Source organism: Dendropsophus ebraccatus, chromosome 2 (genome assembly GCF_027789765.1).
Source record: "Dendropsophus ebraccatus isolate aDenEbr1 chromosome 2, aDenEbr1.pat, whole genome shotgun sequence".
NCBI lineage: Eukaryota > Metazoa > Chordata > Amphibia > Anura > Hylidae > Dendropsophus > Dendropsophus ebraccatus.
This window is the reverse complement of record NC_091455.1, coordinates 173,654,331-173,942,688: the sequence shown is the minus strand read 5'-3', so window position 1 is coordinate 173,942,688 and position 288,358 is coordinate 173,654,331. Positions and strand designations below refer to the sequence as shown.

The 288,358-nt window shown below is 41.2% G+C and overlaps 1 protein-coding gene across 1 annotated transcript; it reads right to left on the bottom strand.

The window, feature by feature from the left end:
- Positions 1–64,265: 64,265 nt before the first annotated feature.
- SKAP2 (src kinase associated phosphoprotein 2) lies at positions 64,266–255,818 on the bottom strand. Its single transcript, XM_069958762.1, has 13 exons — positions 255,644–255,818; positions 232,439–232,544; positions 228,046–228,071; positions 197,479–197,577; positions 122,107–122,181; positions 119,620–119,703; positions 115,092–115,216; positions 114,147–114,204; positions 112,958–113,041; positions 93,151–93,243; positions 84,746–84,855; positions 64,884–64,985; positions 64,266–64,536 (listed from the first exon to the last, which is right to left on the bottom strand). Exons 1-12 carry the CDS (start codon positions 255,684–255,686, stop codon positions 64,893–64,895), a joined length of 996 nt encoding a protein of 331 aa, XP_069814863.1. The 5' UTR covers positions 255,687–255,818; the 3' UTR covers positions 64,266–64,536; positions 64,884–64,892.
- Between the last annotated feature and the right edge of the window lie 32,540 nt (positions 255,819–288,358).

Genomic DNA, 288,358 nt, shown 5'->3' with positions numbered 1-288,358 from the left:
AATTGCCGTTAGTTCACACAATACATAGAATAACGGCGGTAGTTCGCAGTGACCGTCACAACGTCCGTTATTTTAATTTGTTCACACACAGATTAAATAATGCACCAACAGCCATCTTGCAATGTCGGATGTCGAAGTATGTTAAATAACGACCATTGAATCGTTGTGTGTAAATCATTTGGGTATCACGACTTAACCTTGTCTTATGCACTACACTGCTGCACATGTGTATAGACTGAAGTGTTAGGATGTGTGTGGGTTACCCTTTCTGTACAGGTACCACTCGTGTGAATATGTCAAGATACATGAGGTTTAGGTCACATGGCCTTCTCTCAAGCACAGGCTTGTGCCCTAAAACCACTAGAATGTTCTAAAAGTGGAGTCTCCAAAGTCCGACTGTCTTTCTCCTAAGTGATTAGATCAGTCTAAACAAGTTATTTTCCAGCCTAGACCAGGGAAGGAGTAGGATGTAGGTCTAGTCTTTTTGGTGTTTTGGCTAGGCCAGAGAAATATATTGTGTCTCTCAGCCCTGTTGCTGCTGAGTGGACCATAAATCAGCATAGCCGTGGTTCTGCCCGATACATTAGTCCGGTTTCAATTTTCTACCAAGTCCAGTCAGCCCTGGTTGGGTCAAAATGATTCATGGCACCATGTGGCATTTAGGAGGTGTCTGTCTCACGTCCACAATGAAAGAGTATCTGTTCCAACATGTGTTCCTACTCTGAGAGGAAGAAAGCCAGATGAGATAAAAGCTGTACAAAAGCTCTTCTGTAACCACTGGACTCTTTGTGGACCTGACTTACTGTTGTGTGGCTTACATGACACCATTTTTACCTTACACCCTTCAATAGGGTATTGTAATACAGATAACAGTAAAGTCTTCTAAATATACTGTATATATTACAGTAATCTGAACTTTGAAGACCTTCCCCAGTAGAGCTTATCTTCTTATTGGACTGTACATATCACACCTAGCAACACCTCAACTGCTTACAGCAAAAATATAGCTAGGCTATCCTGCCCCCGGGGGGAAAAGTCAACAAAATTATCCTCATATATTGATCATATATATTATATGGCCTATTAGACTGTATAGCAAATGTAAAATGGCAATATAATTTTTTTCCTGAAATCTCCATTTAACCTGGCTTAGAAGGCAATGATATCCATACCAATAATACAATACCTTATTGTATTATAATTTGGTTAATATGTCAATACTATGTAAATCTCTATGAAGACACCTGTATGTAAGTTGAATATTCCTAGGTAATTGTGTTACCCACTATTTGCAGTCCATATAATTACAGAGTAAATAGGAAACCTTTGGGAAAATGAACAGTACATGAAAACAAAGCTTTGTGCCATCCCACTGTCAGACAGTAATTAAGAACTGCAAACAGTCATTTACTATGTGAGACACTAGAGACTCAATGTAGATCCTGCTATGAATAACTAGAAAGAATTGTCACAAAGTACCTAAAGTAGATGAATTGCATTAGGATCATGGACGCTCCATCATTGATTTTAGTGTTTCAGTGTTGTTGCAACACGTTCTTATCACGCAGTTTTTTAAAATGTACACACTATACTTCTAATTTTAGTTATGGCTGCAGGGGCCCTATAGGCAACATCTGTCACTGAAGCCTATCAGTGCTATCACAGTATAGTGGTGTATACATTGCAGTGCACCTGTCAGCTAAGGGGCTCATGCAACACAGTATGTATCTTTAAGATGGAGCCCTGAATTACAATGGGTCTATATTAGGAATCAGTGGGAACTGTGTATTGGGCCATTAGATTATCTATCACCTGGGAGCAGTCCTGTTGCATTGCTATACACTGTATTTTTTAGTTAATCACGGCTGTTGTTGCAATTTGCAACAACGGCCGTGATTAATTTTAAAAGGAACTTTGCATTGAAAATGGATGGAAACTGGTCCGGAGTGTACACTCCGTCCGGCATTGCATGCGGCCTCGCAGAAAACTGACATCAGTTTTGTGTGGCTGCTATTCATTGAATAGCGGCCGCACAGAACTGTCGCACACAATGGAAAGTGTGGCTCCGGCCGCACTTTCCATTGTGTGATATGGTGATTTGGGATGTGGGTGCACCCAATTCAACATAAATTAAGTTCATCCGGCTGGTACTGCAGTACTGGCCGGGATGATCTTCACTGACATCTGCCGTTCTGTGACACTTTACTAAAGTGGCACCACCATTACACATTGTATAGAGCAAAAACTTTTGGTTCCATACACATCCAGGTTTCATGGCTGTGCTAAATAATTGATCGGCAAGGGTGCTGGATGTTGTAGCCCTGCCGATCAGCTATTGATAGCATATCCTGTGCATATTATACTGCAGGCAATCACTGGCCTCAGCAGTAATGAGCAAGAAGAAGTGGAGGTGATGCCTGAGACCAGTGATTGACTGTAGCATCCCATGCAGTATATAGTGATGTCATCACGGCACATCACAGCAGGAATGCTGGATCAGAAGCGGCAGGAGAGGTGAGTATAATTTTTTTCCCCTCCTAATCCCTGCACATTTTTTATTTGAAAAATTGAAAATAAATAAACCCACTGTACTGCATAAAAGAAACTACACAGGACATAAAATACAGAATAGAGAGCATCAACATGGCCTCTCCTTCGGGGGTCCTGCCATTTCACTTACCATGCCAGTTGCTGTTGCTTCTCTATTCTGCAATCTCATTGTACTCCTTACCCCTTCTACGTTAAAATAAAAGAGATCTTCTGCTGTCTGCCCCATAAATTATACAGATGCAGGGAAAGATTTTCTGGCCAGCACAATCCTATATCTTTAATCATGTTCTAGATAATTTGTCAATGAATATGCACAATATGATTTACGAAGACTACACTGTGATTAGCTTTTGGTCGAGAACTGAAATGAATTTCAGAGCCGAGAACATTTAAAATTTATTGGCTTATTATTTCGTACCATCCCCTCTCAGCTGACTTTACATTTAATGAAAGTTATTGATTAGCTACTTGCTTTTTTGGTTTATATCCATAGAAGCAGAATACATTTTCTATACTAAGCAACTTTACAATTCATCAGAGGAATTTAGTATGGCTTCCACAGAGCAATTGGATTAGTCATAATACTACATAGTCCTTATGTTTAAAATCAATAATGCAAAATTTTATTAAAAAATTCACCATGAAATAAAGCTGTGTAAGAAATATAGTGCTGCATCCTTTTGATACCATTAGTCATTTAAACATTTTCTTTATGATTTTGGTATAGCTTATTTTTGCTTGTTTACTTTTTGTTTTGGTGTGAAAAAAATTTATATTTTATAAATCTAAGGGTTTGACGATCGTGGTTTTTGTCACAAAAGCCCCTATTGCAGTTTCGACATAACAACATGCAAAGTTTTGTCTTTACTCCTGTTCTTTTGCTTAGTGCTGTCAATCAGGGGCATTGCCTTCTCCAGCCAAACACAGATAGGGAGCTCTTTGCTTCCCACCCAAGTCTCTATGTCAATCAGTATCTGCCACCTTCACATAGCTCTGAACTTATAACTCCTAACAAGCTCACGTCTTTCTTTTCTCATCTTGCTCTGGAAAAATAAAAGAAAGGGAGACTACTTACCTTTCCCTACGTCTGTGAATCGCCATGACAGAAGTTCCCGGACTCCCACCTTCTCATAATCTCATAACTCGGAGGAAATTGACTGACCCGGAAGATGGATGCCCCATCAGCCACTCAGTGACTGCAGCAGTGTCCCACCCCAGTCACTGACTGGCTAAGCGGGGCAACCAGTGGGGAGAGCTAGACAGTGTTGACGGATGCCCCTGCAGCAGGACTCGGTGCAGCCCGGACACAGGGAGCAGTAAATGTGCATTCTTTATTATGTTCCCCCAATCCCCTGCCTGAACTGAATATTTGTTGCCCCGCCGGACTTCTCCATTAATAAATCTACCCCATTGTCTTATTGGACGGTGACCCTTTCCGCTTTCCCTCAAACATGGGAACAGGGGGTTCCAGCCACTGAACTTCCCCCCTACACACACTGCTTTAAAGCCCAGATTGGTGCAATGATGGGTGACCTGAATGTTTCTCTCTTCTGCACACAGGATTTTCGGAGCTCATCCATTGGGATTTTGGTTACCTATCTTACCAAGGTCATTTTTCCTTGATTACTTAGCTTGGTGGAACGGCCAGCTTTAGGAAAAAGTTGTTTCACACCTCCATTTAGGAATTATAAGGCCACTCTGGTCTTTCAGTGCAGCAGACATCTATTGATCCCTTTTCCATATCTGCATTTAGTTCTTTACTCCTCATTGCTTGACTTTCGCTCTGATACACTGTCAGCTGTGAGACCTTATGTAGACAGGGCTGTGTCTTTTCATATCATATCCAATTAGCTGAATTTACCACAGGTGTCTCCAATCAAAGTGTAGAAACATCTCAGAGATGTCATGAGAAATATCAAGTGTCACAGCAAAGGGTTCCGAGCACTGATGTCCATGTGAAATGTTTGTTTTTTTCAATTGAAATTAATTTAGCAAAAATTTCTAGTATTCTGTTTTCACTCTTTCATTATGGAGCACTGGGTGCAGATTGATAGGGGATTTTTTTTATTTTAAGACCTCAACATAAAATTACCCAAAATTACCAAAGAGAGGTGAGAGCAGCGCAATGGAAGCACGGGGACAGGTAAGTATACTTTCTTTTACCCCCCTCCATCTTCCTGTTTTTTTTTTTTTATTTCATGTTCCACTTTGGTAATTGCAATGAAAAACCTGTTTGTATGATCACACCCTACAAGATGTGTCCACTATATTCAAAGAAGAACAAATACTGATTTCACGTAGCAAAATAATCTTTATTAAATACACTTTTTAAAATAATTCATATATATTTATAAAAAAGAGAGATAACCAAACATTAAAAAAGAGAACGGCGGCTGTCCTGGAGGTATTCCTATTGTAAACACATCACATATGCTGGGATCCCTTGACCTACAACTTGCATCACAAACCAGGGGGATATATACTGAAATTTCCTGCGATAGGGTATAATATTACTAGTATAACAGAATAAAGTGCTAGTGCATCCAATCCATATACAGACCTACAGCTAGTTAATTAGTCTCCTATCCGCCCTTCATCTAGATATTACCACCCCATCATAACCAGGGATCCAGCCAATCAATTACCTTTCACAGTGTGTTGTTGTATGTATCCTCCAGGACGCCACCACCCCGACGCGCGTTTCGTTGCCTTCGTCCGGGGGTGACCAAGGACCAAACTGCAGGTCCATAAAAGAGAAATAGGTGGGTATAAATATTTCTTTCAGTAGTACATATAAAATACACCTAGTTGTGTAACAATCGGTGATTGTGTGACCACCATATTAAATGGACTGTCTGTCTTTCAGCTTTAAAATATCCACAATGAATGTTTACTTTGATGTGTCATCAGGTATGTCAAACGTTACTGATCGCAGTGCGTCTCACTGCCTATATCCATTGTGATTAGGAGATATAGCCAGGGAGTATGGTGGCCATACGATTAATTCCTCGACCGTAATTCTTGATCGGCTAATTCCATCAATGTAAGTCTATAAAGCTACATTGTCGGAATTAGCCAGAAGTGAATGGCACGGCTTCCGCACTCTCTCCCCGGATATATCTCTGATTTAGACCCACTGTGATCAATAACTTTTGACATGCCTGATGACACGTCAAAAGTTATTTTTAATGAAAGTGACTCTTTAATTACTTTACAGTTTAGTATGATTTTGGAAGGAATTTTTTTTTACTGTCTAATCTCTCTACAATGTCATTATTAAATATATTAGCCATTTGCTGTTTATTTCCCATGGTAAAGAGTTTACTAGCTTTAATTTTAAAGCTAGAGAAAGCGAGATGCTTTGTGGCTCTGTAAATAAGGCTGTGCATCTCAATGTTCTACAAATGTTTAAGTGGTCTACATCTGTTTTCTCCCAGTTGCATTTTTCAAACATGAATTTCCATTTTAAAAAGACTCATAAAATTGCTACTGTTCCTCCATGGATCTATTAGCAATAAAAGAGCCTACCGAGAGTTTCGCAGTCATGGAAAATGTACGGTGATAATAGGCTGTCCTGCTGTTATATGGCTTATGCAAACTTTACATTCATCACGTCAGAGCCATCTTCCCGCAGGGTGTGAACATACTGAATGAATGGAGAGAAAAGAGTCCAAAAAGGAAGGATTTTTTTTCCCACAGATCCGTGCAGTATGTACACATCATTAATCAGGTCAGGTAACGTGTTGAGGGGCACTGTTAAGAGAAAAGTACCAAACCTGGTTTCGCTCAAAGTTTGGCTTCTTGTTCCTAATGACAGTGACATTTAAAAAAGTTATCAAAGTCAACCTAGAGTATTCACAGTGTTATTTAAATGGAACAGCAGGGTTTATTTTTTACGAAATACAAGGAAGGGAATGTATAGCTGAGTGCACTAATGAGCAGATTATGTATCTATTAAATATGGTAGAATTGATGAATTTGGAAGTGCCACTTAGATGAGATTTCTGCAATATCCCTGCAGTTGTAGACCCAGGAGCGCATACATTAGGAATCGCATTTGGCAATAGAAATTTAAATGTTTGAATATTTTGTTTCAGTGTAAATGCAGATGACCAGAGGGAGGAATTCAATGTGGTTTATCTTTATTAAAAAGCATATTAGGAGTCATTTAAGAATTTAAGGTAATCAAGCTTGTCAGTCAATGACTCTCAAGCTCCAGCAGGGTGGTTTCTCAAGAATTTACCATGTATCTTTATATTATGGAAATCAAAGATTTGGTATTAATATTGACTCTATAGCTGTTTTTTTTTAGATCAGGTTATAAAGGTCATTGATATAACTCTAACCACCATTTTATTATAATAAACATCAAAATGACATCTTATTTATTGAATAAAATATACAATATATATATATATATATATATATATATATATATATACAAGAACATATCCTTCTACCCAATGAAAACATGCAAGGAGGAGATCATGCCCCAGTGCAATTAGCCACGATCACAATATGACAATGTGTGACCTCCTGACGAATAGGTAAAATGTACGTTGAGGTGGGGATCCCCCAGTCCTTAGGCATGCTCACTTCATTAACCCCATTCATGACCACCTACAGGGCTGGTTGGTGTGTCATTTTATAGTTTTTATTGGTATTAGATTGGTGGAAAAGAATTTTTGATCACTTTTTAGTATTTTTTTTTTTTACTGATATATACATTTACGCTGTTCACTGTGTGGAAACAATATTGTTGTATTTTAATATATCAGAAAATTCCACATGCTTATTTGTATAATCGGAAAGGGGTTGATTTTAACTTTTATTAAGGGAGGGAGTTTTTAATATGTTTAAAAACTCTTGCTGCTGGAATTTCAGCTGGAATCCAGGTATGTCACATACCCAGCTCTTCTAGCTGCAATATCACAGCACAGCACATCATTTTTCATAAGGCTTCTCCTTTAGGTCTAACAAAACCTACCCACCACACTATCTCTATATTGCTGAGCATATACTAATGTCAGTGGCAGGTTCAGACATCAGTACATAGTTTATGGGAGCCTGAACCCTCTCTTTTTTGGGAGGTAAGCTGCTGACAGCTATCTAGCTGTGGATTATCCCTCTTCCTCAAATAGGGAACCAATGGATGTTTGGCCGTGCCCAATATACGTGTATGGGAAGGAAAGAAGAGATAAGAGATAAATGATTCTTTTGAAGGTATATAGGCAGGCAACTTAAGAGTTGGCACCTCATATATCTATTTCTCACCAACTGTTTACTGGTGATCATGCTCAGGCTTTACAGTACCCCTTTGGCACTTCTGGACTTTAGGGAGACCTGCTGCATAGCTCATACACAGAATATTACTAACTGTACACCAATACAAAAAATGCTGAACCACTCAAAGTTGCAAAAATAATGGAAAATTTTTATTGATTGAAAACATGATAGGAAAAATAAACCTATATATAATAAATGATCCGTAACTAATTAAACATAGAAGAACAATGGAGGTTACTATTGTATTGCAAAATTTCATATACATAAAGTGCAAATGCATAGTATAGCAAATAAATTGACAGGTGAATATATGGTTACAGAAAACACTAATAACACCATATTTATAACACCATATACATGGAGTATCACAAGCAGTCTTGGAGTTGTACACTACATTATCAGCTGTTGTACCAACCACGTGTTACTTTCACCCCAACGTTCGTTTCGGTGGAACCTTTTTTTGCACTTTATTGCACTTTATATATATGAAATGATATAATACAATAGTAGCTCACATTTGCTAGCCTCCCTTGTTCTTGTTGTTTTATGTATCATCAGTTGTGGATTATTTATTATACATATGTTTATTTTGCCAATCATGTTTTTAATCAATAAAAATGCTCCATTATTTCTGTTACTTTGAGTGGTTCAGCATTTTTTGTATTGGTGTGTAGTTTCATTGCTAGAACCCATTTTGTGGGTTTTTGGCACTTAAAGTGACTCTGTACCCGCAATCTTTCCTCCCTAAACCGCTTGTACCGCCGGATAGCTGCTTTTAATCCAAGATCTGTCCTGGACCGTTCGGCTGGTGATGCAGTTATTGTCCTAAAAAACAATTTTTAATCTTGTAGCCCTGTGTCAAATTGGCGTGGCCTAGAGTGTGTTTGCAATAGGATTACAATCCTTAACAATCCAGCCCATATGCAGTGTTAACACAGGTGAGGAATAGCAGAAAATGTTCTAGGGGCATTCCTAATAATGAAGATGGTGGGGAGGAGGGACGGAGGGGTGTCGTTATCCTATTGCACACACTCTAGGCCACGCCAATTTGACACAGGGCTGCAAGATTAAAAGTAGTTTTTAAGGACAAAAACTGCATCAGCTGCCAAACGGACCCCAGGACAGATCTTGGATTAAAAGCAGCTATCCGAAGGTACAAGAGGTTTTTGGGGGTCAGATTGTGGGTACAGATTCGCTTTAAGTTTAACTCCCCTATAGCAGTGACTTACTTTTGTTTCTGCTTAGTGGATCTCAGTATGCTATATATACTGTAGGTATATATTACTGACTGTAGCTTTCAGCCCATTGGCACTCCCTTTGGTGTACAAGCTCAGGTACAATACTTTCTCCTAGGCCTCTTATAACCTTCATTGGCACCCCATGCTAGTTTATAGTCTGTATCCAATGATAAATATAGGTCAACTTATACACTGTAGGTGCTATAGGAGACTTTCAAAGTTGCTCAATTTTATATTGGAACAATATAGTTATTACATCGAGCTTTCATGGCTTAAACATATCATTTATTTCACTTTTATGTCTTTTTCCATCCCGTCACACATCATTTTTATCTTTATTTACTTGTCACCTGATTTTTCTTTTATCTTTATTTTATTTCATTACTTTTAGAATGTTTCTTGAGCCTCGCCTGTCAATGATTGATACACATGACATGCCGTATAATCCCAATATCCATAATCATAGCCTAATGAAACCACCAGAGACATAGTTTTATAAACTGAGGGAACCCAATGACATATCTCCTCTCCAAAGCCGTTGCTTTATTGAACACCATGTAACACAATGTTACAGTCCCCTGGTCAATACTGTCATTTATCACTACTTCTTGTGATATCTTTTTCTGGAGCAGTCCAAGTGGATAATTCTCCTATTAACCATGTGACATGACACAAATAGGTCAGTCATTCACAACTTTAATATGTCACTACTTTCTTCTCACTGCCTGTAGTTTACATTACCGCAGTTCTCTGGGAACAGAAAAATATGGTTTAAATAACCTAGCACCTTACGTGCTCAAACTTGGCAATGTCAGCTTGCGGTTAACATTTGGTCTGGTGTTCTCATTGAGTTTTGCTTACACATCCTTCATCTATGGACTTTACATTGCAGTGCTGTGAATCCTATGTCAGTATAACATTTTATGACAATTCATCATCATCCTACAATAGTATGGTGGAAGTGTAACTGCCTCTAAATCAGGACACAGTAGTTGACACTAATAAGTGGACACCGGATGACACTATTATAGGTGCTGTGGCTGACACTATTTTGTAGACATCGTGGCTAACTTTACTATTGAGTTCTACTGAGCTGAATAATAAAAAAAAAAAACATCAATTATTCACATATGTGTTAATTTTACAGCCAAAGCTTTATAGATGTAAAATGTCAGTGACTTGCAAAAGTATTCATCCCCTTGGCATGTGCATAGGTATTCACTCTTTTAACCAAACCTTACCTAAAAAGTTCTGGTGCAACCAATTTCCTTCAGAAGTCACACAATTAGTGGATTTAGTCTACAGTTGACCAATCTAATGGTGCGTTTACACAGACAGATTTATCTGACAGATCTTTGAAGCCAAAACCAGGAACAGACTATAAACAGGGAACAGGTCATAAAGGAAAGACTGGGATCCTCTTTTCAAATCCATTCCTGGCTTTGGTTTCCAAAATCTGTCAGATAAATCTGTCTGTGTAAACGCAGCATAAGTGTCTGATGGTCTGTCAGTATACACACACCTCTACTAAAAGGCCTCAGAGGCTGCAACACCATGAAGACCTAGGAGATCTATGTAGGAGACTCCCCAAATGTATGGAGGAAGTTGCTCTGGTCAAACAAAACTTTTCGGCCATCAAGGAAAACATTTTGGGGGAGATTTATCAAAGGGTGTAAAATTTAGACTGGTGCAAACTACCCACAGCAACCAATCACAGCTCAGCTTTAGGCAGTGCTGAAAGGAAAGCTGAGCTGTGATTGGTTGCTGTGGGCAGTTTGCACCAGTCTAAATTTTACACCCTTTGATAAATCTCCCCCTATGTCTGGTGCAAAACCAACACATCATCACCCCAAGAACATGGAGTAAAACCAAATCAGTGATTTGAAACTGGGACAGAGGACAATGACACAGTGAATACTGCTAAAGCAACACTCGAGGGGTTTAAAGGAAACTGTGTAAATGTATTGGAATGGCCTAATCACAGACCAGACTTTAATCCAATTTGTGGATTGTGAATTTGTGGTCAGACTTGAAGATTGCTGTTTACCAGTGGAAACCATTTAACTTGAAGAAGCAGTTTTGCCTTGAGGAATGGGCAAAAATCCTAGTGGCAAGATGTGGTAAGCTCATAGAGACTAATCCAAAGTGAGTTACAGCTGTAATTGCCACAAAAGGAGGCTCTACATAGTACTGACTTTGAGGGAGGTGAATAGTAGAGATGAGCAAATCACTCGGAAATTTGTTTCACGAAGTTTGCAGATATTTGCATAAATTCGTGACTGTGTATAACATCATAAAAACTTGTTATATCGTGAGCCCCACCAGTAACACATACCAAGAATATACTAAAAAAAAGTCTTTATAGGATAGGGATAGAATTTGTTGGCAACCAATGGAAGAGCTGATAGTGAGTGAGGAAAGAGCCATAGAGAGATGTTTGAAGAACAAGGGGAAAGGTAGAAGAACTAATAAAATAAACATACTCTTTTCTCTGTTCCAATGAATAGGTGGCAGATTTTTTTTCCTTCTCCACCTTGGCCAATTACGGAGAAAAACTTAACCATTCAGCCAACAGTGATTTCAGGTGTATGGCCAGCTTGTCTCACTGATGATAAATGTATCAGTACGAATGGCTATGTGATCCTCATATCTATTGTTCCTACATCCCCATATCATCTCCACTTTTATTTTAACTCAGAACTTCACCTAAAATCTTAAACTTTCTGAAAAAAAGCTTCTCTCTTTCTTCCGGGAAGGTCAAACTGTATTAAACATGTAAATTTCATGCACAAGCTGGAGGCTGATGAGATTTGTTCTTGAAGATAATCGTCAGAAAAGAAATTTTTCATAGTGTCAATGTGAAATAAATTAAAATGTTCATCTTCATATGGCTGGCTCCATTGCATTAAAATAAATGTTGCAAGCTCATTTAATTAGTATAGTTAGGATTGTCTGTTCTCCGCTTCACTGACTCTCCAAATCACAAGTTAATTTGTCAAACTCAGACCATTGTTTTGCCTTCATTCTTCATTACAGCAAAGACAACCACATTTAAATAAATGTTTATGGTAGAGAAGGCAAAGATAGGAGAAGCGTGAACTCTATTAATAAGCCGATATCGACAAGTTGGAGCAAATATTTTCAATGTTGTTTTATGTATTTTTTATGTTGTTTACGCTGCAGTATGTGTGGTTGGGAATTAGGCACTCGGCTCTTACAGATGATCTAGTGCTCACTATAGTTCATGCTGACAGCTCTACACTCATTTTTGTTCTGCGTTTTCAAAGACAAATGATGACAAAAAGATACAATCACTATAAATTATCCTAATCGAATCTTTTGCTTCGAGACCTGTTGAGATGTTTAATCAATTAGTCAGTTTTTGCTTCTGCCATGAATTCAAGTCTGGACTAACCAGTCATTTGCATGCTGTTCACCCTTCTGGTGGGATATGGACTATAGGCATACTGTTTGCATAAATAAATTGGAAGAAAAAGAGTCCTGCAGGAATATTATGTAGATGAATTTAAAATTAGAAGCCCAGAAGGTTCCGTCCTGGCAAGATTAGGATTAGATGTTCCCATCAATGAAAAAAGCAAGGATCCATTAGTCAGTTAAATAATAAGCACAATTAAATGGGGAGTAAATACAATTGCATTGTACTGGTGGATGCAGAGGAGCGCTCCCCAACAGGTTGATATAATAAACTATAGACTCAAGCAGCTAGACATTTTTAAAAACACTATGGGGTAGAGTTATTATCTGCACCCTGGTGTCCACCATGGAAAAGGTAAGCCCCACTCGCCTGATGGGGCCTCTTTCCGCACATGATTTATCATGGTTTACATCTGCAAACAGGAGCAGGTGAAGATTATTGCTCTCACTATGGGGAAGGCCCAGGTAGTGGCACATTTAATATGAGGGTTGCACTTTTAAGTTAATCTGGTGGACTGCATGGGGGTGGGGCTTTATTTAAGACCAGCGTACCAGTATGCCGGCTTTGATAAATACCCCCTTATATGGGCAAATAGGATTTATACACACCTTTTCCCACTCTTGAAAAAGGAGTCTTGAACCCTGAAACATGATGAGATCACTGAGACTCCAATGATTGTGACACTATAGCGCCAAAAGCGCTCGTCCTTTGATCTCTAGAACACACCAGCAATCCCCAGCACCGATTCCTACACTTTCAAGCCTGTCAACTTGTAGCTACAGATCCCGGCAATTTTGTGGCGCCTGGCTTCTTAAGTGTTTTTTACATGTGTTACTAGGTGTTATGGTCTCAGAGCAACATCCAAAGGTGATTTTATTCTATGTTCGCAATCCTGCTACTGTATCCTTTACGTTATTACCCTATGGTGCATCCTATGTTTTATTGTTAGCCTTACTACACTAACTGCAAGGGGACGCTAACCTAGCAGAAGGTTAGAATGGTCTGGTCACAATTGATGTGCACAGCAGGGGCCTATTTCTATAGCTTGCGCTGAGAGAGCAATATGATTGGCTTGGAATCTCTTCTCTCTGATTGGTTACCCACCTTGCTAGAAGTGGGAATAGTAGAAGTAGGAACAGAGCAATGGGAACAGCGTTACAAAGGACCGGGAGATGCTGACGCTGTGCCCATAGATGGAACATGGGAAGGTGACTATACTACATCAATGGGGAAATTCAACAGGGGATTTTTCTAGGTGTGGTCTGTTTCTGCTTTGGCAAGAATAGACTGGTGTATTTAAAGTACAATTTACTATCAGGGATAAGCCTAGTCTATTTTCTGTGGTGCTGATTTGTTTGTCTCAGAATTGTCTCTAAATAGTCTTAGAATTGTCTCTAAATAGTCTCATTGGCTCTGGTTTGCCTCCTAGATAATGAGCATTTTCTTCTCCCTTTTTTTTTTCAGATACTGGTATGCAGAGGATTACATCGGATTTGTTTGGACTACGTCGGTGATCAGGGGACTTTAATGTACAATAAAATGGTCAATGCGGGGTGTGGGGGTGTTTTTATTTGAATAAAAAAAATTCTAGGTGTGTTGTGTTTTCTTTCATTAATTTACAGGCTTAGAAGTGGAAGCTGTCTGATAGACGGAATCCATTACTAAGTCGGGACTTAGTGTTAGCCGGTATAAATCGGTTAACACTACCCCCCACCCATTATTACTCCAATACCCAATGCCACCAGGGGTACTGGGAAGCGCCGGGTACCAGTAGTCCCGGAGCATCAAAAATTGGCGTTCTTGGACAGGGCGGCAGCAGGCTGGTATTATTAAGCTGGGGAGGGCCAAAATAAATAGCCTTTCCTACTCTGGTACTACTAGGCTGCTGCTGCTTGGTTTTTAACCTGGCTGGTTATGGATAGAGATGATTGAACATCGGAAAATCTTAGGTTCAATTGAACTTGAACCTTGCTGAACCTTCCGCATTTGATCCCGATGCCTTCCCGGTCCGTGGGTCCCGGTACGTTTTTTTTTTTTTTACATGAAATAATCATTTAAAAAATAACACATAGGAACACCCCCCCCCCCTTTTCATAACCAGCATGTCTATTTTCTTACAGAAATATCAGCTTTTTAGGAATGGGAAGGGTCAACCCTGTTACACATTTTATTGTCACTATTGTCAATAATATAAATGTTGTGACAAATCAGATATCAGTTGTAAATTTCATTTGTATTGGAAAGGTATGTTATCCTTCATATTACATATGGCATATATTGTTAAGTTAGTCTGAAATAATTAAAAAATTTGCTTCAGTACTTTGAGAAGCTTATGTTAGTCTAATGTTACATTTAAGGGACAATTGAACCCTTCACTGTATAGGACCTTAATTACTCTTCCAAAAGAATAAACCTTCTTCTAATCTTCTTCTCTATCTACGGGACAAGGCAGTGGACAAGCTGGAATATAATATCCGAAGTTGTGTGATAAATCAACATAAACATTCAGCCCCGATGACAATCTTCGGAGTGTTTGTGAAATGTTTATTGAAGTGTCTATTGCCTGATATGATTAGAGCTTTCTTACTTGGAGTGAATTTTGGAGTGACAGATATTCAGGACTGAACACAATGGTACAGCTTTTCAAGTTTAAGAAGATACAAGTATGCCTGGAGGCGGTGGAATGAACTCAGAAGCAATTTTCTGTATTGTCACATTCTGTTCTTTGTAAATTTAATGAAATTAAATCTGTTTGCCGAGTTCATTAAAAGGATAAGTTTTGTATCTTGTTTTGGCGAGCAAACATGTTCTGTTTTTTGTTTAGGATGATGCTTTTCTGTTGTGTTATTAAGTTATTATAATGTCAATGATGACTCCATTCTAATGGATTTGTATACAGGTTCAGCATGCCTGTTTGTTAACACATAGTTATAGGGAGAAGCCCAGGAACATTATTTTCTCATTTAAAAGGGTGGGTTATTTTCAGTGCCACTAGGCAATGGAGGGCAAGTGTCTCGGTCACATCTGGCATGGAAATCACCAGCTGCTGATAAGCAAAATTACACCTTTTTTTAAATCTAGGATTAGATAAAGCACAGTTACCTTATTGCAAAAACAGCACCACCCCTGTCGCCAGGTTGTGTGCGGTATTACGATTCAGCTCCATTCACTTCAATAAAACAGAGATGCAAAACCCACACCCAAACTGTGGACTAGAGTGGGACAGGTTCTGGAAGAGAGTGGCCATGTTTTTTTCAAGTCTGGCTAGCCCCTTTAATTCCCATCTTTGAGAGCTACAGACTTTAAAGGGGTTATCAAGCGCTACAAAAACATGGCCACTTTCTCCCCTCTCTTGTCTCCAGTTCAGGTGTGGTTTGCAATTAAGCTCCATTTACTTCAATGGAACTGAGTTTTAAACCCCACCCAATCTGGAGACAAGAGAGGGGGAAAAGTGGCCATGTTTTTGCAGTGCTGGATAACCCCTTTAACCGCAGCCAAAGGAACAAGGGGACTGTTAGGGGAGCTGCATCTCTCTACACCAAACTTTGCAGAATATGTGGCACAGCAATTCTGGAGGTTCACTGCACCCACCCCTCATATTGAGGGGATATCGACATATACCTGGGACCTACAGCGAAAATGCTATGCTGGGGCATATTCGTACGCAAGCTCCTAATCTCTCATTCTGGAAAGGACTAGGCACATATGACACAGAGAACCTACCATGAAAATACCCATCCTGAAAACTGTGGCCAGAACTATCATATCATTCTTTTTATTACTCTTAATACAAGCTAGTACTGATAGTGGGTAAAATATTGCAGCTAATGCAAGCCAGCCTCATAGTCATCTTCCTGGTGGCAGCCACATAGTAGTCCCCAAAGAACCAGATATTACATGTCAGCACCATATTAGCAGTTGCTGCACTTAGACCTCTATTTCTGTGTCAATCGCTTTCAATTTAGATTGGGACAGGACAGGGAATACATGTGTGGCAGGGGTATACTGCTATTATTTGCTCCTGCTGGGACAGTACAGATGAAGTAAAGGTAAAGAAAAAGTATATGTCACAAATGTAGCGCATACAATTTAAAGAGCTGGACTGTAAGAAATATGTTATAAACCCACATATATAAACCCACCAGCAACACTTAATTCCAATTCTGATAACGTGTCCTATGAGGTGGCGGAGAGTGCAGCCTGATCGCAATTTGTTAAAATTTTTTAAAAAGATGTTATCCAGTTAGGTAAAATATATGTTGATTCACCCCAACCCCCCCCCCCCCCCCCCCCCCCCACGGAGACAATTTATTAGATTGATGTCTTTACCTTTTCTGTCTCCTTCCCTTAGTTTTGACCCTCATGCTTTCTGCTAAAGACACTTAAAACTGTAGCTAAGCTGTTTAGTCCATCTCTGCTCTCAACCTACTCCTTCTCCCTCCTTTCTGAGACGGCTGATGTGAACAAGTCCCTATCTGCAACTTTGTAGCTTTTTTGTAATGCCGGGAGGAATAATAACAGAGAATTCAACAGCAACTTGACCTCAAATTACAACTTTAAAAGAAGCTACAAAGTTGCAGATAGGGACTTCTTTACACCAGCTGTCTTGGAAGGGTTGGGGTTAGGGGGTTTAGACTAACAGCTCAGACACAGTTTTTTGTGTCTTTAGCAGAAAGCAGCAGACTTAAAGGGGTTGTCCAGTGAAAAGCTTTTTCTTTTAAATCAACTGGTGTTAGAAAGTTATGTAGATTTGTAATTTACTTCTGTTAAAAAATCTCAAGTCTTCCCATACTTATTAGCTACTATATGTCCTGCAGGAAATGTTTTATTTTCCATCTGACACAGTGCTCTCTGCTGACATCTCTGGCCAAGACAGGAACTGTCCAGAGCAGGAGAGGTTCTCTATAGGGATTTGTATAAAACCGAGACAGAGTTCCTGTCTCGGCCAGAGATGTCAGCAGAGAGCACTGTGTCAGACTGAAAATAAAGCAACATTTCCTGCATGACATATAGTAGCTGATAAGTATAGGAAGACTTGAGATTTTTTTAATAGAAATAAATTATAAATCTATATAACTTTCTGACATCAGTTGATTTGAAAGAAAAAGATTTTCGCTGGACAACCCCTTTAAATCTAAGTGAAGGAGACAGAAAAGGTAAAGACATGTATGGAATAACCTGTCTCCAGGAGGGGGAATTATTCAACATATATTTTACCCAACTGGATAACCCCTTTATCTTTTAGGTTGTTGCACACTGTATTCTAATGACTTTTCTGGATGGCACCAGAGAACTGGTTATGGGATTATGACTGTAATCACGACTATTGGGGCATGATTGACAAGCCAGAAAGCAACCAAAATCACCTGTAGCACAAGTTTGAAGGAATAGCAGTGGTTAACAAAGGACACTCTTTTGTTTCTCAGTCATACCTTATAAGCTGTAATTACAACCATGACACTGTGATTGATTTTCCGGATCTCAATTCATAAAGACATGCCAAAAGTTTTGATTGGTCAGGGTTTGGGTGCTCAGACCCCCCACTGATGGCTAGAAAGAGTGGGAAGAAGCGCTTAGCTAATTTTTTCTTTCTTGCTGCTCACTGCATAAGTCAGGCTGCATAGACTTTCTATAGAGTCCATCCTAGATACTGTACATAGTAGGACACATCATCAGAAGAGGAACTATGTGTTGCTGGTATCGCCACAAAGTATTTATAGGCTGCACATGTCGCTTTGTTAGGTTTGTATCCAATAAATTGTGCTGCCTCTAAAGAAATTGTAAATCTATAATTCTACTGATGGAGTCTAATGCTACTTCCTCTTAGAAGGTTGAATGTTGGATCCTACATGAAAATTTTGCCAGATTTTATGTGAATGCCATGTCAACATTTTGCGATATTCAGCAGTAAAGCGAGTACCAGGCCAGGTAAGACATCTAGTACATAATTGAAGGTTTGAGTCATTACAATGGTGCGGCCATATTATGCTAATAAGCATTGTAATTTGCATAATACAGTTGCATTTTGGAGCAAAAATGACTCAAAAAGACAGCTGTAAAACGGCCAGAAAAAAACATGTGAACATAGACGAAAATGAGCCTTTGGCACTTGTTCTTGTTCTTGAGTTTTATATGCTGACAGTTTTAATGGCTCAGTTATAAAATATGATGTTTTCATTTTTTATTGTTCTTATTGTATCCCAATTGTTCTTCTTTGACTCGAGTGATTAGCAGTATCATTGCCTTGCAACGCTGACGTTCTGGTTTCTAATCCAACAAAGGGCAACATTTTCAAGGGGTTTGTACTGGTTTCTTCCCGCACTCAAAAAACATGTACATCATGTTGGAATGGAGCGTTTTTCTCATTTTTGTAACTATCCTATATGGATTTGTTACTTTATTTTCTTTGCTAAGAACTTTTCTCACTTTGCAGCTGTCATACATCCCAGAAGTGGCTGCGTTAATGAATTGAACATCCCTACTGGTAAGCAGGTTGCTTAGTTAATGGCTCTGTACAGGGGGCAGTTTAATGATATGCTAAGTACACCTTTAAGAATATTCTCCTAATGCTGTATGTGCTCCACATTCCTGATGTGACCAGAATGAGAATAGTTAGAATAAAGTAATGTAGTAGTTCAGCCTCCAAACCCTTAGGGAGGACGTGTGATTGCCCATCTAAGCATTGGCCCAGCACAACTTTCTACTTTTCTTGCTGCTGCAAATTAAATTTAAAGTAGTTTATTCACTTAGTATCAACTTCTGGGATGACAGATATTGCAAACACAGAAAAGTCATAGACTGGTTCATCACTTGTGTAAAGTAATATGGTGTCACTTCAGCAATATCATTGTGAAGCACCTGGTAATAATTCTTTATTCCTTGAGCTATGGAGCCTCAGTTTATACTTTCTGCTGTATCTAGACATTGCCTCCTGTCTCCCAGTATACAAGGAGAGAATTCTAGCCTTTCACTTGGCAGTGAAGTGTCTTGTCCTTTAGGTAGTTCATTGTAGAACAGACATAAGAAAAAACACAGCATAACATGTTAATGGATACTAGAACCCCTTTCTTAGATGCACTAGCTGCAGAATATATACACAGGGCAGATTTAAAGGGGTACTCCATAGAACTTTTTTTTATTTCAAATCAACCGAATTGTAGATTATTATTCGCTGATTTGTAAATGTCTTCTATTTAAAAATCTCAAGTCTTCCAGTACATATCAACTGCTCTATGTCCTGCTGGAAGTGGTTTATACTTTCCATTCTGACAGCGCCCTCTGTCTGTGACAAAAAGAAAAACGGGGACAGTTCCTGACATGAAAAGAGGTGGCAGCAGAGAGCACTGTGTCAGACTGGAAAGTATACGCCACTTCCTGCAGGACATACAGCAGGTGATAAGTACTGGAAGACGTGACATTTTTAAATAAAAGTAATTTTTAAAATAGAAGTACAAACCTGTTTAATTTGCCAGTAAACACATAAAAAGGCATGGTGAGCAGTCCTAAAAACATGAGGATCCATGAAAAACATGTCTTGCAGTGGCAGCATCTGGAAGTTAGTATATTGCTACCAACCCTTACTTCAATAACATATGTATATGTCAAATGGTTTTCTATGAAATTGGCTCTAGTGCATGTATGAAAGAGAGAGACAGACGGAAATAATTATATATGTAGATATCCAGTTAAATAATATATGGATTATGCATACAGAATAAAAAGGAGGTACAATCGTTTTAAATTTTATTGGTCTCTGAAAAGCCATACCTTCCCATAATTTCCAGTTTTATGTTTCCACAAATTAACATATTTACTAAGAAATTCATCATTCGCCTCCCATCCAACCATAAAACATCATGAATCTGTTAGGATCCAGTGAAATAAAATTAACACAATGAAAAGAAGATGCTGCAACTTCATAAAGTACAAACCCAGCCCAAATCACTAGCAGTTAGAGGGTTAAACCTTAGTCACATAAATAAACAATGCAGCATGAAAACTGATAGCGAAAGTATATAAGATAAAGCACTTAACAGTATAAGAATAGACTTAAGATGCAAATGTAATGTTAATTTACGGTAAAAAAAACAAAGCCGTTATCTGAAATATCGGAGGGAAAAATGATTGATGAGAAATCCCAGTCATATTCCGTATCACTTTTCCATGAAAGAAATATTCTATCAATTATTAGAAATTAGATATCTGAAGTTGTAGCACATCCATTGCCGATGATGATAAGCCTTGAATAGCTGATGATGCTCTCCCCTGACAGATCACTAAGTTCACTATGTTAAATAAATCTTTCTGTCTAAATACAATGACAATCTATTCATTTCGAGAACAATATCAATGGCTGCAATATGTATGATAAAAATACCCATTATTCTTCTTCATTAAAGTTAATTTAGTAACCGCAAAGAGATGGTTGTACAGAGTTGAGGTCTAGGCCCCGTTCTCCACTTACCACATACATGTCAATAATCACAATGGGGCACATTTATAGAAGAGCACAGGTTATTGGTGTAAGTCTGGAGTTTTACATTCAAAATGGCTTCTGTTTGTTTTGCAGGTCTGATATATTTGCACGTTCAGTTTTATTGAGCATGTACTATTTTAAATGGCAATAAATAGCTATATTAAAGGGGTACTAAACAATTTTAATAATCTGGTGTCACAAAGATATACAGACTTATAAATAATTTCTATTCTAAAAATTTCAGGCCTTCCAGTACTTATCGGCTGCTGTATGTCCTGCAGGAAGTGATGTTTTTATTCCAGTCTGACACAATGCTCTCTTCTGCCACAGGAACTGTCAAAAGCAGGAGAGGTTTTCTGACACAGACAGAGGTGGCAGCAGAGAGCACTGTGTCAGATTGGAAAGAAAGTAACACTTCCTGTAGGGCATACAGCAGCTGTTAAGTAATGGAAGACTAGAGATTTTTTATTAGAAGTTAATTACAAATCTCTGGCACTTTCTGACCCCAGTTGATTTAAAAGAAAAAAAAAGTGTGCTAGCTTGAAATTCAGGTGTGAGGTCACTGCATATCCTTTCTTCCCAGAATTTAAATTATAAATCTCTGACACTTTCTGGCGATTTGCAACAACGGCCGTGATTAATTAAATATATATATTGCACTGAAATCAATAGAATCCCGGCCAAAAGTGCATACACATAGAGGGAGATTTATGAAAGGGTGTAAATATACACCTGGTATAAACTGCCCACAGCAACCAATCACAACTTAGCTTTTATTCTACTAGAGCTGAAAGCTGAGCTGTGATTGGTTGCTGTGGGCAGGTTACACCAGGTGTGTATTTACACCCTTTCATAAATCTCCACCATAGTATACGCTCCGGCCCTAGCGGCCGCAAGAACAACTGACGTCAGTTTTGTGCGGTTGCTATTCATTAAATAGTGGCCGCACTAAACTGTTAGTTCACACAATAGAAAGTGCGGCTCCAGCCGCACTCTCCATTGTGTACAATGGTGAATTGGGATGCAGGCACACACAGATGAGCCCCCATTCCATTTCACCAGAAAAGAAGTTTAAACTTTACTCATACCGGCCATGCCGTTCTGTGACACGGCAGTCCTGAACTGATAGGTACACTTTGAAGGGAAAGCTACCTTTAAAAGGTGGTAAGAGAGCTACTTTGCATTTGCTTTCTACCAGAGTGCTGTTAAAATTTGAGAGTTGTGCTGGAATTGGTTACTATTGGTTAATTTTTAGATAATTTTTAAATTTACAATAAAAAATTTTAAATAAACACAATTAATATTTAAAGGAAGTACACATAGAATACTAGACAAGAACAGACATCAACTGCCATAGGTATTGTTCTATATTCCTTACATGAAGACCAAAGACCTGACATTAGAAGCCAATACAGCACAATGCCAGTAGCTTTGTAAGACCTTCATATTATTCTAATTACATTTTACAAAATTCAATTGTGAGATAGAATATTGCCATTATAACGGAATAATCTTGCGGAGCACAGCAGTTTTAATACAATCAACAATACAGTCCATAAATGAAAGAAATCTTGTCATTCTTATTACTTCTGCATGCTCCGTTTCTATAGAATATTACAGTATAAATTGAAAAATTCATATGATTTAATAAACCCCCCAAATATATCACAGTTTAGTACCCACATCATTATAACAAGTAGTGATCCATACTCATAAAATCCGCTGCCAGCAGTTTCCAGTCCTATAAAAACATGAGGAATCCTGACAACACTGAAATCACAACCACAAAAATGACCTACTATATTAAATAGATGTCTGACAATTTTATACAGTGCAATACAGGGGAGTTCAGACAATCACGTTCTTAAGTCATGGAAACAGTTGCTATTGGAATAAGACATGTACACTATTTCTGTCTCCGTAATTTACTTTACCAGATCGACACATGAAAGGTTTCAGTATTAATATGAGCCTCAAAGTTTAATCAAGATTGGTTGCTGCATGAATACATAGCCGCCGGTCAGGTTACACTCCTCCGTGTTTCTAGGAGTCGTGTCCTCCCCACAACCTTCAGAGTTCATCTGTATTCCTTGACTTTTTAGTGTATGTTATTAATGTCTCTAATCTGTGACTCAAGACTTTTATCATTCAATAAACTGAAACTTTCAGGGTCTGCATTGCAAGAAGTGCATAGATTTAACCAGGGCAGCTATTATGTTAGGCTGGGTTCACACTGCGTTTTTGCAATCCGTTTTTTCATCTGTTTTTTTTTCCAAAAAACGGATGCATTTGTGTGCATCCGTTTTGATCCGTTTTTCCCTTGACTTCCATTGTAAAAAAAAACGGATCAAAACTGACCCATTTTTTTTGACGGACACAAAAACGTAGCTGGCACTACTTTTGTGTCCGTTAAAAAAAAAAAACGGATCTGTTTTGATCCGTTTTTTTACAATGGAAGTCAATGGAAAAACGGATCAAAACAGATGCACACAAATGCACCCGTTTTTTTCATCCCTTTTTTTGCAAAAACGGATTGCAAAAACGGATTGCAAAAACGCAGTGTGAACCCAGCCTTAGCCTCCTCTCTACCTGTAATGTACTTCATGAGCAAATGGGAACTACAAAGATCAGAGCTATTCCACTTGCCCCGCAATGCCGGTGTTGAGTTATAAATCTCACCCTGTGGCACTGTTCAAATCCTGCGCACGGTCAGGTCACTGCTCTTCAGTCTCCATGTCGAGGGTCAGAATCGGTGATGTAAACGTGCGCAGGATTTGAATGACACCGCAGGACCAGAATGAAGCCGCGCCACAGCACACCGATCATTGCTGGTGAGTATACGTGCCATCGTGCTCGGGACAGGGGGACAGATAAAAAAAAAAGTTTCTGGAATGCTTCTTTAAGGGTCCTATTACACTGATCAATTTTTAACGATTAACGACTAACGGTAAACAATCGCAAACGAGATTGTTTATCATTAACCTGAAATCGTTCACCATAGTACACGGAGTGATAATCGTTAGTTATGATCGTTACTATGATCGTTATTGCGATCGTTACTATGATCGTTTATTCCTTCTGATCCTAGAAAAACAATGAACAATGTGCTATTACACTGAACGATTAGTGAAAAAACGCGGAACTTGAGCAAACGAACGTGGAATTACAGCGAACGATTAGCGAACGATTAACGATAATTTTAGGTTCAGATCTAAATCAACGATCAACGACATACGAGCGATTTTTCGATCGTTGCCTGCAATTACACAGAACGATTATCGTTTAAATTCGAACGATTTTTCGCACGATAATCGTCCCGTGTAATAGGGCCCTTAGTCTGGTAGGGCTGGGGAGGAGGTGCTAGGTATTGCCTCAATGTCTCATGTCACAAGCAGCATGAAGGTGATGGTGAAAAAGTTTAAGTGTCCCTATTGACCATTGAAAGGAAGGGAGCAAACAATAGCTGTGGCTATAGGGGTGTGATGCTTCGATGAGAGTATGAACATATAGAAGGGGGTGGGGCAATCCATTTTAATTTCTGTTGTGGAGCCCCTCTCCCTTCTAAGTAGGCTTCTACTATGCATTTAAGGTGACAGTCATAGTGAAGATACTCATAGTACCATAAATTCTTTGGTACCAAATGACTGACAGATCCCTGGTTTTCTTCTGTTCCGCAACCTGCCTCTATATTTAGGTTTTAAGCTGTGGTTGTCATGACCCAGAAAATGTATAAAGAATGAGTCGCTGTTTTCGTGTACAACCATAGTGGTAAGTTATTTCTTATACAGCATCCTGGCCAATGAAGGCAACCATTGCTTGGAGCATGATCTTACCTTTGTTAAATGTAACTGTTGTTAAAATGTAACTGTCATTTAAACTCTGTCATAGGTTTTATTAAGCAAAAGAGTTTCCTTCTGTACTCAAAAAACAGTTTTACACCCCCCCCCCCCCCCCCCCACACACACACACATATACACTTAAGAAGAAAATGGTTTTCTGTGTCCATTATGGTCTATAGAGGGGAAGGGGCTCGGGGGGGGGGGGGGGGGGGGGGGGGGCGGGGGAGTGAGCATGGAGAGGAGAAAAGGCAGCCCTGCGCAGCACAAAATCCTGCAATCTTATCTCACCAAGTTTCCACTCCAGCACTGAGCTTTTTAACCTGTAAATCCAGAGTTTTTGTGTCCAGACAGTCTCCAAACTGCAGGGCTGTGAGTCTATTCTTCCTGCTCAATCATCCCCCTTGGCCCCTACCCTTTCTTTAATGGACTCAGTGAACCCATCTTTACTTTGCTTCTCTGTAATGAAGACAGATTTGTCTGAGAAGGAACAGATAAGAATTGAGGAGGGAGGCTGGGAAACAGTTTTTTGAGTACAGAACAATTCTTTTTTGCCTAATAAAACCTATTAGAGTTTCTTAAAATCGCTTGTACTATTGATTTTTGCAAAAAAATGTTTTAAATGACAGTTACACCTTAAGCATGGCAGCCATAGGGTTAAAATTAAAGAATTTTATGCAAGTTTATTATAAAAGTCTTATAAGCAGCCTATTATTTGCTGCAGCAAATTATTACTACTATAGTACTACTAAGTACTATATAAAACTTTACCTCGTCTAAGCTTCATGTATAAATACACCAGCGCTTCAGTGGTTACACAGTGGTTGGCAACCTAATGCACTTTGAACGTGTTCTAAGTTTATGAACAACACAGCTTATTAAATGTGCTTGGGGGCATTCATATGTTCTGTGATCATGGTTCCTGCATGGAAAATGCGCTAATGACCAGGAATTATGGAGCTCTCGGATTCATTATTCATTATGATGCTGGGAGCTCTGAATCACTTTAAATCCTCATGCTACAGCCGCAGCAGTGTCAGTACAGTAGCGCAAAGATTTACACCAATTCAGGAGCTCCTGGCATCATAAGAAATCAGGATGCCAGGAGCTTCATATTGCGCTCCACAGCACATCGTCCAAGGACCATGCACGGAACGTGTGAATGTTCCCTAGGCGCTCATCGCTGGGTAACTAGTTATTGGAAAAACTTTTTAACATTGATTTAATATTGTGTAGGCTATGTTCCCACAATGTAAAAATAAGGGCAAATAAAAGCCATTGTTGCAAAACAACGGCCGTTACTACTACTACTAATATTTTGCAACAATGACTGTTATTCGTTTTTATTTTTATATTGTGGGAACATAGCTATAAGCTCACAAAAAGCTGTAGACTTCCATTGTTTCCTGCAGAAACTGATACATGCAAACAGACAATTGGAAACCAGTTCACATACTCATAGGCACTATCTATTCTCTAAAGCGACTCTATACCCACAATCTGCCCTCCCCAAACCGCTTGTACCTTTGGATAGCTGCTTTTAATATAAGATCTGTCCTGGGGTCCGTTCGGCAGGTGATGCAGTTATTGTCCTAAAAAACTATTTTTAAACTTGCAGCCCTGAGTGTGTGTGCACCGTCTCTCCGACCCTCCTCCCCGCCCTCCTCATCATTAGGAATGCCCCGGGCAGGATTTTTCCTATTCATCACCTGTGTGAACCTGTGTCATCATTCAAGTGATGAATAGGAAAAATGCTGCCCAGGGCATTCCTTATGATGAGGAGGGTGAGGAGGAGGGACAAAGGGGTGGTACAGGTCTAGGGCATACACACTCTAGGTCACGCCAATTTGACAAAGGGCTGCAAGTTTAAAAGTAGTTTTTTAGGACAATAACTGCATCACCTGCCGAACGGACCCCAGGACAGATCTTGGATTAAAAGCACCTATCCAAAGGTACAAGCGGTTTTAGGAGGTCAGATTGTGGGTACAGAGTCACTTTAAGATTTTGTAGTGACTACATAAGATGAAGAATTCTGTTTTTCGCTAGAGTTTCCCTTTAGGAAGGCATACACAATAAGGAACGTTGAATGACTATGAAGTTCTAACCAACTAAGTTCTGAAGTGTAACTTTTCCACCCATTATGTACTTTGCAAAAGCATCTTTATATTCCACAGCTTTGTTAACATAGCAAACAGTCATTTAGTTGCTTAATGCATCTGTTATGTGCCTGGTTGAATAGAAGTCGCTGTCATCGTAATGGACACACCTGAAAGTGACAGGATAAACTGTCAGGAGTGATTTTTCATGGCTGCACGCATCATAATCTGTTTCTTACTAACACACACGTCTCGCAGGCAGCAACAGAATTAATTATACTTCATTTTGCTGTCTTTAACAGTATTGACCAAATTTAAGAACAAATGGGAAACGCTTATCATGCTTGAAGAAAATAATCTATCAGTGGCACCATTTAAATTCTCCGCAGTTCTCTTATTAATCAAAGTAACACTTACTATCCTATCTCCACTTCCCATTAACAGTCATTAAGCACTCCTGCTGATTGAAGCAATTTCTTTAGGGATCTCAACCTCATTTTTAAGAGAACCTTCTGCAGTGGAAAACAATATCATATTAGTGGAAAGACATAAAGTAAGACAGAGGCTTCTTCAATCATAGTCTGACCTTCATACTGTTCCTATAATGCTAGCTCACCAACTTACCGGCTAATGGGTTCAGAACTTAGTATCCTGAGTATTGTAACAGAATCAGACTTCCTTGCATTCCCCCCCCGTCAGAAAACTAATGTCTGACCATGTGGAACTTTACCAAAATCAGCATCTTTTTCCCCGGATACACTCAGCAGCACACCAAGAGGTCCATGACAGTTTAATTATATCCTGTACTTGACAGCTCCACTACTGTATGAAGCTTCACAACATGAGCTGTGTCACAAATAGTAATTGTCAAATCAAGTGTGTAACGTTGGTCGGATCTAAGTACAGTCCTCATATTATTTGCTGAACTATTGATTAGATTAGAATAAAAACTAAATTTTTTATAATACTGTATATAGTTATAATCCATCTACTTGATTCAATCATTAATCTAGATGTATTTAATGTATAGAGGTTAATCTGTGAGAGAAAGCAGGAGAAGTTCCTATCCATCTGACTATCCATATTCAGGTGATATGTGGTTATGTTACTACATGCCAACCTTTGAGGCGGTATCTGGTATAAGGAAATTGTATGTAAATAAAACTATCACCCCAAGACATACAACTAATATAGTGTAATTATTGTACTAATAGTACTCGCGTCATAGATAGAAAATAGAAGAATTGCAAAATATTTATAGTCTACAGTCTCCTCCCTCTCTTCGTAGACATCGCATTATCTTCTAAGGTTACAGGAGGCGTGGCTGGTTCCTGTCTCAGAGATTTAGCTCCACCCCCTGAGTGATGTCACATCTCTAATAAGCCGTATCATATACATATATATCTTTATTGGGACATTTAGGGAGAGTGAAGTGTAATTACAACATGCTGCCTTGTGTTGAGTAAAGCAGCAGGTGCTGCATCCTCGCTGTGCAATAGTCTGCAGTGAAATGAGATGTTCTGCAATAGTTTGGCTGGGGGGCAGCAGGGTGGAGGGCTTTGATGAAAAGCTGAGGGAAAGCAATGCATTCTTGGTCTTGTAGTACTGAAATACTGCTCGACCAGGAAGTACAATCACAAACTGCAGAACTAAAAGCCTCAAGACATAACTGGGGCAGAGTATTTATCTTTCAACCTCAATTTAAGTGTACCTGTCACAAAAAAAACAAACATTGACACATTTTTAGATGCTGACCAATCGATAAAATAAGCTGCCACACAGTCCTCTCCCTGCTTTGTGTCAGTGAAGAAAGATGTACCCCATAGACTTTGATTATGAGGCCATCTTCTCATCTGACACAGCCGCCAGCCAGGAGAGGACTGCGCTGAGCACGACTTCTCCTCACCCATTCTCATGATCAGTTGCAGTGTGAACACTCAGACCTGCACTGATCAAAACTTTTGGCATGTCTCTCTGACAGGTGAAACAGTTTTGTTCCTTGTCAGTGCCTCTTTAAGCTTAGGTACAGTGGTCAAACTCAGCTTAAGATTGAGTTTTGTGAATCAAAGCATTTTTTGAAAACTCGCTCCAGCCCAGACTAAACTTGCTTTCATTGAGCTTTTAGCTTATTCATGTCCAGTTTTACTTTCACTTTTGCATTTACATTTTTTCCTCTTTGCCTTCTAAAACCTATAACACCTTGGTTTTTCTATATACAGAAAATCTGTACAGAGCCACATTTATTTTTTGCAGGATTAATTGAACTTTCTCGTGACTCCTTTCATTTTAATATGAAATGCACAGCGAAACAGAAAATAATTCATTTATATGGGAAAAGGGGATCAATTTTGCCTTTTAAATATGGGAGTTTTTTTTTAATTTATATTTTTAAAAACCTTTTTGATTATTTCTTTTTTTTTTTTTTTTTTTTTTTTTTTTTTACACTTTTCAAGTCCCCTTAGGGACCTTTCATAAGCAATCATTAGATTGCTAACACTAATCTATGCAATGCTATAGCTTTGCAAAGATCAGTGAGATCTGTGCTCTGTTAATGGAGCCAGACTCTATTAGCAGAGACTCTTTGGCAGCATTGGGAGGTAAGTATGGGCCCTCTACTTGCTAAATAACCCATCTTGTTGCGGGGGTGCTGATTGGAAACCCGACAGGTGTGGCACCTGTCATTCCACCCATTCAATGTTGTGATCACATTAAATGGCGCCATTGCAAGGGTTAAACAAGTGATCACCGGTAGGATTCAATCATTCTCAAATGGTAGCCGACCCCGAGCCCGCTCAATTCACTCCTTCACATCAGCCGACTCACATGTATTGCTGATGCATCATAAGAAATCAGGATGCCAGGAGCTTCATATTGCGCTCCACAGCACATCGTCCATGGACCATGCACGGAACGTGTGGAGGCTCCCTAGGCGCTCATCGCGGGGCAACTAGTTATTGGAAAAACGATGATTTAATATTGTGTAAGCTATGTTCCCACAATGTTAAAATAAGGGCAAATAAAAGCCATTGTTGCAAAACAACAGCCGTTACTACTAATACTAATATTTTGGAACAATGACCGTTATTTGCCCTTATTTTTATATTGTGGGAACATAGCTATAAGCTCACAAAAAGCTGTAGACTTCCATTGTTTTCTGCAGAAACTGATACATGCAAACAGACAATTGGAAACCAGCCCACATATTCATAAGCACTATCTATTCTCTAAAGCGACTCTGTACCCACAATCTGCCCTCCCCAAACCGCTTATACCTTTAGATAGCTGCTTTTAATTCAAGATCTGTCCTGGGGTCCGTTTGGCAGGTGATGCAGTTATTGTCCTAAAAAACAACTTTTAAACTTGCAGCCCTGTGTCAAATTGGCGTGGCCTAGAGTGTGTGTGCACCGTCTCTACGACCCTCCTCCCCGCCCTCCCCATCATTTGGAATGCCCCGGGCAGGATTTTTCCTAAACATCACCTGTGTGAACACTGCTCATGCGTTGGATCGTTAAGGCACCTGTGCAGTGTTCACACAAGAGATGAATAGAAAAAATGCTGTCCAGGGCATTCCTAATGATGAGGAAGGTGGGGAGGAGGGACAAAGGGGTGGTGCAAGTCTAGGGCATACACACTCTAGGCCATGCCAATTTGACACAGGGCTGCAAGTTTAAAAGTAGTTTTTTAGGACAATAACTGCATCACCTGCTGAACGGACAGATCTTGGATTAAAAGCAGCTATCTGACAGTACAAGCGGTTTGGGGAGGGGGGGGGGGCTTAGACTCAGCCTACAGTCACATTTGTCTTAAGGACCCTGTAATGAAGAATTTCAGTGGGATACTCCATTCTGTTTAAATGGAATAAATAAAAAAGTGAAAACAATATTACTGGGTTAATGGCTCAAATCATATCACACATAAAGCACCACAGGTTTGCTGGTTTCTGTACAATAATTGATGGTTACATTTTCTTACCATTTATATTCCTTGATTATTAGCGAGTACATACTGAGAGATTGAATGAAACAACAAGACTATAACATATACCAGCGCTTATCATGTACTATTAAAACCATGCTTGACATTCATTTCTGCGGTATATGGTAATCTTTAATTTCACACATTGCATTACTTTAATCTCAGCTCCATTGGTTAGGACATCCATAGATCTTTTAAATTGTTTGGCTCTCTATGTTTGTCATTATAGCACGTTGACATTTTTGCAAATAAAACACTGAGATAATATTCTAAGTGCACGTCGTAATAAATCTAGATTACAATGAATATAATCTGTCCTTAATTCTAGGAATTCACAAACTCCTGTAGTATATAGAACACAAAATATGCTACAGAACTGTCTGGGGAATCAGTCAATCCATCTGCAATCCAGGGTCCAAACTGCTGGTACTGTTAGATAGCTGTTGGGACACATGGTACCTTTCATATATCCATCTGTGCTTCCATAGTGTAGAGTCAAAGAGGCTTCCCCAAAGCTCCAGAATGGGGGCTGTAATGTCTCCTCACTCCCCAGCCATTTCTATCTCTGTGTGATTGTCAGTCTTCTTCAAGTGAAAATTAAAGCAAATGTCCTGTACTATGTATCACCTATCCATCTGTGCTTCCTAGCCATAGAAAATATTTATATTTTTCAGTGCAAAGAGTCAAAGAGTCTGTCCCAAGATCCTTATCTGCTGCACACTGTAATGATTCCTTGCTACCTCTCCCATCCCTGACTCTTCTTAAAGCACATGTACTACTAGATACACTGCTTTTTTTATTTTTAACATGGACAGATCCCCCTGGGGGCCGTCAGACCCACACCTAATGCTTCATGCTCGGCCGGTGCTAGGTAATAGATCGGCACTCTGCGCAGGAACCTGTTCATAAAAAAAAAAAAAGCGATGTACCTAGTGGTACTTTTGCCTTAAGCAAACTGCGTTTTTACAATCCGTTTAACGGATCCGTTTTTTTAATGGATCCGTTTTTCTTTATAATGGAAGTCAATGGAAAAACAGATCAAAAACGGATGCACACAAATGCATCCGTTTTTTGCAATCCGTTTTTTGCAAAAAACAAATCAGTTAAACGGATGCTGAAAACTCAGTGTGAACCTAGCCTCAGGGATGGGAGGGGAAGCAAGAAAACATTACAGTGTGCAGCAGATCAGGATCTTGGGAAATCCTCTTTGGACTGAAAAATATAAATATTTTCTATGGCGGGGAAGCACAGATGGATAGGTGGTCTAGTTTACATTTAGTGGGGCCATCATTTATTTTTCAACAGAACAGTGGTCCCAAACCCACCTTCAGGCTATATAATGGCTGTCTGACCAACAAGGACATTAATGGAGTACGGAGTCGAGTGACCCGATCCTGGTTTTGAGATGCGATGTGGCAGGTCTGGCTGGTTGAACAGAATTAGCGGTAAATGCTCACAAACAAGCAAATTTGAGAACGGCCTGAGATAATTCATCATAATACACGGAACGATACTTGTTAATTACAATTGCAATTACGATCGTTATTTAGATCGTTCATATACTCTATATCAACGAACCTTTGTAATAGCTAACAAAGATTGGGTACATACACAAAAAGATCTGCGAATAATTGGAGAACATTTAACAATGATTTTATTGCCAGCTGAAAAGATGCGAGCAACTACACGCGAACAAATTTTGGTTAGTCATTTCTTTGTTAACGCTATAGACGATATAATGATTTTTCACACGATAATCTTTCGGTGTAATAGGGCCCTAAGGGTCTACCTAATAGCTGATTGGTGCGGTGCCAGGCATTAGCCCTCCACCAATCCTGAGAATAGGCTCTCAATATGTGTAACTGAAAAAAACCCTTTAAGGATGAGTCTCCTTTGAAGACTCTTTCCAGTGACAACCAGAAAAACTGTTATTCACACCTTGATTCAAAATTTGATTCAAAATACTTATTAAACTATATACAATTGAATTTCCAATATTTTATCATTATGGTACATCTATATTTAACCATTCAACTTCTTAACTATATTTTCAGTGTGTACATTACACGCATACCCACACAAATAGTGTCAATACTAGATGCTGGAATCACATGGTCTTAACGTTTTGGTACATCCTATCTATATGGTAGATTTTGATGTCGATGTGTCAGGCAGAATGTATAAATTTCGGATTGTAAAATGATGGCTTGAGCAAGCAAAGCTCAATTTAAAATTAATTTGATCCACTTGAAGTAGGAGAGAACACTTAACTTCTTCTTAACTGAAATATATAAATCTTGTAACCACTGAATGCATTGCTGGGCTGAGAGTTGGATCAATGCCCTACCTGCACTTGTTAGAGCACTTAGAAGAGGAAAATGCCTACAAAACGTCCTATTAGTTTGACAAATGCATAGAAATGCTAATAAAATAAAAAATGCCAGAAGACTAGAATACTGGGATGAAATACAACATGAAAAAAACCTTGCATATTTGCTGTGTTGAGAAACAGAACCGAGGAGAAATAAAAACTCCATGTATAAGTCCATGTATAAAACTACACGTTTAAATAAAATAACAGGTTAGAAGTTACTGCACATGGTTTGTTAGGTTAATGTTATAGAGACCTTCTTTTTTTTTATTAGGGACCCAATAAGGAAATTCATTAAAAATTCATCAGCATGAAGTGGCGTACACAGTGGGGGCTCTATCTTAGAGATCAAACCAGAGCTCTATTATATTCATTAAATATATCATTGAGATATCTGTGTGCACAATATATGTGTTTATTTCCTATTCTTCACTACCATGTTTGTTAGCAAAGAGTGACAAGCTGGGGGTATCTTCATGAAACCCAGTGGGCCACCACTGGCATGCCAATACTTTACTGGCAACGTGGCTTGTAGTGAAGACTTTAAGGACATGCAGGTAGACTGGGAGACTTCTATGGAGAAAAGGGACTGGTCCTGTCCTAGTTGCCCCCACCCCTTTCCCAGTATGTACAAAGTATCTATGCAGGGGACCCCTCCAAAAGGAATTCTATTTTCCTATGGGGCATTGGCCCAGTGATCATGGAAAAGTGACCCATCTTTTATATAAGCTGCGTATACACTTTATGCGCCTCTTTGTTCTTCCCCAAAATGCTTCCATTAAAGGGAACCTGACACCCTAGCACCTGGGGTGGAACCCACCTGGCCCTCTGATAGAGCCCTCATACTTACCCCCTCCTGCCGGTCCCACTTATGATGTCGCCTGCTCATCTTCGCACCCAATATGCAAATTAGAAGAGATACTGTAAGTCCGATGTCCATAGGAAATCGCAGCTCCCTTAAGGGAGGGATTTAACAGGCCAGGATGTGTGGGAAAGAGGGGGGTTTACCCTGGAGAATTCAGGAGGGGGGGGTTGGATAAAGAAGAGGTGGGGAAGATAAGGGGTAGGGGGTTAGGTTTTATTATGCAACCACATGAGGGGTCAGAAGCCATTTTGTGGTGAAGACCCCAAAATGATCACTCTCTCACCCAGTCTCCCTTTCCTTTTCGGGTACCAGGGGTTGTTCTTCTCCTCTAGGGTGCATTATATAGGTAAATAAAGAGGTTTCCCAGGTGGAGGAGAGGGGTTTTGGTGTTCAATGTTGGCGCGGCAGCTTTGGTGGAAGGTGGGAGTTTATTTATTACTAGCCACAGCAGCTGTGTGGCGGTGGGATCCTCGAGGTTGGAGTCAATGGAGTGGACAGTGGTGGGAGGGAACCTTGAAATGGCTCTGGACTCACTTAGACAGATGGTGTCCACATTTTTAAGGGATGCCAAGGTAAAGGGGTAATGTAGATTATTAGAGGGGGAGGGGGGTATTTTTGTCCATAGTGTGCTTACCTATTTAAAAGAGACTACTCAGTGATAAGGACTCATAGTGCTTTTCAAATGAATTATATAACTGGTTCAATTAATGTCTCATTAAAATGCAATACTTATAGTATAAAACACATTTACAATCTCTAGAAACAACCTTTCCTTTTCATGCAGTATTTCTCAGTAAGTTCTTGCCCAGAATATCTGGTGCCACTTTAATCACCCAACCGCTTGCCCTGCAGTTACCAAAGAAGATGAGAGGAAAACATTAGAAGAAAAGAGCCGCTGATATCATTTTACCAAACTCTTTTCACTTAGCACTGGCTAAAGGTAAAATCATTGTCATGACCTTCTTCAAATTGTGGAAGAGGAGATCAATAGCGCCTTTAAAATAAATGTATAAGAGCAGAACATGCCTTCCTGTGTGTTCCTGTGTTAGAAGACGGCCAAAACCTAATTACTGTCAATCACATTGGGGCAAGGAAGAAGTCATTGTGATGAGCACTGCAATAGCGGCTGGATGTTTGTAAAGGATACAGTACACATAGTATTTACACCAATGGAGGAAAGTTTTTCTTTGGTGGAACATTGACAAAGAGAGGTCTTCAGTCTCCGGTGAACTAAACATCTGTGATTGGATCTGCCAATCACTTACTTTGCAGCTAATGCAGGTCTGTCAAGTAGACCAGGAAGAATGGCTGACTGGCTTCTTGCCAGACACCTTCCAATAAGATTTGCAGCCCATAAACAGACATTTTCTTTTTTCTCACTTTAAGGTCATCTGAGCGCTTGCCTGGATGCCAACTAGAACGAGTCTGAAGAATCCAATCCAATCTTTACTGTGGCAGATGAGTGAAATAGGTGAAATTCAGTTAATAGATTGGAAACACGTTTCTCAAATATCATTATCTTTCTAATTGTTTTTACTTAAACCGAACTCGGCGGTAATGTTTTATAGTATCTTGAAATGCTGCTAAAAAGACATTACATTGATTTATGGCGATCGTTTCAGGGTTTTTTTCCCCTGCTCCTATTAACTGCGTAATCTCTCTTAGCATTCAAACAAATATTGATGTAACCTCTAAATCATATGTGCTTTACATATTAATGCTAATGATTTTTACCTAACTTGTGACTGGTGAAAAATCTGTTTTTATTTTGCTGAATTTTAGGCGTATTAGTAGTGGTGTATTACATAGTGGTGCGGCCAGAGCTTTTCAGTAAGTAGAAAAGTAATAATGACTGAACTGTGTATGTATGGCAGCTGTTCTAAACTTTGCTATCCTTATATGCCTAATGTGCCTTTATGAATGTTACATCAGGATATGCCATGCGATATCTGGGACTATATCACTTTTCCGGCTCCTGGCTCCCACTAGCCTGTTTGCGGCTGCTAAAGCTGGTCAAGAAGTCATAAACAGCTGAAGGTGGTAAATTACATAATTTACATGACTTCCTATTGGGGTAGGCTTACAAACTACTCTGTTTACATAACTCCAGGGGCTGCGGGAAAAGCATAGCTCACAGGCCTACTGTCATGCTCATGCCGGTTTTGACCTCGGCATGGCTCTCATCTTGTGATATGTGGCTGAGACTGCGCTTGTAGTCCTGTTTTGTGTTTGCATCATGTGTTTTTGCATTTGTCTGAGCTTTGTCTGAATACTGTCCTACTCCTTCTACCTCAGTAATTGATTTTCTTACCACTCCGATCTCTTCCCTGCATAGAAGATTGCTCTGGCCACTTAACCTTTGTTTTGCTTTTCATTGACACACTGCCTTCTTCACTTATCCTTCACTTATCCTTTAGGTTCTTGGCTTCTGGACCGAACCCCTGACCTCCTAAAAAAAAAAACCCAGCTAGTTAACTCCCAGCTTTGACTCTCTGACTACCCTTATCTGGCTTTCCTGACGTCTGGCTTTTTTGACTCGACTATTCCACAGATTGCTGCCAGATTATTGTGACCTCGGTTTGTTGACCATTCCTTTATTGTTTTTCTGTCTTGTCATTGTTTAGTGTATGCACTTATCCTCAGTTAGGGACAGCCGCCGAGTTGTCCGCAGCCACCTAGGGCTGTCCAAGGCATGTAGGTGGGGATAGTAAGCAGGGACTAGTGCAGGGTCCACTGGCTGTGTCTACCCTGTGCCTTCTCTGACCAATATACTCCAGTAGATTCTTGACACATACACAGTTTGCACAACTCCTATTAAAGTCAATGGAAATTGTGAAAATAGTATAACTTAACAGATTTACCTCTTCTCAGCTTTCCAACTTCCACCAGCAGACTTGAACAAACCAGAGGGGGCCTTTGATCTGAAGATAGGTATGAGCCCCAGAAGGGGCCATAAGTGTCCCAAATAGACATAGACATATGTTGGGCAGCAAGTATTTCCAAAATGGCAGGGCTTACAGAGTGTTTCCACTGTGCAGTGGTTAGTTTATACTATAATGCATTCAAAGACAACCTGTGAACTGGTGACAAGGTGCAGGTTCCAAAGGCTCAATGATTTTTGTGGCAAGAGAACCATTCATTACATGCTACTAGAGATGAGCAAACCTCAAGCACGCTCTGGTTCATCTGAACCCAAATGCTCTGCATTTTATTACTGGTGGCTGAAGAAGTTGGATGTGGCCCAAGGGCTTTCTGGAAAACATGGATATATACATGCATACATGCAGACATAGGCTATGTTCACACTACGTAAAACTACGGCCGTTGTTGCCGATGGCAACAACGGCCGTAGTTTTTACGCAGCGGAACACAGCCTATTAAGCAATGAGATCCCGGCCGGAGCGTACACACATCGTATACGCTCCGGCCGGGATCTGTGCGGCCCCGCAAATAACTGACAGGTCAGTTTTCTGCTGCCGGAATTCAGTGAATTCCGGCCGCAGAAAGACCTGTCAGTTCACACAGTGAAGCGAGTGGCTCCGGCCGCTCGCTTCACTGTCAGCTATGGTAAGCTCTGATGCGGGCGCGCGCTGCTGTGCCCGCATCAGAGCTCTGCGGCTGGAAAGATCACCCGGCCAGGGTCACGGAACAGCTGGTCTCATACGTTGTGTGAACATAGCCTAGGGCTAATGTTTTTCAGGACTGCCTAGGGCTTCATCCAACTTCTTTGTTTGGATGGTGCTTGAGGTTTGCTCATCTCAACATGCTACGTAATACTTAATATCCCCTGCCAGCTAAGTGGTTTCATTGGACTGGTGGAATCTATCATCAGCAACAAGAATGGAGGCTTTTCTGTGGCTGCCAACAGAAAAGTAGCATCGAAAGTGCATCATACCCCGAATGTTGATTTGTTCTGTCCATAACCTGGCCACATGCATCAAATCATGGCCATTAAAAAATGTTTTGGGACAAAAATGAGTAATGGCATGTCCAAATTACTGCTTTAAAGTGTCACTGTTGTTACACGTGATAGAGACATGTCAAAAAATTTGATCGGTCCAGGTCTGAGTGAAATTGAGCTACATCACAGAGGGATATCGCCACACTGGGAGTGGCAGGCCTGCCCCAGGGCCGGCGTCAGTACAGGGCTTACCTGCCCAGAGAGGGAGAGGGGCCCGGTGTTCTGATGTTCAGCCCCCTCACTGTAGTGCACTGGAGTGCTGAAGATCAAAAAACAAAAAAGGAGCAGGACCTGCCAGCATCCTGCGGAGAGAGGGATGAAGGACCTGACCACATGACCTGCAGATTCTCAATACTACAGTGTGGAGATCGGCCAGGCAGAGAGGAAGAGAGAGGAGTGCTCTGTGTGTGTGTGTGTGTGTGTGTGTGTCAGTAATGTGTATGTGTTGATATAAACATACAAGGACACCGGTGATTGCCTTGATGTGTCACTGTTATAAGGTCCCACTTTTTAGTTGGATCTTATTCTTCCTCCGGGGGCAAAGATGTCTCTCACCCCCTCATCCATAGACCTAAAGCGAATACCATCAGGTACATTGCTGCTTTTTTTAACTTAATTGATTAAATGCCGCCCCGATTCCCCCGCTTGGCGCTGGTCTTTTCCAGAGCACCGGCGTGTCTCTAAGAACTGGGGGAAGGCCAGGGCCGGCTCTAGGTTTTTGCGGGTCCTTGGGAGACAGAGCCTCAGCGGGCCCCTCATCCATGCACTATGCACAATCATATCAGACACCACTAACATACACACATACATTACTGACACATACACTACTGACTGACACACTCACACACATTACTGACTGACATACACACACACACACACACACACTACTGACTGACACACAAACATTACTTAATGACACACACATTACTATTTAGTGTGTGAGTCAGTAATGTGTGTGGGTGTCATTTCACACACACACCAACACACACCCACACACATTACTGACTCACACACACTAAATAGTAATGTGTGTGTCATTAAGTAATGTTTGTGTGTCAGTCAGTAGTGTGCGTGTGTATGTCAGTCAGTAATGTGTGTGAGTGTGTCAGTCAGTAGTGTATGTGTCAGTAATGTGTATGTTAGTGGTGTCTGAAGTAATTGTGCATAGTGCATGGATGAGGGGCCCGCTGAGGCTCTGTCGCCCAAGGGCCCGCAAAAACCTGGAGCCGGATCTGGCCTTCCCCCAGTGCTCCGAGACACGCCGGTGCTCTGGAAAAGACCAGCGCCAAGCGGGGGAACTGGGGGGGGGGGGCGTTTCAAAAAATAGGCCAAACCACCAGTATGCCCGTCGCTGATCAATTAAGTTGAAAAAATGCAATGTGTATTGGCTTTAGGTCTATGGATGAGGGGGTGAGAGACATCTTTGCCCCTGGAGGAAGAATAAGATCCAACTAAAAAGTGGGACCTTATAACAACGACGCATCAAGGCAATCACAGGTGTCCTTGTATGTTTATATCAACACTAAATACACTTATACCATTTTGCTGCCCAGCCATTCAACACATCAATACTGCACTCTAACATTAGCATTGCCAAGTCACTGTAATATATTTCCACATGCCAACTAGCAATCAGCAAAGTGTTATGTGAATTGTTGGCAATAGATCATTTCATTAGGTCTTTAATCAAATAAAACCAAAACTGGTAAACACAGATCTCTCACCCAGATAGAAAACACTTCATTTGTAACTCTTATGAATGCAAAACACTTGGAGGAAATTATATTGACTGCCAGGGCCGACTCAAATAACTACTTTCCATTTGTTTACTGCAATCCATTTCTGTAACTCCGTACACAAGTTGTTCCCCCAGAGTCCTCCTTGTAATGCAGAAAAAGTGTCAGGAATAATGACCGTCTACCTAGATCTGTAATAAAATGTAGAGCATGGATTATTACAGTTGTAAGTATCTGAGATTTATTTCATGACTGCAGGTAATGATGAATCTCTTAGCCCTAGTAATGTCTGGAGAAAACCTTACCTCTCCTCGGAGCTGTCACGGGAAGACTATTTATAGGACCCTTAGTGATGTCGGGTTGTAACACCGAAATGCAATGTGTCTGTTATAGCATAGTATAGCAATGATAGCTAGGGTTCCTGATCAGATTCCTTATTGTTGGATCTCTCTTTCGGAGTTTACATCTCCCAGAAGACAAGGGACAGATGTTTAACATAAAATCATTAATCCCATAACCCAGAATTTTTTTGTGACAGCACCAACCCTACAGAATGAGCCCTCTGCCTTTGCAAGGATTAAATGGCACAATTTGCTGCTGATTTACAGAACAGGGTCAGGTCATTAGAATCTTGGCAATGTTCTATACATCTGGAGAACAATATGCATAATAAGCTAAAACTCAATACCTCCTTGCTCTAATTAAATGGGATCCCACCAGGACAAAATCACAAATTACAATACAGGGTTTTCTGCATCCCTATGCATTTTTTGGTAGAAGTAACTACAGTAAGCATAGTTTACTTTTCCGTTTTGTGCTTTTCTAAAAGAATTCTTGCTCGTTTTTCTTATTATTTTCTTACAAGTCTCAATTTTACAACATTAGTCTTCCTGCTGGGAATTTCAACTTTCTAACTCTAGGTATGGATAAAGAACCTGGTCCGTTAGGAATACGTACATTATACAGAACTGACACTTGTATTTTCTACAATATGTTGGGGAACATTTTTCTGTGATTGTGGAATTTACTAAATTTTCAGTTCAAAATAACATCCCGTAACAGGATGTTATTGTATCTAACCCACTTAGATGATCCATCCAGGGCAAATTCTAGGTTTTCTGCCACCTGAGGCAAACCTCGGGCGGCAGCTCCATCACAAAACCGTGGCTGCTGTCATTTTTGTTAAGTTAAACTTAACTAAAATGACAGTAGCGCAGAAGATTATGCCACCCCCTCCCGGACCACAGAATCTGCCGACTGAGGCGTAATACTCATTCTTCCTCATGGCCCTCGATCCATCCTAAACAGCAGCCAACTGGGTGGCAAACCCTATACTGAACTACACGCAGAGAAGGAAGGAAATTAAACAGGGAAGGACCTTTAAAAAGAGCCCCCCCACCCCCCTTAACCTGTGCTTGGCTGAGTGGGTGGAGAACCATATGGGGGAGATTTATCAAAGGGTGTAAAATTTAGACTGGTGCAAACTACCCACAGCAACCAATCACAGCTCAGCTTTAGGCAGTGCTGAAAGGAAAGCTGAGCTGTGATTGGTTGCTGTGGGCAGTTTGCACCAGTCTAAATTTTACACCCTTTGATAAATCTCCCCCTATGTGTTCAAAGCAGGGAATGGGCAGGTGACTACAGGTTATTTGACTTTTTTGTTCCTGACAGCCTGAACATCCTTAAAGGGGTAGTTCCATGTTAACTAATATGATTAAACTAGTAGGGTTCATCAAAATAAATGTATTTGCAAATACATTGATTAAGCAAACTTACCTCCTTCTCCTATGTGTGCTCTATCCCCCCATTATACAGGCTACTGACTATTGCCTTGTAGAATAATGTCATTGTAGTTTCTTAGCATATGGTCCAAAAGTTACAAAAATTACATTCTGTCTAAAAAAAACACATGGACCAACAGGCATCTACAACAGAAGATCTCCTAAAGTACCTAGCTATGGATAAGAAGGTCCATACACATAAATAGAACTGCATAGCGAACCTTAAAAAAAGCCCCTGGTTCTAAGGACTGGTGGGACTGATCAGTAAGAAAATTGTATGCTGTAATTGTATCATATGGTAACTAATGCCGACCACCTCCTGGCACTTCTCCCACATCTCTTGTATCTACAGTTCCTCAGTATTTGATAGCCGGATTGTTTTTGGAAGGCTTTATTTTCCTCGTCTATCAACTTTCTGTATTTTACTTTTCTTTTAAATGGTCACTGTCACCAGAAAAAACTTTTTCTATGTCATAGCAACATGTCAAAATAATTTATTTTTTTGGATCTGAGTGTTGAGTTTCAGGAGAACGAGCCGGGAGAAAAACATGATTAGTGCACAGAGGAAGGAGAGATGTGTGCCAGCATGCGCTTCTTCCTACTTGTTCTACTGATCAGTTGGTATCTGAACACTCAGACTTTGACCGATAAAAACTTTTGTATCTCTGTGACCAGTGTGCTTTATATTCCAACAAACCTCCTTGTCTTTTCTCTGCCCTCAGTTTACTGGCAATTCTGCCTTGAGCTGAAGTCCTGGGTAATGTAAGATACACTAGTAACTAGGGATGTGCTACCTTACAACTCCATTGCGAAGAAAAAAAATCACAGCATTCTCCCTTGAATACCATATCTCTATAGACAGTATTAGTATTCTCGGTTAGATACACTAGCTTCTGTTCTTCACAGAAGTGCAAGAAATAACTTCTAATACTGAACAATTTTCTCAGTATTGCAGAACTATATTGATAGCTTGTATCGGGTGAACACAGAGTATACTGAACAGGAATTGGCTTTATTTATTTAAAAGGAAGCAGGAAAAGCTGGTTATAAATAGATATAAGCGTGATTCAAACATGCCATAGGCTGTATCCATGTTTTCCAGGACTCCCTAGGGCTGCATCAAACTTCGTCAGCCAACAGTTACCTAATGCCGAATGGTACTCAAGCAGGGTGGTACAGTAAGTTTGATGGTTGCAGAATAGTCGTTAAGACACAATGCAGTGGTCCTCTAACTTACAATGGCCTCAGGTTACAATATTTTCAACATACAATTGTCTTTTCAGGACCATTGTAACTGGATGTTACTGTCAGCCAGAATCTGTGGAACATGTGAATAGCTAGACCAATAAAAGCAGCCATTTTACTGGTACACCCCCAGTATTAGTGAAGTGCCTGCACTGATTGTCAAGTAGCGCCTCTCCACAGTACAGTGTAATTATTAGGCTGGGTTCACACTACTTATATTTCAGGCAGTATTTGGTCCTCTTGTCAGGACCTCATAGCAACCAAAACCAGGAGTGGATTAAAAACACAGAAAGACTCTGTTCACACAATGTTAAAATTGAGTGTATAGCCGCCATATAACAGTAAATAACTGCCATTATTTCAATATAACAGCCGTTGTTTTAAAATAACAGCAAATATTTGCCATTAAATGGCGGCCATCCACTCAATTACAACATTATGTAAACAGATCCTTTCTGTGTTTTCAATCCACTCCTGGTTTTGGTTGCTATACAGCCTCAAATATACAGCCTCAAATATACGTAGTGTGAACCCAGCCAGAGCTACATGTTCTGTACGGCTCTTTACATGTGCCGGGATGAGCTGCTCCTTTGGGCACCAGGTGAGGACAACTTCATGTTATTTTTCTGGGGCCCTGTGTGATCTGTACAGGACCCTGAAAATGCTCCTTTCCTCTACATAGAAAGTAATTTACAGCTTTCCGTCACTTTTTCTGACTGTTGTATTTTTCTTTAAATTTTCTTTTTTTTCTCATTTTGGGATGACACTATGGGGGCTTCAGAACCAGTTACCAGTTTTTCACAGAGTTTTGGTCTCAAGTAGGGATGAGCGAACTTTTGAAAAGTTTGGTTCGGTTCGATCCGGCGAACTTTCGCGAAGTTCGGGTTCGTACGAACCGAACCTAAAACGAACCTTGCTCTAACAGCTGAATAATTGCAGCTACAATAGTGATAGGGTATAGTTTCGTTTAGTTGCAGTTGCTATTACAATGAAAAAAGGGGAAAAAAATCAAAGTGCAAAAATAGTGAAAAAAAATTAGCCAAGGTGTAAGTGATTACATGTGACATAGGACACAAAGTTCCTTGGACGCAGTAGGGTGGAAAACAGACATTTGACAGTGGAACCAGCAGCAGTAATAGTACTGTATTGGACCCAGTATGGTTGAGAACAGACAATTGACGGAGGAGGAGGAGGCAGTAGCACTTGATTGCAACCAGCCCAGTATGGTTGAAAAGAGACTATTGGAGGAGGCAGCACCACTTGATTGCACCCAGCCCAGTATGATTGAGAACAGACTATTTTAGGAGGAGGAGGAGGCAGTACCTGATTGCACCCAGGCCAGTATGATTGAAAAAAGACTATTCATGGAGGAGGAGGATGTTCAGCCTTGAAGTGGTGGCCTGGGATTCTTCGCTGATGATGTTGTTCACCGCACTTTCAAGAACACAGACGAGTGGGATGATGTCGTTGATGCCTGCTCACAGAATCATGTCCCCAAAAGGGATCAACAATTGGCACGCCATGTTCGAAGAAACCTGTGCACTATGAGGTTTATCACATGTGCCATACAAGGTGTATGACTCCCTGCTGCACTGCAGAGAAAAGGTTCCTTCCTTTGTGGGCTACAACACTTCCCATCATTAGTTGACCTTGGGTCAGCCATTCATATATCTCCTCCCTGATGGTCCAGAGGAGCTCCTGCCCACTGTGGCTCCGTTCACCCAGGCTCACAAAATGGAGGACAACCTGAGAGCGCCAGGCCTGACATCGTTGGTAAGACACCGGAGCAGGTTGGACTGCAGTCAAAGAGGTGGATGGTTGCAAGCTGGTGGAGGCAGAACTTTTACAGAACTGGCCCCCTAAAGCACCGGGGAGGTGACAGTGGCAAGAATGGGCTAACTTTCTGGTGGTCTTCTGGGGGAATGTTGACCCAATGGGCAGTAACAGACTGTACTGGCCTTGCCCATAATTAAAGGACCAGACATCAGCACTGGGGTGCACAGTCTTGGACACCAAGAATCCCAATAAGTCGCCAACATTTTTTTACACAACTGCGCAGTGATGGGAAAGCCGATGGGACTTTTTTTTGTTTCTCGGACAGTGATGGGACTTTTTTTTAATTTTTTTTGTTTCTCGGACAGTGATGGGACTTTTTTTTGGACTTTTTTTGTTTCTCGGACAGTGATGGGACTTTTTTTGTTTCTCGGACAGTGATGGGACAGTGATAAGCTTGAACACTGAAGTTGCTTATGTGTCTTCGTTTATACTCACATACAGCTGTCACATTACATTTTTGATTAGGCAGCACCCAGGTATATCTGAGGAGACTAATTTAAGGTCTTACCCTAACAGGGGTGACGTCACACATCTTGATATTCACAGAAAAGCAGGATACAAGGGATTATAGGAGTAATAATCCCTTGTATCCTGGTCTATTCTGTGAAAAAAGTACAATTTTGCATCACCGTTGTTATTTTTAACAGATTCCTAACAAACTTTCTCAAAGTTCGGATGGGTGCCGAACCGAACTTTTTAAAAAGTTCGTAACGGTTCGGTTCGCTCATCTCTAGTCTCAAGATATTTTCAACATACAATGGTCATCCTGAAACCAATTGATATTGTAACTTGAGGTACCACTGTACTCGAATGAATTTAAAAAGTGGTTCTTTACTGGAGTCTGAGACCCTCCCAGTTTTTACAACCACTTCACTGGCTTGCTGGATCGGTTTACAGACAAGACCATTATTTTCCCTTTCACCTCCTTTATATAGTAAGGGACCTAATCATTATTTTTCAACCTAACAAGATGGCTGATGAAATAACCATGTTGTATGAGGGTGTATGTGGAGATATTAAAGCAAGACACCTCATGATATCAGCCAGAAATGTAATACAGCCCATACACTGCATGGAGAGGAGAAATGAGATAGACAAGGCTTAGAGTAAGTTCACACTTGCATCCATTAGCTGCAGCCACAGGCAAGCAGCAACCGAGCCAAAAAGTGATGGAAGGCTGTGTTCCCATTCTGCGTATTTAACACGCATTATTTGAGAAACCCATGTAACAGACTAAATACAGAGTGTTTCAGTAATTAGTGAGTAATTATATAATATCGGATTACCTGTTTATGTAACTGCAAAACCTTTAAAGCAAAAGTCTGACGGGGGTAAAAAATCCCGGAGCCGGTGCAGAGTTGTTGTTGAGCCCCCAACCTACGCCACAACCCAGTTGACGGATGCCCCGCTTAGTGATTGGGGCAGGACTGGGGCTGAGTGGACTTAATCCCTAGGCCACGCCAGTTTGGCACAGGGCTGCAAGTTTAAAAGTTGTTTTTTACAGAGTCACATAAAAGGAGTCTTGGCTCCTCAGCAATAAACAATGGTGTGCTATGCAATTCTGTTCACTTTGTGGCCAGAGGAGGTAAAGTGGTGATGCTATGCATCTGACTAATGGAGTGTTAAACCCGCAGGTTTGCTGCGAGGTAGCAGCAAATATCCCATAGCCAATGTCCAATGTAAAATTCACTGCAAATGCACATGTGGTCGAACCATCAGACAGTCTCAGCAATCTGCGTCCATTACAAACACATAAAGTACAGCTTGATAAAGGGCGACATCATAGCTTGAAGTTTCACACGGTTAGTTTAGTGCACATGTAGTCTTAATAAAACAAGCATCACACTCATAATATTGGAGGGCTGTCTTATCATTTTGCATTGTTGCATGTTGCTAATATATAAAGACTGCTGTTATTATTACTACTACGCGGATTGTCGTAAACCTTTCGTAGACAACTGAATGGTGAATCTGCCTGGTTATGTGCATGTGGGATGTATCACTGCATAACTAGATGCACTTGCCATGTTTACAACACCTATGAGAGCTGGGATGGCAGCCACTGGAAATAGCAGAAACAGCATTTATATTTGGTATACATCAGTATATGACTTCCACTTATCTCTAGCAGCATATTGGTTGTCAGTAAGCTTTCCTAGGAAAAGATGTAACTAAGAAATGACTGAAGAGGATGAGTTTTTATTGTTGAGAGTTTTAACACCTATGATAAAGGCGACAATGATAGAGAGAAGAATAGTTTATGCCTTGCCATGCCTCCTTACCCCTTCATCACCCTTAGTATTGTGGAGCTAAATTATTGAGTATTCAGAAATACATTTGTATTTACAGACGGGGAAGGACACATGCATACCTGGACTCTGATAACTCATCATAGGGCACCTCTTAACACCTCCCCCCTCATATGTCTCTACCAATATGATATGTCACATGTATGGAATATCCATACCTGCCTAGGGACAGGTGCCATCTACTTTATAAGGACTGTGGTTGCTGGGACACTGGCGCATGTTAAGCAGTCGGTGACTGTGACTGACGGGGACAGGGGCGTAGCAAGCACCCAAAAAGGCGGTCCACGTTCAGGGCGGTCTGGGGGGGCGTGGAAATAGGCTAATAAAAGTAACAGGCAGGAAGTGGCAGAACACCACACCAGCGTGACAGGCTGAAGTAAAACAGCTTTCCCACCCACCCTCCCTAATGTTTCTGTGGAAGAAGTTTATTTGTTTGTGTTTAGTTACTGTTTTTTATTACTGTTGTCACAGTTGGCGCTGGGGGGGACCTTGCAGAGGAGGAAGGAGAAGCATCGGCGAGGCACCCGGCAGAACAACTAAGACATGCCCACAGCGGTGGCCTGGCATTCCGGTGTCCTCGCCAGGAAGGCGACAGCGCAAGGTCCTATCCTCACATTACACAAATCCATGTTTAAAAAGTTTAAAATGGTTTTAAGAAAATTAAAAAAAAAGCTGTGGCCTACCCCCACACATTTAAAAAACAAACAGTTGTCAGTGTGTAATTGTAGTATAAGTTGGGATTAGCTGCAGTTCAGAAACAAGATAGCCGAGAGGTGCAATGGGATGCCGGCAGTCTAGGTAGCATGTGCATAGTAACCAGGCTGTCAAGCATGACAAAGCAGGATTTGCACCATGTTGACTGCATATTATCAGCAGATACTGTACATCTATCCCATTGTCCAATCACAAGGGGAGAAACTCTTTGAGAAGGACACAGTGGGGAAGGAAACAGACAGTGAGCCCTAATCCGGTCCCATCAGCTGACCCTGCCTTCTTGCCTCAACAGTCCTAGGCGACTGTAGACAACCACAGAGACTGTCCCTACTTGCAGTAAGGTGATTACATGAAACAAGGAAAAGACAAACTTACATACAAGATGCAAGGGGTAGTCCACAGGCTGAGGTCAAACCAAACAGACAGCAAGGTACAAAAACAGGAATCAAGAGAATAGTCAGGTAATAGAGCCAAGGTCAGGCTAAGTCAAAGTCAGGAAACCAGAAATAGTAGACAGAGAGAGAACAGAAGATATGCTAGCATGCTTCATAAAGAAGACTAATAGCTGGCAAAGGGTTAACAAACTGAGAAACTATCTATATATAGGGCAGGGGATGTCAAACTCAGGATCTCCAGCTGTTGCAAAACTACAATTCCTATCATGCCTTGACAGCCAAAGCTTTAGATTTGGCTTGCCAGGCATGATGGGAATTGTAGTTTTGTAACAGCTGGAGGGCCTGAGTTTAACATCTGTTATATAGGAGGTCAGGGGTCCTAGCCAGAACATGATTGATCCAGTTCAAGCAAGAGTTAGTGAAAAGAGAAGATGTCAATCACCTAGGCAAAACACAAGGAGGTTAACTGTGAAGTGGTCAAAAGGAACTCAACAGGGAAGAGACGGGTGAGGCAGATAAATCAATCAGCACAGCAGAAGGAGTAGGACAGTGTTCAGAGAGAGCTCAGACACATACAAAAAAATACAACTGAAACACAAACATGGCTACAGATGCAGCCTCGGCCAAATATCCCAAACTGAGGGCTGTGCTGAGCTCCAAACAGGCACAGGCCTGACAGAGGCGTAATATTCTTTATTGAACCCTCTTGGGGTATTTCCATATGAAGAAGTTTATCATCTATTCACAGGGTAGGGCATAACAAGCTTAATGGTTGGGGTCAAAATTGTATCCAGGTTTTATTCCATGGATATCGGATAACATCTTGAGGTAAGAATACCCCTTTAATGTTTTTAAGACAGTATATAAACTTTTTCCCCATCCTTAGTTGTCACATTTAGAATTTCTACTTTTTTATGAGTTGTAGACACTTCTTAGACACTTTTGCACCATGGTATGGAAGCCATGGCTTGGTGGTGGTGCCCATGAAAGGGAGCATGGCCCCTGTAAAAGGGGAGCGATTTCTGTAAAGGGATGTGGCTTAAAATAATGATGAGCCAGAATTCTGATGCCGTTAAACAACTTATAATTTATCAAACTACTTTGATAAACCTAACTCATTCTTGGACTGTCTAGTATAAGTTTACACTGTCTAAGAACCCAACAGTTTTAGTGAAATTGGGCCATTTGCTTCTTGTCTATGTCATTGGAGTCGCCTACTGTACTGTGCTGGGTTTCTTTGTCATTTTCCGTGCACACTGGTATTATTTTTTTATTTCATTACTCGTCTGCCTTTCGAAGTAGTCAAGCACAATGCATTATCCGAGTATTATAAAAGATGGAGTAGACATTAACGTTCCTCATCAGTCACCGTGGAATAACATGCCAAATATATGATAATGTTACAAAGTTGTCTCCCCGCTGCTTCCTAAGTTGTTGTTATCACCTATATTGTTTGCCTCGGAGCAGCGTCTAAATGTTTTCTTCCCCATTTCCACAACCTTCACATAACGCAGCTCACTGATCCCCCGCAGGAAGGCTACAGCATCATTAACAACCAGAGAGACTTCAGGCATAAGCTGCAGCTTCACCGTCTTCGGCTCTTCCTGTCTGCCATCAAAATTCATATCCTGTCACTGGGCGAGAGCAGAGAGGCTTCTCATTACAGCATCATTCTCCTCTTGCAAGAAACACTGATTGCTGCACTGGTGGCTTCGGAAGGCAAAGATGTAATTTAGCAAAATAATGTACCATGCTGATTAATTTAATGTAGCCCATGACTAATTATGGTAATTCATTACATCTACAATTAGGCTAAGTAATTTATTGCACTGCAGTCTCATAAAGCAGAGGATTTATATCGAGTTTTGAATGTCACCCAAAGGACATTTCTGTACCTTGTCTTTACTGAAGCGGAATAGGGCTGCCAGCTGAGACAAGCTAGTCCACCCCTTGGCCCCCCCCTTCCCCCCATGTTTTTATTCTGCCACATCTGATGTTTGTACTGCATGCAGAATGCAGCATCGGGGATTGTCTATGCACTTTTTTTTTTTTTAATCATCCGGCATCCAAAAGCCCTTATTTAGAGGATGTGGCCTTGTCTTTTATCCCATAACACGCTCTTTAGTGCCGATATACATGGCGACAAGATCCTCTATGCTGACGCTCTTAGTCCACTCCATCTATTGATATTTATTCCTGGTGGAGCTAAAATTGACACCATTAGCTCCACCACAATGCTCTTCTCCGACCAGGTGAATTAACAAGAGCATTTCACATCATAAAGCAGACACTGGTTCAGCCCTTTTCCTTCCTGTCTGGTAATAGTAAGGCTTAGCTTGCAGCAGCAAACGGAGCATTAGTGTGAATTACAACCTCTATGTCACACCCCGGAGCAGGGTTTGTTCCAAGAACCGTGCACTTCGGAGACCAATTTGTTTATCTGATCACTGTCTCTTTGACATGGCTGCAAATGTTACCTTGCTTTTTCAATCAAAAACACAGCAGGGTGTGCCATCTGTTTGGCACAAGTTTAGGCAGCTCTCTTTCCCCCAATGCCTTTTTGTGCAGATAATTCAAACATGGCAGTTTGCTAAAAATCTTTTAGCCCTCGTTCGCAATGAGAAATATAGCTTTATTTAGCATAGTTTTGCAACAGCAAATAACAGGGCCAAGACTCGGCAAATGCCGACTACAAATTTCCAAGGTCTTATTCGCTGCTTTCGAAGCACATGGAGATGTTATATATGAGGGAACTGGTAACACAGACTGTTTCTTTTTTTTTTTTCCAAACGGAAAAGACGATGGTGCTCTGTCTTCGGTCTACGGCGTTACTGTGAGAAACAATTAAATATGCATGTTTCGTTATGCATGCTGCTCACTCTTTGTCTCTCATAATCTATAGCTCCATAGAATATGCTGGTGCCATATAAATAAATGATGATAATAATGTTTGGAAAGGGATGCTCGGAGAGAAATAATGTCTTTATTGGTAAATAGTGGTATAATAGGAACAGATTGGGTAACTTTCAGGCATGTAGTGGGGATGATAAGTAGTCATGATATTGAACCTGGTAAAATACATTGTTTATGCTGCCTTATCTCCTGTCTCTTCATACAGATGGAGTTGGATTTATTGCGGTCACCATGGTTAACAGTTAACGCTTTTATGACCCAGGTCCACAACAAAACTGCTCCTCCTGTGCCACATCAAGGCGACTGTTTCCTCATGGATAACGCTTGTAAGAAGATATATAGATCTAGGACTCCTTGTGTAAAGGGAAAAAAAATAAACTATTTGGTGAACCCTTAGGTTGGTGTCATATGGTTTTCCCAAAATCTTCATGTTTTTGTAGTGTTTTAATAGTGCTTTTTTGTGGCATTTTATTTAACACAGCACTGACCTATTCCAGAGTGCAGGACAGTGAGCTCACAATCTGAACTCAGGGGGGCACATTTATGAAGCTTGCACCCCTGGTGTACGCCACTGATGAGTTGCTTACCTTCTCTGTGGTGTATGGCAGTTGCAACCTTCTCTCACCCAATGGGCAAGCATTGGGGTGCAGGAAACTGTGACTCCCCCTGTGCCGGATTTTCCATGGTTCACACCTACTAGCTGGCATTAAACATGGCAGAAATCTACACATGCTCAGGAACAGACAAAAATTTAATGTAACTTTTGGCGCAGCCTTTTTTTCTACTCTCCGGTGGCGTTTTTGAGGCTCTTTGGCAGTTTTTCCAAAACATAGCATGCTTAGGGTGTGAAGTTTTATTTTTTTTGGCGAACTGTGTAGTTTTTGCTACCATAGATTTCAGTGAGATTGTTCTGGTTGTCTCAAAAAAGCCATTGCGCTGTGTGTATGGCGTTTTTTTTTCTGGCGTTTTAGTCACTGTGCTCCAGCAGCTAGGTCATGTGACGGCAGAGAGAAAAAAAAAGTTCAGCACACAAAAACACCTAAACAGCAAAAAAGAACATTCACTCAAAAAGTAAAAAAGGGCAGAACAAAACACAAACGCATGGGGAAAAAAATGCCATGCACCTCATTTTCTGGCGTTTTTTTGGGGGGGGCCTGAAAAATGCTAGTCAAAAAGTGTTTGCGAGTAGAGATCATTGAACATCGGAAAATCTTAAGTTCTATCGAACTCGAACCTTATCGAACCTTCCGCATTAGATTCCCGATACCTTTCCGGTCCGTGGGGAAGGAGGAAACAGCCCGGGTACCGCCTGGAATTCCGGGATTCAGCCTATTACCTAGGCTGAATCCCAAAATTCCAGGCGGTACCCGGGCTGTCTCCTCCTTCCCCACGGACCAGGAAGGCATCAGGATTCAAATGGGGAAGGTTTGAGTTCTATATAACCTAAGATTTTCCGATGTTTGATCATCTCTATTTGTGAGGGCACTCTGAGGGTGATTTCACACATAGCGCTTGCAGAAACATACCACTTTTTTCTTTGTTTCTTTATCTTTTTTTTGTTTTTCAGGACATGACGAGTGCTTCCCCAGGAGTGACATCCTGATCAAAACTGTTTAAATGTCCCTGTGACTTATGAAGTAAGCCAACATTTATTTTTATTAAAGACAGATACACTTTAAGGCCATGTTCACACAATGTATTTTTTCACTAACTAGCGGCTGTTGTTGCAGGATTGCAACAACGGACGTTTTTTAGTGAAAAATCAAATAACATGGTTTTCTATGTAATCCCTGCCAGAGTGTATACACACAGTATACACTCCAGCCGGGATTCCATACGGTCGCACTCAAAACTGACAAGTCAATTTTGTGCAGCTGCTATTCACTGAATAGCGGCCACACAAAATTGACAGTGGAGACAATGTAAAGTGCGACTCCAGCCGCACTTTACATTGTTTCCTATGGTTAATTGGAATGTGGCACACCCGAATATGCCCCCATTCTAATTCAAAAGAAATGAAGTACATCTGTCCGGTACTGCAGCGCTTAATGATCTATGGCTGCAAAAAATCTATGGCTGAACAAAGTTTCAGAAGATTGGCCCACCTTTATTAAAATTTTCTATTTCTTTAGACAGTGTAAATCCAGACACAGCAGCCTAAGGCCATGTTCAGACATGGTTAAACAGCGGCCATTCTGTGACAAGGCCATGTCACAGAGTGGACACTGTCTGAGATGTTTAACCCGGCCGGTACTGCAGTATCAGCTGGGTGAACATCACTTCTTTTTAAATGGGATTTAATTTTTCACTCAAAGGGGGCTTGTTAGGGGCGTGGTTTAAGTTAGCTACTTTTTTAGCCAGATTTACCTTATCTTTTTTTTTATTTTGCCCAAAAAATATTACACAGCAGTACTCCAGTTAGACCCAGGAGTAGTTAGCCATTTTTTTTTGTTATTGGAAAATATCTTTTACATTTTTACTGAAGAAAAAAAATTAAAACAAAACAGAAACACAGGTACAACAAAGACATTTAACATATCGTTAAAACTGGAATAGCAATAGGAGCGGCGGCAGCAGACCGCTGCTATATGCTATGGGCTGCCCAGACGATCAAGCAATCACTCATGAATCGTAAACAGACACCATATGACAACACACCAATGTATTGCAACATGAGTGGTTAAATGATAACTCTAGAGCTAAGGTAGCACTTCCATGGTGACAGGTTCCCTTTTAAACTGAGCCAGAATTCTTTTTGGCACATGGTGTGCATCTTAAGCCACGCCACTTTTGCCAAGCCACGCACCTTTCTGATAAGCCCCGCCTATTTGTCAGACAAATTAGAATTTACAATAGTAAAGCTTCCCTAATGTGCACATTTATTATTGATCTATTACCAGTCGTTTCTACAGAGCCAGTTGTTTTTACTGTGTATACTGTATATACATTGGTTTCCTAAGTTTACTACAGTGAAGTCCCAATAATTCATTATTATGTTGGACTGTCCATTAATACGCAGATGTTTTACTACAATGGGAATCATTTTAATTTTCAGGAAATTGCTATTTTCCAATATGGGGGTCCATTGGGCCACATCCATACAGCATATATGGCAATGATTGGTAATTTTCGGTACGTTTAGAATTGCCCTTTAGCTCCTCCAGTCTGCATTATAACAAAATGTGCGGGTTTACTATCGTTAATGGATAAATTAACAAAGTATTAAAGTCATTCTTATTCTATAAGATTTGTTATATTTGTTACATTTAGTTTATTTTATATATTGCGAACATTAAAGCTGCCTGTAAATAGAGAACCGTTAAGACAAAGAAGACAAGATGTAGCAATAAGGTGCCTAACCAATTTCTCTCAGCTCAGATGCTGTTCTTAGCAATGAGGACCTCCTGATGTAGGAACAGATGATCAGCACCACAAGCTAACACCATAGGGAGGCACATGGATGTCTGAACGCTTTGCAGAATACAAATGAATCATCCACATTCTTTCTCCAGCAGACTGGGCCTCATTAGAATTTATTATCCCTCAGCTTTCTGATGTTAATGTACCAGTTACATAAATAGGAGGCCAGGAGCACTAGACAGGGGGAAATAACGGCACAACATAAATACAAGAAAACAGGCGGAAAGGTAATACAAAAAGCAACTAATAATATTAGTAAATATTGAAGATAACATAAAATCATGCAAATGGCCTCCATTGTGATGAAATCAATTCTATCTTAGCAACCGAAGGCAGACGTATTCACTACAGGGTATAATGCTATATTTAATGGCGACTGACCTAAGTAAGAGGGAGCCAGTAAACGACGTCCCCTGTTGACACACAGTACTCGTTCTAGATGTTTTAGTGCCTATAAAGGCTTTGGATCAGAGAGCATTCTCTCCTGATAGTTCCCTGATCGGCTTTATCCAGCATTCACTAATGACAGCCAAAACGCTTCTCAGGTCTCCAGGTCTCCCCACAATGCAGACGAAATGTCTACTTTGTGATCATGCAGTTTATACTCATTCCTGTGGATAAAAGCCATGGAGTGACAAGAGCGGGGCCGAGCCAAGAATCAGGGCCGGACTGCACTCCACCATATTTTTATTATATTGACTCCTCGTTTTTCATAACCAACAGCAGTTTTGTGATAAGGGCTACATAGGAACTGCGAGGGAGGGTTGACTGTATAGTGCAGGCTGGAGTTTTGTTATCATGATAGGCACAAATATAGAATTATATATTTTATATACATTAATATATTTATCTACTTCATTTTGCTCATATAGCGCCAACATAGTCTGCTGCGATGTACAGGGATCCTTCACATTCACATGGACTCTTAATGTGATTTCTGTATATTAAAAGGTCCAAATTAAACATATAGAAGTTTGTTTATTAGCAGTACTTAAGTTTTTTAAAGTTTTTTTTTATTCAGGATTAGAAAGAAAAAAAAAGCAGTATTCTTGCAAAAACAGTTCTGTCCTTTGGTTGTACGTGATATTACAACTTGGCTTTACTTCAATGGAACTATGCTATAATATCACAAGCAAACTGATGTTAAGAGGGGCGCTGTTTCTAGAAGACAGCGGCTATGTTTTTTTAAGTCTAGATAATCCCTTTAAATTCTTCACTTGGCCTTGATGGACTGGATTTTGCTCACATCTTTTGTGCGGGACATGAAATCATCATTATCGGGCACTCATGGCTCAGTGTAAACAAGGGATATGCATCCTACATTGGTGAAGTGAGGGGGTCACACGACTGATCGACTCGAGATTGGCGATTTCAACTAAGAGCCGTTCAGTCTATCTAAAAGGGCCCTTAGGTATCTTATCTGATATTCAATGTTGTAATTTATGCCGGGGCAGAAAAGCACACACAGATGCACCCGTATGCCGCTCTTAACAAACAACCCTAATACAATAAGCATTTCAGCCTCATGCAGAAAAGAAAGTGTTAAAATAAACAGTGACATATGCTGCAGTACGTCCCCGAAATTGCTGCCATTACAGCGACAAGAACAGATCGACATGTTAGACAAGCTGTACATTTTTACTGACAAATAGAATTTTCTGTTATAGTGATGGAAACATGCCGAATAAATGTAATCTAGCAAATTGTATGAATCCTGCTGCATTTTCTGGAACCAATGCCAACAACATTCAGCTAAAACCCCTTCAATGTAAGTCTTGTGTCGGCGTGCTGCATGACTGAAGGGTTTTATTGTACAGTGATGTCATGTGAGTAATCCGCAGCCATAACCGCACGGGTCAGAGGGTATGCTCTATTACTAGTGCGCAGATAAGCAAAAGTACTGATAAACTCTTTTCTACTTCTGTCCTGGACCATGAAAAGTTTATATTCCCCCATTGATTAATAACCAGTCTATATTTGGGTTACGTTTCCTGGATACATATACACATAGACACACATACATACAAAGATCCCCACATATGGACAAAGGCACACAGACCCATGTGCACAGGATTATATATAATTCATCTGACCAATCATACAATACCCTGACTGTGGTATTTTTCAACTTTGCTGAATGGTTGTTTATATACATTTCTGATAACATTTAGTTCAATGAATCAATAAAAAAGTTGCTATATATTCAGTAATAAAACCTACTAATATCTGTTTATGCATGGTTGGGGGAACATAGGAGTCTACTCAATCACCATCCTCCATATTTATACATAGATTGTGGTGGTGGCGTCATCAGTTATGTCATGTTACCTGTTTACACTAAACTGATTACAAATCAGGAATTCTTTTATGCTTATTTGTAAACAAATGGAACTTTGTACTTTGAATGTTCCATTCACTTGTAAAACACATATTGGAAGGGGTTACTTCAACATTTAGACTATTTTCACACTACGTATATTTTCGTAAAACTACGGCCATTGTTGCCGATGGCAACAACGGTCGTGATTAATATGAAAATATACGTGCCATTGCCGCAGAAAACTCTGTCAGTGCACACTGTGGAGCGAGCGGCTCCGGCCACATGCTCCATAGTGTGCAGTGGAGAGTTCTGATGTGGGCGCGTAAGGATTCGCCCGCATCAGAACTAAGCAACGCTAAAGATCATCCTGACGGTACTGCAGTACCGGCCGGGATGATCTTTTCTGAGACCGGCTGTTCCTTGATCCGGCTGGGTCACAAAACGGCCGGTCTCTTACAAGGTCTGAACGTGGCCTTAAGTGATACTGTCACCCCCTATGTGCGGTTCTCTGCACAATTCACAAGCTTAGATGCTGCACATTCCATATACACCTGTATTAAAGTTGTCTTTGTCTTCTTTATGCACTAAAATCACTTTAGTTCTTCAGCTGACAGTGTCATCAAGGTGGGGCTTAGTGTCCACTAAGCCCCACCTTAGTGACACTGTCCAACAATATTAAAAGCACAAAGGAAAACTGGAGTGACAGTATCACTTTCCCCTACCCAGGAGAGGGTTGAGAATGTAGCTGATCTGGCTGCTAGGACATTTACCAATCATGAGAATAGGGTCTCTTAAGTTGTAGGGGGAGCAGCATGCATACTTGGCCACTAACTACAGCTAAGATAGGCAAATACATCACTTGAGTATTTGTGGGAAACTCATAGGGCCACATGTATCATCCTGCGAACGGATGATTTTCTGCGGAAAGTGCCGATTTGCATATTATTTTATATGCAAATGGCCGATTTGTGAATAAAATATTTGCAAATCGGCACTTTCCGCCGATTACGCCAGGGGGGCGGAAAGGGGGCGTGTAGTGGGCGGAACGGAGGGCGCGGACTCAGAGTCCGCGCGATTTACCATCCGTTCCGCCCAAATATACGCCGAAAACCTACTCCAGTCCTCAGCTGGCGTAGGTTTTCGGCGGTGCGCACCGGCGCGCATGGGATTTATGTAGAGGCAGTCCGCCTCTACATAAATCTCCGTAGCGCCGGAGCTGCGGGGGCATTTTTAAGTCCGGCGTAAAAAATGCCGGACTTAATAAATGCCACCCATAGTGAGTGAATGGATTGGTGGCCAAGTGTGCAGACTGTTGTTTAATATACAAAGGGCGCAAGAGACCCCTGTACTCATGATTGGTGGGGTACCAGCAACAGAACTGCCACCGACCAGCTACTTATTCTGTGGATAGGTGATAAGTTTTAGACTATGTTCCCACAACAGGAATATGTCGGCTGTCTTTCTAGACAGCTGTCATTTTACCGCCAAAAGAAGGCTGTCTTTTAGTAATCATCATGATCATCATTTGCAGCCATCATTACTAACGTACAGGCGTTTTTGTGCTAAAATAATGGCCGTCAAGAAAGACGTCCATCATTTTCCCGGGATGGGAACATAGCCTCAAAGAATAAATCCTTAAAAGGATATTTTTTCCAGGACAACTGATGTTTTAAAAAAAACTTACTAAACCAGGGGGGTTATAAAACCAGGCCACAGAGATGATCCATTACATCGATGTCTACATTGGCTAAAGTGATTGGACATAAACAAGGGATATACCGCTTAGGTAAGTAGCATGATTATATTTTCACGATACTACTATGTAATTTTGTACTTCAGGGAAACATTTCTGGAACTGCTTTAAAAAACATGGATTGTGAAACCAGTGATTTTGGTGGTGGAGAAGTGCTACAGCTTCATGCCAAACTATACAATAAGCTTAGAATATGGCATATAATACTGGGTCTCTGCATGAGGTCTTGTATATTTACTTTGTTGCAAAACCAACAGCTCATTTAGGGTTCAGTAGCCAAACACTAACTATAAGGTATGGCAAACTAATCCTTACATAACAATATATGACGCCAGGCACTTGTATTATCTGCAGAAGTGTAGCTAAAAAGTAGCTCTGGGGCCATCATTCAATAATACTAAATAGCTGACACATAAGTGCTATTTCTTTGAGTCTAGGTTCACATGTCTTTTTTTTGGCAGTTTGACGGCCGTCTTTTTGAGGCCATTTTGAAATCAGGGATGTCATTGCAAAATAACGGACGTTGTTTGGCCTAAAAATGACGGGCGTCCAAAAAGACGGCCGTTGAACTGCCAAGAAAAGACATGGTGAGAACCTGGCAAATTTTAGCTTAGTTTCACATTTCCCTCATTATGTAATTGGTACCAGTAGTATTTATTTGGTACAGTTTTAGCGCAATTGTGATTTCCAGTATAGATGTCTGAATAGCCCAATAGTCAAAAATGAGATACTTATTTTATGCATTAATACTGTATGTGATTTACAATTCTACAGATCCTATTAATAATAAGCAATCAAACAAAATGTGTAATGTTTTGGCCCTACCACCTTTGTCAAACACTGAGAGATCATATGGATATAAGCGGTGCACCTCAATGCTTGTATATGCTGATCCTAATAAACCACGCCCCAGGTTATTTAAATTTTGCAGTTTTTTTTTTTGGGGGGGGGGAGGGCGCTATGCATGATAAATATGTACACTGCAATTCTGGCACAGCAGCCACTATTTTAAATAAATAACATAAATTTCACTAAACATACAAACAGCCATCCTGTCCCCTGTCCATTTCCATATGTCATGTTCACTACCGGTCACCTATATGCTAAAAAATAAGTATGAACAATGTTAGTATGGACAATGTTTTACTATATGGCTCCATCGTGTTGTCTATGGGCTGGTGGCATTGATGCTTATGATACTAATAATATACCTGCCTGGATCATTTAAAAAAAAATATATATATATAAAAGAAAAATAATAATAAAAATCTTGGCTGAATGTCACACAACACTGAAGTATGATAAATCCCAAGTCATGGCCCATCAGACTTCAGAGCATGCATCCTTTAAGGCAGTTGAGTACATTTGCTCGCTAGGACACAATGGTCAGACGGTGAACTGGTCTTTACCTTCAGGCTCTTTCCCCCCATTTCTGTTAATGTGGGAGGGCAGTAAGCCACTTCTGAAGGGAAGTCTACAGCTGCTGCAAAGCCTCTTGGGAAGCACCAATCATGCTTGTGCGGCAAGATAATAAGGCGGCAGCAGAGGTTTTCTATTGCCATGTCACTCAGTGACGACTGCTGCTGCTTTGATTTACTGAGAGCTCGATATCTGGGTCAGGAGGAAGCAGACACAGTTTGTCAGTCGGCTCCTGGACATGCTATGCCAGCCTAAAGTGAATTCTGTGGTGCTATCGAGCATCATTAGAAGAAGAAATATTGCAAATGTGTGTATTACAGTGGACGGATGAGGGGAGTCAGACAGGGATGATAGCACAACCAAGGAGGAGAAAGGACAGGACAATGGAAGACATTATTTGGACAAATGTGTGTATAATGTTATATAGGGAAAAATGACAAATGTATTAAATCTATTTCAGCTTTATACAGCATCAATGGTGCTCCAAGCCGAAGACACAGCAGTCTATGCATGATCCAAAGTACGGTGCAAAATAGCTCAAACCATTCTAACATTATTCATACATCCATTGTATGTAACTCAAGGGGTTAAGAGGAAAGAAAGGCCCAGGAAGAATCCCAACATCATTTTTGACAAGAAGACTTTTCCCAATATGTAAGGCCCCCATAAACATACACATACAGTTTTCAAGTATACATGTTAAACATATACCGTACCTAGTTCAATATGTGAGCTCTATATAATATCTAATGTTTATGGACATATATAATTGGGTCCCAATACAGAGAAAACACTGAGCAATAGGAAATCCTCAAAGGAGAAAGACCACCGCGGACCCTCCTGCCCTGCGCTGGGGACAATTACATATAATCACATTACTGGAGCTAAATATTTATTACACATCACATGAACTGTTTGATGAAGAATAATATTAGATTATCTGACTTCTGTGACATTTGTATATTACTGAGGTTATTGGTCGGCTTTGGGGTCGATTCCCATTCTGCATTGATAAAATATAGACAACAGCAGTTTTTGATGCAGTTTTTTAGAGTCAAAGCCAAATGTGCATCCAGTAAAAAAGAAATATATGGAACTGTATATTATTCCTATTACTTTAGAATCAACCTGGGTGTTGGCTCAAATGTTGTATCAAAAACTTTAGAGGCAGCTTCCCAAGAAACGCTATGTGCAAACCATATTGTAAAAAACACCACACATTTCCATGCATTTTTTATTTTATTTTTTTATTTAAGTCTTTTGTATGGTATTTTTGAATGGTATTTTTTGTAAACTCAGCATTTAACCTGCATTGTTCTTTGCTGTTTTGTTAATGGGCTATAGACAAGTTTACGGAAAAGGTAAGAAAAAGTGTATCTAAAGTATAATGCCAAGTATAATGCCAAGAACAGGAAAAAAAAAAACACTTTTTAAAATCTTATATATATATATATATATATATGTGCTTTTTTAAAAGTATGTGTATTTTGGGGGAATTTTTTCCCTTTTTTTTTTACATGTGTTTCTCCTGGTATTGTCCTATACAAAAGCTGGGGAAATTGTCAGGAAAACACCATAAAAAAAGCAGAAAAAATTTTTTCCCATAGTTTTTTCCCCGTATTCTATACATTTTAAAACAGCGACCATTATTTTTTTAAATAGTGGCTGTTATTTGCCATTAAATCACAGCCATCCACTAAATTTGTGTGTGTGAACATAGCCTTTCAGTGTTTTTTTACTTCACCAAAATACTGTGTGTGAGCCTTACTATGTAATGATGAGTATATAATGCAGTAATAGACATTTGTTGTGTGGTTGAGAGAATCATCTTGGTTCTAAGATATACAGAAATGTTAGTATGCATAATATATACTACCATTTAAGAGGTCTGTATTGAACAGATACACACTATTAGGTCCTTAGAATTGTAAAGGCCCTCCTGGTAGTATGTGGCCTCTGATTTAGGACAGACAGACAGACTGACCATACAATGTCAAAAAGAGTGCCTACAGGTACATAATGCAGGCCCATACAGGCTGTATGTGCCCATATGGGTTGTGTGCACATGGCTTTGTTGTGTGTATAAAGCCTAAGGCTACGATCATATGTATCATATACATTACAGGAGCAGCAATGTGGATGAGATTTTAGTAAACTAACCTGTAATGTGGTTCTGCGGCCCAACAAATTATGTTGCAGATTTGTTGCAGATTCTGCTACAAATATTTAAATCTGCAATAAAAATTGAACTTGATTTGCCTCTGCAGACAGGATTTGATGCTGTGCAATATCCACAGCATACAGCCTTACCCCAGATGCAACAAGACATGGCTGTGATGCTGGCAAAAACTGCGTGGTTCAGTTCACATTGACTGTTAAAGGGGTTGTTCACCATTTTTTTTTCTTTCAAATCACCTGGTGCCAACAAGTGCCAGAGATTTGTAATTTACTTCTATTACAAAATCTCCAGACTTCCAGTACTTATCAGCTGCTGTATGTCCTGCAGGAAGTGGTGTATTCTTTCCAGTCTGACACACACACTGCTCTCTGCTGCCACCTCTGTCCATGTCAGGAACCGTCCATAGCAGTAAATCTCTAAAGAAAATCTCTCCTCCTCTCTAAACTCAAAAGAATACCACTTCCTGCAAGACATACAGCAGCTGATAAGTTCTGGAAGACTTGAGATTTTTTAATAGAAGTAAATTACAAATATCTGGCACTTTATGGGACCAGTTGATTTAAAAGTAAACATTTTTTGCTGAACAACCCCTTTAATGGCTGGGTACCATGCCTGTGTGTGTGGGGAGGATGAGAAGAATACTTTGGCCGGCGGCAAATGATCACTTTATATCTGTGCTGGTTTTGTTCAGGTTTCTTCATGCAGTTTTTTTAATTCAATATAGAATAGAAGCAATGTACATCTTTTATTCTACCTCATTAGTAGAATGTCTTACTGTCTTATCCGTATACTGCCTCTTCCATCATGATCCAAATCTGGTTTTGGTTTCAAAAACTGCATTGAAAAACCTGATGAAATCCTGCATACATACAGGCACCCTCAGCAGGTAACATACATGGTTCAGTATAGACGGTGCATTACAGAATAAGACGGAGCGGGGTCCATTCACTTGACAGCAGCACTGTACTTCTTCATTGTGTTTGGAGGCCAGATGGCAATGAAATCATTTACTTCACCTTGTTGTGCCTAATTACTACAATCAACACACTATTTACCAAATTAATCATAACAAAGTAATTTCATTAGTAACACAGCAGGCCGGTGAATTATTAGCGTCATAACAGGTTCGCAAACAATTAAACTTTATTTGAACCTTAGAAATTTGCAGGGTGGAACGCTTAGAAAAGAAAGGCACAGCGCATGGCGCACAACATCACCGCACCGCTGACATTTCAATATAATTCATTTAACATGAGACAAAGGCTTCGGAATATACTACCAGCAGCAATAACCACCGGCAAGAAAAAAAAATCTCTTTTTACTCCTTCAACTGTACAATACAAAGAGTTTAACTCTAAGAAAGGAGACAGAAATTCAGATACCTCATAGCATGTGATGTATAGAGTTAAAAGGAGAAAATAAAATCAGGAGTCATACATTAAAGGGCATATATATTGAAAAGTGAAGCAAAGGTCAGAGCAATGGGTTGATCAGTGGGTGAAGGACTCCCTCTCCTGGGCACCGGAAGAAAGGGATAAGAATAGATTTTTGGCGGTGAAGACAATTTTCTTATGTGCACCTATAAAGATAAATTATGGGGGAAGGGGCTGTACAGTTCTGGTTCAGCATTTTTATCAAACATCTGCCACCTGCTGGTCAATGGCTGCATTAACCACAAGTGATTTCAGAGCTGTAATTCTCTATAAATGTACAGAATGCATGGTGTGATAGCTCAAGTTTAAGTAATTCTGTTGATCTTATATGTCCTACAATTAGATTTAGGAGTATAGTTTTAGATTGTACGCTTATACAATCTAAAACTATTATATCTTTTGACTATATTTTGCATTTTTACTATATTTTGCATTGATAATTATACCTGTTATTTACATCCTCACTGCTGCTTTTTATCACATTGAGTACTGACTATTACAATATAACATTATTGCTGGTATATTCTATAGGTATAGTCTATACTGTATTCATATAAAGTATTAATATGCTTGGGATTATTTTATATACAAATATGAAAAATTGTGGTTTTAATTAAAAATTTAATATATATTATAAAAAAGTTTAAACTAAAACTTTATTAAATAATATATATATATATATATATATATATATATATATATAAATAAAACATGCTAAACTGTTTAAAAATAACACTTTATTGTATTTAAACATATTAGAGTTTCAAATTCATAAAGTTTGCCCTTTTTTATTTCCCCTGACATCTGATCCACTGAAGGAACTAACAAACACAAAAAAATTAACCATATCCAATACACCACAATGTTAATAGACGTTATTCACCCTATACGTAGAATGCTTATGAACATGATAACTCCAATGCCGCAACATGTAATACATGAAATATTCCATGACGAAGAAATCTTCTTGCTGTTTCTAATAAAAGATGATTCCTGGTTAAAGGGGAAAAAAAAAAATGATGTGAGAAAAAGGAAACCAGACGCTGTGGGTTTATCGTAAATATCACGGTATCAAAGACAGAAATTAATTAGGAGGTTTGATTGAAGGCAATATAGAGTAGTGAGCGGAGATAAGCCCGCAGCTCGCCTGCTGCAATGAGGGATCCTATTGCATGCAGACAACTAATGGAGCAGTATTAATTAAGGCTTAAAAGCTATTTTTTGCCACAGTCCTTAAGTTAATATAACTGCTGCAGAGGTTTTAGGAAGGAAATGCTTATAAAACAGAGAACAGGAGAACACATGAGCCATTATAGTAGATTGGATTAAAATGTACTTACCCAGGCCTCTCAAATATCATACATCTCCATTATGTACGCTTTAGGCACCAGGCCAATGGATCCCTTCATTTCTCCTACCCACCAGCCATATCTATTGTACTCCTAATTCAAAACAATAAGCTGTATTAACCTTTTGCCTAGCACAAATGTAATATCATTTAATGCAAACCTACTTTTAAATGTTTTTGCCCTATGTTTGGTCCGCTAATCCCGGCTACGGAAGCCAGGTTAGAAATAACTCCACCAGAAGTGTCCTTAGAAAAATTCCAGCGGAGAGAAAGCATAAGGACATAGAAATAGATATTAGTCACTATAATGAGCATTGATGTAATCATTATTGTCCTCCGTCAGTTTAAAGGATTGACAGCAATAGGAAATACTTTGCCGGTTAAAAAATAAAAAAATTTTTTGGAGTTAAATGATTGATAGTTGGAAAAAAAACAGAAGTGAAAAATGTTCATGGAAAAAAATTACATAATATATATTTATACTAGGTAGAATTGGATTCAGGATATACCAGATACATAAGAAAGACAAACTTAGGAAGGGAAGAACAAAAGCATCTAATGGCTATAAAAATAATATAAAGGGGAGACTGAATAAGGTGTGATAGTATGCATAACCTTGTTGGGGTTGTAGAGCTTATAATATGCTATAGTCTGTATCATCATCATCATAATTAATATAAAATTCTTCCCATCTATCTGACTGCCTATCTATCTATCTATCTATCTATCTATCTATCTATCTTGAACTGTCTATCAACTTCTATGTATCTACTTGTTAATCTATCTATCTATCTATTTATCTATCAATCATCCATCCATTATCTATCCATCTATCTATAATTATCTATCTATCTATCTATCTATCTATCTATCTATCTATTTATCTATTATCTATCAATCTATCTATCTATCTATCTATCAATCAATTATCTATCTATCTATCTATCTATCTATCTATCTATCTATCATTATCTATCTATTATCTATCTATCTATCATTATCTATCTATCTATCTATCTATCTATCTATCTATCGATCTCTGCAAATTATCTAATTATTGCCATCTGCCTATTTTTTTTAATCTATGTATCTACTTCCAATTACCTATGTTTTATCTATCTCTCTATCTTTATATCCTTTTATCTATTTTGTACTACTATTATTCTACTAACAATAATAAAAACAATTCAATGAACTAATAATACTGATGCAGAGAGTACAGACTAGTATAACCTTACACATCCGTCATACTGAAAAACAAATATAACAATACAAAACTTGGTAACATACTATGATATAATTAATATAAAAGATCATATCACCAACCATGCTAAATACATCCATTATATGCAATGTACCACTGACCATGTATCATCGGGTATGTTTCAGGTTAATATTGACCATAATATTTTACCCCATCAGTTTTAGCCTATCAGTTTGTTTGTTTTTTTATCTTACAGGTGGTTTTTATAGGGCGTTAAACCACTTGTCAAAAGTTTTGGCCCGCTCCCCTATAGTCCCCATGTCCTTCTCTATAGCCATGGCCCCATGTAAGTATATGTATTGTATGGAATTCTGCACATAGAGTACTTCATACCATTTTCATGACAGGCTAATTGGATTCAATCTGTAATAACGTGAACACAGTGGGTTATATATTTTGCCATAAAGACAATAAAAATTCTCTGAATTAAAGGCCCTTGGAAATTCTTACTTAATGGGTTAAAAATGAGAAATAATGAGAATCATTTGAATATATCTTATTTGCATAAAGTCATTGGGGTCACTTTGCTAGTACCTCCTGATCATCAGTATATGGGGATGTATGCATAATTACATTTACTAATGGGCTTAATCAGGTTTTAACTTTGTAATGTGTTTTGTAAATGTATATTGGAGATATTACATGATAATTATGATTTAGTAAAATACCGTCCGTATGCATTATCAGAGCTGGTACACCTACATCTGGCATATATCATGGCGTGGCCGTCTTATAGCATTATCTGAACTACTGTCTATCTGAATGCAGTAATAATATAACAGACAATCTGCTGTAAAACAACACGGTATTCCTTCTTATTATCTATCAAGAGATAGAAAACAAGATCTATGCTCTTGTCTGATAGCAATGCTCAAGGGCCAGCAGTCGTCTATGGAAGCTAGAACAGCACACTCAGATTGTCATGGAATGGCTTGGAGGAATACTGTGAGGAATACAGGCTACCTATATGGCTTCTATGTTTAGAATGCTCCTCTAAAAAGAGTGACTCTAATTAATAGAAATACATAGGGGAATCGCTATCTATGCAGTCCCCTGATATAAAGGCATGAACCTGCAGCTGTAGCACAATTATAATGACCCTCCCTGTTATACATTACATGATCTACATGTTTGCAGTCATAGGACACTATGGGGCAGACCCATGAATAGTATTATAGGAGCATGGAGAAAATGTTGCATATTGCATTAAATTCATCAAAACTGTGCACAAGGCCTAAAAGGTTTGATTCGATTGGTTATATATGTTACCCACAGAATGTATACAACATCATTAATGGTAATAATACTATGGCTGACTGTAAAGCTTCCGCATAGTGCAACCACCATCATCATCATGTCACTAATATTCACAATGGCAATAGTGCACAAAAAACTAAATGCTATAAAAGTCTGACTTTCTATAAGCTTCCATAAGCTTCGGCCTGTGTGACGTTGTCAGAGACCGAAGTCATGTCACGTGACATATGCACCCCCTTTTCCCCCCTGCCCTCACAGCAGTATATAAATAAATGGAACACAAAAATATTAAAATAAAAGGACACTTTTTTTTCTTTTGTGTTTAAAAAAAAAAATGTGTCCTGTAAATAAGGGATGTAATAAGAGGGTAAATGTAGAAGAGCTGCTTTGCCATGTCCCTTTAAAAATAAAATAAAATAAATAATTTTTAAGAAATATATTTTATAAAAATGTAAATGAATAATAATTTAAAACATATAGACACATATAGAAAATAATAAGAAAAAAAAAATACACACACAAATAGATAGATCGATCGATCAATTGATCTCTTTGGTGTCCCACAGCAATGTTGTGGGGGGCCGGTGCTTTTACTATGGCAGCCAGGGCCCTTGGAAAGTATCTTCTTATTATTTCAAAGCACTATAGACACAATCATACAATTGCTCCTTCTAGTTTCCTAAAGGAACCAAAAAGGCAAAGATAAATGTCATAAACAAAATGTAAATGAATAAAACATATGAATGTCTTTTTTGTTGTTAAATAGTTTCCCATTTAAAAAAGAAAAACAAACTTGGTACCAATAAACTCCTACAAGTAATTTTCTTATACAGGTCATTGCGAAAGCAATCACCTGTATAAGAAAATAACTTGTAGGAGTTTATCAAGACTTGCGTGTTAGTTTCCAAAATTTTTAGTAATTTTTCCAAAATTTTCACAACTTTTTAAGTCTGTTTGTGACCTAAATTCCCCCCATAGTCATCATTTTACAGCACAGTAGACAGAGAAACACACTCACACACTGGTGTAATTCCTGGTTTTTGCAACCCCCCCTCCCACCACCACCACCTCCACCAACTTAAAACAAGAAAAGCCGATGATTAAAATATAAGTTCCTTAATATGGTTGCTCTGGAAAAAAAAATTGAAGAAAAAAAAGCCATCATACAACTAAAGAAAAAAAAAAATCGGGCTATTAAAAAGTGACAATGAAAAAATTGTATACAGCAAGCACAATCCAAATGATTTTATTATTACAATTTTTTTTTTATTGTTCCAAAAAGAGAATATTTCAATTGAAGAGAAGAGGATTGTAGGGATAAGTGCAGGTGTGCTAGAATCTGAGAAATGCCACCATTCCCTTGCACTTGTGATTTACACAGCAGACACATAGCCTGAAGCTGACGAAAACACGTTGGTTACTTCTCAGAAAGCAAAGCGTAAGAATGCTTGCCTGTAATTTGTATGTAGACATGTGATCCTGACTTTATGGCGCGCACTAGAACATCTGGCTGCTCTGCAAAGAGAATACCTTGTATGTACTGATTGAGTCCCACGTGTTTTATGGTCTGAAATAAAGATGGCTCACTTCTGCTAAGCATGTACATTTAACATCATGCATTTCCCAAAAAAACAAAAACCCTGATTTATGGAAGGTCTGTGATGTCACATTGACTACAGTCACACATACATATAGCAAAAATTTGTATCACCACTAGGGGGCATGAAAGGGGAAGTTTATAAATTCACTTCACTTTAGCTTCAGAAGTTTTCCAAAATAGGTGTCCCAAAATGTTTTATGGATTTTATATGTTTGCTTAAATAAACTGCACAGTGTGAGAGTAAAACATTTAATCCCACGTAATAGATTCTGCGGCAGAACTGAATTTTCATTGAAATGTAAGAGAATAAGTTGTACTGTGAGTATGCCCTGTGGAGGGAACAGTAGTTAGGATGAGGATTATATGGGCTGTAAATCTATTTAGTTCCCATTACCTATATAGCGCCAATATATTTTGCAGCACTGCGCAAAAGTTGTCACAATCTAATTTCCATGTTACTACCTTCAGGTGCATTACGGCCAATAGTCCCGGCCTTCTCGTGGGTATAACCGAGATCCCTATGATATTATCAGTTCAGGTCACTGAATTGACGCTTGCAGCCATAATACAGCACAGGTGCAGAAATACAATAATATAACATTTGTCTGAAACACACTAGGGTCCCTTTTATACAGCAAATTTATGTATGTGTACGTTTTAGGAGTTTGTTTTATCCTGTTTTTTTATTCAAATATAACAATAAAAACATACATACTGTGAAGCTTTGCAGTACATTCACACGTTCTATAGTGCGCCCGCTCACATGTTCTATACATGTTACAGGGCCATGATCCACACCGTAAAAAAAAAAAAGACGGGCAGGTCCTAGTATGGACCAGCAGCATAGATCACTGCTTGTTTACTGAACAGGTCTGTAGATTGCAGACACCCTAGAGATGCACTTCTGTATGTAGCCTGTCCGAAGCTACGGGTCCACAGCTAGGGACCGCTAACAGGAAGTGTGAATGGGGTCTTACACTACCTTTAATAGACTTGCATTAAGATATATATGTTTATATATATATATATATATATATATATCAAGTTCAAAGGGGAAGAGGCCACCCGCAGTACACAGAGATCAGACTAAACAAGACGCCAACCTATCAGTTCAATGTCAGCAGAAAATATGGGTTGGATCTAAGGCCTCATTCACATGATCTGTGTTTTATTCTGGTCCGTACACTGTGTCCACCATCACATCCCTATTCCACTAAATATCTTTATGAAGTGCCTCACTAGTGCATCCGCTATCCGTAATTTTTTTGCGGACCAAAAAAAAATTAAAATACAGTGCTTGTTAATAAGGTTAAATTTGTAAAAAAATATGCCCAACCCCTAAAAAGGTCACGTGATCTCTTTCAGCCTGTAACATTTCTTGGAAAATCCATTTTTTTCTGCAAATTCATTTCTCTCTTTGCGGACACACCATAGACATCTGCAAAAAATTGCAGATGCCATAGACTTCAATTGGCGAATCCATAGAAAAATGTGGGTTCATACTAGGACATGTGCTTTTTTTGTGGGTCAGATTACATACTTCTGAACTAAAGATCGTGTAAATAAGGTGTATAACTCAATGAGCACTAACTTAGGTAGGTAATTGCACATCCACAATTCCAGACACAATTCCGGAAGGTGTGAATCAGGCCGTAGTCTATATGGAATTACTATGTTAGATAAAGTGGCTCTCAAGGTGCTTGTATTTCTTCCTAAAATAGGTAATTGTAATCCCATTACTGCATTGTCATTGGTTACGAGCCAGTAGAGACCGGCGTATACCCATGAAGTGTTTTCCTCACTGTATACAGCTGACAGACAGGGTCTAAGCAACAAACAGAGCACTTTACAGCTCTTACCTTGTGTTTGTGGTGTTTGATGCATCATGCTAAGGTGTTATATAGATTGATATTAATTGTGTCAAATTTTTTTCCAATTTTTTTTTTTAAAGAAATATTCTATTTTTGTCAGAAATAAAGAAATAAAAGATTCCTTCTGCTTTTTTTGTGTTACAAAAGCTGTGCTTATCTGCACTGCCCCAGGCTTCTCCATCACACTTGTTTATATGGGTGCAGCAATGATATTTCCCTATACAGCCAGTCATTGGCTCATACAGCTACCTGGCTCACTCATCTTACCAGAGCAATTTGAGGGGCTTTTGCTCTGTTGTTATAGCAAACAGTGGGGGTCTCAGATTTAGGATACCCACAAACCACAAGTTCTCACATTGGCCTATGATATGTCAGAAGTTTTGTTAAATAATAGATATACTCTAAGTGAGTTGGTGAAGATGATATAGTCTTGTATAAAAGGGGTTGTCCAGCAAAAATCTTTTTCTTTCAAAGCAACTGGTTTTCAGAAAGTTAAATAGATTTGTAATTTACTTCTATTTAAAAATCTCAAGTCTGTCCATACTTATCAGTTGCTGTATGTCCTGTAGGAAATGTTTTCGTTTCAGTCTGACACTGTGCTCTCTGCTGACATCTCTGTCTGAGACAGGAACTGTCCTGATCAGGAGAGGTTTTCTAGGGAATTTGTTACTGCTCTGGACAGTTCCTGTCTCGGCCAGAGATGTCAGCAGAGAGCACTGTGTCAGACTGGAAAGAAAACAACACTTCCTGCAGGACATACATCAGCTGATAAGTATGGGAAGACTTGCGATTTTTAAATAGAAGTTAATTACAAAGCTATATAGTTCATCTAAAAGAAAAAGATTTCCGCTGGATAACCCCTATACATTTGTGATTATATACATGATAACAAGTTAGATGGATAGAAATCCCATACTAGCGAGGTGTGATCACTGGCTAGGCCTTGATGGGTGTAAATGAAGTCAAAGCAGTATAAGGCAGACCTATGTGTTTGTTAGGCTGAAAAAGTAGGGCTAGATTTATTTTTACTGCAAAGGTAGTCATCCAAAAGATTGGAAATATGTTATGGACATAATATTGCTTAGAAACCATAAGGAGGAGTTTACTAAGCTCTCTACAGTGAATTGTAGTGAATCTGGATTAAAGGGGAGCTTGTAGCAGGTTGGATGAATCTAACCTGCTGGTAGTCCCCTATTGTGCACAGGGCAGAAAGGAGGAAGGCAAGAATCTTACCTTCCTCCCCAGCGCCATTCTTGTGCTGTTAGCAGTTTACCCCTCAGTTTAGAGCACCATTAGGAGCACTGCTCACCCCCTAGTACCAAGCCCACCTGTCCGCTCCATTATCATTAGAAGGAGCAGGCTGATAGGTCCCCTTTAAGCAAGAGGCTATTTTCTTCTGATCTCGTTATGCTGAATAGGCATTTACTTTAAAGTATACCTGTTTTTTTTTTTTTTGGGCAGAAATCAATAGTCCAGGCGATTTTAAGAAACTTTGTAATTGGGTTTATTAGCCGAAAAATGCTCTTTTATCATGAGAAAGCAGTTTGAAGCTCCCCCCCTCCCCCCCGGTCTTCATCTTTCTCTATGGAGAGGGGAGGGGTAAAGGGAGATGAGACACCAAAACAGGACAACAAAGAGTTAATTTACAGCTACATCACGGGGCTATTGCCTCTTAAGTCAGCACTGACCTATCTGACCTCTGAATAGAGGCTTTCACACAGCCCCCACTGTGTAATCCTTTGTTCTCTGCTCTTTGCTGCTGACTAATCTCCCTCCTTCCTCCTCCCCCCTCCCCTCTCCATAGAACAGACAGGGCATGTCTGATGCAACAAGACATGATTTCCTCATAATGAGCAGTAGATGAGAGAGAGGAGGGAGGGGGGAGGGGCCTTGGGAAAGTCTTTTTGAATGCAGATAATGGCATATTTGGCTAATAAACCCAAATACAAAGTTTCTTAAAATCGCCTGGACTATTGATTTCTGCAAGAAAAAAAAATATGACAGTGACACTTGAAGATTTGCAACTTTTTATGCATAAAACAGACATCCTGGCTTCATTAATCCCTCTCCTTAAACAATGCTTTTCCAATACTGAATTTATACTATAGTTTGTTTGCTCTTCTACATTCCCGTTCCCGCAGTCCTACAGAATGTAACAGTTACTAAGGATACTAGTCCTAACAGCTACAGCCTATAAATGGCTTCATGTCTCTGGCAACCTGTCCATCTCGGAGACACCGCTGGAGATGAGAAGGAGCAGGAATTTCTGGCTGTACTCAAGAGGACAACCTCTTTAATGTATTTCTAATAAATTGCCTGTCTGTGTGTATGTATGTTTGACCATTCAATAGCTGCCATATAACATTACATATCCTTTGCCATATGCAGCCTGGCCAAACTGACAGGACAGCACTTCTGGGAGACAACCCTTTAAAGAGGTTATCCAGCAAAAATGTTTTTCGTTCAAATCAACTGGTGTCAGAAAGTTATATAGATTTGTAATTTACTTCTATTTAAAAATCTCAAGTATTCACATACTTATCAGCTGCTGCATGTCCTGCAGGAAATGTTGTTTTATTTTCAGTCTGACACAGTGCTCTCTGCTGACATCTCTGGCCGAGACAGGAACTGTCCAGAGCAGGAGAGGTTTTCTATGGAAATTTGCTGCTGCTCTAGACAGTTCCGTTCTTGGACAGAGGTGGCAGCAGAAAGCTTTGTATCAGACTAAAAATAAAACATTTCCTACAGGGCATACATCAGCTGATAAGTATAGGAAGACTTGAGATTTTTAAATAAAAGTAAATTAGAAATCTATATAACTTTCTGACACCAGTTGATTTGAAAAAAAAAAGATTTTCGCTGGACAACCCCTTTTAACTTTCTGCACAGTTTAGGACCATGGATACAACTAGTGTGAAGTATCCATCAATTGTATCGGTTATTATTTTGTTCAGCTTTTACATTCTGTAACGGAACACGATTTAGTACAATATAGTAAAACCAAGTAATATTTCTGCCTACAAAAATATTGCTGCCACATTCCCAGAAAGTTGTGTAAGCGACCAGATAAGAACCAGGGGGGTACAAAAGTACCGAGCAAAATTGAAGCATTATATTCCTTTAAAGGGAAACAGCAGAGAGATGTATTAGGATCAAGGTACAAAGGGTAAAATCTACCCAAATGGCCGAAAGCTTTTTGCAATGGTGGCCGTGCTAGAGGCTTAAAGGCGCTCATATAACAGCCAGTAATTGTATCATGTGAAATCAGAAGGACGCACATGCTTGAGCATTTTTTAAGAAAAACCTCCATCCTTCATACGGTAAGACAACTGTGAATGCTTTCTTACAGGACGGAATATTATAAATAGGCTGATTCGGATTTGTTAAATAAATACCATATGAATCGCAGGCTTTTCCTTTAATAAAAACTTCATCAGTGTTTACAAAAGCCACAGCTGCTGACAAAATGTTTTTATTAAGTTAAAAATAATTTGGCCAACGTAATGTACAGATTATATACGTTACGTTTATCTATAAACAACGTCTGGATGAATTATGAAGAAGTAATATACACTGAATGCATTCCTTATCAGTACTGGCGTTCATGTAAGGGTACAGCAACGACTACTGTGGTTACGTCCAAATAATGTACTGGCAAAAATTGAAGGGGTTTCAAGTGGCCATTCCCTAGCATATTCTTCATGTGACTTAGAGACTCATTTATCAATCGCACAAAGTCTTTCCCTGGCTATTCCCTTCAGCACTGTATGTTGGACTGAATAGGAGAGCGTCATGTGCTCTGTCAGAAATGTTACTGATGCATTCAACCTTAAGCGAGCTATAATTGCTTGTAACAACTTATCAACAACATGGTTTTGTCATGATTCATTTCTGCACATGGCTGACACTTGATGAGGAGAACTTTAGGTCTACTTAAAAAAAAAAAAAAAAAAAAAAAAAGGCGCACTTCCTCATTTTTGCCACTAGATGGTGTAGAGCCTAATAAAAAGCACATGGTATTCCCATGAACTAAATATTTAAAAGACCAGTTGTACAATGCTGTTACTTGCCTTTATGCAGATTCATCTTGCCGTTTACTGAAAGGGACGGAGAAAACATTGTCTGCATAGAAAATATCTCATCATAAAATCATAAAGGTTTTCTCATCAATTCACAACTGCCCTTCAACAATCCCATTTCTGATTTTTATTATTCCTATAAGATTGTTATATTCTCTTTCCTAACCATTGCTGTTTTGCTTTTCTTTTTAATTTAATTTAATTATATGATGACATGAAAAATAGATAGCTTATTTCTCTATCAGAGATACACATATACATGATTGATCGGGTCTATTTCACTGGAAGTCACCTTATCTACATAGCGACACTCTATAGCAGCGTGAACTTATAGGACATCCAGAGCTGGGAAACATCTTTATGTAGAGGCCATCTCCACTATATCCTACATGGGAGACTAAGGGTCAATACTGTGTCAAGAGTGTCAATCTAGCTGATTGGCCTATTACACAGTCCAATAATCATGTAGCAAGGGCTGCACGGACATTGTTAGCGATGTCCGTGCAGCTCTTGCCCAAACAGTTTACAGTACCGGTCCATATTGTTTTCCTGCCATCTGCTTCCTCCTCCTCGGTCGCACACACTGCAGTCTCAGAGCGGTCTGTCTGAGGCTGCCCGATGCGTTGTCAGCACCCGATGATTTTAGGTAATTTTATCTGCTGATTGTTGTCTCTATTACACGGAGCTGGATAATCGCCCGAACATTTTAAGGGGCCCTCTCACAACCCCTCATACTGATGGGAGCTGCCGAAAGCCACAGGTTTTCCATGCAGCAGCTGCAGGTGGGTTAAAGGGGTAGTTCACCCCAAAAATGTTTTTTTCAGAACAACTGGTGCCAGAAAGAACTAGAGATTTGTAATTTACGTCTATTAAAAAAATCTTAGGCATTCCAGTACTTATCAGCTGCTGTATGCCCTACAGGAAGTGATGTATTCTTTATAGTCCAGAGAGCAGTAGAAGTTTTCTATGGGCATTTGCTCACAAACAGATGTGCTGTGTAAGACTGAAAAGAAAACACCTCTTCCTGCAGGACATACAGCAGCTGATAAGTATTGGAAGACTTTTAAGATTAAGATTAAGATTTTTTAAGAGAAGCAAATTACATATCTCCAGCACTTTCTGGCACCAGTTTATTTGAAAGAAAACATTTTTGATGAACTACCCCTTTAATGTACAGTAGCATTATATGCTGGTTCTGGGAGAGATTCTGGTTAGGTTATTCCCCAATCCTTTTTTAAAATCCTTTCTTAGTTGAAACTAAAGGGAAGCTACATCCAGTAGGTGGCAATGTAGAGCAAGTTCTTTGCATATTTTTCCCATGGAGCATTGCATGGTTTGTAAGACTCCATACACCAATCTAGTAGTTTCCTCATGGAAGCGCACTATCCCCTCAGTCCAATGCTGGCCATTCAAATGAATCCCCACCCATGTAAAATATGGATGGGCTGATCCACCAATGACAGGCTAAAGCTCTGGATCCTCAGCAGGAGAAATCATTAACCACCATTAGAAGAGCATGAGCTGCTTTCTTCTAACAACAGTGCCACACTTTTCCTCAGGTTGTGTGTGGTATTACAACTAGACTTCATACACTTCAGTGGAACTGAGCTTCAATACCATACACAGGGGGGTAAAAATGGCATTGTTTCTAGAAGATAGCAGGTATGCTTTGTTGACCCAAAATTTTCTCCTTTGATTAGTCTTGAAGGAAACCTTTACATCTTTAAATTGATGGGGATTCATGTTTGGGTCTCACTGTGAATACAAACTGTTTTGCACTATTTCCCTTTCTATTAGAGGCAGCAATAAATGTTCCCATCCTGGCTGCCATAACTACGTCCAGAAACAGTGGTTTCTTTTATTTATAAATAATATGTATATATATATATATATATATATATATATATATATACTGTATATATATATATATATATATATATATATATATATGACTCAAAACATAACCATGAGAAGACAGTCAACTTTGATCTATGCATAAACTAAAAAATGGTGCAAGTAGGAAACCACTTGATCGGCTCTGCTTACCAACGTTAGGATGCCTTTAAATGTACATAAATATAATATTGTAGGTGACAATAGCCGAGAGGCGGCTCAGACGCGCATTCATTGTGATGCCACCTTAATTAGCAACCGGAATGTCAAAAAGTGTATGCAAAATGACAGCAATTACAACATTATCTATCACTTTATTTATGTGACCAAAGAGTTCTCCAGCATTTCTTTCTCTAAAACAAATGATGGGTTCCTGCAGCTGCCAGACAGACAGTTACTGAATCTTCTCGCCTTCATTTCTGGGTTAATTAAGTTCCATATGCAAGTAGATAGTGCCAAACTCCCATACAATGGCCTAAGATTTGGACAATTGTCCTGTCACGTTATAAAGATTTACTGAGGTCCTCAGCTCCGGTGGAGTACCGGGCTCTCTGTTTCATACATGACAATATCTTGCAGGATAGTTAGGAAAGGTAGTGTGCATTATTGTTTTAATATATCCTGGAAATTTTTGTGAACCATCAGAAATATGTACAAAAAGAAGTGGAGCAGTGAAGATGCTGGCTATGCATAATGCCAGGTAAAGGGGTTGCGTGCACTTGACAACTCTTATACATATGTTCTACTGAAAGTAATGTAGGGAGATCACCTGCTCTAGGGACAGTTCTAGTAGCCCCGCTGTAGAGAGTAGCACTTCATGTAATGGATCAGTTCATTGTATGAGTAGGGGATTAATAAAATTGGTGTAAAAATCTTAGGATCCACTTAAATTAGAAAAACGTGGCTGCTTTTTTCAAGTCTTGTTCTAAGTTGGGGTGTGGTTTGCCACTTGGTTCCATTAAAATGAATGGAGCTGAATTGTAATACCAGACACTGAGGATAGCGGTGGTTACTGCTTTGACAAGAAAGTATCTGTGCTTTTTCTAATACTGGATAATCCCTTTAAACGTGTCCAAATTTGGCACATATTTATAGCATAAAACTAAGCCTAAAAGTAGATGGTGCACTAGATGGTGCAAAGTTACACTAGAGCAGTGCTTCTCAAACTGTGAGGCGGGGCTCACCAGTGAGGCGCCCCCTAGTTGTTGGTGACGCCCAGCTGAGGAGGCAGTTTTCACAAAGTAACTATGATCTGAACAGTCCTTTTGCTTTTTGCTGAAATCTCAATTTTAGCAACATTATTAATTTATTTTGTAGATAATTTATTAGTATATAGAGCTTGGGAGACGGGTGAAAGCTAGCCCCAGCATTACCCTGACCTCTTGGTCAGTTTGGTGAGGCCCCAGTAGAAAAAGTTTGGGAAGCGCTGCACTAGACAGTCTAAAGTTACACCATATTTTCAAAGATCTTGGGTCACTAAAATAAATATACAAATATGTTATTATTACGATTATTATTATTATTATTATTATTATTGTGAAATCTGGTGCACACGTAGACTGTCTAGTCTATGTTTACACTGTATAAGTATTAGACTTTCAAAATGCAAATCCTCACACCCCTCCCCAAAGAGCATGGTTTGAGGATATCTCAGGTTACATAGATGACTCTTGCCAAACAGCTCCTTGGAAGTGGATCCATCATTTCAACTTCACATTCCAAACTGCTGACACTGTTAGATACTGTTAGGACAAGGAGACACATGGTACCTTTCATCCAGCTGTGCTTCCATGAAGTAGAAAAATGCTTTTCTTCAAAGGCCTTTCCAAGCTTCTGAAGTGCTGAGGGCTGTTACACCTGCATGCCCCCTCCCAATTGTGGCCCTGCTTGATTGACAGTGAGCTGGAAGCGGGGATAAGGAGGGGAGCATGGAGGCATTACTGCCCCCAACATTTTAGGAGAAGACAAAAACTTTTTAGAATAAAAAAAAAAAAAAAAAGCTTATAGATATTTGGTATTGTCACATCTATAACCACCCAAACTATTAAAGTATATTATTCATTATGCTGCATAATGAATGCGGTAAACAAAATGAAAATAAAAATGCGAGAATGATATTTTGTAAATCCTCCTCCCAAAAAACCCCCCAGAAAATATAATGACCATAAAGCGAATCTGAAAATCCTGACGCCGCCTCCAAACCTCCAGCTCTGTTCGACTGATCTTTTCAATCCACACCTGATCCAAGGTTTACCTTCTCTACTGGTGCCAGTATTCAGGTGAAGAACTTCTTTTATTTAGGCGGCAAGGCAGGGTGTCAAAGAGGCGTGGCATCCATGCCCTGAGCCTCTCTCTCTCTGCCTTTCTTCTTTGTTGGTACCACCCTGAGCTGGATCTTTAACTTCAACAGACCTAGGGCATGGATGCTCTAGGCCCTGCTTCTTTGACACCCTACCTCCCGCAGCAGCCATAATAAAAGAAGTTTACCAGCACCAGGAGAGAAGGGAAGCCCTGGACTAGGCAGGTATTGAAGTATTGAAAAAAACTAACAAACTGTGATGGAGGTTTGGGGACGGTGTTGGGTGATACAGATTCCCTTTAGAAACTGATACCAATAAAAACTAGTTTTCCAACAGAAAAACCCCCTACCATCTCCATCTAGAAGAGAAGTTATGGGTCTTGGAAAGTGGTAATTGAATGTTTCTATTGTGCAAAACTAGTAAAACAATAAAAAAAAAAAAATAGATAAATTTAGTATCGTTGTAATTGTTCTGATAAAATGTAATGAATAATTTATATGAACCCCAAAGTGGTAAAGAATACAAATTGTCCTGCAATACCAAAGCTATGTCAACATTAAAATTAAAACAATAAATTATGGCGTTTAGCACATGACAATGAAAAAAAACAGTCAATAGATATGTTTTGTAGCACTTTTTTGCTATTAATGGTAATAGTTTTCCCTGCTCGTAGGACTGGTTCACGTAAAAGTAAATCCCACTAACCAAATAGCTAGGGCTGGTGCTGTCAGGGGAGGTGTGCTTAGTTTATACCGGAGCAGTCATCTCGGGGGGCAGCTTGTCTTTGAACACCAGGAAAACCCAAGCCTGAGGGTGCAGATCCAGAGGTCCACTGCTGCTGTGTCCAAAGATGACAAAGAGCTCTAGTGGCAGCGCTAATAGCCAATGTCCACTGAGGGGAAGACCAACTGCCAACATTCTGCCATTTATGTGTGCATTTGTAATTATTCTTTAAAGCTTATGGACACCTTTAAAAAAAACATGTTATTAAGTACTTGCTTTGTACATCCTTTGGTGAATAAATCATTTTTTGCATATGTCTTTATTAGAATTTTGCTTCCACACCCTGACCAGTAGGCTGCACAAGCTTTATTTCCTCTCTGTGTTCTCCCCTTCAGACTGCCTTGTATCTGCTCTGCTCTCTCTATCTCCAGTCTGTGTAAGCTGTCCTCAAAGGTTTCTCTCCCCTCTGTCTACTTTTCAGGCTGGTATGTACTCACTCCTCTCTCTGTTGTTATCTCTAACACTGAAAAGGCAGAAAATCTACCTGAAAAATGTCTCCATGTCTGAGCATCACCTAAATGGTACAAATTGTTTATAGAAGACTGTATAGATGACTGAATGTTAAGGAAAAAAAATAATTAAAGTAAAGGTGTCTATGGACTTTAACTATAATATAACTCTAATGCTCAGTAATTTTGCCTGCCTTCCATCTCCTCATCCCCAAGGCTTCTTTAAAGCGAACGTACCATCAGGTACATCGCTTTAAGAATTTACATCAATAGACTCGTGCTTGCGCAGGGATGCTGGTGGCGTGGTTCTTTTTTCCAAACTGTGACCACGTTCCTGTGCACAGCCTGGGAATAGACTTGCACCGTGTGCGAGAAATGGGCAGGGGTTCAAAAGAAGAAGAGCACCACTGGCATCCCCACTTCGGTGCCAGTCTGTTGATGTAAAAATCTTAAAGCGATGTACCTGATGGTACATTGGCTTTAACATTGGAGTTGGGCCCCATTAGCTGGGCCCCCCATAGCAGCTGCTATTCTGATAGTTGTGCCCATGCTTGTCATTAGCAGTGCTAATAAATTGTTTATACCACTAGTCTTCACACAGATTTCAGTACACATAGAGTATAGAGAGAATAATTTTAAGGCTTACACTGGCTGGTTACTGGTGATAGATTGGGGATTATTGGAGTAACAGTCTGTGGCGGCAAAACATGTCATTGCTAATACAGACAGTGTAATTAATGGCTGTTTCATTATGAGATCCAGCGAATGACAGTGTGCATGCAAAGAATATGTAGGTTTGCTGTTACTTTATTGTTGAGAGAAAGCACTTTGAAGGTAGCTGAATCATATTTCATAAATCATAGTCAAGACTGCACTGAAGGGACAATCATAGGGCAGACTAACACATTGTTGACAAAAGAAGTTTGCCGGTTCCCAGTATTTACCAAGTGCATTCCCTGATCACTTATATTCATAGGGAAAAGAAATGTTCCAGTCTCATGAGCTAACATTCTTCATAATAAAGTAGCAGCAGGAGTAACAACATCAAATTTAGTGAAATTGAACTGTCAGCGCTCCAATGCTACTGGACCTGTCACACTGTACAGAATGGGGACATTCACATCCTAGGCTAATTCAGTGTTCACAGTGCCAACATACTATAAACTTGTACCTCCGCCTCACTGCTACATCATACAAGCCACGGAGCCTACAAAACATTTGTATGTGTGTTTCAGTGATAATGTTATATGTCAATGTTATAAATGTTATAAACTGTAGTTCAATTATTATACAGCTATTTGCAAATAAAAGTCAATAGATAGTGTAAAGGTAGGACATGTAATTCACTTGTTGCCAACTGTGATCAATAGGAAAGACAAAAGGGGGCATTTATAAAGACCAGCGTACTCGCTAGAGATGAGCGGATTTGGCATAGGCTGTATCCCAGTTTTCCAGGCGTTCCTTTGGCTGTATCCACCCGCTGCACGGAGTCGGCAGACAGCGGGAGTCAGATGCCGATAGTTTAGGTTCATACGAACCTGAACTTCGGGAAATCCTCTCATCTCTAGTACTTGCCCCCTTTTCCCTGTGCAAATTCAGGTGAATCCAGCCAGATGGCACGCACAAACCAGTGAGCAGGCATAAATCATGATAAATGTGGCGCAAGAGGAGGCCACACCTCCTCTCCGCCTTGCCAAGCCCCCCCCCCCCCTCCTCGCCCACCCATCGGGCGAGTAGGGGATACGGCAGGCGTACGCCAGTATATGAATATAAGTGCTAAGGTAAGCGGTCTGCTATTACATGACATGTCTAAAACCATGCTGCATTTTTTTTACCATGTGTAACTATAGCTCCCAGTATGACCTGAACAATGGTAAGGGTATGCTGGGAGTTGGTGTTTCATCTTACTAGGAAACACAGGGCTGATGAGACACAGGCAGAATATACAACATTCAGTGACTCAGTAATGTTTTCTCTGTATTTGTTTCTTTTCTTCTCCATGGTGTTTAAACCTCTATGACTTCTGTCAGCTACTTCTTGTGTCTGCAGAGTTTGCCATCCAGATATCTTTGGCTGATCACCTCTACTACCACACACTATACCCCCTGAATATAACACTTATGCACACTGTGCCTCCTGAATATAATACTGCCGCACACTGTGCCTCCTGAATATAATACTGCCACACACTATACCTCTGAATATAATACTGCCACACACTATACCCCCTGAATATAATACTGCTGCACACTGTGCCTCCTGAATATAATACTGCCACACACTATACCCCCGAATATAATACTGCTACACACTATACCCCCTGTAAAATAATACTGCCACACATGGTGCCTCCTGAATATAATACTGCCACACACGATGCCTCCTGAATATAATACTGCCACACACTGTGCCTCCTGAATATAATACTGCCACACACTGTGCCTCCTGAATATAGTACTGCACACATAATGTCCCCAGAATCACAATTCCACATACTGTGTCCCCAGACTTTAATAATGTCACACACAACAGCCTACTGTGCAGCTTGTATATTACTACCACTTGATGTACTCTCTAAAAATAATAGCACCTCAAACACACATGGTGTCACCTGAAAATAGTGTTACTTACATGCCCTCTAAAATAGATTATAATACGCACTGTGCTCCCTTAATTTATTATAATAAACACAGTTCTCCTGGAAATTCATTATAATACATATAGTACGCTTTTTTTGTGTTTTAAAAAAAAAATATTAAAAACCAAAATAAAATAAGTTGGTGTGCCTGTAGAGGGTTATCCAGACAGACCTTTTTTTTATTTTGCTTTTTAAAAAAAATTACAATTATAATATATACATCCACCGGAAATGAATTATAATTAGAGACGAGCAAAGCAGGCTTCATTAGGGTTCGTACAAAGCCGAATGATCGGCTCTTGAATCATGCTCCGTGGAGAAGGAGGATACAGCCTGAGGACTGCCTGGAAAACATATGGTGTATAGTTGCATCCATATTTTTATTAAAATGTTAAGTTGTATCTGTGTCATAAGACACAGATACAATTGAATCCATGTAACATGTACACATATATGCGCATAGGTGAAAATTTTGGTGCTGTTTCTTTATACAACAATCAGCTGATATATGCATGATCCTATAAGGGCTCATGCATGTACTGCCATGGAAAAGTCGGTGGCAGTGAGACAAAGACATACAAATGTGTACAGCCGTCAGAGCCCCTCCCGGCAGACTTGGTACATATATAAATACGGATGTTAATATGGACGTTGCTAACCCTGGGTCTGTATTATGTAATATAACCATATGGAATGTATACAGACAGTAAGTGTAAGCATGCGGCTATAGGCTGCACTGTCTGCAGTGTGCCTACCAGTAGTCATACATTTCTTCTTGTTGTGCCTCTATAATTTGCTCGCCTTTCATTGGCTGTTAATGGGGTTGTGTGCGCTGCCTCCTTTTCTGTGCTACCCCCATTTCCTAAGAAACTGTTTTGGCAATTCTCATTTGGTTTTGGAAGTGCTCTTTCCCGCCCTTCCTCATTTTGGTAATGGTTACATGGTTGTTGATGCATTTATATTGTTGTTGTCTCATATTACTGTTCTGTTCTGTTCTGTATTTGGCATTTGCTACTTTTAAGTCACAGCAGCAGCCAGTAAAAGAAAATGGAGATGGGGGTCTCAAAGACAGACTTGCTAAAATCATGTTGCCCCCCCCCACACACACACACACACATTCCTTCCTCCTCCATTAACCTAAAAAAAAATCTGTATAAACATGTAATTAATATACAAAATATAATATTAAATCCCATAGCAAATGTCAGGATAAAATACCCCATCAATGTAATAAAGACATATGTGCAATACTTAGAAGGTTAAAGCAGTAAATTCTAGCTCACAGAAGCACCCTGTGGAACTATGGGTAGTGCTGTGGTCTTAGCTGACCTCTCATGAAAATAATTCATAATAATTCCTAATCAGAATCATCTACTTTGAAAGGGAAAGATGAAAATAATATACGTATTGTCGGCAGGCAGCGGAGGGCATCCTATCATTATTGTCCATTATACTGGCCCTCCACTGGATTCTCGCCAGCCGCTTAGGCATGCATAAACATACTTTTAAGTTAATTCCTGTTATTAGATTATGTTTTAAATATGATTGTATTAAAATGACAATGCAATTTATTATTGTGGGTGTAAGGACAATTTGTGGGAGAAATAGAATTTTGGGTAGCACATACAGTACTACTGGCAATGCCAAGTCTACCCTCATGGAATCCACCAAACAATCAAAGTCCCAACCCGGTTCTCAGCATAGAAGTTGTGTAACGTACCTTACTGAGAATATATATGACGTCACCATATTTAAAGGACAATTCATCAGGGTGATCCGCTGTGCAGTCCCATAAACCTCTGTAGTAATTTTCATAGTCGGTTTCTTTTCCTATGGGAACAAATAACAATGTTCTACAAACAAATAAAATGTACTGTATTCCCATATAGAGGGTGGATGACTGCGTGTGTGCCATCTGGTCGCCTGTATTATCACACTGTATGGAAAGCTAGATGTATTCTAGAACATTATAATAAACTTTGCTATAATTAATTATTTAGAAATAATATTACTACTGGAGATGAGTAAACTGAGTCTCCCAAAGCCAGATTGATTACGTACTATGCAAAAAGTTTGGTTTGTTACTGAGTGAAAGCCCGCTCAGACAATCACAGGCCACGGTGTTGTCCTGCCCCAATAGGCCTGTGATTGGCTGAGCGGGCCTTCACCGGAGAAGACCAAGGGACCAGACCAGAGAAGAAGGACCCAAGGCGAGCACGGACATGTACATATAAGTGGCTCGTTCGGTACTTATCACAAATTTGCTCATGTCTAATTACTACTACTAGAAATAGTAATTAAGTATTTTCTTTGTTACATGCAAACAAACAGGGTAGGGGGTTGTTGCTTTTAGTAGCCTACAAGGACATTTAGATACATTCTCTGGATAAAAGCCACTATGAATTTCCCTCTAATTAATTATAACTCCCAGTATTATTACAAGTAACATAAATATTTAGCTTTTCTATTTAATTTTACTATTGAACTATTACAGCACCTGGATGTACTATAGTAACTATTATTTTATTAAGCTTTCCGAAATGTTATAATTGAATGTCAGAAGTTTTGACCAGTGGGAATCCAGATGCTGAGACCCCCAATGATGAACTCCTGATGTGTCACAAGTTTGCAGAAATTACAATTACTCTTTAAATAACAAATTCTGCTCTTATCCAATTCTGTTGGATTCTACAAAATTATTTGGTATAAAATTTGGTATAAATGGCCTTAATACTTGGCTTTAAAGGAGAAATCCGGGGTCGTCCATTTTTTTCAAAATGAGAAGAGGAGGCGGAACATAACAACATGCACCTACCTCCCTGGCTGCAACACAGGAATCTGCTGTCCCCCACTACGGTCCCTGGTCCCCCGGCCGCTTCCTGGTCTGAGTGGTGACCGGGGTTGTAACGTGTCAGCCCCGCTCAGCCAGTCAGGGGCTGTAGTAGGATCCTACCTTAGCCACTGACTGACTGAGTGGGGCTTACACATCATGTCACTGGAGGTAGGAGGTAAGTGCATGTTGTTATGTACAGCTACCTCCTCCCTGGCTCTTTTGAAAAAAAATGTCTGACCCGAACTCCTTTGATACAAGTCCTTTTACACTACACTGGGCATCAGAAACAAGTGACGATAGCAAGGGGCTCACATTCAGTGCCTTTGCACGACTTATCAAGCAGCTAGGCCACATGAACGATCCCTGCATTGTTTGTGCGGCCATTTAAATACATTGCTATTAGCCGCGCCCCCCCTGTTTAGAGAGAGATGTACGGTCAGTAATCAATGATTTATAGGGCTCCTTGAGTGATTGCTGACACTTCTACGCAGGCCAAACTGTGGTCCATGCTCTCTCCGTGCAGATATTTGAAAAAGAGACCACATGCAGGAAATCTCAATCCTTTGCACATTGACACAAAAAAAAACCTGTTCAGCATGCAGGTTGTATATCAGCTGAGAGCAATTAACTCTTTTGCTAACTATATTATCAACTACGCATGCTTACCAGTAGACAATGTTTTGTGTTATGCAACAATTAAGTCAGTATAATGCCACCATGTGGTTACAGAGGTTTTGGTGCTGTGTGACAGGAGAGCTGACCATACAATGCAAGAACCCTCCAGATTCTCTGTGGATGTGCAACAGTTGTATACATGCATATTGAAGACCTGTCCCACTCTGTTGACCCTCAGTAATGGCTGTCAATCATTATCAAGCCATGTCTGTGAACATGCAAAGTATTGGGACTTGTTTTGGGACCTGTGTTTGCTCTCTTATTTTGAACAGAGAAAAGACAAAATATGGGCACAGAATGAGCATGGAACATAGGAAGTCACAGCAAGAACCATGTGGTGCCAGATATATAGCATTAATTTAAAGGGGTCCTCTGGTTTCAGAAAGTTATATATATTTGTAATCTATAATTACAATCTATAATCTGTAATCTATTTAAAAACCTCAAGACTTCCAGTACTTATGAGCTGCTGTATGTCCTGCAGGAAATTATGTTTTTATTTCAGTCTGACACACTGCTCTCTGCTGCCACCTCCTGTCCAAGATAGGAACTGTCCAAAGCAGCAGCAAATCCCCATAGATAACCTCCCCTGCTCTGGACAGTTCCTGACACAGACAGAGATGTCAGCAGAAAGCACTGTGTCAGACTTAAAAGAAAACATAATTTCCTGCAGGACATCCATCAGCTGATAAGTACTGGAAGACTTGAGATTTTTAAATAGAAGCAAATTACAAATTTATATAACTTTCTGAAACCAGTTAATTAAAAAGAAAAATATTTTTTGCCGGAGTATTCCTTTAATCATAAAAAGAAATAAAGAGAGTATACTGCAAAACTGATTGTGATCACAACCCGTTGATTTTTATTTTTTTTAATCGCCACAGTGCCATAATGCTTCGAAATTAATATTTCTGTATGATTTTTAGGCACATTGTACTGAAAGACAACAGAGCACCAACATTTTGTCACATAGTGACAATGGATGTAGTGTTAAAACTGCCATACACCCCATTAACTGATTGATTACTCAGTACCCTGGTTCACAGGTAGGATAATATATGGATCTTCTCATGCTTGTGAATAGGGGCCAGAATGAAAAGATAGATTGCAATAGACTGCTTACCGTTTTGCTATGAGGTTAATAGTAAATTGCTTTAAAGTGGACTTTAAGGAGTTAAGGTAAAAGTAGAAGAATGACATTAATTAGGAAAAAAGAAACAAATCCTCATGCCAAATATTTTGACAAGATACCATGTGTTTGACTATGGCAATCTGCATGTAAATTGCATCATTTGATTTTGATGGAAGCATAAACACAGTTGAGACTTTACCGCCAATCTAAGGTTGTTAGAAGATCTTTAAACAGCAGGCCCGGTGGATTCCATAGCACTTTATAACCCACATTTACATATCATTAGCAAGTTGTGTGCATAATGCATAGATCAGGAATAAATTAAGCCCAAGTAACTTAGTATGCTGAAAACACTTTATATAGACAGGTTTACAGAATGAATGGTATTGATAACCTAACTCTCATAGAGAAAGTGGAACGTTTAGCGATAAATCCTCCACGTGAGAAAATTGCACCAATATATTGCTGATTGCACAATGTCAAGGATAGCATGCAACTTATTCCAGAATGACGCCTAATGCTAAGGCACTGACTACTTCATTGCATCTTTAATACAAGAGGGAGAACGTCATGATCTTGCAACAATGTGTTCATTTCTGGTACAGAGAAGGTAAGTAATAGCTGCAGGATAGGGAACGTCTCACTGCAGATGGAAGTGTGTATACCTTTCTCCATTGATGTCAGCATAGAGATGGCAATACTGTATATGTAATGCTGTTTTACCAGTGTAATTTTCCAGGCTAATATATAGAAACAAATTGCATATCTAAACCCTCTTCAAGACATGCAATGCACTAGGTTTGGCATTAATTTTATTAGAGTCAGTCATTAGAGTCATTGGGCTACGCCCCTTGAGAAAGCGACCTAACGCGAAACGTGCGTCGGGGTTACGGACGCCAGATACCACGATGGGTAAGCGCGCTTTATGATGTACTAGATGCTGCATGGTTTAGATATAATTACATGCAGTTGGTCTAGGAGGCCATGTGGATATACTACTTGGCTATATATAATGATGCTGACGCTTACATGGAATATGTTGTGATCACTATGAATTTTTTATATCATGGTTTCTTTGGCTGTCTTTAATTACTGGATTCTTTTTGCACTTATAATAGTTTTTATGCGATTTTTTATCATGTTAAATAAAATTGCTTATAGTTAAAAATCTAGCTTTGTGTGGTGTAATTGTTTTATAGTAAGGCTAGTGATTCTGATATTGTTTTGGGACTTAATTATGGTGAATAAACTCTGCTAGGCAGAGACCAAGGTAAATTCTGAGTGTCCCTTGGAGCTATTGTATATAAATTGGGCTAAACATGTAGGGTACAGCTTTAGTAGCCAATGCCTGGGCCAAAATCACCTTTTACCATAAACAGTTTTGCCTTCATTCTTTCTATTATCTATTATTAACTATCATATAGTCTATTATCTATTATTAACTATCATATAGTCAAGAATTGTCAGATTTGACTGTAAAGGGGTAGTTCAGCAAAACAAAAAAACAACTGGTGCCAGAAAGTGCCAGAGATCTGTAATATACTTCTATTAAAAATCTCAAATCTTCCAGTACTTCTTTCTAGTCTCGAGAGCAGAAGAGGTTTTCTTTGGGGATTTGCTACTGCTCTGGACATGGACAGAGGTGTCGGCAGAGAGTAGAGTGTCAGATTGGAAAGAATACACCACTTCCTGCAGGACATGCAGCAGCTGATAAGTACTGGAACAGTTGGTTTTTTTATATAATTAAATCTCTGGCACTTTCTGGCACCTAAAGGGGAACTATCCCTTTAAATATGCGAATGTGCTGCCCGAAAAACTACAATGCTAAAATATAATTACAACTGTTCACAGCAAATAACCGTCATGCTATTTGGATAATGGACAATTATTATGGTCACAGTCTACGATACATATCAGATACGCATCTACAGACCGTTGGCAGATCCACTTAAATGTAGTTAGTTTAATGTAAAGAGACCTGCTGACAAGTTGACTCTTATGGTGTACTCGGCTCTTTCCGTCACTCCATAGGAATGAATAGGGCTGCGGGTCACGTGCCAACCCGGGGCTCTATTCATAACAGAGGCGTCGGGGTGTGATAAGGAAATCGCTGGGGGGTTCAGGGGTCGGACGCCCCGCCATTTCCTACTTTTCCCTATGCTGTAGATAGGGGAAAAGTAAATTTTTCCCACAATACCCCTTTAAGCCATTGACTGACACATCTGGTGGCTGGTTATCTCTTCTGAGAACAAAAAAAATTGGGCAGGTCTAAGTTCAAATGCTGATCCCCCTTTCCCCCACTATCTGTCTATAGGGAACAGTTGGCAGACCACCATGAACATTAGATGGTTGGCCAATCCTGCTGAAATTGGCAGGTTAGTCCAGATTCACATCATCCTCAGAGGCTTCATTCAGGGCTAGTGTGGAGCAGATCTGTCAAAGTGTTTGGGCTCGGCCATGTTGGCGAATCCAAACATTTTGACAGATCCGCTCAACACTCTTCAGGACTTCTGAGGCAGAAAGAAACCATGATCCAGTAGAAAAAGTTTGCGAAGCTCTGATGTAGACATCTGTACATAAGCCAGAATTAGAGGGTGCTGGATGGGGTGAATCTATGGCATTTCTTCGTGGTGACTGGCACTAAATAGAAAGCAGAACTTACTGTTATTTTTTCACCATTTATTGTAGAATTTTTAGTGCCTCTCTGTGGTTACGTACAATATCATGTGCTTACTTCCTTTCTGCGAGCCTAAACACTCCTGGTAACCTGTTTCTGCTTTCCTGTGTGGGCCCTGAAATCAGCCTCTTGTTTCCTGTCCACATGTCACACAAGGAAAAGAATGAAAAGAGACTTCCTGATCACGGCCTTCATGTCCACCCTTCTCCTGACAGCAGGAGAGGAGTGATGTATATGGCCCGTACAGCTGAGAGGGCAACCCAGACTACATTTCCTTACAGGACACAGTAAAGATAGGGCCACCATGCTTTTGCCTTTGCAGAGGTGCTAAGTCCTGATAAGCAGCACATCTTCTGCTGTCCGGTGTTGTGTAATCTGTCTGTATTATAAAGTACAATGCCCTTTAGTTCAGGAACACATATTGTCTTCAGGAAGGCTTCAAATATGTCGAATGACATATGGTAATTGTAATATCATATATTTGTACCATTCTTTATTTGATATAATTCTCCTTATATAAGGCTGTTTAATCTAATAATATTACACTCGGGCCTAATGGAGCTTACAATCTAATTTTACTAACTCATGCAGTTTTATTAGAATCAAATCATTTGCAAGCCGGTGAAGGTCAGGTTCACAAATGAGAAGACTGGGGCAATAACGGGAAAGCATCACTATAGCACAAAAAAAACAAAACAGAAAATAGTAGTATGTTCAGCCCTGTCATGAAAATAAAAGCTGTAATGGAGATCATGGCAATGGGTATTAGACTACATCCACCCACAGAGACAAAGAATATATAAGTAGACTGAAAAGGGCTCCAGAAAGTGTGCTTATCTAATGTTAAATGTTAGCACAGTCTCCTCTATGAAGTCGTCAGTGTCAATCGTGGTGTCTGGAAAAGTTGGATGCCGCCCAAAGGCTGCCAGAAAAACATGGATACAGCCTATGGCTGTAGCCATGTATTCCAGGACTCCCTAGGGCAGCATCTAACTTTTCCAGTCAAATAACATTGCCAAACTCGAAAAGTTCAGCAAGTCCACTCAACACTACTTACAAGGCTTGAACAATTGAGCAACCAGGGCAAATGAACGATCGCTGCACTGCTCATTTGCCTGTAAAAGGGCCTTTTGTTTAGTGACATACAGTACTTGAAAAATTAAAAAGATTAACTCCACATGACCAGTCTGATGCCAAGAAGTACATCAGACATTAGTCATTGTCCAGAGTGTAATGGATGCACCTCAGGAGTGCTGTCATTTTGACTGTCTGTTCTGAATTACAAGTTATAAAGTTTTTAGTGCGCACTTAGTAACCACACTAACACACTGATGGTTAAGGTGGATTTCCTTTATTCAAAGATGGCAGACATTTTTTTAGCCGTGTGTTCTTCTACTTAGGCTTGTGTCAGTACTTCATTGGCTGAGGGGCGAGAATAGTTACTTGCTTAGCACTAGTAGTTACTTACATAAGCTTTAAGGAATTAGTGTTTAGAAGGTCAGCGCCATATTGTGATGACTTCACTAAATATACAAAACATGACATCCTTAAAGGGGTACTCCAGCAAAAAGCTTTTTCCCAGTAATTGAAACACATTACAAAGTTTTATAACTTTGTAACATGCTTCAATCACCTATCTGCCCCCTTCCCTATCTCCCCCCCCCCCCCAATCCCCCACCAGGAAGTGAAGTTAACACATTCTTGCCTAATGACTGTTGACCCCAGGCTTTTCTGTGGCAGCCATTTTGTGACAATGACATCATCAAGAGGGAGGCTGGGCTAAGCCCCGTTAAGCCAGCTTCCTTTGTCAGATGACACAGGTTGCTCAGCTCTGATTGGCTGAGCAAGATGTAAGCCTCTAACAGTTCTATAGAGTCAGTTAGACATCACAGGAGACAAAAGTGCATCACGGGAAAGACCAGGAAGTGAAGAAAAAATGAAGCCACCAACTGGAGCTTCAGGGACCTGCAAACAGCGGGAAATTCAAACGGAGAAAGACTTAGGAGGGATGGTAAATGTAAAAGCTATGTTTATGATTGATTGATTGATTGTTTTCTTTTATCAGCGCCTTTAACAAGGGATATGACAAAAATGCTATGGTATTATACTACAATAAAACCTTGTAGCTGAACTTCCCTTCTTCCAGACTTCTGTCCTCCCCTAATTTCCATGCATCCGCTGTACTCGTTGGGCCTCTCTTTTCTCTCATTCGATTTCTTTTTTTGTTGTTGCTATAATCATATGCAATGAAGATATGCATGGCCAACATTTAAACAGGCTGCAGATCAATTAGTGGTCTTAGGTTTATCTGATTTTTATCAAAGAAGACAGAACTGCGGGTCGATTGTCAGAGCCTGTGTCAAGTTGACCTTTTCACAAACGTCTACATTGCCAGTCCCCTGGGTTACTTGTTGTCCCCTGTCAGCCTCTGAATGGCAGAAGTCTGTTCTGTTCAAGCACAAAGTATACACAGATGTCTATATTACATTCTCATAGGTGTGACAGCGACTGCATGTTGTATCTATAAACTGTCCTTTAGCAGTGACACTTCCTCAATGATGATAAGCTAATTTATGCAAGTAAATCTCCTTTGTGCAGAAATGAAAGCTAATTGAGTCATTACAAAGTAATTCAGGAAGGAATGCCTTGTGTAAACCGGCTTACTTTAGAAATCCTCCTCTAGTGTGTTTTGTGAATCCTAAATGGATCTAAGTAGCTTAGCTGCCACACACCCTCCAGAAGAGACAGGCAACTTTTACAGACTGGAATAAATTAAACCTAGACAAATTAAGGCCACATTGTAATCACCTGCCGCCGGAGCGCTGCTTGGAGGAGCCGAGCTTATAGGGGCCTTCAGAGGCTTCGGGATCTCCGGGACGCTCACCGAATTGTTACTTTCCTCTGAAACACATAAGCAAATGGTGTAAGTCATATAAATATATACAGTATGATCTCATATAAAGCAAGTCAATAAAATGCTGAAAAGATAAACACCAAGCCATAATAGCCTATCACTGAAACAATGGCTGCATGTTGTTGGGTTATTGTTGGTGGAGGTGAATTCATTGCTTCCTCCGCAGCGATCTATACAAAGGAAGGGAAGTGGGCACGACAACAGGTAAGAGCACAAACAGCTGCAATGCAAACCTTTCCACAGCAGCCTGCCGATAGGACTTAATCTGTTGCTCTCATGATGACAGATTGGTTGGCCTCCCCTGTCCCATCAATCTTTGGCCTTTCTCGTGAAATTGTCAGCGAGACTGACAACATTCAAAAATGGAAACCACAGAGTCCTTTCACGTGGCCTCCAGGAGGCGATGTCTCTGGTCGCTTAGAATCAATAGGCTTCAGATAAGCGTGATAGCCTCTCAATGCTCTACGGCACGCTGGCCTCAGGTAGGCACTCAGCACAGGAATGTGACACTACATTACATATGAGCATTGATGCCTTGGGTAACACTGTACAGGGGATGTAACCCCTGGTACCATGTGTCTCCTTGTCCCAATAGCTATCAATAAGTGTCAGCCGTAAGGAAATGCATTTGACATATATCCCTTAAAGGGATACTCCAGATTGTTTTCAAATTAACTGGTGTCAGAAAGTTATACAAATTTGTAAATTACTTCTGTTTTTAAAAATTTTAACCCTTCCAGTACTTATCAGTTGCTGTAAGTCCTGTAGGAAGTGGTATATTTTTTCTGACACAGTGATCTCTGCTGCCACTCCTGTCCATGTCAGGAACTGTCCAGAGCAGTAGAAAATTCCCTCCTGCTCTGGACAGTTCCTCACATAGATCAAGGTGGCAGCAGAGAGCCCTGTGTCAGACTGGAAAGAATAAACCACTTCCTGCAGGACATACAGCAGCTAATAAGTATTGGAAGGATTAAGATTTTTTTAATAGAAGTTATTTACAAATCTATATAACTTTCTGACATCAGTTTATTTGGGAGAAAAAAAAATACGCTGTAGTATCCTGTAAAACAGTAAACAGTATTATAATAATAATAATTATTATTATTATTATATCCACTCTTATTGCGAAAGATTTCGGCTGTATTGTATTTTTCAAGCATCGCATGCTAAGGTGGTTATAAGAAAATAACACAGCTTTAAGTAATTCCAGACCTCTGCTGTGCAGTGGTTAATGTTGTGCATGAAAAGTGAATTTCCAGATTGTCCTGAATGCTTAAAGTGTCCCTGTCATTAGAATTTTTTTTTTTACATGTAGTAGAGACATGTCGAAAGTTTTAATAATTCGGGGTCTGGATGTTTAGACCCTTACCAATCTCTAAGAGGAATCGGGTGATGTACACAGTTATACAGTTCACTCCATGACTCTCTATTAGCTGTAGAAATCAGCGAGTCAGGGGGTGACGTGCATAACCGCACAGTTTCCCTACCTCATCTTAAAGATTGCAGGGGTCTGAATACTCAGACCCCAAATGATCAAAACTTTTGACATCTTTGGCATCTCAAATGTTTTTCTAATGACATGGCCATTCTGATAACCATTAAAAACTCTAATTAATTCACAATCCATCTGTATAACACATTAGTTTACCTGTTCTCCAGGTAGCGGCAATAGGAGATATAGAACAATAGAAGAAACAATGTGATTTCCCTTGGCATGGCTGCGTGGGTCACATGTTAAGCGCTATGGAGTGTGCCACTGTGTTTTTCTTGGTTGCAATTCGAGCCATATATTTTTATCAGATGTTTTTCTGTTTTATTTGTACCTGTTTTATGGAACTCCTACTAGGTTCGTTTAAAGGGCTTTTCAACTCAAACATAACTTTTGATACGCTGTTGCCCATGGAGAGACTAACAATTGATTCCATACTTGTTATTATCTATAAAGTCTCCTTCTCCCAGTTCTGAGCTGCTGCTTTCTGCTGAAAACACAAAAATCTGTGTGCAAGCCTTTCTCTCTGTCTCCCCCTCCTCCCCCTCCCTTTTGAGACAGTTAATGTAAACAAGGGAAAGTTATTCTGAACTTACTGTGATTAATCCTCCAAGCATTACAAAGAAGCTACAATGTTGCAGATAAAGACTGACATGGACTTGTTTACGTGAGCAGTCTCAGAAGGGATAGGGGAGGAGGGGGAGACAGAGAGAAAGGTTCACACAGCAGAAAGCAGCAGCTGAGAACTGGTGGGAAGGAGACTAAATAGATAATAAGCATGAAATAAATTGTTAGTCTCACCATGGACAGCAACATATCAAAAGTTATGTTTAAACTTTAAATACTGTGTTCATTTCACAACAAGCTCTGGAGGAATCTAGGAGGGTAAAACCTTGGGCTTTATTGGTCTGGTACAATGGTTTTATTTATTTATTTATTTATTTATTTATTTAAATGTACATTTTTTGATATGTATAGGCATGTACTTTTACAGTTGTTATCATTTTGGAGCAGGGCTAATGTGGTATAAAAATTGCATAGCACAGCGCAAAACACTCTCCACCGAGAATGATGATCTGGTGTTTTCCGGCCTAGCAATGCCGCTGTGGCTACCCCTAATTGTGAAGAAGGGAGTCATTATGTAAGGTGCAGATATTGTCATTATTTTTTTCTCTGCAGGTGCGTCTGTGCTTCAGAGCTTATTTCTCTTATTATAACTGTATTAGGTGTAGAAATGGATTTATATGACTAGATTTACTGCACTTGGATCAGTTCAAGAAACAAGTGGAAAGATTGGGAGCACACACAGATTACAGGAACTAGGCATGCACATTGAATGTAATAGCATAGTGCATGGACCACCTTAAGAGATGTTTTTCACAATAACTAAATTTAGGCTATGTTCACACACCATATATTTTCGTAAACCATGGTCGTTGTACAACAAGTATACGTGCCATTGCTGCCTAGGAATCCCGGCTGGAGCGTATACACATAGTATACACTCCATCCAGGATCTCTCGCGGTGCCGCAAATAACTGACATGTCAGCTTTCTGCGGCCGCTATTCATTGAATAGCGGTCGGGAAAACCGTGTCAGTGCACGCTATTGAGCGAGCGTTTCCGGCCGCATGCTCCATAGCGGGCAGTGGAGAGTTCTGATGCGGGGGCGCAGGGATGCGCCTGCATCAGAACTCTGCGGGGCTAAAGATCATCAAGCCGGTACTGCACTACCGTCCGGGATGATCTTTTCAGAGACAGGCCGTTCCGTGACCTGGCAGGGTCTCGGAACATCCGGTCTCTTACAGAATGTGAACATAGCCTTACACTGTAAAAAATTAAAGGGGTTATTCACCCCAATTTTTTAGTCTTGCAAATCAAATGGGGCCACAAAGTGCCAGAGATTTGTAATTTACCTCTATTAAAAAAATATTAAGTCTTCCAGTACTTATCAGCTGCTCTATGTCCTGCAGGAAGTGGTGTATTCGTTCCAGTCTGCCAAGAACTTTTTAAGAACTTCAGGTTACATATCTGGTTATTTTGTGGTCATTAGACCCACAGAGAAGGATCAGGCAGATTGAGTTTCTGTCTAAACCTTGTGTTCTCAGTGAGATGAGCAGCCCCCTTTGACCACTGAGAACACAGGAATGCTCATCCAAGCCCGACAGCAAGCAGCAGCTCTTAGGTTTTTACGGGACCTTGGGTGACAAAGTCTCAGCGAGCCCCTCATCCATCCACTATGCACAATCACTTGAGACACCACTAACACACACAAACACACATTACTGACACACACGACTAACGCACACTTACTGACTGATGAAGATTACTGACACACACATTACTTACTGACTGAAACACACATTACTGACTGACACACAATACTGACTGGCACTGACACACAGCATTTACAGCTCAGTCTTTTCCCTCTTCCTCTCTGCCCTGCTGATCTCCACACTGTAGTATTGAGGACCTGCGGTCTTGTGATCAGGTCCTCTCTCTCTCTGCAGGATGCTGACAGGTCCTGCTCTTTATCTTTCTTCTGATGTTCAGCCTCAACCACCTACAATACAGTGAGCAGGCTAAACATCAGAGAACCGGGCCCCTTTCCCTCTCTGGGCCTTTAGAGGCATTGTGGCCCGGCACTTGCCCGGGTGAGCCCTGTGCTGACTCTGGCCCTGCCGACGGCTACTACTGCTTATCTGTGATTATCGTCTAGGATCTGCAAAAAGCCGCAATTCACTGATAGATATGACAAGGATTGTGCTATGAATATTCCCCAATATTCCCCTTTCTCAGAACCATAAAGGCAAAGTCTATAAAAAAATATGTTACCCCCATTCATTCAGCCTTGATGCTAGTATGTCCGAAAGTAATGTTACATATTACATGCTACATGCAATCTGGGTAATAGCAGACGGTGGGCTTTCTAATGTACCTAATGAATAAGTCTAAATACATTAGATTTAGGCCCAGATGTATTCTGGGAGATTTTGATCAATAGCCCATTTACATTAAATGACAAAGCCTCATGCAGACGCAGAGACATTAAGTGGTTTTATAATAATGAATGATAGTTTGCGGGTCGTATGGATTTATGTGTGTACATATGTATCTATGACTATGTGGCTCTCTATGCTTTTTTTTTTTTTTAACATTAAACAAAACCAGTTCTGCCATGTAAAGTGATCCATCAAACTGCACAGATGGCTGTGGGGTTTTCATTAGATAGTTACCATGGAAATCATACTGAAAATCTGGAAGATTCTTACAAATAAGCAGCTTGTATTTACATGCCTCTCAGCTGCAATGTGGAACTCGTCGGCAAATTAACTTATTATTCCAAACACACACGGTCCACAAAACCAACTGAACAGACTGGCGGCTGTCATTAGAAACAATGGGCCAAAGAAGAGCTGGGTGACAGGTGAGTATTGCACAGCTCTCCGCTGCCAGCATAGCCCTCTTACTGCCACAGATTAACTAACTAGTCCCTTCCAGCCAACTGAAGTTATATCTCCATATTACTAAGGATAAAGGTGTATGGTCAAAATTAACATACAAAGCTCACCTTTATATGTGATCATGGTAGAAAATGTTAAAAAGGTACCTGTCACTCTGCGCTGGAACCCCCTCCCCCCCTTGTCCGACCAACCCACCAACACCGCCACCACAATCCAGAGAGATGCACAATTCCGCTACCATGCATGATGTGTAGGGTTCACTTGTCTTGTAATTTTCATTGGTAACATTGCATAGGACTTTTTGACAACTACCGGTTTAGGGAGACGGGACAAATACATTTTTTCATGGTTTTTAGTCCTAGTGTGGGACTTAAAGCGAATGTACTAGAGGTACATCGCTTTTCTGTTTTTACCATGAATAGATCGGCGTCAGCACAGGGATGCTGGTGCTGCGGTCCTGGTGTATTCACTTTAACCCTGCAATAGTTTTATTACTGGTATAATACACATTATCTCATGCACCTGTACATGGCAGACCAAGGGGCCATTGCTGAACTTTCACAAATTCCATGGCAACCTATCCCACTGACTACCCCCCCCCCCCCTTACTCCCACTGTAGAACCACTTAAATTCTGGAGTCAATACTAAAGGTCATACTACCATCTACCATCTTTGGGCTCTATTACACCAACAGATTATCTGACAGATTTTTTTAAAGCCAAAGCCAGGAATGGGTTTAAAAAGATCAGAAATCCAGTCTTTCCTTTATTACCTGTTCTGTTTATAGTCCATTCCTGGCTTTGGCTCAAAAAAATCTGTCAGATAATCTGTTGGTGTAATAGGGCCCTAAGTTTCTGTTATAATGGAAACCATGATGACGGTGGTAGACCTCTCATGTGATGGACAATGATGACAGCTAACAGCTAACACAATGACTTACAGTGAGGTTTACCAGAGTTCTATAGTTGCCCACACTTGACACAGCTCTGATTACTATTCACCTAGCCTCTCACACCATAAAGCTTTTCCTCCTTCCTCATGTGGGCATGTCAGTACCTGTCTTCATGCAGCACAGGACCATCTTCACTTCCTTAAAGGGGTTATCCAGCGCTACAAAAACATGGCCACTTTTCCCCCTACTGTTGTCTCCAGTTCAGGTGCAGTTTGCAATTAAGCTCCATTTACTTCAATGAAACTGAGTTTCAAAACCCCACCCAAACTGGAGACAACAGTAGGGGGAAAGTGGCAATGTTTTTGTAGCACTGGATAACCCCTTTAAGGGTCTTCTAGCCCAGAGGCAGGAGTGGCGTCCCGGCCAGGCCCTGTAGCTGGGACGCCACACCAGCGGCATCTAGTGGCTGGAGGCATTAGAGGCATATGGATTTGCATTGGGGGCCGGTACGGGGGCGGGGTTTGCCGGAACATTTATTTGACGGGTCTGCCCTGTGAAATCAGGGACAGTCCCGGGAAAACTGGCAACTATGGAGTTCTCATTGGTTGTACACTGTTTTAATGGAGGAAAAGGTCTGCACGCTGAACGTTTCCCATCAAAAGTAACAGAACTGTCTATGGAGATTCTAGGAAGAGACCCTGACAATAGTATGGTACACAGCTAAGACCACGCAGCAGAATGCCAGCACCTGGATACACTCCTATCTCAGCTCCTTTAGGGAAAACACCTACTGTATAGTGGTACCACCTGGTGGAAGTCATTATCGTGACTGCATGTGCAGTAAATGCATGTGTGAACACAGTCTGAGACGAAACTGGAAATTACTATTCTTAATTGTCGGAATTCTCTTCAATTTCACAGCATTAATATTTACTTTCACCAGGCATTTAGGCTGGAAGTTTTCTCCTGGCATTAACTAACCAAACCATCTCATAGAATGCTCTATAACAGTGCTTCTCAAACTGTGAGGCGGGCCTCACCAGTGAGGCACCCCCTAGTTGTTGGTGAAGCCCAGCTGGGGAGCCAGTTTTCACGAAAGTAACTATAATCTGCACAGTCCTTTTGCTGTTTGCAAAAATCTCCATTTTAGCAACATTATTAATTTATTTAGTACTTGCTTTATTAGTATATAGAGCTTGGAAGATGGGTGTAAGCTAGTCCCAGCATTATTTTCAGCTTTTAAATGTACTTTCACCACATATTGTGAGGCCCAGGTACCCTCTTGGTCAGTCTGGTGAGGCCCAGGCATTGCCTTGGTCTGTTGCGTGAGGCTCCAGTAGAAAAAGTTTGAGAAGCACTGCTCTATGGCATCTTCACTTTTAAGAGCTGTAATTGGGCTCCTAGAGATATACATGGCACTACTGCACCTCTCTTTGTGGCTTGCACTCCCCCCTTTTAAGACACATGTGACCCCAATTATCAGGAAGCACCTGTGTACATATGGTAAGTACCTCCTCTTTCTTCCATTCTACCTGACGGTGCAATAATGAGTAGCAACACCTTGTTCACGCTTGTGCTGCTTGGCAGCCGCCTTTTTTGCCGGCAGCGCTTGTGGGTTGTGTGGGTGTGTGTGTGTGTGTGGGGGGGGGGGGGGGGGGTTGCAGTGGGTTTGGTCCTGTGACAGTGGGGTTGCAAGGCTATTCTGAGGCCCCCCTCCCCTGTTGTCACTTGCTTTGGGGGGTTGGCGGTCACTGATCGACACAGTGTTGGTTTAGTGTGGGCCAGAAGACCTGCACACAGTACATGAGGCAATATGGTTTATCAAATTATATACCAACATTCTGGTGTTGGTTCTTAAATGTAGCCGAGAGGCATTAGTGTCAGCCATGGGTGTGAGGTGCAGCCATTTCTTTTTCTCTAGGTTTGCACCTCCATTTGTATTCAGTTTCATTCGATACTGTTCGATACTATTTCAATTTGACAGAAAAACTCTGTATTTTCCCTCACCTTCCATATGCACAGAACCTGAACCAAAGTGCATACTATTACATCAATCTACTAAAGAACCCCACTGGTTTTGTACAGTGACACGTGAAAGGACAAATTCTCCCTAAAACCAGTCTTTATTTTTTTTTATTTGCCAAATTTGTCTTCAATCCAGCGGAAAAAAACTTTTTTATGCCTTTATGAAAGGTCCAGTAATAGAAACTATAGGGGGCGATTTATCAAACATGGTGTGAAGTGAAACTGGCTCAGTTGTCCCTAGCAACCAATCAGATTCCACCTTTCATTTCTCACAGACTCTTTGGAAAATGAAAGGTGGAATCTGATTGGTTGCTAGGGGCAACTGAGCCAGTTTCACTTTACACCATGGTTCATAAATCTCCCCCTTTAAATATATCTATATAACTATATATCTATCTTGGGTTAGATTATTGCCATGCCATATGAGAAAGGAGTTGAATGTAAAGTTTATCTCTTGTAAGAATTTAAAACACACAGAAACATCACAACCTGCTTTATCTCATGGCAGGAAGGTTACAGAAGACTGTGATAAGAGACTATGTTATGGAGCTCTTAGCACTCTGATCATTTATCAGTTAATGGGGTACTCCAGAGAAAACAATTTGTTTCTAAATCAACTGGTGTCAGATATCTATATAGATTTGTAAATTACTTCCAGTTAAATATGTCAAGCCTTTTAGTACTTATCGTCTGCTGTATGTCCTGCAGGAAGTGCTATCTGACACAGTGCTCTTTGCTGCCTCCTCTGTCCAAGTCAGGAACTGTCCAGTGCAGAAGCAAATCCCCATAGCAAACCTCTCCTGCTCTAGACAGTTCCTATCAGTGACAGAAGTGGCAGCAGAGAGCACCATGTCACACTGAAAAGAATACACCACTTCCTGTAGGGCATACAGCAGCTGATAAGTACTGTAAGGTTTGAGATTTTTTTATTGAAGTAATTTACAAATCTGTATATGAATCAGTAAAATAATTTGTGGCATGAAAATTAATTTATTGTTGTTAATTAAAATATTTCTAAAATCCTGCAGTTTTTGTTCTCACCATGGAACTAGAAATCTTGTGCAGTATGTCCTGACACAGTGCTCTCTGCTGACATCTCTGTCTGAGACAGGAACTGTCCGGAGCAGCAGCAAATTCCCATAGAAAACCTCCCCTGCTCTGGACAGTTCCAGAGATGTCAGCTGACAGCACTGTGCCAGGCTGAAAAGAAAACAACATTTCCTGTAGGACATACAGCAGCTGATAAGTATGGGAAGACTTGAGATTTTTTTTTTTTTAAATAGAAGTAAATTAAAAATCTATATAACTTTCTGAAACCAGTTGATTTGAAAGAAAAAGATTTTCGCTGGAGTACCCCTTTAACTAGTAGTAAGAATGTAAAAAAAAAAAAGATTAAAAACACAGCATGATCTAAAACTACAGCTTGTCTCATGCCTTTCTCTTGGATTTTCTCACTGTCTTCACCTGGACTTTTTCTTTCTTTCTTTCTTCTTTTTTTTTAACCTTGAACTGGGTAAGAGTTCTTAATATGTGAGAAAGCCACATTCACAAAGCAATATTTCACATCTATAATAAACACTGGATCTGTATCAAGACTTAAATATTAATAGCCGGGATTAATGGTGCGTTTACACAGAGAGATTTATCTGAGAGATTTTTGAAGCCAAAGCCCGGAACAGACTATAAACAGGGTGCAGGTCATAAAGGAAAGACTGAGATTCCCTGTCTTTTCAAGTCCATTCCTGACTTTGGCTTCCAAAATTGGTCAGATAAATCTGCCTGTGTAAACGCACCATAAGATTTCTCCCCAGATAGACTTGTTTCACGATTTCTTCTACACACCTATTTAGACCCGGAATTATAGGAAGTTCTTTCCTACCTATTATTACATCCTGTCATAGTCATTGACTAAAGATTGAATGTCAGTGGGGTGTTGTACAGTCTCTATTTTTCTTGTGCGGTCTTAAGAATCATTATTTGTAGCAGATGTAGTTGATGTAAAGGTCTAGTTCATTTTTCTCATTTTAAGTAATTTTCCGTATAGGCGTAACATTATTGTAAAGCCAAGAAAAAAATTGTAAGACCTTATGAAATAGAGAAGAAGGCGTGTAGTAGAGCCAATGTGTGCCAGGGGACTGCTCTAACACTGCCCTGGCATGTTTCTGGCAGGCAGGGTACAGCAGGGTTCTTTAACCATATGCCATGGGTTTTTTCTTCACTAAATCAAGCTCTTTCTGATTCAGGCAAGCTGTGAGCAATTTAGAGAATAACTTTGAAACTACTACAGGGATCATATTGGTTGGAAATGGAAAAGTTGTAACCTTTCAATACATTTTTAATACCATACCTAGCAAAATAAAAAAGAAAAATATTCCAATGGAATACCCCTTTAATAAGCTGCACACCCCCTTTAATGAGTGGTTGGGCTGAGGCCTTTCAATAAATTTTGCTTTGTATTAGAGCACTTTACTGACTAAGGGTACAAACCCACTTGACGTATTTGCTGCGTGAATCAGTCTTAAAAATAAGCAGGCAAAACGCAGGTTGGCTTTATACAATTGTTCTGCGTTAAAATACGCAATTGCGTATTTTTGAAGCGTGAAGCTTGTTGTTAGCAAAGCATCAGTTGTTAACAACCTGTGCGAAAAACGCATGTAGCTTCACGCTTCAAAAATACGCAATTGCGTATTTTAACGCAGAACAATTGTATAAAGCCAACCTGCGTTTTGCCTGCTTATTTTTAAGACTGATTCACGCAGAAAATATGTCAAGTGGGTTTGTACCCTTAAAAGGAAGGGGTTGCCCTTGTCATGCCACTGATTGCATTGTATTGGCCTGTCTTATGAACATGAGAATTAAAAGGGTTGTCCAATGCTACAAAATTGGGGGAATGGGATAAAAATGGGTAAAAAAAAAAATAACCGTATTTTGTTTCTCTCTTTTCTCCGTGTTTTGCACTCCTCCTGGTGAGACCCACATGACCACAATTAGCAGGAGACACCTGAGTGCTCATGGTTTCAATCCCTCCTGTCTGTCCCATTCTGTCTTTGATAGCTATGGTGAGTGCAATATCTTATCCAGACTTGTGCTGTTTGGGGGCAGCTTCCACCGCCGGTGGTGCTGGCTGGGTTTTGGTGTGGCATTTTTGGGTCTGGTCCTGTGGCATGGGGGTTGCAGGGCCGTTCCATGGCCTCCCTTCCCTGACTGTGCACGCCTGCGGGGGTGGTGGTCGCTGACTGGCACAGTGTGGACTTAGTGTAGGGACCCATGTGTATCAGATACCTGCACGCGGTACATGGGGCAGTGTGGCTTGATCAATTCACATACAGAATTCTAATGTTTTTTTATGCAGCCGAGAGGTACTAGTATCAGCCATAGGTGTGAGGTGCAGCACTCTTTTTTTTCCCTGAACCAAAAAAAAAAAAAAAAATACTCGTCTGCTCTGATAACTAGGGATGAGCGAACCGTCGGACTTTTGGTACGACGGCATCTTTGCTCAATTAGTATGCCTGCGATCCCGGGTGCATAGCTGCACTCCCGGGAATCTGTGGGCAGGATCTTTCAGGGAATTCAAGATACATTCCCTGGATTTCCAGGGAATGTATCTTGAATTCCCTGGAAGATCCTGGCCGCAGATTCCCGGGAGCGCAGCTATGCACCCGGGATCGCAGGCATCGCACTGGAGTGAGCGGCTTTCGGACCGAAAGTCCAGAAGTTCCGCTCATCTCTACTGATAACCTGCCACCTCCATCCTGATCCCCAGTTCTGGCAAAGCAGTGTTTCCTGATTTCATTTCAACACACAGTAACACACCTACTCATCCAATCACTAGTTGTAGTGGAGATTTGTTTTAGCCAATGACTGGCTGATGAGTAAGTGCTTCTTGCATGGCAAGCAGGAAGTGCTGCAAAGTGTCATCTGGGACTGTGGGAACAGATGCTGTGTTGAATCAGTGAAGGTGAGTATCACTTTTTATTTTTAGCCCATACTAAGACTATACGCCACAATTGTGTGGTATCAGACAATCCCTTTAAGGCTGGGTTCACACTACGTATATTTCAGTCAGTATTGTGGTCCTCATATTGCAACCAAAACCAGGAGTGGATTAAAAACACAGAAAGGATCTGCTCACATAATGCTGAAATTGAGTGGATGGCCGCCATTTAATGGCAAATATTTGCTGATATTTTAGAACAACGGCTGTTATATTGAAATAATGGCAGTTATGTACTGTTATATGGCGGCCATCCACTCAATTTCAACATTGTGTGAACAGGTCCTTTCTGTGTTTTTAATCCACTGACTGAAATATACGTAGTGTGAACCCAGCCTAAAGGTGTAAATGTGTAATTTACTTCTATTAAAAAATATATATATATGTCTTCCAGTACTTATCAGCTAATGTGTGTCCTGCAAGAAGTGTTGTATTCTTTCCAATCTGAGGGTGGGTTCAAACTGAGGGATCCGCACGGAGAGGTTCTATCGCTCATCCCCGCTCGCGGCGGCACATATCCGCCTGTGCACAAGCGGATTCCACCGTCTGCCGAAAGAAATGGCATTTTAATTCTTACAGCGGAATTCGCCCGACCATAGAATTGAGTCTATGGGACGGGTGAAAATGCACGTGGGAGCCTGAACTTCTCTGCATGGATTTCTCAGTGTGCACCGACCCTGACACAGTGCTTTCTGCTGTCACCTCTGCCAGTGACAGGAACTCTCCAGAGCAGAAACAAATCCCCATAGAAAACTTCTCCTGCTCTCCAGACTGGAAAGAATACATCACTTCCTGCAGGACATATGGTAGCTGATAAGTATTGGAAGACAAGATTTTTTTTAAATTAGAAGTAAATTACAAATCTCTGGCATTTTCTGGCTCCAGTTGATTTGAAAAAAAAAAAAATCTTTTACTGGAGTACCCCTTTAATGTAGTCTCTTCATAGCAAAGCAAATACACCATACTTGATAACTTTAAGAACCTTAAATTTACTTTTGTAAATTCTGCTAAAAAGCAATCGATTAATGCATAACATGTAGCAGCCATGTCTTTTGTCCTTACATTTCAGGTACACATTATATAGGCCCTATCATTACAATTACCTAACCTTATAGGACAGATGTCACATAAACATAAACTATAACATTCACAAAGGGATCCATGCTGTACTATAATTTTTTCCAAACTACCATAATACATGAATCTTCTGCCTGGTAGTCTGTATGTGAATCCCGAAAATGATTTAGTCTTCTATGGGGTTTTAAAAAGCTATATACTTCATCCCTGATGACTCATGATGCGCCTCTAGTAATATGTATCATCAGCCATGCAGCTTGTGAGGTTTAGGAACCATCATGGTATAAATTATGCGAGTTTAGGTTATTTTTGTCCATTTTCGCTGAACGACATACTGATAGAGAACAGAGCCGCTTGCTTCATCCTAGAAATAGCAAAAAAATCTCAAGCATTTACAAGCTGTGCTTCTTTTCAATGTGCGGCCTCTTCTGTACACAGAGACAAGGAAATTTAGGTAACTGCGGTTACTGTAGACTGATATAAACTTGGCCCAGAGGAGACTAATGCCTGAGAAAGTAATTTATAGGACATGACTGGAGAGGGACAGTCCTCTTACTGTACTACACATTACAAATAGGAAATCCAGCGCTTGGCAGCTTCCACAGGAAAAGTCTGGCTCCCAGATGCTTCTCTTTCTATCCCACAATGGCTTACACATTGTTTAGAGAAGACATTTTTTGCACTTATTGCATGGGCTGACCCGCGGGCAGACACGACTAGAAGAATTAAAAGTGACCAAAGGCATAAAACTAACAAACTCCTGTTTTTTCTCTTGCTCTATCCGTGGCAGCTGAACGCTAAGCTCTGAAGCGCAGGGGGTCAAGAGTTTTATTAATGTGATAAGTTACAATAACCCCTGCTATCATTTGCCATTCCTTTTCTCAGATTTGTAACACTCAGGAGGAATTCTTACATTAGGATTAACCCCCTTGTTTATTGGAAATGACATGACAGTGAGTTATGCTGTAAATAAGGCCTTGCTATATTAAAGCGAACTACAAAGTGCTCCTAGGTTCTCTTAAAGAGACCCAGCTTGTATGGAGACTTATATTCAGGCTACTATGATGGTGGACAGGTAATTTGAATGCAAGGATGGGAAACTTTCATCCCTCCAGCTGTCGCAAAACTACAATTCAGCTTTAAAACATGTCCGAACATGACGGGAATTGCAGTTTGGCAACAGCTGGAGGGCCGAAGATCACCATCACTGTCTTACAGGAACACTTTAGTACAAATGCTTATAAAATTAAAAGCATGGAGGCTCAAGTTCTTCTAATAAGAAATTCCACCAATAACCAACTGATCAACATGGGTCGGCACAGTAGGCCACAGTCATTTTCATGAATGGCCATCCATGTAGAAGGTGGAGTACAGGGCAAAAGCCTCAATATTAGAATTAATGGAGCTGTGTCACAGAGGGAAGGGGATATGGTCACGCTGGGGGGGGGGGGGGGGGGCTGTCTCCAGTTCAAAGAGTTGTGCCGTTGAACAGGAGAAGAATGGCGCCAAGAGTGGGAACTGGCGGTCCTTCAAAAAAAGGACCGCACCATTAAGATTCTTGCACCAGCACCAATCGGCTTCAGGATAGGGGAAAAGTAGGAGATCTCAGGGGGTCCAACCCCTAAACCTCCTGGCAATCTCTGCATCGGACTCCACCAGCTCCATTATGTATAAAGCCCCTGGTCCTTATACTCCTGAATCCTGCGCACTGTGGTGATTTATTTTGTTATATTTTTGTATAAGAAGATTTGTTATATCGCATAAGCAAAAAGAAAAAAAGAAAAAAAGTAAAGTAAGGAAATTTCTGAAGATATGAGTGTCCTGATTACTTTATTTTCACTGTTGGATTGACCAAGGGAAGGCGACTTGGTATAGGACTGTGCACACACAGTGCGATTAGGCACATGATTTTTTAGTTTTTGTAAAGCCCCTGGTCATCACATCACCCGCGGCTCTATACATTCCGATGGAGCGACGGAAAGAACCATGTTCACAGGAAAAGCGTTGTACTCGGCTCTTTTCGTTGGTCCATAGGAATGAATAGAGCCGCGAGTCACGTACCAACTCAGGGCTCTATTCATAACAAAGCTGGCGGGGTCCGATACGGACATCTTCTGGGGGTCCAGGGGTCAACCTGCGGTAATATCCTACTTTTTCCCTATCCTGTGGATAGGGAAAAAGTTAAATTTTCCTGCAATACCCCTTTAAGCACTACTTCTTAGTCATACTTCTTGGAAGCTACTGCATCTGTGGTGTCTTACCACGGTTGTTCCTAGTCTGAATACCTGACGCAAAAGCCTTGTACTGTAAAGTAAAGTGGTGATGAAGTTATGTATGAGTTTTGACATTAGATGTCACTAATACTATGTAGGATTTTGTATATATTGCACAGCTGTAGACACTATAGAGGTAATGTGTTATGTGATTCAGTGAACCAATGAGATATGCTCTTTTCTTCCTACCTATCTATATTCTCCTCTCTTTAAACACTCTCTTCTTCACCACTCACAGGGACTTTTACACGCCCTGTAGAAAGTAGTCACTTGGGAAGAGAAAGTGTAGCGCCAGTCACTTAGTTAGTTCCCCTCTCAGGAGTAGGACACACACAGATCAGGCATCCTTGCCAAACTTAGCCAGGGCCTGGCTCTGCCAGGTTCCCTGTCCGGGACAGACCAGCTGTGGTATTGGACAGACACAAACATATGGAGAACACACAGACTTCCCTTTTCAAAGTTATACCCACAGACACTATGCAGTGTTAAGCAGCTAAGGGAGGACAAGTGAGAGATCACCCCAGCCAGTAGCGGATTATAATAGGTCTGTTTTGGGGACCATGGCCACCCAAAAAAACGTATACTTTCAGTGGTGTATTGTCTCCTAGCTATAGTTCTGCCATGATTTTCAACCAATCTTGCATTTTAACCTCAATTTTGGACAAATCTGGGCATTATGACATGATCTATCCTGTAGTATGAGCACCATGCTAGTGCTGCCATAGTTACAGTGGGGGGGGGGCAGGCTTGGTGAACAGCCCGGGGCCTATGGTAAATGTAATCCGCCCCTGACTCCAGCCCACGCCAAGAATCTCTCTTAACAGAGCAGGGCGATATCCTAGACAGGGAAACTTACCTGGATAAAGCAAAGCAACCATAATCAAGATCTACATACTCTATTTCGCAGCACAGGTGAAACGGAGAAACGTTCGGACACTTAGCTACACTCAAGTAACCAAGACTGGGGCTTGTTTCACCCTCCTAGGACGGGTAACCCGACACTGCAGGGCAGAAGGTGGTTTTAGCGACAGTAAGATCGACACATGGGCACAAGTATTCACTTCTCAAGTATTCTTCAAGTATTTCTTCTCACAAGTTCTGGCAGAGCAAATTACTACACTGGGTTGGGGCTCTCCTGACAAACTCCTCTCCACTCTTCTGAACTCTCTACTCTACTCAATACTCAACTGAACCAGTACTGCTACTCTACCACAGCACTTTAGCATCTCTCTGCACAGATTCAGTGAACTGAAGTCTGTATCTCAGAAGTCATTTGTTACCCTACTATCCTGTATTGCAAAAGTTTTTCAGTAAAGATCAAGTTATTAATTCTACTGGGACTCAGTGATAATTGCACCAGCACCTATACACACCTACCATCCTTGGGTCATTTCCCCTTTTCTATGGGTGGTGGTACCGACAGTCCGGGTGGGTCATCTTCCTACTCTGAACCACCGTGATAAGAGCCCAAGTGACCCCTCACAACCTGGCAGGTCGCCGACCATTGGGGATCAATATAGCCAGTCACACAAAATAAAAGCAGGTACAACATCATACTTGTGTGCTGAGTTAGCACTGGCGTCACTACTATACCACCATTGGCTGATCTATATTCCAACTACCGATATATCATCCCGGCAGTTGGGCACCTCAAGAACTGGTGCTCACCACACATCTTGGAGTTTAAAGGTCCCTATTCACATTATCAATGAAACTGCTGTTTTCTGATCAACTAACCAACCATCTACAGTGTAAGGTGGCCTCCTGACTATCCACAGCAGATGAGATCAAGGGAAGAAGGAATAGGCATGTTGAATTTCAGACTTGATCCTTATATCTGGAGAAATACTCTTTTTATTTATAACACATGGGGAGATAGATGGATGGATTCAGAGAGATAGCTGTGTTTTCAGCCTCCAACTTTAAAAATAATCATTCCTGGGCAAAAGAATGTAAACAATCTCTCCACAAAAAGGAAGAAAAACGCCTCTAAAGCCACCTATATGTAACTATCTTGTAAGACAATGTCTGACCCACTGAGGATCCGAAAGACACTACCACCTGGTTTCTCTGCCAAACTTGTACGAGATTCTGTGTTTCACAAACATATAAATGATGCCTGTTACTTACTATACTAAAATTATAGTCCTTTCCTAGACTAAATCCCAGACCATGATATCACTACCTGTTTTCAGGCACAGAAGCATTCCATGCACCCCCAAATATTGCCTTTATGAAGAACTGTATTTAGCATTGCTAATGGTAAAATCTCCAAATAATGGCCTTTAATGCTGTGTGCCACAACCTTCCTGTCTTACAGATGTCCATCTCAGATCCATCAGAATAAATACTATGCCTTCATATATGCAGGTACAGTATGGAATTGTAGTTTTCTATGGGCATGTTATTTTGCCAAGTCCTTTAAAAATACCACATGCCTTAGTTTTCTCTTACTGATCTTTTACACATGGTGTAGATGCCAGCTTGTTAATTGACATTTCTATTGCAATACAGTGCGGTTTTCTACTTCTACCACTAGGTGGCGACTGTTGAAATAACATGCCACCATCTGGTGCAATCATGTCATACAATTACAATGTGATATCTGCATGTCAGGTGACATTTAGATCACTCATACCAATAAATATGTATATATAACATACGGCCTATGTTGAATCTGGGTTCACTCAGGTGTCGTCTAATAAGTGCAAGATTGAAATCCTGCTATATCACCAAATATTGGTTTTTACAAGCATTACTTCAGAGCCTTGGTATCAAGAATTAAAGTCTGTGCCCTGCTGTAACCTCTCTCTTTCTCGCTTGTTGCAATTTCTATTCTGCTTGAGTTTCTATAGAGTTTCTATAGAGAATAGCACATTGCAATATATGAGTGTACTAGACCATGATGGCTGAGTTTACCTCTGGATGATGTACTGAAATTGTGGGACAAGTGTTGCCCTTTAATGTATGATATTTCCAGGAAGGCTTTACTTCTAGCAAAAGATGACAAATTCACCAGTTCATGGAAGTCATTAAATTAGAGTAGGTAAGAAGCCGAGAATTCCCATAAGAACTGATCCTTTTCATTATAATGGCTCTATTTGTGCCATTATCTAGAATCAGTATTGTTATGGGCCGCCAAGTAAACACTTGCAGCAAGCAAATTTCAGGAGAAAGCAGTGTCAATTTGTGAGACCTTTTTTTTTTGGTTCTTGCAGTAAATTATTGTATTGTCATTTTTAGATTACGACTATGACTATTGGTTACAATAACTCTTGTGGGAAAATATAATAAGGCTCCAGAATGAGAAATGTTTGAACAAGATATAATTCTTACTTCTGAGGCTATGTTCCCAGTATGTAAAAATGCTGTTCAAGTTTCCAGACGGCCGCCGTTTTAACATCAAATGAGTACCGTTTATCGGTAATGACTGACGCAAATAATGTTCATGATCATGGCCGTCATTTAGCGCTGGAAAGTTAGACGTCATTTTTACGTAGTGGGAACTTACCCTTAGGGTGTTACCATCATACAGAACGGCCGTTATGTGAAATGTTCAACCCGGCCGGGTGCATGGAATCCAGACCAGAGTGTATACAGTGTGTATACACTCCAGACAGGATTCCATAAGGGTTAATGCAATTGGCCACTTTGATTACACAACGGCCATTGTTGCAAACTTGCAATAACGGCCGTTGTTTAATCAAAAAATACAGTATGTGAACGAGGCCTTAGGCTAGGTTCACACTATGTAAAAACAACCGCTGGATTTCATAACAATCCTGTCTGTTAACGGCTATGTCCATGGGGCTTACTGTAAAGCATATTACTAAATTTTGGGAGGGAAAAGTCCAGGAGGCTGCCCCAGAATAAGTAAAAAAAAATTAAATAAAAACATATTAGACTAAAGAACAATGTGTCCGGCTCTAATCCGTAAAAAAAAGTAGGTTAAACATGTTCTTTTACTCAGCATCGCGGCATACGGTGTATGTATTGACTACTGGCTCAAGTAAAATTTTTAATCAGACATCAGATCTCATGGCTGGTTCCAGTAAATCCTTGAAACAAGTTTCAGGAGGTTAAACCATATCTCTATGCATCTAGCATTTTCTGTGTAAGGCTGGGTTCACACTGAGTTTTTGCAATCCGTGTTTTGCAAAAAACGGATGAATAAAACGGATGCATTTGTGTGCATCTATTTTGATCCGTTTTTCCATTGACTTCCATTGTAAAAAAAAAAGGATCAAAACGGATCTGTTTTTTTTTAAGGACACAAAAACGTAGCTGACACTACTTTTGTGTCAGTTATAAAAAACTGATCCGTTTTGATCCGTTTTTTTTACAATGGAAGTCAATGGAAAAACGGATCAAAACGGATGCACACAAATGCATCCGTTTTTTTCATCCGTTTTTCATCCGTTTTTTTTTGCAAAAAAACTGATTGCAAAAACGCAGTGTGAACCCAGCTTAACATGATGTAGCCATACCTGGAAGCTCTTCATAAATGTCATCATTTTCTTCCTCAATGGGAGGTGGCTGGGTCACATCATCATACGTCTCACCATCAAAATCTATATATTTATATGTTAAAAAAAAGAAAAAAACATGTAAGGCTGTTTGCTTAAAAGAATTTACAGTATAAATGTACACTGGAGAGGCAGCTTTTTGTCATCTAGTAATAATAAAACATTTGGAATGAATCAAAAGCTTCCTCAAGAAACCTCATATATTGTTTTTTGTGCTTGTTTGATTCACTATTTTGGTTATATCAGGACCGCCCCCAAAGATGTCCACCCCACCCCCAAGCAGCCATTCTGAAGGAGTCACATATGTAAAGCCTCTCATGGATCTCCAGACTGGGGTGGGTGGGGTGGCTTTCCTCTATAGAAAAGAAAGACTGTTGGTTTATACTCAGATGGTCATTGTAAAGGATGTGTCCTTATACACACATAAATCGTCAACTGGATATCACCATTATTGTTATCTATCATAGGTTGTGTTTATAAAAAAAAAAAATGATACTGACAGTGCTGATAGCACAGTGTACACTTTAATCAAAAGTCAGTTAACCCCACCAACTCCCAAAAAAAAGAAGGTTGAGCATTGTTGCACTTCAACTGCTTTTAATTTTTAGAGAGATAAGCTATCACTAGCGATGTCTGGCAGCGGCTTTTCCCACTTCTCCATTAAAAACACATGAACATTTGACCGCTCTGAACATTCACATAAGAGAAGATCAGGAAAGATAGCTATTGAATGTGTCAGGCCACCATTAGACAGCGTAGCAGTGCATCATTTTGACTAAGAGAAATGGTAATGTCCACTTGTCAATTTATTCATCTATTTCCAGGAGGAATCACAGAACAATACAAAGTTTATTTTATGGGTAACATAAGTATTTACTAATACAGACATATTTTTTTTGCGTATTTAGATGTATTTTTTTACGGATTGTACATAGAGTACAATTGTACAAAGATAGTCCACAAAAATGGGGACCCACATAGCACATGTCCTTTAAAAAAAAAAAAAAAATACAGACTTTATTACAGAACATGTGAATAAGGCCTAAGTGTCCTTCAATCATCTGGAGGCAAAAAAAATTTTACGGTATGATTGAGCTATTACAGTATTATTATATAGATGACATCACAGTATAGTCTTTTTGTTATTTACCTTGTTGCATTACTGCATTTACCCACTCTTCTGCCTCCTTGGGGGTTGATGCAGCAAACTGTAAAAAAAAAATAGTAGAAGGAATCGACACAAATGATTTGCCAGCTAAACGCACTAACATTCATGTCACTTCTTTATGGCAACATTAGCAATTCTTCACGTGTCTACTGATACTTTTCTTGCAAGGATGCTTCTTATAATGTACAGTTAATTTTGACAAATTTACGTAATTGGAGCAGAGGATGATGGATTTGAAACTCTGATCAGCAGCTGGCAGCTGTGCCGAAAAAAACTGCTTCTCTTCATCAATGTCAAAGCCAAAACTGATGAACGAAATTTGCCCTTGACAATTAGAAGACACCCGTGAATATCTTTAGACTGCTGGGTATAGTTTTCTTAAAAATGTTCTTGTCAGATTCCAACACATTACCTGACAAGTTAATTAAATGATTTTCAAATGCAATTTCAGATATTTAAAGTGTATTACAGTTCCATTCTGTATTGATGCCGAAATGATAGATCTTTGAAATGCTCCACTGACGTATCAGTTTGGTCTGATTCCCTCATACCCCTGACGGCCATGTTGTGATTTAGCATTTAAGGTGTTTGCATTGATAAATCTGCACTTATCTTCTGGGGAATTCAACATTTCTCCACCATATCACTGACTAGGTGGAGAAAAAAACTAAAAACTGACGGCGGTAAAACATTAAAGGAACAACAGATAGGATTGATATGTAAGCGGCAATGTTCCCTTTTAATTCCGAGGACATGAACTTTATCAGAATTCTGTTTTTCCTATTATATTCCCATAAGCATCAGCACACGGTGCAGATGTGTCTGCCAGTTAGTGAGCTGTTACAACCCAAATGTTCCACTTTCTCCTAGACTGGCGAGGTAACAGTTTTATCAATGTAATTTATACGGAGGCATAAAAAGTCCAACCTGATAGATGCGTTTATCTGGAGCGTAGATTTCAAAACAGCAATCTTTCTTTCCATCCTTGCGTAGATTATTATTTATCCTGGCGCTGTACCCTTCGAGAGAAAATTCACCTTTCTGCTGCTTGTCTGTCAGAGATAAAGAAAAGTAGCACCTGTAGTTAAATCTCCGGTGGCTGGCCATGTAAATGGAGCGGGGGCCAATTGTAGAATGGCGGGAGCTTTTAGGAGATCTCGGGAGATTTGCCGTGAGCAAAAGTAAATGCAGTCATGGGCAAATTTTATACTGTGGATTCATGAAAATCCCCCAGCTGTTCCTGTATACAGCCTATGTCAATAAGGACCATGTCACGTTCTTCATCAGGCACCGAAAATAAAAACATCTATATGATACTGGGGGCGTTTATAGTAATAAAAAGAAAAAATCTTGGCAAAACATCTGCACCATCTGTGAGAAGAGCTTCCGAGTCAAACAACATAATCTTTTAATATGATGCATGGATAGATATTGGATGTACAGATGGGACTGCACACTGCACCCTCCAGCAAAACACGCTAAGCAGGGTCAGAAGCGGCACACATTATATTAGTTGTTTTACTAAAGAGCACATGAAGGGGTGCAGGTACAGGTAGAGGTCTTATACTATTAATGACTTGTCTTTTCAGGGCCAAAATTCTGTGCTGATTAATAGGATTAAATATCACCAACTATATATTATAAATTGTTTGCTGCTAGGAACAGCTGACTGCATTTGGGTTTGCACAGCTCTCATTTGACTTCATGATACATTTGTCTCCTTTAAGCTTCCCCTTAAGGTGGCTGCAGACAGGTAGATTTTTATCAATTTTACATTGTAGGACCATAAATAAATCAGAAATTAATTATTATAAAACATATTAAATTTTGGTTAAAATTATTATGTATAGAGATGAGCGCAACTAAGACCTGCTTGAGTCTAATCGTTCTGCATTTGATCAGACTCCAGCATGCTTAAGTCTAATCGTTCTGCATTGATCGGACTCCAGCATACTCGATTTTAATCCTTCTGCATTGATTGGACTCCAGCATGCTCAAGTCTAATCCTTCTGCATTAATTGGACTCCAGCATGCTCGATTTTAATCCTTCTGCATTGATTGGACTCCAGCATGTTCGAGTCTAATCCTTCTGTATTGATCGGACCCCAGCATGCTCAAGTCTAATCCTTCTGCATTGATTGGACTCCAGCATGCTCAAGTCTAATCGTTCTGCATTTGATCGGTCTCCAGCATGCGTACATCTAATTTTTCTGTATTTGATCGGACTACAGTATGCTCGAGTCTAATCGTTCTGCATTGATCGGACTCCAGCATGCTCGATTTTAATCCTTCTGCATTGATCGGACTCCAGCATGCTCAAGTCTAATCCTTCTGCATTGATTGGACTCCAGCATGCTCAAGTCTGCATTTGATCAGACTCCAGCATGCGCACATCTAATTTTTCTGTATTTGATCAGACTACAGTATGCTCGAGTCTAATTGTTCTGCATTGATCGGACTCCAGCATGCTCAAGTCTAATTGTTCTGCATTGATCGGACTCCAGCATGCTCGATTTTAATCCTTCTGCATTGATCAGACTCCAGCATGCTCAAGTCTAATCCTTCTGCATTGATTGGACTCCAGCATGCTCAAGTCTAATCGTTCTGCATTTGATCAGACTCCAGCATGCGCACATCTAATTTTTCTGTATTTGATCGGACTACAGTATGCTCGAGTCTAATCGTTCTGCATTGATCGGACTCCAGCATGCTCAAGTCTAATTGTTCTGCATTGATCGGACTCCAGCATGCTCGATTTTAATCCTTCTGCATTGATCAGACTCCAGCATGCTCAAGTCTAATCCTTCTGCATTGATTGGACTCCAGCATGCTCAAGTCTAATCGTTCTGCATTTGATCAGACTCCAGCATGCGCACATCTAATTTTTCTGTATTTGATTGGACTACAGTATGCTCGAGTCTAATCGTTCTGCATTGATCAGACTTCAGCTTGCTCGAGTCTAATCATTCTCTATTGATCGAACTCCAGACTGCTCGAGTCTAATCCTTCTGCACTGATCGGACCCCAGCATGCTTGAGTCTAATCCTTCCGCATTGATCGAACCCCAGCATGCTCAAGTCTAATCCTTCTGCATTGATTGGACTCCAGCATGCTCAAGTCTAATTTTTCTGTGTTTGATGAGACTCCAGCATACTCGAGTCTAATGCTTCCGTTGTGCTTGTCTTTAATTATGTACAATGTTTAAATAACTTTAATATATTAATCTTTTTCTGCAAATATTCTAGGTTTCCTTGTCTCTTTACTAGAATTTTGCAACCTTGTGAACCTTGTGCAGCTTTTGGCTACGTTCACGCCCGTAATTTTGAGTCTAAAATGACGGAGATCATTTAGCTCTCTGGCCGCCCATCAGTGCAGGGACGGCTGTTTGTACATTCTTCTAGTTAGGTGGACTTATTGGCCTTTGGATGTGTCTTTAATTGAAAAGTCCATTGAAATTAATAGTAAAAGGGTGAAAGGACGGTGAAAAAAGAAAAACTGTGTGTGAACAACCAAAAAAATAACGTCCACTTTTTGCAACAGATTTCTAAAAATAACTGACATGATCATTATTTTGACGTCCACGCAGACCACGTCCATCATTTTATACATTGTGTGCATTGGACAACTGTCATCCCATTGCCTTCAATGCATTGCATTGAAATCAATTAAATCGCGGCAATAACGGGCGTCTTTTTAAATAGAAAAGGCGGACACCTTTTCGCTTTTTTTGACGTTGGATGAACATAGCCTTTAACGTCTCACCGCTGTGATTTTGGCAACAAATGTTTTTCTAGATCTTTTTGCTAGAAAAGTTTCAGTTTAAAATAACAATATAATGTACGGGAAATTAAAAGTTACAGGGTTAAATGGGGGGGAAAACAGTGTTACGTCTGCACCTTTTCAGACCTCAGTGCGATCCTCTGCTTGTAAAACATGGCCAGGAATGTGCTTTTGGCCATTATTGATATGCATGTTTCCTATCAGTCTGAACTAGTGATGTTTGTAAAGGTTCGTTGTGACAATTTGTTCGATGATAGGAATGGTTATAACGATCATTTTGGAAAATGCGAACTTTTGTCTTGCGATGTACGCAACTACATAAGTTTCCTCCCACCAATTTGAAATAGCCAATGAACATGTGGGGAGGAAAGGGCACATCAGGTAATGGAGTAGCCATGTTTACACTGGCATTACTGTGACTGGCTGTACAATTAGTATCATTACGTACCCCACGTACATGCCATAAAAACGTGGCTCTAAGGGGAAATTTTCCACAGTCTTTCCTGATTCTTGTGCCGTTCAGCAGGGAAAGTGAAACGAGCAGGGACAGCATCTGAATTTAGTTAGGCAGCAGTATTCACAGTGGTAGTTAGCGTAAGGAGGGAGATCTGACTGAGTAGGGCTTAGAACATTGTGAAATTGTCAGTGTAGGGCGGGTAAGAAACCTTTAATGACCAGGCATCCGTCATAGTCCATCCTGTCCATTATCTTCACAATGTATTTGAGGCCAAAAAGGGAGGCTCGCTGGGACATTTTGACTTGCTGAGCTCACTGTACGCTGTGGTCTAGCATTCCTTGCGTGTGTTGCGGGATACATGTATGTACGTCATTGCATATATACGCATGGGCGAATAAAAGATATGCTTATGCTGCGCATCTCTTAATTGCTCCGCTATTACGTATTTTATGCATTGCACCTGATAATCTGTATACACCGAAACATACGCTCTTACTTTATGTTGGCTATTTGTTCGCAAACCTCTTTGTCTGTCATTCTTACCTCTGTTTTTGCCTGCTTTTTTTTTTATACTGTTGTGCTATCTCGGGTTGACCTGTGTCTGCCTGAATATTCTGTATTGTGACAGGAGGCGTGTCCCAGACTACCTCAGACTCCTTGGAGGCCCTGTAGCTAAACTGTAGTCACAGTTGCATCTCTGCCTTAAAGGGGTACTCTTTTTCTTTCAGATCAACTGGTTTCAGATAGTTATATAAATTTGTGATTTGCTTTTACTTAAAAATCTCAAGTCTTACAGTACTTATCAGCTGCTGTATGTCCTCCATGAAATTATGTTTTCTCTTCAGTCTGACACAGTGCTCTCTGCTGACATCTCTGTTAGAGACAGAAGAGGTTTCCTATGGGAATTTGCTGCTGCTCTGGACAGTCAGCAGAGAGCACTGTATCACACTGGAAAGAAAACACCACTTCCTGCAGGACGTGAGGGGTAAAGTAAATAAAAAAAAAGATTTTCGCCAGAGTAGCCTTTTAATACAGCTGAGCTAAAAAGCAGATATGACACAAGATCTAATAAACAGCAGATGAACATACCCTATACTTACTGACTTTTTAGACTACTGACTACTGACGGTTGCTTTAAGACCTAAAAAATTGAGGGTTAACATGCCTTCCATAATGAATAATAGAATAAGAACTAAGAAATAATCTGAAATAACATACCTTTGTCGCTCCCATAATAGTAAAAGGTGGTGAAACTTAATACACACCAGCGCTTTTGCCATTCCGATGCAAAAAAGCTGTGATCTGACATAAGCAAAAAGAATTTTATATTAAAACCATTGCTATATTTATGGCTTGACTTTGTGCAAATATACTCTCATGAGTGTGACCAGTCTGTAATGTGATCAAAATGGTGTGAAGAAAATGTGTGAAGGATCAGATTTCTTATGTACGGGAAACACGGGCACGAATGGCAACAAATGAGCACTTACAATGTTTATCATGAATATATTGATGCAGTTACATCATGGGTCTGAGCACTTGGGGCACCGTCAGATGTATCTCCATCCTGATGAGGGTTGCAAGGGTCAATGCTTCCTTCTGGAAAAGATTCTGGCCAGGCTAATAATCCCTGGTTGTATATAGTGCTGCTTCTATTACAGTTTTATTAGCACTGATGTGGCCTCGTCTGATTCTTGTATTGGTAATATACACAGATATGGTATATTAAGAGTAATTTTAATGTTTTATTTGAATTCTAAATTCTTTTAACAAATTGACTATCTTGAAGGGGTTATCCAGTTAGGTAAAATACATGTTCAATATTCCCCTTTCCTGAAGACTTACAAACTGGTTCTTATCTTATCTGTCTCCCTACCGAGTTCTGAGTCTGCTGCTTTCTGCTCAAGACACAGACACTGTGTCTGAGCTGTTTTCTTCGTCCTGCTCTAAACTGCCTCTTTTCCCCTCCCTTCGGAGAACATCCTGCACACAGTGTCCCTGGCCGACTCTTTCTGCATTCTGTAATGCCGGAAGGGTTACTCACAGTGAGGTCGCCAGCAACTTGACCTCAGAGGAGGCCAGCCGGCATCACAGAGACAACCAGTGTCCTAAAGGAAGAGGGAAACAGGGCGTTCAAAGCGGGTTGGAGAGAACAGCTCAGATACAGTTTTCTGTGTATTAAGCCGAAGGCAGCAGACTCAGGAAACGGGAAGGAGACTACTAAAATAATAACAAGTATGGAACAGATTGTTAGTCTCCAGGAGGGGGGATTCTTAAACATTTGTTTTACTTAACTGGATATCCCTTTTAAGGGTATGGTCACGCGTACCGGATCCGTAGCGGGTTTCTTGCTGCAATTTGGCAGCCGGACCCGCTGCGGATCCCTGCCCAGTAAACTCTATGGGCAGACAAACTCTCAGCAGGATGCACATCCCGCTACGAGTTTGTCCGCAGCCCGCCCCGTTAACACCCCGGCCTATACTTAGAGCCTATACTTCACCCAGTCCCCGCTCCAGCGTGTTTCGGGCCTCCCGGTGTCTTTACGTCCTGCTCAGCCAATCAGTGCGCTGCTGTGGGCCAGCGCACTGATTGGCCGAGCGGGACATACCGAGAACCCCCGAAGCAAGCCGCAGCGGGGACCGGGAGAAGTATACGCTCCGGCGGCCGGGGGTTAATATGGCGGGCTGCGGATAAACTCACAGCGGGATGTACATACTGCTGCGAGTTTGTCTGCTCATAGGGTTTACTGGGCAAGGATCCCAGGGATGTTTTTTCAGTAAAAGTAATTGATGTTTCCAAAAATTCTGATTGAAGGCTAGCCTTCCTTCATTCACAAATGAAATATTTTTTTTTTACTGAATAATCATTTATTGAGCAAGCTCAAAATGTATCTATGAATGCAGACCATTTATTCAGGGTTGTTGTTTTAACTCATATTATTATATATTATTATAACTTATATTATTGTGCCACTGAATCAGTATTTGTTAAAAGATAAATTATCACATACATGTTTCCCTATGTAAATAGCTTCATCAGGGGTCTGAGACATAGTATAAATGTTCTAGACCCCTAAAGAACTCATCTATGTTGTAAAATATTTTGGGCAGACTGACTTGCTTGAAATAACTGTTTTTTTTTAGTTAGTGGTTTTATAATATGTGAGTGGGGGGGAATCCAGATACAAACACATCAATTAAAAACAGGAGAATGTATCACAAAAAAAAAGAAAGAAAAAACACTACTCAGTTCAGTTTATCAATTTGAATTTGTTTGACTGATATTTTTGTATTGACAATAATAAAGTATACATTTTTTGTGAACACCTTTTAAGAAAGATGGGGTTGTTATAGAGGCCAAAATGACCTTTTGGCAACTTATTTACCTTAGTGTACTACATTTCCCTTCCCAAGTAAGTTGTGTTCCTGGATCTATACTCTTCTGCTACATGTCATAACAGAATATAACCATGGCACTTCTGTGTATAGGCTGGTATTAAAGCTCCTCCCCATTCACATCAATAGAGGTGAGCTACAGTAAAGTAAATAAATAAGTAAATAAAAAAAGTAGCTATGTTTTTCTAGCCTTGTACAAACCTGTTAAACTATCTTTATTCTGAAGGGGTTAAGGAAACATTTGCACGCATAAAATTGCCTAAAACGAGTACATCTGGCTTCAATATTATAATATCGTAAAATGACATACCTTTCCTTCGCTTCTCAAGATAACCCGCCTTTGTGGCTTCCAGATCCTGAGCAGCAACTGGTGGATGCAGATTTCCTAGAAAATTAGAAGTGGTTTTATAATGTCATTTTCCTGTCATTAACAATATATATTGTGGCATGAGCAGCATATATACACTTCATATATATGTAAAGCAATTTCCAGAGCAGGTGGCCTAGCATGCTGTCCTCACAATGAATGTCAGCGCGGGACATTATGTTGTAGCTGCTTTTCCAATCATACAGCTGTTTTTTATAATATCACAGCATAACCAGCTCCATGCAAAGATTATGTCAGACTTTGAGGAATCTGGGACATCTGCAAGTTCCACAAAATGCTTTTCTGCTCTTTTCCTTAGGTTTGTGAGAGCAATTTAGCGTAGTCACCAGGACTATAATGGCACCAAATTAGAAGATCTCAGTTTACAGGCAGCAGTTACAATAACCTGAATATGAACTATGCTCTATTATCCCATTTTATTTCACTTATATCTTATAATGGCGCCATCATGAGGCACCAATAACATCATTTAAATTTTGTAAGTAAAAAATGTAGGGGGGTGGATAAAAAAGCAATTGTGTTTTTTTTTCTTTATGACCTTCAATATGCAGAGTCAAACTGACTCTATGATTGTTACTATAAATCTGAAATTACTTGCCACAATTTTTGATGCAGTTTATTTTTTTTTTCCAAACAAGGGAGTGAATACAGAAAAAGAACAGAATCAGTCTTTCTTGCTTTACTGTTCTTTCTTTTTAAATCCACTACTGTATTTGCCCCCCCCCCCCTCCTCCCAAAAAAAATTAAAAATTCAAGTTCAAAGTACAAAAAAAATAATTTTCAAAAATATTCAAGGCATATCCACATACCCACATCTATCCTGAGAAAACCTCTTGCCTGAGGGACATCTTTTACACTTCTTCTAGCTTGAGAGGGTAGCAATTGCAGGGACCTCTTAGCTGTAAGACCTTACCATCAAATCAGGAAAACTATCATCTCAAGAACTAGCATTGACCACTCTGTGACTTTGCAAACTGGATAACTTTCTACCACCTGAGCCATCTGGTGCGCTTCACATTGGAACAATGTAAATCTGCCTATTGCACTGCTCTCCTCTTGATTTGTTCTTCCTCTTCCCAGTGTGTCAAAGCTATACCATACCTGCACATGTGTGACATCAATGGTACTTCAAGGTATTATTGGCCAGGCACTGTATTTGGGTATTCCCATAGGGAAAGCAAAGGATTAACCTCAAACATTGGTGCACCCCTCCCTTTACCACTTTGAGTTGTTCTGAAAATAGGGCCCAGGGCTGGAGATGCGGTAAAAGTAGGAGTATACAATGGAACCTCGGATTATGAGCTTACTTTGTTCTGGGAACGTGCTTGTAATCCAAATCACTTGTATATCAAAGCAACTTTTCCCATCATAAATCAATGAAACACAGACGATTCGTTCCACAACCCAAAAATAAGGTAGGTAAGGTGTTCTGTATCAATAGAGAATCATCAGTTACCTCTCCCTTCACATACAACTCCCCAGGTGGCTGCAAACCTGCTGTTGGTGGTACTAGTGCTGGCTGGCTTGAGTAGCTATTGGTAAAGAGGTCAGAGGGAAGCAGAGGTGACATGAATGGCATTGGAGGAGTTGATCAGGTAGCAGTGGGTTACAATGAGCTTCCTACCCAGTACAGTGTCAGCATAGGGACACAAAATCTTTGCTTGTTAAGTTAAAATTTTAGAAAATTATTAGCTTGTCTTTCGGTAATCCGTCTGCCCCCGGAGCCGTATTTCCAGCTACAGAGGCCAAAGTTGCCTCCAACTCTGCCAGAGAGAGTGGTGAGTCCATTACTTCTCTCTGCATTTCTGTTACTCTAGGCAAGGAAATGCGATCAAACAATAACATATCTGATTTGGATAGGTCTGGGGAAGAAGAGGAGTACAATTTAGTATAGAAATTCACAAAAGCTGTTTCTATGGCATTCTGATCAGTGGCTAACCTACCATTTTCTCCCCTAATGGAAAAGATATTACTGTTCTGTGTCTGATTCTTAATTATATTAGACAAAAGTTGGCCTGGTCTACTCCCATCCCTAAATCTCCTATAGTCAGAAAATAACATTTTATTATAAGCTCTATCTTTCACAAACCTAGCATATTCCTCTTGGGCTATCTTTAATTCTCTGGCTGGGTTCACACACTGTATACTTCAGGCAGTATTTGGTCCTCAAGTCAGGTCCTCATAGCAACCAAAACCAGGAGTGGATTGAAAACACAGAAAGGCTCTGTTCACACAATGTTGAAATTGAGTGGATGGCCGTCATATAACGGTAAATAACTGCCATTATTTCAATATAACAGCCGTTGTTTTAAAATAACAGCAAAAATTTGCCATTAAATGACGGCCATCCACTCAATTACAACATTATGTGAACATAGCCTTTCTGTGTTTTCAATCCACTCCTGGTTTTGGTTGCTATACAGCCTCACAAATACAGCCTCAAATATACATAGTGTGAACCCAGCCCCCAAGTGATCCTTCATCCGCCCTTATCTCATAATCTCGACTTTTCTTCTCAACCTCCTGTACATGCTTCCTTTCCCTATCTTTAAATTCTCTCTTTTTAATCAGGATCTTTTTAAAATAACACCCTCTAATAAATGCCTTTAAGGCATCCCAAACAACCTGGATACTTGCTGTTCCCCTATTAGACAGCATAAAGCCCTCTATTTCTCTGTCAATTTCCTCATCCTCCTTTCCCAGAATATTAAGCCAATGAGGGTTAAGTTTAAAGGGTCTATCCAAATGCTCATTTGCCCCACATAATTTCAGACCCCATATCACCGGAGTGTGATCAGATATGTTTTTTGAAGCATATGTAACCTTAGTAACTAATCTAAACCCCCCCTGATCACTGAATACCATATCTATTCTAGAAGCCGAACTGTATGAGGAACTAAAACAAGAGAATGCTTTCCTTGTTGGATTATGACACCTCCATACATCTAGCCATCCCACTTCATCCACAAACCTCTCCAATGGAGAGCTTCTATTGACTAGCTTTCTGACATCCGATCTCCTGTCCTCCAAGGACATAGTACAGTTAAAATCCCCCGAGACATAAAGCCCCCTATATTCCTTATTTGCCGCGAAACGCAGCAAATCCTCCAATATGTCCCTGGAGAACGGGGGAGGGATGTACACAAAAGCCAAAATTATATTAGAACCCTCTATGCAACCATACAAAAATACATATCTTCCCCTATTGTCCATCTGTGACACAAAGATTTTATGGTCTATTCTACGGTGAATCAGAACTGACACTCCTGCAGAAAAGGAGGAACCAAAAGAGTGAAATGACGAGGCTACCCAGCCCCTAGAGATACCCACCACCGATTCTGAAGTTAAATGGGTTTCCAACAGCCCAACTATTGCCGGCAGATGTTTATTAACTTGATCAAACACAGAAAACCTTTTAAGCCTTTCACCCAAACCTCTCACATTCCAACTAACTATATTGACCATAACACCTACTCAGCCAAAATTGCGTCTCCACAGCCAAAAAAAAAAAAAAAAAAAAAAAAAAAAAAAACCTCCTATCTCTCTCCCGTCGCGGGCTGGACCCCCCCTCCCCTCCCCCCCCCCTCTCCCCCCCCCTCTCCCAACCCCATCCCACCCACCTCTAACCCCCCCATAACCCACTGCAAAACACAGTGTGTCCTACACCCGAGTTTTCCCCACCCGCCACACTTGCTACCTATCCCACTTATATAAATATGGGGAAAGAAAAACACTAGAATAAAAAACAGTTCATATTATGGGAGCTTCATACTCCCTCATTAATTTATCCCCTGCGTATCCATCCATTTTCTTGCTTCCTCCGCCGACTGAAAAAACAAAACCTTCCCCTCCCATTCCACTCTGAGTCTAGATGGAAAAAACAGGGAGTATTTAATACCTCTGGATCTCAACGATTTTTTAACCTCAAAATACTGGGCCCTAGCTCTCTGTGTCTCTACCGCGAAGTCTGGAAAAATAACAACCTTAGCATTGTTATAACGCAAATCCTCCATTTGCCTTGCCTTCCTCAAAATCACATCTCTATCCTTAGATAGTGACACTTTAACAATCATGGCTCTCGGGTTGTTACCCACAATAACCCTACCTGGAATCCTGTGCGCCCTCTCCACCGCAAAGAGGGAAGAGAGACCACCCGCAAATTGTTTCTTCAACCAATTTTCCATAAGTTCACATGCACCTTCTCTCTCTTCCCCCTCTGGGATGCCTATTATCCTCAAATTGGCCCTGCGGGATCTATTCTCCAAATCCACCACCTTCTCCTTCAGTGCTTTATTACTGACCAGTAATGAGGCCACCTCCTGTTTGATTTTATTTATGTCATCCTCTGCTGTACTAATCCTAGACTCAGCTTCCGTACACCTATCCCTAATTTTCTTAACATCTTCTCTGATAAGGGCAATATCATGCTGTAGGGCTCCCACTTGTCCCGACAGTGCCTCCAAAGTGCTGCTGCTCTTTGTCACTATTCCCAAGATTCTTCCCAATACCGAGGAAGGATCTACCTCCTCCATCTCCCCTCCTGGTATCTCTTCCGAAGCGGACTCATCAGCTGTCCTTGTAATAACAGTTTTACTTTTACTTGCCCCCTGACCAGGAGAGAGAAACTTATCCATTTTGTTACTGGGTTTCCCCGGGGTACCCCCTCCCTTTTTCCCTCCCCTTTTATCCATCCGAATGCAGTACTCAAAACCACCAGGCAAAAGGAAACAACTCTTTGTTTTGAAGTCTCTTGTTCTCGGGTCCAGTAAAGCACTAAGATCCGACCACAGAGTCCCCAAAAAAATTCCTCTGATAAATCCCTATCTGGAGTCTCTTGTTGTCGGGTCCCGTAAATCACTAAGATCCGACCCCAGAGTCCCCACTAAATCAGTACCCACAGATCACCTAGGTCTCTTGTTCTCGTCTCCAGTAACACACATAGATACGAGCCCAGAGTCCCAGACCAGATCTTCGTCAACCAGCATTCCCCACTTTCCCTCCCCCAGAACTGTAAAGAACACAGAGATATGTCATGCAATCATATAGAAAAATCAGTCCGCCTATCCACCCTCGACTAAGCAGAAAAGAGATGACCGTTCAAATCTCTTCGCCCTCCCGGGCCAAGCACATAGGGAAGTCCACCATTTTATGGGGGAGGAGCCCCTTCTTAGTTCAATGCAGTCCAGATCTTCAACTGCAAGTCAATCTTACACTTTATATCCTCAACAGGATATTGAGTTACAACCCAGGGTTCAGCAAACACGAGCTTCTGGTTCCCACTTATACAAGAAAGTTATGGGCTTTATATTTCCAGCAAGGTATACGAAGGCAACACAGGATCCAGTAAGGATAAGAAACTTCTCTTTTGCCAACCATAGAGAGTATGACAAAGAGCACAGTACATAAACCAAATACATAGGCTGCGAGGTTATGTCATTGCTCCTGTTCTACAAGTTCTGTTGGATCAACTCTCCGGTGAGGGAGGGAGAGAAATTCACTTAGCAAAGTGAGGCACCATAGTGCCATAGTCCACGTAGCATGGGAAACATAGCATAAACTTGTAACTCCGCTGCTCCCAGGACTTAACACATAAACAGATTTTAAATGGCTCTGACCCAGATAATAATAAAAAAAAAAAAAAAAAAATCAGCAAAACGACACAGTTCACTAGATAGACACGGTCAGATAAAAGAAGCCGTTATTCCCTCTTGAGAGGGTATCACCTGTCTTCACCTCCTGCCGAGGCCGCTGCCGTATGTCCTCATATGCCCGAGAGGGGGAGGCCGATAGCCGAGTCTCCCAGCCGCCAAAGATCCTCCACGCTCGCTGCTGAGGCCAGACTTTCAGCCTCGTGGCTGCCTGCAGCTCTCTCACCGCTGCTCCGCAGCCCTTCGTCCGGCCGGAGACCACCCCCTCACGGCGTGAGTCGCTCCCGCTCTCTCACTGCAGGAACAACCCCACTCTCAAATCAGTTTGGGGAAATCGCCAGTCACCCTCTGCAGCTCTCTCACCACTGCCTCGGGTGACAGAGGCGCTCTCCGGCACCTCGCGGCCCTCCCGCCCTCTCACTGCGGGGGCCGCAGTCTTCAGCGTCTGGCCGACTCTCCTGGCTTAGTCCACCACGGCACTCCGTCTCCCCCACACTCCTCATCAGCAGCGCTCGGCCTATTCCGGCTTCAGCAATTCATGGCACCTGGCCCAGCAGTCATTCAGCCCTGGGAGCTCTCATGCAAGCGTGGCAGGTGAGCAGAGGAACACACCTAGCTCCTCCTCTTCCTCATCCCCCATTAGCTTGTCTTTCAAAACGCTCTCAAACCAAGTTACTTGTAATCCAAGGTTTCACTGTGCTTCCTTTGGGGATATTCTATGACTCTGGACAGTTCCTAACACAAACACAGGTGGCAGAAATGAGCATTATGTTAGAATGGAAAAAATACACCACTTTCTGAGGGGCATACAGCAGCTGATAAGTACTGGAAGGATTAAGTATTTAAACAGAAATCATATACAAATCATAAAATTTTATTTCACAATTTAATTTAAAAACATGTTATTTCTCCGGAGTACCCCTTTAATGTCATCATAATTTGTCAGTGGTGTATCCTCAGTCTGTTCTGTTTAGTTTATTTCTACTGGTATGGCTTCTTTCATGTGGTTCTGTTGGATAGTAGTAATATCATTCTCAATAAACAAGAGGGCAGGGTAATGGAAACCTGACTGATGAGAAATATGACAAGACCTCTTGTATAGACTCTCTGGTGAAAGACCAGAAGCTGAAGTAGCAGTGCTTTATCTCCCTGACTTACAGCTTAAATCACCATGTAACAAATAGTACTTGACTTTGTAGAAAATGTTTAAAAAATGTAATCTCAAAATGACAGCTCGAAGGGAAAAAAATAGACGGGAGGTTGGGCAAGGTCCGCAGGACACATCATCTAAATTAGCCTTATTACGAGAAGCCGCAGCAGTAGAGGAAGAAATACAATGAAAACATCGCAATTCAAGGGCTATTTTTTATATCCGTAAGACAGTAGCAGCAAAATGAGCGTCCTAGAGATTCATCTTTCTCAATAACCTGTGCCAAGAGTGAGAAGGCGCGTTCTGCGAGAGAGTCCATCAGATAGTTTGAATATCGCGCTGACTACATTTCCGTCAAGTGGCAGCGGACGTTCCCTGACATTTCCTGCTTTTAACACTACACAAACCTATCTTCAACGTTAACAGATAAGAATACAATATCATTGTCTCTGTTAACAGAAGAGATGCCCTTTCAGTGACGACTGTCAGTGTTGTTTTTCTCTCATTTTCTTCTTATTGTGACGGAGAGGTTAATACGCCAAAAGGTTGGAGACTTAATATACCCATATACAATGGAATGTCTAGGGCCACATAGACTATTACAGCCATAATTGACACCAAATTAAGTCTCGGTGTGGACTCCAGAGGACCATTAGTTCTGATCTATGCTTGTGTAGAGTAGTAGGACAAATAATACAATTATTCTGAAGTTATTACCTGACCTTATTATTGGGCCACATCCAGGTGGCTCAGCCTCCTTAGTCTCCATTAAATATACCAAATTATCATTTCTGTGTGGATGCACCTCACTTATCCATTGTTATAACCATCCTACATACATCTACATTTACATTCCATAATGAACTAACTAAATAGAGTCAAATATTTCAACCTTTGTATGACACACACTAAAGAAGAGCTATCAGCACTCCCGCCCTATCGATTTTAGTAAATACTTTTATTCCATATAAAAAAAACAATACTGGATGTAGAGGAGTAAACTTTAAGCACGTTCGGTTCATCTGAACGCAAACTCTCAGCATTTGTTTACCGGTGGCTGAAGAAGTTGGGTGCAGCCCTAGAGATTCCTGGGGGCCGCGTCGCACTTCTTCTAATGCAGAGCAATTGGGTTTGGATAAATACAAACGTGTTTGGAGTTTGCTCATCTCTAATAATGGAACATTTTTACTTTATGATATTCCTCCTATTGGAAATCTATGAATAGGAAGAGCTGACAAGTTCTCTTTAAGTCCTCAGATTGAAAAAAAAAACGAATCACAGTCTACAAGGGATATCAACTGGTAAAGTACGCAATACTCAACTTGTCCAGTGTCACAGATCTGTTCCATACCAGAGTTTACTTACTTCTCCTAACCAGTGGTGGACCGCCTGCACAGCAGAGGGGCCCAATCATACTGCAGCACACCGTAGAAACCAGGACTCCCGGTGCAGGCTGTGTCTCTGCACCACTCTGCCTGTTCCAGAAGCTAAAGCCCCTATTACACGGCCCAATCCTCACAGCAAGCAAGCACTTGCTCCTTGTTCCCCCACCCTCTGCTAGCGCTATTAAATGGGGGGGGGGGGGGGTTGGCCTTGCGATTATAAGATCGTCTGGACAGCCCATAGAAGATAGTGGCAGTCTGCTTGGGGGGGCAGCTCCTATTACAAGGGGTGACGGCAGCATATTGTTGCTATCGTGGCCGTTTGTCTTTCAACATAACATGTTGAAAGACATTGACAGACAACGATCCACTGACATCATGCATGTTGGCTGATCGTTACCTTTTATTACACAAAACGATTATCATCTGTAATGGCCGATAAATGGGTGGTGTAATAGGAGTGGAGAGCTTGACTGGTAGAAAAGAAATTTGGGAGCGGTGTGAGAAGTGAGGGTTTTTTTTGGGGGGCACAGAAGAAGCATGTATACTGAATGGGGGCACAAAGGTGGCCTATACACATTATCTGGGGGAACAGAGAAGGCCTTTATGCTATATGGGGGCACATACGAGTCCCATGTAATATATGGGGTACAGAGAGGACCGGTATACACTATATGGTTGTACAGAGGAGGCCTGTATACTACATGGGGTTACGGAGGTGCTATTTACTATAAAACTTGGGTAAGGAACAATTGTCCAGGCATGATGGGAGTTGTAGTTTTGAAACAGCTAGAGAGCCATGGTTGCCTACCCCTGCTATAAAATAACACAGTTGATGTCAGTGGAAATTGGAGTCAGGCGTGATGGAATTTTGCTTAACGATCCCTTTGTTCTTAAAGAGAAAAGGCATCACTAAAACTATCTGGCTGCAGCTTACCCCTTCTCATAGAAATCACAAGAACATTCAGCCATGTCAAACACTCATGTGTATGGGAAAGGCAGGAGAGAGAACTGCCAGCTGACCGACCGACCAGCAGTTATTAAAGGTGTATACACCCCTTAAATCAGACAACCTCAAGAGGTCGTACCTCTTTTGGCAATGTGAGGGGGGCCTACACAATATTAGTGATATTAATATTATGGATGTTCAAGATAGATAGATAGATAGATAGATAGATAGATAGATAGATAGATAGATAGATACACGTATATATCGTCATGCTTTGTACTCAACTTGTAATTTATGGAAGCTAATTCATGTTATGGCAGCGAGATCCCTATAGACTGCTCTGTGCACATGAATTCTACAAAAATTTACGGAGTTATATGAAGAAACATCTGTACTATTTAATGCTCTGTCAGGCCATGACAAATTTTGCAACATGGGCAGAATTCAGTGTCAGATGCTCATACTTTCCTCTTATTTACAGAGAGAGATTTCCATGGCAGAAATACCATGTGTATAAATACAGCGTGAATAAAGATCAGTATATATAATTCTTTAAAGATTGGACCAACCTGCCAGGTGTACTTGATATTGTTACAGTATCATGGAATAAAGTGTACTCTACCTATTGTTACAAAACAAATGACTTCTTAGGCATTTTAGGTGTACGTTAGATGGGATAACAATGATATAGTGATAACATGGGATATGGGATAACAATGACATTATATATATAAATATAAATATATATATATATATATATATATATATATATATATATATATATATATATTTAGTATATAGCCAGTCATCCAGCCTATACTGTACAGAGTGTGAAATATTGTTATGGAATAATGTTGAGTGACAGAAACAGGTTCTGAGAAATAATATTAAAGAAAAGAGTAAAAGGAGTCAGATTATTATATATAATAGGCCTGCCTAAACAGATGTGATTTAGGGCACACTTAAATCTTTAGATGTTGGGAACTAAGCTGAATGTCTTGGAATATCCCATTTCATAAACCCGTGCAACATGAAAAAGTTAAAGATGGAAATGGGAGGAATGGATTATGGGGGGATAGACTGAGATGAAGGAGCAGATGTAGGAAGAGGCAGCACTTTGTGAGGAGCTTTGTTGGTGAGAGAAGTGTACATTACTGTATATTCTTTAGTGAATGGTACAGGGGAGAGACATGGGTGTAGTGGTTAAAAAGAAAAATGAATTTGGATCTCCAGGATATACTGGAGAGGGGAAATTTTAGCAAGAGGAAGACTTAGGCTATGTTCACACTACGTAAAAGTACAGCCATTGTTGCCATCGGCAACAACGGCCATACTTTGCACGTTGTGGAACAATACCTATTTTTCTATGGGATCCCGGGCAGCGAGTATACACATTGTATAGGCTCCGGCCAAGATCCCGTGCGGTGCTGCAAAGAACTGACATGCCATGACAGGAAACCCTGTCAGTTCACACAATGAAGCGAGCAGCTCGGGCCATTTCCTTCGTTATGTCCCCAGCCTCCAATGCACCTATGTATGCATACACTATATGCTTGGCACTTTGGGGGTTAACGTTAACACCTTGTGTTCTTTGGTCATATGTAGAGATGAGCGAACCGGGTTCGGGTTCGAGTCCATCCGAACTCGAACTTCGGCATTTGATTAGCGGGGGCTGCTGAACTTGGATAAAGCTCTAAGGTTGTCTGGAAAACATGGATACAGCCAATGACTATATCCATGTTTTCCACATAGCCTTAGGGCTTTATCCAACTTCAGCAGCCACCGCTAATCAAATGCTGAAAGTTCGGATTCGGATGGACTCGAGCATGCTTGAGCTTCGCTCATCTCTAGTCATATGACCTATTGCAATTTAGTTATGTGGCATCTTTCTATTGGTAGCCTTATGTTTTTAACTCGCCCATTTTTCTAAAACAATTAAACCATGATTAAGCGCAATCGCGTGAAATGCATTGGTAGTCTTGTGCGTACCATGTTTTAATCTATTGTATTAAAAGTTATGTTTTAATTGCCACTTTGGAGTGCCGGAATCCACACCACGTTTTCAGCCTACTTCCATGTCTCCTGTGCCTGGCCAGCACTAGGTTCCCGTGCGCCCTCCACTCCCTAAGCTGCTGCAAGAGAAGACAACACCTTGGTGAGCTGAATCCTTCCTTTACTTTTTGTACTTTTGTACTTTGTCAAATAGGTGATTGAAGCATATTACAAAGTTATATAACTTTGTAATGTGTTTCAATTACTGGGAAAAAGCTTTTGCTTTTAAATATGAAACACCAAATCACATGGTCATGGGCAGTTATAGCTTTTTCAGTTACAAGCACCATACAGTGGTCATAAAGTGGTCTAGGGCCGTAGCTAGGATTCACAGGGCCCCATAGCAAAAATTTTTAAGGGGCCTAAGCACAACACAAAGCACTGCATATATATATATATATATATATATATATATATATATATATATATATATATAGCGTTCAAGCAGGTTTCACGGCACCAGGATAATAAGGGCTGGGTGCCTGCTATCAATGCCCGATCAAAGGCGATAGCAATATAAAGTCCAAAAATATAGCGGCGCTTCCAATGCGGTGAAATAAGTGTTTATTAGCTCAAAGGTAAAATGCAGAAACGTTTCAGTTTATACCATATGAACCTTTTTGGGCTTGAAAAAGGTTCATATGGTATGAACTGAAACGTTGCTGCATTTTTCCTTTGAGCTAATAAACACTTATTTCTACGCATTGGAAGTGCCGCTATACTTTTGGACTTTATATATACATGTATATATCCTTTACTGCTAGTACACTGATAGCCCCTGACCTCTGCAAGGAGCTCTGCACATTTTCCTTTCCTACTTGGTTGCCAGCTGGAGAACAGAGGTCAGGGGTTATCAGTACAGTGAAGCAGAGATCTCTGTCTTCTGCTTGTCAACCCTTTTTTGTGTTGCAGCATATAAGTAAACATTGGGCCACTTACACACTGCAGTACATAAGGGGTTAAGCCGAAGGACACACCTTACCTTCTCCCCTGGGCCCCCCTCCTGCACGGGCCCCATAGCAACTGCCTACCCTGCCTCTATGGTAGCTACTCCACTAAAGTGGTCTTCATATTTTTACCAGAAGGCCAATTTAACTGATACCACAGAGCTCCCGATGCCTTTTATTAGGCATGCTCAACAGTGAAAGCAGTCGAGAAAACATTACTTCACCACTTTATGCTGCTGCTACAGAGCCATCAATGTTTGAGTGATGGCAGTTGGGTGATTAGCCTGAACTGCTGTCATCATCGCAAAGGGAAATGGCACAGTGGTATGAGCATGGGGCATCTCACCTTACCCCACCTTCAATCCCCCCAATCTACCCCAAGCCGCAGCTGCCTCTCAGCCTTTTCCCTCCTCTGTGTCTTCTATTTACTGTTTTACAAACCTCTATGGGGAAAGGAACCTACAGGCTGCTGGAAGGTGAGATGTAACTGAAATAAAGAGATGTCTCTAAATGGTAATGTTTGCTAGGTTTGTGGGATATATAGAACATTGAGCAGTTATTATTAAATTCAATATAATATAGTGAATGAAATGATTCAGAAACAACACATCCTTCATTACACAGATACTAATGTTCCTATCTATACTGTATGATATACCATTATGGTGTAGGGGGAGGTAAGTTATTAATTCACAAATACTTAATTATTTCTTATAAAATTTTTTTTTTTTTTACAAAATGTAATATAGAGACTATGCAGTGGCTTTTATCCGCAATGGTTTAGATAACTCTCCCCCAGTGTCTAGCTATGATAGAAAGGAGACAGAGCCTAAAGCAGAGGGATGCAGTCAGTACCATTTAGGGCATTGTGCACACTGGCGTCTTCAATAAAATTTATAGCTATATGAGACAAATACCTAGATTTACCTTAAAGGGGTATTCCAGGTTATTTTGATATTAATTCTACTGATTTCTCTTGTAATATAATTAATATATCTCATTGGTTTCTATAATAAATTTTGTCTCTTTCTCTCTATTTTTATGTAAGTCACGTGTTTCTGTGACGTCACCGAACCGGAAGTGTGGGGACTTCCCCGACTCGGCCGGCCTCTTGGTGTTTATGTAGTTAGAAAGCTAGCAGAGCTTTACAAACGGCCTCCCTGCGCACGGGAGGTCACATGACACCCTGTTCCCGGGCGGCCTGTCAGTGTGAAGGAGGTCGCATCCACCTCCTGTATAATCACTAAAACCCTCCACCCCCTGCCAGTATAATCCTCCCGATGTCTCCCCCGGCCCCCTCCATCCTGTGTATACAGCCCTTTTCAAAGATCTCTCACCCCATCCCCCGGTCTCGGCACCTCTTGCACTCAGCTGACAGGCTCTCTCTCTCTCTCTCTCTCTCGCTGTGTGTGAAGCAGGAGAGATTTCTTTCCTGCTCCGTACACAGTGCCTGTCAATTGCCCCGATAAAACTCAGCTGCCAGGAACTGTGTACGGAGCAGGAAAGAAATCTCTCCTGCTTCACACACAGCGAGAGAGAGAGAGAGAGAGCCTGTCAGCTGAGTGCAAGAGGTGCCGAGACCGGGGGATGGGGTGAGAGATCTTTGAAAAGGACTGTATACACAGGATGGAGGGGGCCGGGGGAGACATCGGTATGATTATACTGGCAGGGGGTGGAGGGTTTTAGTGATTATACAGGAGGTGGATGCGACCTCCTTCACACTGACAGGCCGCCCGGGAACAGGGTGTCATGTGACCTCCCGTGTGCAGGGAGGCCGTTTGTAAAGCTCTGCTAGCTTTCTAACTACATAAACACCAAGAGGCCGGCCGAGTCGGGGAAGTCCCCACACTTCCGGTTCGGTGACGTCACAGAAACACGTGACTTACATAAAAATAGAGAGAAAGAGACAAAATTTATTATAGAAACCAATGAGATATATTAATTATATTACAAGAGAAATCAGTAGAATTAATATCAAAATAACCTGGAATACCCCTTTAAGGAGTGATGAAGCGCCTGTACATAAGGGGGACTGTTCTCAGAGAAGGATAGGGGTAAACACAGGGGAGACGCTACTTTCCTTTTACTAATGGTCATTATTCAGGGCTTATTTAAATTACCTGTATGATGGAAAGCAGATTGCATTGCCTTGGATACATCCAGCAAGCACCAGGTTCCATGCAGGAGCCGTATTAATTAGGATAGGGTTTGTGGAAGGAGCTTGGCTGGTGCAGGACCTATCCAGAGTAATGCAATCCCTTGGTGCCAGCTGCGGCTGGACACCATTTTGCATTGCTTTCCATCATGATAAGTACCTTTTAACATTCTCTTACTTTATAGAGTAGGAAATTAAGAATCTAACTATGATAATAATCTTAAAAGCCTAGCCAATTGTGCCTGGAGCACAGTATAATAAACCCTCCCTATGGTGTTTACATTTTATCATACCTAAATAGCATAGCGCTACCCGATGTTCAAGGTGTATAGCAAAGAGCATGTCCACCTAATAAGTTAAGCGCTGGTGGACACATGGTGGATCATGCATAGTGATTGTAAGGCAGAGCAGCCAACTGAAGTAGCTTTCTGCTTGTCTGAGAAGGTCCAGAGTTTCCGTAGTGGCATCGAAGTATACAGCATAGTTGAGAAGACTTCTTTTTAGCTTTTTAGGATTGTAAATCTAGACTGGAATGTAAAAAGGGACTATTTTGTAAGCTGCCAGAAGAGGAAGGATACTAATTCTGACCAAGATACAAATTCTGACTAATTCACCAGTAAATATTGGTAGCAATACCTAGATAGACACATACCGTAAAAGCAAAATGATAATAAAAGATATATTTTTTTATCCTAGAAACCATGCAGATTACTTTTTTACAACAATGATTCATGGAATAGCCCCTCAAAAAGGACTTTATCTCCTTCATAATTAAAAATAGAGTATCACTTCAAGTCATATAAGCTGAATTATAGAGACAACGTGCCCTCAAAACACATCTGTTCAAGCAGGCTTACCAGGTTCCCTAATTTTGACTGCTACCCTCAACCCCCCGCCCCCCCCCCCACACACACACAGCCACACACACCTCCACACACACACACCTCCACCACGCACACACACACACACACACACACAGACACATACATACACACACGCCAAGCATTTAGACCTTTGCATGCAGGCATTGGTTGGTGACAGGTTCACCCAACCTTACCTGGACTGCCTTATTTATAAAGATGGCCGGACCATAAGAACAATGATGCACTTTGCCCCTCTGCCATTTTGTCTAGCACCCCCTCCTGATAGTATGTAAGCTCATGCATGCGAGCAGGGACCTCACTCCTCATGTATGGATAATTATATGTAGATCTCTGTAATGTCTATTTTTGTCTATGTATGTACCCCCAGAATTGTAAAGTGCTGCGGAATCTGTTGGCGCTATATAAATAAAAACTATTATTATTATTATCTACAGCCACCTGTTTTCTGCTGAACTTATATTATAACCAGTCTAGAAGTTAGCTTACAGGACTGCTGATGGCGCCATACATTGAGTGCTCACAAACCTTTTTTACTTTGAGGACTTGGATCACCGTGACAGGGTGTTTACATTGCTCTTAGTACAGCTCTGTTGAGCAAACTAGGATACCATGTAAGAAGAAAGCACTATTCCATTGATGAAGTTGGCCATTGAATAGATCAATAGATACATAAAAGCCAAGTTACTAAATCTCTATGACAAGAAGATGGTAAACAACAATTAAAAATATTAAAGACTTTAATACCCATGTACCATTGATTCATGTCATTTAGAAAGAATCGTCCTTCCAGTAAGCTTTACCAGAAGATTTAAAGTAGCCATACTTATAAGATGGGTATCGTCCAAATCAGTGCTTCTCAAACTTTTTTTATTGGAGCCTCACCTAATAGACTAAATGATGCCGGGGCCTCACCATCTGTGATGGAAGTCCATGCACAGATAAAAACTATTGCTCAGTCTACCCTTCATTTGTCTCCTAACCTCTGTATAACATTAAATAAGCACAAAATGAGTCAATAATGTTCCTTAACCAAAGATTGTTGCATTTAGGGAAAGACCTGTGCAGCTTATAGTCATTTTTGCGAATACTGACTCCTCAGCTGGGCCTCACCAACAACTAAGGGGCGCCTCACTGGTGAGTCCCGTCTCACAGTTTGAGAAGCACTGGTCCAAATATCACATGCTCCTCCATGTTGGTCATCCTTTGGACAGACTCACCACAGAGCAGGGCAGCCCAGCCTGGAGGAGGGGAGTCTGATGAGGTACCCAGGGAGCTGCTGTCAGTATATACAGTGAGCACATACTAACTCTGTACACTATTATACTATAAAGTGGCCAATCACTTTAAATTTTCTGGATCAAACATTGCACTTGGCTCAGCTGCTCAATGTCCATAGAGCTACAGGGGCATAGCTACCACAAAGAAAGGCAAGGAAGAAGAACAGAGAGACATTACAGGCATAGGGAATGGCAGGTCTAGGCTCCACCTCTTTAACCTCACTCTGCAGGAATTAAACATGTTTTAACAGAAATAACGGCACCAGCAGCAATTTGGACCCTAGGATAGGACATGCATTGGAATGGTACCAGTGGTTTGGGGGATCAGGGTAAAAATTTGCTTTAAAGTGGTAGTCTGCTTTCCAGAACCCATTTTCATAACCCTTTAAGGGATTTCTGGTATTGTAGAGTGGCACCCTCCACTGCAGGGAACTTACTTTCAGGCTTTACTGCAGCTTATAGCTCTTTGCTGGGGATTCTAATAGCAGGAAACTTTGTGACATGTTTATTGTTATAGTATTCTTTTATCAAGTAGGGATTTTCCAAAGTGGAGGAACCCTTTAAGTCCTATATTATATACACACTATATTTTGTTGAACTTATATATAATAATGTGATACATACAGAGCATGAAATGAAATTAAAAAAAAATAGCTGAGGTGCCGAAGCTGAGAACATAATAACGTTGATATATTCCTTATTTTGTGCCACGTCCATGCCACATACAGACTGACACATGAGCGCCGCTCCTCTTTATCTTCCTTTCTGTACATAAATTCATCTGACGGGTTTCCTTCTGTAAAAATTGCTACATTCTCTTCACTTCCATAGTTAAGAAATCATGTGTAACATTACAGCTGAAAAAAAATGTACAAATGTATTCTTTGCTCTAACCCCACCATTTATCATATAATATATCTGTCAATTTCAATAATACTCATGACAGGAACATTGGTGTGAATGATGAAAACTTCACCTAGCGCCCAGTCCAGCCAGTGAGAGCTGTTTCATCTTCTTTCAGAGTAGCAAATCAGTAATCAATATTTGTAAAAGCGAGCTAATCCTTTGTAAAATCACTGCCGCAGTGACTTAAATTTGCTCAATCTGCACAGTTAATCCCTCTTCATCTGCTTGATCCCTTTATTTATTCTAACCACTTACAATGCTAACTATGCCAGATTAATATATCTCTGTGTGCTACATGCCATTTGACAGCTCACACAGGTTATTGATGTCAAGCTAATCTTTATAAACATTGCCCTTCACTTCTGTTCTGGTTTGTGTCAGGCCTGTTACAGCAAAAAGTTTACAAACAAGCACAATATGAACCTCATAATATATAGAAAAGTTGTTGGCTTTTGTCAATAAAGGAACGCATTCTTCTTCTATTGTGATTTTTTTTTTTTCACATTCAAATGCAAAATAATAAAATAAAGTATACTCACCTCTCCCAGTCCAACTCCAACCTCCCTGTTTACTTACACTGATGTTGCGCTCTTCTGGCTCTTCTGCAATATTTTGAACACCCTATAGCCAGTCACTAAGGCTGGAGGTTTGGAACATCACCAGCAGAGCAGAGACAGCACATCAACAGGGTAAGTAAACAGACCAGAGGGCTATTGCTTGACTGGGTACAGTGAGTATATTTTACTTGTGTATACTTAATGGAACACCCTTTTAAGTTAAAAAGCATTCATGGGTCCCTAGAACATAGTAGTATTGGGCTATGTTCACATGAAGTAAGAGAGAACGGAACGGCCGGTCTCTCAAAAGACTATCTCGGCTGGTAGTGCGGATGATCTTTGCAGCCGCAGAGTTCTGATGTGGGCGCATTAGTGTGTGCCCGCATCAGAACTCTCCACTGCACAATAAGGAGCGAGCAGCCGGAGCCGCTCGCTCCATAGTGTGCACCGACAGGGTTTTCTGTAGCCGCTATTCACTGAATAGCGGCCGCAGAAAACTGACATGTCAGTTTTCTGTGGAGCTGGAGTGTATACTATGTGTATACACTCCAGCCGGGATTTCATAGAAGGCAAGGAAAGTATCTTTTCATAAAAAGTACGGCCATTGTTGCCGATTGCAACAATGGCTGTACATTTACAAAAAGATATGTTGTGTGAACATAGCCTTGAGATGTAATTGATAATTATAACTTGATAACTTTCAGAACGGAAACAGGGGGCGCGGACTCTGGGTCCGCTAAATTCATCATTTTTCGCTCAGAAAAATGACAAGGAAAGCTATGCCAGCTCTGAGCTTCTAAATAAATGTGAGAACCGTCGGCACTGCGGGGATAATTTTGAGCCCGGCACAAAAAACATAGTGTAATAAAGTGTACTGAAGCCTCTAGCACTGTTTACAAATATGTACCTGACACCTATCTGACACCTTTAAATGTCCTGCCTCAGGGCCGTCTTAACAGCATTATGGGCCCCTGGGCAGAGGTGTGAATTGCCCCCCCCCCCCATCTTTGCAACCCCGCCCCTAGCCAGTACAATTACTTACAATAAAAAAATACAAATTATTGTTAACATAAACTTTAATTCACAACACAGTCTCTCAGCAGCACAAAAACAAAAAATAACCGTGCGTGCATGCCTCACCAAACCAGACCAGGTTGGCTTCAAAGTATCCAAAAAACGCAATGGAGACAGCACTTCCAACAGCAATCTGCAGGGTTTATTTTCACACCAGTGCAACGTTTTGGCAGAGCAGCCTATTTATTTATAGTTTCTTTCAACAAACTAAATTTACGAGATTTTTTGTCAGAGAATTCCTTTATAATTGGCTTAAAGTGAATTGTCTTCAGGATGTCATTTTCCATACACATGAGCGAAAGCCAATTCAAACGTTGCTGCCCCATTCTACTGCGGAGCTGATTTTTGATAAGTTTCAGCCTGGAAAATGAACGTTGTCCTGCACAGCTGGTCACCATCATGCACATGAACACTCTGAGTGCAATTTCAACATTGGGAAACACAGATGTCAAGTTTTCTGAAATTATTTTTCTGTACAATGCAGGAAGAGTATCACAAGTTTCATCAAGAGCAATGTATTGCTTGAGATGGCTACATTCATTTAAAAGGTCATCGCCATAAAGATCTTCATGATATTTATTAGCAAGATCCTGACATTTTTTGTTTAAGTCATCCGAAGCTATCGTTTTTAATTCACTGAAGAAAGAAAACAGATTTCCAATCACTGAATAAGCTTCTGCACGTTTTGTCAGTTCAGGAATTAGAGAGTCCATAACAGGAAGGAATGTTTCCACCTTAAACTTCTCACTTTTACTGAGAAGTACTTCTTCTTCTGATCCATCATATCTAGTAAGACGAACACTTCGTTTTCGGTCCCGTTTTTTTGCCTCTCTGAAATCAGAATCTGGGCACCTACTTCTGGCTTTATCTTCATATTCTGTAAACTTTTCTCTAATTTCCTGAAGATAGCTTTTCAAAGACTCAAGAAGATTTGTGGCGACAAGTATGTTTACATCCTCTGACTGCAAAACTTTACTTGTTTTGTCCACTCTTTCAAGAATGTCATTCCAAAGAATTGTGAGGAAGATGGTTTCAAGGTCCTCCATTTTCCCACTCAATCCTTCTGCCTCTCGTCTTGCATTCATTTCTTGTTGAGTGTCAGCAGATACAGAATCCAGTGTATCTTTAATTTTCTCAAAACCACCATATAAAGCATGAACAGCATTATAATGTGATGGCCACCTTGTGTCTGACAAACGCTTGACCACAACATCTTTTCCTAAAGATGTTGAAAGAACGTTCCATCGATATGTAGAGGCAGAGAAGAAGGAATACAGATGCTGAACAAAGTCAAAGAATTTAACAGTCTGCATAAAACACTCTGCTGCTTTTACTCCGACCAAGTTTAGACTGTGTCCTGCACAGGGGACATAGATAGCGAACTCATTCAGTTGACTTATCCTCGCTTGCAATCCAGTATAACGTCCAGACATATTTGAAGCGTTGTCATATGACTGACCACGGCAGTTTGATAGTGGAATTTTGTTGTGATTAAGGAAATCCACAACAGTGTCTGCTAGAGTCTTTGCTCCGTGAGAAAATATGGGGATGAACTTAAGAAAACGTTCTACCGGCCCACATCCTCGAACATAGCGGATTGTAAATGTCAACTGATCTGTGTGTGAGATGTCAGGTGTAGAATCCACACTTATTGAAAAATACTTAGATTCTTTTATTTCTTGAAGAATAACACACAGAACTTGTTGTCCCATTATATCAATAAATTCCTCACAAACGTTTGCCGACAAATATGATGGGTTTCCCTTTCCTCGATTCCCATGCAGTTTGAGATGTTCTTCTAAAAAAGGGTCAAATTCACTCAACAGCTCTAGAATACCTAAATAATTTCCATTTTTTGCAGAGCCAATTGTTTGATTTTCTCCACGAAATGCCAAACCTCTGGAAGCAAGAAAGTGAATCACAGAAACAACACGTGTCAACACTTTTTGCCAATACTCTTGCTGTGAGTGAATACTTTGAAGTAGTAAAGTATCTACATTTCCACTTTCTCTATGCCGACTCAGATATGCTGTCATGCACTTGTGATGTTCTTCACTATTTTCATGTTGTACAATAACATTGCTGTGTTTCCAATCATTAAACCCTACTGTAGCAAAGGGAGATTCTGTCTTGGAAACAGGCGACATACAAAACAGTATACACGGCCTTGGGATGGTGAATACAGTAGCCATTCACGTTTTATACTCTCGCCATTCCGCAGATCACGTTTAAACATGTTTTTTGATAAATATCTAGTCTGAGAATTCTCTCTTCCCTCTCCTTTATATACTCTGCGTGAGTTTGAAAGATTTCCATCATGATTCTGACATGATGTTGGCCCACTTTGAATCCAGTAATCTACAGTTTGGGGATTGTTAAGGTCCCATAACCCTGGATCTGTGTCCTGGATTTCAAGTTGTTTTGACACTTCACATTCAGATATTTCCTCTTGTGGAATGTCCTCAACAATGGTATCATCACATGTCCCTGCAACTTTGTCTGCTGAAACTGGATGGCTGGATACAGGAGGGGTTGTGGATATGGATGGCATGCAAGGAGCAGTACTAGCGACTGATACTGTACTTGGATTGAACCAAGAAGTTAATTTTGGAAGTTTGCTTGTTTTTTCTTTCTCCTTTGCAGCTTTTTTTCTTTTCTGTGCACCACTTAAAACACTACGCTTCATTTCTGTTATCTCTAAATAAATCAGAACAAAAGAAAAGGTAGGAATACTGATCAGTTGACAAAATGAAAAGACAAACACAGCCACATGTCTTTAAGACCCATATCTAGGTTATGGCTAGTTATGGGTCTTAGAGATGTGATGGTTCATCTTTTCATATTGTCAACTGATCAGTATTCCTAGAGTACTATTGTGGATCTCTGTACATATAGCATTTATTGCACTTGTGTAGTGACACAGTATGGGCCCTTAGGTCTTATTATACCTGAGTAAGGTAATTCCCTCAGGGTCACACAAGTGGGATGAGGTATTTACTGTAGTTGGTGTTTTCCCCACTAGATGTCACTACTGTGTTTGTTGTAACTTATTTCTCTGCACGGCTGAAGGAGCTCAGGGGTTAACTATTTTGTGTCACATGTTGTCTGGTTGTCCACTGGAAGGTGCAGGTGCTTTTCCTTCACTCTTTCTCTCTCTACACACACACACACACACACGCCCCTCCCCCACTACTCCTCCCACCCAGTACAGGGAGCTCTTACACCAAAGCAATGCTCTTAAACCAAGTCAACATTTTGAAAAACTGAGCTCTTAAACCAAGTTACTCTTAAACCAAGGTACCACTGTATACTGTTACTGACTAAATCCAGTGCACCAAGGACAATATTGTGAATAATACCTGTGTATAAGAAAGAAATATCACCTCACCGTGACCAGGACCATTCCCACCACATAAAACAAATATTATCACAACCCCTTCACCACCACCATTACTAAATAACATCCACTGTACAAATACCAGTATCATCCCCATACACTGACCCATTTAGAGGTAGACACCAATGGTACACAGGTTCTGCACACCATATAAGTGATTACAGTGCAGTTAATAATGACTCACAGGTGACGTCTTCTCTGATGGCAGTTGCTCACTTTTTGCTTTCTTCTCCACGTGCCGATCTTTTCCCAGACACAACTCGTCACCACAGAATCTGCGAGACAAACATCTTAGGGTTCTTGCTCATACAATATAGACATCCTCTGTGCTCCCATATAGTAGTTAAACCCCCTATGTGCATCCATATAGTAGATGGGCCCCCTCTATGTTTCCCCCTGGAAACTGGTGGAAAGCCCCCACCGTTAATATTACACCCCCCCCCAATAAATGTTATCCCCCCTGGAAGGTCCCCACCATTCATAGTAACCCCCCCACCCCCATAAATCTTATCCCCCTGGAAGGTCCCCACCATTCATAGTAACCCACCCACCCTCATAAATCCATAAATCTTATCCCCCTGGAAGGTGTCCCAACCATTCATAGGAACCCACCCACCCCCATAAATCCATAAAGGTTATCCCCCTTAAAGGTCCCCACCATTCATAGTACCCCCCCCCCTATAAATCTTATCCCCCCGGGAAAGCCCCCACCATTCATAGTAACCCCCCCCCCCCCGTTCCCCATAAATCTTATGCCCCTAGAAAGCCCCCGCCATTCATAGTAACCCCCCCCCCTTCCCCATAAATCTTATCCCCCTGGAAAGCCCCCACCATTCATAGTAAATCCCCCCCCCCCCCCATAAATCCATAAATCTTATCCCCCTGGAAGGTGTCCCCACCATTCATAGGAACCCACCCACCCCCATAAATCCATAAATGTTATCCCCCTGGAAGGTCCCCACCATTCATAGCCCCCCCCCCCCCCATAAATGTTATTCCCCTGGAAGGTCCCCACCATTCATAGGAAACCACCCACCCACCCCCATAAATCCATAAATGTTATCACCCTTGAAGTTCCCCACCATTCATAGCCCCCCAACCACCCAATAGATGTTATTCCCCTGGAAGGTCCCCACCATTCATAATAACCCCCCCAATAAAATCCCCCTGGAAGGTCCCCACTCTTAATAGGACCCCCCCCCCCATGAATGTTATTCTTTCAACCTGGGCTGGACAACATCACCCCCACCCCCATATACTCACCTAGTACTCTCTGTCAGGCAGCGGCTTCCCACACAGCTCCTCTTCTCTCCGCTGCGAGGTTGTGACGTCACCAGCGCGCGGGAGGCCGGAAGCAGACAAGGCAGACAGCCAATGGGCTGTCTGCTATCAGTGCGCCTGGGATTCCCATTTGTCGGCATCCCCCTCCTTCTCCTCCGGGCCTGACGCTGGGGGGTGTCGTGCGGCTGCAGGCGCTGGAGGGACGCTGCGCTGGGGGGCGGCGACATCAAGGAGGCAAACATCATCCCCCTCCTCCGGCCTGTTGCAGGGCGGAACGGCCGGCCGCTGCAGGCCTGAAGCCTTTAACCTGCAGCTGGGGGAGGGAGAAGATGCAGCCGGAGTCCGGACACAGGGTAGGCGGCCGCTGCGGCCCTAAACCTGTGTCGGGACTGCGGCGGCGCGGCCCATTGTAACTTAGGAATACCGGCAGGGCAGCTGGGCAGAAGACGGCCCTGTCCTGCCTCATATGTTAGCTTTAGCTAGGCATGTAGCACACTCGAGCAGGCGGACTCCTTTACTGAGAATCACAACCAACTCAAACACGCCATCTGGCATTTGATTAGCGGTGGCTGCTGAAGTTGGATAAAGCCCTAAGGCTGTGTGAAAAACATGGATATAGTCATTGGCTGTATCCATGTTTTCCAGACAACCTTAGAGCTTTATCCAACTTCAGCAGCCCTAGCTAATCAAATGCTGAAAGTTCGGGTTCGGATGGACTCGAACCCGAACCCGGTTCGCTCATCTCTACTTAGGATTAACTATGGGAATTTGTAACTAGTTAAGCACTGAGGACCATCCATATGCCTAGCTAAAGGTAACTTACATACGGTACTGGACATTTACAAACTTTTGGAAGTGATTGGTTCACTTTAAGATACAGTGAAGGCTGTCATTGAAAACTCTTATCTATCAGATACAACAGAAATAACCTCAGTCTGAGTATCCCTTTACCTGGAGGTCCAATCATGTCTTTGTATCTCCTGGACAGTCTATAATTATTGTGCAATGCTCCTATTTCCTCCAGGTGGCACTGCAGGGGAAATTAACATTCGCTATTGGCTGTTCCTAGAGATTATGACTGATTGCTGGTGTCCTATCAGAGGACATCTGCTAATCAACATTTTGTCAGGTGACATATCAAAAGTTATGACCAGTTGTAGAGTCAGCGATGAGACCCCCATGATCTCTAGAAATTCTCCCGGGTATTTCTAGGAATCTAGGGAGCAGCACTGAGACTCTGACAAATCTACATTTTTGAAATGTCTGCTCAACTAGCAACAAATAACAACTTAAATACATACAGGCAGTCTATTATTTATACAGTACAGCATATTATATTGTCAATCATCGGAAAAAGAAAAAAGCTGTGGGCACTCACCGTATAGTAGACCATCTTTAATCGTGTATTAATTCATATAGAAAACATTGTGGCAGGTAAAAAGCGGAGAGACGCCAAACCCCCCCTGCTATGACAGCTGTTTCACACGACTTCTCCGCGCTTCATCAAATCAAGCGCAGAGAAGTCGCGTGAAACAGCTGTCATAGCAGGGGGGGTTGGCGTCTCTCCACTTTTTACCTGCCACAATGTTTTCTATATGAATTAATACACGATTAAAAACGGTCTACTATACGGTGAGTGCCCACAGCTTTTTTTTTTTTTCCGATGATTGCCTGTACCTGATATACTCTTTGCTCTGTAGAAGCACCCCGTAACTTGACCTATATTCCCACCATAGCAACAGCACGCTACATAGGGCCCGGTTTGTCTATTTGGTAGTGCCGACCGCTATCTCTTCTGTTCGTGCAATATTATATTGTCATTACTCACATCAGTCCTGGCTCTACCTCTACATTCTAAATTCTAAATTAGGGAAGCCCATGCCAACATGGGGAGAACATACAAGCGCCATACAGATCAATGCAAACCAAGGACTCTAGTGTTCTAAGCAACAGTGATAATCACCATGACACTGGGTTTTCAATACCAAATGTTTCCAATTAAAAGGGTTATTTAGTTTTTTAAAATTTGATGGCTGATGCTTAGATTTATTAAACTCAGATAATATTAGTTTGGGGAGTGTGACAAGGGCTAGACCAGCTTATATAAATACAAGGCCCAGCTTCATGTGCAATATATCAGTATATAAAATTGTAGAAATGGATCGCACATCCGTTTTTAGGTTACAAACCCACTTGACGTATTTGCTGCGTGAATCAGTCTTAAAAATAAGCAGGCAAAACGCAGGTTGGCTTTATACAATTGTTCTGCGTTAAAATACGCAATTGCGTATTTTTGAAGCATGAAGCTTGTTGTTAGCAAAGCATCAGTTGTTAACAACCTGTGCGAAAAACGCATGTAGCTTCACGCTTCAAAAATACGCAATTGCGTATTTTAACGCAGAACAATTGTATAAAGCCAACCTGCGTTTTGCCTGCTTATTTTTAAAGGGGTAGTCCACTAAAAAAAATTTTCTTTCAAATCAACTGCTGCCATGAAGTGACAGAGATTTGTAATTTACTTCTATTAAAAAATCTCAAGCCTTCCAGTACTTATCAGCTGCTGTATGCCCAACAGGAAGTTGTATTATTTCCAGTCTAGAGAGCAGGAGAGGTTTTCTATGGGGATTTGCTACTGCTCTGGACAGTTCCTGACATGGACAGAGGTGGCAGCAGAGAGCACTGTGTCAGACTGGAAAGAAAACACCACTTCCTGCTGGACACACAGCAGCTGATAAGTACTGGAAGACTTAAGATTTTTTAATAGAAGTGAATTACAAATCTCTGGCACTTTATGGCACCAGTTGATTTGAAAGAAATTTTTTTTCGGTGGACTACCCCTTTAAGACTGATTCACGCAGCAAATACGTCAAGTGGGTTTGTACCCTAAGGGTACATTTGCACGGCTCTTCAAAGAAATTATTTAGTGTTACCCTTTAATTTTATTATATAATGTAAGTTTCCATATATAATTGTAGAGGTCATTTAAATATTATATATTTTCATCTTTATGAAGTATATTTATTGTGATGTTAGTAATTGTAACTTTAGGTCAATGTACCTTTCAGGTTTGTTTTTCTCATTAGTGTTAAAAATGCCGAAAGAAGACTAATAAATAAATAGGAGACGTCAATGGGATTAATGTGGGATAAGAATTGATGTGAGGAGCTGCGTACAATTAGTGGGATTTTTGGTTTAATGCTACTTTCTTACAAGGGTTCATTTAATTGGTGGGGACACTTTGAGTCATTGATCGCTGACTGGAAACACTGAGCAATAGATGAAGGCGTCAAAATAAAATATGTTTGGACTTTGTTTGAACTTCCTAAAAATGTTTTGAAAAAAAAAAAAAGTATATTCGCATCATTGTAAGCTGCAAATGAAGGCTTTTCTATGTACATTGCCTGGGCTTTAATAAGTCTTACAGCATCAGACTCATACCATAGGGCTGATCCCATGTAATGACCCTCAAACTTCCAGTAGAAAAACTGACTGGTGGCAATCATTGATAGTTCTGTATATGTGTTGATAACACAATACATGTGCACGTGTATCTACATCTCTGTAGATGGGTGGGGGGGGGGGGGTAGATGGAGTCAGAATCGACCAACAAAAAGTCTAGATGCCAGAGTCATAGATAATCTAGACTGGTAGCCCCACCCCCAGCAGAATGGTTACAAAAAACATATTGGAGGGTGAGGTGGAGGGGTACCTGTGGTGTATATTTTATATATTCCTGGGCTGAAGTGCAGGGTTGTCCGTCCATATTATGGTTTGGAATCTTTTACCTTTTTATGTTTACCAGCATTGCATGTACTGCTACCAGTAAAAAAAACAAAAAACAACGAGATGACCACTTGGTGTGCCTTGGTACAGGATTAGAATAAAATGGCAGGATGGCCCAAGGGCATGTCTAGTTAACAAATGACAAACGCATTCCTCAGGCTCCTAAAAAAATGTAGTAAAAAACTCTTTTACTCTCCTTTAATCATATTAATGAAAGGGGTGGCACAACAATGGCACTGACAGTATTACAGTGTTTCCCCGAAAAAAAGACAGTGCCTTATATTCATTTTTGCTCAAATGAGGCACTATGTCTTATTTTCGGGGGGATGTCTTATTTCTCTTCCCCTGCCTTCCCCCAGCTCTCCCGCCGGCCTTCCCTTGGCGCTCCCCCCGGCTTTCCCCCTTTCGGGGGCGCCTTAGTTTGCTGATTTTGGCAGCCTTATGATCTGGGGAATGTTTTTGCACCATTTTCTGGGCCCAGTTATTCACGTGGAAGGCACTTTTAACCAATTTGGACATGATTCTATCCTTGCAGATCATGTCCAAATGTACCTGTCATCATGTATGCTGACTCGATCATACTGCCGCTGGAAGTTTGGGTATCCATGGGTAGGACAACACTGCTTGCGACCCCCATTCTGATCCAAAAGGGCTTGTGCACAGAACTGACCTGTGTTCAAATCCATGGATATTCCAGCAGCAGAATGGATTACACGCAGATAAGGTCAGCATGCATAGTGACAGGTATGCTTTAAATCGTGATTGTCTTTCCTGGAGAAGAAGAGATCATCCAAGATAATACATCATGGATAGAAATGTGCAAAAATGGTTGGAAGAGCATGACCAAGACTTCATAGTACTACCTTGGCCTCATAATTCCCCAGACATGAACCCAATTGAGCATCTGTGAGACCACAACTGCTCTATGGAAACTTCCCCACACTCCCTCCGGCACCTGTGAGGGTGGCTCCAAATACCTGTGACAACCTACCTATGAGTCATTCCCAGCCCATCTAGCTTCTGTATGTGCTGCACACAGCAGTTGCCCTGGATATTAGCTGATGGTCATAATAATGTGACTCCACCGTGTATTTTCTCTCTATACATACTCAAAAACTCTAAAACAGTGTTGACTTTCAGAGTGTAGAATAATGTCAGTATTTGCTTTATAGTATTTAACATCATTATACCAGCAAAGTATCACTGGACCTCCATAAATAGGATGGACGACTCCCTGTAAGAAAACACTTTTATAATTTAACAGTCCTAAAATTCACAAATTAAGAAGGAAAAGGAAAGAAAAGAAAATTGAAATTCTTTATGCCTGGCCGAGCCCAACAGAATGTTTTATACATCAAAGGAAATTGCATCATGGCTGCTCTTCCTGACCTCTGAGGAGTGACTCTTCTTACACAGTTATCATTATATCCTACTGTTTATGTTATCCCAAGTGAGCTTCAAAAGTGGAGGAAATAAACATTGTTTCAGGATGTAACTTACCACCAGCTCCATGGCCTCATATGATAAAAACTCATCATTCATCATGTAGGTTTATATTTTTGGAGTTAGTGTAACCTGACAGGTTGAAAGTCACATTCTTCTACTGGTGTCTAGAGCAAAGAGCATTATGGATGAAGTGGTGCTAAGACGAGAGGAGAAGACTGTAGCTGGAATGAGTCCATATTAACTATTTTTATTAATTCTGCTCAATCTATTTTACCTAGTTTGATGCATCTTGGTGACTTCAATAGGGGGAATAACCTCCTCAAATGAGTGTCGAAATAAGACACAAATATAAAATATACCACTAATCAAATCATGTGGTTTCAAAAAATTTTATAGATTTGTAATTTACTTCTATTTAAAAATCTGGTCTTTCCATACATATCAGCTGCTGTATGTCCTGCAGGAAGGGGTGTATTCTTTTCAGTCTGACACACTGCTCTCTGCTGCCACCTCTGTTCATGTCAGGAACTGTCCAGAGCAGTAGCAAATCCCCATAGAAAACCTCTCCTGCTCTGGACAGTTCCTGACATGGACAGAGATGGCAGCAGAGAGCACTGTGTCATACTGGAAAGAATACACCATTTCCTGCAAGACTACAGCAGCTGATAAGTATGGGAATACTGGAGATTTTTTTTTATATAGTAATATAGTAATATTTATACAAATCTATATAACTTTCTGAAACCAGTTGATTTGAAAGAAAAAGATTTTCGCCAATACCCCTTTAAATAAACGAGATGACCACTTATATAGAACATCCTCTTTATTAGCAGCCGTCTATTTAAAGAGATGGCCGCATTCCCATAGATTGTGAGCCCTCGCGGGCAGGGTCCTCTTCCCCCATGTACCAGTCTGTCTTTTGCCTTCATGTAATGTTTTCTGATCTTGTATTGTTCCTGCCTGTTGCCTATCTATTGTATAGCGCTCTGGAACTAAGGGCGCTTTATAAATAAATAATAAAAAAATAATAATAAATTCCGTGATATGTTCCCAAAGTGAGATCATACCCTCAGGCTGTGTTCACACATGCAGTAATGCAGTCAAAATGCAACTTGAAAGCATCACTTCATTACAGCATTTAGTAATTCAATCGCATTCCAGCCATTCTTCGTTGCATTAACGCAATGAGACTCCAACGTGTGTGTGAACATACCCTAAATAAATAATTTACTGCTTTATCAAATTTACTTTATCAATTTTGTGTACAAAGAAGAGTGTCAATCATTCAGAGTGGGCGGACTTTCCTAGAAGTCCTACTAAGATGTGTTCTACTTTTTACTCAGAAATCCTTCTCCAAATGATATAAACTTCCTGAGCTCGCCATCTCTCCCTCTATTCTGTTCTCAGATAGGGCAGTGTAACTTTAACGCTATGTCATAGGTCAGTAATGATCTAACTTTGTTCTATATGCAAATAGATTGGTCTAAGCCTAATATTCTTTACTAAAGTAGGACTATACATCCCTTAATATCTGTCAACATATAGTAAAGAGTCCCTTAGCGTAGTAACACTTTGCTTTGTTTGGAAGCTAGACTTGGCAAGCAGTGATAGTTTGCTGTAATTACTATAGGATATTACTTATATATTGCATTGTACTGAATGATCATTGACACATCTGGCCCTGACCCTTCAGTGCCGCAGCCTTATTACTGTTTATGATATATGCCGTTCATTATGGTACATGGTGATATGTTTACTTTCCACGTTATCCATTTTTGCAAATAAAGTGTAGGCCCTTTATTAAATGCGGCCAAATCGGACAATTTAACCATCTGTCAACTGGCTGGGTTTCAGCAAGCATGCGCCTGTAGTTTTACCTCTAATTGTGTTTAATGGTACACTAATTATTTCAATTGGGAATAATTTTGTACAGTCAAAGTTGACTCATTTTATAAACTGGAAGCTCCTCAGCTATAAATTGGCAGGTATCATCCTTCATTTCTCCTAAGCGTTGTGCCAAAGGGGAATAAGTATATGGTTGCTCTGTGACCAAATGTCATGTGCTGGGCAGAAACATTGATCCTGGCTATTAATCACTCTGCAAGCCCTCCCAGTAATCAAAGGGCACAGCTGCAATGATATATAACCAGTGTCAGAGCAGAAAGCCCTTTACAAGACGGCATGCCTACCAGCTGATTTCCAGTATGTTCTACAGCATGCACACTAGCCAGACCACGATGCCCGGGCTAATTAATCACCACATCTAACCGTTCATAGTATCATTAAACACCTTTATTGGCCGAATTACCAGAGGAGTCATAGACCCTAATTACTTAGGTCTGAAAGCCCGCTCACCTGGATACAAAATGCTGCCTATTACCTGTGGTCTACCAGCATGCCCTCTCATTCTCTCCGCAATAAAAAGTGTACTGACCCTGCAATGAACCTGCATCTAGGAGAAAATTGGATACAGTAGTGACTGAGAGCAGCCTCGTATCAACTGATCAAGACAGAAGCGCCACGCAACCTGTCTAAATTTAATAAGACTTAAGGGTCCGGCACCTAGAGACAGAAGGCGCACAGCCATTCCCTGCTGTGCTGACATTCTGTTATTTTTGGAACCTCCCATACAGTCACTAACAAATAAACGTACACGCAGGGTATTAACCATGGAATTACTATCTATGGACCTTGTCTCTTCATGCTGCGGGGGGAGGGGAGGTCGCACTTCAAGGAGAGAGGACACAGGTTAAATGTGTTTAGTGAGAGCATATCCTTTATATGCTCCTATAGTAGGTTAAAACGTGGGGCCACAATCTTATAACACTTGTTTAAATCAAATGGAAAATATTCTATTATTGGTGTCCCATTGATTTCGCTTTATAAAGTGGATGGCTAAAGTTATGATCACCCTGTTTTTTGCTATACAATTTATAATGGTGTCTTCCACATTAACATTGCTTTTACACTAGTGCTATACAGCCACAAAATTATAACACCAAGTCCTGGCTTGGCCGTGGGTCTGATGATCCTAACTTACAGCTGTCAGTTCAGGTTAATAAACTTGTGGTCAGGTCAACTGTAATATGGATGCAAAGATGTGGTAGTAATTCACACATATGTGGTGACTAGGGATGGTCCGAACCCGCCAAGGTTCGGGTTCGGATGAACCTGAACGCTCGGCATCGGATTCCTGCTGTCTGCCCGCTCTGTGCAGCAGGCGGATACAGCGGGAGGACCGCCTGGAAAACTGGGATACACAGAGCGGGCAGACAGCGGGAATCATTACCGAGGGTTCGGGTTCGTACAAACTCGAAGCGAACTCGGTTCGTACCATCCCTAGTTGGGACCCTAATGGTGAATTCACATGCAGCAAATTTGTTGCAGAAATCTCTGCCCCTGTTTTATAATAATTCTGAATCAGAATTGCAGAAATCCATGCGTGTAGTGCAGAAACATGCCCATTTAGATGATTTATGCAACAAATCTGCTACATGGGAATTCACATTAAGGGTAGCTTCACACATACCGTATCGCAGCAGATTTTCTGCTGTGCATCCGCAGCAGATCCGCAGCAGATTTGACTAAATCAATGAACACAGCATTAAATCCGCACTGTAAAATCTGCTGCGGATCCGCAGCAGCTCTGCATACAGTGATACGGTACTTGTGAAGCTACCCTAAAGGAGTAGTCCACAAATTTTATTACGTGGACGTGGACTGCTATACGTCCCATAGGTCAAAATGTAGTTCTTTCCATACAGTGCTCCCTGCTGTTGCCTCTGCTTGTGTTGGGAGCTGCCTGGAGCAGAAGAGGTTTGCTACTGTTCAGGAAAATTCACAAAATGGTTAAGGGTAGCAGCAGGGAGCACGGAAAGGAAAGAACTACCCAACTTCCAAAGGGGCATACAGCAGCTGATAAGTACTAGAAAACTTGAGTTTTTTACAGGGGAACTATCAGCAGGCTAGACGAATCTAACCTGCTAATATGTCTATATTGCACAGGAGACACTGAGGAGAAAGGTTTGTCTCTTCCCCTCCTCCTCTGCACCGTTCCGGTGCAGTAAGTAGTGTCCTCCATGGTGCGGTGAGACCGTTAGAAGTATTGGGGGATTCGTTAGGAGCGCTGTCCACTCCCATAGCGGCAATCCAGCCCGCCCCCAGCTCCATTTATTATCATCAGAAAGGGGTGGGCCAGCCAGGGCCAGATCAGCGGATGCTTCCTTTTTCCCAAATTCCCCATTATTCCATTTTCTATTTGTGATTTGGCTTTCTTTTAATTTATCATTAAAGGGGTAGTGCGGCGGTAAAAAATTATTCACAGAATAACACACATTACAAAGTTATACAACTTTGTAATGTATGTTATGTCTGTGAATGGCCCCATTCCCCGTGTCCCACCACCCCCACCCGTGTACCCGGAAGTGTAGTGCATTATACATACCTGATCTTGTGCCAAACGTCATCTTTGGCCGGCCGGCCCGAACACCTCCGATCTTCCCGAGTGCCGGCTGCGTCATCAGCTGCTCAGCCGCGATTGGCTGAGCATAACTGTGCTCGGCCAATCACGGCTCAGCGGCTGATGACGCCGCCGCGTGTCGGCACGGATCAGGTATGTATAATGCACTACACTTCCGGGTACACGGGTGGGGGTGGTGGGACACGGGGAAGGGGGCCATTCACAGACATAACATACATTACAAAGTTGTATAACTTTGTAATGTGTGTTATTCTGTGAATAATTTTTTACCGCCGCACTACCCCTTTAACAACAGATCAGAAAGAGGGATGGACTGCTATCTATCTCCAGTTATTTACAATACCATTTATTAGACTACATCCACAGACCATTATAAGGCAATAGGCACAAAAACTGCTAGTGTAGCAACACAGCCTGATTGGTTAGAAAACGACTGCCGCCATATAGGCAATGTTTTTATACCTGTTGTTTTTTACAGGAGATTTAGTTTGGAACAATCTATTTTTTTTAAGAAGGGCTTCCTAAAAAAATGGGGTCCCTCTTAGAGGATTACCACAAAAGAAAACCAAGCATGGTTAACTATTATTTTTTTTTCTCATTAAAAAACTAAACTTGGATGTCAATGTAATAGACATGTTGGGTTCGTCAAAGCATCACTATCTGCTGATGGAGTTTATGAGTCAGAAATTCAAATATACAACCTCAGGAGGCCACAATAGGGTATTTACAATGGGTTTTAGCCTGTTATGAGATCAGTCAAAGAATATTTTTTATAGATTTTTTATTTACAAACAGAAAATAATCATTCTAGCCACTTTAAGGATCTACTTACAGTCTTTTTGTATTAACATAGACATACAGGTAATGCATCGAAGAAGTTGCATGAAAGTTGCCTTCCATAGATTATTACACGCACAGCATCATTGCTCACACAGCTATATACTTATGTCTTTTCACACTGGAATATCATAAAATGAATGGATCAGTGGATAGGATGGCGCAAATCAATGAGCCCTGCTTGTGGCTACTTCTCTGGACTAGCTGTGCACATCATTCAACAACCCCCATTTAAGCAAGAAAACCGCTCTTAGGGTATTATTGCCCTATCCGGCCAATTATCGTTCCGTGTAATAAAGGCAACGATCAGCCGATGATCGTTGTCATCGGCGGATTGTTGATATAGGTTCTGACCTATAATTGTCGGGTGCTGACCACGCACTGCTACGTGTAATAGCGGTGCGCGGCCGACGCTGACGATATGCAAAGAGGAATACATACCTATCCAGGTTGCAGGGCTCCTCTTCAACCTGTCTCAACTGGCAGGCCGCTCAGCCAATCACAGGCCGGGACCGCCGTGGCCAGTGATTGGCTGAGCGGCCTGTCAGCTGAGACAGGCCGCTCTGAAGATGGAGCAAACAGACTCAGGGAGAAGCACAGTGGAAGAGGAGCCCTGCAACCTAGAAAGGTAATGTATAGAGTTTAAAAAATGCTGCAAGGACATCGGTAACAATGTCCCTGCAGCCCTTGTTAAACTATTATCGGGCCGTGTAATAGGCCCAGTAAACTAGTGCTGATCTAGCAGATCAGCGCTCGTTTACAGGCATTATCGGGCCCCCATCGGCCTGTGTAATACCACCCTTATTTTGATGTACAGGAGCATGAATATCTTCCCTTTGAAGATGACCTAATTTATACCAAAGTAAGCCCACAGGCAGATAGAATTCTGTGCATACCTTAGTTTCGTCATTGATTCTTCCAGCACCACGATCTAGCTGGTTTTATATTTATGCACATTGGCTGGAAGTGAACAGAAAGGCCTCCCCACGGCTGCAAGAGCCCAGGCTTCCAAAAACACTCCTCTTTCTTGCCTTGTAACAGCTCATTTCTTTGGGATTGACAGCTACTAAGCTGCCTTGTGCAAATCGCCCTCTTGAATGCAATCTCTTGAGTGGCTGTCAATCACAAAGGGATGGGCTGTTCCAAGACAAGAAAGAGAAGTGTTTTCAGAAGCTGGGCTTTTGCAGCTGTGGGGATGCCTTCCTGGGCACTTCCAGCTAATTTGCATATATATAAAACCAACCAGATTGCAAGGCGGGAAGGGTCAATGACTAAACTAAAGGGATGTCCAGAATCCTGTTCCCATGACCTATCTGCCTGTGGACTTACTTTGGTTTGAACAGATAAACCTTTTCTAGAAAACCACTGACTGACCGAACATCAGGACTTTCTTCTCCATTTTATTTTTGTCTGGTATTGCAAAAGCCTTGCAGGACAACTGTAGACTGTGGATTTAGTAAAACCTTTAGTTGAACTGCAATGGAGTTAGTTGCTGAAAAGATGCATGCTTCTTAAAGGGGTACTCCAGCAAAAAAGCTTTTTCCCAGTAATTGAAACACATTACAAAGTTATATAACTTTGTAATACACTTTAATCGCCTGTCTTCCCCCCTTCCCTACCTTCCCACCCCCCTCAATCCCCCCACCAGGAAGTGAAGTTAACTGATTCTTACCTAATGACTATTGACCCCAGGCTGTTCTGTGGCAGCCATTTTGTGACAATTACATCATCAAGAGGGAGGTGGGTCTAAGCCCTGTTAAGCCAGCCTCTCTTTGTCAGATGACACAAGTTGCTCAGCTCTGATTGGATGAGCAAGCTTTAAGCCATTTAACAGTTTTACAGAGTCAGTTAGGCATTGCAGGAGACAAAGTGCATCACGGGAAAGCCCAGACCAGGAAGCGAAGAAAAAAATGAAGACCAACTGGAGCTTCAGGGACCTGTTTTTTTTTATCAGCGCCGGAGTACCTCTTTAATGAATTTGCTTCATGGCTGTTCACATGCCACAAACTAAATCTATGTTAGCTATGATCTGGCAACAAATTGAGATACAGTTTGTGCCAATGTGGAGGACATATTGCCATTCGACCAAAGCCTGTTATTTGCCAACATTGTTTTTTTTGCCTCCATTTGTTCCCTCCTTACATTCCCTGCTACCTATATGTTCTTCTCCTCTGTATACTATGACTATGCCAGTCTCAGCCTCATAGACCCTTGATTTAACTATTAAAGATTTAGATTCAGAAAGTGGAGCCACTTAACCAAGTATACTACATCTCTCCATCCATCCATTTCTCTGATCATATTCCTGTCATCAGTGAACATGCGCAAATGCATACAAGAATTTACTTAATTTTTATCTACATGATTCAGTTGCTTATTCAATTTTTTTTTTAAATGTTTAGGCTTTGTTCACACTCTGCAATACAACAGCCGTTGTATTACAGCGCAGGGATTGGCCAGCATGTACTGTAGCATGTTCCTACGGCAGTATCGCCATAGGAACATTCGGGGAGATTTATCAAACATGGTGTAAAGTGAAACTGGCTCAGTTGCCCCTAGCAACCATTTAGAATCTGATTGGTTGCTAGGGGCAACTGAGCCAGTTTCACTTTACACCATGTTTGATAAATCTCCCCCTTTATCTCACCTTCGGGTGTGATTAACCATTGACCACAGTGTAAAGTACGGCTCCCAGACATACTTTACACTGTGGTCAATGGTTAATTGGAGTGTGCACAGACTATTTTCTACAGCCTCCGTTTACCGAACTGCAGCTGTACAAAATGGACATGTCAATTATTTTCGGTGGCTGCAGTGAACGACTGCAGTGTATACAGTGTACATACACTATGGCTGTTGTTGCATTGAAATCATGGGGATTTTATTAATTTCAGTAACAACGACCTTTGTATTACAGCGTGTAAACATAGCCTTATAGTGAAACATAATGGCGCCAAACACACAGTACCTAGTATTCAGCTTCTCTTCTAATATCTGAATTCTGAAACTTTACATATTAAACCCCCCAGTTATACTATTATATGCCGTTTTTCTTCCATTTCTCAGCATTCGGTGATTACTTTTTATCATACTGTGACACATGACAACAATTAACACGAGCGCTCAGTATGGGAGAGTGAATGGCCTCATATTGATTATCAGCATAAGGCAGCATGTGGAAATTGGTTTAGAACAACTATTTAAGTAACACATCTCTTGTTAGGATCATTTGGAGCTTTCGTGTATGGAAATTAGGCATGTGCCACACAAATCAAGTGAAGACGTTACTGTGAATGAGATTCAGTGTTTTTAGTGACTTTGAACAAGGCTTGGTAATTGGTATTAGACTGACCAGGGTGACTATTTAATAACCTTGCCAACCTTGTGAGATTTTCATGATGATGGTTTGAGGCTAGGTTCACACTACGTAAGTTTCCGGCCATAGCGCGCTCCGTGAATAAGCGGCTGGAGATTTACGTAGTTTGCGTACAATCGAAAGTATACGATCTATGGCTGCACAGTTCAGACTACGTAAGAACTTACACCCGGATCGTATGCGGCGCCGTAAAAAATAAACCAGACCATTGTTTCGGGACGGAAATGCTGTAACTTACGCCCGTAGCGTAACATGCGGTCCCGTACGGAGTGGTGATTTCTTCTTTTTTACACTTTGATTTGCCGATCCAAAAGGTTCTGTGGGGTGTCCGGGGCTAGCCGAAGCTATCCAAGTAAAATACCGCTGTCAGATCGCTACGTACGCCGCTCAGGAAGCGTACGTAGCTTACGGGCGCAAGTTCGCGGACCGTACGTAGCCAGCCGCAACTTGCGTAAATCCCAGCCAGAGTTTTACACGTATATGTCCGGCCGCGAAAAATATGCGGCTGGACATATACGTAGTGTGAACATAGCCTAAAACTGTACAAAGAATGGTGCGATCAAGGCAAAAACAACCAAAGTCAGAGATGGGAGTCAACCATCATTCCAATGAACTAGAATTGCAGGCAGGCAAATTGCAGCCAACTCCACAAATGGTGCTTCAACTAATGTGTCCAATTAAACTGCGTGTTGGCCCTAATACAGCCAACCAAGTTCACCCCTTATGCCAGATTTTTACCTTGACTCTGATGCAGGGTCACACGTAGTATAACACCAGTTGTTTTGTGACCTGACCGGGTCACAGAACGGCCAGTGTTACTGAAGATCACCCCAGCCAGGACTAGTGAGTTTGGATGCAGGCACACCCATATGCGCCCGCATCCCAATTAACCGCTGCACACAATGGAGCGTGCATCCGGGGCCGCACGCTCCATTGTGTTAACTGACATGTTCTGTCCAGCCACTATTCAATGATTGTCAGTTTTTTGTGTGGCCAGATGGAATCCCGGCTGGAGCGTACACTATGGGGGAGATTTATCAAAGATGGTGTAAAATGAAACTGGCTCAGTTGCCCCTAGCAACCATTCAAATTCCACCTTTCATTCCTCACAGACTCTTTGGGAAATGAAAAAGGAATCTGATTGGTTGCTAGGGGCAACTGAGCCAGTTTCACTTTACACTATGTCTGATAACTCTCCCCCTACATGTATACGCACCGGACGGGATTGCATTCATTCAATTACAACGTATGTTTTGTATAAATCACAGCTGTTGTTACAATTTGCCTGAAGCAGGAACATAAAACACACAAGCTGCAGGGGAGGCAGGAGTGGTAAGATGCACAGTAGGCAACATTGAATATGGAGGTATAGAGGGTATGTGGGCCAACTACAGAGGGGGGAGATAGGTATAAAGTATAGGAACTACCCACAGAGGGGGAATATATACAGTATGGGGGAACAACTACAGAGGGGGTAGGGAGGTATAGATTATGAGTGGTTCTTACTGTAGTGGGGGGACATATGGGCCATTCCATTCAAACTGAACCTTTCGTAACACCCGTAACACCTAGTTAAACCTAGTAAAACTGCAATTTAAACACTAAAGTTATAAATATACATTAAGAGTCTTAATGTATATTTATAACTTTTGTGGTTAAATTGCATTTTTTTATTTAGCTGTTAAAAAAAAAATGTTTAACTAGGTGTTACGGGTGTTACGAAAGGTTCAGTTTGGATAGAATGGACCATATACAATATAGAGGAACAACTACGGGAGGGGTAAATAGTATGGCCAGGGCCTTACTACATAGGGGGATGTATACGGTATGGGGAAAGAACTTCAGAGGGGGGAGGTATACAGTATAGGGGGCCTTACTGCAGAGTGGAGATGTATACAGTATAGGGGAACAACTACAGAGGCGGGAGGCAGGTATTATATGAGCCTAACAACAATGAGACATCCAGTATAGCGGCTAACTACATATAGAGTAGGGCTACAGTTTAGAGGCATACTATGGAGAAAAAATTAATATAAGACCCTGTCCTATTTTTGGAGAAACCTTGTATTATATATATCAATAGCTTTCTACAGAAAACAGGTTAATTTAAGAAAATTTGATGATCTGCCCCAATAGGAGCAGATACTACCTGGGAGCCCATCCCAGGCTGGTTTTACTCCTCTTTCAGTGGTTGGTGAGAAACCTCACCTGAATGTGGCCTCCAGTCACTGCAATGTTAGCAAACAAGTAAGTGAAAATTGTGCTAAAGAACGACATGGGAGCTCCATGCAGGTGGCGAGGAGAGGAGAGTGATGGTGTCAAGGAGCCTGATTTTCTAGTTTGCTTTCTCTGTGTGTGCAATCACTTCTGTCCATACAAAATCATGGAAGCCGATATGTCCCTACTTGTTTTGATGATGATAATGTTCACATGTTTCAACAATAAGAAAAAAAAACCTCGCCAATAATGTGGGTAAAATAATTGTTCTAATGTTTCATACGGAAACCAGTTTGTTCACCCAGTTCAATGGTCTTTGTATTCCGTCCAGAGCCTCTGACATGCATCAGTCACCTGAAATAGGTGTGAATGAGCAAATCTTTAAACAACCAATGAAGTATTTGTGCTCCCCATTGTATGTTATAGACAAAAAAAAATTTCCGCACCGGCTTGTGTATTTAGAGGGTGGGTGTAATGAGGAGCCTTTTTTTCTAAACATTCTTTTTATATTGTGCCTCGGATACTTTGTTTTAACCCACCCCAAAACAAACAACACATTTCATCACTGTCTAAACTGGAGGAAAAATCTCGACCTGCCATTGAAGTTTTTGGAGAAAAAAACGGTCTGGACTAGCGGGGTTATATCTGGATATATTTCTAAAATATACAAGATCCCAAATAAATACCTCACCAATTTAAAAGCGGATGCAGGGCAATCCATCAGACAACCTCTAACAAATAGCAAACTATTGCAATTGTTTTACTCTTAAGACAGAGTGGGGGCTAACTAGGAGAAGAAGAAAAATGACCTCAATATGAGATGGAAGTGAACATACTGTTTGAAGTTCTACTGAAGTGAAGTGCTTTATAACAATTAACTCCGTTTGGAAAAAGCCAATGTCTCTGCAATCTAGGGGAAATTATATCATTAAAGGCAATGCTACATTTAACTGAAAGGGCCCTTTTAAAAATGGAAAAAAAGAAGATGATCACAAAATGGCTATGGTAAATCTGTACATATTAACAAATTAAAAGACTAAAATGGCTATATCAAGTTCCTAAGAATACATCAACAAAATTAAAGCTTGTGCTTTCTTCGGAATATGCATTTCAGGAAGAATTATGGCCCGGAGACAATTTGTATACTTTTGAAATACTGTTCCCACTCCATTACATCATTTGTAGTGCTACTTAAACCAACATATTTATTTAGCTATATTCTGTTCTGGTGCATTTTTTTAATGTTAGGCCATTAGTCAAAGATCCTTCTTTTTTGTAAACACTTCAGCAACTTTAGCAAGCCAAGAAAATTAATTATAAAGATAAATGATGGCTATTCTGTGTCGAGGCAGAAATGAGCAAGTGGAATTTTAAATGTGTACATAGGACTCCAGCAACCGAGATATATCAAATGGCAGCAGGTACTACATGGAGGAGACTCTATGGAAGTAACATAAGATAGCAAACAGAATAGGGGTCCTTACACGCAAACACTCACAGGCTACATCACAAATGCTTTCTCTATTTGCCTAGCTGTAGCCTTGCATACATCACACTTTCTTAACATCTTAGGTGTCTCGTATGGAGAGAGATATAAAATATAACATACGAACAGATGCAAGCTGCACAGCAAAGGAGTGCTAACTAAATACAGTATATATATATATATATATATATATATATACATATTTGAATATTTCTAGTCATTGAAACCAAACACAAGATAGGTGAAAATCCTACATCAATCAACTAATCATTTTTCAAGGGAATATACTAATTTTTATTCCTCTAATGAAGACCAGTTACTTTTACATATTCTATTAATTAATTTATTTTTTAATTACTAAAAATTCTTTAAAAAGTAAGTTTAATATAAAAAGTTTTTGTTTGCCATTTGGTCATTTTCTGATAAAACTTTCACTTTAAAGTGAATGTACCACGACGGGTACTAGAAAAAAAAATTTGCGGTACATGCTTGGCGCGAGAGCAGGGTTCCTGGTGGAGTGGTCCTTTTTTCAAAACGCCACCCGATTCCCACACTTGAGCTTGACCACCGGCTCGGAGCACTGGGGCAGGCCTGTCCCCTGGGATGACAATAACCCCTCCCCTCTGCGCTGCGTCTCCATTAGAATCAAGCAGAGACATGTCACTGAACGGAGGGGTTATTGTCACACTTGGGGCCACCAGACCTGCATCCAGTGCTCCCATCCAGTTCAGAAATCAAGCAGAAAATGGCACCAAGCACGGGAACCAGGCCACATTTTGAAAAAAGTACTGTGCCTGAGACCACCACCAATCACTAGGAACAAACAGAGAGAAGAATTCTGTTAAGCACTTCTCTCCCCTTACCACTGTTCGCTGCAGGAGATAATAACAATTTTTATTTATATAGCACCAACAGATTCCGCAGCACTTTACAATTCATGTAGTCCATAGAATGTATAGAATCTGCTTTCAGCAGTAAGCACAGAGGAAGAAGGAGAGAAGCATTACTCTTCCTACATCTTGCTCTAGCAATCAATGGGGATGTGAATGCCCATACCTAGACCAATCAAAACTTTTGACATGCCTCAATAACATGTTAATTTTTTTTTTAATGACATTAACATTCTAAGCAGACATTACTTAATGCACCACAGGAAAAGAAAATAACTAAACTATGGCATCATTGTGGGAAAAGTCCTGGAAGGGCTGTAGTTCATCCTACTATAGGATCTTCAGAAATCAACAGACCACAGATCCTTGAGCAGCTTCACTCATAAGTAGTTAAAGGGGAAATATTATCAGAAAATGATCTATTGGTAAAGACAACTTATTCAAACTAAACTTCATAAGCAACAGACCTTAGATGCCATCATCCAAAGCAGGCAAAACGTGTGTCATTTTGACCTCTAGGTCATATGCATTGGCTTCTCTTGATGGAATAGCACGGACTTATTTGCTATACCATTGAGCTGGAACCAGTATAAGAAGTATTTGGAGGTTGTTGTTTTTTTTTTATGTATGACCATATGTAAGACTCCAGTGGCACCATTTATAGGTATATATTAGCTATATACACATCAGGAAGTTTCCTGACAATTACATACAACAGAGACTGTTTAACATTGTAAAATCAGCCTAACCCATGCAGTTTTTGGTAGAGAGAAGTGGAAGGGGGCAGTTAAGCAAAGAACTAAACAAACCCTCCATCACAATATTTAATATGATAAATATGTAGTGTTCCAGTACGGGGTCTACTAAGTTTTTATTACATCTAAGCAAATACCTCTGTCAGGTATTGCACAAAAGGGGATGAAAGAGATGTCATATATGTTTTCCCCACTAGATGTCACCTTTTTTTTATTGTTATCTATTATGTCCAGGAGCACAGCTGAAGGTGCATGAATAAACTGTTTTGAACCACATGTTGTTCTTGTCAAATCACAGGTGCAGGTGCTTTCACTCGTTTTTCTCTGCTATCCTGCCTCTTCTCTCTTCAAACAACACAGCCCCACCAATCACATTCTGGTTTAGTTTGGTCCCTATAAAAGGAAGGTTAGTTCCTGGTGGGAGGGTTCTTCAGTCAGTTTGCTGAAAGGGAGAGACACACACAGAGAAAGTGTTCCTGCTGCATTGAAGCCGGGCCTGGCTTAGGCCAGGACCCATGTCATGGACCTAAGAAGCAAGCACAGATTCTCCTATGCATGTAACCTGCTACAAGATGCAATGCTAGAAACCTTGAGAGGGAAAGATGTTCTCTGAGGATAACCTTGTCCACACCGGGGATCCTTCTGAAAGATACAGGGCAGTAAAACTACAGATAGGTACTGACCCAGTAGGACAAATAGCGTAGAAAAAACTGAAGTATCCTACTGTAATGCACATCTCTTCTGGAAAGTTTTGCAAAGTCTGCTACTCATCCTGACAAAGGCCTAGGGCTCGTACTACCCCAACTTGGCACTCCTTAAACTAGTTAGGGCATAAGGTGGTCAGATATCCATATCTAAAGGTGAGTTCAAGTATTCTCTTTTTCTATTTTTTCTACATGCTATTCCTGGTACACTTCTACATTGGACATTCTACCTGATCTTAAAGTGGAACCATTGTTAGGCTATGTTTACACTATGTAAGTTTCGTATTAATTACGGCCGTTACTGTTGTTCTACGGAAATTACGTAGTGCTGCCTTCTAAGGAATCCCGGCCGGAGTGTATACACATGGTATACACTCCGGCCAGGATTCTTAGCAGGAGACATGTCAGTGCACACAATGGAGCGCCTGGCTCTGGCCACACGTTCCATTGTGTGCAGCTGGGAATTTGGATACGGGCGCACGAAACGGCCAGTGTCTTACAAAGTGGGAACATGGCCTTAAATTGTATTGCACTGAACTTCTCAATTAAACCAATCTTCTGGTTAAGTGCTGGACTCTGGACTATCTTTTTGTCGCACCTGCACCCACACCTACACTTTATCCTTTCTCAAGCGCAGTGCCCATTTGTCTGGGGTTGGGTTTCAACACCAATCCTGGCTACCATGACAAGTACCCAAGTGACCCTACACCTACCTAGCTGCCACAACACCGCATAGCTACCCTGGCACAGGACAAATACTTTTCTGCTTCTGAATTAAGGGACATCATTTCTCTCCAGAAATGACACTGGCTCAGAAAGAGTTCTGTTCATTTGATTGTAGATGTTTTGGCAGCAAACACGTGGATTTGTGTAAGCTCTATACAGCTGAAGAAATGTCTGCAACAAATCTGCCACATATGGATATATCCTTGGGAGACCGTCTGCATAGCAAACAGGTAACCTCTAAACAGAACTAGCTCACACACTTTCTACACATGAGGATTTAGCAGCTCTTGTATAAATGCATAGAGCAAAAAGATTTATTCCAGGTGGAAAACCTCATTTAAACAGAATATTCTGCTTTTAGCCGCACATACGAAATTTCCACCCAAAGTGTCATTTACCTTTCTGGGGATTTCAGCTGTTATCTTAGCTGTAGCTTTAGAGTGCAGCTAATGGAAATCAACATAGGAAATAGTACAAGTCAACCACATCACACAATGACAAGGTAATAACTGAGCAGTGCCCTACTACGTAGAACATAGTACAACTGCAGCTATCAGTGACCGCAGATATTATAGGTACTATAGCCTCATTTTCCACAGTGTCCATCATACATACATGTCAGGGGACTCTCAAACTTATTTCTATAACACAGTGGAATCTGTTAGGATGACATGTTAAGAAAGTGTGTGTGGGGGGGGGGGGGGGAAGAAAACAACAGCGAATACTACTTGAACAACAGCATCCCAGCAGATACCGCTTGAACCACTTGAAATTATTGGGTAATGCGTGTCTACAGATACATCTAAAACCTACACCCCCCTTCAATAAACACTGGGCTTGCTGTACACTACATTTCTTTTGTTGGCCTCTTTCTTTTGGGCCCCAGCCTGCATGGTATTCACTGTCCTCTCCTACTTGGTGGCTATGATGTCTGGCAGCTCTGGGAACTTCCATTCTCTTACTTGCACACAAATAGCACATATAGATGCTCAAGTTCTGCTCCCTGTGCAGTGAACATTGATGTAGAGGAGTGTAACATACTTCACGCACCTGGCTCGTACTATTGTTACAGTGAGTGCACTCGGCTGTGCTTGGGCAGCTCTCACTTCCCCATTCTGTCTATTACAGCATTTGTTATAGACAGAAAGGCCCTGACAACCAGGGGTTTAGAGCATTTTAACCAGTATAGTGACCCCTAGTGGCCAAAAGTATAACAATTTAGAAAACATGAATACTTTTCATCAGACATATATTTAAAGTAGCTAGTCTTTCTATAATATATATATATATATATATATATATATATATATATACTGCCCAACGTCAAAATTACAGGGGCCATTTAATGTGTACAGTAAACGTGCACTGTGACCACAGCGTAAAATTAGCCTTACGCGTACGTGTAGTGTGATCACTGATACATAAACATCTGAACGCACAGAGGAGGGGATCTGAAGGGTAAATGCACAGTAGGATAGTTCAAGGTATTTTTAGGTATATTCTACATAATTAGAACATTTTTAAAGGGAAACTAGCGGCACGTTAGAAACATCTAACCTGCCTATATGTCCCTATAGCACATGGGGCACTGAGGACAAAGTTATATTTCTTGGCTATTTTTGTGTACTTTGTAGTTTTATCCTTATGCTAATGAGGTTTGGTGCACTGGGGGTGGGATTACCTCCCTCCCCAGTCGGCCTGCCCTCCTAATGGATACGTATTGCATAAGGATTGAACGCCAAAGTGCAAGGAAACAGCATTATAGGGACATATTAGCAGATTAGATGCTTCTAGTTTCCCTCTAACACCACTCTGCTTGGTGCTTTCTATACACACATATACAGCGTGTATAAAGTTAATTTAAACAGCTTTCCAACAAAATCTTTCGAAGAACATGTAAAAAGATAAACATACATTAGCATCCGCTTTTTTATTTGTGCTCCCAGGTGACTGCTAGAGTCCCCGGCACAAGGGTTCAGGGATCTGCATGATCAGTCCATTATGTGAGGAAGCATTACTGTTACACTTCCATGTACTGCAGGGGCTCAGGAATAGAAAGTGAAAGTAACAGTGAAGACTGACACATAGTGCAGCAGGATGTAAATCTCTGTGTCCACCCTTACAGACACTTTAATAGTTATCATTAATGATTCTTACCTTTTCAAATCTGACATCTATTACCCATGCAGAGAAAGCTGACAGAATTAAAAAGAAAAAAAACTTTCACCATGATGGTAACTTTGTGTTCTAGATAATTTTTTTCCCCCATAGACTTTAAAGAAGCATTCCACATTATTTGTCCCCCAGCAGCAGGATCGTGCATATATTTACCAATGATGATCAGCTGTCCTGTGGCAAGGCTTCAATCCGGTTTTACGGCGCCGTTCAAATTCTGTGTACCTCTTCTTACCTTCTTCTTTCTCCAGGGCTTTTGATGGCCAGAATTTGGGGTCTCCAATGAAGCTTTTATGAGAGCACTTTCATAGAGATGTAGTGGAGACCCTGACTTCTAGTCTCCTTGCTGCAGGCGAAGAGGTCACGTGGGCGCCTGCAGGTACAGGACTGGAATGAAGCCACACCATGGGACACTGTATGTATATGTATATGTGCCAGCCTGCTGCCAGGGGACAAATAAAAAGATAATGTGGCATACTTCTTTAAGGTCGCCTGAGTGTGGACAGGTAATGTATTCACTTGTTAGCCTGGCGGATGCGGAGTTAAGAAAGCCAAGGCTAACAGAACGGAGTATCGCAGCGGATTTCGTGTGAATTCCACTTCAATTCGGTACGTGTGAAGAAGATTTATTTGTATAAATTTGTATATATAAAAATGATATACCATTATTGTTGTTTATCTGTATCCTTTCAGCAATGGCAAGCGTTAATAAACTATTAAAATATAACCGTGAAAATTACATTTTATAAACGACCTGTCTCACAGTACTACTACAATAGCATCTGCATTGCTCTTCTCTCTTTCTGATATCAACACGTGCTAAGGTTAGGTTCACACTGTGCAATTTGGGTGTATTTTTAATGTGTGTTTTCCATGATGCACTCACATTTGAGGCTGTTAATAGAGTTTTGTTATTGCGTTAGGGTAGGGCTCTGGCCATTCAGGAGCTCACTGCATCATAATTCATTACGATGGCGTGAGTCTGTGACAGATAAGTTGGGATAAAGATTATTGGGGAAAAAAAAGTCCGACTTGGTGGCATGTGGTATTTTAAAAAGAGAAAAACATGGAAGTATAAAGTATCACAAACTGCCTGTGTGTGTTTTGTGAACAAAATTAATTAATTTGTTAATTTATTTTATTTATTGTTTATTTATTTTATTTATCACTTCCAAATAAAAACTGTGTAAGTCAATTCCACTGGCGATCAATACTTTATAATTACACAGTAAATCTCATATTCCTGCACACTTTGACCTCTGACAATCTCTGTAATGCGCTATAGTAAATGTTGGCCTTAAATTGACAACAATAAATAAATCATTTAAAAAATTAAAGACAATAAAAAATATTTTCGAAGTGGGGGTGGGGTGGAAGTGAATAATTTGTCTAATCTGCTAACAGGTCTGTAGGATGTTGTATCGCTTTACAGATTCAAATCTGTCTAAATAAATGTCAGCCCCTTCCACAGACTTTCCCTACAAGCAGCCTGGTCTGTCTGTCTGAACTTCCCATCAAAACATTGTGCTAATGCACCGTGATGCCATAAAACCATAAAAAACTTGCTTTTTTTTCTTCAAGAAGGGTTCTAAAGCGCCATAAAATTAAGGCCATCATGGCCCCTCTGCCTTGTCCCTTGCTAGAAAGGTTGTAAATACCTCTGTCTTCAATAAAAGAGAGACAGGTTTTCCCATCTTCCAGCCTCATTTCCTGTGGGAAATGCACTGTTGTAAATCCCAATGACACATCATGTTTACATTTACATTTTCATCAGGATCAGCTTCACCTCCATAGTGTAAAATGTAGCCTTTTTTTTTTTTTTTTTACATCCCAGCCCATTTATATTATTAGATGTTTTCGTTATTTAATAAAAAAAAAATAAATAGAATGCTTTGTTTATTTTATCTTATTAAATATCTTAAATATTTTTCCAGTAAAAAAAATATAAAGAATTCCAGATTTGGGCTGTATTGCGATAAACCCTTTGTTTGCCAATCCTGACATAACGTATTCTTCAAGCATGACAAAAGAAAATCTTTCAGAGGCACTAGAGATCTATGTTGTGCAAATGCAGTTGTTGAGCGGTGAATACGCCTCGGTTCTAATCCAATAGCCAAATTCAGAGATGCTGCTGGCTTGGGGCATGTAGCAAATTCCGCCAGCCACAAACTTAGGAACAGTCCTGCATTATTTGTTGCTGACCGCTGGCTGAACCCAGTCCTGATGAGCACCATTACCATTAGCTACTTCTCAGTGTATTCCATCAACCAATGGCAAGAGCGGCATGCTGCAGCCCCAGCTACAAGGAATTGATCAAACAGGGTAATGAGACTATTTCTTCACCGAGGTTATTTTAAATGAATATAAATATTTTCTTTCTACATAATTTGCCGCAAAAAGGTCACTGAACTCCCTCTGAGTCAGAAGAGAAATGGGGCAGCATCTCCTTTTAAATCTTTTTGAGCTGAGAAAAAATAAAAATAAAAACAAGAAACAGCAAACAATCACGGGCGTTTTTCGATATGCTGGATGCATAAATCCTAATGAGCGCTGATGCCGGGTAATTAAAGGTAGCTGCTGCTTTGCTACATCTTTAAATTACAGCTTGCAAGCTGATGCGATATCTCCAAAACCTTGCGTTCGGATCTTGGCACGTCAATAATAAATAACGCCGGTGACAACTGAATAGGCTAAGCATTAAATATGCATCATAGACACAACTGGGAAATTACAGCAGAATGATGCCTTGTGAATTTTAACTTTTTTTTTTTTTTTTTTTTTTTTACTCTTTTTATCATAGGGCCTGACAAATTGTTCCCTCAATTTATGTTCACCAAATAAAAGTCTGGGAAAACATTTAAACAGTGGGAGATGCACATTTTCAGCGATATTAGTCCTACTCCTTTGCTGTTACAATGGTTATTACCCGATAATAATACTAATGAGTGATAACAATACTTAATTAATATTTGGAAACCAGCGACTATAATAGCGGAGCAAATTGTACGGTTCCCACTTAGCGGCTGCTAATCTAAACTATTAGACATTGAATTTTGAGTATAAGTGGCCATGCCAGCAATACATCATGGAATCTGCCATCGCTTAGCGGGGAAACAATGTTTATGAGAAGTGGAAGCAATGACATTAGTGTCTGTATCTGTTACTTTCAACAATGACTCTACTGTACTTAGGCCACATGGACTGTAATGTATATATTACATGCTGAGTTTGTTTAAGCGGATAGGACTGCGGCTAACAGTGGCTGAGACATAGGAAATTGGACCGGATAATTCATGGGATGGCAAGGACAAGGAGTAGGCTATGTGGGCAGCTGCCTACAGAACCAATGGGAAGGAAATGTATTATGTAATGGATTTTCTGGAAATTTATAATCATAAATTAAAATTTCAGGAAATAAATTATCCACTTTGAATTTCTGGAAAGTAGCTAGAAAGTGGATGGGGGTTGACATTTCTAAATTCTTAGCACCTGCAAAAAGTCTGTGTAGAAATCAACCTGCTGTGAGGATTTTAAATTCACGGCATCTCGATCGTTGTGTCACATTCACTGTGGATTTAGCGTGGATTTTCCCCATTGACTTCAATGGGAGTTGCAGATTTTTAGTGAGCATGCCTTTGCTTCTAGGCAAACTATGCAGATGTGTAACTGTCTTATACTGACTTTTTGTCTTTTATATATTCATCCCTAAATATGTATCAGCAAACAAGTATACCAAACGCTGCCGATTTTCACAGGTCTAAACAATTTTCTTTGGTACAACTGTATGATTGTAAAACTAACTTGTAGAGGGAACTATGGGGGAGATTTATCAAACTGGTGTAGAGTAGAATAGTCTCAGTTGCCCCTAGCAACCAATCAGATTTCACCTTTCATTCTTCACAGATTCTTTGAAAAACTAAAGGTGGAATCTGATTGGTTGCTAGGAGCAACTAAGACAATTCTACTTTACACCAGTTTGATAAATCTCCCCCTATGTGTACCTTAGGTATTTATGCAGGTATAAACTAAGGAGCAACACATTTTGCCTGAAAGGTTATGGTTATTTATGTTCCCTATGTGTTATTATAAGTTAATGTGAGTTTTGAGGGATAGGGGTTACTTATGTCAGGTATTGCTGTTAGGGGTTAATGCATGCTTGTTATATACTGTGTACTTATAGCGATCATACTTTCATTATACCTCTAGGACACATGGGATTATTATAGGGCTATGGCCTGACAGTCACCTATATGATTTTGTAATGTGTAACAAGTGACTTCTATTACAGGTAACATCATTTGCATTGATTTGATTGATTTGTATTGAATTAATAAGGTTGGTGTTGCCACGAACATAAAGTGCAATGTTAAGTTGGTTATAGAAACGACAACTTGTTCCATCATAATATAATTTTTAATGATGGTCATGCCAGGAGCAGGTTCCCAGGTCAGTCGGAGACTACGCTGGATCATAAATTTAGCGCTTAATAACCAGAATTTATTTTTCCTTTCCTTTTAAAAGTAACATAAAATGGGGGCAGTAAAAAACTTTGTCCCTCTAGAATTTTTCTTTTTGGAAAAATATAAAATCCATTCCAACTTGATGTATTTATACCATATTATCATGGACCCTATATTAGTTCCACCCTTGACCCATGCAGTTACTAATGATCCTTTTAGACGGAGCAATTATCATTAGAATTTTCACGATAACGATCGCATTTGAGCGATAATCGGCTCGTGTAAACACAGCGAACGATCAAGCGACGAGCGATGAATCGTTTATCATGATCTTTCAACATGTTCTCAAATAGTGATTGGTCGTTCACTGAAAATTAGCAGATCGCTTCGTCTAAACAGTCTTTCAACGATTAACCCTATGTGTTGGCTTTACCGATCTTAAAACAATCGCAATAACGATTTTTTTCAAACGATTTATCGCTCCGTCTAAACGCTGATCGTTATAAAAAACACATCGTTACTTCGAAATCGTTTATTTGGGCAAATCGTTCGATTGGGCAAATTATCGCTCCGTGTAAAAGGACCATAAGATCTGGATCAACAACCGTAGTGAAAATATCTAATTGGTAGTCTACAGTTTATATGTCACTCCCTTTGCTAACGCCTTTAAGCATTTGCCAGTCTCTATATATGTATATCCTTTGAAAACGTTCAAACACCATTACCAAAGAGAAAGGACTTGATGTTCAAAGCGAATCCCATTCAGTTAGTATAGGCCAGATGTACCCAAACCTATTGAAAAGCCCTTTTTCATAGTCATGGTCAAAAGTTTAAATGGTTTTAGTTTTGTAATGCTTCTCAAGAGGACGTACTATAACAAGGGCCACCGTGCAAAACAACTATACTTCATCTATTACAACATACAAAATCTGCCTGTGATGGTTTTCACCTAGCAGTGAACAGATGCATAGGATGTGCTGTTTCCCACAACAGGCAATCCCAAGGGTCCGCAAAGGAGAATGGATTGTTGGCCAAACTCATAGACTCCCAGCCTTCATTGCCCTGCATGTTAACCCTCTCAGTGGAGAGCAAGCAGCTTTGCAGTATTTCTTTGTCATCTCAAAGTCCCTTTAGTAAATGAGTATGTGACCAATCTCAGTGAACTTTACCAGAACAGGATAACAGAAACATCCCAAACATCTGTATCTTTTGCTAATGTTCATGTAACTGGCAGTAGTTTCCCACAAACCTGCTTCTCAATATAACTTCTTTTAAAACTGTACATGTCATGGAGAGCTGTTCATATGGAAAACCTATGCCGATATATTTCACAGCGCTATACAATTTAAAGGGTACATGTACAGGTAAAACCAGACATTATCTAGTAAATTATTTAAGAAGTGGAACAAGAGGAAATAGGGATGTTTTAAAAGGTAGAAAGTTTTTGTTTTATACAAAGGTCTGTCCATTTTTTATTAAAAAAAAAAATTAAAGGCAACATCACTTTATGTATATAAAATGATTTTTTTTTAAAGTACATAGGGAGTGTACAATATTCTTACTGAACAATGTTAAGAGGAGTTATCAAGTTTTAAAGGGATAATGTGGAAGAGGGATGTAGCCAGAGAGCCCTGCCTGAAAAGATGTGTTTTCAGGGCACACTTAAACCTATATGGGAATTGACTTTGTTGTCTGCTGTATCCCATTCTTGAGATCTGGTGCAGTCATTGAAAGGGTTAACATAGTTGTGTATTGGTCACATGAAAGGAACTAAAGATTTGGTCACATGATTCTCCTACAGGGCAGCCTCCTTGTAAAAAGAGTCACCTCTTTCCGAGTAAGAACCAATCAGTGCAAGAAAAGGGATGGAACTTTCTGGGTTAGTCCAGGCTTAACCAGGAAAGTGAGAACTTTTCTACTCTCTCTCCTCAAGTTTCAGTGCTGGATCTAACACCAAGCCTTAGGGCCCTATTACACAGAAAGATTATTGTGCGAAAAATTGTTATATTGTTTGAAAGTAAGTGCTAATCTTTCCGGGTGTATGCAGGCAATGATCAAATGACTAGCAAAGATTCATTCTTGTGTCGATCGCATCTTTTGAGCTGACCATGAAATCATTGTTAATCGTTCATTAATCTCTTGGTGTATGTACACATTGTTTGTTTGTTATTACAACAGTAGCTAACAACTATTGTTCCGTGTATTATGGTGAATGATTTCTGGTCGCTCACAAAAGCGCTTCTTTGTAATCATTTAGCGTTATAGTTCCTGAGAAAAGGATACACAAAAAAACTTTCATTTGGCTGTTAGTGACTGCAATGTGCTAAAACATACTATTTTGTCAATGTGAAGTACCAAACAGGCGTGGCCCAGGCAGTTCAAAGGACTGTTTTTCATCTCTTCACAGCATTATAAAACAGCATTTTGTTTCTAGCACATTGCAATCATCGACAGATGACTACATTGCAGTTGGCTTGGCAACACCACCATGCGACTTACAAGGTACTATAACACCCAGCTGGTCTTGCGCAACACCAGTTACCCCCCAGTGGTTACTACACAGACAGGGATGCGCAGTGTGTGGCATCTATGGCAGTGGGTGGCATCTATGGCAGTGGGTGGCATCTATGCAGCAGCTTAACAAAAAGATGAACCTTGCTGCTGCTGCCTTCATGATATAGGGAGTGAATGGCAGATCTAAGTCTAAGGGTCCTATTCCACCAGACGAGCAGGACCCGATCAAAGACGTAAACGAGCGCCGATCTGCTAGATCAGCGCTCGTTTACTGGGCCTATTCCACGGCCCTGATGATCATGCAACAAGTCCTTGCAGCCCTTGCCTCATACATTACCTGTCCGGACGCAGGTCTTCTTCTCCCGATTCGGCCGATTTTCGCTCTGTGGACTAGAGAGAACGATTATCGCTCCTGTGGAATAGGCCCCTAACATGACCACCAAGACAGTGAGTGTACTGCCTAGGAGTTATGGATGGTACCATGCAGTGAATGATAATATAAGGTTTTGGAAGATTAGCAGAGGGTAAAAACACAAAAGGAGGAAATTTATGAAGGTTACGGCCGGGGTGTATGCCAGGGAGAAGGCGCAGATTTGCCCCTTCTCCCTGGCGTACGCCTGGCATATCCCCCACTTGCTGGATTGGCAGGCAAGGGGAGTTCGGGGGGAAGAGGGGGCAGCAAGGCGGGGAAGAGGCTTAAGTAATGATTCAAATCTAAACCTGCTGGAAGCAGGTATAGATTTGTTGCATCGGGTGCAGGGTCGGGCGCATGGCCATCCGGAGTTACTAAGAGGCGTTCGCCTCTTAGTGAATCCTGCTAGGGAAAAAGGGGTCTTATTTAAGACTGTCTAAATCCCTCCCTAAAAAAGTTCAAGGACATAATATTATCTGAAACAGAATATACAGTAGTCATTGGTGTTTTATAGTAGGCAGAGATGATGTCACAGGAAGAGGTATATACCTGAGTGTCACTGAGATGGTATGACCAAATGGTATGACCTGTGCACAAAGAACATAGGAGCAGACCTATAAATGATCCCTGATGAAGCCCAACAGCAAAGGAAAGAGGAGGAGGAAGAGAAGTAGAACTGGCAAATAATATACTAAAGAAACTATTAGAAGGGTATGGAGAAAACTGCGGAGAGCAGAACCCATGAGGCCAAACAGTGGAGCATAATAGGGAGGAGTTGGCAACCTATAGTGTAACATGATCCAGAATAACCAATAGAGAGTAGTTACCATTGCATTTAGCCATTAGGAGATTATAGGAGACTTTAGTAAGAGCAGTTTCTGTAGAGTAAGATGTGAAAAATGATATGGAGGTGTGTGTCAAAATTGCTGCTGTCATGTTAGAGGGTGGTTATAGATGGTGCTATTTTACCCAGGGTGCTTAAAGGTGAACTCTGGATAAGGAAAACTTGTTTTCTATTTAAAGAACATTAAAAGTTATATAGATGTGTCTATACAATGTATTACTGTATCTGTGCGGTTCTGCCACACTGGTAGCTGATAGAAATCCAGGAAGTGAAGAAAAATGGCCTCTGTGCCAATTCACATTGTCTCCTGTTCCTTCTGCTATCCCCCCTTAGGAGACAAATATTCCATGTCTCTGTCTCACATTGTGTGTGTCTGCTAGGCACAGGCTGATGATGCAGAAAGGGGGCAGGGCGTGATTGACCATCTCTGACCGGCCAGAAGCAGGTGTTTCAACTTCGCTGATTGTGCAAAAGTCTACTGAGAAATTGGGGCTGTGTTCACACATGTTGGAGTGTCATTGCAGTACTGCAGCATCTGCACAAAAATGATGCAGTAACACAAATAGATAATCCTAAACAGCAGAGAGGATAAGAGCCGGCACTGCCAATCCCACCTGTACAAAAATAAGGCATATACAGTATATCCCATGTAAGATAGTATCATATAAAGTCCTTTTTGTGGAAATCAACTTATAAGATAAAAGATGCTTAATCATAATATTTGTGTGGAAAGGAAAAGAAAAAAAATGTAATTTAAAAAGTTCTTTGCTTTATTCCAATATCAGCGTTACAGGTAGAGAATACAGCGTGCTGGGTGGTTTTACAGGTAGAGAATACAGTGTGCTGTGTGGTGTTACAGGTAGAGAATACAGCGTGCTGTGTGGTGTTACAGGCAGAGAATACAGCGTGCTGTGCGGGTGGGACCACAATGAAATCATAAATTACTGCAAATAATTCAGTAACACAATGAAACTGCAATGTGTGAACACAGCCTAGATGTTCTGCAACAGCTTTGGGTGGGGAATGTGCATGGTGGGGGGCTGTGATGGAACAGCTGAGGGAAAGCATTGCATTCTGGAACCTGTAGTACTGAGGACATCTGCTCAACCAGGAAATACAGAGACACAAAACAGAACAATCCCCCCCCCCCAAACAAATAGATGTTTGGTAGTTTCAAAACTGGGATAGATAGGTAAGTAATGCTTTATGCTTCTGCAGAAGTTTCATTTTTTTTTACCTCTACCCGGAGTTCCCCTTTAATAATTATTTCATTGTAATGTCTGACAAACAGATTGGGACAGGAGAGTGTGAAGATTGGGGACATTGAACTCTGCCTATATGTTGCTGAGTATTAATGGAGTATAGATTTCATTATGTGTCATAGGTAAGTGAGTTCTGAGGAGGTGGAAAATTACTTTTACAGTTAATTAGGGAAGGTTGTTGTCATGACAGAATAGGCATAGACAAGACAAAAGACAGTGGGCCCTAGATCTGAACCCACCCACTGTCACCTGCCTACTTGCCTCAGTCGACCCTAAACGGTCGTGGACAACCACGGAGTCGGTCCCTACACTGCGTAGGTGAATACACAAAACGTAGACAGACAAACAAAACACAATAGAGGATAGTCAACTAGCAGGGTCAAAACCAAACAGACAACGCAGTACAAAATCAGAAGGAGAGCGGATAGTCAAATGTCAGGCAAGAGGTCAGAATACGGGTAGAGCAATAGCAAGGGGATTAGGACAGGGCACGCTGGGAAAGGAGCAGGGGAGCTGGGACTAGTAACAACTAATAGCCAGCAGGGAACTGAGGGATCTGACTGCTTTTTATCCTGGATCAGAGACTAGGTCCAGCAGCTGATTGGACCAGCCCTGATCCCAGCACCAAGCTCAGCTGAACAGATCTAGCAGTGCAGTAACCCCTGCACTGCCAGAAGTCTGACAGGCAAGGTAGGTGTGGCTGGAAAGTAAAACACAGTTTATTCAGTGCAAACACAGACAGAAATTCAGCGCTTCCTCGGCCGCCCGGCACGGACTGAGGAGCGCAAAGTCACATTTCTAACAGTACCCCCCCTCTTATGAGGGGCCTCAGGACCCTCACTCAAAGGACGAGGCTTAGAGGGGTTACAATTATGAAATTGTCTAATGAGACGGGGAGCGTGGACATCTCGGCTTGCCACCCAAGTCCGTTCTTCCGGGCCGAACCCCTTCCAATGAATGAGGTATTGAACGGAGTTCTGCACCCGGCGAGAGTCCAGAATTTTCTCAATTTCAAACTCAAGCTCCCCTTGAATGACCAGGGGATCTGGAGGAATAGACGGCAACACAGGAGTGATATACCTTTTCAATAGAGCCTTATGGAACACATTATGAATTTTCATGACTCTTGGCAATTACAACCTGAAAGAAACAGGGTTAATTATCTCAGTGATGACATAAGGCCCAATGTATTTGGGTGCCAGTTTTCCAGACGGAACCCTAAGTTTCAAGTTTTTGGTGGAAAGCCACACCTTGTCACCCACTAGGTATTCTGGGCCAGATATGCGTCTTTTGTTAGCTTGTTTTTTCGATAATTCCTGGGCTTTAACCAAGTTCTCAAGAGCTTGGGCCCAGACTGTGCACAGTCTTCTATAGGTTTTTTCAGCTGACGGGTTAACAGATTCAGCAGCATGCGCAGATGAAAACCTCGGATTAAAACCATAATTGCAGAAAAACGGCGACATTTTGGTAGAATGATTTTCTCTATTATTGAGGGCGAATTCTGCCAAGGACAAATACTCCTTCCATTTGTCCTGGGCACTAGAAACAAAGCATCTTAGAAATTGTTCTAATGATTGGTTGACTCTTTCAGTCTGCCCATTAGTCTGAGGATGGAAGGCAGATGAAAATGCCAATGAAGTCCCCAATCGACCACAGAACTCCCTCCAGAACTTAGAGACAAACTGCACCCCTCTATCAGACACAACGTTCTCTGGAACCCCATGAAGTCGTAAAATGTGATTGATGAACAGAGATGCTAACGTACGTGCATTAGGGAGTTTCTTAAGGGGAATCAGATGGCACATTTTAGAAAATCTATCAGTTACGACCCAAATAACAGTCTTCCCTTTTGAAGATGGCAAGTCAGTGATAAAATCCATTGAAATGTGGGTCCAGGGTCTCTCAGGCAAAGGGAGAGGATGTAGAAGACCTTCAGGTAATCTACGAGGAACCTTGGACCTGGCACAGACCTCACAGGCCTCAACAAACAGTTTAGTATCTCTGGCCCAAGACGGCCACCAATAATACCGTGAGAGCAGATACTTTGTGCCAGCAATGCCCGGGTGACCTGCTAAAACTGAACAGTGGGTCTCTTCAAGAACTCTGAGTCGAAGGTTGGGGGGTACAAAGAGTTTTCCCTCCGGGATGTTCCTAGGGGCTAGGGATTGTGAATCTACCACCTGGGCGGCAAGGTCAGGTTGGAGGGTGGCAACGACCACACCTGGTGCTAAAATAGTCTCAGGTTCTTCCCTGGGGGCATTGCTGGCCTCAAAGCTGCGAGACAGAGCATCCGCTCGGACATTCTTAGAACCCGGACGGAAGGTAATTTCAAAATGGAACCTGGTAAAAAATAACGCCCACCTTGCCTGTCGAGGAGTAAGGCGCTTAGCTTTATCAAGGTATAAGAGATTTTTATGATCAGTTAAAACCCTGATCTTATGTTTAGCCCCTTCAAGGAAGTGTCTCCACTCATCAAAGGCCCATTTAATGGCCAACAACTCCCTGTTACCAATGTCATAATTACACTCAGTTTTAGAGAACTTCCTTGAAAAATAGGCTACAGGTCTAAGATTAGTGAGGGTCTCGGAACCTTGTGAGAGGACCGCTCCAACCCCCACTTCTGAAGCATCTACCTCGATGATGAATGGCTGATCTAAATCCGGCTGAATAAGCACTGGGGCGTCAGAAAAACATTTTTTCAACTGTCCAAATGCCTGTACAGCTTCGGGACTCCAGTTCACAAGATCAGCTCCTTTTCTGGTTAAGTCAGTCAGTGGTTTGGCAATGACTGAGAAGCCTTTAATAAATTTTCTATAATAATTGGCAAATCCTAAAAATCGTTGCAGGGCCTTTAGACTAGTAGGTCGTTCCCATTTCTCAATAGCAGCCACCTTCAGTGGGTCCATACAGAAGGAGTTAGGGGTGATAATGTAACCCAGAAAAGAGACCTTTTGGATCCCGAACTGGCATTTGGACAGTTTAGCGTACAGATGGTTCAATCTGAGCAATTCCATAACCTTACGAACATGACCTATGTGTGAGGCCCAATCAGGAGAGAAGATTAAAATGTCATCCAGATAAACTACTAAAAATTGACCAAGATATTTACGGAAAACATCATTAACAAAATGTTGAAAAACTGCCGGCGCGTTGCTTAACCCAAATGGCATAACCAGATATTCAAAATGCCCTTCAGGCGTATTAAAGGCAGTTTTCCACTCGTCCCCCTCCCTTATTCTTATCAGATTGTAGGCCCCACGTAGGTCAATCTTAGAGAACCACTGGGCGCCCACAATCTGATTGAATAGATCCGGAATTAGGGGAAGGGGATGTTGGTTCTTAATGGTAATCTTGTTTAGTTCACGATAATCAATGCACGGTCTAAGACCACCATCTTTTTTCCCCACAAAAAAGAACCCAGCCCCTAAGGGAGAGCAAGAGGGACGAATGTGACCTTTGCGAAGGCTGTCCTGAATGTATTCTCGCATGGCCTCCCTCTCAGGTCTAGACAGATTGAAGATTCTTCCCTTAGGATACTTGGACCCTGGCATCAAGTCAATCGCACAATCATAAGGTCGGTGTGGCGGTAGCACCTCCACAGCCTTCTCATCAAAGACATCAGAAAAGTCAGATAAAAACTCAGGAATTGCTCCCTCCACAGGAGAACAATCTGTGACATTCAGCGCAATACAATGAGAAGCACAATTCCGCCCCCATTTAATCAATTCCCTGTTAGACCAGTCAAACACAGGATTATGCTGGTCCAACCAGGGCAAACCCAAAATAATGTCAGAGGATAAGTTATCCATAACCAGAAAATCAAGATTTTCTTTGTGAACTGATCCAATTTGCACCTCAAGATGCGGAGTGATGTACTGGATTTTACCCCGGGCCAAAGGGGTAAAATCAGCACCAGTAATAGTTAATGGACATTTAAGCAGAAGAGGGCAAATTCCCAAGCATGACCAAAATGCAGAACTAATAAAATTGGCAGAAGCTCCAGAATCCACATGAGCATACCCAGAAATACACTTATTACCTAAAAACAACGAGATGGGCAACATCAATTTGTTCTTATTTTCTAGAGGTACCTGTGCGCCTGAGTGACTCTCTCGACAGTCACTCAGACGCTGGAGTCTTTTCGCCGGTTGACCAGGCTTGGATGGACATTCTTTCACCCAGTGACCAGACTTGCCACAGTACAGGCAGAGATTGTGCTGTAGCCGAAGAGCTCGTCGGGTCTGGGTGTCAGCAGCACCTAGTTGCATGGGGTCTTCTTGTGACAACAGAGGAACAGAAGGATTAGACTTAGGAGTAGAGTTAGGGAAAGAAAGAGATTTAGAAGCATCAGAGGCGCTCTTTTCCCCACGTCTGTCTCTGAGTCTCCTGTCAACCCTTATTGCCAATGTCATAGTCCCTTCTAACGTGTCAGGGGTAGGGTACACCACTAATAGGTCCTTAAGTTGGTCAGACAACCCCATCCTAAATTGACACCTCAATGCTGGATCGTTCCACCCTGAAGGAACACACCACTGACGGAATTCTGCACAGTACTCCTCTACAGGTCTCTTACCCTGTCGCAGAGAAGTCAGCTGTCGCTCTGCCACAGCGGTTCTGTCTGGGTCATCATATAGTAACCCCAGGGCATCAAAAAATTGGTCCACTGAAGATAATTCCATAGAATCAGGGGGTAACGAAAAAGCCCACTCCTGAGGAGGACCCTGCAAGAGAGACATGACAATGCCGACTCTTTGGGTTTCATCTCCTGAGGAGCGGGGACGTAAACGAAAAAATAATTTGCAACCTTCCTTGAAGATCCTGAAGGCCTTCCTGTCCCCTTTAAATTTTTCAGGGAGCAGAATCGGAGGTTCCAGAGGCATTGCCGCGGTCATGGTCACTTGCCGTGGTGTGGACTCCTGCTCCTGCACCTGTTCTGCAAGATTCTGAACTAGCCTGTTCAGACCTTGCATTTGCTCAACCAGAGCTTTCACAGGATCCATGATGATCCGCAAAAGAAAAAAAAAATTTTTTTTTTTTTTTTTTTTTTTTTTAGGGGCTGGCTATTCTGTCATGACAGAATAGGCATAGACAAGACAAAAGACAGTGGGCCCTAGATCTGAACCCACCCACTGTCACCTGCCTACTTGCCTCAGTCGACCCTAAACGGTCGTGGACAACCACGGAGTCGGTCCCTACACTGCGTAGGTGAATACACAAAACGTAGACAGACAAACAAAACACAATAGAGGATAGTCAACTAGCAGGGTCAAAACCAAACAGACAACGCAGTACAAAATCAGAAGGAGAGCGGATAGTCAAATGTCAGGCAAGAGGTCAGAATACGGGTAGAGCAATAGCAAGGGGATTAGGACAGGGCACGCTGGGAAAGGAGCAGGGGAGCTGGGACTAGTAACAACTAATAGCCAGCAGGGAACTCAGGGATCTGACTGCTTTTTATCCTGGATCAGAGACTAGGTCCAGCAGCTGATTGGACCAGCCCTGATCCCAGCACCAAGCTCAGCTGAACAGATCTAGCAGTGCAGTAACCCCTGCACTGCCAGAAGTCTGACAGGCAAGGTAGGTGTGGCTGGAAAGTAAAACACAGTTTATTCAGTGCAAACACAGACAGAAATTCAGCGCTTCCTCGGCCGCCCGGCACGGACTGAGGAGCGCAAAGTCACATTTCTAACAGTTGTGGTCAGAAAATGTGAGAGAAGAGTTGATAATAACGTCAGAAACTGAGCAACATTGGCCAGATCAGACCAGATCAAGAGCAAGTCTGTCTTTATGGGAAGATACATTAGAACATTTCAGGCCTAGGAAGAAGGTTGAAGAGAGAAACTGGGAGGTAGATGAGGAGATTGGGTTGGAGAGTAAAGTAACCCATAATGAGAGTTGGTATTTCACAAGATAGGAAGTGGGGCCAGGAACTGAGCACATATTGCCAGATGCCCCAACATGATAGAACTGATGGCTAATAACACTGGGAAACCAAGTTGTATTGTCACAATGTAGCTAGGATATGACGAGGGAAAGGGCAAGGAAGGACACAGACAATGAGCCCTATCCTGGTCCCACCAGCTGACCGAACCGACTTCCCTTAACAGTCTGCGGACAACCACTGGTGACTGCGGACAACCACAGAAACGGTCACTTCTTGAGGTTACGATGAAAGACAAGACAAAAGAGACAAGACAAACTCACATACAAGGATGGTCAACAGGCCAGGGTTAAAACCAAACGGTCAGCAAAGTACAAAAACAGGAACTGGTAGAGTAGTCAGGTTACAAAGCTGAGCCAGGAAAAGCCAGGTAACAAAACAAGAAAGTGAGAACACTGAGCACACTTAAAATAAGTCTGTGTTGATATCAGGGCACCGATACACTTTATAGGAGGTCCGGGACCTGGTCCAGGAGGTGATTGGAACGGATCCCTAAACCTCCATCCAAACACCTGTTGTCTATGGGAGCTGACTGGCAGCCTCCTGCTGGTGATTCGGATCCGCCGCGTCTTAGGTAACCAGGGACCCCATCGGGTATCTGTGATGTCAGTCGGCTGGTGGCGCTGTAGCCAAGTAGTGAGACGTGCACCTGTAGCATGAAGTGTGCACCCCTGAGGCAGGTCTCTGTGAGTCTAGGGCAGGAGCGTGAAGAGGTAAGGATGTTACATGTATTGTATATGGCTTATTATATGTTGATTCTTCTACTTTAAGGCTATATTCACACTGCGTATATGTCCGGCCGCATATTTTCGCGGCCAGACATATACGCGGTAAACTCCGGCCGGAGATTTACACTACTTGAGGCCACGGACCGCGAACTTACGCCCGTAGTCTACTTACGCTTCCCGAGCGCCCTACGTAGCGATCTGACAGTGGTCTTTTACTTGGAAAGCTTCGCCCGGGAAACCCCACAGAACCTTTTTGATTGGCACAAAAAGCTGCAAAAATTAAGAAATCACCACTACGTGCGAGACCGCATGTAACGCTACGGCCTAAGTTACGGCATTTTCGTCCGCAAAAATTGGTCTGGTTCATTTTTTACGGCGCCGTGTACAATCCGGGCGTAAGTTCGTACGTAGAGTGAACTGTGCAGCAGTAGATCGTATACTTTCCATTATACCCTAACTACGTAAGTCTCCGGCCGCTTTTTCACGGAACGCGATACGGCCGGAAACTTACGTAGTGTGAACATAGCCTAAAGGAGTATCAACCTCATTATTACTGTTCCTACCAATGTGACAAGAGGTTTTGGTCTCAAATATGGCTGCTCAGAAAGTTTTAAAAAAACTTCTGTGTAGGTAAATTATTACCATTGTATGGTCTATAACTATATGTTAGCTACACATACGTCTGTAACTAGAATCACTGATCCAAACCACAATGTAGAAAGTGCAAGTGTAGCAGATACCTAATGATTGTATATTAATGTAGAGTGCGGAGGATATTGTGTCCATACCCCAGCAGCCTCCGCTATCATTTGCATCAGTTCAATCATAATGAAACAATATTGGGCAATCAATACCCTCCTGATGGCTGAGCCCATGCTGTTAGTCAGCAGCACTGAGCTTAGGCTGAACACAAAATCATGGATGAGGGAATCATGAAGATATATGTATCCCATTTAATGTGGAGAGATAATGTAGATACAAATATAAAACACATGAATATATACTGTTATAGGATACAGACAGTCTATTCCAATGGCTTTAGAATTAACTATCGTAATCGTATTAACATCATAACAATAAATTAGAGCAGATTACATTAAGACTACATGCTATAGAGGTGACTATCCCTGCACCAGCCACAATAAAGATCCGAGATGTGTATAACTTGTTCTGTGCAGTGATCCTCGCACTTATTGAATCTTTCTTAATCTAAAATGTCACTGCACACTACTGTCCCAGGGCCTGACTGGCCATAGATAGCCTCCCAAATGAATCATACTGCTCACCAAGCCGGGCATATGCTGCTCACGGGTCACAACCTTCATACACTGTAGACATAAGATATCTTGTAATTGTGCTAGGCCCTGAGGTTACTATTAAAGCATCTGCAGCACTCAAGCATTCCCTATTGCATGTACGTCGGGATGAAGTTAGGAAAGTAATAGTGGTACATGGGAACGGATGCCTTGCCTATTGGTGTCATTGAAACGTATATAATTTCTTTATTTGACATTAATTATAAAATCAAATATTTGGTGTTACAAGAACAGGAAATATTCTTATTTCTAAGGCTAGGTTCACATTTCCATCAGGGGTTTGTTCACAAACAGTAATTTTTTTTGTCCACTTAAACCCTGCAAAATAAACAGATACCAACTGAAAACACGATCCTATTGAAGTCAATAGGATCTCTCAGCTGAATATTGCCAAGGACAGGACAAAGACCCAAATCAATAAATATATGCTACAAAACCGTGAAATATATCAGAGCTATGGAAAGGTTGTATCTCTAATATTATAGAAAGGATTCTCTGTTGGTCATTCTTTAGAAAGTATCTTCATTTGAATGGTTTCTTTACATTTATTTTTTTTATATTGTATTTCCTCCAGTGTCTTAAAGTTGAATTTGGCCAACAAGGTACAAACAGTTTAGGACCTGTATTCTGGTTTAGGGGGGGTAGTGCTTTGTATAGCAGCTATATTATGGTCATATGCCTGCACCCCACTAGTTACAGTGAATTGTTTTAGCTCAAGTGGATGATATATAAAAAAGATTATTTACACCCATTTATTTTCTGCCTGGATGCATTAGCCATCTCACAAGGCAGGATGGGGGGACCCCATCTGTCAGACATTTATCACATATGAGAAGTGTATTTTGAAGTATATATATATATGTATATATATATATATATATATATATATACACTCACCGGCCACTTTATTAGGTACACCTGTACAACTGCACGTTACCACTTAATTTCTAATCAGCCAATCACATGGCGGCAACTCAGTGCATTTAGGCATGTAGACATGGTCAAGACAATCTCCTGCAGTTCAAACCGAGCATCAGTATGGGGAAGAAAGGTGATTTGAGTGCCTTTGAACGTGGCATGGTTGTTGGTGCCAGAAGGGCTGGTCTGAGTATTTCAGAAACTGCTGATCTACTGGGATTTTCACGCACAACCATCTCTAGGGTTTACAGAGAATGGTCCGAAAAAGAAAAAACATCCAGTGAGCGGAAGTTCTTTGGGCAGAAATGCCTTGTTGATGCCAGAGGTCAGAGGAGAATGGGCAGACTGGTTCGAGCTGATAGAAAGGCAACAGTGACTCAAATAGCCAACCGTTACAACCAAGGTAGGCAGAAGAGCATCTCTGAATGCACAGTACGTCCAACTTTGAGGCAGATGGGCTACAGCAGCAGAAGACCACACCGGGTGCCACTCCTTTCAGCTAAGAACAGGAAACTGAGGCTACAATTTGCACAAGCTCATCAAAATTGGACAGTAGAAGATTGGAAAAACGTTGCCTGGTCTGATGAGTCTCGATTTCTGCTGCGACATTTGGATGGTAGGGTCAGAATTTGGCGTCAACAACATGAAAGCATGGATCCATCCTGCCTTGTATCAACGGTTCAGGCTGGTGGTGGTGGTGTCATGGTGTGGGGAATATTTTCTTGGCACTCTTTGGGCCCCTTGGTACCAATTGAGCATCGTTGCAACGCCACAGCCTACCTGAGTATTGTTGCTGACCATGTCCATCCCTTTATGACCACAATGTACCCAACATCTGATGGCTACTTTCAGCAGGATAATGCGCCATGTCATAAAGCTAGAATCATATCAGACTGGTTTCTTGAACATGACAATGAGTTCACTGTACTCAAATGGCCTCCACAGTCACCAGATCTCAATCCAATAGAGCATCTTTGGGATGTGGTGGAACGGGAGATTTGCATCATGGATGTGCAGCCGACAAATCTGCGGCAACTGTGTGATGCCATCATGTCAGTATGGACCAAAATCTCTGAGGAATGCTTCCAGCACCTTGTTGTATCTATGCCATGAAGAATTGAGGCAGTTCTGAAGGCAAAAGGGGGTCCAACCCGTTACTAGCATGGTGTACCTAATAAAGTGGCCGGTGAGTGTATATTAATAGCATCCTATTTTCAGAGCAAACTTGGTTGTCTTTAAATGACAAAGAATAGCACAATACAACATATGTAGTGAGCCATATGTAGCCTGTTAGACCTACTTTAAACTAGATCACATTGAACATTATCATTAGCTAGTAATGTGTTAATGGCAATTCCATGCACCCAAGGGCAAGATTAGCACTAGAGGTATACAATATGGTGCGTGCATTAGCAAGAAAAGAAAGTCAAAGTTCCAAGTATATTCTCTTGTATAATGATTTATTACCATTATTGATGCCTTTCTGTCAAGAAAAAATTAATAATCCCAATAAAAGCTTAAAGGAAATCTGTCAGCTTCATGTCATGCTTACACCTCCAGTGTTAAAGATGCAGTGCTGAGTTGCAGTATGCATGCCTCCTCCCTCCCCCACTCCTCCCTGCTTGGTTATCAGCACTGAGCCCAGAATGTAAATTGGTCAAGGCAGGGAGTGATAGGGGAGGGAGGGGGCATGCATGCTGCAGCTCAGCATAGCCTCTATGACATTGGAGTTCTAACAATAATGTAGGACTGACATATTCTCTTTTAAAGGTCCCTTTATTTGTATAGTAGTGAGAAAAACTGATAATGTGCAGAGGGTCTAAGGAAGATTTTCTTCTTCATCCAGTCAATGTGTTCATGTGTTTTCAAGAGGAATAACAGTCTTTTATATGTAGATGCACTTTGAAATTTGTATAATGAACGCAAGCCAGGAAGCAGGTCTGTACTTAATAAAGCCACCAGGTCTTAGTCATCTATAGAATATAACAGGTGTTTAAACTAAATCCAATCGATATTCCTGAGCACAAATGTTTAGTCTCTCTTCGTTGGCAGCAGAATACAGTTGTGTAACCATGCTGTTTTTTTTTGTATAATATGTACCTTTACTTTTTTCTTTCTTTTTATATTTTTTTTTACCTTTTCAAAGACAGATATATTGTGTAATGGTGTAGAATGGAGAGCGCTTTATAAATAGTAACAGGCCTTGTAAATTGGATTCTGACTTCAGTAATGGGAGAACATCTCTGAAAGTCTGAAACTCACTTTGTTCAGCAACTTTTCATTCTTTACAATGGTGACATTTACCAAGTAAACTGCATTTAAATACAGCAGGAAATTGATTTACTTTAATTTATCCAATAATCCAGAATAGATGGTAACCCAGCCTAAAATAAGGGAAATACACATACCTTGCAATTTATTTCAAACAGCAACATGGCCATCTTTAGCCTATACCCTTACATTGCAATGTAGGGTATGTTATACATAGAGAGACTGAGATGGGATTTGGTCCATGAGTCAAACTATTTGTTATGTGATATCTGAAAAACTGTTGTGGAAATTGTTTGTGTGGCATTTCACTCCACTGGATTCATGTCTAGGCTGTACTTCATTAACTGGGCTGTTTCTAGGTAATTTTGACAACAGGCACCCCCACCCCACCCCTGATACAGGCTAATATTTGAAACAATGACTTAGATCCTATATCTACTGACATCTTCTCTGATCGGAGCCTCTCAATTTAATTTTTTTTTCCAATCGGCCCAAGCCATGGCTCTTCTCTTCCGAATCTGACAAAGAAATATTGCAGGTTCCTTGCTCCAGCACAAGTAATAGTAGGATCCCCTGTGTGTCCCCATATAGCAGTGTGGCCCCCTCTTTACCCCCATATGCCCTCTCTGTGCTCCCATATATTATAGGCCTCCTCTGTACCCCACATAGCATTAGCCTCCCTCTGTACCTTCATAAAGTATAGGCCCCCACTGTGCTTCTGTAGAGTATAGGCCCCCTGTGCAGCAGTCTTCATATAGTAAATGGCCCTCATGCAGCAGTCCCTATATAGTGTATGGCCCTCATCCAGCAGTCCCAATCCATTACATCAGCCCCCATATAATTTAGCCCCAGTAGAGTGGCCCCTATATACTTTAACCATATCGTTTAGCAGTCCCCATGTAATATAGCCCCCTGTCCAGCAGTCGCCAAATAGTATAGGCCCCCTGTGCAGTAGTTGCCATATAATATAGCCCCCTGTCTAGAAGTCCCCATATAATATATCCCCCGTCCCCCATCCAGTAGTCAACATATAACATAGCTGCATCTTTAGAAGCTCTCATATAATATAGCCTCCTGTCCACCGGTCCCCATATAATATAACCCCCATGCAGAGGTCCCCATATATTATAGGCCCCTGTCCAGCAGTACCAATATAATATAGTCTCCCTCAGCAGCACCATATAGTACAGGTCACCTCTTTGTAAAAAAAATAATAATAATTATACTCACCTGTCCCATCACTCAACAGCTACTTTGTCCACCTAGAGATCTGCTCAGCATCTATTCAAAGAGCTTCCAATGCAGGCAGCCTGAAACAGCCTGTACCGAAGGTTCCCTGCTCCAGCGCTGCGTCCCCAGCAAGCTTTCCTCTACATCAGAGGCGTGTAGGAGGTCTGCCGCATGCAAAATCACCCCTGCCAGCCGAGTGATCAGTATAATAATCGGAGTACGGGATGATGGGGCATGGGGCTTTGCGGGCGCATGATGACGGCGATGTGCATTGCATTGCCAAGAACAGGGCTTCCCAACGCAGCCATTGGTGGCAGCAGAGAAGTCATGTGTCACCCCTTACTCCTGCCACTCAATGTAAAAGTGTTAAGTAAATATATATATATATATATATATATATATATATATATATATATTCTTTAATAAAGATATATTACAAAGTTATATAACCTAAAGTTCATTATAAATGTTATAGTTAAACCATTCCTTGGATTTTACTGTTTGCATCCCTAGTACTAGTTGTCGTCACAATCACCGCATCGTACAATGGAGGAAACAATGACTTGGTGCTCTTAACCCTGTTTCTTTTTTTAGTTTACCTCAGGTATCTAATACTGTCGAGACACTCTTAGGTAGGAGATAGATACAATATTGGTGTACTCGTGAATGCAGCCAGGTATTTGTCACACAACCTTGCCCCCTTTTTGTGGGACATCTTTCAAGTTTCATAAAACATGTAAGGTTTGATAAATCTGGTGTTCAGTGCAATTGTGCTATAAAGCAGATGCATTTGCTCTGACCAATATGCCCTGCTGAATACACTGAGATGCTGGTATTCAATAAAAATGTCTACATCCTCTTAGGCAATATAAAACAAACACTTCCCAGCCAATGACAGCAATGAATGGGGCCCATACACACTGTGGTGCTGTCAGCCAAATGACTCCATCTGACCATGTGTGCAGTCATCCTGTGCAAACTGTGCCATGTAAACTACTGCTACTTAGCCACAGCCAACTAAGTAATCTAGATGATTATTTTCTTTTTTTTTTCTTTTCCATAGTAATTGTGTATACAAGATGAATATATACTTTAAATTCAGTTACTCTTTAAACTATAAGCCACTAAAATTAGCCCAAGTCATAAGAATATGATCACACATGAAGTAATTTGCTTAAAATTTTCAGTATTCTACTGCAAATGGAATTTCTGTACAAAAAACTGCAAATAAGATTTTTTTAAATACTTAAATACACGGCAGATAAAAACAAATCTTTAGTCAGGAAAATCAATGCAAAAATTATTAAGGAATTAGATTTTCCCCAATGGGACTTCAATAGAAAAATCAAAATCTGCTGATGGAAAAGTCAAAATGAATGAATAGATAAGGAAACTCTGCAAAATCTACAAGAGCTGATTTTAAACCCACTGGGGGGGGGGGGGGGATTTATTAATGACCATATCAGTCTTAAAGGGGTATCCCTATCATCAAAATTAGAAATGGGCAAATAGCTCATCTAAACGAAGCAAATCGCTTTGTTTAATCAGCGATCCACTTATCAAGCCGCTGGCCTTTCAGTGCTGCTCCGCTCTCTGCCGCTCCTCCCAGGATGCCGGGAAAGGTTGGATCTAGAGATGAGCAAACCAGGTTCGGGTTCGAGTCCATCCGAACCCGAACGTTCGGTGTTTGATTAGTGGTGGCTGCTGAAGTTGGATAAAGCTCTAAGGTTGTCTGAAAAACATGGATACAGCCAATGACTATATCCATGTTTTCCAGATAGCCTTAGGGCTTTATCCAACTTCAGCAGCCACCGCTAATCAAATGCCGAGAGTTCGGGTTCGGATGGACTCGAGCATGCTCCAGGTTTGCTCATCTCTAGTTGGATCCAATCCTGGGAATCTTCTTTCATTTTCCCAGCTTTTGCTCAGCACCGGGGGTGGAGCGTTAGGAAGCGGAGCAGAGTTGAAAGGCCGGCGGCTTGATGAACAGATCACTGATCGACCAAAACGCTTTGCTTCACTTAGATGAGTGATTCGCTCATCTCTAATCAAAATGTTCTTATGCCCCATAGACAATGAATGGAGTATTAGCTGGACGTGTGCTAGAAACCCCTCATAGATCTTATAGATGCTTGTATGTTTGAGACAATCAATGTATATTATAAAGTATCTACTACATATCTGTCAGTCTGTCTGTCCCTCTATTTATGTTTTTTATCTATTAGATTGTAAAATACAATGTACAAGACTACCAAATTTAGATTTGTGACTTTTTTTGTGAACCTTTAAAAATTTCCAGAAATCTAACTTTTTTAACTCTCTTTATCCCGTTCCTTCAGAAAGGCTTTCTTGCTGAAGAATCCATTGTGCCCTGGGTATCACCAGGCAGTAACATGCATACACGTGTGAGAAGAAGCTAGAGATCTGACTAAGGAGGCAAGGGCCGGCGTTTAGAGCTGGATGATGCAATTTTAACCCATAGAAGGACATGTACCAGCAGGGAGGTAGCAGCCAGACTGCAGCCTGTGGTTATCTGTGACCTGCCTCCCCCCGGCCTGTGCATTTACCACTCATCCTAAGCAAATACATCACATAATTAAAGCCATTGCAATAAGTGAGAGATAAATAATGTCCAGTCAAAAGGACATTTGTTTCTATAAAAGATTAAACTTCCCAGAAGATCGAGGGTCTAGTTAGAATGCTGCACATTGTAGTCTGTAACTTTATTACTATTGACAGGACAGCTGCTGGTAGCTTTATTGATATGGCTCACTAACATGAGTCCCTGGATGTCGAGTACCATCCTGTTCCTGAACCATCACCAGTCTGTCTATGCAAGCCTCTCTCCCTTCTGTATAGATATGTAAATGTTGACCTTTTATAAAGCGTGTAAGGATTTTTTAAACCAATGTAACAAATACGTTTTTAAATGTAAATACTAAACTAAATAAAAAACTAAAATTATAAACTGTTAAAAAAAAATCTATAAAAAAAGGTGATGCTGGGGGAATTTATCATGTGCAACTTTTTCCACCCATTGTTTTTGACCTTACACTGTCTCTTTTATACCAAAATAAATTATATTGTTAGATGATGTATGATAAATTTGCCCTTTTTTCTCACTGCACTTTCCAGTCACGTAATCTTTATGGCGCTTAAAAATATTTGAATCTTATTTGTATTAAATTTGATTCTATTTGAACCTAATTTGTTTCTAAAAACTCACAATGCTTTAGCCACTCCCACTTTTTGTGACGAAATATAAAAATTTGGAAAAGTCACAAAAAAAGGCAAAAATTCTTTATAAATGCCTCTAACAAGACAGAAAAAATATTGGGCAAAAATACACCAGAAAATACACCTGGTGCAAAATTCTTGATATAGCATTTCCCCCCCCCCCCCCCCCCCCCCCCTCATGTTTTCATTTGTCACCATAGCATTATTTTATAATAGGTTTATAGTCAGCTGACTATTCACATATTTAATTATAAATATTCAACCACAAAAGAGGGGTTAATTTTAACACTTAATATGCCGAGTACCTTGAACCACCGTCAATGACTGAACTCTATCCAGTTCTATTGATCCCTTTAAATATTTACGTTTTTTGTTTCAGCTGCCAAAACACAATCTATTCGACATCATCCTTTTTCGATACAAATTTATTTTTATACACCAGGCTTTTAATGCTTCCCATTCAGTGCAAGTTATTAGCCGGCGAACATCAATAGAAAAATAATACAATTCTGATACCGTAATGTGAACGCTGCCATTGAAATCTGTCATTTAGATGTCATATCACCGACGCATCAATAAATGAACCAAGATCCCTATTCCAAAATCAATTATCTCCCCTCTGTTGTATGAAGCACCTATCAAACAACTGGTATTAATGAGAAGACACCACCACAGAAACCTCATTAGTTTTACTGACAAATTGGTGACCACTTTAGTCTCTTCATTGAAATTCCATTAATCTCCAGTATCAAGGTCCAATGTAAAAAATAAAAAAAAATCAAAGTTCCTACTCGAAGCCTGTGACTAGCTGGCAATAACCTGCATATGAACTTGGTTTGACGCCATGCGTGAACTTAGCGACTTGGAATGAATCAGCATAAAAAGTAGCCTCCATATTATCCACGTAATATATTTGTGATATGTAATTACATTATTTGGATGCAGTTAAGTGAAGGTTTTTGTTCTTCTGCTCAGCACCATGTAAAACCAATCACTTTACACCCAGACTGTGATAATTGCTACCAGCAATCAAGTCTAGGCATCACTGATCTGAAGTGTGCTAGAATTTCATTAGAAGATATAACTTATTTGACTTTCCTACGGTACTTAATAATCCATAAAGAAACCAAAACACATATGGCTTCGGGGAATAACTAGAAAATTAGGTGGCCATTGGGGAACCGGATGAACTTTTGAACCAGAGGGAACAGTGAGGGAGAAATATTAAGCAGAATGAGAGATTTCGAATGCATATAGAAATATAGGGATGTGACCTTTTCGGTACCTTGAAAATTACATTAGCATTATGAAAAATACTTATCATGTTTAGCGTTTGGAAAGTATCCCGTTTATATACTTTTTGTTGGTGTGAACCGCAAAGAAGAAGTCAAAAGGACAAAATAACAATAAGATTTAATAACAGACCTCGCCATGACCCGGGCTAATTTAGTTTAGCTCATTGTTGAAATTCTGCCTAGTAGAGCTAATAGAGAATTGTGTGACAGCTGAAGGATTATGGGGGGAAAAATATTATAAAAAATAAATAAAAATGAGAGAATTAAAAAAATTTACTTATTTATTTAAAAAATATATATATATTTAAAGATGCACTTTAGGCAAACAATAACAAAAGCTGTGCACTGGAAAGACGTGATATAAGGCTGAGGCTGCTCTCTGTGGTTGAGGCCTCGTACAGACAGGCATGTTGGACCCATGTTTAACTATTCATATGCTGGGTGTAAAATTCAGATCGGTATGATAGATTGATACAGTGCTGTATTCCCACAGGGTGTTCTGGTGTCATATTCAGAAAACAAACAGTTAAACATGGATACAGTCCACCCGTCCTACTGAGGCCCAGTGGTTGATTCCAATGATAGATATGTGGACCAGACACATGTCAGGTTTGCCTGCACTCACTTCATATACCTTTGAACTCTATATTTTTAATGTAGTCATAAAATCTAAATTCCCATTAAATCAGCGGATTTTACGGCCTTCGTTATAGACTTATCTTGGAATGATATTGTTCGTACGATAAACATGTACTAAGTCGCGGCCTTACCTAAATCTAATAAGCGAGCAGTAAGGGAGCCATTTTCAGTTAGTTACTGATGAATACTCCAGTAAAGCAAATAGTGCTTCATTTCGAGTAAAAGTAAATCATATCTGGGCAGAACAAGATGGAATATACTAACTGCTCCCATATATAGGGGTAAAGTTCTAAGGACGACAGAGTCTGTTTCCCTGAATCACTGAGTAGTGTATTTATTGCACATGCATGCAGCTCACTTATCCCTGCTCTGCAATAGACATAATTTTATACCCCATAAAGGCAATTTATGCATCCAACGGGAATGATCTGGATAGCATAAAACCTTGAGTGCTGTGTTGCAGGAAGCATATTTTAGTTTGGCAATTGTACTTAGAGACAGAGTGGCCCTGCCTGATCATCACATCATGTCGCAAAGCATTACTCAATCATAACTTTATAACCAACTTACAATGCTTTCACCCTCTGCATGTAATTAAATCGCACGAGAATACATACAATGCCCAGGGAAGTTGTTGCCAAATATCATTTGCTAAGTTTTCCTAAACGGTTCTTTATATACAGCGTCATCAATTATTGCTGTTTAGAAAAAAAAAAAAAATAACGTAATGGCCGGCTAGGAGTAAAGTAATTGTCTCTGGAGGAGAGCTAATTTGCACTCCTGCATATAGGAAAATGCATCGGAATGCTCTAAAAAAATAAATAAATATATATATATATATATATATATATACGCACACACACACAAATATATATACAGTATATATTTATATATATATATATATATATATATATATACACACACACACACATTTAACATTGTTAAATGAAACCACTGTACTGTAAACTGTGTATATACTGTATGACGTACACATATATATATAATATATATATTCTATACACAATGTACAGTGCAATAGTTTACAGTACAGTGGTACTGTACAAAAAAGTTTTGTTAAAAAAATAAAATAAAACATGAAATGCCGAAATACAATTATAAAATATGTTGAATCAAAATATTGTATAGAAATAAATATTAAAAAAATATATTTTTTTCAACTGTTTACTTGTTTTTAAATATATAAATATGCAAAATATATACTGATCAATTTGATAACACAATCTACAACTGAATAACACTGAAACCTTCATCACCCAACTATCAGGAGCTCATTTATTTAGAACTCTGCATAATTGTAGATTATCAATACAGTAATACAATGAATAAAAATTTCGATATTAGCCAAAAATCTAGTTTACAAATTAATTTGATAGATAAAATATAAGAGGGGAAATAATATTTGAAAACTATAATGCAAGTGACATAATCCCAAAGTAAACAGCTATTGGGATAACTTTTGCAGTACAATAAAATCAATTTTATGTGACGAGCCATTAGAGGGAGCTCTTCAGTTCCTAAAAGATTCCGAGTAAAAGAAAACACACAGCTGCAATCTTATCTTCTTCTTTATTTTTTGTCTTTTTTTTCTGTAGCCCTGTAACTCTATTTCTTGTATCTTGTTACACCCATTTGTAGGACAGAGAAATATACAGAGAAATAAACAGAAGCATACCGTCAGAAGCCAGCTCCTCATCCTTATCTCGATCAGAGGCTATAGAAGATGTGTCAGGGGGCCGAGGGAAATCCAACTCTTCCACATCATCTGAGTCTCCTAGAGGGAAAGAAAAAATGTCAAGTGACTCCATTTGTATAATAAGTTCACAGTGGAGAAATCCGGAATGTTCTCCAGGCTTCAGTTTTTTTTCCTAAGTTATTAATTGGCACAGTCCAAGTTGTAAATATTTGTTTAGCGTGTAGGAATTACGCCAAGTAATTAATTTAAAATCAAACTGAAACAAAGACAAAAATAACAATGTAAAATAATCTTGTCGAGATTATATACCAAGTGATTGCTGCCAGTTTTAAGAAGAAAAATATATTATTGTCATTTTTATTATTTCTTTATATTTTATATTTTATTTTATTGTAGCCTCTGAGCTAGGTGGCTCCAGGTCTGCTGGTGTTTAATACATACCACCAGTTACTTTTCATAGATATGACAGCAAAGTTTGGAGGCAATGGTTTACATGTATAATCCTATGTTGGTCTTTAAATTTTTGGGGCTTATTTACAATTTGGATGGCTGAAATTTAACACATTTTAACCAATTTGGCTCAGATTTTTTGCTTACATTGTAATGTTTTGTGATTTAAAGTAAAAATAGAATTTCATAAATATGGCTAAATTGGTGTTTTTTTATCACTGGATATAATGCAGGATTAGAAAAACATGCCCGCTTTCTTCTAGAATCAGCGCCACTCTTGTCTTGCATTTGGGTGTGGTTTTGCAGCTTAGTTCCATTAAAGTGAATTGTAATACCACATACAACCTGGTGACAGGGGTGGCGCTGTTTTTAAAAGAAAGTTGCTGTGTCTTTTCTAATCCTGAATAATATACACACATTCTAATAATTGCTAAATGTTGTCAGCCTGTTTATATTTTCAACAATCAAAAATTATGTGTGATTTTTAATACACCTTCTGTTTGGTAGGTTTACTGCAGTTCATCATTTACATTTTTAAACTATGTCCCCCAAACGTCAAAATGTCTGCCTTTTTTGGACAACCGTCATTTTGGCAACCATCTTTTGATAATCATTTCAACTCCAAATGAAGACTGCCCTATGTCAACATAGCCTTAACCTGCATAACCCCTTTATACGGGAACTATATTTTTTTTCTTTCAAATCAACTGGTGTCAGAAAGTTATCTCCAGTCTTCCCATAGTTATTAGTTGCTGTATGTCCTGCAGGAAGTGGTGTATTCTTTCCAGTCTGACACAGTGCTCTCTGCTGCCCCCTCTGTCCGTGACAGGAACTTTTGGAATTTGGATGCGGGCGCATCAGTGCATTCCCGCATCCGAATTCCCAGCTGCACACAATGGAGCGTGCAGCTGGAGCCGCACGCTCCATTGTGTGCACTGACAGGTTTTCTGCAGCCACTATTCACTGAGAAGGCAGCTCTACGTAGTTTTCTACGTTGTTACAACGGCCGGGATTCTTACGAAACGTACGTAGTGTGAACATAGCCTAAAACTGGGAAGAATACACCACTTCCTGCAGGACATACAGCAGCTGAGAAATAAGTAAATAAGTAAATTTCAAATCTATATAACTTTATGACACCAGCTACTTTGAAAGAAAAAAAATTACCCTTTAACCTCTTCTTTACTGGAATTAATGCAACAAAAAACAAAAAGGTTACAACAAAACCTTACATATACTGTAGATAAGGTCAATATGAATGTATACAACCTTTATAATATTTGTAATAATGACAACACCTGGTTCTGGCCCGGCTTATTACAACATTCCAACAGTGTGCAAAAGGTTTTTTGACAAATTCTGTAATAGCTGACATCTGCATTTCTCGATGTGGGAATCTATACCAGGTGCTCTTTCTCTTTGGTCTGGTTGCTGCAGTCTAGCCTGGAGTTACGTCTTGTTATATGTTTTATCCATGGTACTCATGCTGACTATAGTCTCTCTATCACGGAGGTTGGACTGCTGCACCACACACCACATGGACCAGTCTGCCCAGCAACTACTCCCAAGTCAAACCCCCCATTGAGTTCTGTAGTGTCTACTTGCCTCTTGCTGCAGACCGGCATCTTTATGGTGATGACCATCAACAGAAAGAAGGAATAATTGTAGACCCATACCAATTACGCAATGTGCTCTCCCCATATTTATTGTACCATGTACCTAAACTTGGCCAGTGCTATCCTAAGGCCCCTAGACTGGTGGTGCCCAAATGCACTAGGTGATTGTTGCCGATCCACAGCACAAACTCTGTCACCAAAAAGTTGTCAGTGAACTTCTGCCAAGAGCTCTACCATCAATAAACTGAATTTTCATGGTCTTCTCTCCACGTTTTAGTCTTCTCACAGTATGGGTGAGAACTGGCTCAAAACTCTAACTGTCCTATAGGTGCAATTATTTACTCTTTCGGTTTGGGTCAACCTAAAAATTGTTGCATTTCTAGAGAAGTCTAAACTACCCTACTATTCAGCAGACAGCATTATACTTTCCAACATCGTTGTCATTGATATAGAGCTGACTTGGCACACCATGCGCGAAGCAGTGCCTATCTGCCGGCTCAATATGCCAGTGTGACCCTTGTATTATATGGTCTTCTCTAATGGAGAATATTTCTGCCATCAGCTCTTGATGGTCATAACATTGTTACAGGGTGACATTTAGCATTCTTAGCAGCACCTGTTCAGCCTGGACCCTGCAGAGATTACTGATTACAGGTACAGGTATAGCATTGGCTAGATTAGAAGAGTTCCCCCTCTTAATTCTTGACAGATGGCCAGTGGTAAAGGTAGCAACACTTAATAACCCACTGAAAGTCTATTGCACAATCCACCGCCACAAAACTTTTCTTTACCTCCTTAAAACTTGGCCACAACCACTGGACGATCTTCTATCAGACTTGCAACATGCACTGTTTAGCACACATGCAATGATTGGGATATATACCTGCCCAATAACACTTCAGTGGGTATACTTCTAGGACGTAGGAAGAGAGGAAGTGAGCGCTGGGGAGCAGAAGACATTAGCCATATTCTGCTCCCCAGACAGCCCCTTTACAGGGGAATTTTTTTTCCTTTTAAACCAGCAGTGATTTTCATTCCACTGCAAAAATATAGTGGCATAGCCTTGGTAAAGTTAACTATTTAGCTACTGTGAGGTTAAAAATTACAAACAGATCACGCTTGACTGTCCGCCCTTCCCCGATACTGTCCTACTTGCTTCTCCAGGTTCCATACTCAATGAGGGCCCACCCAGCCAATCACTGTGGAGTCCCACTACAGCCGGTGATTGGCTAAATGGGCCTTTACTGGACAGGGAGAAGCAAGCAGGACAGAACCTGGGGAGTGTGGACAGGGACACACAGCAGCTAAATAATAAAAGGAGTTATTGAGCGAAAATCTTTTTCTTTCAAATCAACTGGTTTCAGAAAGTTATATAGATTTGTAATTTACTTCTATTTAAAAATCTCATGTCTTCCCATACTTATCAGCTGCTGTATGTCCTGCAGAAAATGTTGATTTTCTTTCAGTCTGACACAGTGCTCTCTTCTGCCACCTCTGTCCCAGACAGGAGCTGTCCAGAGCAGGAAAGGTTTTCCGTGGGGATTTGCTGCTGCTCTTGACAGTTCCCGTCTCAGACAAAGATGGCAGCAGAGAGCACTGTGTTTGACAACAGCATTTCATGCAGAACATACGGCAGCTGAGAAGTATGGGAAAACTTGAGATTATTAAATAGAAGTAAATTACAAATCTATATAACTTTCTGACCACAGTTTATTTGAAAGAAAAAAGATTTTCGCTGGACAAGCATTGGCACTATATTGGCACTATATTCTCGCAACAGCATGAAAATCCACTGCAATAATTGAGTGCCATTGATTTTAATAGAAATCAGTATTGCAGCGGATTTCACTGTGAAACTTGCTACGTGTAAAGGCACAATCATATCATCAACTTTTGAAAGTATGCAATCTTGTATACAGGGACAGTTGTTTTTACACGTCATAATAAAACGCTGCCATCGCTTTCATCTTGTCCTTGATGCATCTGGCTAATGAATGCAAACAAATGCAATGCAATGCTGGTTAATGAATGCAAACAAAATAAATGTATGGACAGTTTTGTGTTTCAACTTTTCGGCAGTTTTGCTTATCTACAGACACTAGCATGAGGAATATAAGAGTTTTGTCATTATTCTCTTCTGTTTCCAATGGCATCGCCGCTCTGTTATTTTTCCAACAGAGCTAAGATGCAGAAAGTCAAGCCAAAAAAACATGCTAATGTGCAGACATCATTAACCTTAGTAGAAGTCATAAACTTTGCTAAATTCAAACATTTTTCAAAAGGTGATGAGAGAATATAGAAAGGATCAATTTTTCATAAAGTGATTTCCAGTGGCAGAATAAATGAGTAGATTATGGGATACATGCCAATGGGTGATAAAGAGACACAATGACTTTACTTGAAAATACATATTAGTAAATCAAAAATACCTGTTACTGAGTTTTACAAGGTCACAGGTTGTACCACATATCCAACAGACAAGTAAATGCCTAAAGGTCATGTAAAGGTACACAATTTCTAACACATATTAAACCAACTATATTGTAGGCCTCAAGCACATGGCCGTGTTATGGCTCCAAACAAGATCTATGGAAACAATAGGACACCCCCTAGAGAACTAAGAGGGAATACTAAACAAATGCTTTCATTCATACAGATTACAAATGTTTCATCAAATCAAATATATATACCTACATAATATAGTCTTTCATGGAGACACCCTGTAACACCATAGGGAGTGCCTATAAGTCCAAACCGAGGGGCTATAGGGATTCCAAAGTCTCAATAAACATAGCCCTGCCCTTTTATACCAAAGATGCCCCTTGTAGAGGCCACTCTCGTGTGTTGTGATGTGCTGCTTGAGACGAGCTGCTGTGAGGTCCTCTACCAGGAGCTGAGCTACAGTTACACATCACCGCCTATACACAGTGAATGGAGACAAACTGCTTCTGGTCCCATCCACTGAGTAGTGCAGGTGCAGCTGATGGGCGTGAGTGCCCACCGATTGCCTGTCCTGTGGATAGCCCTTTGGTCTATTTTGGGCTGGAAACCCCCTTTAAATAATTGTGATTAAAAACCTCAATATAAAGACATCCTCTGAAATTATTAGTAATAAATAATAATGAAATCACAAGTCCTATGAAGAACCACATTGTTATATCATAGCACCTTTTGCCAAATCACACATTCAGCCTTGCTTGCTACATAAGGGTCAGTTCACACTGCAGAATTTGCACAGAATCTCATGCAGAGATTTCCTCTTGAAGTTCTGCCTGTCCCATTGATTCAATAAGATGTCTGACACGCGCTCCGCAATCCGCCCAAAGAACTGACATGTCAAATTCTGTGCAAATTCCGTAGCGTGAATGGCCCCTTAGAAAGGTATATGCTTCCCAATCTGATACCACGGTATTCTTTGGTTACAAATTAAAAATTAAATATTATTAAAAATAAATATTTTGCACCCATATAAAATAATTGCATTTGTATTTAAAAAAAAAAAATTTAAAAATCCAGCGGTGGAAAATTTGCTCTTTCTCCCAGAATCCCTCTGAAAGCTCGTCACTAATGTTATGAGTTTATTTCAATGAACTGTAAGCAACCTCTTCTCTGGACCTGTAACGTGGGGCTGAATCCTCATCCATCTTTGTCTAAAGGCACTTAATATCTGTTACTTGTATTTTGCCAAGTAATGCTGTGATTGAAGTTTATGAGCATTATAATTAGGAACATTACACACTAATCGGACATTGAAATGAAATGTATGTTCAAAAGAATGCTTAGAGCCCCATTAGTTCACAGTCATTCTATTCCAATCCGAAATACTGTCAGTGGTGCCTTGAGCTTGTGCCAATGACAACAGCATAAATTCTGCATCTCATTTCTGTGATCATAAAATTAATGATCAGTTCAAAAATACTTCTTTGTAAAAAGTTATAGCACAAGACAAATGCTGGGATCTCAGCTAGAGGCATCCAGGGATAATTAAAACTTCACAGCTAATTGAAATATCTTCCCCATTTCAGGCAATGGAGCTGCGACGACTGCAAAGATGGTGGCACAGAATGCAGAGAGGAAACAGGTGCTAGTGGCCTAGTGTCTTCTATAAATTGGTTCTTGGTATTCACATTAGTTATAATATCACTGTGTGGTCAGTAGTGTACAACACTATAACTGTGTTGTGTATATAACACTATAACTGTGTTATGTAACTAGTATAACTGAATATGGATTAGTGATAGTCTACACTCAGCAGGGTGTGGGAATAAATGGATAAATATAAAGACAATATGGGTAAATGGGCCCTCTGTAGGGAATAGCAGTGTTAGGACCAGAGGTGGTGCTGAGAGCCGCCTGGGTGATAGGTCCGTTGCGCACGTGGGACTGCACGGACAATAAAGGGAGGGACCTCCCAAAACTTTTAGCATTTTAATTAAACTTTTAAACATACAAAACTTTTGAATGAAGATTTTTGGAAACGCCATTATTGTATCTTCTTTTTTTATTATTCTGTTCATTGTTTGCAACTGGCCGCTTCTATTGGGAGCATCCCAGAAATCCAACCCTCCAGGCCAGCCTCTACTACCCTTACATGGGGTCATATGTATAACAATTTGAGAGTCCATTTGTTATTACTGGAGACTTCCAGGCATCCACACTGGTACGATATCACACAAGGCACTGTCCTCTGCATTTGTTTCTCCATTTCTCAATAAACTCAGCACAGTTGACATGATTCTAGCTTTTACATAAGACCAACATATGAATTGTCGGTCTTGGTGGGGTACAGCAGTGAATAGCTTCAGGGTTTCCTGACTACTGAACACCTTTTTACCATAGAATAATAAAATAAAAGCCCCTCATAGGGAGGTCTGTTTGCACATAAGGTTTATCGTTTTGTAGTGTTAAAGGAGAAGTCCGGCGAAAAATTTTAAGTATTATATTCCCCCTTAAAAGTTATACAAATCACCAATATACACTTATTACGGGAAATGCTTATAAAGTGCTTTTTTCCCTGCACTTACTACTGCATCAAGGCTTCACTTCCTGGATAACATGGTGATGTCACAACCCGACTCCCAGAGCTGTGCAGGCTGTGGCTGCTGGAGAGGATGATGGCACAGGGAAACTGAGGGACACAGGGCACTGGAGGGACACTGAGCATCCCTCTGCTATCATCCTCTCCAGCAGCCACAGCCCGCACAGCTCTGGGAGTTGGGTCGTGACATCACCGTTTTATCCAGGAATTGAAGCCTTGATGCAGTAGTAAGTGCAGGGAAAAAAGCACTTTATAAGCATTTCCCGTAATAAGTGTATATTGGGGAATTGTATAACTTTTGGGGGGCAATACAATACTTTAATAAAAATGTTCATCGGACTTCTCCTTTAAGAGAACTTAATGAAGGTGTCCAGGTTTGTCAACTACTGCAAATACTTGTCATTTAACACCCCTGGAGTTAGGTGGATGCATTCTGGAGAAGGTCTGTAGAAGGACTGTCTGGAAACATGGATACAGCCTATGGCTGTGACCAGACTTTCCAGAACTCCCTAGGGTGGCAACTAACTTCTCCAGGTGCTGGGAGTTGCATGTCGAGCATTCAGGTTCAGAGAACCTATGTGTTTGTCTTACACCAGATGGCGACTTTTGTGATCACCACCATTTTTAGTTGGGAAAAAGGCAGAATGGCTGTAACTGCATTGTTACCTCCTATTAATCTTAAAAATGGGAAGCTTCCCAGAATGAGAGATTTTATTCACTTATTTGGTTAATATCCAAGAGCCATACAAATGACTTTGAACCTTTTGTCCAACTGTGAGTGCAGTCCAGGATAAAGCTATTTTTCTCCTTTTATCCTCTCATAATTTATTTTTCTGACAAATTCAAACATCATATCTGCCTCATATACCTCTATGGGGGTCACATTACTGTTCTGTACACCTTAGGATTACACAACTATAGTATTGTGGTGTGTGCTTGAGCCGAAAGCCTTCCTTCATGTTTCCTAACGTTTCTTGGCTTGAAAAAAGCCACAAAAAACTGTTAATATTTTTTCCAGAGCAGCCGTTACTTGTTGACGGCAGTCAAATTAAAAAAGGACATTATTTCAACAGGGTATAAACATAGCCTTGCATGGGTTTTATTAAGAAGGACAAAAATCTGTGGTGGTCTATAGGGAAAAATTCAACAAACTGGATAAAAAACAGCATATTTTAAAGGGGTATTCCCCCAAAAATTATTTTTACATTAATACATTGCCCACCCGTAGCTTTCCATCTTTCCAATATAAAGTTTTTATGGATTCTGGACAGTTTTTGCTGTTATCTAGGTACATTCACCCCCATGGATTGCATAGAATCATCAGTTCCCAGTCCAACCCGACACGCTCCCTGCTCCTGGCCCCGACCCTCCGAGACGGCATCACGTGTCCTCCATCTCTTCAATGGGCCGGGTTAGCACTTCTAACCCAGCCAATCTGAAGAGAAAGCGGACATTGACGGGGGTGGCTGCTGTTAGAGAGGGAGACAGTGATCAATGCAGCTGTCACCCTTACCGTGTACCCCCCCAGCCCCGGAGCACTCTCTGCCCCCCTGACTGTGCCCCCTCACTCGCGACACCCCCCGTCACTTCATCTTCAGCTCCCTCTGTCTCCCTCTCTAAAAGCAGCCACCCCCGTCACCCGTAGCGTGTGCCCCCAGCCCCAGAGCTCACCCCTGACTGTGCCCCCTCACTCGCTGCACCTCCGTCACCCCCATCCCCCCCACCGCTGGACTCATCTGCAGCACCTCCTGTCACCTGCGACGACGCCTACCGGTGGAACCCCCCCGCCCCCGGCTCTTCCACTGCACCTCCTGTCACCCGCGGACCACCGCTTGCTCCCCCCCCGGATCAATCGCGGCACCCCCGCTGGTGGCGGGTGACAGGTGACTCCATCTCCATCCACACTGTCACCCGCGGCACCCCCCCAGTCACTCCATCTACACCCCGCTGGACTCCTCCAGTCACCCGCGGCACAACAACCCCCCACACACACAGGCTCTTCCACCGCACCTCCGGTCACCCACGGCTCACTGTCACCCGCAGCACACTCGCTTGCCGGCGGCACCCCCCGCCCCATGCGGGATCAATTGCGGCACCTATCCATCACCTGTCACCACTCATGACGCTCGCCCAGCACACCGACCACCCCCACTTCACCCCAGACCCCCCCCCGCCCAGCTGGGGTCAATCGCGGCACCCATCCATCACCTGTCACCCGCGGCTGTTACCATCTCACCATCTCAGCTCTGCTACACCATCTCGCCATCCCATCTCAGCTCTGCTATACCATCTCCCCATCTCAGCTCTGCTACACCATCTCACCATCTCAGCTCTGCTACACCATCTCAGCTCTGCTATACCATCTCACCATCTCAGCTCTGCTATACCATTTCACCATCTCAGCTCTGCTACACCATCTCACCATCTCAGCTCTGCTATACCATCTCAGCTCTGCTACACCATCTCACCATCTCAGCTCTGCTACACCATCTCAGCTCTGCTATGCCATCATCATCTCAGTTCTGCTTCGCCATCATCACCATCTCAGCTCTGCTACTTCATCATCATCAGGCATAAGCGTTGCATGATGGGAAATGTAGTTTCCTATCTTGATAATAGACCATCTTTTAGAAAAACTTTTTCTCAGGATTGGCAGCAGCTAGAAAGATGGGAGACGGCTCAAAACACTCAGGGGACATGGTGAGTAAGACCAGCTAGGTTTGGGGGCATTTCATTTTTTTTGCTCTTGGGGGGAATACCCCTTTAAGTATGTTGTAATTTTAAGAACTATTGCTAACCCCAAAAAATGCATAATGGGAGACAAACACCACAAAAAGAAGGCAATGCATTTCATGATTTTTAATACCATTAGTGAAACCATCCTATAGTAAATCTTTACTTTGTTGCCAAACTTTATAATATGAACTTAATTTGGGGGGGGGTTATATTATGGTCTAACATGACATTTGGGAGGGGGATGTCTAATTTTGAAAAATATATATATTTTTGAAGCTTGAATATATTTGCACTGTTTTCTAATGTTTTACAGGGCCACATTTTTCATGAAGTGAGAAGACTATCTTACTTCAGGCAGCAGGCAGCATAGGTCCCATTAGGGCTAATGAGTGGAAACGCATATACCTGTATGCATGGACGCTCACTACACTGCAGGAGCGGAGTGCAGGATCTGCCTGTTTATTACTCAAGTACTATACCTCCGGAGGAACTGGAGCTATGGTAAAGAATCATGAGTTGTTAGAGATTACCATTGTTTCTGACTCAATCATTGCATATAACCACTAAGGACAAAAACACCACAAAACACTATTAGGCTATGTTCACACTACGTATATTTCAGTCAGTATATGTATATTTCAGTCAGTATTGCAACCAAAACCAGGAGTGGATTAAAAACCCAGAAAGGATCTGTTCACACAATGGTGAAATTGAGTGGATGGCCGCCATATAACAGTAAATAACGGCCATTATTTCAATATAACAGCCGTTGTTCTAAAATAACAGCAAATATTTGCCATTAAATGGCGGCCATCCACTCAATTTCACCATTGTTTGAACAGAGCCTTTCTGTGTTTTTAATCCACTGCTGGTTTTGGTTGCAATACTGACTGAAATATACTGACTGAAATATACATATACTGACTGAAATATACGTAGTGTGAACGCAGCCTTAGCCAGCACATTAACAAAGTATGTCCCCGGGGAACTACAAGCGCTGCAATCCTCAGTGCGACCTTCCTATCAATGTGCAAGCCTATAAAGTATATGGAGGGGTCCTATTAGAAGCCCTCAGTCTATAGTGACCAGTAAGACACAGGCCATTAGCAGTGTGAGGACTACAAGCCTCAGTCATGCCACAGATCCTCTTTAACTGTGCCATCTGTGCTTCCTCTGGGTTGCTGCATATCCATCAATTCCTCAGAACATTGGACAGCTGGGGGGTATGATTTTAGCTCTCATCAGACCAGTATCCTCTTGGTCCTCCCTCCTTCCCTTTTAGCTTTTGTTACCATACAGTCACTACAGGACAAGCCTAGGCCAGGTCACTGGGTAAAGCATACATTGGGTCATCCTCTTGTTTTGTAATGGTACCATTATACTGCCAAAATACTACTTCTATCTACACTCTGCCATAACAATACCACCAAACTCATGCTAAATCATATCAAGGAAGTGTCTTAACAGAAAAGGACAGTATTGCCCAAGGGGCAGCACCAACATCACTATACTATGGGGCCAGGAGGGATTGATGTCCCAAAAGAAAGATCCAGTACTATGATGTAAGCTCCCAGGTCCTGGGCACTTACATGTAGCCTCATAACCTTTCTCTATCATCAGAAAATAAGCTTAAAGGGTGTGCCAACGCAAAATACCATAAGTAGGAGGGGATGACTACACCTTTTTGCATCATTGATGTGTCTTATATGATGCCAATAAGCTGTATTGGGAAAGATATATATGCCCCCCCCCCCCCTTATACCATGACCTCGCCAGGACCAATTTCCCATATAATATACATCTATTCAGTAAAGATACTATTTCCCCTATTATCAGAAGCTTTAATAGTAACATGGCATCTGTTGGCTTGCTTCTTTACATTATTTGGCAAGATGAAATATGTTTCTCTGTATCCACAGGTGACGGCTCCACCTTCCCTTACATAAGCACTATGTAACCTAAGTACATTCTGCAGCCCCCAGGGGGTACAGGACTACACAAACCTACAAAATGAGATAGCGCCAAAACTATTTTAACACGTTCCTTGCCTGTGTGTTCTGATGTGTCCCTTCAGCACGGAAGGGGGTGAGCACAATGTATGTACCAGCTTGTTTGCGTTTCATACTCCACGCTCAATAGCAAGCCTATGACGTCCCGGGCTGCCTTTGATTCCAGCAGCTGCAGCTTGCTTAACAAGTACTGACACATATGTCGAAAACTTTTGCTACACTGTATTAACAGTGCAGAGTCTCCGAAATCAAAGCAGAACTGAAATAACATGTTTTCCTCCCAAATAAGAATTGGGATTTGATTTGTTTTACAGAAATGCAGTATTTGAACAGGAACCTTTCTTCTGCGTTGCCAGTTGGAAGACAAGCCAGCTCATGTGTTCAGATACTCAGGGCCTGTGCAAATATTAAAGGGATACATAGCAGAATAATACAGCACAAAGAAAAAAATGTAACTTGTACAAAAAAAAAAAGAAAAAGAAAAAAAGGTTTTGTGAACTAATGTATGCCAAAAAAGTCTATTATCTGCCAAAGAAAAAAATATTCAATTTAGGATATGTTGGAAAGTCTGTCTTTCAGCTGCCCATAGAGGTCACAGATATTATTCACTGTTCTGGGAGGGTATGATGGCTCTGTGGTCATCACTGCTTTTAAAACAACTGGTATCAGAAAGTTATACAGATGTGTAAATGACTTCTGTTTATAAACACTCAAGTCTTCCAGTACTTATCAGCTGCTGTATGTCCTGCAGGAAGTGGTGTATTCTTTCCAGTCTGACAATGTGCTCTGTGATGCCACCTCTGTCCGTATCAGAAACTGTGTAGACCACAATATGTTTCTACATTATTTTGGCTATTTTGTTTCTGGTGATGCTAACAGTAACTGACCTTGAAAGCTGTATATGGAGTCATTCTGGTGTCACATAGCATGTACTGTAATTTATCATTGAGAACCTGTTGATTTTTCTTTTTTGCATTTTGAAAAACTTTTCAAATAAAAACACAATTCAAAAAAAATATTGACTAGAAAATTAGAGGTTTTCTATAGGGATTTGTTACTGCTCTGGATAGTTCCTGTCATGGACAGAGGTGGCAGCAGAAGGCACTGTGGCAGACTGGAAAGAATATGTCACGATTTGTTACTGCTCTGGATAGTTCCTGTCATGGACAGAGGTGGCAGCAGAAGGCACTGTGGCAGACTGGAAAGAATATGTCACGATTTGTTACTGCTCTGGACAGTTCCTGACATGGACAGCGGGGGGGAGCAGAGAGCACTGTTTCACACTGGAAAGAATACACCACTTCATGCAAGACATACAGCAGCTGATAAGTACTGGAAGTTATTTTTCTTTTAAATAGAAGTAATTTGTTAATCTGTATAACTTTCTGACACCAGTTGATTTGATTTTCCTTCGGAGTACCCCTTTATAACAGGTTTACAATAAAATGCATGTTTCGCTGGCCCGGTCCGAAGGTCCAATGCAGAGATAATTCAGGCAGCACAAGCAAATTGTGAATTCCTGCATTTGTAAGTGTGAAATAAAGCATGGGAATTCACATTTTGGTTGTGTTGTCTGAATTATCTTTGCATGGGTTGAAATCCACCTAAGGGCAAGAAAAGCACAGAATGTGTATATCCTCGCTGTGCTTGTGTGGGTTTCCTTCAGATACCCACATATCCTCCCGCACTCTAAAAAAAAGAGTGATGGGTTTGTTGGCTTCCTGTAAAACTGTATGTGTAAGATAGTGCAGTGAGCACCGTGAAAGGTAAAGGACTAATGTAATTAACCCTTAAGGACACGGCCTAATTTGGCTTTCAGTGATTTTCTTTTTTGTCCTTTTTATTGCTACATTTCAAAAGCCATAATCTTTTTCTGGTTTACAATATTATTATAACATTTTATCAGTAACTTAAAGGGGTTGTTTACCAAAAAAAGTTTTCTTTCAAATCAACTGGTGCCAGAAAGTGCGTAATTTAGTTCTATAAAAAAAAAAAAACTCCACTCTTCCAGTACTTATCAGTAGAGATTAGCGAACTTTTCAAAATTTCGATCCGATCGGACTTTCAGATATTTTTGGAGAGTTCGGTCCGACCGAATTTCGGATTTCTTTGGATTTCATAGTTTAAAGCATCTATATGATACGGGGGTAGTGTATTTGGTTGAATTTAGGGCTCTACATGTCAGTAACATCATTATCTTTTCGATATCTCAAAGTCAATTTTTTTTTTTAGACTTCAATGTTCACCAGTACAGGGTCTATGCAGGAAACTCACCATTACAGGGTCTATGCAGGAAACTCACCATTACAGGGTCTATGCAGGAAATTCACCATTACAGGGTCTATGCAGGAAACTCACCATTACAGGGTCTATGCAGGAAACTCACCATTACAGGGTCTATGCAGGAAACTCACCATTACAGGGTCTATGCAGGAAACTCACCATTACAGGGTCTATGCAGGAAACTCACCATTACTGGGTCTATGCAGGAAACTCACCATTACAGGGTCTATGCAGGAAACTCACCATTACAGGGTCTATGCAGGAAACTCACCATTACAGGGTCTATGCAGGAAACTCACCATTACAGGGTCTATGCAGGAAACTCACCATTACAGGGTCTATTAAGGAAACTCACCATTACAGGGTCTATGCAGGAAATTCACCATTACTGGGTCTATGCAGGAAACTCACCATTACTGGGTCTATGCAGGAAAAAGGTCACAAATGCAGTGAAGGAGCAGCAGTAGTCATTGGAGGCCAGTGGAGGTCCAGCAATAGTCATTCGAGGGGCCAGTACAGGAGCAGCAGTAGCCAACATGGAGGACAGGCAGGAGCAGCAGTAGCTAACATGGAGGCCAGGCAGGATTAGCAGTAGCCAACATGGAGGCCAGGCAGGAGCACCTGCACCAGGTATTTTAGTCTCTCAGGATAAGACGGATGTGATATATACACTTTCAATCAGAAGAGTCCAAGTATAGAAATTGGGTATATAGCACTTTTTTTAAAGATACAATGCTTTACACCTGAACCAGGTATTTTAGTCTTTTAGGATAAGAGGGATGTGATGTACACACTATCAGAAGTATAGAACTTGTATATCTGTACTGCACGTTTTGGTTCCGTGCACCCTTTTCTGTCCAATGCCTAATCTATCTATCTTTCGCCCTCTCTATATTTCTCTCTCAATCACTAGATGTTTCTCCTCTCTGCTTTCCTTTCCTTTCCCACAATATCTTCTTAGTAGTCTGTAGTACACAATAGCAGCAGCAGCACCAGCAGCTTGCTTCCTCTCTCTCTCTCTCCCTCTACACACTGCATGGTGCGGTCATGTGACCGCTCCTCTTAAAGCAATACCGACGTCACACAGGGGGTGGGCTAGTTCAAGATCCCTGCTGATTGGATGTGTTCCAGGCATCATGGGAAAGCGCTTTTCCCGCCCGGAACTCTTCCAACTTTCTAGAATGGCGGCTGCCATTTTAAAAAGCAAGAAAAAAAAAAACGGAGCGGATTTCCAAAAATCCGAATCCGATCGGACTCGGATTTTTGGGAAAATCCGAACCAGATCCCATATCGGGCGAACCGGTATGTATTCTTTACAGTCTGGCACAGGCTCTCTGCTGCCACCTCTGTCCTTGACCGGAACTGTCCAGAGCAGCAGAAAATCCACATAAAAAACTCTCCTGCTCTCCAAACTGGAAAGAGTACACCACTTCCTGCAGGACATACAGTAGCTGATAAGTACTGGAAGTTTTTTTAATAGTAAATTGCTAATTTCTGGCACTTTCTGGCACCAGCTGATTTGAAAGAATTCAAATTAACAGGCTCACATAAGCAAACAAGACGGCATACTATGGATATGTCCACAAAAGAAGATTATTTTTATTTGTCTGTCTATATTCTTACAGAACAAGCTGTATTTTTTAAAAAGGTATGTGGAGCTTTCATAAAATTTCTGATTGCTAGGACGAGTGGGAAGTGACACGTGCCACAAGACGACCCCATAGACTTGTATTGGGAGTGGTCACAGAGCTGGAAAAGAACACGGATATCATGGTCTCCCAGACTGTTCTACTATCCCAACCCAACTAGTCAAAACTTTTGACATGGCCCTGCTTGATTGACAGCTAGAAGTTACAAGCAGGGATGGGGATGGGCAGGGAGGAGCCTGCTATCATGGCTTACCCAATTGGCATAGCACCAGTGGTGACATATGATGAAGTATTTTATCGATTTTCTGTAACTGCACCATTCCTGTGACATAAAATGCCATTGGACATGAAGTGGTTAATTATAAACTGTGCCGTCATGCTGAGAAATACATTGAATACAAGGAGACTAACTATTCCTTAACAATTTGACACATGCTAAACCCAATGCTTATAGGCCCACATGGACATCCCATTGGTTTCAGAGGCCACTAGGTAATACTTCATTTTCCCTGTGGTGGCCCTTCAAGGCACATTACCATTTGCTTCCATGTTCCCCATGGAGTAAAGGTCATTGCTGGGTGTCCTAGTAGTAATACTCCCTGTGATGAGATTATTTTCTTACAGAGAGATTATATGAAGTGGACTACCCCTTTAAATCAGGTATAGAAAATTAACCCTTTCCTTGCCCCACACAGCAGGATGATACGTTTCATTACAACGTATTTCGATATAATTTCCCCTTTAATAACCCTACTTGGCTGTTGATTACATCCTTATGTAAACCTTATATCTGCTGGAATGGCTCCTTAAACTGCAGGAAGCTGCATACTCCATTACATGACTGAAACTATTACCATAAATTCACAAGTCGTAGTGTGAAAGGTTTTTCTTCGGGAGTCTTCAGGCTCCATCCAGATGGTTAGTGTGCCTGTGTCTCAATACAGTGTGAGCTGAAGCAGAAACACGTATGCAGATGATGCTTCTTTTGTCACTTTTTTTTCAAAGTTTGTAAACCTTGGAAGGTATCCTGCGGCTCGTGGGGAGGCGAGGGAGCCGTCAGGACTCTCTCATGTTATCAGGTGATAGTGGAATTCTTTCCCATCTGGACTATATGCCTGGGAGGTGCCAAGTATCAGTTCCTATTACTAAATTCTTTGATCACTCCAGAAATCTATGCCAGGGACTACTTTCTATTCAGAGATCCAACTGTTTTTTATTTCCAGTGCTGAAACATGTAAGGGACTGGGAACTGACATTTTGCAACATTCTATGTACAAGAAGCTAAACGATTGTGGAAAGTTGTAAAAAATTTGTCAAAAAATTTGAAAAAAAAAATTTCTTCCATACTGACAAGCAGGTATACATATATTTTCATCATATGTGAAAGAGGACTGCAGTATTACTGACAGAATAGAGGAAGTGCATACAGTGTGGATGACCTCAGAAAAGGATATTGACTAATAATGATTTTACTGAAATACTTCATGGTTAACTAGAAATTCTCCACCTTTCATCGTTATTTTTCGGTTTAAAATTCTGTGTTGATTAACTTCTTCATATATCTATATAGGTTTACTTTTTACTTTATGTTTTACACAAAGCTTTACGTAGCCTGAATAGACAGTGATTTAAAGCATATAATCCTGTCTTCCTGAAACCACCACTAGAGGGAGCATGAGTCCTTACAGCATTTTGGGGCAGATTTACGGAATGCTGGCAGTTCATCCCTCTAGCCTCTAGCAGCAAAGACCAGATCCTCATAGAGAGGTTTAAAGGGATAAAACCTAGAGGATCACTAAGACAACACCCAAAGCCAAACAGGCTTGTTGACACAGCAGGTCCAGGCTCTCTTAGGGCCCTTTACACAAAATGATTATTGGCCATACTTGGCTGATTACCAGCCATTTTGGCTGATAATCATTTAGAGTAATAGCACATGTTGAAAGACCACAATCAGCCAACATGCACAATGTCGATATAATCCACTGTTGAACAAGGCTCACAAATGTATAAAATACATAATAAAAGTTGCTCAAGTCATGCAAACCAGTTATTTTAGCAAGTTGTACAAGAATTTTGCACATCTGCCATAATTAATGGGCGCTACTGTTTAACTGTATGCAGTAAACGCCTAAGCTCCCTCTAGTGGTGACTGAAGGCAGAGAAAATGTTATGTTTGGTAAACATGTCTTTGAAACTCAAAGTAAGGTAAAGGGCATGATAAACATGATAATATGGCAATGGTTTAATAGTGGAAAAGAAATTATATCCAATAGGCTATGTTCACACAATGTCAAAAATATTAAAAAGGCGGCCGATTTTTATATTTAAAATAACGTCCGTTTTTGCTGAGATTTAACTGACTGCAATGCCATTGCATTAGAGTCAATGGGAAGACGGACGTCCAATGCACGCAATGCATTGAAAAACAGATGTTTTTGCCGCAGACGTCAAAATAATGTACATAAACATTATTTTCGGACGTCTTTTGCAAACAGCGGACGTTTTTTATTTGTAGTTCACACACAGTTTTCCTTTTGTCACCGTTCTGTCTCCGTTTTTGCTATTAAATTCAATGGACTTTTCAATTAAGCCCCATCCAATGCCCGATTAGTAACCAAACTAGAATAATGTGCAAACACCTGTCAGTGCATTAAGGGGAGGTCAGGCAGCTAAGTAACGTCTGTTATTTTAGACTCAAAATGACGAACGTCATTTTAAACAGAGATGAAAAAACATTGCGTGAACATAGCCTTAGACAAACATACCAAGCCACACTGGGTAAGATCCCGGGGAACCTAAAACATCAGGGTATGTGCCTCAAGTGTTCTATGCCATAGATGTGCCAACAAGCCATGTTCTTCCTTAAAGGGGTTATCCAGTGCTACAAAAACATGGCGACTTTTCCCCACTCTTGTCTCTAGATTGGGTGGGATTTGAAACTCAGTTTTATTGAAATAAATGTAGCTTTATTGCAAACCACACCTGAACTGGAGACATGAGTTTGGGAAAAGTGGCCATGTTTTTGTAGCGCTGGATAACTCCTTTAACTACTTAGTCTTTTCCCAGGTGTAGATAATTAAGCTCCTTCTTAAAGGGGTTATCCAACGCAAAAGACTCCTGTCTCCAGTTCAGGTGTGGTTTGTACTTAAGCTCCATTCACTTCAATGGAACTAAGTTACAAAACCTGCACCCAAACTAGAGACAAGAAAGGGAGCTGTCTCTGAAAGAAAGTGGCCTTGTTTTTTTTAGCGCTGGATAACCCCTTTATTGGTAAGCCTAATTTCCTGACTATCAGCTGGGTAACCGTAGGTTATATTTGTTCTATATGCAAGGTGGTTGGGTGAATTTCCGTTTACACTGACTTATCATTGTCTTGTGTGTTTTTTGCGTAGAAGGGACTGTAACAAGGATAGGCTAATGTGAATGCAAGAGATCAACCGTTAGCAATGAAATCATTGTTATTGGCGATAGGTTTTGTGATAGATAGATAGATAGATAGATAGATAGATAGATAGATAGATGATAGATAGGAGATAGATAGATAGATAGATAGATAGATAGATAGATAGATAGAAGAGAGATAGACAGATGATAGATATGATTAAATAAGGAGTAACGGTCCTAAATTGATTTGCCAGATTAAATTCTGCAGTAAAAAAAAACTTTAGTGACTCATTTACCAAAGAGGAAATTCATTACACAAGAATTTCATGTACACAATACTCTACTTGTTGTAGGAAATCCTCTCCCTGAATGTTTATTGCGCACCTATTCATTGTCCATAAGGCTTTACAATTATACGTGTGGCCGCACTTCATCCTCTAAATAAGCCACATACCTTATCTCCCTATACACAACTTGTGTAGAGTTCATGTGTATATTAGGCTGTGAATTCTTTTTTCCTTTCCTATCAAGGGAGCAGAAAAAAAAACAGATTCCTAGGTGTAATGGATCCGTCTCGTGACAGACACCAGTGGCGCCCAGTGGACCCCATGGATTTGGATATATTTTGTTATATATAGTGTTCTGCCTGAGATTTTACTGCTGCACTTAGAAGAATCTGCAATGGAGGCTACAAAGATCCATTGGGACACCGCATTACCAACATCAGAACACATGTGACCCTAAGGACGTGTCTGTGTTTAATCCTGTAAGAATGTAGGTTAATAACTAATAAATGATAATAAATAAATAATTTTAAAAAACATTATATGTTACAAGGCTGTGACAAGTTGTTATCCCACAGTGACAGTCCAGGAACAAATATTCAGAATCCAGGAACTACTCAGAGTGTGCCAAACAATTGTGCCAAAAATTGGCTTCTATGACGAGCACCACTTTTATTATGTGTTTTAGACTTTTCCCAGCATCCAAGAAATTTTACTCAATCATGCATCTTAAATGAAGCAATTTTGTCAAACAAATATCAATTTCATACGTGGAAACCATCAGAAAGCTGATGTTGATTGAACTGCTATTTGAGGGGTTGCCCCATCATTAGACGTTATCCCATATACTCAGGACGATGCACAACTATTGGATCACAAGGAGATCACAAACATTCAGCTATTTCTATGGCTCCCTTAGAAAATAAATGGCAACATGAGTCTCACTTCTGATGGGAGATTTGAGTACCCATTCTTAAGATCATAGTGGGGCCAAAAGGATCAGACCCCTGCTATCCACTGCAATCACATAGTTATGCCCTATCCTGTCATCCTTAGAATAGGGGATAACTTCTAGTCATGGAAAAACAAGAAAAAAAAAGAAAAAGTGTCTGTGTGAACAATGTTCAATGTCCCATATATATCATTCTCACTGATGTGTTACTTAGGCTGCCACAAGCCTGCTTGTCTATCTTTATGTAAATATTTGCTGGAGCACCATGCTAAGTAGCTTTAAAACTTCTTATACATCCAAAAAAGAAGAAAGAGTTTTGGGGTCGCCCCCTTACTCATGCGTCACGGCAGTAAGGAACGCCCACTCCATTCTATGCACACCTGAGAGAGCCCACAGCTACCAATGTGAACCAGTATGTGAACATATCAAGGAATAAAATAAGGCCGGGTTTACATATGTCCGGCGGTGCAGCGGCGTTTCCCTCCGGCGCAGGAGAAAAGCGCCGGAGGGAAACGCATCTTTGAACTGATCCCATTGTTTTCAATGGGATCGTTCAAAATGTGCGGCTGTGAACTAGTGGCCGCCGCATCGCCGGACCGTCGGTGCGTCAGGACGTGTCTTGCAGCGTCCTGACAGACCACCGCTCCGGCGATGCGGCGCCGCACTCATTATAACGAATAGAACGCCGGATGCCTGGCCGGGCAGGACGCATCCCGTACAGCACCGGCATCCGGCGTTCAGGCGAAGAGGATTGCCTTTGCAGCGCCCGGGGGTCCTGTGAAAGCCCACCCAACGGGGCTGTGTATAACAGTGTAAATAAAACCTTTTAAAAATCAATAAAAAGGTGTCCTGTTTTTATTTTTTTTTATGCATAAAACTATTTCATTACAGGCAAGGTCGGCTGTAGCTGGCTGTAGGGTCCTACATAGGCCTGTACAGGGAGTAGCTAAAGTGCTGAACTACGGTGAACTGTACAGCCTGCGTACACAAAAGATATCTATACCCCTGTGAGCTCCCCATATCATTTATATACCCCCAGTGTGCTCACCCCCCTCCCATATAGCCCCCCTGTGAGCTCCACATAATATTTATATCCCCCCAGTGTGCTCTCCCCCCTCCCATATAGCCCCCCTGTGAGCTCTCCCCCCTCCCATATAGCCCCCCTGTGTGCTCTCCCCCCTCCCATATAGCCCCCCTGTGTGCTCTCCCCCCACCCATATATCCCCCCAGTGTGCTCTCCCCCCTCCCATATAGCCCCCCTGTGAGCTCTCCCCCCTCCTATATAGCCCCCCTGTGAGCTCTCCCCCCTCCTATATAGCCCCCCTGTGTGCTCTCCGCCCTCCTATATAGCCCCCCTGTGAGCTCTCCCCCCCTCCTATATAGCCCCCCTGTGTGCTCTCCCCCCTCCCATATAGCCCCCCCTGTGAGCTCTCTCTCCTCCCATATAGCAGGCAAAAATGAGATGTGAACATACCCAAGGGGTCTGCCACTATACTATACTGCAAGTACCTTAAAATCACTTTGAAAATGACAGGAAAACCTATAGGGAAAAGAAATGTCAACTTTATGAGAGCAAATTGTGACAACTGATGGCAACTGATGACAACTGATGGCAACTGATGGAAAAAAGGATAGAAAAACTGATGACAACTGATGCATTTTTGGCATCAGTTGTGGCATCAGTTGTGGTCAGTTTTTAGGCAAAAAACGCAACTGATGCCAACTTATATATGTAAACCCAGCCTAAGAAAATGAACGACTAAGGCCGGGTTTACATATGTCCGGCGGTGCGGCGGCGTTTCCCTCCGGCGCAGGAGAAAAGCGCCGGAGGGAAACGCATCTTTGAACTGATCCCATTGTTTTCAATGGGATCGTTCAAAATGTGCGGCGGTGAACTAGTGGCCGCCGCATCGCCGGACCGTCGGTGCGTTAGGACGCATCTTGCAGCGTCCCTGTGGACCGCCGCTCCGGTGATGCGGCGCCGCACCAATTCAATCGAATAGAGCGCCGGATGCCTCGCCGGGCAGGACGCATGCCGTTCGGCTCTGGCATCCGGCGTTCAGGCAAATAGTAACCACAAAATAAACATATATCTCCCCCTGTGTGCTCTCCCCCTCCCCTATAGTCCCCCCTTGGTCCCCCAGTAGTATATCACCCCCCCTGTTTCTCCTCCAGTAGTATATAGCCCCCCTGTTGCCCCCCCAGTAATATTTAGCTTCCCTGTGTGCTCTCCCCCAATTAGTATACAGCATTGCTGTGCGCTCTCCCCCAATAGTATATAGCCCCCCATGTGCGCTCTCCCCCTCCCATATAGCCCCCCTGTGCGCTCTCCCCCTCCCATATAGCCCCCCTGTGCGCTCTCCCCCTCCCATATAGCCCCCCTGTGCGCTCTCCCCTTGTAGTATATAGCCCCCCTGTGAGCTCCCCCAATTAGTATATAGCCCCCGTGCGCTCCCCCGCAAATCCCATTGAAAATGACAGGAAAACATACTGGGGAAAAAAATGTCAACTGATGAGCGCAACTTGTGACAACTGATGGGAACTGATGGAAACTCATGGCAACTGATGGTTTTTAATGAAAAGACGGATAAAAAAACTGATCACAACTGACGCATTTTTGGCATCAGTTGTGACATCAGTTATGGTCAGTTTTTAGGCAAAAAACGCAACTGATGCCAACTTAGGCCGGGTTTACATATGTCCGGCGGTGCGGCGGCGTTTCCCTCTGGCACAGGAGAAAAGCGCCGGAGGGAAACGCATCTTTGAACTGATCCCATTGTTTTCAATGGGATCGTTCAAAATGTGCGGTGTGAACTAGTGGCCGCCGCATCGCCGGACCGTCGGTGCGTTAGGACGCATCCTGCAGCGTCCTGGCGGACCGCCGCTCCGGTGATGCGGCGCTGCACCAATACAATGGAATAGAGCGCCGGATGCCTCGCCGGGCAGGACGCATGCCGTTCGGCTCTGGCATCCGGCGTTCAGTCAAATAGTAACCACAAAATAAACATATATCTCCCCCTGTGTGCTCTCCCCCTCCCCTATAGTCCCCCCTTGGTCCCCCAGTAGTATATCACCCCCCCCCTGTTTCTCCTCCAGTAGTATATAGCCCCCCTGTTGCCCCCCCAGTAATATTTAGCTTCCCTGTGTGCTCTCCCCCAATTAGTATACAGCATTGCTGTGCTCTTTCCCCAATAGTATATAGCCCCCCATGTGCGCTCTCCCCCTCCCATATAGCCCCCCTGTGCGCTCTCCCCCTCCCATATAGCCCCCCTGTGCGCTCTCCCCTTGTAGTATATAGCCCCCCTGTGAGCTCCCCCAATTTAGTATATAGCCCCCGTGCGCTCCCCCGCAAATCCCATTGAAAATGACAGGAAAACATACTGGGGAAAAAAATGTCAACTGATGAGCGCAACTTGTGACAACTGATGACAACTGATGGAAACTGATGGCAACTGATGGTTTTTAATGAAAAGACGGATAGAAAAACTGATGACAACTGATGCATTTTTGGCATCAGTTGTAACATCAGTTGTGGTCAGTTTTTAGGCAAAAAACGCAACTGATGCCAACTTATATATGTAAACCCAGCCTTATATATGTAAACCCAGCCTAAGGCTGGGTTTACATATATAAGTTGGCATCAGTTGCGTTTTTTGCCTAAAAACTGACCACAACTGATGTCACAACTGATGCCAAAAATGCATCAGTTGTGATCAGTTTTTCTATCCGTCTTTTCATTAAAAACCATCAGTTGTCATCAGTTCCCATCAGTTGTCACAAGTTGCGCTCATCAGTTGACATTTTTTCCCCCAGTATGTTTTCCTGTCATTTTCAATGGGATTTGCAGGGGAGCGCACGGGGGCTATATACTAATTGGGGGAGCTCACAGGGGGGCTATATACTACAAGGGGAGAGCGCACAGGGGGGCTATATGGGAGGGGGAGAATGCACAGGGGGGCTATATGGGAGGGGGAGAGCGCACATGGGGGGCTATATACTATTGGGGGAGAGCGCACAGCAATGCTGTATACTAATTGGGGGAGAGCACACAGGGAAGCTAAATATTACTGGGGGGGCAACAGGGGGGCTATATACTACTGGAGGAGAAACAGGGGGGGTGATATACTACTGGGGGACCAAGGGGGGACTATAGGGGAGGGGGAGAGCACACAGGGGGAGATATATGTTTATTTTGTGCTACTATTTGCCTGAACGCCGGATGCCAGAGCCGAACGACATGCGTCCTGCCCGGCGAGGCATCCGGCGCTCTATTCGATTGAATTGGTGCGGCGCCGCATCACCGGAGCGGCGGTCCGCCAGGACGCTGCAAGATGCGTCCTAACGCACCGACGGTCCGGCGATGCGGCGGCCACTAGTTCACCGCCGCACATTTTGAACGATCCCATTGAAAACAATGGGATCAGTTCAAAGATGCGTTTCCCTCCGGCGCTTTTCTCCTGCGCCGGAGGGAAACGCCGCCGCACCGCCGGACATATGTAAACCCGGCCTAAGTTGGCATCAGTTGCGTTTTTTGCCTAAAAACTGACCACAACTGATGTCACAACTGATGCCAAAAATGCATCAGTTGTGATCAGTTTTTCTATCCATCTTTTCATTAAAAACCATCAGTTGCCATCAGTTTCCATCAGTTGTCATCAGTTCCCATCAGTTGTCACAAGTTGCGCTCATCAGTTGACATTTTTTTTCCCAGTATGTTTTCCTGTCATTTTCAATGGGATTTGCGGGGGAGCACATGGGAGCTATATACTAATTGGGGGAGCTCACAGGGGGGGCTATATACTACAAGGGGAGAGCGCACAGGGGGGCTATATGGGAGGGGGAGAGCGCACAGGGGGGCTATATGGGAGGGGGAGAGCGCACATGGGGGGCTATATACTATTGGGGGAGAGCGCACAGGGAGGCTGTATACTAATTGGGGGAGAGCACACAGGGAAGCTAAATATTACTGGGGGGGCAACAGGGGGGCTATATACTACTGGAGGAGAAACAGGGGGGGTGATATACTACTGGGGGACCAAGGGGGGACTATAGGGGAGGGGGAGAGCACACAGGGGGAGATATATGTTTATTTTGTGCTACTATTTGCCTGAACGCCGGATGCCAGAGCCGAACGGCATGCATCCTGCCCGGCGAGGCATCCGGCGCTCTATTCGATTGAATTGGTGCAGCGCTGCATCACCGGAGCGGCGGTCCGCCAGGACGCTGCAAGATGCGTCCTAACGGACCGACGGTCCGGCGATGCGGCGGCCACTAGTTCACCGCCGCACATTTTGAACGATCCCATTGAAAACAATGGGATCAGTTCAAAGATGCGTTTCCCTCCGCCACTTTTCTCCTGCGCCGGAGGGAAACGCCGCCACACCGCCGGACATATGTAAACCCGGCCTTAGTGGTGTATTCTTTGCAGTCTGATATGGTGCTCTCCCCTGCCACCTCTGTTCATAACAGGAGCTGTCCAGAGCGGAATCAAATCATGTCATAGACAAAGGTGGCAGCAGAAAGCATAGTCAGACTAGAATGAATACACCACTTTCTGCAGGGCATACAGCAGCTGATAGTTACTAAAAGGCCTCGGAGTACCCCTTTAATAGGCCTCTACTTTATTACTTTCAGGGTAATAAAAACACACGATTAGGTTGTGTTGTAGATTTCAATGCCACAGTGATATTCTTCCATTACTTTCTATTGGAGACCGCAATGCAACCTGATTGTGTGTTTTCACCCTGATGTTGCCCTGTTGTGAATGAGCTGTGGTCTGAATGGCTCATTAAGAGCGTAATGACTCCTGTAAGTGTAATGACTAATCCATGAAGAGCCCATCCAGACACTGGTTATTCCTAGGTTACCAGGTTAGGTGGATATTTATGTGTTCCAGAACATCAGATAAAAAGCCTGGCTGATCTGACTATTCACACAAGTCCAAATTAGAAATACATATACAGCCATATTAAGATGTGTGACAACCTGTTTGTGGATGTTTTCCATGGGGCAATAGATTTGTTATGATTCTGGGGTCAAAGGACACAGACCCCAATTGATGGAATCCTCTGATTTGTTTCAGTGACATGTATACCATATTTATCTGTAGTATCACAGTGCAAATTTCCACCAAAATTTCTTGGAGATGTATTTTACAAATTAGTTATTTACATTAACTTTTTTTTACATTAACATTTTGTGATTTTTGTATTTTTTAGCCTCTATGCTATGATCTGTTTTTACCAGATTTAGGTAAAACATCAGGTTACCAGGTTTAGATAAAACATACAGTAACTGCTTTATATTTTTGAAACAGCACCACTCTTGCCCTCAGTTTGCGTGTGGTACTGCAGCTTAATTCCATTGACATGAGTAAAGCCAAGTTGTAACCTGAGAACAAGTGTAGTGCTGTTTATGGAAGAGAGCAGCGTTGTTGTTGTTGTTGTTGCATTTTTTATTGTTGTTTGTTTTTTTCTTGATAAAAATCTGGGAGAGGTGGCAGGCAGTCTAAATACAAAAATAATTCTCCTACTTACCTTACCAATTACTTAGGCTGTGTTTACACTGTGCATTTTTCTTGCCCCCATCTGTGACGTCATCGCCTGATAGGCCCCGCCCTCTTAGCGGCCATTGGTGTGGGAAAATCTAGGGGTGGGGCCTATGTGGCAATGACGTCACGGATGGGGCGGGGCTAAGTGGTGCTAGGGGCGGAGCGATGTGGCACAAAGCCTGCGAGGCTCCACCCACATATACCAATCCAGAGGTGATAAAAACGACTTTTTACCAGAACAAGCACCATGAGGTATAATATAAAATAAGTAATGAAAGCTGTAACATTTACCCTTTACACCTGTGGAGAGCAGTCAAAATGCAAAAAGGGGGTGACAGTGTCACTTAAAAAATTGAGGGGGGGTTAAAATTATCCCCCTATTAAAAATTCGAATAACACCCCTTTTCCCATTTTCCAAATATATAAATGTGAACATTAAAGGACAACTCCGGCGGGACCCGCCCCCCAAAAAAAACAGACACACACAGACACCATACTCACCATCCCTCCGGTGACGATCGCCACTCCATTCGCCCGCCGTCCGCCTCACCGTCACCTGCGTCCACCGTCCAGCGATGTCTCTTGCTTCCGGGTCCATGAGAGAGAAAAGGCTGCCAGTGCGCTTGCGCACCGGCAGCCTTTTCATTGGCTGGAGCGCATCACATGGCTTCCAGCAAGCTCAGCCAATCAGGGCTGAGCAAGCTGGAAGCCATGTGATGCGCTCCAGCCAATGAAAAGGCTGCTGGTGCGCATGTGCACCAGCAGCCTTTTCTCTCCCATTCACTCTCAATGAAGACGCCAAAGAGGAAGAAGACCCGGACCGCCCCGCAGCTCTGACTTCACCCGTCACCAGATGCTGCCCGGGAGAAGAGGACCGTGATGACCGTAATAGGTAATGTATACATTCTTTAACTTCCGGGGTGGGGGGGTCGGGGGTCGGAAAGTGGGGGAAGGGGGCCAGACCGGGTATTTAACCACATTACAAAGTTATATAACTTTGTAATGTGTGTCAAATAAGCCAAAAAAAATTTTCGCCGGAGTTGTCCTTTAATAAAACAAATTATCTGGAATTGCTGTATGTAAAATGAAACTATGTTTTTTTTCTATAGTAAAACAAAAACTACTTAAATTTATTGTCACTGTGGGGGAGATTTATCAAACATGGTGTAAAGTGAAACTGGCTCAGTTGCCCCTAGCAACCAATCAGATTCCACCTCTCATTTTCCATAGAGTCTGTGAGGAATGAAAGGTGGAATCTGATTGGTTGCTAGGAGCAACTGGGCCAGTTTCATTTTACACCAGTTTGATAAATCTCCCCCTGTATTCATACCCACATGAAGAACTCATTTAGCCTGTCAGTTTTACTGCGTAGTGAACCCAGAAAATATTATTTTCTCACAACCTTGGGTTACTTCTTTTTCAATTTTGTCCTACCAATGTTATTCCTGGTTTTGTAATATATTAGATGGCAAAATAAAGGGTTGCAGGAGAAAGGACAACTTGTCTCTAAAAAATAAGCTTTCTTGGGGTGCCCTCACACATCTTTTTTGTGTGGCGTCTTTTAAGGCCACTAAAAAATGTTAGAAAAACTGCCAATGTGTTGTTTTTGTTTTTACTGCATTTGTGTTTTTTTTCTGTCATTTTTTACTTTATGTGTGAATGATCTTTATTGCAGTTTAGGTGTTTTTGTGTGCTGAACTTTTTATTCTTCTGCCATCACATGACCTAGCTGCTGGACCACAAAAAGGTGCAAAAACGCCACAAAAAAAAAGCCATACGCACAGCAACGGTGTTTTTGAGGCAACCAGAACAATCCTATTGAAGTCTATGGTAGAAAACCACAATTTGCAAAAAAAAAGCCACACCCTTCGCATGCTGCATTTTGGCAAAACTGCCACAAAGCCTCAAAAAGGCCAGAGAGGAGAGAAAAACACCACGCCCAAAAAAACGCCATGTATGTAAGGCATATCATAAACTTCCACTGATCTTTTTGCAAAAAAAAAAAAACATGGTGTTTTTATTGGCATTTTTCCAATATTTTAAGGCAGTGTGAAGCCAGCTTTACAACTCTGTCAGTGAGGGAAATAAAAATGTTATAGGTCTTAGGTCTAAAGGTGGGGAGGTAGAAAACATTAGCAGAAAATCATCATTTTGGTGGTTGGGAAGTGGTCGGAAAGGAGATAACCAATTAAAATAAAAATAAAAAATTCAGGTTAAAAAAGCAAAAAACACACAACTTCACTAATCCCCCTCCCCACTGCTCTGTCACCATGAATGTTACACTTTGTTACAATGCTTATAAATCTTACAGAGATTACCCTTTAGGGTTCAAACCCACTTGCCGGATCTGCAGCCAGTCTCCTTGCTGCGTTTTTGCAGGGAGACTCGCTGCAGATCCCGGCTCTATACTTTCATTAGCAGAGAAACTTGCAGCAGGAATGTACATCCCTGCTGCGATTTTGTCTGCAGCCCTCCCCATTAACCCCCTAGCCGCCGGACATTATACATTACTGGGTCCCCGTTCCTGCTTGCTTCGGGGCTCCCGGTGTCTTCACGGCCCGCCAGGCCAATCAGTGCACTGCCGCATCCCCCGGCCGCACGATCGCCCCCCGCAGCCCCCTGCAGCCCCGATCACCCCCGGCCGCATGATCGCCCCCCGCACCCCCCGGCCGCACGGGCTGCGGGGGGCAATCGTGCGGCCGGGGGCTTGCGGGGGGCGATCGTGCGGCCGGGGGGTGCGGGGGGCGATCGTGCGGTCGGGGGGTGCGGTGAGCGATCATGCGGCCGGGGGATGCGGGCGGCGATCATGCGGCCGGGGGGTGCGGGGGGCGATCCTGCGGCCGGGGGGTGCGGGGGGCGATCATGCGGCCAGAGGCTGGGGGCGATCGGGGCTGCAGGGGGGGCGGGCAGGATATACATTACCAGGTCCCTGCTCCTGCTTGCTTCGGCGGCTCCCGGAACGTTCTGCTCGGCCAATCAGTGCGCTGCCCTGCCGCAGCGCACTGATTGGCCGGGCGGGCCGTGAAGACACCGGGAGCCCCGAAGCAAGCAGGAACGGGGACCCGGTAATGTATAATGTAGGCTAGGGGGGGCTATGGGGCTAGGGGGGCTGCAGACAAAATCGTAACAGGGATGTACATCCCTGCTGCGAGTTTCTCTGCTAATGAAAGTATAGGGCTGGGATCTGCAGCGAGTCTCGCTGAAAAACGCAGCAAGGAGACTCGCTGCAGATCCGGCAAGTGGGTTTGTACCCTTAAGTTTCTCCATTATCAATTAGATGTATTTATTGCATGAATTTACCTTTTGTATTGACCTAATTTAATTCCTACAGTATATATACACATAGACATAAACCCAAGCACACCTGGGAAGGAGACTGAACCAGTGCCTAAATGGTTAAGGATCATGCAAAGGAAGTTCCTGATAAAAAAGAAAAAAGAAAGTGTATTGAGTTGCAGTACATCTCTTGGCCAGCAAGGTGTGCTGTGGTCCTCGTTTCTGTATGTTTTGGTCTTGAGACTACACTTTCATTTGTCTACAGCTGCAGTATACAGTACAATGTGGAGGGACAGGGGGGTCACCAAGCATTTACCTTTATCATGGAATTCCTGGGGGTAGCTGAAAAAGAAAGAAAAGAAATGTGAGGATAATCCTATTATCAGACCATACTTCTGTTAATTAGAAGAATCAATCTGTTATATAATCGGAGATAATACGGCCGGTTATAATTATACTGAGCAGGCAATAAAATGCAGAACTTTTGCCCTGAAGGTGTCATCGCAGCGGATGTTAAGTGTGTCATCGGTGCCGTTAGTCAGGATTTATAAGCGTTTTAGTGTTATCCAGTTATTCCAAACTGTGTAAATTGGTTGATCTCTAACAAACATATTATCCAAATATAATTACCATATTCACACTTATACTCCTTTTATTGCCTATAATTTAGCAATTATCAATGACCTGAATTGTGTAAAATTGAATTAGTATAATAAGAGACGATGCTAGATAGTGTTATGGCTGTGCAAGATGACAGCGCATATTTAGAGTAAAAGGGAAATGGCCAGACACTAGTATAGAAGATATATTTAGAGTTCATCATAGATAAATAGATATAGAATACAGATAGAGAGAAGGGATAGATGATAATAATAATAATATTTATTTCTATTGTGCCAACAGATTCTGCAGCGCATAGATAGATAGATAGATAGATAGATAGATAGATAGGAGATAGATAGAAGATAAATAGATAGATAGATAGAAGATAGATAGATAGATAGATAGATAGATAGATAGATAATAGATAGATAGATAGATAGAAGATAAATAGATAGATAGATAGATAGAAGATAAATAAATAAATAGATAGATAGATAGATAGATAGATAGGAGATAGATAATAGATAGATAGATAGATAGATAGATAGATAGGAGATAGATAGATAGATAGATAGATAGAAGATAGATGAGAGATAGATATAGATACAATTAACCCCCCCTTTTATGTGGTTAAACCTCCTGCTCCCTAGAAAAGTGACAATGAACAATATATGTGTATCACCTGAAATTGTGTCTAATATTATATTGTGTTTTATGATCATGCAGCGATATACACATCCCATACAGCCATTCAGAACTACCAACTATTGCAAACATTTTTATTGACCTAATAATAAAACATAACTGACGGCTGGCTTTTATAGTGATACATTAATACATCCAATGTCAACAGTAAGTGCTGTATCAACAAAATGATTCTAACTGATCTTAAAGAGCCAAGTCTTTTATTTTACAATGGTTCCCGCTTCAATTCTGGAAGTTTATTTATTTATATATTTTCTAAAGGCCAAAAACTTAACTCCACCCTAAATAAGTAGCGGGTTTTCCATCTTTTATCATTATATTCATATCCATATGGTGAATCATATTCATATAGAGGTCAAAGGGTAAAAATATAAATGTATAATCAGTTTACAGTATGCTCCATAGCCCCATCTAGTGGTCATGTAGGCAGAGAGAATTTTAGCATTTTTACTTAATGTCTATGGAGGGGATTTGGAGCTAACTGACAGATATTATGGAAAAATAAAGAAATTAATAAAGATCTTTCTACTTATTTACAGAAAAGTGACTATGTAACATGGCCAAAACCTCAAACATAACCCTGATGTATTACTGAGGAAGTAATGTTTCTCCTTGAAAACTACAATTCCCATCATGCATGGACAGCTAAAGCTTTGGAGAGCTGCAAGTTTGGTCTATGGTGTCGTCTACACACACAGAGTAGCACTTATATGTTTCTGTGCAACGCCTAAAAACAAGTAGCAGCATTGGGGCTGAGATGAAGCTGTAGGTATAGGGTGATACCTCCTAGAGTTTTCACCTAGTTGTTGCTTTCTTACACTGTAGACTTGTATAGCTTGTAATTTGGAGCATACAGAACATAAATAAGGATGGCACTGAGCTGATTTTGTAAGTGGATGACAGTTGAGCAGGAAGGGGGAAGAGGAAAGATGCTCGATAACTGGAGAAAGGAAGCATTTTTGTCTAATAAGATATGTTACTAAGTGCCTATTAAAAGGAGTATTCCACTCAAACATAACTTTTTATATGTTGCTGCCCATGGTGAGACTAACAATTTAGCCCATCCTTGTTATTATGTATTCAGTCTCCTTCCCTCAGTTCTGAGCTGCTGCTTTCTGCTGGCTGGCTTCATCTGCAACATTGTAGCTTTTTTGTTATGCTGGGAGGGTTGATCACAGTGAGTTCATCAGCAAATTGACCTTAGGTTACCCCCCCCCCCCCCCCCAGCATTACAAAGAAGCTACATTGTTTTAGATAAAGCCTGTCCAGGACTTTTTTACATCAGCCTCAAAAGAAAGAGTGATGAGGGGAGAGAGAGAGAGAGAGAACAGCTCGCACACAGATTTTTGTGTCTTCAGTAGAAAGCAGCATCTCAGAACTGGTGGAAGGAGGCTGAATAGATAATAACAAGTATGGAATGAATTGTTAGTCTCACCATGGGCAGCAACATATGAAATGTTATGTTTGAGTGAAAAACCCCTTTTACAGTCTTTAAACACAACTGGGGATTGTTAACCAAGCCAGAATCTCTTCCAAAAGAGACAGTTATCCATCTGTAATGTTTGGGGTTCTTGCTCCTTGTCAGTACAGCTCAGAGAAAAAGTGAGAATCCTTTCAAGATCCTTTAAAGATTTGTTTAATTCAGTGAAATTCTTTCATCTGTTAAAGTAATTGCATCATTTTAAAATTTTGCATAACGCCTTTAATTTAGTAAACTGGTTTATCATCTTTATTGTTACATATCAAAAAGTCATAGCTAGTGTAAATCTAGTATAACAAATATACTGTTACAGCTGCGCGCACTTTATTAGTAATAACCTCATAGCCTCTATTTTACCACAATGGCTTCAAGCTACAGTACAATATATACAGAAAATAAGTCTTGCTATACAAGCAATGATGGAGCACTAATTTATCTAAAGTCAAGTGACATGTTTGTTCAAGTGACAACTCCTATGTGTAGAACGTTACACAAATGATATTTGGCCATTTTGCTAGAACTGTAAAATTTGCATTAGGTCAATCAATATGTGTGCACATTTGATCTGTATGTGTCATGAATAATGTCAGAAATTGGATAATGTCGACATGTAGATAATGGATGATTGGAATTAATTATCATGTTTGAAAGCATCTTTAGAGCCATGTTCACTATGGAGAGCTAACAAAGAGCCGACGTGTTTGTGACATTGAATGTTATATGTTAATTTTTCATTGTTATCTAAATATCTATCTCCTATCTATAAATCTATCTAAGAATTCAGAATGAAGGCAGCACTCGTGTAGCAGTAGATGTGGTGCCCAGCAGTATATACCAGCGACCACCTGGTATATAGTGATATAAATCGGAAGAATACCGCAGCAGCACTCGTGGGATAGAATTCAACACAACGTGTTTACTTCCCCAATCTGCAACGTTTCGCTCTCCACACTGCTTGAAAAAGCTCTCAGTGTGGAGAGCGAAACTTCGCGGATTGGGGAAATAAACACGTTGTGTTGAATTCTATCCCACGAGTGCTGCGGTATTCTTTCGATTTATCTATCTATCTATCTCCTATCTATCTATCTATCTATCTATCTATCTATCTATCTATCTCCTGTATATCTATTTATCTATCTATCTATCTCCTATCTATCTATCTATCTATCTATCTATCCATCTCCTATCTATCTATCTATCTATCTATCCCATACCTATCCATTGTAATTAGAGATGAGAGAACCTCGAGCATGCTCGAGTCGATCCGAATCCGAAGCGAATCGGGTTCGGGTTCGAGTCGATCTGAACCCGAACGTTCGGCATTTGATTAGCGGTGGCTGCTGAACTTGGATAAAGCCCTAAGGCTATATGGAAAACATGGATATAGTCATTGGCTGTATCCATGTTTTCCAGACAACCTTAGAGCTTTATCCAAGTTCAGCAGCTCCAGCTAATCAAATGCCGAACGTTCGGGTTCGGATCGACTCGAACCCGAACCCGATTCGCTCATCTCTAATTGTAATACAAGTGGTCCTTGTCTGTTGGCATTCTGTTCATCCTAGCAGACATAGCTTGGGTATTTGTAGACAAGTTAAAGGAGTTATCCAGCAAAAAAAAAATTTCTTTCAAGTCAACTGGTGTCAGAAAGAGGTTTTCTATGGGGATTTGCTGCTGCTCTTGACAGTTCCTGTCTCGGCCAGAGATGTCAGCAGAGAGCACTGTGTCAGAATGTAAATAAACAACACTTCCTGCAGGACATGCAACAGTTTATAAGTATGGGAAGACTGGAGATTTTTAAATAGAAGTAAATTACAAATTGATAAAACTTTCTGACACCAGTTGAAATGAAAGAAAAAAATTTTTGCTGGAGTACTTTATTACTGTACATCATTTACCAGTAGAAGCACCTGTTGATACATACCTAGATTTTATGTCCTTTATCCTCTTTATAAGAGCATCTTTTCTTTCCTTTGCCTTTTTGGATAAGCTTTCTGCTTTTAAGACATCACACAGATATGTTTCCAAATCTAGAATAAAGAGAAAAGGAAAGTAAAATGAGTCAATATTTTTTACATTGTATTTTTTACACAGATTTCGGGGTAGGGCTGGTCTGTTGCCCCCTGTCTCAGCAACATTTAACAGAAAAGAAGCTTCGGTGCAGAAAGAAATGTCTGTCAACTCTTTCCAAGTACATAAATATTAGAGAATTTCATACATAGCATCATTTTTATTCTAGTTTCCTTCCTCCATTTAAAACATATAAATACTTGCCTACACCAAGTGTTCCTGTGTACAGGGGGATTGGATGTGCTAACTTTCGGCAGAACTAGCTATCGATCGAGAGCTTTTGAAGGTATATGACCACCTTAAAGTGACTCTGTACCCACAATCTGCCCACCCCAAACCGCTTGTACATTCAGATAGCTGCTTTGAATCCAAGATCTGTCCTGGGGTCCGTTCGGCAGGGGATGCAGTTATTGTCCTAAAAAAACACTTTAAAACTTGCAGCCCTGTGCCAAACTGGAGTGGCCTAGAGTGTCTGTGCATTAGGCTAGCACAACCTCTCTGTCCCTCCTCCCCGCCCTCTTCATCATTAGGAATGCTCCAGGCAGATTTTCTCCTATTCGTCACCTGTGTGAGCATGGCACATGGGCTGGATCATTAAGGCACCTGTGCAGTGTTTACTGCAGAGGAATAGGAAAAATCCTGCCAGTGGCATTTCTAATTATGTAGAGGGTGGGGAGGAGGGGTAGTGCAAGGTTATGGCTCAGATACTCTGCAAGTTTAAAAGTAGTTTTTTAGGACAATAACTGCATCAATTAAAGAAGCAGTTCCCCCCAAAAAAAATGTTGGCACCGCGGGGTGGGAACGGAGCCGCGCTGCGGGAAAACGATCAGCTTCCGTGAACATATGCGCAAGCGGCTACCGGGGGGGCAAAAAATAATTTTTGGGGAATTGCTTCTTTAAGCTCCATTTACTTTAATGGAACTGAGCAGAAAAGCCCTGCCCAAGTTGAAGACAAGAGTGAGGCTGTCTCTGGAAGAAAGTGGCCATGTTTTTGTAGCACTGGATAACCCCTTTAGGTCAGTAATTGGCTGAGCATGATGTGACTGCTGAGATGAGTCTGTCTCACAAGTAGCAGCCAAAGCGTTCAGCAGGGGACTCAAAGATATCACAGGAGGATATGTTAAATGATCACAGGGGGAGTATGTTATGTTATGAGTATGGGTTGGTTTTTATTTTCTGTGCAGCTACAGCAATAATTAAAAAAACAAAACACCTGACTGCCCGGAGTATCCCTTTAAGCTGACCACATATGTTATATAAGTTATTGGCTCAACACTCGGTTTGATGAAAGCTGTTCCTCTCAAACTTCTATATACATGCACACTCAGCATTAATTCTGAAAGGGGAGAACAAAAGGATCAGACATATTGAATGGCAACCCAAGCTTTCTTTTTTCCAACATTGGCAATGAAAAAAAGTCAAGGCAACATTCCTAAAGCTAGATCCTGCGCTAATCGATGTGTTCAGCCTACATCATTGTGCATGGCGGCCTTTAGAGTATGGACTGTATTTTTACACTGCTGCAAGGAACTCTCTACACCATTTATCAGAACCACAAAATCTAACATACTAATAAAGCCCATTTAATGATAAGTAAGAAGGCTTTTAGGAAACCAATGCCCATTCTCCAGGCAGCATTGCTGTTACATCTTAGACATTCCAAGTCCGGTAACAATTTGTACTTTCCCATTCCATGCAGTATTTCATTTCAGTGCACTAACAACCTTCACAAGTGAAGTTCAAGTCAGTACAAATGTGCTGTTATACTGACATAAATGGTTCTCTTACCACTGACTCTGCAGGTGGCTGCTATTAGACTCTAAAGCTACGACATTCAGGGGAAATATTTCAAAATGTACGCTAGAAGTGTTAACGGCACTGTTTATAGGGCACTTTAGAAAGTTGTATCTATTCCAGTCAGTAACACTTAGCATTCATATAGTAGTGTCCAGCTATCTAGTTTCATCTGGAAGCTTTTTGCATTTAAATACAGTCTGGTTGCTGTTAGTATTCACTAATAGATGGCCCTGTTTAAAATCACAGCCACAGACTATATCAGGGATAATGCTCAACCGACACTGTATTTAAACTACTGTTACCCACAGCCGTGGGTAAGAACGGAGGTCTAAGGACTCACATCCTAACAAACAGTAAGTATCCAAGCAGTCAGACCTCCTCAGATCCAGTGGATAGGTGATAAATGTTTTCACGGGAATATCCCTTTAAGAGATCAAGTGACGGCTGCAGACCACAACAAGGCATGCAACTCAATGTATAAACTTGTACTGCAGCTGTAACCACTTTATAATATAAATCAGCTGCACTACAATGAATCCTTTGTGCCAATATTTTATAATCAGTAGGTGTCTGACCTCTGGGTCCAGCACTGATCCTAAAAAGAAGAGGCTATAGTGCTGATCTAGTGAATGGATCCAGCTGCAGTTCCGTGCACTGATGTCAGTGATGCCAGTGAGAAGCAGTGCTGCAGTTCTCTCTTTTTCAGTATTATTTGGGGTCCCAGAGCTAGCACTCCCACCAATTATATTATGAGATGGAATTACCCCTTTAATCTACATTATATATGCTGACATAAAAAGGGAGTTTGATAATAAATAGGGAATTAATTATTTCATTAGCATTTTATATAAATCTTTTCCAGTGCTGGGTGACTGCCTAGGACACCAGCTAAGAAAAGGTTCTGTCTTGTTTGTTGTTTATTGTTTTGTTTTTTTTTTTTTTTTTTGCTGTAGATCAAAAACTGCATGTGCAACAATCGATGAAAGCACAAATATATGCAGGACCTGTTAGGGTCCTATTACACAGAGCGATTTTTAACAATTAACGACTAACGATAAACAATAGGAAAGGAGATTGTTTATCGTTAACCTGAAATCGTTCACCATATTACACAGAATGATAGCCGTTATGGTGCGTTTACACAGACAGATTTATCTGACAGATTTTTGAAGCCAAAACCAGGAACAGACTATAAATAGAGATGAGCGAACCGGGTTGGGGTTCGAGTCCATCCGAACCCGAACGTTCGGTATTTGATTAGCGGGGGCTGCTGAACTTGGATAAAGCTCTAAGGTTGTCTGGAAAACATGGATACAGCCAATAACTATATCCATGTTTTCCACATAGCTTTAGGGCTTTATCCAACTTCAGCAGCCACCGCTAATCAAATGCCCAAAGTTCTGATTCGGATTGACTCAAGCTTGCTCGAGGTTTGTTCATCTCTAACTATAAACAAAGAACAAGTCATAAAGAAAACACTGAGATTTCTCTTCTTTTCTAACCCATTTCTGGCTTTGGCTTAAAAAATCTGTCAGACAAATCTGTCTGTGTAAACACACCATTAGATATGATCGTTAATACGATCGTTATTGCGGTCGTTACAATGAACGTTTACTCCAGCTGATCCCAACCAAAAAATGAACAAATGTGCAATTACACTGAATGATTAGTGAAAAAATGCGGAACTAGAAAGAACGCATGTGAAATTACAGCAAACGATTAGTGAACGATTAACGAAAATCAGCGATCAACGACATACGCACGATTTTTCAATCGTTGCCTGCAATTACAAAGACCGATTATCGTTTAAATTCAAACGATATAACGATTTTTCGCACGATAATCGTCCCGTGTAATAGGGCCCCTACTGTAGAAGGTCCTCTACAGGTTGGAGATGACATGACCATATCTGTGCAGGTATCTGTGCCTTGGTAAGGCTACGTTCACACATCCGTTGTTTTGTCCGTAATTGCGGGCACACAATCGGGGACAGAACATAGGAACAATGTTATTCAATGGCCCCATGCCACAAAAAATAGGACCTGCTTTAATATGGGCCCAGATCGCTATGCTAATGAAATGGCAATATAGTGCTCCGTGAAACAGATAAGACAATAGCAGCTCCTTATGGGATTAACTCTTCCATGGTCACAGACTATGCTCAGTAGTGTTTGACATTTATCTCAATGGGACACCGGGAAGTGGTGTATTCCTTCCAGTCTGACAGGGTGCTCTTTGCTGCCCCCTCTGTCCCTGACAGGAATTGCCCAAAGCAGAAGAGGTTTTCTCTGTCAGTTGCAGTCAGCTTCTGTCAGCCTAGTTATGGACCAGTGATTAGGGCAAAGGGTTAGAGCGCGAGCAGGAGGGTAAACCACTGGATATTAGGTATTGGCTCAAAAATGCCCCTATTAACCCCTTCAAAACCCATAACTTAATCCCTTCTGTTCTGAATTAATTCTTTAAAAGATGTGCAATTTCCCTATCAGTCTAGGGCCTTTTGGTGGCCCTTCTTGATTTTTAATATGGAATGTCTATGAATGGCTTTGTTATAGAGAAAGTTGTGCTATTAAATGTAAAGTATGTATTCGACAATGTATGGCGCATGTGATAAAGATGCATGAGAATTGCACAGCGTGTCAATAGACTTTATAAATATCAAATAATGTCATTTATGTGACTTTATGTGTTTTTTTTTCCCTCCAGGACTGTATTGTCTTTCCTTAGTTCCACAAACTCCTAACAGCATGTGCCAGAAAGATCTGCAGGAAAACTAGCCCTGGAATCAGTTTCACCAGGAAAGTCTAGCTGAGATAAGAAGAAAAAAAAGTATCAAAAATGTTAACACGACATTCCTTCCGAAAATAGATAGCAATATTTGTTTAGCTACTGTTTACATTAACAATCTCGACTGCCTCGGAGCAGCGCTCTCCAGAGAGAAAATGTACTGCTAGACTTAAAGGAACAGTTAATACAAGCGCAAAGGGATGGGAGCCCAGATAAGTGATAACATACCATTTACAAATTACTTAGTGTCAATTACGAAGAGAAATGATTTGTGAAAATAGAGATAAAATGTACCACAAGCACTTGGGTAAAATAGAGCAGAGGAAAATGCTTTAAAATGAAATAGGATGATCGCCTCCGACAATCTTAACTGCTGTGATAAACTGCTTATGCCTAATGTACAGGCTTATATGGTGATGAATACTCGCAGGTGGGAATTTTAAAGGTGGAGAGTGAGGCCTCCTGGAATTGGGCTCGAAAACTGGTGAATGGAAAATCAGGAGCCTGCAAATTATAGATAAACGCAATGGGGCACATGTATCAAGGCGTCAGACGTCATAAACGTGATGGAAGCGTTCTAGGGAAAGAGAGGCTTGTTTACCTGGTTTTTATTAAAGGATTTACAGACAATGATGACATTTTTTTTGTAAAATGAAAGGGGTGTGGCGAGACTATTATAATTACTATGATGGATTCCTATGTTATAAGCCATCTGTTTTTCTAAACAAAGGTCAAGAGATGCTATGGTGCCCAAACATTAGATTAATGTCTGTTAGATCTAAAAATTTTGGCAGGACTGGCCAACTACTGTATCTGATGTATATATGGGTGTCTCCTACAGCAGATGATAACAGAAAGAAGGATAGGGCATGTTGGATGTAACTACCCCTCCTAAGCTAGCCTGTTGTATCCACCCTGGGTCACATGGAACCAGAGCCAATTCTAGGCTTTGTGACGCCTGGCGCAAAACTCAGACAGATGCCCCATCGCAGAACCTCATTCGACCCCCCCCCCCCCCCCTCCACACACACACACGCTAACTGCCCACCCTGTCACCCACCTACAACACCCCCATGCACAACAAGCTAACAGCCTGGCAGATCACCCACCCCAGCACGTCCCCCGCCCACCCTAACCAAAGCAGAGTGGAGGCGGGGGATGAGAGCTATCGGGTGACGTCTAAGACCAATCCTGGTGGTACGGGGGTGGGCATGGATATCGGCAATGATAGAGGTGAGTGGCTGCTGTCATTTTTGTTAAGTGATCTTAAGTAAAATGACAGCAACAGGGAAGATTATGCCACCCCCTCCGGGACCGTACAATCTGCCTGCCTGAACTGGAATACTCATTCCACCTCATGGCAGAAGTGGGCCTACATGGAACTTTAGCCCAGAGGAGACTGCCATTATCCCAGGACATCCAGTCCCATCAAAGGGCTCTTTTACTATATTACCCTCAAGGCATACCAGTAGAGGGTCCTACATTACAGGACCTGTGAGGGCTTAAGGCCTGGCCTGGCCATCTGGGTACCTGAAATGGCTGCAACTAATAGCCTGCACCCCACTTCTTGGGTGATCAGTAGGACTACAGATTACAGATTTCAAGATTACCTACCAGGAAATAACCAGACTGCAACCAAATATCCATTTTGGAGAAGAGGTAATGGCCTTTGAATACCTTATTTTACTTAAAGGAGAAGTCTGGTGAAAATTTTTATTAAATTATTGTATTGCCCCCTAAAAGTTATACAAATCCCCAATATACACTTATTATGGGATATGCACATAAGGAGCTTTTTCCCTGCACTTACTACTGCATCAAGGCTTCACTTCCTGGATAAAATGGAGATGTCACGACCCGACTCCCAGAGCTGTGCGGGCTGTGGCTGCTGGAGAGGATGATGGCAGGGGGACACTGAGGGACACAGGGCACTGGAGGGACACTGAGCATCCCTCTGCCATCATTCTCTCCAGCAGCCACAGCCCGCACAGCTCTGGGAGTCGGGTCGTGACATCACTATTTTATCCAGGAAGTGAAGCCTTGATGCAGTAGTAGGTGCAGGGAAAAAAGCACTTAATGTGCATGTCCCGTAATAAGTGTATATTGGTGATTTGTTTAACTTTTGGGGGCTAATACAAAACTGTAATAAAAATTTTTGCCTGACTTCTCCTTTAAGACGGAGTAAGACAGGGATCCCCATACTACACCAGCTCAGAATAGTATATCGCTTTTCTCCATGAAGTGGCATTCTGCCTGGGCTGCAATGTCAGGTCTCACTGCAGAGATGCTGTTACTGACTGATAGATACAGTTCCCATCTCTAATATCCACACTTATCTTTAAAGGGAATCTTTCAGCTGCAATTCACCTTCCAAACTGCTGACACAGGATTAGGTCAAGAAGACACAAAGATCCAGAAAATAGAAAAATGCTTTTTTTTCTGCAGTACAAGGAGTCAAACAGTTGTTTGACACCTACTCATTCCTATACCTGACCCTGCTGGGGATAAGATTCCAGCTGACTTTAAATCAAGCAGGGATAGGGATGGGAGGGGAGCAAGGAGTCTTTACTGTCATCAGCTCTTTAGGAGCTTCTATGTTATAGAGGTAAATATGTATATATGAGAGAGATGTCATGTAAATAAGGGTCTGGTTGGCTAAGTTGGCTGGGTCTCTGAAACAACCAAGTGGGATTTTTTATGCCGTTTGCATAACTCTCATAGTTGTAATAAAGAGTTTAAATAAGAGGGTAGCAATATGGTGCTCTAGTAAATGTAAAAATAAAAATAAATAAAAAAAATAAAAAATAAAATAAAAAGGCCAACATGCTACATAAATGGAAAAATAGAAAACCTATTTCAAAGAAAAATCAAAGAGTAAAACTAGCAATGGCGGCAAGGAGTTAACACTGTACCGCTATTAAATCACTTTACGGCAGTGTATTCGGTGCTCAGTCTAAGTTGCGGGATGTTGACAAATCCTACTAGTTGCCGTTCTTAACTACTTTACTTTTGGAGCGCTCTGCTGGAAATTTTGAAGTGATTGATCGCAGCAGGAAAAAGGTAGAAATAGGGCATAATGAAAGGCCGCTGCACATTTAGAGGACAAATTACTGTTATATGGCTCCTGTCATCACAGTTTAGTTACAGTAACACTGTATTGAAGTAGCACTTGTACATGATCAGAACCCTAACACATCTTATAGGAGAAAGCCACCAAATGTGTAGTGACTAGGAAAAGTCTAGTGTTATGTGCTGTCACAATATTTAATGTTTGCATATTTGCACATAATAATTTCTTAGGATCCCGTTTTGCTGATATGGTTGTGTGGTCTGTAAAACACTCCGAAGTAATAGGTTGTGGTATAGCCTGAATGCTGCCTTCTTAATTTATTAAAAGGTCAACCAGTGTTTGCAGGATGCATCTATAGACACCACATTATTTAGGCAAAAAGTGACAGTCAGCATGCAAAAACAGAAAGCAGTGAGAGTGCATTATATGGTCGTACAAGGTAAGTATTACCCGATACCACCCAAAGCTGGAATCAAATGCTATCAGTCTCATCAGCAGAGAGAAGATAGTCAGTGGGCAGAAACTTAGGCAGGTGAAGCCTGGTGGTGAATATACCCCATGTGAGGGGGTAGAAGACGCCTCTCTGCCTTGGTGAGGGTATCTGAACATAGGATTATGGCAGCAGTGAAATAAAGGAAAGGCAAACTACAGTCCTGTTGGGGAAATAGCCTAACATTTATCTCATATCTATCAGCAGGTTTATAGTATAAGACTTTCACAGAAGCAAATAAGAATCATTGTTCCTTCCGATAATTTTTGATAATTTCAGTGAGTAGTGACCTCCAGGCAGCCTTATTAGGGCTGCATCCAACCTCTTCAGCCACGAGTAATCAAATGCAGAGCTTTCAGGTTTGGACAAACCCAAGCGTGCTAGAGGTTCGCTCATCTCTAATAACAATACGACTGGCGTGGACCCGCTGTGCTACCAAACCGGTTTGGCTTTAAACAGAGTGGTAACCTCAGGGCTTTCACCCTTTCTCCTGCTCCAGGATACGGAAGCGGGACTTCTGCTGCCAGAGGGCAAGAGGTCACTACACAGGTGTAGTTGCAGTGTGGGAAATGTCTGGCTTGGCTGATCAGGTGACACTGCTGCAAGGCAAGAGTGCATGCAGTAGTGTGGGTAATAAAACAGGATAGAACATCCACTAATAGAAAGCTCCATCTAGAAACATGAAACATAAGAAATTTTGTTAGGCTGGGTTTACATATATAAGTTGGCATCAGTTGCGTTTTTTGCCTAAAAACTGACCACAACTGATGTCACAACTGATGCCAAAAATGCATCAGTTGTGATCAGTTTTTCTATCCGTCTTTTCATTAAAAACCATCAGTTTCCATCAGTTGTCATCAGTTCCCATCAGTTGTCACAAGTTGCTCTCATCAGTTGACATTTTTTTCCCCAGTATGTTTTCCTGTCATTTTCAATGGGATTTGTGGGGGAGCACACGGGGGCTATATACTAATTGGGGGAGCTCACAGGGGGGCTATATACTACAAGGGGAGAGCGCACAGGGGGGCTATATTGGAGGGGGAGAGCGCACAGGGGGGGCTATATGGGAGGGGGAGAGCGCACAGGGGGGCTATATGGGAGGGGGAGAGCGCACATGGGGGGCTATATACTTTTGGGGGGGAGCGCACAGCAGGGCTGTATACTAATTGGGGGAGAGCACACAGGGAAGCTAAATATTACTGGGGGGGCAACAGGGGGGCTATATACTACTGGAGGAGAAACAAGGGGGGCAATATACTACTGGGGGATCAAGGGGGGACTATAGGGGAGGGGGAGAGCACACAGGGGGAGATATATGTTTATTTTGTGCTACTATTTGCCTGAACTTCCTGCCCGGCGAGGCATCCGGCGCTCTATTTGATTGAATTGGTGCGTCGCCGCATCACCGGAGCGGCGGTCCGCCAGGACGCTGCAAGATGCGTCCTAACGCACTGACGGTGCGGCGATGCGGCGGCCACTAGTTCACCGCCGCACATTTTGAACGATCCCATTGAAAACAATGGGATCAGTTCAAAGATTTTTTCTCCTGCGCCGGAGGGAAACGCCGCCGCACCGCCGGACATATGTAAACCCGGCCTTAGAAAGTTGTCCAAATAAGTCGTCCAGTCACTACAGCCATTTTATGTTTGTTTTACATGGAAGTTCAGAGGCAGCTAAGAGAATGCTGCAGGATACAGTTTTCTATCCAGCATCTGGACCAGTCGGGTATTACAACTGACATGACCGGTAGAAGGGAATCTGGACCAGAATGCGGGGTACATGGGAACAAGCCCTAAGTACTGCACAGCTATCTCAAAGAGTTTTGGAGGTCTGTTTTTAAAGGGGAACTAGTGGTGTCTCACTATTCAGTGCCTTAGGCACCTGTTCTCACTCCAGGTTAAGGTGGTGATGAGGTATTTTGCTGTTTTGCCACTAGATGTCAGTGTCTTTTATATGTCTATGTTGTTGTGTGCACAGCTGAAGTCGGTAATGGGTTAAAGTTATTGCTGTACCATGTGTTCAGTGATCACCTAAAGAAGGAGGTGCTTTCTTCTACCTATCCCTGCTCAACACACACATTAATAGCTCCATGTGGGATGGAGTGTGCAGTGCAGTCTAGTCTAGACACACGCATGTGTAGATGCAGCTAGAGGCAACCAATTCTTTTTCTGCTACCATGAGGTTCAGTATGCAGTGCTATGCACTTTAAAAAGAGAGAGGAATCAAGGAACACCCTACCCACGCAGTATCCTGAACACAAGAGGAACTAGCCTGGATAGGACAAAGCTACTGTAAAGAAGGTCTACGTATCCTATCTCGCAATGCAGGTAACTGGGACAACCCCGGACACTTAGCTATGCCCAGATAACCACGGCTGGGGCTTGTAGTACCTTGACAGGATGGGTAGCTCGACACTGTAGGGCACAAGCTCCAGCAGAGTACACAGCTACATTGGGCTGGGACTCCTCTGACAAACTCCTCTCCTTTACTCAACTCTCCAAGCACCGCTACAACCACCTCTCTTCTACTCTACTTCTTCATCACCTCCTTAAGCACAATGAGTTTAAGCACTAGGGGGGACATTTATCAACCCAAAAAGGTGAATTTTTCGGAAGAAAATGGCCTGTTACAAATAAATTTATTCGCAAATGGCCGTTTTGCAAAAAAAGTTTTGCATCTGGCCATTTTCCGCAAGCTTCGCCAGGGGGATCGGGAGGGAGGGTGGAACGGGGGACGTGGACTCTGGGTTCGTTTAATTTATCTCTTTTTTTTTTGCCAAAAAATGATAAGGAAACCTACGTCTGCTCTGAGTTGGTGTAGGTTTCCTCGGCGCACACACTGGTGCACGCAGGATTTATGTAGAGGCAGTGCATCCCTACATAAATCAGTGTACTGTCGGCGCTGCGGGGACATTTTTAAGCCCGGCGCAGCACCAGCACGCATACACACCAAGGGAGGCATTTATTAAGTCCGGCGTTTTTTACGCCGGACTTAAAAATGCCCCCGCAGCTCCGGCGGTACGGGGATTTATGTAGAGGCGGACTGCCTGTACATAAATCCTGTGCGCGCCGGTGCGCACCGCCGAAAACCTACGCCAGCTGAGGACTGGAGTAGGTTTTCGGCGTACATTTGGGCGGAACGGATGATAAATCGCGCGGACTCTGAGTCCGCGCCCTCCGTTCCGCCCACTTCCCGCCTACTTTCCGCCCCCTTTCCGCCCCCTGGCGTACTCGGCGGAAAGTGCCGATTTGCGATTATTTTATTCGCAAATCGGCCATTTGCGTATAAAATAATACGCAAATCGGCACTTTCCGCCAAAAATCATCCGTCCGCCGGATGATAAATGTGGCCCCAACTGTACACCTTGGGTTATTTTTCCCCTTTCTGTGGGTGGCAGTACCGATAGTCCGGGTGGGTCAGTTGCCACTACAACACGGCAGGTCACCGACCATTTGGGGATCACAGTCAGCCATACCACACAAAAGCAGGTACCAACATTACACCTGTGTGCTGGACAAGCACTGGCGTTACAACTATAACATCACTGGCTGAGCTGACACTGCACAACAAGACTCCTGACATCATCCTAATAACCCTACCACAGATCAGTGCACTAGTAGTCATGCCCCCAGTGCACCAAACACCTCATTAGCATAGAGAATTAACTGCTAATATCACAATAATGGTGGTGAGGATAAAGGTAAGAAACTTACCTTCATCCCCAGCACCCCATGCACAATAGGGACATATCAGCCGGTTATACATAATATAAAATCTAGTTCTCAGTTAATGTTTTTACGCTATTTAACCATAACCCTGGATTCTGTGTGATCCAATAATAGGCCACAATGTCATACATCCAAAGACCTCTCCTAAATCTTTCCTTTGGACACTGTGAGTGAACTCTAAGTTTTGGAGAGTACAAAACACATCAAGGTCGCGTCTTTCAGAGCCTGAATGGACACTTGTGAATACCAGCCCGTCTATATACAGCGGCTGGTAGTAATATATTTCAGTAGTCTAGAATGGACTCAGCACAATATGGAACATGAGCTACAAGCTAAATGACCCAGGTTCACCAATGAGAAGAACTGTACAGTCTGTGCTGATATATTATACTTCCCTATGTGGAACATGCTATGATTATGGCACCAGACAATACATTATGTACAAAGCAATTTTACTCCAAATCTGTCCAGTTCTATTTCAGGCTGAGATCAATATATCTTTCTGTACCCTTTATATGCTGTATGACACAGTAGGTCATAACCACATTAGTCATGAAGTTCACTTTAAAGAATCGATTACTCCTTAAAACAAGGGTCTCTTGTGTTCTTCGGAGATCATGGGTTAAGACAGATGTCCTTTATAGTCCCTCTACCCTAGTTTTATTGATACCTCCTCTCCCGAGACATGGTCGGCTTAGTGTAGCACTTCTTTTTCTCTCTTCTTTGCATTCCTCATCTGCTCTGCTACTACTGAAGTTCCTAACGTGACACACAAAGGCAATCTGGTGACTGGTATGACAAAGAACATGTGACCTCCGACAACATAAATCTACATTTTGCAACAGTAATTTTTTTTTCCCATGACCACAGCAATAGGACTATAGCACTTATTGTTTAGCGGCAGAGATGTTGATCATGTACATGTGTACAGGTTTATGATGGGGTTAGGGGGTGCACACCATATGGCTATCTGGCATCGCTAGCTAAGGTGCATGGGCAGAGAAGGAATTGTGCCTGCGCTAATACTACTATGGGATTCCTCCTCTATGCTAAATATATTATTTCCTTGCTGATCCTAAAAGAGCTTATACTAGCTAATAATAAATCTATCAGTTCAGGAACAAAAATTTAACAGCAGATTATAACAAGAAGTGATGAAAGGAACAAACTCTTGGCAGATGAGAGAGCACGTGAAGATACTTGAAGACAAGATCATATAGCCACAGGTGCAGACTGCTTGGAGATTTGCTGGCTCAACATCCTTTCAGCAATATGGAAGAAGATGACAACTCTAGAGTGAGTAGAACATGACGGTTCAGTACAGAGCAGCTGTACTTCAGTATTAATGGGAAGGGAAACAAGTCAATAATATGGCTGTCACCACTTGGGCTGTTCTGCCCCATGTTAGTTATAAGTCATTGTAACTTCATGCTTTTTGTGCATGTGGTGGTAGCTCCAATATGGCTGCTACATGAGCATGGCAAGCCTCTTAAGGAAACTAATGATCATTCTTGCAGGTGGGAGAGCTTTAAAGTGATAATTAGTGATGAGCGAGTACTAAAATGCTCGGGTGCTCGTTACTCGAGACGAATACTGTATCTCCTGATACTCGAGTGCTCATTTCGAGTAACGAACCCCATTGAAGTCAATGGGAAACTTGAGCATTTTTTCAGGGGACCCAAGTTTGGTAGAGGGAAGGTCCGATGAAAATCTGTCAACCTGAGAAAATGATGAAAACACCACGGAAATGGACAGGAAACAGCAGGGGCAGCATGTATGCATGCCTCTGAGGCTGCCTATTGGCACCATTATGCCTAATTCTGCGCAACAGCCTGGTTAAAACAGAGGTAGGCATATGAACCACCCAAAAACCTATACACACTTTGTGGCACCCCCTTTACACTGAACAAGCAGTAGTGAACTTAGATATGCCTTGCGTAAGAAATACAGAAATCAGGAAATATAGAGGGCCCACTAGTTTTTAGGGGGCTGTGGGATACAATCTGTTGGTGGCTGCGCCTATACACACTCTGTGACACCCCCTTTATACCGTGGAAGCAGTAGTGAACTTAGATATGCCTTGTATAAGAAATACAGAAATCAGAGAATATAGTAGAGGTCCCAATAAAATAGTACTGAGCACTTCTTAGGGGTCTGTGCGCAACACCTAATGTCCCCTTTCTGCCAGCAGCCCATCACCACAGTGTGCTGCTGAAATCGTGGTAGCTGCACTGCAAGTCCCAGCCAGCAGTCTGTAGTAATACAATTTAAAAAACTATTTGAGGCCCTTACAAGGGCTGTTTGGTTGTTTCGCTAGTATTCCCTGCCTACTGGAACGCTAATTCCCTTCCTAAAGCTTTCCCTGAGAAGCAGCAGCTCTGTCCCTAATCTCTTTCAGCATACGTCTGAACCGAGCACTACCGGCCACGATTTTTATATGGCAGGGTCATCTGATCTGGCCAACCAATCACTGCTATCGACATGTATGGGTCCCACGTAATCGCAGGATGCACCAAAGAGTCTCCTGCATGTTTATTGGCTGAGAAAAAGCATCAAAACTTACAGGAAACGGATGATGAGATTTTCTTGAGTATCGCGAGATGCTCGTCCGAGTAACGAGTACCATCGAGTACCCTAATGCTCGAACGAGTACCAAGCTCGGACGAGCATGTTCGCTCATCACTAGTGATAATGTCTCCCCCCTTACTTTTGCTTCATTTCATCAGTGGACAGTATCGCCGAGGTGGGGCTTCAAGGCAATTGGTTCCCATCTCCCGGCTGGAGAGGATTACCAAATGTTGCCTAGGGGACACTGTCCACCAATGAAATGAAGCAGTTTTAGAGCAGAAAGAAGACACAGACAAACTTTATAAGTTATATATTAAATAAGCAGCATCTAAGCTTGTGGATAGTGCGGAGAGTTAGTGGGGTGACAATATCACTTTAACTGATGTAAGGGTCACTGTAATGATACAACTCTTTTCACTCTTCTTTCATATTAATAAACTTCTTTTTACAGAAATTATGGCATCAAGTAATAAATAAGTACAGTGCCTGAATACCAATGACCAGGTTTATGACAGTATAGACCTGGTGCCAGGTTCCCTTTATGTAGTGTCAGACTGAGGCTCCTTTGGGCTAGCAGAGGAAATAATTTTGTTTTTTCACATTACTGTACATAAAGGGCATATTCACAATAAGATCTAATAGGTTATTTGTAAATCAACTAAAAATATATAGACCCTAGTGACAAGTGATTGGTCTCAAAGATCACTCCAATGGCTGGATTTTTGGGAATTTAACTGGTGTCGCAGCCTGGGTCACCAGAGGTATAAAGGGGTAAGGAGTAAGAGTGTGTAGGGGGTACGATGCTAAGGATAAAAGCACAGCAAAATTCCAAAAGACTGCTGAGGACCCTTGTTGGATCCTTATAGGTGTATACAAATCCAAAGACAAGTTGTATTCCCTTGGATAAGGATGAGCTGTAGTACCACACCGAGCCCATAGACAGATACATTACTGATGTAGCCCAGGTGCTGTATGCAGGTGTTGTGGCAGCTGGTTGGCTCTGGTGTTTGGGGTTGGTTTTGTCACAGTGGCCAGGAGTGGCAGTACCCACCCCTGGACACATGGGTATGAGTCATTTGGTAGAACAATAGTGAGGTGTGAGGGTGCAGGTATGCTGCATAGAAGGTGACCGAGTCCAGCAATTAACTAATAGTTGATGCTTTACTTAGAAAACCTTTGGTGCAATACAAAAGACACACAGTAGGTAACTATTCACAGGTACTTAGTGCAAAAATAGTGTAACACTTAAGGTAGACTTCAGGTGAAGAATAGGGAAAGACTTGGTGTAAAAGAGTAGTGTAGGGGCCGTGTAGGGGCCTTTGTCTAGGTAGTAGAGTACTCTGCCGAGATTGTGGTGTAGATACTTGAAAGCAGAACTTTTTGTATTCATGTATACATATGTACTGGGCATAAATGACCACCTTCTGCCTACACAAGTTCAGAGACCGCCATGTGAGGTAGTACGAGTCCTCGGACTTTGTCTCTAGGTCGAGCTCCCACTGAAGATTTCCCCAAGTGGACGAGCATTTGTCAGTAAGATATGTCTGCATTTCGCAGCTTTGTCTTCCTCTCTTCTAGGGGGTGACTGTCCTGACGTTTAAGAATATCTGTGGCGTAGACAAGGGTGGTCCCAGTTCACAGTTACCCCACTTTTTATAGCTTAGCACTGCATACTGGTGGGTTCAGTCTCTAGTAAAGGAAACAGTTTCAGTCCCTGTTAAGAGCTCTGGGCTAAGCAAGGTCTGCTTAGTCACTGCAGCAGGAACCTGTGTCTTGAGTCTGTATCTCATACACACTGTCTAGGAGAACAACCATGGACCATAAAGCTTCCTTGACCTTTATAGGGTTGTGTGACAGGAGAAAAGAGAATGTAAGAGTAGCATGCCTGGCACCTGTGATTGGCTAAATACAACATATAGCTAAACCATTACACCACAGCTGTGTACAGGGGAGAGTGAGACATCTAGTGGCTGGAGCAGAAAATTACAGCTCCCAGCTCCTGGATGTGTCACCTGACAGAGTTACTTTCTGATGGGCGGGGAAAAGCTTAATGACCCATGTACTGGGACACTACATTACTTCTTCTGAAAAGAAAATCTTATCCTGGAGCCCCACATACAGTATATTAGGTAGTTTGTCTACAAGAAGAATAAAGCAATGTGTTCCAGTCTTCTTAATATCAAGCACTCATTACAAGGCCAACAGGACAGTATTAGTGAGAACTCCCATAATAAAGTCATTAAAAAATGGCATGTAAGAAATAAAACCCCAAATGACATCTATAAACTCTTAGCCTCATTACATTGATCCACTTTCATACTTAAATGATTATCCGTCTGCAGGTCAGATTCCTGAGTACAAGGTTATTAAATATTCATATGACCAATGTGACTGGAAGTTCTGTGGTCTGTACAAAAAGTTCCATTTGAAGAATTTATTTCCCACTACGGTCGAGTAAATATATTAAAAAATGGAAGGTCACCTGAACATGGCGTGTTTGGTTGTTTTATATTTGAACCTTCACAAATAAGTAAAGTTTTCAGGCGTTCATAAGCCCTAAGTATCTGAATAGCAACAAACTTTTAACAAACAATCCCCAATTTGAGACATTGCAGTAAACAATTTTCCAGTTCAGGATGGCAAAAAAACATAGTTTTTATTTAGCTACATAACACTTACTAATATAAAGTGATCTTTATCAGTTCTGACAGAAATTTGGAAATGTCTAAGTCTAAATGTGAAGATAGGATGAATCTGAGCAACTGTTAGGCTTTGACCACAAAATGTCTCTTTTTGGTCATTTGACAGGATAGGGAAAAAGTAGGGGTTGCTGAGGTCATTCCCCCCGCGATCCTCTACTTTTCCCCGTCCTGTCAAAAGTAAAATTTTCCTGGAATACCCCTTTATCTCCTGCAATGCTGTTTGCCACCTTTCATCATCTGTGTCTTATTCTAACTGTACAAGATCTGTATTATTTTTAAGATATGCAGTTAAAGCTACTCATTGTGTTGCAACAATCAGCCGATGACAACGATAAAGGAAAGAAGGGAAAGGGGGGGACATGATCAAAACCTTTAAATATGTTAAAGGATTAAATAAGGTTCAAGAAGGAAGTGTTTTGGAAAACAAAAACTGAACTCAAGAACAAGAGGACACAGTGAGAGGTTAGTGAGGGAAAGATCAGAAGTAGTGATGAGCAAGCATTCTCGTCCGAGCTTGGTACTCGATCAAGTATTCGGGTACTCGTTGGTACTCGTTACTCGGACGAGCATCTTGCGATACTCGAGAAAATCTCATCATCCACTTCCTGTAAGTTTCGGTGCTTTTTCTCAGCCAATAAACATGCAGGAGACTCTTTGGTACATCCTGCAATCACGTGGGACCCATACATGTCGATAGCAGCGATTGGTTGGCCAGATCAGATGACCCTGCCATATAAAAATCTCGGCCGCCGAGGCTCGGCTCTCATGCATGCTGGAAGAGATTAGGGACAGAGCTGCTGCTGGTCAGGGAGAGCGTCAGTGTAGGACGGGAATACTAGCAAAACAACAGCTTTTGTGCCCTTTTTAGCACTTTTAGTATTCCCAAAATCATGATGACTAGTTCTTTTTAGCCAATGGCTTATTAACACCCTTCTTTTCCTACTGACAAGTCCTCTTAAAATTAGTGCAGTGGTACCTTGGTTTAAGAGTAACTTGGATTAAGAGCATTTTGTTTTAAGAGCTCGCAGTTTTTCAAAATTGTTACTTGGTTTAAGAGCATTGCTTTGGTTTAAGAGCTGGGTGGGAGCGCGAGTGGAGGAGGGGCATGGTCTGCATAGTGGGGTCTACAGCACTGTACTCTGACCCAGGAAGTCTTCCTCACCTTCCAAATAATAGCAGATCCACTTCAGGCTGGGGGTTACATCAGGGGACAGGACGGTGGAGGTAATCTCTCCATAGCTGTAACCCCTCTCTCCCCGGACAGAGAGTGCTGCATGTATGTGCCCACGTATACCCTGCTCATTCCTTCATACTCCCTGCGGTCTCTGTCCGCCCTTGTGTTTTCCATCCTCTCCATTACTGTAAAGTAACTTATAATATCACATATTCTGCTGTTTCTGAATGTTTGTTTCATTAGTTTTACTTGTTATTGAGAATAATAAATCATTATTTTGGGGGTGTAGAACCAATTGTATACATTTCTATGATTTCTTATGGGAAAATTTGCTTTGGATTAAGAGTAGATTTGGATTACAAGCGCGATCCCAGAACAAATTATGCTCGTAATCCAAGGCACCACTGTATTTGGATGCTGCATATCCACATGTATTATGTAGTATACAATATAATTTCCCACTATGTAGTACTAGGGCTTATATGCTGTGTACATGTAGAGTACTATTTCTGCAGTGCATGTAAGGACAATTAGTAAAAGTTCTATTTGGTTAGCTTGTGTATCTGAAATAGGAAACAGGGTGCCCTACTTAACATGTTGCTCAGTGTCCCACTTTGTATAAAACCCATCTTGTCTGGAAGCATTGCACACATCTTCCTCTGACCACACAGACAGGCTTCAGTAATGTGTCAGAATTCAGTTTTCAGACAATTAGCATTAGTATTGACTCTGGATGGGGGTTATATGAACTAGGAAACCAGTCAAGTGTGAGACTTCTCACTGCTGGAAGTTTCCACAATAGGTCATGGAGTTACAGTGCTTATGCAAATTCAGGTTCAGTGAAATAATGCACCAAGTGGGTGGACGCCACACTATTGCTTCACTTTTTACCCTGGGCAGGCGTACGAAACAATTTACATGTATATTTTGTAAGTACTTTTTATGCCTGTAGTATGGAGAGTGGCACAAGCAGCAGCTTGCACTCTGCAGGAGAACTCTTGGGGTTATAGCAGAGAATAAAGCTCCTTTCACACATCCGCATTCATTCATATGGACATTTATACACATTTGTAATTATATAAATCCATATTTAGGCAGTCTCTTAGGGCCCTATTACAAACACAGATATCCGACAGATTATCTGACAGATTTTCAAAGCCAAAGCCAGGAATGGTTTGAAAAGAGGAGGAATCTCAGTCTTTCCTTTATGACATTTGTTTATATTTTCTTTTCCTGGCTTTGGCTTAAAAAATCTGTTAGATAAATCTATGTGTGTAATAGGGCCCTTATAATTCAGACTTCGGGAGGATCCTACGTCCTCATATGACACACTTCTTTTTTCAATGCTTGTAAATGCTTGTAAAATCTACAGTGACAAGGCACCTAATAGACAGAATGCGGTTTTCTCAATTGCATGATTCCTGCATTTTTATGACTTGTTCTGACCAATATAACCTTCAGCTAAGAATCCAGAGGTATAAAAGGGCTTTATTGTCTGCAAACACAAGGAGCATAAGCCCAGCTTTGTCATCTGTAACAGCTGAAGATATGTACTGTAAACACTTGCGGTATCAATGTTTTCTACACCAATCATAATTATATGAACAGTGTAAATGTAAAACATCAGCAAACAGAAAGACCTGCTGTACATTGGGTGAACACAAGGAAAGAGTTCATTGAGATAGTCCCAATGGTCTAAAGCAGTAAAGGTATCTCAGAGGAAGCCCTGGTGGTCTCGGGTGGTAAAGAGGTTGAGGGAGACTAGTCTAGTAGTCTAGGGTGATAAAGAGATAAACAGGGTCATCCTTAAAGGGGTACTCCAGCATGGGGGCACTTTTGCGCTGGGACCAGGGACGAGGTGGCCGAGGGAAAAGACGTCCACTCACCTCCCCGGTTCCAGCGGCGGGTCCCGCATCCCGACGCTCCGGTGCCCAATTCCCGGCCGCTTCCGAGTGTCTGACGCGGGCCTGAGACGTGACGTCTCAGGTCCGCTCAGCAAGTCAGTGAAGGAGGTGAAGTCAGTGGCTGAGCGGACCTGAGACGTCCCGTCTCGGGCCCGCGTCAGACACCTGGAAGCAACCGGGAACCGGGCACCGGAGCGCCGCAATGCGGGACCCGCCACTGGGATCGGGGAGGTGAGTGGACGCCTTTTCCCTCGGCAACCTCGTCCCAGCGCAAAAGTGCCCCCACGCTGGAGTACCCCTTTAATGGTGTAGGATAGTAAAGGGTTTGCAGGGGTTATCCCCAGACATCCACTTTAAAGAGGTTGTCCCTTAATTAGGGCTTATCCTTTATTTACAGGATAGAGGATGAATGTATGGTTGGGAAGGGCGGGGGGTCAAACTGCAGGGACACTCCCACACCTCCAAAATGTTTCAGACTGTACTTTGATCCTCAACCTGTCTGACTCACTGTACATGTGACGCAATACCTATTGACCTGTCACTAGAGTGGCAGCAAGCTTGAGAATCAACAGGCGGAGGAGGTGTGGAAGATGTAGAGGTAGCTATTGTACCTAGGCCATAGTACCTAAGGGGACCCAATGGACCCTCTGCCACATAAGATGGCACTAGTGCTATAAATTGCATATAGTAGATGGGAAGCTCTGTTACACCTTTTGGAGGATCTTCAGGTCTAAAACATAGATCATCCTGTTTTTTTTAGTGGTATACTTTCTTTTCTTTGTTTTTTAAACCATAGCTTGTCTGGCCCATGCTATTTATGTAGTGTCTACTCCAAAAATTCAGTAGAAAAACTTTAGGTAGAAATCTTAAACAGAAACATTTCCTACCACAACTGTGACAACTGTTAGAACTTAATGACAGTTCTTAAAGGGAAACTATCAGCAGGTTAGAAGAATCTAGTTGTCTCATTTGTCTCTACAGGGCATGGGAAGCTGAGGATGAAGATAACTTTTTAGCCATTATACTCAGCTTTGCTTCTGTGATATTATCAATGTATTCCCTATGCTAATTAGGCGTTTTGGTGCACTGGGGGCGAGTCTATCGACCCCAGTGCACAGATCTGCCCCGGACGGCTTGCCCTCTCTGCTGATATTCATTAGAAGGGGCTGCCCAGCCCCCTGTGTACCAAAACACCTCATAGCATAGGAAATAAACTGCTAATATCACAGAAATGGCACTGAGGATGAAAGTAAGAGACTTACCTTCATCCTCAGAGCCCGTTGCACTATAGGGACATATCAGAAGGTTAGATTCTTCTAGTCTGCTAATAGTTTCCTTTTAACAAAAAAAAAAACCTGCGCTATTATTGATATGTTTTCTTAATTTTTCCTATGTTACGAAACAATCTAATTGAAAGTTTTCAGACCTTCTCATAGGATGAATATTTAAAAGCATTAGGATGACAGTATTTGTAGCATGTTTTCTTTTTGTAGTACTGAAATGCCAGATATAACCTGGGGGTAGACCTGATGCCACTGTTTTCTAGTTCCAGAAGTTTAATAAAAAGTTTTGGAAAGTTGTCAGTGACCATGATGTCCATACAGAGGGTAGAAATTATCCCACCCTTTGCTATAGGATAATTTTAGGCATCTGATGGATCTATTGTTGCTTCTGGGCAGCACAGGGAGCCCCCTCACATGCAACTTACTAATGCCTGATCACTGCTTCTGGAGAGATGTATCCCTCAAGGCAGTGTTACCCGCACATAGTATATTCACGACTGCACTCCCACATTACACTATAGAGTCCTTCACCGCCATGTTAGGCACTGTACCTCCACATTAGTATACAGGAAAAAGATCACTGATCTCAGGGAGACAGCCAAACATAACACGGGTGGATGTCGCCTAAAGCACTCAATATAGTGAAATCCTAGGTGCATTGCTCCCTGGGATATATGAATATGCAAAATAAAAGGACCAAGGGGTGGCTCCTGTAGGGAAACAACCAAAACAACCATATTAAGTGGCCCTATAAGTCCACATTAGTATGCAGCAGGTTCTTTATCATTCCACCCTCACATTGCCACTGGATCTGTAGGTATAAGGCATACACAATGCTGATTCTAAATTATTGGCACCGGCACAGTGTAGGAAGTATCTAAGACTACTTCCTCGAGAATGACAGTGATAGTAGCCATGACTAAGCCCACGATCAGGATTGAAGTAGAATTTTCAGGCTGAATATTTCTATTTATCAGTGACTCCATATGCAAAGTGATTTCAAATAGTTTGAACCAATCAATTGCGTTCTGGCCCCCACAGTCATGCCTCCTTTTTACCATGGCCATCATGTTTTGGTAAAAACAGTGACAACCCTAGTTGGTATCTGCTGAGATGCAAAAATCTGATCGGGAAGTAACTAATATGTGTGAACACACCCTATGAATCACATGGACCATTATAGTTGTAGTAGTTATGTCACTCTTCCGTTGTGTTACATACATATACATTAGATAAAGAACACACATTATAAGGCTTTGTAATAAACAAATTCCAATATTGTCCCAAAACCAGGATCCTGGGGACCGCACCTGTACGATAGGCGGCACGCCTAGGGACATAATCATTGTGTATACATCGATGTACACAGCACACACATAGATTCTCTTCTCTGCCACCCATACAGCATCAACATGTATGAAAACCCATAGTACTTTCCATACAGCCACAAGCTTCTAGACCTTAGTTCAGGAAATAAAAACAGGTGCAACGCAACATAAATCACTACGGATCCCTTTAAGGATGTGCACAGCAGACTAGCCTCACCCCGTGTCATTTACCTGTTATAATGCTCTTAATGTCCTCAGGTAGCAGTTGAGTCATTGCGAATGGTTAGTTATGTCTGTATAAAGCGATATTTCAACACTAAATAGCTGCAGTAAAGCTCGTAGTTTTTTACACTGTGTATGAAAACAGGGAAGTAAAATACAGAGAGGAAGAAAGAACAGGCTACTGTGTGTTTCTAGAGTTTAAGGAAGTAACTGGACAAATCAGCCGGCTTGTCCTCCCCTCCTCCCCCCTAGTCAAAAGCACGTAATTGTGCAATGAATTACTGACAACATTGTTCCTGTACTGCTCAAAAATATCCACATTAGTGTATGATGTGTATGTAGTGTATGATGTGTATGTGTATGATGTGTATGTAGTGTATGATGTGTATGTGTATGATGTGTATGTAGTGTATGATGCATATTAGTGTATGTGTATGTAGTGTATGATCTGTATTAGTGTATGTATATGTAGTATATGATGTGTATTAGTGTATGTGTATGTAGTGTATGATCTGTATTAGTGTATGTATATGTAGTATATAATGTGTATTAGTGTATGTGTATGTAGTGCACGATGTGTATTAGTGTATGTGTATGTAGTATATGATGTGTTTTAGTATATGTGTATGTAGTGTATGATGTGTATTAGTTTATGTGTATGTAGTGTATGATGTGAATTAATGTATGTGTATGTAGTGTATGATGTGTATTAGTTTATGTGTATGTAGTGTATGATGTGAATTAATGTATGTGTATGTAGTGTATGATGCATATTAGTGTATGTGTATGTAGTGTATGATCTGTATTAGTGTATGTGTATGTAGTATATGATGTGTATTAGTGTATGTGTATGTAGTATGTGATGTGTATTAGTGTATGTATATGCAGTGTATGATGTGTATTAGTGTATGTGTATGATGTGTATTAGTTTATGTGTATGTAGTGTATGATGTGTATTAGTGTATGTGTATGTAGTGTATGATGTGTATTAGTGTATGTATATGTAGTATATGATGTGTATTAGTGTATGTGTATGTAGTGTATGATGCATATTAGTGTATGTGTATGTAGTGTATGATCTGTATTAGTGTATGTGTGTGTAGTATATGATGTGTATTAGTGTATGTGTATGTAGTATATGATGTGTATTAGTGTATGTATATGTAGTGTATGATGTGTATTAGTGTATGTGTATGTAGTGTATGATGTGTATTAGTGTATGTGTATGTAGTGTATGATGTGTATTAGTGTATGTATATGTAGTATATGATGTGTATTAGTGTATGTGTATGTAGTGTATGATGCATATTAGTGTATGTGTATGTAGTGTATGATCTGTATTAGTGTATGTAGTATATGATGTGTATTAGTGTATGTGTATGTAGTATATGATGTGTATTAGTGTATGTGTATGTAGTGTATAATGAGTATTAGTGTATGTATATGTAGTTTATGATGTGTATTAGTGTATGTGTATGTAGTGTATGATGTGTATTAATGTATGTGTGGTATCTAACTGTTAGTTGCCCTAGGCACCTGTCGTTAAGTTCTCTCTCCAGGTTCAGTGGTGATGGTGGTAGTATTCTCTAGTTTACCACTTAGCCCTGTTATTTCATGCACAGCTGAAGTTAGGAATGGGTTACTGTTGTTGTTCTAGCATGTGTTCAGTGTAACCCTTTCTTCTTCTACCTATCCCTGCTCTCCACACACACACACAACCCCTGTGGAAGTAGCTAGTTAGCTCAGCGTGGGAGGAAGTTCAGACAGTGTGTGTGTTTAATGAGTTGGTGAGAGACACACTTGTGGTCAGATGCAGCTAGAGAAACTTAGTTCTTTCAGTACTACTGAACATGTGTCTACTATGCAGTGCTAAACACTAAAAAGGGAGAAGAGTCTGGGAACATCCTAGCCCACGCCAAGAACCAGTTGACAAAGTGCAGGGCAGTATCCTGATACACAAGAGGAGCTAGCCTGGATAAGACAAAGCAACCAGAGGATCTATGTATCCTATCTCGCAGTGCAGGTTAACCAGGAAGACTCGGAAACTTAGCTTCACCCAGGTAACTAAGGCTGGGGCTTGTATCACCCTATTAGGACAGACACCTCAACACTGTAGGGCAGAAGGTGGTCAGAATAAAGTCTATACACAGGTACACGTAACTTCTCACTCTCAAGTGTTTTCTCAAGTTCCCCCAGAGTACCTTGCTATATTGGGTTAGGAGTTCTTTGACAAAACTCCTCTCCCCTACGCTACTCTACTCTACTTCTTAACTCTTCAAGCACCACTACAACTACCTCTACTGTATGGGGGGGATTTATGAAAGGGTGTAAATATACACCTGGTGTAAACTGCCTACAGCAACACAGCTCAGCTTTTAGTTCTGGTAGAATAAAATAAAAAGAATAAAAGCTGTAATTGGTTGCAGTGGGCAGTTTACACCAGGTGTATATTTACATTCTTTCATAAATCTCCCCCTATGTTTTCAAGCATCTCCTCTGCACAACCAAGTTGAAGCACTATAGTCCACGGAAACATTTGTCTATTTGCGACCAAAGTGTTTTGTACTATTGAGAGAATGTACAGTAAAGCTGTTATATTTTTACATCACTGGGACTCAGTCATCCTTTCCATCGCCTCAGCACCTATACACACTAGCCATACACCTTGGGTCATTTTTCCCCTTTCTGTGGGTGGCGGTACCGATAGTCCGGCTGGGTCAATTGCCACTCAGGACTTCCGTGGCAATGTTGTGTATTAGTGTATGTGTATGCAGTGTATGATGTCTATTAGTGTATGATATGTATTAGTGTATGTGTATGTAGTGTATCATGTGTATTAGTGTATGTGTATGTAGTGTATCATGTGTATTAGTTTATGTAGTGTATGATGTGTATTAGTGGATGTGTATGTAGAATATAACGTGTATTAGTGGATGTAGTGTATGATGTGTATTAGTGGATGTGAATGTAGTGTACGATGTGTATTGGTGTATGTGTATGTAGTGTATAGCACTTATGTAGTATGTAGTATGTGTATTTAGTGTATAGCACTTTTATTGCGATTTGCCTACCCTGTACAATGACATATAATCTAATGGTGTTTCTTACGTGAAATATTATAGCACATATGTGTGCATTATATTCTCCTGTATTTATAGTTTATGTAAACAGGTTAATGTTATACTGTTGCCGTCTTTTAAAGGGTTTATCCAGCATTAGAAAAGTATGGCAACTTTCTTCCAGCACCACTCTTGTCTCCAATTTGGGGGCAGGTTTTGCAGCTTATTTCCGTTTAAGTGAATGGAGCTTAATTGCAAAACACACCTGAAATGGAGACAAGAGTTGTGTTTCTCTGGAAGAAAGTGGCCATGTTTTTCTAATGCTGGATACCCCTTTAAATTGCTGCTTGACTCAGTCTGGGGGCATGGTCCCCTGGACACCACATAGAATGTAAGACAACACCTTTAAGATGGGGCACTGTACTTAGGAAGGGGCAAGATTGTTATGATTGAAGGGAATATTGGAAAAAATGTCAATCAGACTAATGGAAAGTTAGACATACAGCAAAATAACCATTTAACAATTGGAACTAATTACTAGAGTTGTTTGAGATGCAATGATGGCTCTTATATCTAAAATAATAATCCTTACTTGTAGATAGAGCAATTGAAATGAATACAATGCCCAGTGAGGGTAATAGCTGTTTAAGGCCACATAAATGTAATAATAGCAAAATGAATGGATGATAAGGACCATTAGTCCCACCTAAGTGCTCATAAATAAAACATAGGCCGTCCCAGGGATCCTGATTAAAATGTTTATAACAATGCGGAGCTACATTAGAAGGTTGCAAAATCTAATTACTATTTAAATGGCATCTTATTGAAAGTGTTAGGTCTACTTATTATACTGTTATAGCCATGATTTTGTTTAAAGAAATATTGTCAACATAACTGCAAAGTTATATTGACTTTACCCAAGTAACATTAAAAGTAAGTTTAGATGAATATTGTTTTGTCCATGTTTTTAGAGGTTCTAGTCTGCAGCAATATCGTTTTAAGTTCTCATAATGCAGATGGACCCATAAAAGTAAATCTGTCACCTTACAAACTTCTCACACAGTTACGGACCTATTACACAGAACGATAATCTGCGGAATCAGGCCAATTCTGCAAATTATCGCTTCGTGTGATAAAAACAACAATCAGCTGATGACAGTCCTGACTATAAATCATCAGCCGCTGAGTGTATCACTACGTGTAATAGCAAAAGGCTGATGAATGTGTTAAGAAAATTATAAAGTATATACATAGCTCTCCATGCTCCCTGGTGCTTCTGCTCGCTCCTCGGTGTCTTCCTGGCTCCTGCCCACTGTCCCCAGCCACCGTGGTACTTTAGAGCCGTTCTCTATAGTGTCAGGGTGCCCGGCCAATCACTGGCCGAGATGGGACCAAATGATAATGGATAAATAGGAATAGCCTAAAGTGCTCAAAACTCCTATGCCCCACTGCAAACTGTTACAGGGCTCCATCTACTATGTGCCATTTGGCATTCTCTGTTACCAACTTAACTGCTATTTTTACGTCTTACAGCTTTATGGTGTAAGTTCTTACGTAGTGTGAACTGTGCAGCCGTAGATCGTATACTTTCCATTGTACGCAAACTACGTAAATCTCCGGCCGCTTATTCACGGAACGCGCTACGTCTGGAGACTTACGTAGTGTGAACATAGCCTTAGGCTATGTTCACACAATGTATTTTCTCATTTATTAACGGCCGGACGTTATTAAATGAAAAAATACATTGCACTGATTTCAATGGAATCCCAGACGGAGTGTATACACTCTGGCCGGGATTCCTTGCGGTGGCACAAAATACTGACATGTCAGTTTTGTGAAGTTGCTATTCATTGAAACTGACAGTGCAGACAATGTAAAGTGTGGCTCTGGATGCACTTCACATTGTCGGCTATGGTTAATTGGAACGTGGGCACACCCATGTGCCTGCATTCTAATTCAGAAGAAATTAAGTTCATCTGGCAGGTACTGCAGTACTGGCCAGGATAAACTTCACTGACAGCAGCCATTCTGTGACACAGCCGTGCCACAGAACAGCCGCTTTTATACATAGTGTGAACCCGGCTTTACAGTATATATACTTGCCCTTGTCACTTTCTTATGATTTCCCACACTCTTCATGTTTAATGGACAGACAATATGAGAAGACCTCCATTAGGAGACATTGTTCTTACTTTCTATGGTGCCTAGACAAATAACAACTAGAGAGGCTTGTACGGCTATATATGTTGGCACCATACCAACGTATTTTAGTTGCACTGCATTTCATTAATTTTCAATAGAGAATGAATGAATGTGTTTTCATCAGATTACATTACTGAGCATGCTACAGAAGGTATTACGTGCAGCCCTAAATATGAATTCTAACCTACGAGTCCTATCAGCTTCGCCCAGCAGGCCTCCTTCCTGTCTCTTACAGTTCATCTCTACCGTCACTTGCTCCCAGTATGTTTTATGCTTTATTTCCACTCAAGAATTTCAGGAACATTTTTTGTCAGCATGGTTTTGTGTTTTTGCAGCTGTGTTCATTTTGTAATGTTTTCAACCTTGGAAGATGTAACTAAAAAGAATATTAGTGAAAACAAATCTGATGGGAGATGCTGCAAACTATGCGGCAATAATAAAACAGCTATATAGAAAAGAACAATATTTGAAGTACAAAATGCATTCGTTAAGCGCTAATCGCCGTGCAAGGATCCAGTATCTATCAGCACCCAGCAATAACAGTTTTTGCAAAGGAAATTGAATGTGTTATTAATTTGCTGCCGATTTAGCCATGAAAATTGATTTTTTTTCAGTCTTTAACTAATGACATTTATTCTCCTCTTCTCTCTCCAAGAACTGTGATGATGCCCGGGAAACTTTTTTTTTTTTTTTTTTTTTAAGAAAGAAACATTTTCTCGGTATGACCCTGTTTGCACCTGTAGCCTGAGTACCGCCTGGAAAACAAGGATACAGCCTAGGTAATAGGCTGTATCACAGTTTTCCAGGCGGTACTCGGGCTGCCTCCACCTTCCCCACGGAACGGGAAGGCAGCAGGAGTCAAATGCCGATGGTTTGGGTTTGTACAAACCTGAACCTCTACCCTGTTCGATCATCTCTACAGGTTTGATTCTTTACATGTAAACCAATTGTTTCTGTAGAGATAAGGTGTCAGGGGCTCTTTTCCCCCTCCTACCCTTCTGAAATAACATGCACCTTTGACAGTCAAATGAGAACGTTATTGTGGGAATTGTTGTTTGGGAGTAGGGTGTGTACCAACTTATGCATAAAGCAGTGTCAGTAAATGTTCCGCCCTGGGTTCCTATCTGTGTATTTGTGTAAGTGATGCTGCCCTAGTTTCCTAGTGCACTTACTGCCATCCAACTCAGTCTGTCTCAAAGTGTCATTTTCCCAGCAAATATAGAAAATTGTATTATGCAGAACATCAGTGGTTTCCTATTTGTCTGGTCTCTTATTTGTCTTGAAGTAGATTTTTTATTCAGAGCTTCCTTATTCACAAGAAAGTTATTTTATTTTTTGTTTTTGTTTTCTTAAGAATGTATTATAATAATATTACATTAATTTTCTACAGAGTTGCCTAAGAGAGCTACAGCCTTCGGCTGTCTTAAGGGGGCTCCATAAGGAATCAATGGAGTTGTAATGCACAGGCGCGACCTGCAACTCTATTCCACAAAGATTTGGGGGTCTTCATTCTAGAAGTCGCGGGGGGACCCAGCAGTCGGAACCCCTTGCAATTTCCCCCTTGCAATGATCCATTATAAGTTGTTGGAAGTTTGAAGGCTAATTGAAGGCTAACCTAAATTGTTGGGGGAAACATTAATGGCTAAGGGTCCAATTGTAAACGAGCGCCGATCTAAGGGTCCAATTGTAAACGAGCGCCAATCTAAGGGTCCAATTGTAAACAAACACCGATATTTTGATGTGTTTTAGACCCTTTTAGGCTTATTTGCAATTGCCTAATAAGGAGGTTCTAGTCCAGTATAAACTAAAGATGTAATGTCACTATAATTATAGTGATCTCCACCTATTGGTTATAAGTGGTACTGCAGTTTTTATCATGTCATAATACTTTGTCATTACATATATCAGAAGAAAAACCCATACACATAGCAAATTATGCAAATTATGGATCATTTAATTATGAATGTTCATTACCAGCTTCAAAAGCATTTGCAATGCTGGCTGAATGCTTTAATATGTTGGTATACAATTGCATTTTCTCTTGGTATAAAGTGGCTTTATTATAGTTAATACGGTCTATGATGATCAATACAATAAAAAGAATCTGTTACTTTTGCATTTTAAACAAAAAACATTTTCATTTGTAAACTTGCAGGATAACTTAGATAAAACTTTTTTTGGTTATGCAATAAAGGATAATAATAGGAATTCTTACTATTCCTGCTCTTTTTTGTAAATACTTCTCAGGGTTACAAAATTTAATACTTGGCAAAGCGCTTAATTTATGCCATTTTATTTGCATTTAAGATACAAATACATTTAGTGAGTTCCCAATCTATTTAGGCACCCTAGACAGAAACATTGCATGCGACCACCGCCTATCATGAATTCAGCTGTGTATTAACTGATGCTCAGAATTATTTACCACATGTTCACACATTTCCATAGGTCACACCCCAGACCACATTAACCTACTTCAGATGATTTCTACATCGTAATCCGAAATTGATAGACCCCAGACTCCAGACCCTAAAAGAAGTACAGACTCCTAACCCTAAAATAATTTTACACCGCAGACCTAAGACTACAACCAAGATTTCATTCAGACTCCAGACTCCATTAAGGCAGACCACGCAACTGCTACAAGGCCCATGAGCTAAGGGGACCAGCAGGTCCAGACTGGTATCTGGCCCTTTAACTGTGAGCATTCGTGATGAATGCTCACAGTTAAATGATGCAGCGTTTTGACTGACAGAGGAAGAAGCCATTAGCGGGAAGTCCTGCCAGCCACAAAAAGGCGCTCTCTATTCCAGCTCCGCAGCTAGGTGAGTAATTGTATAAGTATGTAGGGGGGGGGGGGCATAAATTTTTTTGCTTTAGGGCTCCATGAATTCTAGCTACGCCCATGACTCCAGTCCAGATCTTAGAGACCAAACCCCAGAATAGATATGTATGGTGGCAGCCATTGTGGCTGCTTAACCCGCTGACCCCTTGTCCCAGATACTGTATATTTAAAAATCCATCAGCACTAAATTTAATACCAAAATGCCATAACCCTGGAGTAGAATCATATAACTCCAACTCTTGCTGTAGCCCTCATGCACACAGCCTGTATACAGACGTCGGCTACGTCACGTGAAGCTTTATGCCTCAAGAGAAGAAGCTCTCCACAATATGGCATCCAGCGGGACATTGCACAAGTTTTTGAAGTTGAATTCCTATGTATCCCAGGAGCATAAACCTCTGTTCAACTTCATAAAAGCAGCCTAAGCAGTGACCTTCCAGACCCTGTAAGGAGCTGTAATATGTCGGTGTTTGTGAGGCCTTATTAATACTAGTTTGTATGCTGGATGCAATTGTCAGTAACCAGACTAATGAGCAAATGCACAACAGATGGATCGCTTGGTTTTATCTTTGTAAGACTATATTTCCCATGCATTCTAAAAAGATCACCCCATTTGAAGCTTACACGCCTCCATTCTTTGCTGTGAAGAATTCTTAGATCATGTACAATATCCTAAAATGTCTGATGTGTTTTTTGTGTTTCTAATGGTGACCACCAGTTTAACATATGAAATGCTATAAATCACTGACCCGTGACTTTTTGTCTGAAAATGATTTTCTATTTCCTACCCTCCCAGGCTCATCCCAGCTTGGATTTTCGTGACTAGTAATCATATTCAGATGTATTGCACTTATAAAAATAAGCGCTGTCCTGAGAAACCATCAGGCTTGAAGATCTTTCAGCACTGTGGACTGCAGGACATCATGGAACAATTATCTCCTTGAATGGGTGTCCTATATGTGGCCTTATCACATCACGTATGGAAGGTGGACCACATACCGTACTTTATTCAATATGTATAAAAATCTGAAGCTTGGTGAACACCTGTTGCAGATTATGATCCAAGGGTTTTCTTCTTGCTTAGGAGTGTTGTACATCAAAATGTCCTGGCTGTGAAACTAAATAAAATCCCATAGTGAAAAGCTTGTACTTGTTATAATCCAGTGCTAAGGCCATTTGGTTTTAATAGCCTTCCATGAATCGAGGGAAAGATTCTCACAAAATATACATTAGTTAATCATTTTTCCATCCAAAATCTGGTAGGTGGTCTGAACTTTTGTAAGATCACCAACACATTGCTGGTAAATTGTTATGGAGCTTTCCAATGCATTTTCATCATCACTCACTGCCCCCAATAGGGATCACAATCAAATTCGACATTAGGCCATTCCAGTGTTAAAGTAATCCAAACTAACTAACTCAGACACAGAGAGGACATACTGTACAACCTCCATGCAGCTGTTGCCGTTGGTTGGATTTGAACCTAGGATCCCAAAGCTGCAAGGCAATAACACTAACCACTGATATTAGTTTGTACTTTTGGCCCAATGACCATGGCAGAACAAGGTGTGTAACTTGTGGAGGCTGTATGGCTTCTTATTACACAGATGTATGGCCTCTTTGTTTTTCCTGGAAGAAACAAGAGTAGAGATTGGGCAAGGATTGAGGTACCAATGCAAAATCTGTAAAGGCTCCCAAACCAAAATGTTTCATTTATAGCACATGGCAAAGTATAACCTAATGGGCCCCCCACACTCCAGGGCCCAGGTGGAACTATACCCTCTGCTGGTAGTTACACCGCTGGACCCTCTGACTGTTAAGGCATAATCTCTAACTTGTATTCATAAGGTTATATGGCACACCAGCTCTTGTCTTTTCTTTACAAAGACGATCTAAAGTTATCTCTGGTTATGTCTACCCACTACCATTGGCCAGTACCCTTCTGTGCTAATAAAATTGGTGGGGAAATTTTTTGGTCCTCTCCTGGTTTCATTTATAGGAACTTCCTGTCCTATCGACACCCCCCTCCCCCCTCTGGTTTGTGCTTTGTTCATTTATCGTAGTCATATTGTTTTCTATTTGTGCTTAATCAAGTCACAGCTAGAAATTGCTGACATGATTGAGATGAAGAGGTGGGAGCTGAAGGTGGACTTCACCAGCTTCTGAACATGTCTGTAGGAATATGGTTACAGTGTTCAGAGGTTCCTGACAGAAGCCATATACTGTACAAAGCAATGTCTGCTCCTGAAATCAAGCCTGTACCCCAGAAAGCTTTATATATGGCTTTTAAGATGTCACAGGTTGGATTTCATCCTATTCCTGTTTGTATTTAATTCCATGCCGAGAACTGATATACACATATATATCCAGGAGGCCTTAAAGGCAAATTAATTTAAAACTTTATTTCACACATTCTTTACAGAAACACAATCTTGACAGTAGTGTCTATGATTGTCAAGAATATTTCTGTGTGCCTTAAGTACTGGCGTAAAACCCGATATACAGGGAGGACAGCTGATTCAGCTGCGTTCATGTTTTCTGATGTTCTCATTGAGTTTATTCAATGTGCAAACATATCCTTGAGGCAGCATAATGCCCTTCTATCCGCAGTCCTACCTAGCAGGCTTATTCATTATGATAGAAGGTGGATTAATTTTAATAAATAGGTTTCATTTTCAAAGGGACACAAGCTACAGAACAACAAGGAAGAAGAAACGCCCCCCGCAAAAAAAAACTGCCAAAAAGTCTCCACTTTTTCATATGTGTGGCTAGCATATATCAGTATATCTATTGCATTAACTCTGTTTAAAAGCATAGTCATTCTCTGTTGACATTGTGTTAGGTTAAAACTTCTGTGCTAATTTCTTTTTTTTATCGTGATCACAGCATTATTTTTTTACTATGGCTCCAAAGCTCATGAATAGGTTAAATAAATATAACTTCATGGCCACCTGCAGCCAGAGCTAGAGGGAGCTAAGCAGTTTATTGCATACTGCAATACATGGCACTCCATAATAACACAGTATGCAGTAACTGCCCAGGATGCCCCTAGTGGCAGCTGAAGGTAGTCAGAATATAAAAGGGTAGATTTTGCAAATCAATAGAAATCAAAACATAGCCACCAATTACAGTGCAGCTTAATTAAGAATGTCCTAAATCTTTTGGGTGAAATTTAGTAAAGATGAGCAGGTGACGAGAGAAACTTCCTTGGACTGAGATGCAACAAATTTATTAAGAGACACCTGCAGGCACCACCAGTGGTTATCTGCACACCATGATATATTCACTATTGTCTGTACAGGGTATCTGGAGCTCCATATCAGAAAAACAAAAAAGATATATTAACCCTTTGAGGACATGACCCAGTGGTCCGTGCAAATTTTGATCTTAGTGTTTTAATTTTTCCCTCCTCCCCTTCTATGAGCTCTAGCACTTTTAGTTTTCCATCTAAAGGGCCATGTAAGTGCTCGTTTTTTACAGAAATAGTTGTACTTTGTAATGGCGCCTTTCATTTTACCATAACATGTATGACGCAATTCCAAATAAGGTAAAATCATAAAAAAGAATGCAATATGGTAACGTTTGGGGGGGGGGGTCCTGTGTCTACGTAATGCACTATATGGTAAAAGAGACATGATACAATTATTTTATAAGTCAGTCCGAACGCAACCATATGCAGGTTACAGAGATTCTCTAATGTTATATATATTTTTTTATGAAATCCTTTTTTTGGGCAATTAGTTATTAATAAAATGGGCCTATTGTGACGCTTGTAACGGTTTTATTTTTTCACCTACGGGGCTGTATGGGGTGTCATTTTTTCCGCCATGATCTGTAGTTTTTATTAATACCATATGTGTGAAGATCGGACGTTTTGATCACTTTTTATTACATTTTTTTTATATATAATGTAACATCAAATCGGTAATCCGTGCACTTTTTTCCCTCTTTTTTGTGTTCGCCGTTCGCAATGACGCTTGTTATATTTTAATAGATCGGACAATTACACACGCTACGGTATATTATATGTTTATTTATTTATATATGTTTTATTTATATAATGGGAAAGGGGGGTGGTTTAAACTTTTATTGGGGGAGGGGCTTTGGGGTAGTGTATTTGTGTTTTTAACTTTTTTTTTTACACACATTTGAAGTCCCTTTGGGGGACTTTTAAACACATTAGTGTGATTATTCACACTGATCACTGCTATGCCATAGTGATCAGTGTGATAGGCGATCTGCTCATTAAGCCTGCCTGTGCAGGCTCAGTGAGCAGATCGCCGATCGGACCCCACGGAGGAAGGTGAGAGACATCTGGTGGTCCGATACAGCGATCGGGACCCCCATAGTCACATGGCGGGGGTCCCGATCGGTATGTGACAGGGGACTCCCCCGGTCACTTACACTTAAACGCCGCGGCCGCGTCGTTTAAGGAGTTAATGACACACTGCAACGCGATCGCTGCAGCCTGTCATTAGCTGTGATGTGCCGGCTACTCACTGCAGCCAGCCCCCACCTGCTATGAAGCGCGCTCGGCTCCGGAGCGCGCTTCAGAGCAGGAGAAAAACCCAGGACATACAGTTACGTCCAGGGTGGTCTGGTGACAGACTTCCATGACGTACCTGTACGTCCAGGGTCGTCTAGGGATTAAAGGAAAAGTCCAGCATAAAATTTTTATTAAAGTATTGTATTGTCCCCCAAAAGTTATACAAATCACCAATATGCACTTATTACAGGAAAGTGCTTTTTTCCCTGCACTTACTACTGCATCAAGGCTTCACTTCCCGGATAAAATGGTGATGTCACGACCCGACTCCCAGAGCTGTGCGGGCTGTGGCTGCTGGAGAGGATGATGGCAGGGGGACACTGAGGGACACAGGGCACTGGATAGACACTGAGTATCCCCCTGCCATCATCCTCTCCAGCAGCCACAGCCCGCACAGCTCTGGGAGTCGGGTCGTGACATCACCATTTTATCAAGAAAGTGAAGCCTTGATGCAGTAGTAGGTGCAGGGAAAAAAGCACTTTATAAGCATTTCCTGTAATAAGTGTATATTGTTAATTTTTATAACTTTTAGGGGACAATACAATACTTAAAAAAAAAAAAAATTGCCGTACTTCTCCTTTAAGAAATTAGCCATCATTGAATCTTGGACCTCAGAACAACATGATGTTACATTTAAAGAGGTACTCTTTTTCTTAATCTTTTTCTTTAAAATCAACTGGTTTCAAAAAGTTATATAGATTTGTAATTTACTTCTATTTAAAAATCTCAAATCTTCCCATACTTATCAGCTGCTGTATGTGTTTTCTTTCCAGTCTGACACAGTGCTCTCTGCTGCCACCTCTATCTGAGACAGGAACTGTCTAGAGCAGCGGCAAATTCCCATAGAAAACTTCTCCTGCTCTGTACACTTCCTGTCTGGGACAGGGGTGGCAGCAGAGAGCACTGTGCAGACTTAAAGGGGTAGTGCGGCGGTAAACAAGGCTGAGCAGTTGATGACGCTACAGAGGGTGGCCGGAACGAGGGACGGTCGGAGCGGTTTAGTCGGCCGCCCGAAGATGACATCATTGTCTCAAGATGGCGGACGGGGGTCGACACGAATTAGGTGAGTATAAAGCACTACACTTCCCGGGGTGGTGTCGGTGGGGGGAAACACAGGGAAGGGGGCCATTCACTAACATAACATACATTACAAAGTTGTATAACTTTGTAATATATGTTATTTAGTAAATAATTGCTTAACACCGCACTACCCCTTTAAAAGAAAATACCACTTACTGCAGGACATACAGCAGCTGATAAGAATGTAAAGACTTGAGATTTTTAAATAGAAGTAAATTACAAATCTATATAACTTTCTGAAACCAGTTGATTTGAAAGAAAAAGCTTTTCACTGGAGTGCCCCTTTACGTTTTCTACGCATTTCAGTGCAGTCCAAAAAAGGTATACTAATACACAGTATGCAATGATACGTCAAAAGGATGTAGGTTTCTGTAGGTTTGGCAAAATCTCTGTATTCCAATATTCACACCAAGACTAGTGTCCAAAAGTAGTGTGGATAGTGCCTAAAAGAGTGAACACATATATAGGAAATTAATGAATGATAGTAAATCCTATTCTTTCTCCTCTGTTCATAATCCACTTGGGAAAAAAAACAGTGAAGAAGGCTGAAGGCCAGAACTGGGACAGATCTAGAGAGAGATAGATAAACCTTTCTACCTCCAGCTGCACTTCCAATCCTGCTGGGAGTTCTGGGCCTCGCAGCTCCACGTATACTGCTGAGCCTAATCCTAAATTAGGAATAATTGAATAACCAGTGAAAATAATGCTCTGTGATATTACAAGCGATTTCCCTGACAAAGATCTTTGATATGAAAACACACACCCAATTTATAAAAGTACTTATCCTATTTAAAGGTCATGTACAGGGAGGCACACCGCCTGTATTTCCTGAGGCTATTAGACCTGACATGAAGTTATTCCGACCATTAATAAATCTTCTGCTAACAAGGAGGTGTAAATGTGCTTTTATTGCTTATTGTAGAACTCAGGCCAAAGCGGTCGTCTTTATAAGCCCAGGAATCACGCTTCCTGAAGTCTGATGACAGAAAAATTATAAACTGTCTTTCCGAATAGAAATCCTGGTTACTTTGTGTGAAGGAACACATGGTTCTACTTACTACTGCATATATGCTTCAGATTCTGCTTAAATTAATCAAGAAATCACTAAAAGCAAATATGGCTACAAGACTCTCCCCTGGGGCATTGTTAGTCACATATGCCATGCTTTTCTAATTTTATACTGGCGCTGATGCACATTGTAACTGGGTCACTCAAATGCCGCAGTGCTTTAACACTTCAGTCTGTGTGTTACCTCCAAGTATGTGGGGTTATTTAGCCTATGAAGGTACAGTGCCTTTATACTGGGATAGAATCCTTATAATGAGTCCTGCATTTTACTTTATGTTTTTCATACTCGAGAACCGCGTCTTAGGGTGCGTTCACACGTACAGGATGCGCAGCAGATTTGATGGTGCAGATTTGATGCTGTGTTCAGTTATTTAGATGAAATCTGCTGCGGATCCGCAGCAGAAAATATGCTGCGGATCCGGTACGTGTGAACGTACCCTTAGACGGCTTGCCACTGTTACTTGACACGTCACATGAATGTATGATATGGACCTGAATACAACAAAGATAAACTTGCAAATGCACGATACACAACCTGGAAATTGCAATGCTAAAAAGTTGTGGAAATATGGAAATTGCAGGATTGATAGTTATGTAAATGATATGCAAAAAAATATGTAAATATTCAAAACTAATAGTTAAACACCTACATGCAAAAAAAAACAAAAACAAAACAGCTGATACATAAAAACCTAGGAGCCCAGCTATGACATAGACTAAAAGTCTCCATACATCTTCAAAAATTTACTGTCAAACAGTATCAGTTATCTCCCATGGACGAGCAATCCTGTGTTCTATTTGGGAAGAGTAAAGTTGAAGCTCTGGCTGTGGCTTCTCTCTCCGAGAACAAAGGGGTTGGACAGTGATTTTTTTTTTTTTTTTCCATCACCCTTATCACCAGTAACATCATCTGTCAGTGGTTGGCCTGAAGAGCTCCATACACCTTATACCAACACCTTATACAGACGGAACTGAGCTATAAATCTACACCCAAACTGAGGACAGAGAGTGGTGCTTTTTCTGTAAGAAAGCAGTCATGTTTTTCTAAACCTGCATAACCCCTTTAAAAGTGAATGTACTATCAGGTACGTCACTTTAAGTTTTTTACATGAATAGATTGGCCCAGGTGCGGGGATGCCAGTGCCATGGTCTATTTTTTAAATTGATTTTAATGGTGCCGCATCACAAAGGGGAGGGAAGATTGTTACACTGGGGGCGGACGGGCTCGTCTACAGTGCTTCATCCCCAGCCAGTGCTCAGGAATAAACTGGTGCCATGCGCGGGAACTGGGCCGCGGTTCAATAAAAGGACCTCGGCACCAGCATCCACCAGATCCGTACATGTACCTGATTGCGCATTCGCTTTAAATAGAGCACATGCACAAATACTGCTGCATTCAAAGTTCTCCTCACTGTGGTCATGTAATGAGAAGGAACATGGGGCTAAGGGCAACCATCTTAGTGCTTGTGAGACTCTTAGAGGTGGGACCCCAGTGATCAGACATCTATTACCTATCCTATATATATATATATATATATATATATATATATATTTTTTTTTTTTTATATATATATATATATATATATATGTGATCAATGTCCATTATGAGAAAACCCCGTAAATGTCTTCCCTCCAAACAAATATGAATCCTTTTTAATAAGAGCTGCTGATTTTACCATTTTCAATGGACGTCATTAAAAGACAAGCAATGATGGGATAAGCAGGATTATTTAGCTAAGCTATTTAAAATGCACATGTTCTGCCATTGCAGGGTGGCTAGTATTCAGAACTAATAGCCCCATGGGATGCATTGAAAATGATTACGAGCTTAATAGAGCAATATGTATTGTAAAAATTTTGTACAACTGTGCCAAGTAAAATACAGCCAGTTTCCTGGTTCTATGTTACTTGTCCAGTGACTAGGAAAGAATGCATTACCTATTCCTTGCAGTACAGCAAACCCATATCTAGGTGTCAACAGAACCAAACTCTCAGATTGTCTGCAGAACATCTGAATGAAGAAGAACTAACAGAACATTTGGATGTTTCATAAGGAATACACAATTCAGCTGTATTTTATTGATTTCATTGGATTTCAGAGTATTTTTTTTCTTATTCATTACATGCAGAGGTTCTGGTGATCATAGGAGACCTTAGTGAACCCATCATCCTGTTGCTATATGAGATAGGTACATAAGAATTTATTGCTGTTACATGTGCACACTACAGAACCCAGGCGGATCACCCGCCACGGATTCCGCAGTTCGCCCCTGCTCGCATCTCCACCTCCATCTCTATAGACTCCTTGCTATGGTAAGGCAGATTCCACCGTCTGCCCGGGTTCCGTAGTGTGCACATACCCTAATACTGACTGTTTAAAGGCGAGTGTCTGCTGTGCCTTTGAATTTGAAACAATAAATAAGTGTGTATTTGGAAACGTAGCCATTAGTAGACTACATGTAATCCATAAGAAGCATTCCTTGATTTTTTTGCCAATGTGAAACACACTGACCACAACTATTCCTGCAGTGCCATTTGTTTCATCCCAGCTCATCTATGTCCATACATTTTATTACTGCACCTGGGTCCTGTAATAGCCGATCAGCCACCATCATGACTTTTAGATTTCATTCTGCATTTTCTCCCTTTTAAATTCTGTATCAATTTTATACTGCACCAGACCAGTATCATGCAGGCAGCTGGACACAGTAGTATATGCTGTGAGGACAGTGTAATAATCCTAATCTCTATATTGCAAAGGGATTATAAATATATAGTCAGGCAGGCTAAACTGTCATCAAATAAATTATTATATGTGATAAGAGTTTTTGTGCCCCCTTTGGGGAGCTTGTGTGGAACAGTCCATTCAGCTTGAGGCTTGTTCACACTTTGTTTAAGACCGGCCGATCCGTGACCCAGCCAGGTCACAGAATGGCTGGTCTCAGAAAAGATCATCCCGGCCGGTACATAGATTGATAAGAAGTTCTACTGGCTGAGCTGGCAACCCCATTGATAACTCATGTAATTTCCATAAGGTCACCATAAGATTACAAAACTCAACTGAACTGAAGCATTCCAGAAACAACTAGAAAAAAATTAAAAGAAACTGGTGTCAGAAAGTTATATAGATTTGTAATGTATTTTATCTAAAAATCTCAAATATTTCAGCACTTATCAGCTGCTATGTGGACTGCAGGAAGTGGTGTATTCTTCCCAGTCTGACACAGTGCTCTCTGCTGCCACCCCTGTCCATGACAGGAACTGTCCAGAGCAGTAGCAAATCCCTAAAGAAAACCTTCACTGCTTTGGACAGTTCCTGATATGGACAGAGATGTCAGCAGAGAGCACCATGATAGGAAAGAATACACCATTTCCTGCAGGACATATAGCAGCTGATAAGTACTGGAGATAGATAGATAGATAGATAGATAGATAGATAGACTGCTTAATGGATAATTAATAAAAGTCTGGGAATGTTTCTGTGTTGTCCATGTGCACAATAGATGTACAACCTTTTTTTAAATGTAAACCAAGTCTAAAACATAAACTGTTTCCAAGATCATAGTTTAAAGGGGTTGTCCGGCGATAAAAAATTATTCACAGAATAACACACATTACAAAGTTATACAACTTTGTAATGTATGTTATGTCTGTGAATGGCCCCCTTCCCCGTGTTTCCCCCCACCCACGCTAGACCCGGAAGTGTGGTGCATTATACTCACCGCATGTCGTGTCGTCCACGGTCTCCGATCGTCAGCAGTGACGTCTTCTTCGTGAGTCCGGCGGATCTTCCCGAGTGCTGGCCGCCCTCTGCAGCGTCATCCGAAGCTCAGCCGCGATTGGCTGAGCATAACTGTGCTCAGCCAATCGCGGCTGAGCGGCTGATGACGCGGCCACGTCATCAGCTGCTCAGCCGCGATTGGCTGAGCACAGTTATGCTCAGCCAATCGCGGCTGAGCTTCGGATGACGCTGCAGAGGGCGGCCAGCTCTCGGGAAGATCCGCCGGCCTCCCGAAGAAGACGTCACTGCTGAGGATCGGAGACCGTGGTCGGCACGTGACAGGTAATGTATAGCGCACCACACTTCCGGGTACACGGGTGGGGGTGGTGGGACACGGGGAAGGGGGCCATTCACAGACATAACATACATTACAAAGTTGTATAACTTTGTAATGTGTGTTATTCTGTGAATAATTTTTTTCGCCGGATAACCCCTTTAACTCTATGTCCTTCAATTTTTTGGGAAGAATTAATTAAGATCAGAGTCTGGTGCAGATTAACCAAAAGTTGTAAAAGTTTGCACTGATCCCTTGGTTTGTGCAGAATTTAACAATTTTTGCCTGATCTGCATCTACAAAGTAGGACTGTCTTACAGTAGAAGGGGCATGGTTTTGTTGGGACTTGGCCGTCCCACAGTTCGAATGTACTACATTTCATGCTTTCTAGCAGGTGTAAATTGTAGTGGAAATCTACAGCAGCTTATAGCTGGCGCCCTTCTCTGAGGCTGTTGCACAGGCAGATGCACTAGGATTTATGAAGAGACCATTTGATAAATTCCGTGTGATCTTACACTGGCGGGGGATTACTTCAGATTGGCGTGTAAGACGTTAGCCTTAATAAATCCCTTCCTATACGTTTGTTAGCAAGGAATGTAAACACAGCTATCACAGGCTTCATGCACCGGAGGCCCAGAACACATGGAGCTGTAGTCTTTCATAAGTAAACCTTTGGGGAGATAAGAAAAGCAGGTTAATCCTTAATTAAAATGATCAATAAAATGGAATTAGAGAAAGCACACGAAGAATAAATATCTGTAACCCATCGTAAGCTGTAGCCAATTACTGAAATACACACATATCTATAATATATGGATTTCACAGGTGGCTTGACAATTGATTTTGAAGGTCTGTTTAGTGTTGTATAGTAATTGTAGCAATATTTGATTACTGCTGTTATTACTGATGTGAGTACAGAACACAAATAAGCGGGTAGGGCTTTTGTGGGCCTTGGGTATTGGAACTAGTGCAAACAAGGTGCAAATTTGCATCCAGCACAGAAAATAGGCTTCCACAGAGAATAATACTTTGCATAAAAACCAATATTTCTACAAATCTAGATTTCGCATAATGAACATGCAGTCCAATCCACAAGTAGTATAATATAAATCAGCAGTAGGACCAGACTCGGGCAAATGCCTGATGGTCCGGTGTGCTAAGTAAGCCAGTACATGAACAGCTTGATGGTTGGCTTTTCCCTAGCACAGCACCCTCCCTGCACTTCACAACATAGTAAGTTACTGGTTAAAGAAAGCTGTATAGCTCAGACAACATGGTCCTACGGCCCTACTTTACACTGTGGTCAATGGTTAATTGGTCAATCGGTTAAATGGTCAATCCAAATAGTAAAAAGTTAACGTTCCTCTGCCCAATACTGCAGATAGGAACATGCTACATGCTACATGCATCCCTGCACTTTAATACAACGGCATTGTTCTACAGCATACAAACATAGCCTAAGAGTCCAAAGAATATTATACAATAGTAAATACGAGCCACACAGAAAGTGCTAAAGTCCTTCCATTTCTTTACGTTGAATTTTGAAATTTCTTTGGTAAATTATATAGCTCTAAACATATCTAGTGATAAAGTAGTTATAATAATTTCTAACAATTTCATCCTGTGCGTTATTGTTCCCAGTTGCACAAAAGACATGGACGACTATATACAAAATGACTGCAAAATATGTCCTCATCCAATGTCCTGATAGCTGCAGGATCTTCCAGAAAATGAATTTAAATATGCATGCAATGAGCAAGTCTAATCTTTCCTTGAGACATTTGTAATGTGCAGAGCAATATGCAAAATCTTCATTCTTCTGGAACCCAAAGTGAATTCCTTAGTCTTGCAGTCTGTTGTCTCTGACAAACTAGTTTATTTGACAGGCATCAGGGACCTGAAGCCGACTTCACGGAAAAAAGCGGTAATCATTCAATCTTCATTGGATTTCTATGACAGAGCGATCAAATTCTGCAGAACCTGGCATAAGCACATCATTATCAGGACCTGCCTTAGCATTTCTTAACTGATCACGGATTGCGCTGGTCCTTGGTGGCTCTTGTTTTTTTGGCACTGTTTGTAGTTATTTGACCTTTTCTGAGTGGATAATCCACACAAAAAGCCCTAATTACTTCCCCAGCTTTAGACCGGCAGGCGGTGGGAATAATCAATGGGGCTGATTTAAGTATTGCACAATCAGATTCTTCCGCTGGTTAAAAAATCTTTCCATTGACCCGAACCATCTGTAGGACAATATCAGAAATTAAACCTTGTGTCGCAGTCATGATCTGATCACACAACCTTCCTGTTTACAATCAGATCAGCTATTTAGTAAAAGCAGGAAAACTTTATTCATGATAGGTAAGTATCTGGCGATGATATTAGTACTGCGAGTGACTCGATATGCTATTATTATTAATTTGACTCATGGCCAATGATGTTGGGGTACTGGTACACCCAATGAATATTGCTTTCACTTCCAGATCACACCTGCCATTGGCCACTGCCACTTTCTGAAGACAAGGACAGAATTAAAGGGATTGTCCAAGATTAGAAAAAAATCATTTTGTTTCAACCAGCATCACTGTCTATTGTGCATGCATGGACTTTTTCTGGAATTGCAGCAAGCTCTATTCGCGGATACATACTATGAATATAAGTTTTGTTTCTTAAAAATATTTTTTTAAAGTAAATCAGTAGCATCAAGATCCCCCTTTACCCAAGCACAGTTAGAACAGTTGAATTGGTAAAATCAATGGTGGCTCATGATACATCTGGATTGTGGGCTCAGGGTGCAGTCCTAAGTTGCAGACACTGCATGCAGAAAAAACTGTGGAACTTTTAAAGAGCCTTCAGACATGACTGGGAAATATTAGCCAAGCCAGACTCTTTCCTTAAAGGAGACGGGACCAATTTGTAGACATCTGTTTTAAAGTTCTTGTCCTTCATCAGTACAGAGCAGGGTGCTGGTTGGCTGTAATGAAACTGCAGGAGTAAAGTTTTTCCATGTATACAGCACCAGAGGGCACGTGAAACCCCCAATCCAAGCTCCCTACCTTTTGGATATGTTTTTGTTTATGGAGGATTGGTTGACATGCAAGCCTCCACATATCAGTTTTGGCTTTGACTGTCCAACCAGGTTGGGCCACACGTGGGACATCTATGCTCTAGGGGTTTAGTCCTGCTATGGACATTTCCCAACACAGACAGTGGTGGCAGTAGAGAGCACTGTTTGAGATTGGAAAGAGCTATGAGAATATTGTATAAGCACAAACCCATTAATATAGATAATCTGGTTCTGGATGGAATATGGACAGGGTTTAGGGCATTGACAAAAGTGTTTTGTTGTGTATTACACACATCATCAGTGAAGTTATTGCACAGGAAGACAGAGTCTGCAGAGATTATAATATACAGGAAAAGGTTGCCATTAAACACCACATTATCATTACCGTTCAACACAGTCTACAAACCACAAAGTGTTTAATTTCATGTCTAGAACTTTGTCAGCCTTCCCTCATGTACTGTTCTCCAGTCTGATTTATCCCATTTCTACAGTGAATCTTTACCATCACTCACAAGTATAGCATGGTGATTATGGGCTATATTTCACTCTGTTCTCTTGTGGATATAATGATTTCACACATAAACTTTTTTTCATTAGGACAAAGTAAAAGCAAATTGCTTTTTTAAGTAAAAAAAAAAAAGAGCTATAAATTAATAATGCAATGTTCATAACAATACAACAGTGCCCCTAGTGTTATACTGAAATAAAGCAGGTTATTTTTCTTCCATGTTTCTGTTTACATGGACAATGGGTGGCAATGTAAGAATGGAAAAAGTAGTAATCCTTACTTAGCACATTCACTCCGCCAATGAAACTGCAAAACTGTACCAATTACTAATGTATATAATTAGATAATATTAAAATTTATGTCATTGGGTAAAGTAATATTAGAAGAAGAAGAAGAATCGCTCCTCTAAAAAATAAGAAAAGAAGAAGAAGAAGAAGAAGAAGAAGAAGAAGAAGAAAAAGAAGTCATCACATGTAATAGCATCGGCAGTGAGTGTGGAACAAGAAGCAAGCAAGTGCTGATCTGACAGGTCGGCGTTCACTTGCTCCTTACCATCGGCCCATGTAATAGGGCCTTTTATCTACTTGTGAACAGAATGAGATGTTGTTGTCAAGCTGTAATTGATGCTTATAGGCATATGACAAGTTATTGAGACACTGACATTTTTTGTTGGGGTACACCCACCACTATTGTTGGCTTTTGTTTCAATAAATATTCACTATTTTAATTTCACCAGTAAGCCAAATATCCCTAACTTTTTGTGAGTAGTGTATGTTTGCTATCATAGTATATTATATTATACATAATATTATTACATTATATTATATTATATTATATTACATTTTATTATATTATATTACATTTATTGCACAATGAATGCCACAAAATTGTAATCACACAAAGGCAGAATTGCTTTATCTAATCTTCAGAAATAGGTAATAAAAGTTAAAGAGTTAGTTATCCGTACCCCAAAATTCCGCCTCTGAAATATAACTGCGAACAAAACAAGCCCTCATAATACAGCACAGACAGAAAACAAATAACGCTGAGGACCCCAAGGCTTGTTCCTAAAGGGGTTAATAATAACTTTTATTTCTAGAACACCAGCAGCACCTTTACAAAATGATGGTGTGACCCGAAGTTAGCCTTTGGGGTCATGTATCAGCGGTGTCATTTGTTCAGCACATTTGTTATAATTGCTGTGCCCTGGAATCAGCAACATATTTCTGAAAATATTATAGGGCAATTCATGGTGGAAATCCTGTACAACAAGTCTTGCGTGTACAGGAGGTCAAACGTATGTCGACATATAGTGATTGCTTAACCACTCCACTTCTTAAAGCTGTCAGAGCCATCGGACATTCAGGTGAAATGGAGTGATATGCTGATAAAGTGGCCTCTAATCTGATCACCATATATTCTATTTGCTTCATGTTTATGCCTTATGATGATTGATACAGGAGCCCTCTTGTATCATGATATTATTTATGTGATGAATTGACTTTTCCAAGCCACAAAATGAGCTCTGCCAAGCATTTTGACCTTAGTTCTGTTCTTGCACAGATGAATATACTACAATGGAAACTGTTCCTATAACTGCATCTCCTGTTACATTACAGCTTAGGTGAACTAGAACTATTCTACTGATTCTACTGATCTTGTAGTTGTGCCTTTCTATACAGTGTGGTCATCCCTGGTAGGTATTACACGGGACGATTATCTTTCGAAAAATTGTTAGATCGTTCGGATTTGAACAGTAATCGTTTAGCGTAATAGCAGGCAACGATTTAACAACCAACGAGAAATCGTTGATCGTTTGATACAATCTAGACCTATTTTCATCGTTGATCGTTCACAAATCGTTCGAACATCATTCTGTGTAATAACTAGAGATGAGCGAACCTCGAGCATGCTCAAGTCGAGACGATCCGAACCCGAACTTTCGGCATTTGATTAGCGGTGGCTGCTGAAGGTGGATAAAGCCCTAAGGCTATGTGGAAAACATGGATATAGTCATTGGCTGTATCCATGTTTTCCAGACAACCTTAGAGCTTTATCCAAGTTCAGCAGCCCCCGCTAATCAAATACCAAATGTTCGGATCGACTCGAACCCAAACCCGGTTGCTCATCTCTAGTAATAACACATCGTTTACTCGTTACCTGATCTATCAGCCAGAAAAAGACGAACGCAAGAAGGACCATAAGTAACCACCATCGTCCTGTGTAATAGGGTGGACGATGAAGATCGTTCGTCATAGTGGTCATTTGAGATCATTTATCATTAATCTCAGAAAAATCATATAGTGTAATACCACCCTAACTATTCTATAGGCGCCTAGAACACAAGCTGTTCAGGTCTTGAAAGACATGTAGAGTTGTTATGTTACTAACTCTCTGTTAATTTTATATTAATTATATTTCCAAGAAACACAATGTAGTATAAAAAAAGGGAAGACATTTGATACTTGAAAAGAAGAGATACTGCTATCAATTTGTACATAGACACAAATGTATTAATATTATTCCTTTATATAGAAGCAACAACTTCAATAGGGCTTTACATCACACAGTATTAGGGTAACATAATAGTTATAAGGATAGTATAGTACAGGGAAACCAAGACCCCTTAGTTAGGAGACATGTGCATATAAGCTTATACAATATAGATAAAAGCGGTAATGGAGTAAGAAGCTCTATGAATGTCAGGTGTACAGTAAGTGGTGTTGGAGTATCAAATGGTGTTTTATGTATAGCAAAAGAGGTACTTTGGTACTGTAAGATAACCTGAGACCTGGATGGAATACGGGGACAGACAGTCTAAGCCCTAGCACAAGGCCCTGCCCACTTGCCAGTCCAACCCTAGGCGGTCGACAACAAATGGGCGACAGTCCCTACTCTAGGTAAGTGAAACACAGAACAAGATAAGATGGACAAGCCCAATAAAGAACAGTAAGGCAGATACACGTGAAACCGGAGATAGTAGAACAGTACAAAAACGGCAGGCAAAAAACACAGGTAAGAAGGTCAGGAAAAGAGGTCAGAACACCAAGCAATCCAAAACAAAACACCAGCTCTAGCTACAAGAAATTATTGCAAGCAAAGTCCCAGAACCCAAGGAGACTTATTATGAGATGCCAGAGTCCTGTTCCAGAGAGTGATTGGACCATCCCTCTGACATCCCGACCGCACAGAACACAGACTGGCAGGGAGTGGAGAATAGTGGAGAAGGCAACTGTCTATCACTACTCTAGTCTATTGCAGCTGTAAATCATTGCACTAGTTTTCCCAGGACTCTGAATAGTAGGTAGGTGTAGCTATGTGAGAAGATATGTCACTACATACCCCAGTCATGTGGAATTTAGCAGGCTACAGAGATGTAATAGAGACCACACTTAATACATACATTTTCGATATACTATATACATAAATACAGTATCAGGACCACAGTGAGTGCATCCTGCATAACCGGTTTTGTCTCTATAATACCTTCTTATTGGATGTTACCTTTCCAAAGCTCTTGACCTGCAAATCTGCCTAAGGGTGCGTTGACACTGCACACGTCCGCATCCGCAGCCGATTTCCGGCCAAAAAATCCACAGCGAAATCAGGGCCGTTTTAATACATTGGTGGGCCCAGTGCACAGCCCTCAAGAGTGGGCCCCCCCCCCCCCCGTTCCCTTTCAGCACATTGTATAATGTACTGAATTTGCCCCCACACTGTATGAAGAGCCCCAATACATACAGTAGTTACCTTATAACACTATTTCCACCATACAGTGATTACATATTACATAAAAACTGCACTAAACAAAACAGAAAGATATCACCAATGATACCATTACATAATACCGCCACATCATGACCCCTTCACTACAACCCTATAACAGAGTGCAGTTACATCCAGTGACTCACCGGGGGCGTCTTCTCCTATCAGAGTCTGTCACCTTTTCTTTTTCTCTCCATCCAGCCTGGGCCACCTTAAAGTATTCTCCTGGCTGTGAATCTTCTCTCCAGAATCTGCCAGACAAATATTTTAGGCTCCAACACATACAGTAGTTAGGTCCCTTGTACCCCTATACAGTAGTTACACCCCTCTGCACCCCTACAAAGTTACACCCCTCTGTGCCTCCATAGTTTTAAGGTGTCCCTGTAGTATATAGACCCTCATGTGCTCCTCCAGTTATATACAGCCCTCCTGTGCGCTCCCCCCATTAGTATATAGCCCCCTGTGCTCTCCCACAATAGTATATAGCTCCCCTGTGCTCTCCCCCCAATAGTATATAGCCCCTCTGTGCTCTCCCCAATAGTATATAGCCCCCCTGTGCTCTCCCCCAATAGTATATAGCCCCCTGTGCTTTCCCCAATAGTATATAGCCCCCCTGTGCTCTCCCCCAATAGTATATAGCCCCCCTATGCTCTCCCCAATAGTATATAGCCCCCCTGTGCTCTCCCCCATAGTATATAAACCCCTGTGCTCCCCAATAGTATATAACCCCCTGTGCTCCCCAATAGTATATAGACCCCTGTGCTCCCCAATAGTATATAGCTCCCTGTGCTCCCCAATAGTATATAGCTCCCCTGTGCTTCCCAATAGTATATAGCTCCGCCGTGCTCCCCATGGTATATAGCTCCCCAATAGTATATAGCTCCCCTGTGCTCCCCAATAGTATATAGCTCCCCTGTGCTCCCCAATTGTATATAGCCCCCTGTGCTCCCCAAAAGTATATAGCTCCCCTGCGCTCCCCAATAGTATATAGCCCCCTGTGCTCCCCAGTAGTATATAGCTCCCCTGTGCTCCCCCATAGTATATAGCCCCCTGTGCTCCCCCATAGTATATAGCCCCCTGTGCTCCCCCATAGTATATAGCCCCCTGTGCTCCCCAATAGTATATAGCTCCCCTGTGCTCCCCCATAGTATATAGCTCCCCTGTGCTCCACCATAGTATATAGCCCCCTGTGCTCCCCAATAGTATATGCGCTCCCCCTCTCATATAACATTGAAAAAAAAACACTTTTACTCACCTAGGTCCACGCGTTCCTCTTCTCTTTCCTCTTGTGGCCGCACTTCCTGCGGTCACAAGAGGCTGCACTCCCCTTACCCTTCCGCCGACGCTCCAGTGACGTCGGGCGCTAGAGGGAGAGTGCGGCCTCTTGTGACCGCAGGAAGTGCGGCCACAAGAGTGACTGACAGGGAGGGAGCCAATGGCTCTCTCTCTGTCAGTATCGCTGCTGCTGGAGCGCTGAAGCCCCGCAGAAGAAACATTCCAAACTCAAAATGCTGCGAAGAAACATTAAGAACGCGGTGAAGAAACATTCCGAACTGAGAACATATCGAAGAAACATTCAAAACTTAGAATGCTGCGAAGAAACATTCTGAAGTCAAAACGCGGTTAAGAAGCATTCCAAACTCAGAACGCAGTGAAGAAACATTCCGAACGCAGAACGCTGCAAAGAAACATGACAGTACTCTGTACTACCATTCCCTCCCTGAAACTAATAACGGGCTCCTCCCAAAGTTCACCACTCCGCCCCTTTTTCCCCAATAAAAGACACCATGACCATATTGGAAAAGGGCCATGTCGGCCATATTTATTAATATCAACATTATTTAAGAACCATTATATAAAACCATTACTGTATAAATAATATAGATAATACTTTGTAAACATTCTGTAAACAGTTAGCAAAATACGTGAGTATAACCTGTAACATGAAGTGAACTGACTCCAATGTATTACTGACCTGGTCTACATTTTCCCCTTAGCTGTGGGCACCAGACCCGGGAGTACCATATTTTGGAGACCAAACACCCTCCCTGGGCCTTAGCCACAAGATATCTGCTTAGAGCTTGGTAGCACCCTAGCCCCAAGATCAGTAGTGGTGGATTATAATCGGTCCGTTTTGGGTGGTAGCCTGGGGGCCCTGAGTTAATGGGGGGGGCCCATTGCCATCCAAACAGACTTACTTATATACAATATACTTTCAGTGGTGTATTATGTTCTGGCTACAGTTTTGCCATTATTTGCAAAAGAATCACTGCTTTTTTTGTACTGCGATTTTTCTCTAATCAGGGCAAAACTGCAGCCAGGAGACAATTTACTAACTATAGAGAACATACTGAAGGACCTTAACATGTGACTATGATGTCACCACAGGTTCTGTACAGTCTGCACTATAGAGGAGGAATACTAAACTACAGGTATGTGGATAGGGAACAGGGAGGACCATCAGTGAAGAGAAGGGTACAGGGTGACGAGTCTGGCAGGCAGGAGGATACATGATGACCAGTTTGGGGTGATGGCAAAAGGATACATGGTGACCAGTCTAGATTGGGGTAGGGGGATACAGGATGACCAGTCTAGGGAGGCAGGGGGCAGGAGGATACAGGATGCACCAGCCTTGCACCATAGAATAACATTACACTGGGGCTTAAAGCAGATGTCCAGCAAAAATTTTTATTAAAGTAATATATTGCCCCCCAAAAGTTATACAAATCCCCAATATACACTTATTACAGGAAATGCTTATAAAGTGCTTTTTTCCCTGCACTTACTACTGCATCAAGGCTTCACTTCCTGGATAAAATGGTGATGTCACGACCCGACTCCCAGAGCTGTGCGGGCTGTGGCTGCTGGAGAGGATGATGGCAGAGGGATGCTCAGTGTCCCTCCTGTGTCCTGTGTCCCTCAGTGTCCCCCTGCCATCATCCTCTCCAGCAGCCACAGCCCGCATATCTCTGGGAGTCGGGTTGTGACATCACCATTTTATCCAGGAAGTGAAGCCTTGATGCAGTAGTAAGTGCAGGGGAAAAAACACTTTATAAGCATTTCCCGTAATAAGTGTATACTGGTGATTTGTATAACTTTTGGGGGGCAATACAATAAAATTTCTTGCCGGACTTCTCCTTTAAGCTGGAGATGGAGCAGGGAAGCTCTGCATCCTAATTCACAGGTACAAACAGCAGGGAGCGAAGACAATGGTGCCTCTGTTAAGGTACTTAGGCACCAAATGCAAAATGGAAGTAATTTAGAAAGTAAAAAGTGAGCACAGTGCTGAATGATAATCATTTTTCTCAAAACATAAAATATAACATTATCTATCCCGTACTATGAGCACCACGCTAGTGCTGCCATAGTTACAGTGGGGGGGGGGGCAGGCTTGGTGAACAGCCTGGGGGCTATGGTAAAGTTAATAACCTTGAAAAGAGGTTACTCCACCTCTCAACAACTTTATACTTCACTAGCTGGCATACAGGTGCTAGGAAACTGCATGTATATTTGATCGTCCCAGCTGTTCCCAACAAATGTTGGATGAGAGAAGGATTGGGCTTGTTGAATATCAACTGCCCAATACTTTTTTTCTGATGGACATGTAGTATGTGTATATATAGTATTTGGATAATAGTATATAAATATTCAATACAAAAGACAGATCAACATTACTCCAACCTCGCAAGATAGCTGCTCACTAAGAGTTGCCAGGCTATGTGACTCCTTTCCGGGTTTCGCTCTGCAAGTCAGGTGTAAACAAAACAAGAAGTTCATCCAAGAATGAAACACTGTAAAAAAAGATAACTTTCCGGCACTCACAAGTGAATTAAAAGGGCGTTGCTTTATTTTCCAAACATGGACAGGGATGCAGAGTACGGGCAACAGCCATTTCTACTGATTGAGCTTCTTCATGGCCATGTGGAAGGACTATCAGTACCCCAAAAATGCTGTCGCCTGTACTATGCTTCCCTGTCCATGTTTGGAAAATAAAGCAATGCCCTTTTAATTCACTGGTGAGTGCTGCAAGTTATCTTTTCTACAGTTTTTCAGTATGTAGATAATTCTTCTATTCATGCATGAGCAATCAGTAAACTTGCTTCTGCCACATAAGTGCCCTGTACTGTGCCACCTCACTGGGCAGATAAGTAAGGTACAGTCAGCTTATACTACTTATACTATTGGTTCTAGTGTTATTACCACAACTGCTGCAATGTGGGCTCTGATGCTGGTACTATATGGGCACTACTGCTGGAGCTATTGGCATAAACTTCTGTTTTGTACAGATTGTAACTTGAGAGATTCCTTCCAACAGAATGGTCACTTTCATGGCTCCTGTACATTAGTAGGAGAGAAGGAAGGGGGAGAATATGGCTGTCCCCTAAGAGAAGAATACACCGCTGTTCTATTTTATTCCTCAGTTGTAATATTGAACGTTGGGCTTTATTCTTGTTCCTTTTCCTCGTTTTTAGTGGTCCTTTAAGAATACATCTGCAAAATCTCACAATGAAAAGACTTTTGTCTAAATGACTGTCACAGCCCAATTGCCTGGAGAGCATTCTTACAATCACTTATCTACTGACAAGAAAATCCCCCAAAGCACAAAGTTACATATTTAACCAGAATTCATGATTTATCAGTTACCAGTTTTTGAAGAACAAAGAAGAGTTTTTCTTTTCATGAAATCTGTAATATGGGCTAAATGACGGCCTAAGGTACAATCCACTAGCTGGCTTAATGCTTGTGGGATGTTATAGGCAATACAGTACTTATATTTCCCTTCAAAGACACATTTTCTGGTACATCTTATTAGTCGTTGTATAAAGGACCTATCACAGCCAGATGGGCTGAATATTGCTTTTATGTAAAGAGCAGGTTAAGTGGTTGAGAGCTGGGATTGTGTGGCCCTAAAAATCACAGATATTTGGGTGAACATTTCCAGGGGATGTGCTGCAGGGAGGATGGTAGTGTTTGGGCACAGGAACAACCCAGCGACCATACAGATGTCCATTCGCTGCCAATAACTGAGCCAATAAAATAACATGCCAATAAAATATACCCCGGAATAGATAACTAGGCCTTAGAGTCCTATTACATGGGGTGATTATCTGCCCAATCAGGCAGAATCGGGCAGATATCGCCCCCCGTAATAAAAACATTGATCAGCCTAGGAGCCAATCAATTGCTCAGTGTTGCCTTTCAGTTAGTTAAAACTTTAGTTAAAACTTTTTCCCACTGACTGCAGCTGCCACTGAGGCTTCTGTAGCATCTCTAAAGTGACAGGCTGCTCAGCCAATCACTGGCCCTGACACTGCTTTAGCAGCAGCCATGGGGAAAAGCCGTTGGGAAAAGGCAGTAGAATACAAGGAGTGTAGAGAGGTAAGTAAACCTTTTTTCTATGGCCATACAATGTAATGGCTCGCTAAGTGAGTGTCGATCTAGCAAATGTCAGGTCTGTCTAATATGGCACTTAGTCATTTGTTGTAAAAGATTAATTTAAACCTTGTCCACAGACTGTACAGTAATTCATAATAACCCCATTCACTTAAATGGAGCTAAGCTGCAATACCAGACATAACCTATAGAAAAGAGTGGTGCTGTTTCTCTGTTATTCTACTTTCTTGTAGGACTGTACCCATATAAATGTTTTTTCCTACTTAGATATAAGGTAGATAAACTTTTAGGGACTAAATCTTAATATCAGACATGGATCATTATTGCAACTAATGTTCAGTGATGGATCAGTGATACTTTTTTTCCCATAATAGAGCACAAAGAACTTTGGCAAGCATTAGTAAAAGCCTGAAGCCAGCTCCAACACTGCACACGTGTATTATCAGTTATTTTGCAGAAGAATGTAGATAGCAGTTCATACTAAGCCAATGGCCATTCTGGCCAGAGGGTTGATGAGATAAAATTTTGTCAGATTTCTCTTTCACTTAAATAGATGGTATTGCCTGACACACCCCACACAATCTCATATCTACTCATATCTAGATTTTTCTGGTGTGAGTAAGGGCAGGGTACAGAGGGAATGCAGAGTATCTAGTTGCTTTGCTATATGAAAATGGTCAAAAAATTTACAAATACATTTTTATTTTATTTTATTTTGCTTTTACAGACAAATCAATTTAGCATGTGATAGTAATGCAAACAACCATACCGTTAAGAGCGCTCTTGTCATAATATTTGTGTGCATAGATTATATGGGTGGTAAAGTCACAAGCATCATTCTGAAACAAACAAGAGACAGTTTTTACTATGTACAAAGGTGGGTATTTGTGAGGTTCCTCCAGAAAACATAGCTGCATTTAAAAGGGAAGTCCCCAAATAAGAACAGACAGGCAAGGGGTGCTGGAACATAATAAACATAGTATACTTACCAGTCCCGGTGCCTCTATAGCACCGCTCCTGGGTCCCACTGGCAGCAGCTGGCTGGAATTTTTGGCTGGAATCTGGGTACATCGTAGCATGGAAAAACTATAAACTTTGTAATATATGTGTGTGTGATGCCCGGAAAAAGGCCACA

Excerpts from the sequence above, each read along its gene's own strand:
- SKAP2 (XM_069958762.1), bottom strand. The coding sequence starts at position 255,686 with ATGACTCAACTGCTACCTGAGGACATTAAGAGCATTATAACAG. Across the intron at positions 114,205-115,091 it reads CAGATAAACGCATCTATCAG|TTTGCTGCATCAACCCCCAA; the intron begins GTTGGACTTTTT and ends TTTTTTTTACAG. Across the intron at positions 84,856-93,150 it reads AAGCAGCGCTCCGGCGGCAG|GAAAAGAAACCGACTATGAA; the intron begins GTGATTACAATG and ends TTGTTCCCATAG.